Raw genomic sequence first — 257,953 nt, forward strand, 5'->3', positions numbered from 1 at the left:
GTTCCCCTCGTGACGCCTCGGTCTGACGAAAAATATTCAGGTGGTGACTGCATTTTTTAAAACTATTAAAACTACTTAAAACAAATATTTTTATATAAAATGAGATAAAACTTTTTCTATATTCATGATCTCTCGGATTTTGTAAAATTATTTTTTAAAAACTACTAGTTCAAACACCGCCTTAACTCACAAACATCACATCTAATCCAATTCACACGCAGTATCTGAAAATTACTAGTTAAAAACAACATTTCAAACTGATTTTTATCCAAACAAAGGGTTAAAGTTCTGTGTGAGCAAATTAGTACAACACTCGAAGAGATCTCCATTAATTATATTTTGAAGAAAACATTGCCATCAATTCAGTTAATTAATTAATTAACAACAGTTAAGTTGCTTCAGTTAATTCATTGGTTATATATATGGGTGGTGGTGGATGACTCAAGTTGACATCAATCCGATGTGAACAATAGGATTATGAAATGATGTTGGCATCCAGGTAAGAGACGACGCAACGGCATTAATGAAGCATAATAAGGGAATATATGTGTTTTAATTAGGAACAATTTGGTAAATGAATCAAAATTAGTAAGAAAATAATACCTACCCTTTTGGTCCCCTAGTAATTCATATGAAAGCACAAAGATACATATATACATAGAGGAAGGTATATGTAGGCATTATTGTGAGTTGGGGAAAAATATCTAATTCTAAACAGTAGTCTTTTAGGATAGTACTGAAGCCCCACTATCTCCTTTTCACATGCTATGAACCCCACAAAAAGTGATAACTTCGCCTTTAAATTCTACTTAGTCGTCTTTCCCATTATTGGCCACTTCCCCACATACTTCAATATCATTGCGGTAGGCTTACATGCACATTCTCATACCTCTATTTCTTCCATAATATCATTTTTATTACTTAATATAAGATTCAATTAACTAATTTAAAAAAAAAGTTAGTAAATTATTTGATTATAATATATATTACATTATCTTTCTAGAATACTTATGTCTGTCATTAAATTATATATCACTTTATAAATAAATCAAATTAGTTTGGAGAAAAATAATAAGTATAAATATTTTTAAAGTAATTCAATAACTTTTTTAATCTTCTTAAATTACCTGATTAGGTTTTATATCAAAGAGAGAAGGTGAGTATATATATAACACACAGTCCGTTTAATCCCAGTTTATGATTTACTCGAGAGGCTTAATTCTAATAATGTATGATTTCAATTCATTTTATATTTCAAATTATAATTCTCTTCATAATTAAGCCAGTTGTATTATTGCATTTTATTAAAAAGAGATTTTTATTAATGTGGGTAGTTTTTAATAAATAATTAACAAGATATTTTAACAAAACTAATATATATTTTTTGAAAACTCATGTATATGCATACACAAATAATTAACTTAATTAATATTATTAATCTCCGTCTATTAATTATCTAGCTTCTATATATATTTAGAATCGGGAAGAGAGCAATATAAAAACTCTAATTAGACATGCTAGCTTTAAACAACAAATAGTATGACTCACTTTTAAATTTCATCCCTTGTACATGGGACTCTCTTAGTATATAACCAGATTTTAATAAATGGATCAAATAGTTAATAACGTGTAAAGGATACAACTTGTCAAAACTTTTTATTGAGTCCGTGTGTGAACACCAATTATTAAAAGAGCAAATTATTAACTCAAATCAAAATATTCAATCAATTAGCAGAATCAGCAAATGATCGACTGGTCTCATATATAAGTGTTTATCCCAACTTGTTTAATTTGCGATCGTAGCTGGTGCATTTAATATATATATATATATATAGTTATATATATAGAGAGAGAGACGGCAAAGATCAAGTGTTGTCGTGAAAATTAAAATTTAGGATATATATAATATCTGACCAAAAATAAATTAGAGGCTGCTCCTCAAATCCTAACAATAAAGCGTCCTTTCAACGCATTATGTTATGTGATAAGATTGGGGCAATTTGCATTGTGGGGAATAGTCAGGCGCAAACCCAACTAATATGTAGATTATGTTAGGAGTCGATATGTCACGTGCTTTTGAATTTAGAGGTTTTTTTTAATAAACTTTTGAATTTAGATATATATGTTGCATCGATAATAAATAATATTATTTATTACTTGTTAAGCAACACCCAGTCTTCTATTTTAATAATTGCTTATACCCCACCACCCAAAACCAACAATATGATGAGTTTGAATTCGTGGAGTTTTATGGATCGTTCGTAAAATGTGGTGGGTCTTATCTCTCTGTTTTTTCCTCCTTAAGTTTCCTTTCCCTCCTCATCTAAATGAAAAGAAAGTTGTTTTTTCTCCTATATTTTCATTCTATTCAAATAAGGGGTTAGTTTGTCAAGGTTTTATAACTCAAATGACACTAAACATATCATTTAAGGCTTTTTTAAATATAAGGTTTCAAGTCAGAATCCTTTATAAATACTATAACCGACGCCTAAGTTATCACTTACCACAAAAAAATGGGGTTAGTCTCCTACACATACAATAGGTTGAATCTTTTTCCCTTAAAAAAGGCATAAATTGGGGGGGGGGGGGGGGCAGAAAAAACAAAGCAGTTTAGCTTAGATGCATGGGGCCGTTTATTTTCTCTCTGATTTTTGAACAAGTAAATACGGTGCTTCTTAATAGTTTTGATCTCTCGGATAGAAAACTAAGATTTTGATCCTTTTATTAATCAAGAAAAAGGACATTTATTTGTCTTCTTTAAATATATTTTGGATCGAAAAGCATCGTAAAAAGTTATATTTGTTTATCGTATATGAAAAAAGCGTTGTAAAAGACACATCACTAGCAATTCATCACTCTATGATAGGACCAATTATTAATTAAGTGAGCTTAAAAATATAATGTTAATAAGGATAAATTACACTTTATGAAAATGTAATCAGAGACTCTAAACCTTCTTCTTATTGACATCTTCAGAAAAACAAGCTGACAAAAGTGTCGTTATTCGAAAGCTAAGTTAGAAATCTAGCAAGTCTCAATTAGAAATGTTTTAAATGAGGCATTTTTGAAATCCAATTTATTCTTTGGCTTAAGAAATTTGAGAAGTTAAATTGGAAAACGAACACAGATAGAATACAAGTTAGAGGTGTTTGGTGAATTAATATTAAAAAAGTTATTGCTTAATTGAAATAATTCTAATAAAGGTTCTCCTCATTTCCAATTTAGCTCTCCAGATTTATAACATACACGTCTTTCCAGGAATCGCATGTAAAAAAATTTCTCAATTATTTTATAATGTTAATAAAGGACTACAGCCTTTAATTGACATTTTGAAATTTTGACTCCATATTTGTTATTTTTTAAATTTTTCTCAGACAGAATCATTATCCATAATAATAATAATAATAATAATAATAATAATAATAATAATAATAATTGCTACTTGTGTTTGTATTTTAAGTTCAACGTAACTATTTTGAGTTCAATTGCGTGATTTGTGGCTTAAACATTTAACCATTTTGGTTCCACCACGAACTAGTTACTTATATTAGTTCGGTTCGATCAATTATATTATTGATTTCTTTTTAGAGTCATACGCTGCAAAATAGTTTAAGAAACAAAATCTAGAAAAATTTTCCAGTGCTTCTTTTTAAGCTAAAAAAAAAGAACTCAAAATCTTAACTTGGATAAAATTAGTATTTACTATTCAATTCGACAAAAAGGGCTCAGTATATATATACTTGGTCATTAATATTGTACGAGGGCCTGGCCAAAAAAAATATATTGTACAAGCGCAGCGTGAAACAACAACCACAAGAAATTCACAAGTTTTTTTCTTTGATGAAATCACTCATGTAAGTTTATTTTCTCCTTAAATTTGTCAAGCCACATATCTATTGTGTTGTCATTAAAAACAACCAAACCACGACAAAACCACCCGAAACCAGTCGGAAAAATCATCGATCAAAGTTGGAATTATTTAACATAATAAACAAGACGTACAATGACGAAACTATTTGTTACAAAGGTATAGAGATTTGAGGTAATTATGCCTTTTAGCACAAATCACACCACATGACAAAAAGTAAAATTAAAGTTTCGTAGCATAGATGATAATCACATCGTCACAAACTGAGTAAGATCGTCCGACTTTTGTCAAGGACAAACATGGCAATAAAATTAGTTCAGAATTATAATCTTGGTTTGCTACTCTTTTGAATGAGAATCGAACACTTGGGATTCTCCGAGACCTTTCATGGGAGGGGACCAAAAAAGCACATACATATCAATCAAACATGAGGCCCTCTAAATGTGGGAGAGAGGAAACACTTTGGATTCAACTACTTCACATTCTTATAGCTTTATTTCTTCATGCAGAGACATCTGCCTTGTGTATTTGGCGCTATCTTAGTACAGAAAGAATCGGAGATTGTAAGAATCTCATGTGCTGGTTTGAGTTCCATTAGGGTTAGGGCATGTGGCACGTAACGTACAAGCACTGAGAGTGGTGAAGAAGGCCTTTCGTTTGGTTGGGTGGACCATTATTACATATATTATATATGATGCAGCCTTATGGAAAAGGGCTCTGTTCATCTGATATCATCACGGTATCGCCTTTTGGTGTTTGAGTTTGTGTGTAGTTCCTCTCCTACCTATTTCTTCACCATCATAGATTCATCAATTATACATACTTGTTGATTCACACCACACATGATCAATAAAGGCAGATATCACAGGTTCAGCTCTGTCTACTAATTAATAAAAGGTGTTTGGATGGAAACCAAACATATTTCAAAAGTAATTTTATGGTATACGAAGTAAATATACAGAAGAATTTGTCTCGATTTGCGAAAAAGTACTTTTGAAAAGCACTTTTAAGCAAATCCAGACACCCCCAAAACTGAAAAGGCCAGTCAATATCTTGTTAATTAATAATAATAATTGATAATTTGTATCGAGATGTCAAATATGAGTCCATTTAATTTGACGAAGGTGTCCCACATTGAATGAAGATGAGTTAAATAAGATTTATATAAGTGAAAAGACTCATGAACCGTGATTAAGTTTCTGGTTAAGATGTAAGGTTGAGCTTTTTCACATATATTTTCCTCCAGTTACCGGCCTCAACTTATAACTCTCCCTTTCTGGAATTTTTTTTTTGGGGCCTAACAGTTTAAATTGCATGTGGTCCTGTTAATAGCCTACCAAGCTTTAAAATAAATTAAGCAGAGATTTGCAGCTCAACTATGAAATATTATAGTATCACATAAGCTCTCGTGATAAGCTTCAATATCCTAGAGAGCCTTTTGTTTAATATTTTAGATTCAATGAACTATGTATGAATAACATATATGTTTGATATAATTGGAGCATAAGCAATCCGAAAGTTTAAATTCAGAATAATAATCCAACCTTTGCAATTTAGATACATAATATTCAAATTCATGGCCATCACATTGTTGGACTTGCATTAATCATCACGTTACTCGATTTACTTCTACTCATCCTAGGGCACTAAATCTATCTCGTCTTCTCATTTGATGAATTACTATTCTGAATCTAATCATGTTTAACTAACATGAGAGTCATTTTTTATGGGTCTAATCCCAAGTCCCAACACGTTGAACACCTTAGTATTTAAATGAGGGGGGTAGTTCAGTGTCCCAGATCATAGCTAACGTTCCTTTTCCACTATATAAGAGATAGTGAAAGTGATCGAGGGACAAAAAATGGCGGATATGCAAACCTGTCACATAAAGAACCAGATCTATGGACAATAATACAGATGGATGTATATGTCTTTTGAGTGTATATGGATCAATGAATGAGACACTTTTGATAAAGCGAGATGAAAAATTGAAGGCCTTTCGATTTCAGGGATTGGAATTAATTGAAATAACATTAAATTTATGATACTGTTTGTTTTGCAGTGACATGCGATGTGTCAACAGACAAATGAACAGGCCCACATCGGATGGATTTGGGAGTCCCATCACAGCATGCTTCGGCCGACCCTCCAGAATTTGCTCTTTCCACTTGTGGTTCTTTGTTCATTGTATCGCCTTTCATTATTTCATATGGTACCAATCATTCCATTCTTTTTTTCCCCACTTCCATATCATTACTCTCTCTATAAACTCCTGCTTTTTCTAACATCACAATTCCCAAAATATTTCCCATACTTTCAATATTATTTTTTTTTCATGTTACTTTTTCATATTCAATGTTATCTCACGGGATGCTTTTTTTTTTTTTTTTTGATATTTCTGATGTTAAGAGTTCTTAATTCTTCTGGTTTGAGATGAATTGAATGCCTTCCACTCAACTCAGTCATAATTGGTGTTATGAAAAATTATCATGAGATCTTAGAAAAAGAATATAATCACAAAAAGAAAATCTTAATTGAACAATATGAATCTTGTTTGTCATTTCTTGCACTGGATTACATTCTTTATTGAGACCACACAGTGATTTTTTCCTTTGTTTTATATGATTTTATCATTCAAATATTGTTTTATTATTGTTCTTTGTTGATACTCCCTATGGTCCTAAATCTAAAAACTAGATAAGAGGGCTTACTTTGATCCTATATATAAAATCTCAGTCCATTGTGTTTATCAAATTTATAATTTTTTTAAAAAATATTTCTATTAATTGCATATGGTAATAAGTTCCCATCAAGGGTCAAATAGGGAATTTTAGCAAAATCAACACATTAATTTGTTACAAATAATTAATTTAACTTATTTTTTTAATATTCATCAATTAATTATCGATTAATTATCTATTTTCAAAATTTTAGTTACAGAGAGACCAAGAGCTATTTTGGTTGGCTGTCTGATGATAATGACTGAATAATACAGTGATGGGTAGTGCCAGTGGGTGCCTGTCTCAAATATATACCTCTGTTTTAAATCAACAAATAATCGAACTTTATTCAATTAATAACTGTTAAGTTAGTTGTATTTATTCATAAACATATTACAAACGAATCCCCTTATCCTCTTGAAGTTTCTATTTGTTCCTTATGCTCCTTATGCCTAATTCAACTGATAATTATATATAAAATATAAAAAAAATTCGCCAGTTATTTATAAATTATGAAGGATATAGTTCATTTTTTACATTTTTTTTCAGAATCTAGAACTGGTCTATATATATATATATTTTTTGGTTACAACTGGTCTATATTATTAATAACCCCCATCCACTGATTTGTCCTCCTTGGAATTTATTTTTGGGCTAGCGTGCCATATATGGGCCTTTTCTTCTGCCACCTCCATATATGGGCCATATCATGTCATTTCAACTAATTTGGAATCCAATTTAAATATTTTGGGCCGGTAAAGCAATCAGACTAACCCGCTAAGCTTGTCCAGGTGAGTGAGGCCCACCTCCTTTATTTTATTTAATTATTTTCAAATTTTATAATATATCAGCATGTCTCCATATCTTTGTGATATTCTTGCTCTTCTAGATTATTTACAGACATTAACCAGAGAAGCTTATTAAAATTATAAATACTTTTTTTAATTTTGATTATCTTCAAAAGTTTAAGTAAACACAGTGAAATTTCATAAAAGTGATTTTTTAATGTAAAAAACTTACACAAACGGTCCCTTAATCCTACTTTAACTGGGGTCACAGGTCGGTTTAGAACTCTATTTTTGCCAAGCAAGTCTGTGTTGATTTGGGCTCAATTTTTGGGCTGAAATTCAGGAGTGGGGCCAATTTTTCAGTGAAATTGCCAATGGGCCGAAAACAAAAGGAGCTATAAAGCCAGAATCTAAGCGAGAATTTGGCATTGCGAGTTGGGACCACGTGCTGTGTGCATGGGTTCATATTGGTGGACAGCTGAATGAAATCTCTGAGGGATGTTATGCTCCACCATGCTCAGGTTATAAAAGCTGCTTCTACCTCAAACATTTTTGCTTTGAATGAAGTCGTTCGTCTTTACGCTAATCATGGACTCCCGCATGTTGCCCAGAAGTTGTTTGATGAAATGCCTCAGCGAAATGTATTCTCTTGGAATACCGTCATATCGGCTCATATCAAAGCTCGGAACCTGGCTCAGGCACGAGCTCTTTTTGATTCTGCCCCTCATAAAGATTCGGTTTCTTATAACTCCATGTTATCTGGTTATGTTAGTGCTGATGGATATGAAACTGAGGCGCTTAATTTGTTTACTACAATGCAATCCATACATGAGACAACTGGAATTGATGAGATCACTCTGACGACAATGATTAACTTGGCTACAAAGCTTCGTGTTGCTCTTTTTGGAAGGCAAATACATTCATACATGGTGAAAACTGCAAATGATGGAAGTGCATATGCAGTGAGTTCTCTTATTGACATGTACTCGAAATGTGGGTTATTTGGTGAAGCTTGTAACGTCTTCAGTGGTTGCAATGGGGAGGTGGATTTGATTTCAAAGAATGCAATGCTTGCTGCTTGTTTCAGGGAAGGAAAGATGGGCATGGCTTTGAATATATTTTGGGAAAGTCCCGAATTGAACGACATTATATCCTGGAATACATTGATTGCCGGGTATGCCCAGAATAGTAATTTCGAGAAATCACTTGCCTTGTTTGTTCAAATGGTTCGAGATGGCGTTAGCTGGGATGAACGCACTTTAGTGAGTGTTTTGGGTGCTTGCTCTGGCCTACAATGCTTAGCACTTGGGAAGTCTGTCCATGCTTGGGTGTTGAAAAACACCTCATTTTCTAATCAATTTATTAGCAATGCCATTGTTGATCTCTACTGCAAGTGCGGGAATCTCAAATATGCAGAATCCGTTAATGCAGGAACCAAGACTAGTAACCTCTTTGCAGTTGCTTCATTTATTTCAGGCTATTCATCTCAAGGCAACATGAGAGAATCCCAAAGACTTTTTGATTCACTAACAGAAAAAAACTCCGTCGTCTGGACGGCTCTAATTTCTGGTTATGTCAAAGCAAAGCGATGTGACGTAGTCTTCAAACTTTTTAGAGAGTACATGACCAATGAAGCATTAGTTCCTGACGGGTTGGTCATTATCAGTGTGCTTGGTGCTTGTGCTATAGAAGCCACGCTTACTTTGGGAAAGCAGATTCATGCTCATGTCTTGAGAATGGGAATTGAAATGAATGAAAAATTACCTAGTGCTTTAGTTGATATGTATTCAAAATGCGGGAATATAGAATATGCTGAGAAAATTTTCCATCTAGTTGCTGGTAGTGATAGAGATACAGTCTTTTATAACATTATGATAGCTGGTTTTGCTCACCATGGACTTGTGAATGAAGCGTTTAAGCTTTTTCAGGAATGTTGAAGAAACATATCAAGCCAGACGCGGTGACCTTTGTTGCACTTCTATCAGCCTGTGTACATCGTGGACTAGTCAATCTAGGAGAGCAGATTTTTTTGTTCCATGGAAGTAGATCACAACATTTTGCCAGGTGCTGAACATTATGCGTGTATGGTTGATATGTATGGAAGGGCTAATAAACTAGAGAAGGCAATAGAATTCATGAGAAAGATTCCTGTACAAATGGACGTCAATATCTGGGGAGCATTTTTTCACGCTTGTCGTTTAAATGGTAATATAGAGCTTGCTAAAGAAGCAGCGGAGAAACTATTGAAAGTGGAGGCAGATAATGGGTCTCGTTATGTGCAATTGGCTAATGTATATGCTTCGGAGGGGAATTGGGATGAGATGGGAAAAATAAGGAACAAAATGAGGGGAAAAGAGGCAAGGAAACTTGCTGGGTGTAGTTGGATGTACGTGGAAAATGGCATTCACGTATTTACTTCAGGCGATAGTTCTCATTCAACATCAGATGAAATATATTCTGCTTTGGTCTGTTTGAAAGATATGATGTATTTTTCATCCGCAGAACTGGAACAGCTTTATGAAGATTCAGGGGAATTCTTTTGAGGACATAAAGCGTCAATTAGCCAGTGCCATTGAATGTGATTCTTTGGCACATTAAAGGAGAAGTCTGTTTTGTGGCGATCACGTCGTCAGAATTCGATGCCCGAGGTATGCAGAGACAAATGTTGGAAGAAAACAGGTGATACTGGTTGCCAATGTTATTGTTGGACCACTGGGAATATGATTGGATGTTCTGTTCCTGAAACCACAACAGAACAGGATAGAGCCAAGGATCACATAATCCAAAACCTTAGTGACATGTTAACTGGAGTTCATTCCTTGTCGCCTCTTCTTAATCTAAACTGTTTAACTTCAAGGCATAGCGAGTATTTGCCTTGTCCACATTTTGGGTCCAAAGAACTTTCACGTAAGGTTAGAGATCATAATATACTACAGCAATCCAGAATTTGTAAGCCAGTTGGCGCAAAAGCAAACTGCGAGATTGAAAGCCCAAAGAGCAAGATTTGATTCAGGTGAGTTAGAGATCATGTACCAAAAACAAAGAAAAAAGAATCTCTTCTGCAGTTTTCTATGCTGTTCTGAGATTTCAATCTTACTTCTGAACTCGGTAACCTGTCATACTTAACAGTCTCTTGATTTCCATTCCCCTGGGCATGGGGGATTGACATCTTGAAGGGTATATCTTAAAGCTAATATCATCTTGCATCCTGTAGAACATTCTTGGCGGATACTTCCCCTGTTCTTATTGATACATGGCCATCGGCATATTTTATGTTAACTCATACATTCAATTATGGGTGATCACATGTTGGAGTTAGTGACTTGGTGGTGGCTATAGACAAGAGCTGAAGCGAGTTTTATGTGGATGACATATTGTTATTATAACAGTGCTCCATGACCACTTCTTTGTCCCACTTGCATTCTTATTTTCCCTTCCATGTGTAGGAACATGCATCTGATGCATGATTACATATTCTTTATATTTTTTTGTTGTGATAAGATAATCCTTCTTTTTTACATGCCTGAGAAATGCTCTGTGCACTAAAATATACGCAATTAATAAGCATGAAGATCTATTTTCCGTGTGGGTGGAGTATTTAATAATCTTGATGCGGAAGCCTGACTTCAACAGGTTATTATTAGGAACACAAGTATTTTCCAGACCATTAAGTAATGCGCCAACTTGGAATCTTGTAACCACATGAAGACAGATCTGCTGGTGTGATTGACATTATTGGTCCAGTCCGGCGAAGTAATCAATCCCGTTCCAGTCCTGCCTAATTTAGGTTTAGAAATCTGGCTGGCCCTGTGGGTTGGTTGAATTGACCGGGTTTTCTCTCTCTCTCTCTCTCTCTGTGCCTTCTAAGCCCAAAATGATGTTCTTTTATTTTTTATTTTTAAAAAAGATAATACCTTTTCTATAGGTGTGATAATGTATTGTTGAGTTTGATTATTTTAAGAATTGAACTCTGTTTTATATTTGCGTTTGCTTTATTTCTGCCTTAGTAACTATCTATTTACTGGAGAATTAATTTTTTATTTAAATATTACTTTTAAAATCTATTTACTTTTGTGCCTTAATATCTGTTTTATATTTTAGTTTGCTTATTTCTGCCTTAGTAACTATCTATTTACTAGGGAATTAATATTTTTTATTTAAATATGACTTTTTTAACGGTCATATATAAATATTTTATTTATTTTAATTAAGTAATATTATTTTAATCATGATTGATTTTAGATCATTAACCCTTAAACCCAGTCTTCAATACACTGTTTGTAACATATCGAACTTAAAAAAGAAAGTAATTTTATTCTTTATAAAATAATTTTTTTAACATGTTTATCTTGCAAAACCATAAAACCAATTTTCCATGTTAATTTAAATGTGCAATAGTGGAGATTCTTTAAATCTAACCATTGGGATGGAAAATATATAGCCGTTCACAAGGACATGAATACTTGCTAGGCTACATGATTATAATGCAAAATTGTGAATGAAACAATCAGGTAAGTATCTAAAATATTTTATTTTAACAATTCTTTGCCATTTTATTTTAATATATTTTACTTTTAGCCTTATAAGTATTATCAAATATAATTGGGCATAAAAATCTAACCTTTTCCATGTTAAAGTCTGCTGGTACCGCATTGTCAATTGTAACGTGAATAACGAGTAAATTTATATTAATATTAGTTAATACAAGCTCTTATTCTTAATATAAATATTAGTTTCATTTTCAATTCGGTTTTAAATATAAGGTTCCAATTCATTTTATTTCTCATGTTTATTTATTTTTTAAAATCAATTCTTGTAATAATTACACAAGTTAAAGGTTTAATCAAATAGTAATTTTAGCTAATACTCCTCCGGTCTTAAATATAAGACCCACACCTCTGAAGCATATAGTTAATAAGGGTATTTTAATAAAGATATCACCTAATTATTATAACTAACTAACTCAATAAATTTTTTTAATTTATTTAAATTACTAAACTAATTCTTATATTAAATAGTCAATTAGTTTTTATATTAAAAATCAGAACTAATATATTACTATCTCATATCTTAATTATAAGAACTTGTTAACTAATTTGAGAAAATTAAAAAAATAAGTTAAAATAGTTATTTATAATAAATAAATGTTGTTTTTTTCTAAAATATTTTTACTGATCAAGTTTATTGGTTAAAACTATTATTATTAGGAAGACTATTTTAAAATATATATATATAAATATAAGAGATAAAATATATTAAAATTTTATATTTAAAATCAAAATAAAAATCAAATGACGTTTTAAAACCGGATGTAGAGTTTGATTTAATTGATGAGTCAGCATAAGTTTGACCAAATAATCTGACGTGGCATGTCTAATAAGCAGGTGATGTGAAATTTTTTCGGGGTTAAGGTGCATCCAGCACCTCCAAGTATTTTTCCAGGTGCACCCAGTGACCTAAAGTAATTTATGGTGCAATTTTGCCCTCAAAGTAATTAAAATGGTGCACTGGTATCCTATGCTAACAGATCTGTTACTTTGACTGTGAAATTGATGAGTCAGCACAAGTTTGACCAAAATAATCTGACCTGGCATGTCTAATAAGCAGGTGATGTGAAATTTTTTTCGTCTGCCACTGCTTTGTTTTCTCTGTTCAGTAAATACTCTCTTCGGCTCTTGGAATTTTTTTCAGAGTAAGAAATTTTTCAAAGATACTCCTCTGGTCCTATTTATAGGGTAAAGAGAGAATATATTTTTTGGTCCTATTTATAAGGCACTGAGAGAAATTTTTTGTACGAATGTACAAATTTACCTCTCATTTATTATTGTATGACTTTGTTTATATGAGGTATAATGTATATTAAGTAGAAATAAAGTTGAAAAGTTATTAAAATTTAAATGAGAGTTAATGAAATTTAAGGTTTTTCTTGTTCTGTGTGAAACATGCTGGAAGTGCCTTATAAATAGGACCAGAGGAGTAATATTCAGACAAAAAAAATGGAATTAACAAGAAAACCCATGTCAACTGCTTATTAGACATGTCAGGTCAGATTATTTTGGTCAAACTTGTGCTGACTCATCAATTTCACAGTCAAAGTAACAGATCTGTTAGCATAGGATACCGGTGCACCATTTTAATTACTTTGAGGGCAAAATTGCACCATAAATTACTTTAGGTCACTGGGTGCACCTGGAAAAATACTTGGGGGTGTGGATGCACCTTAACCCCGAAAAAATTCCACATCACCTACTTATTAGACATGCCACGTTAGATTATTTTGGTCAAACTTGTGCTGACTCATCAATTTAACGGTCAAAGTAACAGATCTGTTAGCATGGGATACCGATGCACCATTTTAATTACTTTGAGGGTAAAATTACACCATAAATTACTTTAAGCCACTGGATGCACCTGGTAAAATATTTGGGGGTATTGGGTACATCTTAACCGGTTTAGGAGAGATGCAGCCAGCAGTGTCGTTGGAAACAACCCAAAAAAAAAAAACAGAGAGCTCGCAGTGTTAAGATCGGCAGTCCCTTTTGTTGAAGCTGAGCTCGGTCAAGCGCGCCTTCCTCCTCAGATCTTCGATCGGCGTGAAGCCTGACTCCTCTTTTTGTGTGTACGAAAGCTCTGAGGAACACGCTTGTTCAAGATCAGTCCTCTCCAACGTCAAAATTCAATGCCATTCATTTCAATCTTGGTTCGTCCTTTCTTCGCCCCTCCCAAAGCCCTATAGAAGAGTCGGAGGGTACCACCACATCATCTGAAGGTTGAGGTGGAAGAGGAGAGACGCCATGATTGGCCGCAGAGAAGGTCCCTTGATGAGGAACAATACCCATTCTCTACACAAATCGAGGGTCCTTGTCGCTGTAGCCATCGGGGTTTTCGTTGGATGTGTCTGCGCTTTTATGTTTCCCAGTGGGTTCTTCGGTTCTAACGCAATCCCTCGCCGCAATAACAATCTCGTGGGATCCAAGATTCAGGTTCTATATTTGATCGTTCTGGCTCTTTCTGTATCTATTTTTTTTTCACTTTTTCCCCCTCTGAATCTTGTTTGGATAGAGAATTCATTGAATTAGCAGTATTACCAATGCACTGGGATCATTTGGATAACAAATGAAGCCGTTGACTTTCGATTCATATGTTTCGACTAGTTGTTTTTGGTATATTATTGACTTGTGTGACGTTGCATTTTGACTTGCCGGTTCTATCTTCAGAAGTGTTGATTAATTGCCTACTTCCATCTTGGGATCCACTTTCATGCTAGGATTCTAATGTGATTGGTATATGATCTGTTCCACCGTTCGATATTTTGACCTGAAGAAAACTGGTATTTTTTGGGTCCATTTTTCTGCTTAGAGATCACATCAGTCTGGTTTCCAGATCTTTGTGCCAAACTGGTAGGTAGTTTGATTAATTTAGTGAATGGATGGGGCTGAACTTTTAACACATGATGAATAGTTGAGCGGTTAAATAGCTTGCTCATATGCGCAATGTCTGTGTGTAGGTGAATCCACATGGTTTTCTGGGGCTTAAAATAGCACTTTGTATAATTTCTATTTCCAAGCGGCAGAGAAGGGGCCATAGGATAATATGCTTCTTTCTTACAATGTCTTCTTTTGGCAGGCAAATTCAGCTGAATGCGAATCATCAGATCAGGTCAACATGTTGAAATCAAAGTTTGTGGCAGTATCAGAGAAAAACGCTCAGCTGAAAAAACAGGTCAGGGAGTTGACTGAGAGGCTTCAACTGGCAAAGCAAGGGAGTGATCAGGCTCAAAAGCAGTTTCTTGCTTTGGGTAAACAGCCTAAAGCTGGGCCTTTTGGTACTGTTAAGGGATTAAGAACTAACCCTACTGTTGTTCCTGATGAATCTGTGAACCCAAGATTGGCACAGATATTAGAGAAAGTAGCAGTTCGAAGGGAGCTTATAGTTGCCCTTGCAAATGCCAACGTGAAGGAGATGCTGGAAGTTTGGTTCACCAGCATCAAGAGAGTTGGTATAACCAATTATCTGGTGGTTGCTTTAGATGAAGAAATTTCAAAATTTTGCGAGTCAAAACAAGTTCCAGTGTACAAGAGAGATCCAGATGTAGGTATTGATTCCATTGGAAGAATTGGAGGCAATCACGCAGTTTCTGGGCTTAAATTTCGCATTCTTAGAGAATTTCTGCAGTTGGGATATAGTGTTCTTCTATCAGATGTCGACATTGTGTATTTGCAAAACCCTTTTGATCATCTGATCCGGGATTCAGACGTAGAGTCCATGAGTGATGGTCATAACAATATGACTGCTTATGGGTATAATGATGTCTTTGATGAACCTGCAATGGGTTGGGCTCGATATGCTCATACTATGAGGATATGGGTTTACAACTCTGGTTTCTTCTATATCAGACCCACAATCCCTTCAATTGAACTTCTGGATCGTGTGGCCACCCGACTTTCCCGGGAGAAGGCTTGGGACCAGGCTGTTTTCAATGAAGAACTCTTTTATCCCTCGCATCCTGGCTACATTGGGCTACATGCTGCCAGAAGAACAATGGATATGTACCTCTTCATGAACAGCAAGGTTCTGTTTAAGACCGTGAGGAAGGATGCTAGCCTCAAAAAACTTAAACCGGTAATTATTCACGTAAACTACCATCCAGATAAGCTCCCACGAATGAAAGCAATTGTTGAGTACTACGTGAATGGAAAGCAGGATGCTCTCCAACCTTTCCCTGATGGCTCAGATTGGTGACCTTCTGCTGCCGAGGTATTTGTTTGGCTTCTTGTTACCGTAGGTCATATAAGACACACATGTCCTAGAAATATCTCATTATATATGGACAATTTAGTAAGGCCTGTTGCCCCCTTCAAAGATGGTTGTGCTTTTTCCTTCTTTATTTCTTTTCTTTAGGCGGGGGTTCCACACGTTTTCTGTAATGTTTGTTGTTAGCTATAGAAAGCTTTTATTGTTTTATTTCAACCCTATTCAAATTGGGAATGATTTGCAATTTGTTGGCATGACATCAAACAAACCCCTGCGACATTTTACGGTCAGGAAAGATTTTCTTTAGAAGCTTTCGCTTGATTTCTCTTGCTCTTTTCTTTCACCAACTTCAAATTAATTTTGAAAGGCAAAAGGCCGATGATCTAAATTCGAATGAGATATAATGAGCTGTTGATATGCAGAAAGCTCCATATTTTGTAAAACAATTGAAAGAAAGTCCCGTCATTGGTCATATATGAAGAAACCAAGTCCTTTAACCTGGCATCACATTTTTTAAGAATATGATTGCCTGTAGTTGTGAAAGTAATTTGCTTTTGGTTTACCCTAAAAGCACTTTTAATTTACGCAAATTGAGTTGTTTTGTATACTGTAAAATTACTTTTAAAATCATGATTTGGTTTCCACTCAGATACTCCTTAAAACTTGAATGTCACTGTAGTTGTTGGCAAGGAAGGATGTTTGGCTTCTGTGCACTGCATGTGTCCCTCATCTGTGGCTCCTCCATTTGGGGGAAAAAAAGATGAAACGTCCAAATGACTTCCTAGAGTGAGATAATCGTAATTTCAAATCGTGTTGAAGATTGGACTTGTTTTACAAAAAGAAAGTGATGCAGCGAAAAGTGAACCTTGACTGTTTGGCATGTTGCTTTAATTATTTGAAAATGGTAAATGACAGCTAAATTACGGTTTAAATGACACATCTCAATGGATTCATTCAAATCAGAGAGCTCTATGGAATCCTTGGAAAGTCTCATTAGCTCTTCTTTAGGGCAGAATTCTCGCAGATAAGATTGTCTACGGTATTTTATAGTTCTGAGTTCTTGCTGCAAGTTTTTAAGAAAAAATAAATAAATAAAACATCAAATGATAGAGCAACTTTAAAAAAAAAAAAAAAAAAACTCCATTGGAAATTATGATTTTTTTTTTTTTTGGTGATAAGATAACCCTTCTTTTTGAGGTGTCTGGGAAATGCTCTGTAGCCGTGCGTTACAATATACGCATTGCGCTTGGAGTATTCCGTGTGTGTGGAGTATTTAATAATCCTAATATGGAGGCCTAATTTAGTAAGAGTTTGGTATTAAATCTAACAAACATCCGTTACTTTTTCTGTGATGGGTCCACTTTGCCATTTGTCAACTTCTGATCTCTCCTCACTGCGACCCTCTCATCCTTCCTTTTTCTCTTCTCTCTTCCCTATGTTACCCTTCGTTTCTTCTTCTTCTTCTTAATTTTTTACTCATTTAAAAAACGTTTGAATAAAATAATAATTTTTATAATTAAATTTTTTAATATTTAATATGAAAGGTAATAAAAATAAAAATACATTCTTTTCTATTTATAAAGTTTGAACGATCAACTTCAAATAAAAAATTTAGTCTTTTTGACTTAATTTATTCACTACTTAAAATAACCCTCTGTTCCTTATTATAAGAGACAATTGCAAAGTATATCATGTTCCTTATTATAAGAGACACTTATAGGTTTTCTCAAATTTTGTGTGTTGATTTCCTATTTTAATCCTATTTAATTATTCATATTACTCATATAATTGTATTTAATTCCCATTCGTTCTCTCTCCCACACATTATCTCTCTTTCACATAAATGAGGGTATTGTTGGCAAAAATGTTACACTCTTTATATATTTATTGCACCTAACTAATTTTAACTAATTTTTTGAATAATGTGATTTAGTTAATTATATCTTATAAAAAGGAACGAAGGGAGTATCTATCAATAATATCTACAAGTCGTAAGATGAAAATAGATTTTTTTTAAGGGGGATAGATTTTTTATGAAAAAAATTATCGTTATCGGAATTTATAATTACCAAAATTCTATCTTTGACATTTACAAGTCATTAAAAAAAAATCCATTCCCATGAAACAAAATCCTTTATTTATATTATAAATTAACATTTTAGGATTTTAAATTTTATGAATGTAACCCATGTTATAAATTTTGGTGATGATAAATTTTTTATTAAAAAAATAACTCTTCCCATCTTATGACTTGTGGGTGTTAATAATAGATTCTTTCGGTAAACGTAACCTTTTAGTATATTATAATTTTTTTTTTATAGGATTACCAAGTGATTTTCTTGTTTGCATATTTTAAATAGTGAATGAATTATGTAAAACACTTAAGTTTTTATTTAAAATTGAGATTTTAAACTTGTAAATAGAAAATAATGTATTTTTATTACCTTTCACATTAAATTTTTTTAAAAAAATTAATTATAAAAATTATTATTTTATTTAAATATTTTTTAAGTAAATAATTTTTTAAAAGGTAAAAAAATTTAAAAGAAGAAGAAGAAGAATCAAGGGTTAAAAAGAGAAAGAAAAGAAAAAGAGAAGGAAGATGAGATAGTTGACTATGGTGAGAAATCATTGTGGAAAGGTGGGCTCCACTAACACAAAAAAGTAATGGATGCTTGTTTGATTTAACGGATTTGATATTTTTACTCTATTTTGAAAAGTTTGCGGGTATTTGTACCCAATATTTTATTATGATCCTTATTATTCTTTTTTAATATTATAATAAGTAAATTTGTTTCTTCAACCCTTAAAAAATCTTGCAAAAAAAATATTTTTACACAAGCAAGGTAAAACTCATTTTATGTACTTATTGTATTCTATAAAATTACTTCTAAAACACTAATCCAAATACTTCCTTAAAAATGTGATTATTTAAGAACACGAGGTGAAGCAACCAATCCGGTTTCAATCCAACCTAATTTTTTGGGTCAAAATCCAACCTAATTTAGCTTGGGAAATCTGGCTGGCTGGGTGGGTTGGATAGATTGACCGGTTCGTTTAATCCAGACTTGTGAATAGAGCCGGGAAAACGGGCCGAGCCCGTCGGGCCGGCCCGTTTAAGCCCGTTTAAGTCGCGGGCCGGGCTTGTATTTTAAAGCCTTGAAAGGAAAGTCGGGCTTAAAAGGACCAGCTCTGTAGGGCCGAAAAATAAACGGGCCGGCCCTGTAGGGCCGCGGGCCGGCCCGTTTAAGCCCGCCAATATTTTTTTTTTAAATTTTTATATTTTTTTCTTAACTTAAAAAGGAAAACCCTAACATTTTACATATAATATACTCTTAGTTTTACTTACCACCACTGCTCACACAAATGGCATTCACAAAAAAGAAATCACCATAATTCTAAGTATATTAACAAAAATGTGTTATTATTTATAAGTTGTCAAAACCTATTAAAATATTGTATGTGTTATTTTACCATCTTTATTTATCATTCTTTCATATTTTTTATACTTGAAATAGAATTGGTTAAAGAATCTTTTGAATTAAAATAAAGATCTATATCATTTTTATAGTTAGAAACAAATTTAGAACTAGGGATGATAAACTCTTTTTTTTTTTGTCAGTAGGACAAACAATTATTTTTTATATATACTATGTTTGTTAGTTAAACTTTTTTGTTAATTATTTATAATTAAACAAGATCATCCATATTGTAATTATTTACTGAACTTAGTGTTTATTTAGTTGTTTATGTCTATCTTCTATTTAGTTTTTTCATTCAATAGACTCTATTACACTGTGATAGATGTTTTGACATAATGATGTTTATATTTGTGACTTATTTTTATTTATATTTATATCTTTTATTAGTAATTTTATTGTTTCATTTTTATTATTTCGATAAAATAGGTCAAAAAATAATAATAATACATTTTAGTTAAACGGGCCAAAAGCCCGCGGACCAGCCCGAGCCCGTTATCTCACGGGCCGGGCTTAGAAAAATGCTTCATTTTTGGAACTCGGGTTTAAACGGACTGGCCCGTTTAAACCCGAGCCCGTGACGGGCCGGCCCTGTAGGGCCGGGCTAGCCCGTTTTCCCAGTGCTACTTGTGAATGAAAGCATCAGGTAAGTATTTAAAATATTTTATTTTAATAATATTTTACTTTTATCCTTGTACGTATTATCAAGTATAATTGGGCGTAATATGCTGTAACCTTGTCCATGTTTAGAGTTTGCTGGTACCATATTATCAATTGTAATCCGACATGAATATTTTTATTTGAAAGTTTTAATCTGTAATTTTTTTCCAATGATAAAATTATTTGTTAAAAAAGTTTTAGTAAGAAAATTGTTTTTATTTTAAATTCTGTATCTATTAAAATATAAAAATTAATGACAATATGTAAAAAAAATCAAATTATATGTGGACCGTCCAAAACTAATGTGAATAATTCAAATAAACATGAGTATTTTATTGGCATTTTTACCTAACATCTTCTTACTTAGGGAGCACATTTCATGCTCATCACTGTAAAGAGCATGAAAGCTGCTCCCCAAGTCAGAAGAAGATGTAGAAATGTCAATATGGGCAGTCCATTTGGTTGAAGATCAGTCCTGCTTAACGTCAAAATTCGATGCCATTCATTTCCCAAAACCATATAAGAGGCATCTGAAGGTTAAGGTTGAAGAGCACAGACGCCAGGATGAGGAACAATAGCCATTCCCCACCCAAAGCAGGAGTCCTTGTCAATATAGCCCTTGGGTTTTTGGCTGGATGTGTCTTCGCTTTTATGTTTCCCAATGTCTTCCTCCCTTCTAATGCAATCACTTTTTGCAGTAACAGTCTGCTGGGATCTAACATTCAGGTTCTACTATATTTGATCGTTCTCTATTTATCTATTTATTTTTGGACCTTGTTTCTTTTGCCCTCCGGATCATTTGGATGACATATGAAACTGTTGACTTTCAATTCCCATGTTTCTGGCAGACTAGTTTTTAGCTAACCCTAACCTGTTATGGTGAGTTAGTAGATTAGTTCCTCAATTTGTCAACTATTGTTTTTTTAAAATATTTTTTCTCATATAATATAAATAAAATATAATAAAATTTTTGTTTTTCCTACAAATAATTGATTAAAAACACCAAATAAATAATGTAGGTAATTTTTTATTTTTTAGATAAGATACAAAATATAATAATATAATTATAATAATTAAAAAAATGTAGATTGGCCCACCACCAAGTCATAGGTTTAGCGATGTGAGTTGAAAAGTTTTGTTTGCGTGCAGGGAAACTTTTAACTAACCCTGACACGTCAAGCTTCCATTTTTTGTAGGTTGAACTTATATTACTAGCTTTAGGTCACTGTAAAATACACATCCCTCAAATCGTAGTGCTTGGGGGATGAGACACCCATCTTTCCTTTTTTTTTTTAATAATAAAAAATTATTAATTTTATTTTTTAATCTATTTAGATTAAGTTATAGAATCTTCACACTTTGTATTGTAAATTAATTAATTTTTAGTGCATTTAGAGTTTTTTTTAATTAGTCGGTACTGTTAGAAAAATATTCTAGGATGCTGAATATTTTAAAAATTAATGAATTTAGGATATTGGGTATTCGTAAAAAAATACTTCACAATGTTGGACTTACTAAAAATTCATCAATTTAAGATTAGGATGCTACTAAAAAAAAATATTTGAGTGTACTAAGTATAACTTAACCCAAATAAATAAAAAAATTTTTTTTTTAAAAGTTTCCTCTTGCCTCATTCCTAAATGCTGCAGTTTGGGCGATGAGCACGCCCTTCTCATGAGCATCATTGAGCATGGCATGGATAATATGCTTCTATTTTTTATAAAGTCTTCTTATGGCAGGCAAATTCAACTCAATGTGAATCATCAGATCAGGTCGATCTGTTAAAATCAGAGTTTACAGCAGTATCAGAGAAAAACGCTCAGCTGAAAAAACAGGCCCAGGAGTTGACTGAAAGGCTTCAACTAGCAAAGCAAGAGAGTGATCGGGCTCAAAAGCAGTCTCTTGCGTTGGCTGAACAGCCTAAAGCTGGGCCTTTTGGTACTGTTAAGGGATTAAGAACTAACCCTACTGTTGTTCCTGATGAATCTGTGAACCCAAGATTGGCAAAGATATTAGAGAAAATAGCAGTTCAAAGCGAGCTTATAGTTGTCCTTGCAAATGCCAAAGTGAAGGAGATGTTGGAAATTTGGTTCACCAGCATTAAGAGAGTTGGTATAACCAATTATCTGGTGTATGCTTTAGATGAAGAAACCTCAAAATTTTGTCAGTCCAATCAGGTTCCAGTGTACAGGAGAGATCCAGATGAAGCTATTGATTCCATTGGAAGAAAGGGACGCGGTGATCAGATTTCTGCGCTTAAATTTCGCTTTCTTAGAGAATTTCTGCAGCTGGGATATAGTGTTCTTCTATCAGATGTTGACGTTGTATTTCTGCAAAATCCTTTTGATCATCTGATCCGCGATTCAGACGTAGAGTCCATGAGTGACGGTCATAACAACAGGACTGCATATATGTATAAGGACGTCTTTGATGACCCTACAATGCGTTGGTCTCGATTTATTCATACTATAAGGATGTGGGTTTTCAATTCTGGTTTCTTCTATATCAGACCCACAATCCCTGCAATTGAACTTCTGGATCGTGTGGCCGCTCGGCTTTCGAGGCAAAGGGCTTGGGACCAAGATGTTTTCAATGAAGAACTCTTTTATCCCTCGCATCCTGGTTACGTTGGGCTTCATGCTTCCAAAAGAACAATGGATATCTACCTCTTCATGAACAGTAAGGTTCTATTTAAGACTGTGAGGTATGATGCTAAACTCAAAAAACTTAAACCGGTAATTATTCACATAAACTACCACCCAGATAAGCTTCCACGAATGAAGGCCGTTGTTGACTACTACGTGAATGGGAAGCAGGATGCTCTCCAACCTTTCCCTATTGGCACACCTAGGACCTAGGTGAAAGCTTGTTGCCACCTTCAAATATGTTTGTGCTTTTTTCTTCTTTCTTTCATTTCGTCGTTTTATTTCAACCTGTACTCAAATTGGAATGAGTTGCAATTTATTGGTATGACATCAAACAAGCCCCATCAATTGACTTTTTAGTTTTTATGGTCAAGTAAGATTTTCTTTTGAAGCCTTCTTTTGATTTCTCCTCCTTCCATCTCTCGTCAACTTCAAATTAATTTTGAAAGGCAAAATTCATATGAGACACATTGAGCCGTTGATATATAGAGAGAGCCCTATGTTTTGCAAAACAATTGAGAGAAAGTGTCGTCATTGGCGATTTGTGAAAGAAACCAAGTCCTTTAGTCGTGAAGGTTGTGCACCTAAATCTTGAATGTCACTGCAGAGTCCATCATGCCTTATAAATTTGATCACAAGAAAACAATCCATATCTCATAAAGCAGATCCAATAAAAAATTTCAAGGGGATTGTGTTTAAACAGATAAAAATAAAAGCAGATGAACAACTACAAAATTAAATAAATACTTTTTGTAGGAATTAGATTTAGAGAAGCGAGAATGTCAAAATCGTTTCTACTATTTACTTAATACTTTTGGAGGTTTTACAATGTAGGCCCTAAACCATTACATCCAGTCTCTGAAGATGAATAATTAATAAAATAATATATTTACAACATTGTTCTATCGTGAAATAAAATGGTTAATATAATTTTTGATCCATTAAGTTTGCACGAATTTTGATATTAGTTCAAGTTTCAAACTATAAATTTTAGTCTTTTAATAGACAAAATGGTTCAGTTTTCTGTTAGATTACAGAGAGTAATATTTTAAATAGAAAGAAACTTAAGGGATAAAAACCTAAATTTGAAATTTGAAAGACCAAAATTACAATAAGAATAAACTTGAAGGACAAAAAAATTATATTACTCTTCCAATCCTAAATATAAAACTCTTTTTACAGTGTAAATTACACTATAAAAAGAGTGTTATATTTAGGACTGGAGGAGTAATAAAAAACAAAAGGTATATGTAGCCAGTAACCAGAGTCAAGACTATCTTTGGTGGCCACAAGATCAGCAATTGTTTCTTGTCCGTACTCCTCAATGAGATCTCTCTGTCCAACCGCCAATCACACCAAAAATGAAATTTTAAAAATGCAAAGGGGGCTTACTCTGGTTATTTTTGTAAAAGACGCTGTTGGTGTTAAAATTCTAAGCTTCCTCTGGTTTACTCCTCTAGCTCACAAGACTGAGTTATTTAATTATTAAAAAAGACAACAGTTAAGTATAAGTTTAGAGAATGTAACAGTAAATCTAGAAACTTTTTGGTCTTAAATACATTGAAATTATTATGTTAGTAATAAAAAAAACCAGAAGCATTTACCATCCATCATGTTGATCAAAACATGTGCACGGAACACCGATATGAAAGCACCATAAGCAATAAGACATCATTTTCAACAATATTTGACATCATCCAAAAGTGAAGAGGATTTTACACCCCTACCTTTACCTTTTTATCCGGGTTTGCAAAATATCAGTATGTCCTTTCTATATTAACTTCAAGTTGTTATATTACTCTTCTTATCGTTAATAGAAGACCCAATTTTTGAATTGGTTTTGGTCCTAAATATAAAACCTATTTTTCATATTTATCAATTTTCTCTAAATTACCTTTATAGATATTTCCTTAACCATAATCAAGCAGAAGAAAGAGAGGGAGTATTAAGAAAGATGATTATGGTGTTTTAGGAAAAATGTATCACTTTTCATATAATTAACTAACTTACCTAACTTCCTTAATTTAATCAAATTAGTTAAATGGGTCTTATATTAAAAACTGAAAGAGTACTAAATATGAGAATTTTAATATTGCGATACTTCAGCACGTCGATACATGGCAACATACCACCCACCCAAAAGGGGGGGGGGAGATGACACGTCATAGATTTCCATCGACGGATCAAATCAGATTAAAGTGGGCATATCGGAATGCTCGAATTTTAAGGGGGAAAATTTGAACTGAAATTATGACAGACAAGAGCCGGATGTTACAGTAAACGTAAGCTATAGAATCCATGGCGTCTATGTATGTACAATGGAATCCATGGCGTCCCCGGTGTCCTTCCAAAAGCTTATCGGGCAGTTTACCAATGAAAAAAGCTTATGGGGCCTTAAATGCACGTTTTTTGGGGCTTTTTATGGGCTTATTCTATCGAGCTTTGAAGCAACATCGTATAGATAGGCCCAACACACTCGTGCATGTTTCTGCTTATTTAAAATATACTCCTCCGGTCCTAATTATAAGACCCAATTGACTTATTTGAGGATATTAAGGAAGTAAGTTAAGTTAGTTATTTATAATAAATAAATGTTGTTATTCCTAAAATATCCTTGCTAATTAAGTATATTGGCTAAAACTATCATTATTAGAAGGATTATCTTGGAAAAAAATGCATAAATATAAGAGAGAAAATGGATTGGGTCTTATAATTAGGACCAAATAAAAAGTCAAATTGGATCTTATAATAAGGACCGGAGGAGTATATATATATATATGTAACCAACAGGAATTGAGTCTAGCAGAAGGGATTAATCCCTCACAACATAATGAATGAATATTTGAATCCTAGCTGGGAGAGGTATCCACATTTAATACACACAGTACCTTGAATAGGATTGTCTCCAACAAGAGGATATCTATCCTTCAGCAAAAATACATTTATATATGTGTGTGGGTATGGAAAAAAAAAGCTGAATGGGGACATGTGGGCGAAGTTGCGTTACGCATAAATTCTTTTTTCCTTTCTTTTTTCTTTTATTCTCATAAATAATTTACTTATAAATTCCGCCACAATATGTTATCTGTTTTTTCTTTTTTTTTTGGTTTCTATGCTAGTTTATCTGAATTTTTTTATTTAAAGATTGGTCGGGCCCATGAGCATATTACCCTTTGTTTTTTCCGACTAGAGCACATTATTGCTGACAAAAAAATTTAAAAAAAAAAACAGAGAGAGAGAGCACATTATTGTAGAGTTTTGCGTCCTCCAATAATTCGATTGAACTTTTTTTTTCCTTCAGAAATAAAGAAAGTCTCATTAGCGTTTTCTTTAGGTCGGACCGATGAGACTGTCCACAGTATTTTGTAGTTCTTTGAGTTCTTGCTACAAGTTTTTCAGGAAAAAATAAATAAATAAATGAAACATCAAATGACAGACCAACTTTTTTATTTAAAAAAAAAAAACAACGCTATTGGGAATTATGTTTTTTCCTTGGGGGCTATCTGAAATTTTCTCTCTCTCTCTTTTTTTTGTTGATAAGATAACCCTTCTTTTTGAGATTTCTGGGAAAAGCCCTGTAGCTGTGGATTGCAATATACGCACTGTGCTTGAAGTAATCCGTGTGTGCGGAGTATTTCATAATCTTAATATGGAAGCCTAAGTTAGGGGGAGTTTGGTATGCTGAAGAAACACTTGCAATTTTTTTTTAAATATAAATGGAGAGAAAACTCTTCTTACATATTTATCGCATTTCGTAGAATCATTTCTAAAATACTCATCCAAGTACTCCCTTAAACATGCAATATTAAGAACATGAGGTGAAGCAACCAATCCGGTTTCAATACAACCTCCCCCTCCCCCCACGCCCAACCTAGTTTAGCTTGGGAAATCTGGCTTGCCGTGTGGGTTGGATAAGTTGACCGCTTTGTTTTTAATACGGAATTGTGAGTGGAAGAATCAGGTAAGTATTCAAAATATTTTATTTTGATAATATTTTACTTTTAGCCTTATGCGTATTATCAATTATAATTGGGCATAATATATGCTGTAACCTTTTCAGTGTTTAAGGTTTGCCGGTACCATATTATCAATTGTAATCGGACATGAATATTTTCATTTGAAAGTTTTAATATGTAATTTCTTTGAATGATGAATTTACTTTCTTAACAAGTGTTAGCAACAAAATTATCTTTTAAATTCTGTATCTACTAAAATAAAAAAAATTAATCACATATGCGGGAAAAAAAATCAACCTAAATGTGGACCATCTAAAACTAATTTAAATAAAGAGGAGCATTATGTTGACATTTTTACGTACCTAACATCTTCTTACCTGGGGGGCACGTTTCACGCTCATCAATGTAATGAGCACGAAACCTCCTTCCCAGGTCAGAAGAAGATGCAGAAGTGTCAATATGGGCAGTCCAGATCAGCCCTGCTCAACGTCAAAATTCGATGCCATTCATTTCCCAAAATCCTATAAAAGGCATCTGAAGGTTGAGGTGGAGGAGGAGAGAGGCCACGATGGGGAACAATGTCCATTCTTTACACATATCCAGGGTCCTTGCAACTATGGCCATCGGGTTTTTGGCCGGATATGTCTTTGCTTTCATGTTTCCCAGTGGCTTCTTCCCTTCTAATACAATCCCCTTTGGCAATGACAATCTCCTGGAATCCAACATTCAGGTTCTCCTATATTTCATCTTCCTGCCTCTTTCCGTCTTTATTTCTGCATAGAGACTTCATTGAATTGGCATTATTTCCAATTCAGAGAAAACTCTTGCATGCTCGGGAAGTGTCACGTCATTCATACTTTCTCCAATAAAAATCTTCTAGTTCGTCTTTTTGCGTTTCTCACAGCCCACCGATCTCTCTTCATGACCCATTATCATGGATAGAAATATGTGGGACTCACAAAAAAGACAACTGGAGCGTTTTTATTAGAGAGAGCGTAGATGACGTGGCAAGAATTTCTCCTTACCTTTTATGCTAGCATTCTAATGCAATTGGTACATGATCGGTTCCCCCCCAACCCCCAACCCCAAGTTTTCTGCTTAGAGATCATGTCACTTGGGTTTCCAGATCTTTTTGTCAATCTGGTGGTTTCTTTGTCTGATGGATCTAATGAACGGATGGATGTGAACTTCTAACACATGATGAAATAGTTGAGAGGTTAAATAGGTTGCTTTCATATGTAATATCTGTGTATAGGTGAATCCACATGGGTTTGCTGGGGCTAAAATAGCACTTTGCATGCTTTCCATTTCCAAGGCTCAAAGGAGCGGCCAAAGCAGAACCCAAAACGCACGGCAGCGTTTGGGGATGAGACACTTATCTTTTCTTATTTCTTTTTTATTTTTAAAAGAAAAAATTATTTATTTTATTTTTGTTTGTTTATTGTATTCAGGATTCTAAAATATTTTTTTAGTAGAATTCAGTTTTATAAATTAATTAATTTTTAGCACATATAGAGTTTTTTTTTCCAGTTAGTGAGTACTACTTAAAAAAATATTTTAGTATGATTAATTTAGGATACGGTGTGTTATGATAAAAATACTTCAAGATGTTAGATCCACTAAAAATAAATTAAATTTAGGATATTGGTGTTATTGAAAAATATTTAGGATATTGAATGCAATAAAAATAAATGGATTTATGATATTTAGTGTTACTAAAAAAAATTACTGAACGAATTAAAAATTGATAAATTTAGAATGCAGTGCTATTTGGAAAAATACTTTAAAGTATTAGATATACTAAAAATTAATTAATTTAAAATGATGGTACTGCTAAATAATATTCCAAGTGCTAGATAGGGGTGTTTAAAATAGTTTTGTCCCGACCCAGACCATATTGGGACGGGACGAACACATGACAAACTAGGACGAGACAAAAAATAGGGTTGGGACGAGACGGAGTCGCTCGATTCATCGCAGTCCCATTCTGGTAGTAATATTTTTTTATTTTTTAATCTTATTATAATTATTAAATGTTAAAAAGTACAAAATATTTAAAGCATGTGTGATACAAAATATTTATATTTGTAGCTCTTACCACATATTTAGTTAAATGATTATCATTTATTTAGAGTTTTTATAGTTGCTTATGATTTTTGGAATGATGAAAATGAATTTTAAAATTATTATACCTATTATTATTTATTTGAACTTTTATTTAAGATAACTAAGCCAAAAAAGTAAAAAAAGAAAAGAAAAAGATGCCTTTAAAAAGGCTAAACCCAAAAAATAAAACTTAAAAAGAAAAAAAAAATTCATTACAATAGCTTAGTCATAAGGCAAATTTTTCTTTTTTTTTAAAAAAAAAAAGCAAAACGAGACGTCCTAGTCCTGTCTCGTCCTAGTTCATCGGGACAGATTTTCTATCGTGTCTATGTTTATCGGGACGGGACCAGGATTAACTTGTCCCAGTTCAGTTCCATCTCCTAAACACCCCTAATACTAGGTATAAATTAATCCAGATAAATAAAAGATTAAAAACTTATTAAAAGGGGCCTCTCATGCCTTTTTATATGCTTCTTTTTCACCACGTCTTCCGATGGCAGGCAAATTCGACTGAATGCGAATCATCAAATCAAGTCAACATGTTGAAATCAGAGTTTGCGGCAATATCAGAGGAAAACACTCAGCTAAAAAAACAGGTCAAGGAGTTGACTGAAAGGCTTCAGCTGGCAAAGCAAGAGAGTGATGAGGCTCAAAATCAGTCTCTTGCATTGGCTGAACAGTCGAAAACTGGACCTTTTGGTACTGTTAAGGGATTAAGAACTAACCCTACTGTTGTTCCTGATGAATCAGTGAACCCAAGATTGGCAAAGATATTAGAGAAAGTAGCAGTTCAAAGAGAGCTTATAGTTGTCCTTGCAAATACCAAAGTGAAGGAGATGTTGGAAATTTGGTTCACCAGCATCAAGAGAGTTGGTATAACCAATTACCTGGTGTATGCTTTAGATGAAGAAATCTCAAAATTTTGTGAGTCAAATCAGGTTCCAGTGTACAAGAGAGATCCAGATGAAGCTATTGATTCCATTGGAAGAAATGGACGCGGTGATCAGATTTCTGGGCTTAAATTTCGCGTTCTTAGAGAATTTTTGCAGCTAGGATATAGTGTTCTTCTATCAGATGTTGACGTTGTGTATCTGCAAAATCCTTTTGATCATCTGATCCGGGATTCAGATATAGAGTCCATGAGTGATGGTCATGATAATAGGACTGCTTATATGTATAATGACATCTTTGATGACCCTACAATGGGTTGGTCTCGATATGTTCATACTGTGAGGATATGGGTTTTCAACTCTGGTTTCTTCTATATCAGACCCACAATCCCTTCAATTGAACTTCTGGATCGTGTAGCCGCTCGACTTTCCAGGGAGGATGCTTGGGACCAGGTTGTTTTCAACGAAGAACTCTTTTATCCCTCGCATCCTGGCTACATTGGGCTTCATGCTTCCAAAAGAACAATGGATATCTACCTCTTTATGAACAGCAACGTTCTGTTCAAGACTGTGAGGAAGGATGCTAACCTTAGAAAACTTAGACCGGTAATTATCCACATAAACTACCACCCAGATAAGCTTCCACGACTGAAGGCTGTTGTTGAGTACTACGTGAATGGGAAGCAGGATGCTCTCGAACCTTTTCCTGATGGCACACCCAGGTGAAGCCGGGTTGTCCCCTTCAAATATGTTTGTGCTTTTTTCTTATTTCTTTCTTTTCGTCGTTTTATTTCAACCTGTATTCAAATTGGAATGAATTGCAATTTATTGGTATGACATCAAACAGACCCCATCAATTGACTTTTTAGTTTCTATGGTCAAGTAAGATTTTCTTTTGAAGCCTTCTCTTCATTTCTCTTCCTTCTATCTCATCAACATCAGATTAACTTTGAAATGAAAGGCAAAATCCTTATGAGACATATTGAGCCGTTGATATATAGAAAGCTCTATGTTTCCTAAAGCAATTGAAAGAAAGTGTCATCATTGGCGATTTGTGAAAGAAACCAGGTCTTTTAATTGTGAAGATTATGCACCTAAATCTTGTATGTCACTGCAGAGTCCCTCATGCCTTATAAATTTGAGCACAAGAAAAAAAATGCACATCTCATAAAGCAAACCCTAAAAAGAATTTCAAGGGGATTGTGTTTAAACAGATGAAAATAAAAGCAGATGAACCACTCCAAAATTAAATAAATACTTTTTGTGGGAATTAACTTTAGAGAAGCGAGAATGTCAAAATCGTTTCTACTATTTACTTTCTATTTTGGAGATTTTACAATTTAAGCCGTAAACCATTACCTCTAGTCTCTAAGGATGAATAATTAATAAAACAATATACTTACAAAATTCTTCTGTCATTAAATGAAAGGATTAATATAATTTTTGATCCATCAAATTTGTATGAATTGTAGTTTTAGTTCATCAAGTTTCAAACAATAGATTTTGATTTTTAATAAGTAAAATAATTTACGTCTTTATTAAATTATAGAAACTAATATTTGAAACAGAAAAAGCTTGAGGGACAAAAAACTAAGTTTGAAAGTTGAAGAATCAAAACTAAAATTAGGATAAATTTAAAAGACAAAAAATTATATTAATAAAAAAAACAAAAGGTATATAGCCCTATGTCAAGATTGGCCGGTAACGCCAATTGATGGATTTTGATCGGTTGCTTCCGTGACTATCTTTGGGTTTACTTCAGAAGTGATTCTACCTGGCTTGGTGGCCACAAGATCGGCAATTATTTCTGGTCCATACTCCTCAATGTGACCTCCCTGTCCAACCCCCAATCACCCCAAAAACGAAATTTTGAAAATGGAATTAGCAGCAGTGATCTTGGAGGGGAGGGGGGGAGCTTACTCTGGTCGTTTTTGGAAAAGATGCTGTTCGACTTAAAATTCTAAGCTTACTCTAGTTTACTCCTTCAGATTGATGTTTTTTTTTTACACCCCTATCTTTACCTTTAATTATTAAAAAGACAACAGTTAAGTATAAGTTTAGAGAATGTAACAGTAAATCTAGAAGCTTTTTGGTCTTAAATACATTGAAATTATTACGTTAGTAATAAAAAAATTCGGAAGCATTTATCGTCCGTCATTTTGATCAAAACATGTCTTTAAATTGCATTAAAGATTAGATTTGTTTTACAAGAAGAAAGTGATGCAGAGAAAAGTGAACCCTGGTTATTTGACATGACTATAAAATACTTTAATAATTTAAAAATGGTAAATGACAGCTGAATTAGTGTTTAAATGACATACCTCAATGGAGTCGTTTGAACGAGAGAGCTGCATACAATCCTTAGAAAGTCTCATTGGCTTTCTCTTCAAAGCGGAATTTTCGCGGATAAGATTGTCCATAGTATTTTGTACTTCTTCAAGTTCTTGCTACAAGTTTTTGAGAAAAAACAAATAAGCAAAACATCAAACGATAGACCAACATTAAAAAAATACAATGGTTTTTGTAAAAACTGCCACTTATATAATAACAATAAAAACAGAGAGAGCACACGTTATTGTAGAGTTTTGCGTCCTCCAATAATTCAATTAAACTTTTTTCTCATTAGCTTTTTCTTTAGGGCGGAATTTTCACCGATAAGATTGTCCACAGTATTTTGTAGTTCTTTGAGTTCTTGCCACAAGTTTTTGGAGAAAAAAATAAATAAAGGGAGAATTACAATCAAGTCCCAGAAAAGAAAAAAAAAACAAGTTCCAGAGGTTGTTATTCTCCACTATAGGACTTATTATTACAAGCTACTCAGATTGTTATTGGGACCTTTTAATAATTATTTTTTTTCTGTGGGACTTGATTGTAATTCTCCCATAAATAAATAAATGAAACATCAAATGATAGACCAACTTTTTAAAAAAATAAAAACAACGCTATTGGGAATTATGTTTTTTCCGTGGGGGCTATCTGAAATTTTCTTTTATAGTTTTTTTTTTTTTGGGTGATAAGATAACCCTTCTTTTTGAGATTTCTGGGAAAAGCTCGGCAACTGTGCATTCCAATATACGCACTGTGCTTGAAGTAATCCGTGTGTGTGGAGTATTTCATGATCTTAATATGGAAGCCTAAGTTAGGGGGAGTTTGGTATACTGAAGAAACACTTGCAAAAAATTTTTTTTATATAAATGGAGAGAAAACTCTTTATTTCTAAAATACTCATTCAAGTATTTCCTTAAACATGCAATACTAAGAACACGAGGTGAAGCAACCAATCCGGTTTCAATCCAAACTTTTTTATTTTCCCCCCAACCTACTTTAGCTTGGGAAATCTGGCTTGCCGTGTGGGTTGGATAAGTTGACCACTTTGTTTTTAATACGGAATTGTGAATGAAAGAATCAGGTAAGTATTTAAAATATTTTATTTTGATAACGTTTTACTTTTAGCCTTATACGTATTATCAATTATAATTGGGCATAATATGCTGTAACCTTTTCAATGTTTAAGGCTTGCCGGTACCATATTATCAATTGTAATCGGACATGAATATTTTTATTTGAAAGTTTTAATATGTAATTTCTTTCAGTGATGAATTTACTTTGTTAAAAAGTGTTAGCAACAAAATTATCTTTATTTTAAATTCTGTATCTATTAAAATAAAAAATTAATCACAGTATGCAAAAAAATAAAACTAAATAGGTGGACCATCTAAAACTAATTTAAATAAAGAGGAGCATTATGTTGACATTTTTACGTACCTAACATCTTCTTACCTGGGGGGCACGTTTCACGCTCATCAATGTAATGAGCACGAAACCTCCTTCCCAGGTCAGAAGAAGATGCAGAAGTGTCAATATGGGCAGTCCAGATCAGCCCTGCTCAACGTCAAAATTCGATGCCATTCATTTCCCAAAATCCTATAAAAGGCATCTGAAGGTTGAGGTGGAGGAGGAGAGAGGCCACGATGGGGAACAATGTCCATTCTTTACACATATCCAGGGTCCTTGCAACTATGGCCATCGGGTTTTTGGCCGGATATGTCTTTGCTTTCATGTTTCCCAGTGGCTTCTTCCCTTCTAATACAATCCCCTTTGGCAATGACAATCTCCTGGAATCCAACATTCAGGTTCTCCTATATTTCATCTTTCTGCCTCTTTCCGTCTTTATTTCTGCATAGAGACTTCAGTGAATTGGCATTATTTCCAATGCAGAGAAAACTCTTGCATGCTCGGGAAGTGTCACGTCATTCATACTTTCTCCAATAAAAATCTTCTAGTTCGTCTTTTTACGTTTCTCACAGCCCACAAATTTCTATTCATGACCCATTATCATCGATAGAAATATGGGGGAATCGTAAAAAAGACAACTGCAGCGTTTTTATTGGAGAGAGCATCGATGACGTGGCAAGAATTTCTCCTTACTTTTTATGCTAGCATTCGATTGGTACATGATCCCAAGTTTTCTGCTTAGAGAAATATCACTCTGGTTTCCATATCTTTTTGTCTAACTGGTAGTTCCTTTGATGAATCTAATGAATGGATGGATCTGACCTCTTAACACACGATGAAATAGTTGAGAGGTTAAATAAGTTGCTTTCATATGCAATGTCTGTGTATAGGTGAATTCACATAGGTCTGCTGGGGCTAAAATAGCACTTTGTATGCTTTCTATTTCCAAGGCTCCAAGGAGGGGCCAAAGCAGAATGCTCATCCCCCAAAACGCACGGCAGCGTTTGGGAATCATACACCTATCTTTCTTTTTTGAAAAGAAAATTTTATTTATTTTATTTTATATTTGTTTGTTGTATTCATAATTCTAAAATATTTTTTTGATAACATTCAGTTTTATTAATTAATTAATTTTTAGCTCATCCAGATTTTTCCCAGTTAGTGAGTACTGCTTAAAAAATATTTTAGTATGCTGTCATATTAAAAATTAATTAATTTAGGATATTGTGTTATGGTAAAAATACTTCAGGATGTTAGATACACTAAAAATAAATTAAATTTAGGACATTGGTGCTATTGAAAAAAATACTTGGGATATTGAATGCAATAAAAATAAATGTATTTATGATATTTAGTGTTACTAAAAAAATATTATTGAACTTGTTAAAATTAATAAATTTAAATACTGTGCTATTGGAAAAATATTTTAAAGTGTTCGATATACTAATAATTAATTGATTTAAGATGATAGTGTTGCTAAAAAAATTCTAAGTACTAGATAGGAGTATTCAAAATAGTCTATCCTGACTCCAATCATATTGGGATGGGATGGCCCGTGACAAACGGGATGGGATGGGACAAGGTCGTCCCATCCCAATCGCGTCTTAGTAGTAATGTTTTTTCATTTTTTTATCTTCTTATATTTATTAAATGCTAAAAACGCAAAATGTTTAAAACATGTGTAATACAAAATGTTTATTTTTTTAGCTTTTAGTGTATATGTAATTAAATGTTTATAATTTATTTAGAGTTTCTATAATTGGTTATGATTTTTGGAATGATGAAAATTAATTTTAGAGTTATTATATTACTTATTATTATTTATTTGGTCTTTTATTTAAGATGGCTAAACTCAAAAAATAATTGGAAAAAAAAAAGAAGAAAAAGATGCTTTTAAAAGGGCTAAGCCCAAAAAACTAGAACTTGAAAGGGAAAAAAAATTCATTACGATAACCTAACCATAAGGCAAAATGTTTTTTTTTTAAAAAAGCATGTCTTGTCCTAATCGAGACCGAGATAATACCATGACGAGATGGAACGAGATACAAGACAGATTTTTTATCATGTCTATGTTCATAGGAAGGGGACCGAGACACACTTGTCCTAGTTTCGTTCCGTCCCGTCCTATAAACAGTGCTAGTAATATATGTAAATTAATCCAAATAAATAAAAGATAAAAAAAAACTTATTAAAAAGGTCCCTTCATGCCTTGCTTTATATGCTTCTTTTTCACAACGCCTTCTTATGGCAGGCAAATTCAACTGAATGCGAATCATCAAATCAAGTCAACATGTTGAAATCAGAGTTTGCGGCAATATCAGAGGAAAACACTCAGCTCAAAAAACAGGTCAGGGAGTTGACTGAAAGGCTTCAGCTAGCAAAGCAAGAGAGTGATCAGGCTCAAAATCAGTCTCTTGCATTGGCTAAACGGCCTAAAGCTGGACCTTTTGGTACTGTTAAGGGATTAAGAACTAACCCTACTGTTGTTCCTGATGAATCTGTGAACCCAAGATTAGCAAAGATATTAGAGAAAGTAGCAATTCAAAGAGAGCTTATAGTTGCCCTTGCAAATGCCAACGTGAAGGAGATGCTGGAAATTTGGTTCACCGGCATAAAGAGAGTTGGTATAACCAATTATCTGGTGGTTGCTTTAGATGAAGAAATCTCAAAATTTTGCGAGTCAAAACAGGTTCCAGTGTACAAGAGAGATCCAGATGAAGGTATTGATTCCATTGGAAGAAATGGAGACAATCATGCGGTTTCTGGGCTTAAATTTCGTGTGCTTAGAGAATTTCTGCAGCTCGGATATGGTGTTCTTCTATCAGATGTTGACATTATCTATCTGCAAAATCCTTTTGATCATCTGATCCGGGATTCAGATATAGAGTCCATGAGTGATGGTCATAATAATATGACTGCTTATATGTATAATGACATCTTTGATGACGCTACAATGGGTTGGTCTCGTTATGTTCATACTGTGAGGATATGGGTTTTCAACTCTGGTTTCTTCTATATCAGACCCACAATCCCTTCAATCGAACTTCTCGATCGTGTGGCCACCCGACTTTCCATGCAGAGGGCTTGGGACCAGGCTGTTTTCAATAGAAGAACTCTTTTATCCCTCACATCCTGGCTACATCGGGCTTCATGCTTCCAAAAGAACAATGGATATCTACCTCTTCATGAACAGCAACATTCTATTCAAGACTGTGAGGAAGGATGCTAATCTCAGAAAATTTAGACCGGTAATTATTCACGTAAACTACCACCCAGATAAGCTTCCGCGAATGAAGGCCATTGTTGAGTACTACGTGAATGGGAAGCAAGATGCTCTCCAACCTTTCCCTGATGGCACGGCTGGGTGAAGTCTGTTGCCCCCTTCAAATATGTTTGTGCTTTTTCCTGCTTTCTTTCTTTTCTTCGTTTTATTTCAACCCTTCTTCAAATTGGGATTAGTTGCAATTTATTGGTATGACATACAAACCCCATCAATTGACTTTTTAGTTTTTATGGTCAAGATTTTCTTTTAAGCCTTCTCTTGATTTCTCTTCCTTCTATCTCGTCAACTTCAAATTAATTTTGAAAGGGCAAATTCGTATGAGCTATATTGAGCCGTTGATATACAAAAAGCTCTATGTTTTGCAAAACAACTGAAAGAAAGTGTCATCATTGGCGATTTGTCAAAGGAACCAGGTCTTTCAGTTGTGAAGGTTATGCACCTAAATCTTGTATGTCACTGCAGGGTCCCTCATGCCTTATTTGAGCACAAGAAAAAAAAATCCACATCTCATAAAGCAAACCCAATAAAGAATTTCAAGGGGATTGTGTTTTTTTTTTTTGGAGCAAAATCAAGGGGATTGTGTTTAAACAGATGAAAATAAAAGCAGATGAACAACTACAAAATTAAATAAATACGTTTTGTGGAAATTAGATTTAGAGAAGCGAGAATGTCAAAATGGTTTCTATTTTTTACTTTCTACTTTGGAGATTTTACAATCTAAGCCGCAAACCATCACATCTAGTCTATGAGAATGAATAATTAATAAAATAATATACTTACAACATTCTTCTGTCGTTAAATAAAAAGATTAATATAATTTTTGATTCATCAAGTCTGTATCAATTTTGGTTTTAGTTCATCAAGTTTCAAATCATAGATTTTGATCCCCTTAATGAACAAAATGGTCTAGGTTTTTATTAAATTATAGGAACTAATATTTTAAATGGAAAAAAAAAACTTGAGGGACAAAAAATTAAGTTTGAAACTTGAGAAATCAAAACTAAAATAAGAATAAACTTAAAGAACAAAAAATTATATTAATAAAAGGCAAAAAATATATGGCCCTATCCAGTAACTAGAGTTAACACTGGCCGGTAACTTCAATTGATGGATTTTGATCGGCTGCTTCCTTCACTATCTTTGGGCTTACTTCAGAAGTGATTCTACCTGGCTTGGTGGCCACAAGATCGGCAATCATTTCTGGTCCATACTCCTCAATGAGACCTCTCTGTCCAACCACCAATCACCCCAAAAACGAAATTTTGAAAATGGAATTAGCAGCAGTAATCTTAGAAAGGGGTTTTTTGGGGGGGGGGGGGAGCTTACTCTGGTCGTTTTTGGAAAAGATGCTGTTCGAGTTAAAATTCTAAGCTTGCTCTTGTTTACTCCTTTAGATTGAGTTGTTTTCTTTCTTTTGGGTTACAAGAACGAGTTATTTAATTATTAAAAAGACAACAGTTAAGTTTAGAGAATGTAACAGTAAATCTAGAAGCTTTTTGGTCTTAAATACATTGAAACTATCACGTTAGTAATAAAAAATTCGGAAGCATTTATCGTCCGTCATGTTGATCGAAACATGTGTATGGAACACTGATACGAAAGCACCATAAGCAATAAGACGACAACATTTTCAACAGTATTTGACATCATCCAAAAGTGAAGAGGATTTTACACCCCCAGTACCTTTACCTTTATCCGGGTCTGCAAAATATCAGTGTGTCTTTTCTATAGTAACTTCAAGTTGTTATACCAAATACGAGGATTTTAATATTGCAATACTTTTATACAGGGCAATATACCCCCCACCGAAAAAAAAAAAACAAAAACAAAGAGATGAAACAGCCAAATGACTTCTCAAGTGAGAATCTCAATTTATCTAGAGATAATCGTAATTTCAAATTGCATTCAAGATTAGATTTGTTTTACAAGAAGAAAGTGATGCAGAGAGAAGTGAACCTTGGTTATTTGACATGACTATAAACTACTTTAATAATTTGAAAATGGTAAATGACAGCTAGAGTTTAAATGACAAACCTCAATGGAGTCGTTTGAACCAGAGAGCTCCATACAATCCTCGGAAAGTCTCATTAGCTTTCGCTTCAGTGCGGAATTTTCGCGGATAAGATTGTCCACAGTATTTTGTAGTTCTTCAAGTTCTTGCTGCAAGTTTTTGAGAAAAAACAAATAAGTAAAGCATCAAACGATGGACCAACATTAAAAAAATACAATGCTTTTTGTAAAAACTGCTACTTATATAACAACAACAATAATTCTACAGTGGCCACAATAGATGTCCTTAGCTGTTTTAATACATTATTAGCTCCCTCTTGCTTGAAAAAGAAAAACGGTGCCGGCAGTTCTAAACACATGCATGGAGTTCAATTACATAAATGTTTTAATACATTATTAGCTCCCTCTTGCTTGGGGGGGGGGGGGGGGGAAGGCTTCTGCAGCCTTGTTGAGTGCTCATAATTTTTCATTACTATGGCTAGAAGTTCGATCATCAATAAAGGAAACTAAAATAACATGCCTTTTGATCACTTGTGAATGCTATAAAAATTGGCAGAACCAGTTTATGTGTGGAAGACAAGCAGGACTACCATAATACAAATATTGTAAATGTTGGGCTATGGGGAGAAAATAAAACCACTTCGAGCAATATTTCACATACATCAAATATATGCATACCTGCTTGCGTATTCTTGATCTTCGCGCTGATTCCCTGTTTAACTGTCTTTTTCTTTCTCTTCTTATTTCGTCCTCTTCCTACAGAAAGAGATGCAGCCTAGTAGGAAACAGCAACAGTGCAAAGAGGAACTGACCGGAGGAACCTTGGGTACCGTTTGGTACGAAGCATTGAAAATAAGGGATAAGGATTGGAATTGAGATTGAAAAAATAGTGTTTAGCATGAGACATTACTTATTATATGGGATTAGACAAACCCATGTATGTGGGTTGAGAAATACTACGGGAGAAAGGTGTATTTCCCAATCTTACTTCCATGGGTTTGCCTAATCCCATATAACAAATAATTACTCATTCTAAAGACTTTTTTAATGGTTTTTTTCAATTGCAATCCCAGCCCTATCCCTCATTTTCAATGCTTCGTACCAAACGGGATCTCAAGAATTTAATCATGAGTAATTATCAGTGCAGTCTCAATAGCCAGAACACTAATTTTACAATGATAATAACATACCAATGCTCATAAATAACGAGGAATGAAGCACACCGAGAGAGATCCATATCAAAATAACACATGAAAAATTAGAGAAGGTGAACCAAAATAACTACTTTGAAGATCATTTGCACCGTAAGCAGAAAAACATAACAGGGCAGTTAACGCTGCAGAATGCAGATGCATCCCCATCAAGGATATTATTCAAATAGTTGAATTAATTACACTATAAACTATAGATGCCCTGACTAAATATTTACTTCAGATTTTCCTTCACAGAAGTGAAGATAATTTTTTTTCCTAGAGGAAAAAAATAATGAATTAATCTCAATTCTCAATCCTTACTCTGTGCAGCATCATACGCATCTGATACAGGAGTTCAGATTCAGTATTCTTAACTATGTTCTCTCTCTATGTTTAACACTAAACATGCAGCTAATCCTTGTATACAAGCCTTGTGATTGGAAGTGAGATGACAATCCGTAAACAAATCATCTCAGTTTGTACTCAAATAGTGAGTACTGGTGCAGTAGGCAGTTGAAAGTGACAGTTGGCCAGGCTTCTCATTTGATTTTCTCTGCGTTTGAGTAAATCCACCAAATACGGTCTACCCTGGAAAGGGTAGTTATAAAAGCCACTAAGGAGTGATATGGACAAAAAGAAAAGTTTATAGTACCAGCTTAGAAAGTTGGGGCTTAGCCTCAGTTACATTGCTTCGCAAGTTGGCCTTCAGTTCAGCAGAATTAACGGCAACAGCCTCCAATGCAGAATCTCTATTCACATGATCAGGATTCCAGTTTTCAGTATCAGTAGCCTCCTTCTCAGCAGCATCACCTACTCAAGAAATGAACCATCAGACTATGGATATTCTATCTCTCTGACAAATAGAAATATATGAACTCCAAACATACCATTAGCAAGCATCGAATTGCTTCGCTGCTTCTTAATAAAATATTCCTGCAGTAGAAGGGACTGAATTGGACCATCTCATGAGAAGATACTAACAATGTCAAACTATACAAGCAAAGAATTAGTCAATTTCAACAAGAATAGAAACTCAGTGGAGATCTTCACACATTGCTGTTAGTGTCATCAATGCCATGGCCTTCATCTGACGACACACACGACGGTCTATCTCTTGCACTGTCGGGCATTGAAGACCCATTACCACTTTCCCTTGATTTCCTAGGAATGATACTTCCAAGCTGTAAGCTCTCATCGCATAATGTCCTTGAATCAATTTCCTTCTCATTGGAAATACATTGTTCTCTTTCTGAAACTGTCAAGACCGCACCCTGATGAAAATGCAAAGGCATTTGATATGCATGAATAAATGAATACATGATAATGGACAAATACACTCGCTCTCTTTTTTTTTTTTTTGGGGGGGGGGGGTAACAATCAGAAAGAATGTAGACTGAGTCCATTATAATTCCTAATACTACCCCACCCCATAGGAGAAAAGGAAGTGCCAATAAATGCTTAGAAAACAATTGGAGTACAGTGAACGTTTTCATGATTACATTAGATGCAACAAGACGACTGGAGAGACTCCTGTTATTATGCTGAGTTTCATATTGAAGTGCTATGCCGTATTTCTGTAAGAAAAGACAACAAAACCAAACAAAAATAAAGGACGTGAGTTTCCAATCTACTAGGAAGAGCAAGCAACATGCTCTAAGAAGTGCGAATATACATATATACTACCTGATTTGTCCAAATGCTAGGATGAAGGGAGAATTCGGCTGTATATGAATTCACAAAAGGTGTTGCAGTAGACTCGGAATTGTGGTATTCCTATTTAAAAGTGATTAAGACTTCAGAGCTTTAGCTCTTTCGGTATACATAAGAAATAAAGTATCAATAATCAATAATACTAATATATCTTGATTCAACTAGTATACTGGTTAGACCTGTATGGGAGTAGACCAATGTGGTGGAAAAGATTTATCCAAAGCTTCCTGTCAGCAAACAAGATGGCAACGACAAAATATAGTAAATATGAGCAGACTGCAAATAGGAGAATTTAGTTGGCATGGTTCTTAGCGTGTTTACAGACATCTTGAGTTATCAAAGTTTGGCAGGGGGTAGCACATCTGTTGGATTCTTCAGTCTCCATCAAACTCAAGTAGCATATGAACTTAGCAGCCGCCTAAATTGTCAACCGCTTGTTGAATCTAATAGTAATGTCTATAGAACGAGATAAAGAACTGGGTCAGCTCATATGGACCAATAATTTAATTGTGCTAGGAAGAAATACGGATGCTTCTAAGTCCAAAAACCAAAGCTACTTCACTTTCCATGCATTGTCCCTCAGGCAAAATAATAATAATTTTTTTTTTTTTTAGGTTCATCAATTAACGGGCCTAATTCACCCTTGTTAGGATTATTTCTCACTACATTATTATGACTGATAGATTTCACAGGTCAAAAAAATCAGATTAATAATTGGCACGGAGCATGAATTTTAGTTTTCTTGAAGTGTGGCAAAATGTTCCGTCCTTAAATGCAGCTAGAAATAGTAAAAGAAAAGCGCTAGGTAGTATTGGCATTAACGCAAGAGACACAACAAACTGTAAGGTGTTAAGTACTGTTTATGTGTTGTGTCGTGATTCATACAAGTGTCAAACACTCTTACAAGTAAATGTGCTTTTGTTTGCCCTTGCTTCATAAAATGAAACTATCTTCGTTTTACATGTTACTTAATGCGAACCATATTCTCTCTCCAGCTCCAATTCCTCTATGGTCTATTCATAATGGATTATAAAATTCAAGGTGAACGTTAGTGACCCAAGCTAAGCTCATGAAAATACCAGCAACAATGGGCAACCTAAAATCCTCTTTTCAGTGGCTGCAGCAAAGCCCTAAACTGCATTTAGCCTATCATCCGTTTGCGAAATAAATTTCCGGTTTCGAAATTAGTTAAAGGGAAATTTCTCTCCCATCAAAATAAATGGAAATAAAAAGGTACAGTAATAATAATAAAAACAACTATCATCACAAGGTAGCCCCATTAAACAATCCAAATGGTTAGAACAAATCAGAGACCAAAATTGTTGAATTGCTGGCTATGACTACATATTGCAACCAAATGGAATTTTGTACGGGTACTGCCACGACTACATATTGCAACCAAGGATTGCAGCTGGGGGGGAATAAAGTGTAACGCATACAAAGTGAGTGAAATCCAGAAAAAGATTTGAGCAATTAACGAGCAGAAAACGCCCGAAAATCCAGCTACATATGTTCATATAAGGAACCCGAATAAAGTAAACAAACATGTCTGGATTGCCGAAGCAGAAAAATGTGCGGGAAGAAAGATGAATGGAAATAAGATAGAAGTTCAAAAGAGAAGACCAAACAAACAAACAAAAAAGCTGAAATAGGTGTTAACTGAAAGAGTGGAAAATCTAGGGAAAAGGATGAAAGGAGAGAGCGAGAGGTTGAAGAGAGAGGGAAACCTGAGCCTGTGTGGCGCGAAAGAGAAGCCCGCTGCTGCGACGGTTTTCCTATTCGAGCTTGTTTGTATTGGTGTAGCGGTCCGTATATCTTTTTATCTTTCTATTGATAAATACAAATTTTTTAATCAAGAAATTATATGTGAGATGTAAAACTAAGAGAGAGAAAAACAAGAGAGAATTACAATCAAGTCCTATAAAAGATAAATAATTACTAAAAAGTTTTAATAACAACCTTAACAGCTTATAATGACAAGTTTTATAGTGAGAATGACAACCTCTGGGACTTGTTTTTTAATTGTTTTTCTTGTTTGGGATCTTATTGTAATTCTTTCAAAAAATAATTACAAATCATCATTATATTAGTAGTACTATTCTACTACCTCCGATCTTTAATATAAGATCCCGTTTGACTTTTAGTTTGGTCCTAATTATAAGACCCCAATCCATTTTATCTATCATATTTGTACATTTTTTTTCAAGATAATCCTTCTAATAATGATAGTTATAACCAATATATTTAATTAGTAAGGATATTTTAGAAATAACAACACTTATTTATTACAAATAACTAACTTAACTTACTTCCTTAATCTTCTCAAATTAGTCAACTGGGTCTTATAATTAGGACCGGAGGTAGTATTTAAAAAGCGAGTATGGCCGTCCCCACACATATTTGACTTTGATAGCTTTTGAATGCAATTTTAGGCTAGGATCTTAGGTTGGATTAGGAAGGCGATTTCCTTTATAAATGTGTATATTATAGTAGTAGTACATTATCTTGTTGGGAAAAAGACAGAAAAATGCACCTCCAACTCCAAAAGCTCAGAAACGTCCGCCCAATTCCACAAATCCCATTTTGGTACCATGAGACCAAATTGGGATTATTATGTGAAAGAAAAAGACCACATTGCCCTTCATTTTAAATATTATTTTTAAAATATCACAGCCCCAACTGGCCGGCCGGTCACCGGAGCTCCGGCAGCGGCGGTCACCGGAGCTCCGGCGACCAGCCGACAATTGGTCACCGGAGCTCCGGCGGTCGGAAATTTTTTTTTGAAAATTTTTACAACTTCAATATAACGGTTAACAACTTTTGTAATGCTATTAACAACTTTAGTATAGCAATTAACAACAGCTTTTCTGGGAAATTCAACAAACTCCGGCGACTGGAAACAATTATTTTGAAAATTTTTACAACTCCAATATAACCGTTAACAACTTTTGTAATGCCATTCACAACTTCAATATAGCAATTAACAACAGCTTTTCTGGGAAATTCAACAAACTCCGGTGACCGGAAACAATTTTTTGAAAATTTTTACAACTTCAGTATAGCGGTTAACAACTTTTGTAACCCTATTAACAACTTCAGTATAGCGGTTAACAACAGGTTTTTTCAACCGCTATACTGAAGTTGTTAACCGCTATACTGAAGTTGTTAATAGGGTTACAAAAGTTGTTAACCGTTATACTGAAGTTGTAAAAATTTTCAAAAAAATTGTTTCCGGTCACCGGAGTTTGTTGAATTTCCCATAAAAGCTGTTGTTAATTGCTATATTGAAGTTGTGAATGGCATTATAAAAGTTGTTAACGGTTATATTGGAGTTGTAAAAATTTTCAACTTCAGTATAACGTTCACAATTACGTTTTTTTTGAAAATTTTTACAACTCCAATATAACGGTTAACAACTTTGATATAGCAGTTAACAACAAGTTTTTAAATTCAAAACGTGACATTTTTATAACTTCAGTAATGCCTTTAACAAACTCAAAAACCTGTTGTTAACCGCTATACTGAAGTTGTTAATAGGCTTACAAAAGTTGTTAACCGCTATATTGAAGTTGTAAAAATTTTCAAAAAAATTGTTTCCGGTCGCTGGAGTTTGTTGAATTTCCCAGAAAAGCTGTTGTTAATTGCTATATTGAAGTTGTGAATGGCATTATAAAAGTTTTTAACCGTTATATTGGAGTTGTAAAAATTTTCAACTTCAGTATAACGTTAACAATTATGTTTTTTTGAAAATTTTTACAACTCCAATATAACGGTTAACAACTTTGATATAGCAGTTAACAACAAGTTTTTAAATTCAAAAAGTGACATTTTTATAACTTCAGTAATGCCTTTAACAAACTCAAAAACCTGTTGTTAACCGCTATACTGAAGTTGTTAATAGGCTTACAAAAGTTGTTAACCGCTATATTGAAGTTGTAAAAATTTTTAAAAAAATTATTTCCGGTCGTTGGAGTTTGTTGAATTTCCTAGAAAACTTGTTGTTAATTGCTATATTGAAGTTGTTAATAGCATTATAAAAATTGTTAACCGTTATATTGGAGTTGTAAAAATTTTCAACTTCAGTATAACGTTAACAATTACGTTTTTTTGAAAATTTTTACAACTCCAATATAACGGTTAACAATTTTGATATAGCAGTTAACAACAAGTTTTTCGAAAAATTCAAAAAGTGGCTTTTTTATAACTTCAGTAATGCCTTTAACAAACTCAAAAACCTGTTGTTAACCACTATACTGAAGTTGTTAATAGGCTTACAAAAGTTGTTAACCGTTATATTGAAGTTGTAAAAATTTTCAAAAAAATTGTTTCCGGTCGCTTGAGTTTGTTGTTGTTAACCGCTATACTGAAGTTGTTAATAGGGTTACAAAAGTTGTTAACCGCTGTACTGAAGTTGTAAAAATTTTCAAAAAAATTGTTTCCGGTCGCCGGAGTTTGTTGAATTTCTCAGAAAAGCTGTTGTTAATTGCTATATTGAAGTTGTGAATGACATTACAAAAGTTGTTAACGGTTATATTAAAGTTGTAAAAATTTTCAAAATAATTGTTTTCGGTCGTCGGAGTTTGTTGAATTTTCCAGAAAAGCTGTTGTTAATTGCTATACTGAAGTTGTTAATAGCATTACAAAAGTTGTTAACCGTTATATTGAAGTTGTAAAAATTTTCAAAAAAAAAAATTCCGACCGCTGGAGCTCCGGTGACCGCCGCTGCCGGAGGTCCGGTGACCGGCCAGCCAGTAGGGGCTGTGATATTTTAAAAATAATATTTAAAATGAAGGGCAATGTGGTCTTTTCCTTTCACATAATAATCTCAATTTGGTCTCATGGTACCAAAATGGGATTTGTGGAATTGGGCGGACGTTTCTGGGCTTTTAGAGTTGGAGGTGCATTTTTCTGTCTTTTTCCCTATCTTGTTTGTTAAATAATAAATTTAAAAAGATAAGATATCTTCCCAAGCATGAGGATAACTTTTTAAATTAGTGATTGGCCAGAAAAACTTTTTAAAATTAGTGGTAAATTTTTATTATTTGTGAGTTAAATAAATGAGAACGGTTTAATAAGATGATGCATGAAAAAAAAAACAAAAATATTACAAGCTCACAATACAAGAGCGCACTCGCAATATTATCCAATCCTCAGTTCCCAGAATAAATAATATTTTATATTTTTACCATCAAATTATTATTTTGTCTTTGAAAATAAATAGTTTCAGCGTTTGTCAAATTTTATCTTCGGACTTGGCAGATTTAAATTTTAAAGTATAAAATAGTAATAAAACTGTATAAAAATATTAAAAGCCGTAATTTGTCGCCAGCATTTGAGCTTGCTGGTTTTTTCGAGTGACTGAATTGAATGTTCCTGCAACGTTAGAGGATGAAATCCCGAAATCGGATGATGCGAAGGATAATCCTGAAACGGATTCAGGGGTGCTGCAATGGAAACCGAAAATGGAAACAGAAGAAGGAACAGTCTGGTGCGGTGCGGTGCGGTACGGTAGACCCTCTCACTGAATTTTACTCCGCACCACGTGGCGTTTCACGAATCTCGCTGGGTCTCAAAATGCATTTTGGAAAAAGTTACGGGGCTTTTGATCATAAAAATTGGGAGAGTTGTTTATTCTTATTTATAAATCAAATTCTAATCACAAGTGGTTGGGACATGTGCGGGATTACTTTTTTATTTGAGGCTTTATATATACTCTTTTCTTGAAAAATACTTTTCTGATTCTAAATATAATATCCCTATATACATTATAAAAAGTGTCCTATATTTATATTTGGGAGGAATAATATTTTTAGAACATTGAATGAAAAATATGACATTAATTAAATTTGTTACTTGTTAATAAAATTGAGATGTGTGGGCCACAACACTCTGACACAAGTCACATGGTAATGAAATTGAGTTATGGTCTTGCATGAAAATGTTATGAATACAAATGTAAGGAGAATATTTAATTTAAGAAATTTAGCTTACTGGGAAGTTATTTTGACTTATAAATCATATCATATTGTCTCTGGCACCGCAAATCAATATGATAATAGGCCTATTTAGAATAATGTTCAAAATTACTTATAAGCATGTTTCATATAAGTCGGGATAAAACTTCTCTCGCATATTTACTTCGTATTTCGTAAATTATAATTGAAAAGTTATTTATAAGTTATTTTGAACAAATCTAATAAATTTAGCATATTTGTGAATTTTAATTATGAGATGTTGAATTTTATAATAATTGAACTACAAATTGAATAATGAACCTTATATTAAGGACTAGAGGTAATATTATTTCTAGGTCAAGTGGATATTATAAAACTTATTGTTATTTATCTCTACTTTTACTTTCAAGGGCTGATGGGAGTGTTGTCCCTTTTAAATCCTTGCCCTCCCACCTGCCTTTTGCGGACATGAAATAGACCGCATGTACCCATCTAGTTCAATTACAACAGACAGGGAATGATATTTTTTTATCTTACTTACAGGGTAGTATAAAAATTTCTTGTATGAATAAGAAGGAAGTTAAAAAATTATTAAATTTTAAAGTAAAGTTAACAAATTTCAAAGTTTTTCTTGATACGTATGAACAATATTTAAAGTGACTTATAAATAAGATTAGAAGAGTGTGTCTAATTATGCAAACTGATTTGATTTGCTAAGTATGTTCAAATCTTTGGGTCAATAGACTAGCGGACCTACGTAAATAGTGGGTGTAATGCTGCCTCATTTTGTATGCTTATTGACAGCCTTTTGTTTTTCTGTAAATAAAAAAGAAGCATGAATAATTGTAGAGTATCGTCCTACTTTGTATGAATTATATAGACTTTCTCTCTATTTTAAAAATATACGGTTTAGTCTAATTAGTTAAAACTACTAAAAAGATTATAAAAATATTATTTTTAACTTAAATTTATACTATAATAAATTTTATTTACTATTTTACCCCTCATTGTAATAAACTTCTAAATTATCTTTTTATAGTCACACAAATTTTACTCGGTCAGGGTGAACATAAAAGACTTAATTAAAATTTTAATTAATTTGTTCAATAAATATATACAGTTCACTGAATAGGTTTAAAAATTTCTGTAACAAAAGATGTGTTAAAAAATTTTGAATTATAAATTTAAATAATTTATAAAATCTTTTAAATTTAAATCACTTAAACTTTATGATAAACAAAAACTATATATTTAAAATATATTTTTACAATTTAAAAGAAATCAAAGTAAATAATTTCTAATGAATATGATAAAAAATTAACATTATAAAATTTTATGATTTAAATCAAAATTAATAAATTTTATAACATATCAGAAATTTTAAAAATATGTGTACGAGACTTATTTTTTGAAAAATATAAATGTTTAAATAATTATTAAGGTAAAAAGGGATGTTTTAGTCAAAAGATAATTTAAAATCAAACTTAACGGTGAACTAGCAATTTAGGTAGATGAAAGTAAAATCTTAAATGTAAGAAGCAGATTTGTATAATATACGTTTTAATTTTAAATAAGGTTATACATTTTTAAAATAGAAGAGAAGCTTGTACAATTGAGGTAAGATAGATTAGCATATTTTACTCGTGATTATATTTATAAGGTGAAGAATGGGACAACTAGATATGTTTTTTTTTTTTTTAAACCAGGGTCAAAATGATATTAAAACGAAGTAGTATTTGCAGGGTACATACTGAAACAAATCAACAGAAAGCATATTAAAATAAAAAAATAATAATCTATGGAAATAATATTAAACTTACTCAACAGTGCTCCCTTCATGTTAAACCCCTCAAGAGAGAAAAGATTGCTCCCTTGATTGTTTGTATCTAAATAAAATTAACTTATACTATTTTTTATTTTTAATATAAGAGTTAGTTAGATAATTAATGTGATTATAAATATAAGATTCGTTAGATATTTAATTTGATCATAAATATAACACTTTAATCTACCGTGTCCTTAATATTTATTTATTTTCTCTTCAAATAATTTTTATAGTGATTACATATGTTAAAAAACAATTAACAAAAATAATTCATATACACATAATTAATAAGAATAATTTATAAAAAATAAAATATATTTATTATAAATAATCATCTGATACAGTTTCTTGTAATTGATGTCTTAAAATTCTGTCCGCCATCATTTCCCTCCTGCCACGAATCTGGTGATAATTCATCGGCCAGAGGAACCTCATGCTTTGGATTCTGTGGTCCAATATTTCATGGAGCGTGCAGTGTTACTTTTCCATTTATTTTTTTCTTTTTAAAATTCCTCAGTAGGTGGGTGCATACAAACAAAAAGAAGCCAATAATTCTCCAGATGAAAAAGCAGCTAATAAATACCATATAATGAATGTAATAAAAGAAACACCCACTTTTTATCCCCCCCTCCCCCACCCCCACCTAATTATAACTTTACAGTGGAAAAAAGAAAACAGAAGTTTACAGCAAAGCATGCTTCATGACTCAAAGTACGTTCACTAAGTTGTTTTAAAATTATAAATTACTCACAAACAAGGTACTGCTAAGTAATATTGATCATGGGGTTTGAAATCGTGCATTTATAAAATATAAATTGCATTCTTATTTGTTGGCAAAAATTTGCATTTTTATTTTTAAATGAGCCCTTACTATTTAGAGATAAAAAGAATACAAAATCAACGTTAGTCGGACTTTTATATGTATATGTTGCTCTCACAGGCACTTATGTTATTAATCATAATCTGTTGGCAAAAAACTGTTATTGATTATAATTATTAAAAGTTACAACTGAGCTTTTGTTGTGCAAGGAGGCTCGTTAGATTCGTGATTTAATAAATATTTTCCCGTTCTGCAGACAAATTTTTAAGGTTGAATTTGTATATTTATTATATAGATAAAACAGAGTGAGACACAATTGTGAAACGCCCCTTTATTGCATATGGGAGTATATATTAGCTCAGGAGATGATTGTCTGAAGTTGACAATTCAGGTGATAAAAACATACCCAAAAAATAAAAAAATCATAAGAATCCATGGGTGCTAACTTCAGAGAATCCATGCCAGCAGGCCCGATACGAAAATATTTTCCTTATCATTACGCTGCATTTGTAAGAATTTTTTCCAGGAAAATTAGTTTAAAAAAAATCCTATTTTAAAAATTTAATTGATTAAAAAGATCTGAATTTGAGTACACGTAAGTATGATTCGTGAGTGTAATATATCTTCTGCTGTGTATGCAAATGACTTTTATATTATGATTGTTGTACATCAGCGGAAGATGTGTTGCACACAGCAGAAGATATATTGTACTCACGAATCATGGTTGTACTTACTCAAATTCAGGTCCTTTAGTCAATTAAATTTTTAAATAGAAATTTTTTCCTAATTTTTTCATTTTTTTTAATAAATTTGATCTAATACTTAACATAGCAAGTACTGCTACATAATAAATTGTGCGGTTAAAAGAAATTTAATAAATTGAATGACATGATCTATTACAATGATTCATATCTAACATTATCTTACATATTACTTTATAATTTAATAAAATTAGTTTAAAAAATAATAAATACAAGAAATAAATTAGATTAAATCACTGGAGGAGTAATTTTTCCAGTACTTACATTAAGTTCATAATATTTATTATGTCGTATTCTCTAATTACATATGACTGAATGTCTTATATTTGAAATATTAACATGTAATAATAGTTGATTATAACTCCACGTGAAATAAAAAAAAACACAGGTATGTGATCAGAGAACTTAATATAATAAATTCACCTAGTTATAAAGGGATCTAATATATAAATGAATAAAAATTTTCTTTTTTTTCCTTCTTTTTTTAAATTCAATTTTAAAATCTGAAGGGAAAATAAAAATGAATGATAGGGACCAAAAAAAGAGGGAGAAAGCCGGGAAAGCAGGCCTGCCAGAACTGTGGCCGATGCTGGTTAATATACGTTCAACTTTAACATTCATTGGAAAATAATACTAAGCTTTAGTCCTTTATCTTTTAATACCAAAACAGTTAAACTTTTAAGCAAATCCCTGTGACGATGACTAATGAACAGTAAGTACCTCCAGATAAGAAATTATTTATTACAATCATATCTCATAAAATATTATTATCACCTATTTTCTTTTTAAGATTTAATTGCTGATATAACAAAATATTTTCAGCTTATTCCACTCTACTGCTTCTAGGTAGGGCTGTTCACGGGACGGATCGGGACCGGGACAGGCCTGTCCCGGTTTCGTCCCGATGAACAGTAACGGGACAGATTTTCTGTCCCGTGTCCCGGTCCCGGTCAGGACGGGATGGATCCGGGACGGGACCGGGACGTCCCGAACAATTTTTTTAATTTTTTTAATTTTTTTTAATTTTTTTTAATTTTTTTAATAAAATCTGAGTTTTTTAATTATATTTTTTTGGGCTTAAACCTTATAAAAAACATCTTTTATTTTTTTATTTGTTTGGGCACTTTTAAACAAAAGCTCAAAATATTACATATAATAATCATTAAAAACTCTAAACAAAAGCTTTTAATACAATAAAAACTTACTAAAAATTATAATAATCAATAATCTCAAATCATTAACAAATATAAAAACTCTAAATAAATATATCTATAGTTCCATACAATAGTCTCAAATCTTAAAAAAACATGAAAAAAATGATATTATATAAATAGGATAAAAAATAAAAAAAAAAAGAACCGGGACGGGACCGTCCCGTGTCCCGTCCCGTCCCAATAAGACCGGGACCGAAACGGGCCGACCGGGACGGGTCGGCCTTGAACACCCCTACTTCTAGGCCTGTTTGAAACAATTTATAAGTAGTTTTTTAATAGTAATTTATGGAATATGAGACAAATATAAAATTTTTTTATCTCGATTTACGTAAAATATAATTCTAGGGGAATTCTTAAGCCTTTCCAAACAGGCTCAAATATCAATATAACCAACCATATTCTAAATTATATATTTGCTGTTAATTTAAGTCCAACAACTCATTTAGTAATTTTTTTTTTGGTTCAATGAATCCCCAAAAGCATCGAGATAACAATAATGGGGATATTTGATTGCTTATTGGTTGGCGCGTTATTGAAAATCTTAAGATGATTATAATGATTATTAACTTGCAGTAACAAAAGATAAATAAAAATATAATAGTTTATGAAGTAGAAAATAAAATAGGGAAAAGAAAAAGGCCAGCGTTGATGTGATGCCAGTCAAAGTGTCAAAATTGGGACAGAATTTCCTTCACGGTTTCACTTTTCGTTGAAATAATTTTATCTTCTTCTTTTTTTAAAAAAAATAATTTTTCACCTAAATTTTCATTTCCAATAAGCAAGCGGGTCTATCTTTCCCCATCGGACTAGAGCAAAAGGACACTGCAGTTTCTTTCTGTATTCCCCACTACCTTCGTCACTGCCAGAAACAACCCAAGACAATGTGTGAGTTTCAGGCACGCACATTGCTCCATTCTCGATTTCTCTCCTCCTCCTTCCCATAACAATGGCTTTGTCCCATCATTATCATCTTCTCAAGGAAGCATTATCTTCACTCGCTCTCTTCTGGGCTGGTCTTCCGTAGTCGCAAAAGGTTAGGGGGTCTTCCTGATCTTTTCACTTATATTGCTTGAATCTACTTTGTTCTTTAAGTTCTTAACTTCTTCTCTCATTTTTTCTGCTTATTTTCTTCTTCTTATTGTTGCATCTGAAAGATCGGCTACTTCATTGCCAGTTAGTTACCCTTCTCTTGTTTTTCTTGTTTATTAATCTGATCTGGGCGTAGAAAGTGCTTTCCTTTTTATTCCTGCTTCGCTAGTTTTTCTCATCTTACCGTTATCCTACATGAGTAGGATCTTCATTTAAAACTCACACAATTTTAGTATCTTTTCTCCTTGGAGCTTAATATATTGGGGTTGGGACTCCATTGCTTCTATTTTTTTCCCTGCCAAAAAAAGGAAACTTACAATTGAAAAGAAGTGAATCAGATACGAAGTTTAATGTGTTCGGAACCAGAGTTGCGAGGTTTCTATGTTTGTTAAAGTCTAGGTGGGAAATTCAGAACCAGCACGTGGCTCCATAGTTCAGATCTCATCTTGGCCAAATGATCTGAAGGTAGCTTTGCTTTCATCCACATGAAAGATCCTGGCTTGTTAGAACTTTCAGTGCGCAATGAACAAGAGAGTACGTTTATTCGAGATGAGACCAATAGCTAAACAATTTCTTTAGGACACAGGGAAGAGAGTGAAGACTGAAGAGACAAAGAGTAAATAAGATTTGTGTTACAATAGCTTAAATGTGAACTAATCTGCTAGTGGTTTGGACTGAACATTGCCAAATTCCCGAGCTATTGCGAGCATCATGTATTGTAGTCTGAAGAGGGAAGAAAAAATAAGCAGCGCATGGCAGGATCTGTAAAGCTGATTACTTCTGCATAAATGCTGATGAGTTTGTTGCTTCTTTACGAGGATTTTCTTCTTGTCCTGAGGGGTTTTGATTTAACATTCTAATGTTTTGTCTTAGGCATAACTAGGTAGCAGATGTCTGAAATGCATGTTCTGGGTTCATGGGAACAAATACTGAATATGTTAGAGGCTTGGCATGATTGGTTACACCTTTTATGGCTCCTGTTGATTATACTTTCCTTTGGATGTCACAAGTAGCTCGACAAACCAGAAAAAATTAAAGGTTCCCCTTTTCTTTTGTCAGCTATAATATCTGACTATCGCCACAAGACTTCTTGGCTACCTCATCCCAGAACATGTAATAAGTTTTTCCTGGTATAAATAATCTTCATTTATTATAGCGTACGATCTCCATTTCAAATCCGTGCCTTTGGCCATCAGAACATAACTCTGGTGTTATATTAGAACAATCATGAAACTAGATGAACTACCATACCTATCGACATTTTCTTGATCCAATCAAACATTGGAACTGGGCCCATGCTACTTTTCAACAAGCAGGTGTCAGATATTATTTGTGTTGTATTACAATACATCATTACGAGTGTTGAAAAAACATTCCTTCTAGTATCTTCCAATTTTAATGTGGTCTTGATATATGCAGGTTATAGACAGCTATTGAGTGCTTCTTGGGTTCACTCTTAACATGAAATTGAGATTCAACGGTAGCTGGCCTTCGGCAGTGCGTCTTCGTCTCAAAGACAAATCAGCCACTCGTTTTTGCTTATTTCCAAAAGTGAAATCAGCTGGCAACAATCCTGGGAATTCACCTGTCTATCTTAATGTGTATGATTTGACAACAGTAAATGGCTACATGTATTGGGCAGGTCTTGGTATTTTTCACACTGGGGTTGAAGGTCAGTTGAAAGTCGAAACATAATGCCTGCTCTCACATGTTTAACCTTATTTGTTTATTTTAAGTATTTTATTAAGGTTTTCTAGTGAAAATTCTGAGGAATTACTTCATTGCCTGCACCTTATATCTATATCTTAAAGGGAAGTAGTGATAATGGTACTACGTGTAACTTTTGTAGCTCAGAACATAAATTACGATAGCCTCAACACCAGTTACTTCTGAAAGATTTTGACCCACTTGGCCAAACTCAATATAGTCATGCGTTTTTGCACAATTTGAGATAACAGAATAATTTATAATACTCTCTTCTGCGTTGGATGAATCTGAATCCTATGAATGTAACTTGATATATCGCAACTATACATACCTACAGTTCATGGAGTTGAATATGCCTTTGGAGCCCATGATTATCCGACAAGCGGTGTCTTTGAAGTTGAACCTCGGCAATGTCCTGGCTTTAAGTTTAGGAAGTCAATATTCATGGGAACAACAAGCTTGGATCCTCTCCAGGTTAGAGAGTTCATGGAGCGTCAATCAGCAAAGTACAATGGTGATACCTATCACTTGATTGTGAAGAACTGCAACCATTTTTGTGAGGATATGTGCCTTAAGCTGACAGGAAATACGATACCAAAATGGGTCAATCGTCTGGCAAGAATAGGTATATGATGTATTCTCTTGCCTAACATGGACCAGAACTCAGTTCTTCTTGAACCCGTTTGCAAGTAACAAGCAAGCGGAACTAAGAATTTCCCAATTGTATTATGTCCATGTTGCATATGTTGCCCTTGGCTAATGTCAGTTACAGATAACACTTTCACCAAAAACTAGTTTTTTCCCCCCTACTGTTTTTTTGCTGGCATTTTCTACTATTGAAATATTTGAAAATACTTACAGGCTCATATAGTCATATTTTCATGTCATTGAAAAATTTAGAACAAAACTAGGATGCAATGCCATAGTTTACAATCAGCTTCTTCGGCTCAATTATAACAGCAAACGTAGTAAGGAACTGCAAAAAAGTTTTTCCTGAACCATTTTACGCAGATGTTACATTTACTTCATGTCCAATTAGATGTTACCTTTACTTTGTGCTCATTTAGTGTCCAATTTAGCATATTTCACCTACTTGGCAGAAGCCTGGGCATTAGGAGAAATTTTTTGTTAGGTTCAAATGCCCCGACTTATTTCCTTCAGTTACCTTACCTCAGTCTCATCTCTTCATGCATTCCTTGTAGGTTCCTTGTGTAATTGCATACTCCCTGATGCTCTTAAAACATCCACTGTTCGACATGATTCAAACTTTCAAGGAGGCGATAGTGAAAAGAAGAGACTGCGAACTGCCTTCAGTTGCTTGTCATCAATCTCGGTGCCTCAGAGGGAGGTATCGATGTCTTCCTTATTCTTACACTCTCACTATAAAGGTTGCCTGCCTCCGTGGGAGTTGAAGAGGTCTAGAAAGGGCTCACTGAAGGAAAGATGAGGAGACTTGTCTTGTATCTCTGTAACTGTCTTGCGGGTAATCTTCATTCATGAATAACTGGAAAAGAAGTCACTGGCTTTCAGTGATCTATGATCTCCAGGAGTGCAAAATTTTCTTTCCTCATTTGTATTTGAATATCCAAGATCATAGGGCTTTGCTGTTTTCTTTTTCTTCCCTTGTGTCCTTCTGTTTTCTGGTTATTGCTTGTAATCTTTGGCTGTAAATTAACATTCAGATATATATATTGGTCTACAAACTCAATTTCATGGGTGGAGAAAACATAAAGCAGACAGATCATCTAGCTCATTTAGAAAGGGATCTGGATCTTCTCATGTTATGTGATTCACAAATGAGAATGGGACAAGGTGAACGGCTATTTATGTATCAATCTCTGAGTGGGTCAAATCAATGAAGGCAGAGTCACATGAATGGATTAAGAAGTGTCCACAAATGAAAGAAATCAGAAAAAGGTGGCCGCTAGATTCAGGAGTTTCATTGAATTTCTGAGCTTAATGTTAAGTTGAATGTCGCTTGATAAATGTTTAGCAAACCAAAAAAGATTAGAAATATTGGTTTTCCAGATGTTAACGTGGTACGACTGGAAAGAAGACAATCTTGGTCTCCGAGCCACGAAGTATTTTTCTAAGATGTACCTGCTGGAAATATTGGTTTTCCAGATGTTAACGTGGTACTCTCAGTCCTAAATATAAAGTAATTATATACACTAGTATAAGGGTCTTATATTTAGGATCGGAGGAGTATTATGACTGGAAAGAAGACAGTCTTGGTCTCCAAGTGACGATGTATTTTTCTAAGATGTACCTGCTGCTGTCTGAAATTTTTTATCAAGTCCTAAAATAGAAATAGTGAGTAGTGACTGGCGAGTGAGAATATAATTTCATAATAATCAGTATTTTTGAAAATTTTTAATCACGACTATAAAATTTAAAATCAAGTTGAGAGGACGAGGATATATGTAACAGTGAAGATATTTATCTTTGGAAAAATAAAGAGGCATCGGGGTCCAAGTGTTGGGCCGGGCTGCCACCTAGACGGGATCGTATTTGTGACTGGGTGGGCCTGTGATGCCCAATACGGAATCTGTATCTATGACGTTCAATTATTTTTCATCTTTGGGATCCAAAATTTGATTACCGATTAACGAAATAAACCCGATCTCTGGTGGTTGAAGACCCCTGAGAAACTCCCCAGTCTTTGACTCGGGACTCACAGCTGCGAAAACCCAAGACTGCTCGCAATGGCGAAGCTGGTCGTCTTCCTCACCCTCATTTCGCTCCTCCCACTCCTCTGCAACTCTTTCTCTGCCGATAAGCCCTCAGATCGCCACATCCTTGTGTTGCTCGATGACTTCGCCATCAAATCGTCGCACTCATTGTTCTTCAAGTCTCTCCAGTCCCGTGGATTCGATCTCGATTTCAAGCTCGCTGACGACCCGAAGATTTCGCTCCAGAGATACGGCCAGTATCTGTATGATGGCTTAATTCTGTTCTGCCCCACGATCGAACGTAAAGTTTTGTCCCTTTTTTCTCCTGGAAGCTGTAATTTTTGGAGTTTTAAAGATCTAAATTTCTGTTGCTAATTTGGATAATGGGACTCGAGGAAGTGAACTTTTTTTAAGCTTGTTTGTAAAATTTAATTGGTGACACATGAATGAAACTTGTGGTTCTTGCATATTTTCGTTAAAGCGTGTAGTTTACTGTACGACTACATTATACTTCATTTCCTAAGCAATTAACTAGGTATGGGCTTTAAATAGAATGTATTGAGGTAAAGTGTAAACTTGGAGTCGTTTTGGGTGACTTATAACACTATCTTTTGTATGTGAAAACTTATTTTTACGTGCGGTTTCATACGAGAAAATATATTTATACTCATTTAGGGGAAACCTGTACTCATTTTGCTGATATTAACGACCTTTTTACAACTATGCAGGTTTTGGAGGATCCATTGATGCAGCTGCTATTTTGGATTTTGTTGATTCTGGCCATGATTTAATAGTTGCAGCTGATAGTAATGCATCTGATTTAATCCGAGAAATTGCCAATGAATGTGGAGTAGACTTTGATGAGGTACCTGCATTAGCTATAAATGGTTTGAATTTGTTTGGCCTATAGATGATATTTCTTCTAACGAGGCTCACAGCTGTCTGTTCTGCACCTATCATCTGATGTTATGTGTGTGCTTTGATGCGTGTATTTGTATCATTGCTTCATAGGCAGTGTAACCTTACTTTCTGCTTCTCTATATCTATATGTACCCAGGATCCTGCGGCTTTGGTTGTGGATCATACTGGTTATGCAGTCGCTTCTACTGAAGGAGACCATACACTGATTGCTGCTGACGATTTCATTAAGTCTGACGTGATTCTGGGAAGCAAAAAAATTGAGGCAAGTGCCACTTTGATTGACTCATTACTTGCGTTATGCACAATAATGCTCAAGAGTTAAGCAATTAACATATGTGAGTAATAAATTGGCAGTTGATAATTGTGATTAATTGTTAGCACCAACGTCTGAGCCAATGAAGCTCTCTCTTTTTCATTCTTTCCCCCTTAGCGGGTTAATATTGGAATTTTGCAAACAGGATTTATGTGTTTTTTGTGTGGGAATTATTTTTCTGCTCGTTAGCACTAAATGAAACTGTAGATTACTGGAATATGCTCACTGTACAGTACATCCTTCTTTTCTTATCATTTTTTGGATAAACATGTAACAGGCTCCAGTTCTGTTTCGGGGGATTGGTCACTCATTGAATCCCTCCAATAGCCTGGTAAGGTGCCTTTATCTCTATTGCTATGCCGACTTTAATTGTGGAAACTGTCTATATGCTTCTATACCGAAGTTGCCTGATCTCTGGTTACTTGTTGATATATCCATTTTGTTTCTGACTTCAGGTGTTGAAAGTTCTCTCGGCATCTCCATCAGCCTATTCTGCTAATCCAAAATCTAAGTTGACAAGTCCTCCATCACTCACTGGGTCTTCTATCTCTTTAGTTTCTGTTGTCCAGGTGAGTCAATAGTTCCCCCCCCCCCCCAAACTATCCTCTCTTGTGGTTGTCATTGATCATGTTCTTCCTTGTCTATTACTGTCTGCATATGTTAAGTTTGTGTTTTGGTCGTTTATGATCTTTCTTATCTATTTGTCTTTTGTATTATACATTCCTGCAGACATAACCAAAAAATTTGAAGGAAATCATAAGATATAACCAACCTTTCCTGGTTGTTCTTTGTTGAATACTATGGCGGTTTATACTTAACAATTCATTGCTTGCTCTTGATATGTGGTTTGCAAAGGGTAAATTCTAATCATATCATTAACTGTCCTTATTCTCATTTGTCCTTTTGCAGGCAAGAAATAATGCTCGGATATTGATCTCTGGCTCATTAAGCATGTTCAGCAATCGGTATGAAAGGAGTAACTTGCTGATCATGGTCTTTTAAAGTGTAAGGTAAATTCTCATGACATAATCTCTGTTTTGCTCTTCAGATTTTTCAGATCTGGTGTGCAAAAGGCTGGGAGTCCAACAAAGTGAGTAAACAGTCTTCTCTCTTTACACATTACCACAAGTTTCTTGTTGACAATTTGCATAATACTTTTACAATCAACTTTTAGTGACGTATTTTGCAATCATGGTGAACGATTTTTTTTATTTTTTTTCCGTTGGATCAGACATGACAAGTCAGGTAATGAACAGTTTTTGACTGAACTGAGCAAATGGATTTTCCATGAAAGAGGTCATCTCAAGGTAAGGAAAAACAATCTTCCAACACTGTTTATTACGATCTATGTTAGTCTTCTTATTGTTAACTAGCATGTTTTCTGCTTCATGTATTGACATAAAGGCGGTGAATGTACAACACCACAAAGTTGGGGAAGTAGAAGAACCAGCCATTTACAGGATCAATGATGATTTGGTAATTTAATTATTACTTAAACGCTGATCTATGTAATGTTTGCTAAAGTTGGAACATTAATGTTCATTGCGGCTCACATCTCAAATCCTTTTGAAGGAATACTCTGTTGAGATTTATGAATGGTCTGGAACAAGCTGGGAACCTTATGTAGCTGATGATGTTCAAGTCCAATTTTACATGATGAGCCCCTATGTCTTGAAGACTTTATCAAATGACAGCAAGGTCCCTTCTGAAGATCTTTTTTCAGTACTGTTGTATTCTTCTGTAATGAACTCTTGAATGCAATACTCTATTATTTATTCTTTCAGGGTCGTTATTTCACATCATTTAAAGTTCCAGATGTCTACGGGGTTTTCCAATTCAAAGTTGAGTACCAAAGACTTGGATATACAAGCTTATCTCTATCAAAGCAGGTAATTGAACCCTCTGAATCTTAATTGTCAAGAACTAAATCTACATCTTCATATATGTTGACGTCTTGGATACCTAGCTATGTTATAGTTAACGGTGGATGTTTTGTTTAGTAAGGACTGGATCAGTTAAACCAGTCATATCAATAGCTGAAGAGAAATTCGTTACAAGATCAAATTGACCCTAGCCATTTGCAAGCTTTAGTTGTGAAATTACTAACGTTTATTGTCATCATTCATTAGAATCAAAATATTAGCTGTATTTGTGAAGGCTATGTTTACAGGGAGGAGCAGGTGGACCTACGTCCCTTGCATGACAATATGTTGACCGATTGATCACTATTGGAGTTCCTTCTCAAGAAATTTGAGTGCTAGGATGAGAGTTATCCATGATTTTTCTAGTATTCAATAGGATAGGTGAAAACTGAGTCTTCTGATAAATGTCTGGTTGTTGAATGTGTTGCCATGGCTACTGTTTGTAGCCATAATGTACGTTCGATATTGTTGAGATTACTGAATGAAACATGGGATTCATCTTTGAATTTTGTGGGCAGATTCCTGTCCGTCCCTTCAGACACAATGAATACGAAAGATTTATACCGGCAGCTTATCCCTATTATGGAGCAGCATTTTCAATGGTGAGTATCTCTCTCTCTCTCTCTCTCTCTCATGGAGCTTGATTTTATAGTACATTATGGGGTTGCTATTGCGGGTTGAAGTTTTGTGATTTTGACCATATCAATTGGTGATCTGTTTTCTAATGAATCTTATAGATTTTTCTCAATGGTTTTTATGTAACATATAATTTTGGATACTGTGTTACAGATGGCAGGTTTCTTCGTCTTCACTGTTGTCCATCTTTACAGCAAGCCGACGTAAACCTTTTTTCATCAAGTTATTACATCCTTATTAATGTCAAACCTAACTTGTGAGATTGAAAATTTTGAGTAGGCCATGGTATGAGCAGATGCTTTATATCTATTATAGATGCATTACTCTTTCCTTAGTTTGGTCATATTAGCTAGCAAGTGAACTATTTCTGTTTTATTACAAGCATCACCATTTAACATATCTCAATATATCTGAAAAACACGATTAGCTTCCACCTCTGTCATGGGTAGGCTACAAAGTCAAATCTCTATTTGAATTTAGATCTTTTTACTATAAAATTCTTATTTATAATTCAGTGAGATAAAGTGAAGTTCTAAATATGCATGTGCCATTTGGCCAAATATATATGTGTGCGCGCGCGCGCATGTGCCATGGGGTGTATTCTGTTATTTTCTATTTATATTATATTTAAAAAAAATTTAGAAGGTTCTTCTTCCATATCACCGGCCACCGCCCCAAAAAATTAAAAAAGATCGTGGCCCTTTTACCAAAATTCAAAGTGAGCCACAGATTTAAGAACATTGGATGGCTCATAGCTTTATAGTTGGAGATAGTAATAGTAATGTAATTTTTTTTACTAGTTTGATAGATTAATAATTATTACGAATTTGACATAATTTGACTAAAATATTCCTGTATAATTACTTTAGGTAAATTAATTTGGGAAACAAATATAGATGCGAAAGATAATGGTTCTATATTTAGGATTAAATTTCATCTTTGAAATTCTAATTAGCTTTTCTTATATTTGGGATTGGGGAGGGAGTAAATTTTCCTTCAAAAAGCTTTATTTGAATATTTTGTTAATGCTATAAAGTATCACATATAAGTTGTCGTACAACTAGCGGCCGATCCGGAATGCGGAATAAATAAGCAACCCGCGAACTTCAAGCTGATAGAGGCCTTAACAAAGTCATTCAACAGTGCCCGACATAAGTGGGTGGACCTTGATAAGAGTATCGATTCTATGTTTGTTTTCTGGGCTTTGAATATTTTTTTTGTTGTCTATCTGGTTCACCGGAGTAAAACCGGAGTTTTACTCCGACTATATTTGGATCCGACCCGCGTTGCGCACTTGGCTGTGGTGGATGAATCTCTCAACAGGAATTTCTGCATACGCTGAGGTTTGAACTCGAGACTTTGTTTGAACGGTACTAAGCCGCTTATCACTTGGATCAATCCCGTTGGTTTGGGTTTTAAATTATTCATTGTGAATAGGAATCTTGTCCGATATCCAGGCCCATAGTCCCATCATGTGGTGGAAGCAAAACACAGAAAGATTTAGAAAAATGACACGTGCTGATCCATAATTCGCAATACCAATAGTGGTTCCCCCAAAAAGATGAGTTATTTTGAATTTTGGGATGAAACTGAGTGAGTCATTCCATCTTGACTGCTTGAGGAGTCACTTCATATGAATTCCAAATGATATTTAAACTTTTCAAATAATTAAGGATCAAATTGAAAAAATACATTAAATGTTAAGACAAACCCAAATTAAAGTTTTTAAATAGAAATAAGGGAATATATAAATTTTTATCCCCTAACCAACCCATCCCTTGTCTTTTCCAATGAACAATCCCTATAACAACATAATTATCGTCAACTTTATCGTCAACCCAAAAACAAAAACAAAGCTATATATATATATATATATATATATATATATATATCCCTTATACTCTCTGCCTGCATTGTATTCACGTCTTTAAAGATTTCTTCTATACAGAGCCATGATATTGATGAGCTGCCCACTTCCCTCCCTCCCTTTCTCTCTTTGCGTGTGTTTGTTTTTGGGTTGATAGCAAATCCGCAAAAAAAAAAAAAAAAAAAAAAACAGATACCACCACGTGACATCACAATACAGTCATAGACGTAATTAAGTAGTAACGTTGGACAACAAACGAACACATATGTGTGGGTAGTTCCAGTGACAACATCGTAAAGATATTTGATTAGAAAGATAAGCTTAACCAGTCACCCCTCACCCACCTCATTTTTTTCCCAAAAACAAAAAAAAATTGGACGCAGAGCGAGACGTGACAAGAACTGAAATCTGAACCCCATGCAGTCTCCTAAGATCAGATAATAATGGGCCTAATCTTGAACCCTGAGTATTAATTAAACTAAGTTAGACTAAATAAAATGTCCCGTGTATCTTATATATGGTCAGAAAATCCCTTTAACAAAGTTTATGCGAAGTTATTTAATTAAAAGAGCACGTGTTTAAGAATATGTTCAAACAGGAAGTAATTCCCAGCAAGTAATGATCTCTTACTCCTTTTTCACGCGATATTAAATTGTTCACTTGCAATTTTATTTGTGGTGTTTTTAAGACTTGTTAAGAGTTGTGCATTTTGCTCTCAATCTTGTAATATGGTTCTGTTTCTCTTTTTTGGTCAACCCATCTGGGACGTTTGCTTTTAATCTTCTTCCCCTTTTGACTGATCTGTTAGATTTTTGTGTTATGTATTGCGTCTGTATATAGATGCGTTATGAGTACGAAGCCAATACGTCAATCCTAACCTTTAAATAAATTAAAGTTGGGCTCAGTAATGGTCCTACCAAGTTTAATTTGACCCCACGAATGCAATAATTTTTTTTTTTTTTAAGAAAGAGAAGTTTAAGAGGGTTTGGTATGGGAATTTATTGGGGCTGGGACATATATTTTCAAGATTAAAGAATGCTCATAAAAATATTTGTAGATTGCTCTCCAATAATGTTTTTACATCATTAATGAGATTTGGGTCTATAATTTTACGGGTGATGGACCAAATCTTTGTTATTTGTTGGTTATCCTGCACATACAAATACTAATATATGTAATATCCTTTTTTTTTATCAGGTTATATGAGCAGTGTGTCATTCTTCTTAAAGAAAAGAAAACAAAGTTAGATGAATTTTTCATTTGAGAGATTCTATTTTTAAAAAAATGTAAAAAAAAAGATTTGTTTTATTGCTTTGATTCTAAATATAAAACTTATTATGTAGTATAAATTATACTATAAAATGAGTTTTATATTTAAAATCGAGAGAATAGTGTAAAGTCTAAGATAACTTGTAAGAAAAAGGCTAAAGTATATATTTGGTCTTTTAACTTTTTATAAGGTTTCAGTTTGGTTATTTAATTTTAAAAAGTATACTTTTAATCATTTAATTCTAAAATTGTTAGTCTTAAATGATGATTTTTTTAACAGTCATGATTATTTTGAATATTAAATTTAATATGTTAGTATTTAGTAATGTTTCATTTTATTATCATTTTTTGTTAACAGTTTTAAGATTAAAGGACTAAACATTTACTTTTTAAAGTTAAGAAACCAAAATAAGACTTTGTATAAAGTTAAAGGATTAGAAGTATACTTTAGCCAAAGAAAAATCATCAAGATATAAATGCTAGGACTAAATTTCATCTTTGGAATTCTAATAAGTTTTCTTATATTTGGGATCGGGAAGGGAGTAATTTTTCCTTAAAAAAAGCTTTTGTCAGTTAATGCTATAAAGTGTCCCATGTTAGTTGTCACTCAACTAGTGGCCGAACCGGAATGCGGAACAAATAAGCTGCCCGCGAACTTTAAGCTGATCGAGGCCTTACCAAGTCATTCAACATTGCCCGACAATATTGGACTTTGATAACAGCATCGATTTTGTGTTTGTTTTCTGGGCTTTGAATAATTCATTGTGAATGTGAATCTTGTCCGATATTCAGGCTCATAATGCCATCATGTGGTGGAAGCAAAACGCAAAAAGATTTAATACGTGATTGGATAGAAATCAAATCATGATTTTAAAAATACTTTTACGGTTTACAAAGTAAATATGTGGAGAGATTTGTCTCATTTTACAAAAAAGTGTTTCTTAGAAGGACTTTTGAAGGTTGCCAAAAGAAAAATGAGAGGTACTGGTCCATAGCTCGCAATACCAATAGTGGCTCTCCCAAAAAGACAAGTTATTTCACCAATGAGGTTAGGTCTAGTAAAAGAGGTTAATCCCTTATAATGTAGCGAATCAATATTCGAATTTTTGTTGAGAGAGATGCCTATATTTAGTGCCTGACAATATCTCAAATAGGATTACTTCTAATAGGAGGATACTTATGCTTTAGTTTTTTTTTTAAAAAAAAATGGTAAGTTATTTTGAATTTTGAGATGAAACTAAATGAGTCATTCCATCTTGACTGCTTGAAGCGTCGCTTCATATGAATTCCGAATAGGTATTCTATTGAGCCCCATATTTTGTACAAATTTAATCCATTAGGATGATTTTCTCAAAATAGTTATAATTTGTATTATGAATGTATTAATATATCAGTAAATAATATTATGACTTGCAAATTTATACCTTTTTTCAAATACTACCTCTGGTTCTTAATATAAGACTTTGTTTGACTTTTATTTTGGTCCTAAATATAAGAGCCCAATCCACTTTATCTCTCATATTTATACTTTTTTTTTTCTAAAGTAGCTCTTCTAATAATGATAGTTCTAGTCAATACACTTGATTAGCAAGGATATTTTAGGAAAGACAATACCTATTTATGACAAATAACTAACTTAACTTACTTCCACTACTACAAAAAATACATTTAACGGCGGTTAAAATAAGCTTTTTACGGCGATTTTGAGACCGATGTCTATGCTATCAACGTAAAATGTAAAGGATTTCACGGCGGTTTAAGAACCGCCGTGATATGTAACTTTTCACGGCGGTTATATAAATAACCGCCGTGAAAATTTTTTATTCCTTTAAGCTACGTTTCATCCTATTGATCAGGAGGGAACGGGAGAACAAAGCCTCAAAGGAAATCTCTTGCTAGTTAAAAGCATTCTGATGGAGTAAATATAGATTCTTTTCTGCCTTCATAGCGTCACTTAGCTTCACTTTCGGCCACCAGATCGAAACAACTAAGATTTAATAAAGGTAAAATCAAAGACTCAGATCTGATAAAATCAAAAACTCAGATATGCTAAAAATCAGATCTCTTTAAACTCAGATTAAGCATCTTATTTTTAACTAAAGAAAATAATCATATCAAACCACAAAAACTGCAAAATCCACAGAAAGAATGAAGGTGAAAAACTCACAAATAAGAATGAAGAGGATGAGGCGATGGTGACGGCAACAGCAACAGCGACAGTGATGGAAGAACATGGTGGAAATGATAGAGGCAATGGATAAACGCCGACAAATATAGGAGGAGGGAGAAAATCGAGTGAGGATGTGGTATGGGGGACTATGAGCTCTGACTCTGAAAAGTAAAAACTATCGCGCGATGGATTTTAAAATTTTTATAGACTTTTTACGGCGGTTATTTAAAAAATCGCCTTTAAAAGTCCGCCTATAATTACATAAATGCCATCGTCATATTTTTTACAACGTTTTTACTAATAACCGCCGTGAATTAGCGTCGTGAATACTCTTTTTTGTAGTAGTGTTCATTAATCTCCTCAAATTAGTCAACTGACTCTTATAATTAGAATGAGGGTATTATGTTTTTTCAGAAAGAAGATTAGCCCCGCAATACTGTCCTGAAAGATGCTTTTTCCAACAAAACACAATAAAGATAATTCCAAACGAGGGAAACTCGCAGGAAGCTTCATTTACAATCAAACTCAAGTGCAAAGCCAGCGTCAGAACTTAAATAGAAGCCAAACCTCAGTCGACAACATTAAAACATGCACACGAACACAAACAAGCATACTGAAAAATGATAATCACTTGTAACATAAAATCAAACAAGAACAATACTAGTAATTATACAAGCAAGGCTTAGAGCCAGACGAGTAGGCAGAGCTGGTAGGAGGACTGAACATGAAGAGTGAAGTGAGTGAACTAGCAGTGGAAAGAGGATTGAACGATGTTGCAGCGGAGAGGGAGGGCCATGGCTTTGTCAGGTTCGATGCCGTAGAAGGAGAGGAAGCCTGAGCCTTTGAAACGGCACAGACATTGGAGGTCGGCGTTTGAGAGAGCCGAGCAGCAAGTTTTCGTCGGCGGCGGAGGGTTTTGGCCGCTCACCGATGGCTGGCACGCCTTCAACCCCTCCGGTGTCATCCTGCACAGACCTTCACCACTCGCCACGTTCATGCCTATCACCATCAACGATAACCCCACCATCACTACCACCTTCTTGATGTACCTGTAAGCTTCCATCTCTCTGTGTATTGTATTGGTTTGGGGACGAGAATGGAGTGAAGCCTGTTTATACAGACTCAACGTAACCTCTGGGACAATATATTTATGATCAACTTCGCCTATATATAGTAATAAAAGAGTAAAATATGTGCATTATTGTGCATTAGATTACTGGCATGTAGGAGGGACCAGTGTATCACGGGAACGCTTTGGATTTACCCCTCCTTTGCTGCTTTTATGATTTTTTATATAATAATTGTAACTATTTTGTGTATCAATGATGGATACGTGTAATGGTCACCTTTTTTATTACCAACATGTGAGTATTTGCATATTGTTAAGCACCGGATTCTCACGGACGAGATTGTGGCTCAAACCTCAAGAAATCGTGTTCCTTACTGTTCCATCCCACCACAGCCCACAGGCTTAAAAGATGCCTTAGCGTCCGTTTGGATTAATATTAGCTGTGGAGAGTTAATTTTAAGCTATATAAAGTAAGTATATCAGAAAATTTTTGGTTCATAAGTGCAAAAGTGTATTCGGTTTTAGGTTGATCCATAAGATTCTTCTAGGTTTTAATATAAAACTTAATTGTTGAGTTAATTTTGGTTCTAAATGTGAGACATATTTTTTATATTTTTTATTATTTTTTAAATGATCCCTATTGATACTCTTTCAACTATAATCAAGTAGAAGATGGAGAGAAGATATTAAGAAAGATGATTATGATGTTTTAGGAAAAATATGTCATATTTCTTATAATTAACTAACTTTAACTAACTTATCTAACTTTTATAATTTAAATTAAATATGTTTTACATTAAAAACTGGAAGAGTACGTAGCTTCTTAGTAGTATAAGGAGGATGGGGTTTTGAGCGAAGCACAAAACTAAGAACTTGGCAGTTAAATTTATCATCCAGAGAGCTTACAACCTACAAATCTAGTTGCATCGCCTCCTTCGTTCAACACTATGCGTTATACATACACTACCTCTGGTCCTAATTATAAGAGCTAATTGACTAATTTGAGAAAATTAAGGAAAGAAGTTAAGTTAGTTATTTGTAATAAATAGGTGTTATATTTCCTAAAATATCCTTACTAATAAAGTATATTAGCTAAAACTATAATTATTAGAAGGACTATCTTGAAAAAAATTGAGTAAATGTGAGAGACAAAATGGATTGGAGTCTTATATTTAGAACCAACATAAAAGTCAAATGTGGTCTTATATTAAGGATCGGAAGTAGTATAATATCAACAAATATGCGTTCTTTCAAGGGACAACCTCGAAGAGATATTGCACACACACACACTTTATTTCTCCCTCCCCAATCCCCCATGAATTTATTATTCGTGAAGCACCGAATTCTCTGACCGAAGAAATAATGGCTTGACTCAAAAACTCCCATAACCCATGGATTTAACTTACTCATGTATATTGAAATTAGAGAGAGAAGAAACTTTCGGCCTCGGGGTCTGTAGTTAAATTAAGCCTAGCCTTGCTTCTTTCACTCATTCACATCTAATTAGTAACTCCATTTGCAATATAATCATGTAAGAAGAAACCACCTGACGTGCCCATATAAAAAAGTACAGATCTGATGAATAGTACTCGTATTTACCAACATGCTATCCATTGTGAACTTCTAAATTTCTTTAACTTAACGCAAAGAACACTGAACAAGGCTCAATCTTCCTTTTTTGGCCCTGTCCCCTAACCAACCCCTCCCCAAATCCTCCTTTCCACTTACCTCTATTTATTATATATAATAATTTTAAATACTCCCTCCGGTCTTTATTATAAGTTTCAAATAACTAATTCACAGATGATAAATAACTAGTTAAAAACAATAAATAGGTTAGAAATATACTTATGTTTTCATATATACTTTTATAAGAAATGAGAAAAAATATTAAAGAAAATATGTGGATAAATGTGATAAAAAAGAAGAGAGAATAAATAATTAAGAATCAAATTGAAACAAACCCAAATTAAAGTTTATAAAATGAATTGCATTATTTCTTAAATTTGAAGTTTATAAATACAACCGAGAAAATATATAAATTTGCATCCCCTAGCCAACCCATCCCTTGTCTTTTCAAATGAACAATCCGTATAAAAACAAAATTATTGTCGACCCAAAACAAAAACAAAAGTTATATATATATATATATGTTGCTCCTATATTCTCTGCTTGCATTGCATGCACGTCTTTAAATATTTCTTTTATACAGAACCACGATGATATTGATGAGCCACCCACCTCTCTCTCCCTCCCTCCCTCCCTCTCTCTCTGTTTTGTTTGGGTTGATAGCAAACCGGCCGGAAAAAACACAGACATCACCACCTGACATCACAATACAGTCATAGACGTAATTAAGTGATAACGTTGGACAACGAACAAACATGTATGTGTGGGTAGTTCCAGTGACAACATCGTAAAGATATTTATTTGAATGGAAAGATAAGCTTAACCAGTCACCCCCAACGGGAAAAATGGACACAGAGCGAGACGTGAGAAGCACTGAAATCTGAACCCCATGCAGTCTCCTAAGATCAGATAATAATGGGCCTAATCTTGAACCCTGAGTATTAATTAAACTAAATTAGACTAAATAAAATGTCCCGTGTATCTTATATATGGTCAGAAAATCCCTTTAACAAAGTTTATGCGAAGTTATTTAATTAAAAGAGCACGTGTTTAAGAATATGTTCAAACAGGAAGTAATTCCCAGCAAGTAATGATCTCTTACTCCTTTTTCATAGGATATTAAATTGTTCACTTGCAATTTTATTAGTGGTGTTTTTAAGAGCTTATTAAGAGTTGTGTGCCACCTCCGGTCCTAATTATAAGAGCTAGTTGCCTAATTTGAAAATATTAAGGAAAGAAGTTAAGTTAGTTATTTGTAATAAATAAGTATTGTCTTTCCTAAAATATCCTTACTTATCAATTGTATTGGCTAGAATTACTATTGTTAGAAGAACTACCTTGAGAAAAAATGCATAAATATGAGAGACAAAATAGATTGGGGTCTTATATTTAAAATCAAAATAAAAATTAAATAAAATCTTATATTAAAGACCAGAAGTAGTATGTTGGTCTCAATCTTGTAAAATGGTTCTGTTTCTCTTTTTTGGTCAACCCATCTGGGACGTTTGCTTTTGATCTTTTTCCCCTTTTGACTGATCCGTTAGATTTTTGTATTGTGTATTGCGTCTGTGTATAGATGCGTTATGAGTACGAAGCCAATACGTCATTCCTAACCTTTAAACAAATTACGCTGGCCTAACTAATGGTCCCACCAAGTTTAATTTGACCCCATGCATGCCAATAATCTCTCTCTTTTTTCTTTTTTCTTTTTTTAATGAAAGAGAAGCTTAAGTGAGTTGGGTATGGGAATTTATTGGGGCTGGGACATATATTTCCAAGATTAAAGTATGCGTATAAAGATAGTTATAGATTGCTCCCCAATAATGTTTTTACATCATTAATGAGATATGGATCTATAATTTTATGGGTGATGGACCAAATCTTTATTATTTGTTGGTTATCCTGCACACATAATACTAATATATGTAGTACTCCCTTCAATCCTAAATATAAAACTTATTTTTACACTAAAAAATAGGTTTTATATTTAGAATCAGAGGAGTATCTCTTTTTTTTTTATCAAGTTGTATGAGCATCGTGTCATTCTTCTTAAAGAAAAGAAAACAAAGTTATATGATTTTTCATTTAAGAGGTTCTATTTTTAAAAAAGTTAAAAAAAATTGTTTTATTGCTCTGAGCCTAAATATAAAATCTATTTTGTAGTATAAATTTTAATATAAAATGAATTTTATATTTAGGAACGAAAGAGTACTATAAAGACTAAGATAACTTGTAAAAAGAAAAATCATCAAGACATAGATTGATACGCTGTCCCAATGTATATACATCGAATGATGATATTTCAAAATCAAATTTAATATTTTTGTCTCTATCACATTCACAATTAATGCCTGCATATTAGATACCCAAACCGGGAAAATATAAAATTTGATGACCCCGTCACATTTAATCCGGATACATCTCCTGTAGGCATCCAACGCTATTATGTTTGGTAGGCAGGGGCTAAAAAACAAGATGAGAAATTGATACAAGACAAGTTTGTACTTTTCTTGGTTGCACCTAGCACCACCCTGATCTTATTTTTTAGGTATATTGAGTATCTTGATCTTATTTAGGTCTAGTATTTTGATTTTATTTTCTGATTATATCCAGCATCTTGATATTATTATTTTTAATGATATCTAATGTCTTAATTTTTATATTGGTATTTCAGATAAAAAAAATTTATATTGGTAGATGAATAAAAAATAAGATAATGGTACTGGACACATCATAAAAAGCATCAGGAGTGCTGGATGCACTTGATAAATAAGATTAGTATGTTAAATGCACTTTACTCTGAAAAAAATGATAATAATAAATTTATATGATACAAAATATAAAAATCATTTTTATTGCATATGATACTTATTTTTTTAAAATAAAGTTGCATCCAACATATTGATCTTATTTTTTTGAGATGCATTTAGCATCATAATTTATTTTATGATACATTTAGCATCTTGATGTTATTTTTCCTGTATATTCAACAGTCTAGTCTTATTTATAATATATCAGATACCCAAAATTATAAATAAGATTATGGTACTAAATATAACTAAAAAATAATATTGGAGCAGTGGATGCATTAGAAAAATAACAATGAGGTGCTAAAAACATGTAAAAAAAAAAAATTAGGGCGCTGAATTCTCACCACCGCTCCACTTGCCAACAAGCTGTTTTAAGAATTATCGAGAATTTAGAATACAAGGAAAAAAAATGAACAATACATTTTCATCCATATTTTTTAAAACAACGTAATGCTGATGCGTGTTTTAACATAAAATGTAAGTTTAATTGGATTATGGTCCAAATGTATAATCAAATGTCAAATACCACCTCCCATCTTTTGAGTAAATCAAGTATATTAAGTTAGTTATTTATAATACACAGGTGTTGTCTATTTTAAAATATTTTTATTAATTATATGTATTAGTTAAAATTACTTTTGATAGAATCTTTAACATGTGTAATTACTATAAAAATTAATTTAAAAAATAGATAAATAAAAAAACAATGAATTGGGATCTTATATTTACAGAACTAATTAGCTCTTATATTAAGGATTGTAATACTACCTCCGGTCATAATTATAAAAACTAGTTGACTAATTTGAGGAGATTAAGAAAATAAGTTAAGTTAGTTATTTGTAATAAATAGGTATTGTCTTTCCTAAAATATCCTTAATAATCAAGTGTGTTGGTTAGAACTACTACTATTAGAAAGACTATCTGGGAAAAAAATATAAATATGAGAAACAAAGTAGATTATGATCTTATAATTAAAACTAAACTTAAAGTCAAATAAGGTTTTATATTAAGGATAGGAGGTAGTATTATAATAATACAGTTTTTTCCGTCTTAAAGGCCAAGGAAACCAGACTTGCACTATGCCACAATTCGGTGCCGAGGCTTCATCCAAGGAAAGAACACCCGATTATGCCGGGGTGGGGCAGGGGTGCGGCGGCGAGTAGCGGAGCGTAAACATCACGCGAGGGAAAGGGTCGGTTGACGTAGCATGGAATCTGTTAGGACTTAGGAACACCCCTAAAAGTTGCGACCGATAAATTTGCAACACGCGTCATCTGGAGAACATGGCAGAGGCGGAATGGGGCCGGTATTCCGTTGACAAAAGCAGCGGACTTGGGACTTTGGAGCACGAGGATTTGTTTGGCTTGGCCTTTTAAATAACAATGACTTCCACTTCCAATCAAACTCCGTTCCCAATTTCCACAGGCAGAAGGAATCTTCACCCCCTGAAATCTTAATATTGCCCTCACTTAGCTTCTGCCCCTATTTACGTTGTTACCTCCATAATCAAATAACGAATGTTTGTATTAAAATATTCATCGGTCTCAGGCAGCCATGCTAAATTTTAAATAATATGAACTAAGTTAAATCGGATTAGCTGGTTGTTTGGATATCTGATAATAGAATTCAGAAAAAGCACTGGATGCTGCGGTCCAAAGAATTATTAAAAAAAAATCATATGGATTTTAAATTTTAATATAAAGAGGCATCAAACTGCTTGGACTAATTACTGTTGATTAAGAAAATTATAAATGTAATAAAAAGTTATCTTATAAATTTATTCAAAAAATTCAAAACAAATACGGTACCAAAATGTATACTGAGCTTGTGCATTTTATAAATTCGAAACCAGCAACCGGTACTATAAACTGTTTGAAAAAAAGAAAAGAAAATACTATGTATATGTAAACTTTATATCTGGATTTTTTTTTAAAAAAGGAACGTCCTTTCAGCTTATGAAGAATCTATATTCTTTTTAAAATACCTGTAGCAGCTAAAAATAAATATTTGACAGATAATAAAGAACGTATTCGTAGATTTTGTTGGATGTAAATTGTTGCTGCGTTTAATGATAAATGATTCGAACAAGTTTTTGGTCGAGTATAATTAAATTACTTACTTTTTTTTTGCCAACATAATTTAAATTACTTACAATGTCTTAGTTAGCAAGTAACTAGCTAGTAGGCCCTCGTGCAAAAAAAAAAAAAAAATCTACGTTCTCTTGATGCTATCAATTAACCTGAAATAATCCTTTCAAGTAACACTTTCAGATTAACATTCTTGTCATGGATGCATACATTTTTACAATTTTAACTTGTTCAATAATGGAAACAAGAATCTTAAATACTAAATTTGTTCTCTTTATTTTGATTTTTTTCCCTCAATATCATGCTCTGCCTTTTACACCCTCCCCAACGGGGAACTCTTGAGGATTTCTCTCTGCCGGTGGCGTCCAAACTCGATAGGACTTGTTTGGAAGCTTCGCAATAGCATTTCAAGAAGTATTTGATGTTTCAGGTTGAAGTTAGATCCAATAATTAATCAATCAATTATTTAATTATTTGTTTGCTTCCGTTTCAGCTTACCCAAAGCGTCTGGCCATATGGGTCTTTTAGTAATTTGGCAAATACAAAAATTTTAGATAAAAAATTGGATGCTGATGCCATTCCTTTTCGAAGCTTCTTCTGGAAACAAAATAACATTGTTTCATTTCATCCATGTTTGTGTGTTCTTATGTCTCAAATCTGAACGCTGATGTTCTTGAGCTTAGCTTGCTTCTCCCTTCTCTTTGGATAATCGTTGCTTTGCGCGTTAGAACTGAACAGTGTATAAGAGAAAGATTTCTAGAGAAAGAAAAATATAAAGGGGTATTTTTTGTTTTGGCCGAAATATAAAGGGGTATTGCTTCCCGCGTTTTCCATCTTCAGCATTACCCTCATTTCTCTCATGCGTGCAAGCGATTCTCAAATCTATCTCTCAGCCCACCCCTAAAAAATTTCCTGGTCCTTGCCGGTCCTTAATATCTTTAAGACTCTGCATTCCCCTTCAACCTCAAGTTCATTTATCTCACTTTCCTCTTTTGAGAAAACGAAAGAAGAAGAACCCGTCCAGTTAGCTCCAACGAACTTGTTTGTCGTTCTTTTGGATTTTCTCCTCACCAATCGCTTTCCAAGGTTGGAACTTTCGAAAGCTCTCTGTCTGGGTTTGTTTGATTCAATCCACTTGTTGTTACATTTCAATATCTGGTGATCTTGTGCTTGTCTTTATGCTCATGATGATGTTAGAGTTATCCGAATATAAAAGATAGCGTTCATTCATCTATTTGTCAAACAGGGTTGTTCTTAATCTTCCTAGGTTTAAACTTTTCAAAATCTCTATCTGGACGAGCTTTGTTCATTCACGCGTTCATTTCAGTATCTGGAGATTTTGTGCTTGTCTGTGTTCATTCTGATATTGTGAATTCATACAAATATATCGGATAGCGTTCATCTGTTTGTTCAATTGTCATATTGGGGTTATCTTGTGAGGTCAAATTTCGGGTTTAAGATTCTGCCCCTCAAATTTCTCTCTTCATTCTAAGAAATTGACCAGAAATCACTCGGTTGAATCACAAGGGGGTTCTGAATTAAGCTTAATTCTGCTATTTCTCTGTATGATCAGATTTCCTTTGAAGCAATGGGGAGCCATATGAGCAAGAGGACCCCTGAAACATCATATGCAATCAATTTCAATACTGATATGCATTATACAACCGAGCTGAGTTCATATGAAGCTGCCTGCAAGCTTGATGCTGATTTGCAATCTTTCGACACAACACTTCATGCTAGAACAAATCAAGTCATAAACACTCTTGCAGATGGCGTTGACGTTCGAGCTCTTTCATTTGTATCTCTAAAACAAGTCACGGAGTGCCTTCTGGAGATGAACCAGGAAGTTGTTAGAGTGATTCTGGAATGCAAGAAAGACATATGGAAGAGCCAAGAACTCTTTGATCTAGTTGAAGAGTACTTCGAGAATAGCTTACAGACTCTAGATTTCTGTGCTGCGTTGGAGAAGTGCCTAAAGCGAGCTAGAGATGGCCAGCTTCTTATCCTGGTGGCTCTGCAACAATTTGAGGAAGAAGCAGAGTTACGAGACAATCGCTTTGTGAAAACACTACAAGAGCTCAAGAACTTCAAAGCAGCTGGTGACCCTTTTACTGAAGAGTTCTTTCAAATCTTTCAGTCTGTTTATAAGCAGCAAATGGTAATGCTTGAGAAGCTTCAAGTAAGAAAAAGCAAGATTGATAAGAAGCTCAAATCTATCCACACATGGAGGAAGGTGACCAGTATGATATTTGTAGCTACATTTGCTGCCGTTCTGATATGCTCAGTTGTGGCAGCAGCCGTGGCTGCTCCACCGGTAGCGTCTGCTCTTGCTGCTGCAACATCAATCCCAATTGGGACAATGGGAAAATGGATTGATTCTCTTTGGAAAAACTATGAGAATGCACTGAAGGGACAGAAGGAAGTGATTAGCTCAATCCAGGTAGGGACTTATGTAGCAATCAAGGACTTGGATAATATCAGAGTTCTGGTTGATAGATTGGAGATTCAGATTGAGTCTTTACTGCGTAGTATAGACTTTGCCATTGAAGAAGAAGCAGTGAAGATTGCAATAGAGGAGATTAAGAAGAAGCTTGGGGTGTTTATGAAGAATGTTGAAGAATTAGGAGTCCAAGCTGATGTGTGTAGCCGTGACATAAGGAGGGCCAGGACTGTAGTTCTCCAGAGAATCATAAAGCATCCTCACAATTGAAGATGATCCATCCTCAGAATTCTAGTAAATTTGAATTTTCTTTCATGTTCAAGGCAATAAAAAGAAACTGGATTTTAATCTATTCTTTCGGTATGTTAAGGTAGCTGAAATTGGTTGTTCATTCACAGCATTGTGGTTATGAAATGTAGATTGTTTAAGATTTTCATTGATTTTTGTTGTTGGTTCTTAGTTGTTTAGCTTTGAATAGCTTGACAATGGCATTGCTTCTAAAATGGAATATGCCTTAGACAACTAGGATTTGATGTCTTAATGGTTGTTTGGTTGCCATCTCTTCCCCCTCATTGTTCAAATCATGAAGAAGAGCAAGGGGAGAAGAAATAGAATAGAAATTATTTTAAAAAAATTTGTATAAAAAATGCCAATATCTTTAAAGAACAATTATTTCCAACGATAAGTATCATGATACTCATCAAATTCCAACCATGCAACTTTAATATGGATGGTCAAGATTTAAATTTTTAAACTTTGTTTTTGGAAAAATATTTTTCTTTAATAGGTACATAATCCAAAAAAATGTAGGCTAACTATGAGTTTTTTTTTTTTAAAGTAATATTTTTATTTAAAAATATCAGTTGAAAATTTTAGATTTAAACTATTGAAATTATATTTAAATAGTATAGATTTTATCGCAATGATGAATATTATGTGATGAGCACCGAAACTGATTCTATTATTTAGGCACCTACTACTTAATTATTCTGTTCGGTGAATGGCTGAATGTTATGGTTTTTGTCAAAGAAATAAAATTAGTGTCTTTTCTAATGTTAGTAATGCTCTCTCTCTCTTTCTCTCATTTTTTATATAACTTACTCAACCAATTTAGATCAATTAAAGAAGTTAACATTGATTTTCTTAAATTATCTATGTGTAACATTATATTATGTATCAATTTAGAAGTTAGATAAATTACTTTAAGAATAAATGATAATGCTTATATATTCAATGTACATTTTAAACTTAAATTAGAAAAAATAATTTTAAATTATAAAAAAGTAAATTCAAAATACTATTAATAATAAGATCAATTACATGATAAATTAGAAATAAAAAAAAAACATGCATTAAATTGTTTAAAAAACTCTAAATATATAAATTTAACTTGAGTAACCAAAACTTTCATATTCCTATTCAATAATTTGACCAGAAACATATATCCGGATCCACGAACTTTGTCAGCACAGAACTCCTATAAGAAGTTAAGAACCAGCATGGGACCTGGTGTGGTGGGGCGTATTCCTTACGTTTCTATCATTTTTGCCCCAGGTTAACGTACCTAATTATATATAATTATGTTGCAAACATTTTTCACTAATTAAAAATAATATTCGTTACTATTTACGCGATCCACAATTCCTTATTTCAAAATGAGACAGATTGCACAAAATAAAAAGAAGAGATAAATTGCAACATTTTCTTAGACGTCATTAAAATGATAATTATATATATTTAATATGTATGTACTACCTCCGGTCCTTAATATAAGACCTTGTTTGACTTTTATGTTGGTCTTAATTATACAATCTCAATCCATTTTGTCTCTTATATTTATGCATTCTTTTAAGATAGCCCCTATAATAATAGTAATTCTAACCAATAAACTTGATTGTAAGAATATTTTAGAAAAGACAATACGTATTTATTATAAATAACTAACTTAACTTATTTCCTTAATCTCCTCAAATTAGTCAACTAATTCTTATAATTAGGACCGGAAATATTCTTCTAGCAAAGATATCTAAATTTAGCCTCTTGCTACCCATGATATCCAAGATAAATTTTATTCTTCATGATTTCTGAAGACATTAAGTTATTTGATAAACCAAAGCAGTTGAACTTGAACCTCATTTTTCAATAGGAAAGTAGAGGTCAACTTAAGTCGAGAGCCTTGTGACTTTTCTAATAAGTCTTTAAAATTATGGTCAACGTCAGTCAACGTCCTTAGGAGTAACATATCACTAACTTGCCAATAATATTTGATCACACTGGAGATTTTAACTGAAATTGGTCACGGCTTCAGTGATTGATTCCTTAATAAAAATAAAATAAAAATACAGGGACCTTGACCGAACTTGACCAAAAACTCTAGAGGCTTGAACCACCCTTTCCCGTTTTCAATTTATCATCTAATAACCCATTCATTGGAGCACTTATTTCAACCTATCACTTCTATAACCATACAAAAACCATGGGATGAAATTACATGTAATGGCAAGTAGTACAATGTTCATATTACAACAACATAATCATAGAATGATTTCAAATAAATGGCTGAGGACGAATATTGAAATAGGTAGCAGAGCCCAAATAAGCACATACTAAAGAAACATGGATCCTGAACCAGACAGATGAGAAAATGTAGAACATACACGTCCCAGTTACCATAATAACGGCCATGACGTTTAAAATACTCTTCACATCAGAGAGCTCCTTTTCTGTTACTTGATTAGGGAATTGGCCCTGGCCATAAAAATTTGACAGCAATTGGTCCTTAATCCGGAATCTGTCCATCAACCAAGACGACATTTCGTCTTCGGACTCTGGGATACTGTCGAGGGAGATTCGGCTGACATGGATGTGAACTTCAGAAGGATCCACTCCATAGACATTGTCCATAAAAGATGGGCAGCGGTATTTGTAGCCAATGGTCACATCATAAACTAAAATCAAAACAGTATAGAAACTTGAAATTTACTCAGAGTTGAAGCACTTCTAGCAATCATTTTACAAACGTTTATGAAAGAAAGAAACGGATGAATATACAGGGTTGTTTCCAAATTCCTCGGCAAATAGAAAGTACTATTAGAATCAGCAACTTCAAATATTTGCACTGGTATTCTCTCCTAATTTCGTATAAGTGCCATTAAGGGGCTGCATATGCTTTATCATTGAAAAGGGGAAAAAAAAATGCAATTCAAGATCTGCAGCTATCAAGCGGCATATTCATGAACTAAAAAATAACATATTCTGCAATACATGCTAAAGGATACAAGACAGATATTACGGCTTCATCAGGCACTCGTACTTTCCCAAACCAGCAAATGAAAAGAACAAGAGATTACTAGGGATGGTAATAGTCCAGAACCAATTCTGCAGTGGTCGGCACTGTCTTGCTCTTCTTATTTTGCCTAGTACCTATTTCATAGACTCGTGAGGTTTTTTTCCTTCTACTGCTTACTTGAAGCTGGGAGTATTCTATTGTCTTATATCTGTCTTTTCTCCCCTCAAAACAAATTAAGAAAATAATTTGACTTCATAATAAAACCATTTTCAAATGGTATTGTTTCTTCTAGAACTTCTGTGTGGCAACGTATTTCTGTTCAAACTAGAAGGAATTATAGCTTGATGCATAAACTTAGGGTGACCATGTTTTGTGCTATGCTCTATGTTATTCGGCAGGTTAGGAGTGCTTTAGTTTTCTGAAGAGAACTCCTAAATACTGCTCAGATCTATCAAACAGGTCAGAGCAAGTCAAGCCTAAATTGTCATCTCTAGAGACCAGGTGGTGCATAATTCTTGTATAAGTCAAAGGAATGCCTAAAAAAGGAAGCATAACAACTACATCTAACGTTCAATAGTAATTAGAGGTAGAAAGAAAGAACAACCTGCATTCAGGGAATCCCTCATTTCCTGCAAGCAGGTGCAGAAGCCCTTTGTCCTTGGAAGCAAAACATGCTTCAGAATGGGTAACCCATGTTCAGCAGCATATTTTTGACTCCGATCACACTTCTTCTCACTACATTAGGAAACAGAAAAGTGGTCAGAAACTATCAACAGAATGCTACAAACTACATAGTTAAATATGCTTCATTACATAATAACATATATAAGCATCCTTCAAACTTGCACTCGGACGCTGCCGGCTGCATTATCGTCTATCTAATCACATACAAGCAGCCTTCTCATTCTGGGAATCACAATCATCATGAGCATATACATGTACCAAGTTTTAGTTGATAACCATAACATAGGAAAAAAAGAAAAGAAACTATGGACAAGTGGCTTACGTGAAATCAGTGCCTTCTGGAAAGAGAGCAAGCCAAAGTGGATCTCGAGGATCCTTGAAAGTAGAGAGCATACTATGCATGGTTGATTCATCAACCTCCCACTTCCTTTCAACTGGGATGAATTCCAGTATGTGAAATGCCCAACCAAATACAGGGAGTCTCATCAAGCTGCTCTTAAGAATATATCTTATGTATCCAAGGCATCCCTTTCGCAAGGCAAGGTCCCATAAATACATCCAATCAACTTCAGTTCTATGGTTTGCAATCAGCAATATCCGTTCTCTGGACGGTACAATGTCTCCAGAAAATATGACTTTAGTCTTGTTTATCTTCTCAAAAAGGAAAGGCCACAAAGCTAGCCAAGCACCAAAGAAAAAGGAAGTTGCCTTTCTGCTGTAATGTATGCTAAATAGTCGCACTATAACAGCACTAGTAAAGCCAAAGTACACTAACATTATAAATGCAGTGGAAAACAGCACCACTAGACACACCAGACCCCTTAAAACTTTCAGCGGAGTCAGTGCGTGATGCTGTACAGGAGTAAGAGCCGCCATATGCTACTAAAGATTATCACAGACTGCAAAGGCAAGGTAACAATGTTTCTTGAAAGTCACGTCCTTCAGGAATAATTAAATTTAATCATTTTCTCAGGGAATCAGTACTCTTAGATGGCATGCAGTATATTACAAAGCTCATCTAGCTTATCTTGATACATCTGAATTTCTTTGAGAGAAAAAAAAGCTCCCCATTCAAGGCTTCTAGCATCAATGCAACCAAAGTTTTTGAAAGCTGTTCTTTCCTTCTAGGTGATCCAGTTAAAGATGGATATGGGACAAGTTTCGCAAAAATAGGACCAAAACTGAAAGCTGGTAGTAGAAGCTTAGGGCATCATATCTTTACCCTGAAGAAAGAAAGTTTGGAAAAAAATGAGTGGTGCAAAGTATCACAAAATATGAATAAGCAAATAACTTGTTATAGCATTGACATATCTATTAAGAGGAAAGAATTGGATGATGGCAGAAATGGTCACAATGGCCCATGAAGTTTTGCACCTTGATAAAGTCCCATAGACAGATACACTCGATTAGATTAAAACTGAAAGAGAAGTTACTTGTTGATGGAAAAGCCCAATTTTCCTAGATAGGTAAATATGAGTCTGTTGGGAAGGGCCAGAAAAATCCTAATTTTACCTACATCTGTTAGGTTAAAATCTTTCGATTCTGGGACACTTGGGGACGGGAGACTGTTATTGCGGGCATAATCAGGAAAGCACATGGCATAATTTCCTAATGATGCCAGAGGTACTTGCTGGTTTTGCCATCATAGTTCTATTGATTGATTTGTAGATAACAGAAAAAATAAAAATAAATTTCAGGATTTCAATTCCATCTTATTTGGACACATCTATACAAATTCATGATTAAAAAGGCATCCTTCCTCTTGATCTTTTCTCTTGGGCTTCACCATAAGGCATTTTAATAGTGCATATCTAAAATCAAGCGGAAACCATTTCCTTCAAGTACGATTACATAAAACTGCACCTTCCAATACACTATAATCACATCGAAAGACGTAATATCTGATGAAGCTGTTAATGATCTTGTGCTCATAACAAAGCAGACATTAACCAAACATCATCAAGGATACTTACAGTTCCTTTCTTCATTTTCTCTTAAAGAATAAGGAACAAATAGGGTCAAATCCCATTGGCCAAAAAGCCTAATGGTTGCCCAGAAAACCCAGGAAAAAAAGTACAGTTATTCAAAGCATGAGTTTTTGGCTAAAAAGGAAGTACGAAATTTAGAAACAACAGCAGTAACCCCATGCAATGTTGAGGAAACCAAAGAATCTACAAAAGGCATTCAGCCATTATGGGGTAAGGTAGAAAAACAATGAACTTAAACCTCATTCTGTTCTTTACCATATTTCATCATTTTTTTCCAGCACTCTCTCGGGCCCCAAGCAGATCGTGAGATCAGAAAGCGCAATGAAGCGGGCAGGAAGCTGACCTGGTAAGGACTAGGGAGAATCCAACAAGGTGATTGGTGCGATAGGCTCCAGAGGATAAAAGCGACGTCGATACACCCATGCTTCTGCAATAATACCCTGTGCACTGTTCCAAGCTAAGCTAAGCTAACAGCAGAGGATGAAGGGACTGGCTTAAATTTAACTCGTACTTCGCAAGAAAATAGCCTGCTAAATGCATGAAATTACGAAGCTTGCCATGATTCCATAAACTGTCCAGTGTTCTCGAAAAAATTAGTAGTTTCCAGCTTTCTTTAATAGTTTTTGACAAAATTATATTTTCTCCTGAGTTTCATTCCGGAAATTTCTTTTTTTTTTTACCAGAGATTCCGGAAATTTCTTGACTACTTTATTTCTGCGAAAAACTTCTTGATGTCAGTACTCTTTTCTTTTATACACAATATAAATTTTCTTTCGAATTTTGTGTTTAATCGAGAGATATTATTTGCTAAAATTAGGATATATTTGTCTGTTTACCTTTTTTAAAATTTAATATAAATGTAAGTATACACCTGTAGATTCAATGGTTTGATTCATAAGCTCTGATATTAAGAAAGTTTATCTTGCATTAAACTTCGATAAAGCTGCGATCAGGGAAATTGATTTACAAGTGAAGACCACTTATCTTCCCGTAAACAGCACAGTATAACGTAGCAGAGGATTTGCTTTTAAAAGTTTTCATAAAAATAAAAGAACCAATACAAAGTTTCATTATTTCTGGACAAGATAACGTATTTTATTGAGTTTTACATCATTTGCATTTTGCAGGTCAACTAAATATGACTGTACTCTCGCATATTCAATATCTTTATAATTATAATTATTCATTATGTTAAGCTTTTATACTTATGCATTTTTTATAATTTAAAATTTTATATTTGATAGGGTTAATATAATCTTCGGTCTCTTAGACTTATCCTTATTTTGGTTTTAGTTTTTTAAATTTTAAATTATAAGTTTTAACCCTTTAAAAGGCAAAATAGTTCAATTTTTTATCAGATTATAAAAAACTAATATTTAAATAAAAAATTGAAGAATCAAAATATATAGTTAAAACTTAAGGAATCAAAACTAAAATGAACGTAAATTTGAAGAATCAAAGTTTGTATTAACTAATTTGGAGGATCAAAGTTTGTATTAACTTTATTAAAATATTAACTAATGATAATCACACTCATGAGAAAAAGAAGGGCACATATATATATATAGAAATTACTAATAAATTCTAATAATAAAAAAACGGTTGTCATTTAAAGGTTGATATGGAATTATTAAAACTTTTTAATAATTATATTTTTACCTGACAATTCAATTATCCCTCGTTTTTAGTAGTTTTTATATTTTATACTGTAAATGGATTTAAATTTAAATGAAAAAATGGTCGTCACTTTAGCTTGTTCGGCGTGACTGCGGAGACTTAACCTTCAACTCGGTTTTTCTTCTCTGCAAGCAAAGCAATCCTCTTTCGAACTTTCCAATATTGCTCTCACTCATGGAGGTTGATTTTAAGGCGTATCAGTTGCGATGTGAACTTAGGGGCCATGAAGACGATGTAAGATCTGCCACCATTCGAATTTTCATCGTTTATCTAGTGATAGGGTGTTCAATTTGGTTTTCGTGGACATTCAGTGGCTTCATTTTAAAGTGATTAGACCTGGCAATTCTATATATTTTTTCTCCTGAAATTGATTCATCCTTGTAAATCAGGTTCGTGGAATTTGCGTGTGTGGCAATGATGGCATTGCATCATCTTCTAGGGACAGAACTGTTAGGTTCTGGACTCCAGACTCTTCGGACCAGCGCAAGTTCTCATGTTCAAAAGTTTTGCTGGGGCATTCGAGTTTTGTTGGACCGTTGGCTTGGATTTCACCGAATGAGGACTATCCAGAGGGTGGGATTGTGTCTGGAGGCATGGACACTCTTGTATTGGTCTGGGATTTGAAGACGGGGGAGAAGGTGCAGACACTCAGGGGTCACCAGTTACAGGTTACTGGCGTTGCATTGGATGATGGGGATATCGTATCATGTTCTGTTGATTGGTGAGTTTTAAATTTGATCCGTTCTTTTCCTTTTGGTTTATGCATCACGTTCCCTATGATGTTGTAGAAGTTAATTGTTTGCATATGGTCGTTTCCTCAGTTGACTGGTAATTGGTTGATTATGATGTTCATATTGGAGGTTGGGGGTAATCAAGTCTGGTAGGTAAATGAAGTGGTTCGCCAGTTTGTTGCATTTAACACTATAAAGATTCCCCGCCCCCCCCCAATTTACGACTTCCGATGACTTTTAGTTTATATAGAGACGTTCCTTTCATGTTCAGATAACTTCAAAACACTTGTGGTTATTTTCGGAAGTTGCATTTCATGTCATCGATATGAGTTACGAAATTTTATGATATTTTCTGTTGAAGTTTGCATTTCAATTAGGCAGCTTTCCTTCAAAGTGTATTTGTTGCTATATTTGCTGCAAAACATTTGGAGAGGATCCATGTACAATCTCACAGGCCTTAAATCCCTAATACGTTATAATTCATAAAGAATCCCTTATAGCCATTATATTATATCCTCATACTATATTATTTATCTATTCTTTTAAGACCAGTGATATCAGGAGAGTAAAATTTTATTTTCCCTGGGTTCCTTAACTAAAAACATATGATGGTTAAAAGATATCCTAGTTTTGGAGCTTTCCCTGTTAAGTGCTTGGGTAACACAGTTATATAATATGTGATAGGAGTGTTGACTCTTCTATCCTGTCCTACGCGTTTTGTGAGAAGCCCAGTGTTAGTTTCTTAGTCGCCCTGTCTCTGGCATGGGAGGAACTGAGGGCTCATGAAGAGAACTTCCTTCAGTTGACAAACTCATACACTAGATTCCAACGATTTTATTCTGGGAAGTTGCTTGTGTAGAAGCCAGTTTCACTAAGCATAGTCCAAGGTCCTGGGAAGGGCACAAATTATCCTTAAAGCTGGTTCCTAGAGTGATCTGTTGCGTTGCTACTCCTTTGTATATCCTATTCTTCTAGTCAGTGAGTTACTTAGTTGTCATCGTCTCACATATTTAGTTTTCCATTTACTCATAGGATAGCAACTAGATTCTCTTTATTCCACTTTTAATTTCAACAACCCAAATTATGCAAATTTACTGCTGGAATCATGTCAGTGGATTTTGGACTAATGTATATGAAAATTTCTTCTCTAGCTCTCTTATCTTCATTTCTCATCCTATGCAGTATGTTGAGACGGTGGAGGAGGGGGCAACCTCTAGAAAATTGGGAGGCTCACAAGGCAGCAATTCAAGCAGTTATAAAGCTGCCATCAGGCGAGCTTGTTACAGGTATCATTAGTTGTTAATTTATTTTTTCAAGACCCTTATCTCATCTATCAGGTTATAGTCATGGTTCTTAGCAAGCTTTAAACTCATGGTGTTTTGAGGTACATGCAGGGGTTCACATCTCATTACATGAAAACTACTTTTCCTCTGATATTATAATCATTACTGAATTATTGAACCAGTCTGGGACTGAAGGTAGTAAAGTAATTTTAACTTATCTTCTGACACGTTCTAGGTTCGAGCGACACAACTTTAAAACTTTGGAGAGGAAAAACTTGTTCACGTACCTTTACTGGACATACAGGTTTGATTTTCTGTTTCTAGACCAATTATACTGTATTATACCAAGTTCTTTATTCTCTATATGAGCATAAAGTTACATGACTTTTAGAAGTGCTTATTCTCTTTTGACATATGTTCAGATACAGTTCGAGGTTTGGCTGTGATGTCTGATCTTGGAATTCTTTCTGCGTCACATGATGGGTAGGTTCACTTCTGCATGAACTCTTCTATTTATGTTGAATATTTGATTCTTTATAAGTATATATTATCTACTGTTGTGCCTGTAGCACATCATTTTAAAATTTTTTAAATGGAGTTTCATTGTTACAGGTCTGTTAGATTATGGGCAGTAAGTGGTGAAGTGCTGATGGAGATGGTTGGTCATACTGCAATTATTTATTCTGTTGATTCACATGCATCAGGACTTATTGTCAGTGGTAGCGAAGATCATCATGCAAAAATATGGAAAGGCAATTGCTTGTGCTTCTTGCTCCTTGTCATAGAGATGTGTCGTTGGAAGATTTGTTGCATGGCTCTTAAGCTTCCTGATTCTTGGATTTTTCTGACTGCATTTCTCTCTCTTTAAATAATTCAGATGGCGTTTGTGTTCAGAGCATAGAACATCCTGGTTGTGTTTGGGATGCCAAATTTCTAGAAAATGGTGATATTGTGACAGCATGTTCTGATGGAGCTGTACGTATTTGGACTGCACATCAAGAAAATGTCGCTGACCCACTTGAGCTTGACTTATACACTTCAGAACTTTCTCAATACAAGTCTAGTAGGTATGACTGTTTGTCAGATGTCCAAATCTGGTTTTGCTAATATTTATCTTTGAGACTAGCATGCCCTTGCAATTGTTAACATGGTATTTCCTATCACATAAGCTGTCCTTGTTTGGCTTTTGATTTTTAAATCATTGAATTATGGAAAATATAAAGTTCTTCTGTCCTTGGCAAATAAATTGGGGACTTCTTCTGATAATGACATGCTTGGATATGCTTTGTCGGGCTTACTCATTAACTTAGCCATATCTGTTTCTTTTTGCCAGAAAGAGGGTTGGAGGACTGAAATTGGAAGAGTTACCGGGTTTGGAGGCATTAAAGATCCCAGGTCTGGTTTTAGTTTTTTCTCCTTTTCCTCCTTTTATGTGTACAAATACAGTTTGTCTGTGTCAGCTGATTGTTTTTGTTTTTAATTTTTTAAGCATACCACATACCATGTTCAGTTCTCAGCATCCTTCTCAGTGGAGGAGGCCAAGATTGTAACATACACCATAGCATCTAACATCTAACAATTTAATAATTTAAGGATTTTATAAATTCAACAATCTTGTAGACCTCAGTTTTAGGACTTAAGTACTGATTTATGATTCTATAGTTTAATTATGATAAAAGAAGAAATTATATTAAGAAAGAGAAGAGATGCCGAGGAGAAAAATTTCCTGGACAAAAACAAGGCATATTTTTTATTCTGTAATTTAAATTGTGCAAATTAAGATGGTGGCCATGGCATTGTTTTTATTTTCACAAACAATAAACTATGTTGAGAGTTTCTTAAACAATCCAGGGTTAGTTTGTACTTCTTTCTCCATTCTAATTATTATGTTCTAATAGTCCTCTGATTCCAAACAGGAACAAGTGATGGCCAGACAAAGGTAGTTAGAGAGGGGGATAATGGGGTGGCATATGGATGGAACATGAGAGAACAGAAGTGGGACAAAGTATTTCCCTCACTTATAATGCCCCTACTTTTGCTTTTGGCTTTCTGATTCTCTTGCCATGTGATTCCCCTGTTCTATTTTCTCAATATGTCTACTCTCTTTTTGTTGTATTATGAAGTGGTTACCTTAATGTAATTACCATTTAGAGATCTGCACTCTTTAACAATTGTTTGGTTATGATTCACATGCCATATAGTAATGATCACATCCTAAGTCTACGATGGAATTATTCACCTAGCTACACTGACAGAACCTTAAATTAGGAAGTCTGTAGAAGGATGAGATAAAGAGATATTTATGGAAAGGCTTAAAATATAAAAGGAAAAGTGAGCACATATTGACATTTTGATAGTTTCAAAACTTTAGGAGAGAAGTAAATAGATTTTAGCATAGTTAAGCTGAAATGAGAAATAAATAAAATTGACATTTATTGTTATATTTCACCTAACCCGCAGGATACTTTAGCCACACACAAATCACAAGTTGCAGTGCCAAATAGAATTAATTTGCAAGGTTTTTCATTTGGGTTTTTATGGGAAAGCATATTTGACATGCACTTATTTGCTGGCTTTAATGGCTTTATTTGTTCCCTTATATTTCTTAGTTAACGGCCATGATTCTTGAGCATTTGGTACACACATTCTTCACAAGAATCACATGGATTTTTTTGTTGGTTAATAGGCTGAAGTTGAATGTTCTTCCTGGTCTACAAGTTTTTATGCTTCTTTTTTTTTCCCAAAAAAAAATTCAAAAAAAAAAAACTATGTTCATGTTTGTTTCCTTCTGAGGATGCTTGACTGAACCTTCTGCGGCCTACATTCTCCTATAAATTTGTAACTTTTGTTTCTGAAATAAAATAAGGAATTTCAAAACGAAATTCTTTGGTTTTTATAGCATAAAATTCTTCTACAGATTGGTGAAGTGGTTGATGGACCAGACAATGCAAATCGTCCTGTCCTTGATGGTGTTCATTATGACCATGGTCAGTTTCCCATTTCTTTTTCTTTCACGTTTGTTGAGGTTTACCTTCTTCACGCTCCTGTCTCAGAACTCACACATCTCTCTCCTCAGTGTTTGATGTGGATATTGGAGATGGTCTTCCTATCCGTAAGCTGCCATACAACCGATCAGGTACCTTTTTTTCCTGCTCATCATGAGGTTTTCACTTCATGTGAACATCAGTATTTTGGTTTGACTATTTAAATATTTTACACTTCATGTGAGAAAGAGAATTACTGTTTGTGTGATCTCTAAAGTGTTTCTGTCTCAAAGGATAACTTTATATCCGTTTGGCTTTTGCAATATCAGTAAAACTACATTATTTATTGATTATAATTTGGTGATTAGTAATGAATTTTTTATGCTACTAGATAATCCATATGATGCTGCTGACAAATGGCTTCTTAAGGAGAATCTTCCTCTGTCCTTCCGTGAGCAAATTGTACAGTTCATACTTCAAAATACTGGACAAAAGGAGATGACTTTTGATGCATCTTTCCGTGATCCCTATACTGGCTGTAAGTATGATATCTCTGCTTAACAAAAGCTGATGTTTATTTAAATCAAATCCCTGTAGTTTAACTTGTTTACTTGATTTTTTATATCCTGTATTCTGTTTCAGCCAGTGCTTACATGCCTGGACAACCTTCATCCTCTGGTAAAATAATTCACCTCACTCAAGGCCCATAATCAATTTTTTGTCTCGGGAATATTGTTTTTCCTGTGCCTTATGACTCAGTTCTCACTTAATTTTTTGTACCTTGCTTGGATGTCAGCTGTTTCTGCAAAACCTACTTTCAAGCATATCCCTAAGGTTTGCTTTCATACAATTTACTTTAGTAGTTATAATTACTTTTAGTCTTTAAAAACAATTTTGTGTACTGTACTATAGCATATTGAGAAAGGAATTTGTGAATTATACACTATGCTAATTCTGTGATCTGTCTTTATGTATAAATTTTTTTCCGCTTCACTACATGGATAACATGTCTCTGGGTATTGCTCATTAGTGAAAGGAAGGACTAATAGATGTTACCCAGCGAGGCCTTAAATTTATTATGCTGTAAATTCATCCCAAGTTCATACTAGATGATGGCTCACTGTTCAGGAATTTTCCTTGATGCTCAACTTGTTTATGCTCTATCATCTGGGTTCATATTGTTAATAGTATTGTTATGATTATTACTAATTGATATATGAAAATAATGAGATGATGACAAACATTACAGTTCAAGTTATCATCTTTATAAATAGTAGCTCTGTATACAAGTATTTTTATCTAGTTAAACAGTGAGTTGTAATAGAGCAGCAAGTCTCTATAAAATTTGCTTGGATCTTTAAGCTATTATATTAATTTTGTATTGTTGTTCGTTATGATTATTTTATTTGATAGACTGGATTTGATAATGCAACTTGTGTTGCTAATTTGATTTTAATTCTTCTTACTTTTTTGCTTCTTCAAGCTAGCTTTTTTGTAATATGAAAGCCGATTTATGGTACCTTTTTTCTTTCAGAAAGGGGTGCTTCTTTTTGATACAGCTCAGTTTGATGGGATCCTTAAAAAGATTACTGAATTTAACAATTCTTTACTCTCCAACCAGGTAATCTTCATGATTAAGCAGTTTGAAAATTTCCCTCAGTTGTTTGTGTTACAAAATGGAGAAAATGTTTTTGTCACTAGGAGGTAGCATATCACAGATATCAAGCCACCTGCTAATATTCAAACTTCAGAATATGTGCTTGCTTCCTGTTTAATTTATTCATGGTCTTTCAAAGTTCAGGATTATAGCTCCTAGGAACAGTCAACTTGTTTTGTCGTCTTTGGAACCGGAAAAGTTAGTCTTCAAATTGAGCACTCTGCTAGATCAATAAACCTGAATATTTTAGCATGCATACTTGAAATCTCATTGCTTGTCATTATTACGGTTGTGATTCTATTCAGAATGCATGAGTTCTCTGAGTAATGCGTTTCTTATGTCAATCTCATACAGGAACAGCAGAAATTGGCTTTGACTGAGCTTGATGTTCCCAGACTGGGGGCCATTGTTAAAATTTTGAAAGATACTTCACATTATCATTCAAGTACATTTGCTGAGGTTGATATAGCCTTGTTGCTGAAATTGCTTAGGTCGTGGCCCATTGCCATGCTATTTCCTGGTGAGTTGATTTAGCTTCTGAAATTTTGCTCTTTTGCCATTCCATTTCATTGAACTTCATAAAAACAGTTTTGTTAACTTCTTTACTGTGCTTATGCAGTTATTGATATTATACGGATGATGGTTCTTCACCCAGATGGGGCCAACCTATTTCTAAAGCATCTGGAAGCTGAAAATGGTGCGTGTTTTACCACTATTTTTTAATATAATAATTTTTGGTTCACGTCTACCTTTACTATGTCAAGAATACATTACTTCTCACAGTTTCTTGTAAAACGCAAACCAATTGTACTGGCCATATTGTATCTATGGTTTATAATTATTTGTGTTTTTGGTGTGTGGAGGCCTCCTAGAGTTTCATAGCTGATTTTCCCCCATCCCTTTCTGTAGAGGTGGAATCTTTGTTAACTTTCTCCTTTTTGGCATCCAGATATATTATTGGAATTAATTAAGAAAGCCACGACAAATCCAACAATTCCTGCAAATCTGTTGACCAGTGTTCGAGCTGTTACTAATCTCTTTAAGAATTCGGCATACCACAGCTGGTTGCAAAAACATCGCAGCATGGTTAGCATCCCCTTCTTGCGATTCTTTTATAACTTAAAAGGACTAGGTAATAATTGCTTGGAAAAATGATGTTAATATATTCGGTTATGTTGTTTTTCTTCTTTGTAACTTTTGCAGCTGTGTGCTTTGTTTAGCATAATTTAATGAAAAAGGTGCATATAATTTGTCTTATGTATGGTGCTGCCTATTCTTCTATTTGAAAATTTTGCTAATTTTTTTATTATTTTATTTATAATGATGTGCATAAGCTTAGTTTCACCATTATTCTTTGGGACAAAGACAATAAAATATTTTAGAAATTGCTAAAGGACAAATTAGTGTGGGTCAATTTAATAATTTCAATTTATGTACCATTTTGGAATTTTCAAAACTTGTAAAATTACACAAATGCCCTTTACTATTTTTTAAAATATTGCCACCTCAGCACTTCTGACTACTAGAGCTCTGACGCCGGCGACCTTGCTGGTGGCCAGCTACCGAAGCTTTGGCGACATGTCACAGGAACTCTAGTCATTGGTTGCCGGAGCTCTGGTGACTCCTCTGTCTTCTGTATTGACTATTTTTTTCAGCTATTGACTACATTTGTTTTTAGAACTCTGATGACTACTCTTGTTTAGCTACTGATTATTTTAGTATTGCGATTGACTACTTTCATTTTAAAAATTTTGGTGACTACTCTTGTTTAGTTATTGACTACTCTAGTTTCACTATTGGCTACTTTTGTTTCACAAATTCAAAAAATGCATTAAGTATTGTTGGAGATCTATTGATTATTTTTTGTTTAGTTATTTACTACTTTTGTGTAGTCAATAGTTATATAAAAGTAGCCACTAGAACTTTGAAAATAAAAGTAGTCAATAGTTAAGCCAGATTAGCCAATAGCTATATGAAAGTAGCCACCGAAATAAAAATATTGTTGTCATTTCACAATATTTTAAAATTTCAAAATAACAAAAGGGTTTGATTTGGGATTTTGAAATTCACCCACCTTAATTTGTTCTTTAGCGTTTTTTAGAGTATTTTAGTGTCTTTTTCCCTTTTTTTTTGGCATGTTTCTGATTAAATTGTGTAATTTACTATATAATTGCAGTTAATTGTTCTGTTCCATCTTTTAACATTTTCTTCCCTTTTTAGTGAAAAGGATTCATTCCAAAGGAATGTTGTGATTTTGTATGTTTTTTTTTTTTTTTCTGTTCCCTGTGATGGGGATACCATAAGTCCATTATTTGTGCTGAATACGCTCGTTGGTTGCAGATTATTGATGCTTTCTCAAGCTGCAGTTCATCAGCAAACAAAAATCTGAAGCTGTCCTACTCTACTTTGCTACTTAAGTAAATATTTTCTTGACTACGCATCATAGAACGTAATTAGAGGTTGCTTATTTTTGCTATAATATACCTTAATACCTTATTCACATTTTTAATGTATATTTCTCATGTCTAGGGTTAAGAAATTTTGCATATACTCCAAATTATAGACAAGCACTCTCTCTGTTCAGGTTCAACCATACTTTGGTGCTTGTTTTGTATTTCTTGAAGTGTGATTGGATAATTTTACTTCTCCTATCTGGAAAAGGGAAGAAGGGAGGGCAATTCTAGGAGCTTGGCCCTCCTCCATGCTTTGCCCTGGTTAACTTGCATAAATGAAGAAGTAGAGACCATGTTTTTTGACATGTTAAGATCTCAGTTTATGTTCCATTATTTCCATCATTGTGGTGATCTGCTCTAAGTATTGTTGTCAATGGCATATAACTGCAAATTGCAATATCATGGTATCTGGCATGGAACCCACCGCTGAAGCAATGTGACGATTTTTTGAATGATGTAAAATTTATTTTATACATCTATAAAAGGTGCATGAGAAGTATGAATATTGCGAAAAAAATTACAAAATTGAAATATATTTCAGCTAAAACTGAAGGCCATTCTTTGGTGGAAAAGGTAAAGAAAAGCGTCTCATGATTTTTAGGTATTCTGTATCGATTTTAAATTATCAATTTTATTCCATAGAGGAGCCAAAACATGCAGCATTGAATCGCCTTTACTCCTTTTAGTCTATCATGTTTTATTTTAACTTAGATGGGTTAAATGACCCTTATGCCTTACATAATCACAGTTTCTATGGCTGACTGTGAAATGTGAAAAAAAAATTAGTTACTTGAACGCTGGTGGATGCCATAGCAATAGGAACATAATTGACTGTTGCCGCAGACAAGATGCAACAGGGCTGACGCACTGTTGGCTACTCTGCTATGGCTGCCATGGTGGCTACCATTGATAACACAGACTTTAAGAATTGCAATCTGAAGGATCAATGATGTTTTAAGCTTGTACTAACCTTTGGTTTCATTTGACAATCACAGTTACGCGGTGCTGTTGATTGAGATGAAAGATCTAGAAGGTCAATCTCAAGTTTTATCCGCATCACTTGAGGTACGTTTGGCACTGTTACCTAGGGAAGATACTCAAATAAAGGAAGAAATCAGACTGTGGAAATGTGTGGTTTTTGACATTTTGTGCATTTCTAGGTCATATAAACTACTAGAGAGACCAATTTAGATGATTTTATTTCTTGTTGTTAGGGTGAGATTTAGGGATAAGGCGCTTAAATGCCTCGGAACTATCCATGAAGGAGCATCCAGTACCTAGAAGTTTTTTTGGCTTTTATATGCCTTAGAAGTTTTATTTTGTATCATTTCTGTCCCAAGTCGTTATTTGCCGTTGAGTTTGACCGTTAAAGCAGATAACAGTCAAACTTAATGGCAGATAATGGTGAGGATATTTTTACTACGAAATAAAACTTTCAGGGTATGTAAGAGCTAAAAAAAAAACTTCCAAGTGCTAGGTACTCTTTCATAGATACTTCCAGGGTATTTAAGCACCTTATCCCGTAAGATTTACTCCTGTACTAACTGATATGCTATTTTCCCCAGATTATAGAAGATGAAAATGTGGATGTTGATTCCAAATTCCGGGCTTTTGTTGCTGTTGGATCACTGGTAAGTTTATGTTTTTCATTTATTGAGTAGATGCAAAGTTGTCATTTATTGTGATGCAAGTGAAGCTTCTTTGCACATTGCAATTCAACTTCACGTCACTGATCTATTGCTTGTACATCACAATTTGTTTCTGTAAAGGGTGCACATGATCAATTAATTTATCACCCATCTACTGTCGATGCTATTAAGTTACGAAGCTAATCTTTTTTTGGGTTAGTGTCTAGGGTGTCATACCCTAATGGGATGGAAGCCCTTGCTTTAAATACACTGGAGTTTCTTAAACAAGGGACTGTTCTTATGTACTATGGTGCATCAATGATACGACAGATTCTTCTGATCTAAAGGAACTGCACCTTGGGCTGGTTTCTTTGTAGATATATTTATATTTACAGCAAAACTAATGGGAAGATGAGTTGCTTTACAAATTGCAATTGATTGTGTGCGCTGAGGGCCCCCCGCCCCCCTGGGGATGCTCTTATTTTCTTGTATAATAGGCTTTGCTCTGTGGCATTCTGCCTGCACTATAATTTCTTCCCGACTCAAACTATGATTGTCAAATCCTGTTGAAACAGATGCTTGAGGGCCTTGTAAAGAAAATAGCACTGGACTTCGATGTTTTGAACATTGCAAAAGCCGCCAAGAACTCGAAGGAAGTTAAAATTGCTGAAGTGGGAGCTGACATCGAGCTACTAGCAAGGAATGGTTGATTCTATTTTCAAGGGTGACCAACCTATTCTCTCCCTCCAAACCGAATATGAGCTATATTGGAAGTCCAACTTACATGTCAAACTTGAATTTTTTATTAATAATCTTCTGCGTGCTTGAGAAAGTACCCATGCAACCAAAACCCTCCTGAATTCATCATACGTGATGGTAATTTGTCCTTTCTTTTTTTGTTAGGATACTCTATTAAGGGTTTTTTTGACTGATGGTCAGTTGGCAATATAGGTGACTAGGGCCTGTGTTTACGTTATTCTGGCTGATGATTATTGTGGGAGTGTTTTGAAGGCTCGTAGAAGCCACGTGCCAAAACCCAGAGGATTCAATGACAATTAAACATCCCTCGCACCCCTGTCGAGAAAACTGCAGAATCTTTGTCCCACAATGGTTACTTTTCCTTGGGCACAAATTCTTGCTCCTACTCTTTGCAAATTCCGATGAGAGATTGCTCTTATTATTCTTTTTTTTTTGTTCCTCCAATAATTGCTCAAGTCGAATCATACACCCAATGGACAATTCCCATGCAGAGGTCACACCATATTTGGTACCATGATGAGTATAATCCGTTCCTGTCAACTTAAAATCGAATGCCATGTGTTGATTGTATTAGGATCCGTCCGTTGGGCTGTTTTACTTTACAAATTACGAGTCACCGTCATTCTTTGTTTTGTGGCTCAGATTTCTTCACTTTTATTTCCTTTCATAATTAATATTGGTTTAACTCACTATCACAAATTAATGCTAGGCAGAACAAATAATAATAGCCCATAGAGTAGCTTGTTTAAGTGAAAATTAAGTATACAAATTTGCATTAAAAAAAGGCCATCAATATTGACCAAGGGGAAAAAAATTAACTTCATAAATCAAGCGAGAAAAAAGTGTTAAGTAAATCAACATCGCAAAAATGTCATAACAACCCCAAATTTACAACTGTAAAGTATACAAATTCGATCCCAGAATTGGGCCAAAAGTCACTTCCACTTGGCGTAGAACTTTTCATCACCCCACATCAACATTCTTTTCAACGGGATCTGCACATTCCTCTGTGCAAGATGTAAATGCCTTGGAATAATCCTCTTCTCCAGACTAAACCCGAAGTACTGAGGAAACACCTTCAATTCTTCCACACTCCGTTTCATATGATTCACTAGATACTCAAATTTTGGCAACATATTATTCTCAAGCCCATATCCAAAAATGGCCGGATCTCTCGCACAAGCATTTGCCGCTTCCTCGTACGAAAAACCTATGCTCTGCAGAAATGTAATCTTCTTCCGAAGCTTCTCCACCCGCGTGTTCAGCAAATGAGCGTTCAAACTGGTGGGCCGGTTCAAATTCTCAACTCCTATTTGGCGAAGAAAGCGCAGGGTAGGTCGAAGACAGAACTCCACGTCCGAGAAGAGGATACTAGGGCACCGGAGGATCAGGGCGTGCGATTCCTCAACAGAGGCGGGAAGCTCATCAGCTAAAAAGTCGAAAACGGGAGCAATGTCAGTGAATTGGAAGGTGTCGGAGAAGATTTGAGGGCAGAGGAAGGCGAGTCTAGGGAAATCGGAGTCGCAGAATCCCTTCGATTTGAGAAAATTGACGGTGACCAGGATGTGATCGACGGCATCGGGGAGGGGGAGCTTGTTGGGTTTGGTTTGGGGTTCAATGACGCCGAGAATTTTAAGGTAGCGGAGGTTTTCACGGTAGGTTGTGCGGAACTTCAGGTAAAAAGTGGTGGATTTAGGATTAGGGTTGGCAGAAAGGGAACGAGAGCGAGAAGGACGAGAGAAAGAAGAAAGCGAAAGAGAACGAAGCATTTTCTGGGTTTGGTGGGCACCGGTGGAAGAGAAGTGGATAACGATAATAACTGATAAATTCTTCAGGAGTGGAAAACCAAAAAGGTCCCACCGAGATTTGAACTCGGGTTACTGGATTCAGAGTCCAATGTCCTGACCACTAGACCATGGGACCTCGTCGTTGGACAGCTGCTGCTTTTTTATTCCATATCAGAGATGTAAAGATTTGGTTCGCTTTGTTAAGAACAGTTTTCGTCCAAAATTTTTCTTACTTAATTTTAAATTAGGATTTGAAATTCTCAATCTTTTTTTTGGGGGGGGGGGGTGTGGGGTTTTTGCTCGACCAATTAGATTCGTTTCATTGGCGTATTATCTTTAAACGTCTTTTGATATAATAAAAATATCTTTTCTTAGGATAAAACTAACCGCTGTGGTCGTTATTCCTCTATCACTGAACTCTCACACACAGTCCTCAGCTTTGTTCGCCTTCAACATTTCCATCGATGAACGCATTGAATAGTCTCATTAAGCCCTCGATTTCACTACTTGACAAATCCCATTTCCTGAAAGGCTCTTTCTTTCACCCCTTCTTCAAATCCAAGCCATTCTCTGACAATACACATATCTTAGGTCTCTATGAACGCGGGACCTTTCTGCTTCCCATCACTTGCACACTCAAGAAGCCTCGAGACCTCAAAAACAAAGCAAAGAGCGTATCGAAGAAGATTGTGTTATCAGAAGAGGTTCCGCCGCCCTTAAGGGAGGACGGAGACGGCCTTCCAGGTGGCGGAAATGGGCCACCTCCGGAAAGCTCAGGGAGTAAAGGCGGTGTTTCTGGGATGGGGAGGCTGCTGATGAAAAGGGTATTGAAGGTTCTGTCTAATTTGCCTTTGGCTATTGGGGAAATGTTCGCCATTGCAGCTTTGATGGCACTGGGTATGCACATTAAGTTTCTCTTCCTTTTTCTACTTTAAGGTGGCTAAATTCAATCAACAACATTTAATCCCTGAAAGACATGTCTTTATGACTTCTCTTCCCTCCATGGTTGGCCCTTCCTATTGGACCAAATTATATAGTTAGTGCTTTGAGGTAATAATATGAAACACCTCTAGTGGGATATAAATTTGAAGGGACTAATCTGTACATTAGAATAAGTTCAATTTAAAAGCGTAAAGAGGTATATTTCTTAAAATTTATGTTTACTTACAAAGATATTTTTAAAATGACATTCGCGTTAATAATTTATAGAACAGTTGCATTAAATAAAAACGAAGTACCTTTGCTGTCAGGAAGAAATAAAGACGGACTTCGTTGAAGGATGAAGATGTCAATTACTTAAAGGCCTACGTAATGGGAAAATTTTAAAAACACTAGGATGCTCCTTTTCCTTGTTAATTAAAAGATATGCACATTCAACTTCGTTTGGAAAGAATGTGCATTATTTTTTGGGAAAAAAATTGTGAATGAACTTGGTGAAAGAAATGTTATTGTGACTTTCGCGTTTGTCAATGTGCTTTACTATTACCAAAGCGACTAATAGGAGTCTTCTGTGATAGGAACCGTTATTGATCAAGGCGAGGCGCCGGATTTCTATTTCCAGAAATTCCCTGAAGATCATCCTGTGCTAGGATTTTTTACTTGGAGATGGGTTCTCACCCTTGGTTTTGATCACATGTTCTCATCGCCTGTATTTCTTGGATTGTTGGTTCTTTTTGGTGCATCCCTTATGGCCTGCACTTATACAACACAGATCCCGCTTGTAAAGGTCGCAAGAAGGTTGGGCCGTGAGTTACAGATTTTACATGTCTGAGATGGGATGTGTGTGTGTGTGTGTGGTTTTTGGTTACTAAAGGTCTAATTTATTTCATAGATGGTCATTTTTTCACTCTGCTGAGACCATCCGTAAGCAGGAATTTTCAGAAATGTTGCCAAGAGCATCAGTCCAAGATGTGGGCACCATACTGATGGGAGCTGGATACGAGGTTATTACTTCAAAACTCTGCAATTTGTTTTTCCCACTAACCTTTACGTCTACTTTGCACTTTTGCCTTGCTCTTAATGATAAAACTGCCTTGTCGGGGTTGATGTCTGTCAAAATCACGTGCAAACATTGAAATTATTTCCTTGTTACCAGCAGAATATACCAAATCCTTTTCCAAGACTTCCTAAATATATTTTCAGGTTCTTAACTAAAGGGTATCCTTCCTTCAAATTTATTATTCCAAGCGTGGCCGGCTAAAACTTTTATGCTTTTAATTGGTTTTCCTTTATTGTGTCATTGAAGCTTAATCTTTGTTAAATAAATGATTGACAGCAGTAAGGAAGATACTTTAGAATTTTCAAAATGAACTCAGTTTAGGGGAAAAATAAGAGGTTCCGATTCAATTTTAGATGCCCCAAGACAAGTGGTGAAGTGATTTGCTATTGACCGAGGAATAATAATTCTTAGTTACCAGCCAACTATAAACTTGAATATCTTTCTCCCCATCTGAACTGGACTACTTTTGATATTGGATTAAAGGTATTCTTGAAAGGCCCCTCTCTATATGCTTTTAGGGGGCTTGCTGGTCGGCTGGCCCCCATTGGCGTACATTTAGCAATGCTGTTCATAATGGCTGGAGGAACGCTCAGTGCAACTGGGAGCTTTAGAGGTTCAGTCACAGTGCCCCAGGGATTGAACTTTGTTGTGGGAGATGTTCTGGGTCCATCTGGGTTTCTCTCTTCTCCCACAGAAGCCTTCAATACAGAAGTTCATGTTAACAAATTCTACATGGATTACTATGATAGTGGAGAGGTAAATCTTGGTTTCTAAGAACTTTCTTATAATTATAATTATTTTTTTTTATCTGGAAGAAACCTTATTGTGATGAGCAACATTTTATATTACAGTGGTGGGCTTGCAAAATTCTTATCTGATTACTATCAGTCTTATAGTGAATATGAAATTCTCAGTTTTACTTGCTTGAACTGGCTGCTTAATTTGTTATTTACATTTTGGTTTGTTACAGGTTTCACAGTTCCACACTGACCTTTCTCTCTTTGACATAAATGGGAAGGAAGTATTGCGGAAAACAATTAGTGTAAATGATCCTTTAAGATATGCTGGCATCACTATATACCAAACGGATTGGAGTTTTTCAGCACTGCAAATTCTGAAGGACAACGAAGGACCTTATAACTTGGCTATGGCGCCTCTACAGATCAACGGAGATAAGAAACTGTATGGTACCTTTTTACCAGTCGGTGATGTTAACTCACCTGATGTGAAGGGAATGTAAGTATTTGAGTTGTAGCTATATAGTTTTTTATATCTTTACCTTTTATTGTAGATATCAGATAAGGCTTCTCTAAATCTTCGGTTATGCATGATAATATGAAAAGTTGTACCAACACTAAGGTATTACTTTCAGTGTTTGCAAGCTTAAGGGCACGTTCCTTCCAATTATTTTTTTAATTTCCATTTTAATTTACAAGCAAGGAAGATGGCATGTAAATTCTGAGAACAGGAAAAACTCTCTCTCTCTCTCTCTCTCTCTCTCATATACGCATACATAAATATCATCTAGAAATTAATCGTGAACATACTAGTGTTGTAAACAGTGATAAAGGCGAGTAGTCGCTATGAGTTTCTTGTGGACCACTGTAAGAGGCCTAAACTTCGTAGGTCTTTCTAGCATGAATTGTATCTTGATATTTTCCCCCATTGCTTCTGCTTCTTCTGCCAAATTTCAGATCTATGCTTGCTCGTGATCTACAATCAATTGTCCTTTACGATAAAGAAGGAAAATTTGCAGGAGTTAGACGTCCTAATTCGAAGCTCCCAATCAACATCGATGGCACAGAAATTGTTGTTGTTGATGCAATAGGAAGTAGTGGCTTGAACTTAAAGGTGCTGCCTCAAATTTTAGCTGCTCCAAACTATTTAATTCTCCCTTAGCTCTAAAGGATTTATTTCTGTGAACATTACTGTTGCAGACTGATCCTGGCGTACCGATTGTATATGCTGGATTTGGCGCTCTGATGCTCACCACCTGCATCAGCTATTTATCTCACTCCCAGGTGAAATTTCTGCAAAAGATTTTCATGCATGAATTTTTAAGTGATTTGAGTGATGTTAGATGAAGTTTCAGATATGGGCCCAAAATAAAAAATAAAAAAGGGATTTCAGACATATAATATTTTAGTGTCACAGCTCTAGAAAGCCATTATTTCCTTTTCTTTTTAAAACCCTCCAGTTAAAGATAATATTTCTTAAAACCCTCACAGGATATTAAAATCTTCCAGTCAAAGCGTCTTCTTTCTGCAAGCAAGAAAATATTAATGTGAATTTTTGTTGGGGTTCCAATATTGATGTCATTTTCAATGCAGCAATTGCTTTGAACAAATGACATGAAATATATTATAAAAATGGCAAATCCTTGAAATTCGTAATGTATGACTTGACCCCAAAAAAAATTTGGCAACTAACGTTTGCTTAGTTGCTTCTTAACTGAGTTTCCATCATGTGCATATGAGTTAATATTGAACCGTTTGCTTGATTCTTTGGTCAATTCAAAGATATGGGCACTACAAGATGGGACCACAGTGATTATTGGAGGGAAGACAAACAGAGCAAAGGCCGAATTCCCAGAGGAGATGAACAGCTTGCTTGATAAGATTCCTGAAATTGTTGAATCTTCTGTGTCTGAGCAAGCTGATGCCATTAGTGGCTAGCTTATAGCTTTTGAAAAGTCGAGGATTGGAAGAAATAGCCATTTCATTTGAATCATAGCAATTTATGCGGATCACATAACAAAGATGGAGTCCAGGGCACTCTGATTTTCAAATAGAGATTGAACTCCTTCCATGAGTTGCTCAAGCATTCTTGGCTAATCAGCCAAACATATATATGCTATCGCTGATACGCGTTCAGGATATATTTTCAATTTTGTTGTTGTATAGTGCAAAATATTTAAGCTCAGTTGGCTTATGTTAATTCATTATGGGGAAGTAAGACAGATATATTTGAATCATATGTTTTTTGGCTGCGCAGACTGATTTCTTGATGAATATAAGATTGTTCTTTGTATTCTATTTGCTTCCCTTTGGTGTCATTTATTCAATTTTTTCTTCCCTAGTAAGGAAAGAAAGCATTATTTATGCATCCTCATATTTATAGTCTCCTCGGTCAACAAAAATGAATAGATATGATAATTTTTCGTAGTCTTTTTTCAGGGTGATTCTTTTGTTCCCATAAAGCACCGCTCATCTTGTGCACTGACTTTATGAGAGGCGGAGAATAATTCAACAAGAAATGCATAGCGTAGCCGAAACTTACATCTGAACCATCCCAAATCAACAGAGGTCCTGAGAATTTCTTGCTTTTATTGCCTTAGACTACAAAAACCCAAAAAATGCTACATTCGGCAGTATATGAGTATTGAGTAATGCATCTCGTTACGTTCACCCATTAACGGAGCCCGAGCGAAACCACTTACGCGAGGTGCAGTGCTTCTTTACGTTTAATGTCAAACACCTTGATAAGAACATCTTCAACCACCTGTTTGAAATGCAAAATAACATTAATCAAATTGAACAGGGAGTTCTTAGGGAAACGACGCAGCATAAAAATCTAAAATCAATATCCAGGCGATGAGGGGGAAAGCACGGGAAAGGCCCAAGGTGTGGTATAATGGGGGAAAATGAGGGGGTAATTGACGGGTTCAAGCTTCTGTCCCGTCTTACACCAAAAATGAAAGCATCAAATTTAGGGTGTGAACTAAAAAAAAATCGTTACTAGCAGCAGAACTAGCCTACATGAACTTGCTAAAAGAATGGGAATAAAATACAACAGGATTGATCACATTACCTTGTCTGGTGTGGATGCGCCAGATGTTACACCAATTGTTATTGGACCCATCGGCAGCCAGTTTTCCTTCTCGACCAGTTCGCCATGCTAATAGAACAAGGAAATTAAAAACAATTAGTAGCAGCTTAGGCCAAATAGTGCTAGCGGCAGATGACAAGATATGGATGTCTACATCCATACTTAGTTGCTTACATTTAATCGATATGATATCTTGTTTCCTTCAATTCTTTGCTCACTGTCAACCCAGTAAGAAGGTATTCCACGTAACTCAGCTATCTCTTGCAGGTGGGAAGTATTGCTGGAGTTCCACCCACCAATTACCAACATAAGATCCATATCTTCCTCCACCAGCTTGAACATGGCATCTTGGCGCTCCTGACATAGATTGAGGAGGAATCAGCTCCGGCGGTGATTAGACTGAACGAACATAAAGTGACCAGAAAATTGACACAAATATTCTATGCATTCTGCTAATTGACTTATACTTGGACTCAAATGGATGTTCGTCGTATCTTAATGAATAATCTAAAATAAGCAGGAAAATCAACGACTAAAGAGGAAAAAGAAAAGTTAAGACTTCAAACCACCTGAGTAGCGTCACAAATTGTATTGAAGCTTATGAAGTGTTCATTGACGTTTCCCACGCCAAATTTGCTCATCATTGTCCTCTCCACTAGTTTCCCTGAAAAATGTGTAGTAAATAAATATCAGTATAAATAGGTGTGTTTTGTGTTTTCAAATGAAGTGACGAAATGAAAGCCTGTACTGATTGAGGAATAATAACTAACCAATCTCTTCAGTCTCTCCCTTAAGCATTGTTGTCTGATTAGCAATGCCTACTTTTATCAGGTCAGTATCTGGATCAAAGCCCTCAGAAGTTGCAAATTTAAATTTCTGCACAACGGAAATATCCAATAAATAATTATATTAGAGTGATTACCACAGAATTGATCAGTGAACACGATCAAATTGCTTGACAAAAAAACCGTACCTCTAAGAAGGCATCCTTCGTTGAGCTGGATCCGTTAAGTTCACCGCCAAGAATGTAGTCACACACATACTCGGCCTAGACAGTTAATAAAGGTGCAACATTATAGCGTGATAAAAGCATGAAACGTTGTATAACTCTGCACACTCATCCAGCATTTAGAATTAACTGCAGCTTTAAACAAACCTCTTCCATATTCTTCGCAATGATATACTTTCCCGCAAAAGATGCAGTTGCTACAGTCTCCTCATGGGAATATTTACCGTGTATGATAGACGTATACTCTCCTTTCTTGTGCTTCTCAACAGTATTCCACACCTTGAAACATTTTATTGGAGAAATCTTATCAGAACCCAACAGTGTATGGAGTATGATAAATGAATTGATTTTAAGAAACTCAGCAAACCAAAAATTCATCTCTAAATATAGATACCTTTGAAACCCATGGGCAAGTTGTATCAACAATCTGTACATTTTTATCACTGAGAGTCATCATTTCATCCACTGCAGCTCCAAAAGCAGGCAAAACCACAACATCGCCCTTGTCTACAACACCATACTGTTTTTTCCCTCCCTCCACCGGAATATTCTGCACTTTCATCTCCTCTAGCCTCTGCGTTCAAAATTTACTAAGTTCACTAATGATTGTAATTAACTATAAACAGTGACACAACATCATCTGTTGCCTGAAAATATTGCGTGTAGAATAAACAGGACAATGATCAAGATAACCTAGAAAAATGACAAAGTATTCAAAGGACCTTAAAATCGTTTTTGTCGACCACAAAAACTGCATAGTATAAAATCTAATATCAGCCCAAAGATCGCGTTCTTAGTTGAGGACATATAAAAAGAATCTCTCTCTAATATAACAATGGAGGCTTACTTCAGTTTGGCCTCTCTAAAAAACATGCCTTCAAACAACCAAATAAGACGTTCCTCTTCCAAAATCAAATAACTTTAATTCCTCCAAATGATTATTAGAAGACTTGTTAGTTTTTCAGCCAAACATGCCTATCACGTGTCAAAGTAGAAACACCCAACCGGGTGCGAGTCCGCATAAAGTCGAGATCACTTATTGGCAAAACAAGAAAAACAAAAAGGTCGATATCAATCATTGCGACAATAGAAATATGCAGTAACCTTGTTAACAGTTGGGTTGTGAATGATTTCGTTGGTAAGCCATATGTTCTCAGTAGGGAAACTGTTTTCTCGCTTCGTAGGCAATTTGAACAGCTCTTTCGACTCCCCAGCAGAAGCCATAGGCTTCAGCCAACCTCACTGTGACGTTACCCCATGTATACTCATTTCCATTTTCCTTCAAAGTCTTAATGATGTCACCTGATCAAATTCCAAGCAAAAGTCACATCAAATGAACCAGACGCGATAAATGATACAACGCTGCATATCAGAAGGAACCAGCTCACAGATGTCATTCCTAATCAGACCCGAACCATAATGAGCATGATGCAATGGCTGCGGAATCTCAGTTCTATGGAAATTAAAGAAAATCTATCAAAGTCCATAATAGTCAACTAAAGCATACTTGTATACTCCCGATTCATGAGCTCGAGGGTCTCTTCCTTGTGACCAAAACCTTTTCGGTTGTAATTCTTACTCCTGGTTAGGTTCTTGCGGAACACCTTAGCATCAAAATCAGAATCCACAGCCATGGAAGATGAAGAAGAATCACCGGAGCACTTGACCGAGAGAGACCTCCGGCATCGAATATTTACGATCTTGTGGAGATTCTCCGGCAAGGCAAGGTCCGATCGCGTAGAAGGGAGACGGCAGAGGTGGTGAGGAGCGATGGCCATCAGAGCTGGAGACAGAGTCGCGCAAGTCAGCAGAGTGGGCGTAGGCAGTCTGGCTTGGACGCATAATATATCCGACGCCATCTGACTTCGAGGAACACGTGTTCCATGAATTTGAATTTCTAAAATCATTAAATCACTTTATTAAAAAAAATTATATTCTCCATATTTGGCACGCATCCAAATTTTAAGACAAACAATTACCGTACAATGTGTGTTTACATCATTACTAATTTAATAATTAGTACCTATAATTGGGCAACCTAGATTCAATGAAAGGATGATAAACTTTACAATTACAGATAAATATAAAATTTACTAATAATTAAATATATTCCCCGAGCCCTATATATAAAACCTTATTGATATAAGATCCTCTGTAAAGATAATAATAGGATATACTTGTTTCGTTCACTTTCAACTTTTTCATCTTTTTTATCCTTCTTCATCTAACTAAGTATATCAATTAAAGGACTGTTTTAGAAAATTATTAAAAAAATTTTTTGCATATAACCATTTTTAATTAATTTACTTCATATTATAAAAGTCGTTCGTTGTTAATGCACAGTAAAATAGTACTCCTTTCGTTTTTTATTATAAAAGACGAATAATCGAATTACGTTGATAAAAAAAACAGTTAAAATTAGTTAAAAACAATCAATGTGTAAAAAGTATAATTTTTTTCCAAAAAGGCCCTCATTAATAAGGAGAGAGAGTATGAGAGAGAACAATGGTAAATTATTCAAAGAAAGAAAAGTGGGAAGGAGAGAGAGTATGAGTTGAAGACAATAAATATGAATAAAATAGGAAATCAACACAAAAAAATAGAGACAACTTTTAAGTATCTCTTATATATAAGAACATATCATAAGCATTAAATGTCTCTTATAACAAATAATAAAGGAAATAATGTTTATTATTAGTGTTTGACTGAGACATGTCGAATGGGCTGAATTTCTCGGTAGGTAGGGGAAGTGGCTGAGGCGGTGGAGCTTAGTGAGGTGGACCAAACTGGAACAGATTCCTGTGGGGCATGGCGGCTGCCACATCTGGCGCGCGCACCAAATTACGAGGAAAACAGCGTCGTTTTGATGAAGCGACAGATCCTCCCACGTTTTCAGGAAACTAATTTAACCGCTTCTCCCGCCTTCAATCCCACGTGTCTTCTTCTTTATTTTTTTTAATCATAAATACGTGTCTTCTTTAAATTTAATTAAACCTAATTGGATCTCTTTCATTATTCACGCGATAAAAATGCTGGAAATGAAGTAGGATGACGTCATTATTCAATGGGAGATTTATCTAATCATTTTATTCAGATGTTTTTATTTTGAATATTTTTTCCAGCCAAATACGTTGTATAATGTGTACATTTAATTTTGTGAATTTATGAGAGTTGTTAGAGCAATGGAGGCATTAACTCCACCTAATTTAGACTCAGATTTGAGATGCTCATGGTCAAAGGATTCATTTGAAAAAAAAAAAGCATTTACAGCTTTTGATCCTTTCTAAATCAACTTAAACTCCTCATTTTTCTAAAGAAAATAAAAAAAAAATAAACAAAGGATTCCGTAAACTCAAGGATAAATTAAACTCGATTTCCTGATATATTTGAAATGACTTTGTAATAATATTTTATAATTGTCTGCGCCAGAAGTCATGGGCGATATTTAGGAATCAGGACAGTCAAAAAGAATTAGTCAGGAAAAAAAACATTAGGAAAATTGAATCTAAGTTGATTCGTCTGATTATTTAAAGTAAACTAGTTTGACTATGACCCAAACAAAAAAAAAATATTAGTTTGACTTATGCACAATTATATGTTAATTATATAGATATGAAAAACGCTTTTCTTCTCTGTTTTTAAAATATTGAGTTACATTATGTTCTGGAAATCTTATTTTATGATTTATGTCTCAGAGGTAGATGCTATAAAAAAAAAATATACAAAGTTCAAAACGCTGAAGCTGCAAGCAAAATATTATAATAATTAGGGATAATTAATCTCCAGGTCCTTATAGTTTCATCTGATTTTTAATTAGGTCCTTATAAAAATTTTTCTTTTTATCAGATCCTTTTACTTTTGTGTGTTTTTAATTAGGTCTTTTTTTTTTATCAAGTCCTTATAGTTTCACTTATTTTTTAATTAGGTGCTTTGTAGTTTTTGAAAAATTATTTATTAACTTTATTCTTTAAAATTAATTTCATTTTAAAATTAATAATTATATAATTGGACAAAATAATTAATATAATCATTTAGTAATTAATAAATAATCAGAATAATAATTATACTTAAATATAAATTATTTATAATCATATTTTAATTTTAAAAAAATTTATTATTATAATTTGAATTTTATAATTATAAAAATTCGAATTGAAAATAAATAATATATTTGTTTAACTAAAAATTTAAAAGAATATTAACATAAGATTGTTACAATAATTTATTATTTTTAAAATGTTATTATTTGTAAAATAAAGAATAAAAACTACAAGGACCTAATTAAAAACAAAGTAAAACAATAAGGACCTGATAAAAAGAAAAAAAATTATAGGGACCTAATTAAAAACCAGTTGAAACTATAAGAATTTATATATTAATTATCCCATATAATTAACAATATCTAGTCAAGCGCGCCAGGCAAAGAAGTTAGGCAAGTGTTGACATGGCTAGTAAGATCAACAATGCCGTAAACCAGTTCCTTTTGATAAACGTAAATGTTAAATGTATGTTTCTGACATTTTTCACTTTACTTTTTAAGTTTTATTTAATTTTTAATTCAAAATAAAATATATTTTGAGCTCTTTTTTAAATCCATATAAATTTTCATGTTATAAGAGACTAGTACTTTTTTTTTTTGAGGAATTACAATCAAGTCCTACAGAAAAAAATCACTAAAAAGTCCCAATAACAACTCCAACAGCTTATAATAACAAGTCCTATAGTGAGAATGACAACGTTTGGGACTTGTTTTTTAATTGTTTTCTTTACTTGGAACCTTATTGTAATTCTCTATTTTTTTTTTTTGGCTAAAGCATAGGTATCTTCCTATTGGAGGTAATCTTATTCGAGACATTGTCTGGTATTAAATGTGGGCGCCTCTCCTAATATGGATTCAAACATTGATTTGTCACGTTGTGAGGAACTAACTCCTTCTACTAGACTCAATCCCTGTTGGTAGAGAATAGTACTTTTTATTAGGGATATTTGGATTGTTGGAGAGGAAAAAAACAAAAACATGGTGGGTATGATGATATTAGGCTGGGCCTGGGTTGAATGAAACCCATTTGCCAATTAGAGCCCAATTATGCTCTTATTGGAATCTCTCTCCATCTTCATCTTGGCCTAATTGAACTTGGGAAGTAAAGTTAAAAGAAGGCTATAGCAGGAAAATGCCTGACAAGATACATCGTATAAGTTACTCACATGCTTCCTAAAGGCTAAACAAGATCAATTGGGAACTACCATGAAGAGCCTCGTTAAAATTCCATTTTCATTACCAACTTTTGCCTTTTGCAAGATGCAAAACTGGCAAATTTTCCTATACATAGAGATAGAGATAGAGTGTGTGTGTACACATATCTAAAGACTTGAATTCGAGAACTACGATAATGTGTTGGTGACGCGTGATGTGGGGGCCATCATATCCGCTTGTGTGGAGGTTGGCGCTCTGGCTAGTTCTGAAAGATATCCATGGATAAAGAACAGAAGCTACTCAAATTCCGATTCAACATTGATCACCCATAAACAGAAAAACTTCCTTCTCTGTTCTAATCATGGAGAGTTTCACCCTGCAATCACTGACCCTGACATCCATTCCTTCCTCTTTATCACAAGGATCAGTTTTGGAGGAACCTTCTGGTTATGTCAAGGTTCTCAAACATTCGGATACGACGAAGTACCTGTATACCACAAAGGGCTCAAAGCTCAAAGTTCGTAGCATTAAAGCTCAAGCCTCGGGTGAATTACTATCCTACGGCATTTATTAAATCAAATCGGTATAATCTTCCAAAAATGTTTTCCTCTCCGATCGCCATTGATCTTTATGAAATTGTTTTAGGTTCAGCAACATACAGTCCAAATACGGCAGAGGCCGTTCCTGGGAAAACAGATTCCAAAGATGACAACGTAGTATTTGTTGCGGGAGCTACTGGCAAAGTTGGTTCACGAACTGTGAGGTACACTTTTTACGGGGCATTCCAACTTTAAGTGGGTTCAGATAAATTTTAGGACCATATTTGCAAAATGCTCAGTATTGGTTCATTCAGGGAGCTAATAAAGCTTGGCTTCCGAGTGAGAGCCGGAGTGAGAAATGCTCAGAGAGCGGATTCGCTAGTGCAGGTAAATATTCTGGTGTAGATGAGAGTGATTTAATGGTCTTTTCTTAAGAGTGGATAGGTATGGGCTTATTTAATGCATTAACGCACGCAGAGTGTTAAACAATTGAGACTTGATGCTGCGAATGCAAGTGAAGGGACTCAACGTAAGTCAACATGCTTTGGAATCCTCATCTTAGTACTGGGTCAAGAAATGCTGCTATATTAAATAACAGGTTGTTTTTGGCTTTTAGCCCAGCTGTAGAAATGCTTGAACTAGTGGAATGTGATTTGGAGAAAAGAGATGGGATTACATCGGCATTAGGGAATGCATCAACCGTAATATGCTGCATTGGTGCCAGTGAGAAAGAAGTTTTTGACATCACTGGACCATTTCGTATAGATTATCTAGCTACCAAAAACCTGATCGATGCTGGTATAAGAATTTTTATTATTGCGTACTTGCCAGTTATTGTTTGATGTTCTGTAAACGTCACGTTCTTGCAGTAGCCCAAAGCTGAAATATATGGTTTTATAAAAGAAGAAAAAGGATTATTGAAATTTCTGATAGTAAAACCTAATCTTATGCATATCTTTGATGCATGAAGGAAAAAAAAATTGTTGAGACTTGAGAATAAGAGTGACGTGGACTAGTTCTAATTTTGTATGGCGCAAAGCCGCAAACTTTGTCAAGCCCTACGCATCAAACAGTCATAAAAATTATTTCCTTGATATTGCAACTAGCACAAATATTGATTCAAAAAAAATCCAAGCAGTTAAGTAATTATCAGTTTTTGTCATCATGTTGATTATTTATGATTTGCATTCAGTTGAGTTACATTATCCTACATGTTGAAAATATTTTTTTCCTTCGATATATCTTGCAGCAACCGTTGCCAAAGTAAATCACTTCATATTAGTTTCTTCTTTGGGAACAAACAAAATTGGATTTCCTGCGGCTATTCTCAAGTGAGTGAAGTATAATTGAGCGATAGCCTTATCTGACTCTTACAATTTGCATGATGTAGTTCATAGCCAAGTGATAAAGTCTTGGATATAAAGCTATATAGATATTTTTTAGCAGTTCGACTGATTTCTTAATTCTTCCTCTGAAGTTTGTTTTGGGGAGTTCTAATTTGGAAGAGGAAGGCAGAAGAGGCATTGATAGCCAGTGGACTTCCATACACGGTGAGTCGTTATGACACTAACTGCACCAAGTGCAGAGTTCTATGCTCTAATTACTACATTTCTTCAGATAGTGAGACCTGGAGGCATGGAACGGCCTACTGATGCTTTCAAGGAAACTCATAATATAACCCTTTCAACAGAAGATACTTTATTTGGTGGTCTGGTGTCAAATCTTCAGGTATTCATCACGTAAAATCACTTCATGGGTTTACTATTTTTTTTTTTTTTGGGTGAACGGTTTAATACTTATTTATGATGGATAGATGGAAGTTCTTAACTATTCCTTTTTCTGTCTTAAAAAAAAAAACACCATATTATTGTAGACAAAAGTGAGCTGTTACCTCTTTATGCGATTAAACATACTGGAATGTAGAGGTTTCTAAAGGATTCGGTGATAAGCTCTAGTTTTGTAGTTAGAGATTGAACTGTTTTATCTAATCCATAACTTTTGATTTCTTTCCTGAGTACAGAACAAATTATCTGCATCAGATTTGTAACTTTATTCAGGATGCCTTGTTCTCTATACGCTTGAATTCTGAATGTAGATATATCAAGTTTTAAATTTTGCTGCTCATGAACACGAGATACATGCTGTTATTGATCTTTTATGTGAAATACATTACAATCTCCTTTCTTCTGAAACAACTTGTTAGGATATGATTTGCTGACTGATATTATCCTAAATTATAAATACCGTATATTGAATTATTGCAGATTGCAGAGCTCATGGCAGTAATGGCCAAGAATCGTGATGTTTCATATTGTAAAATAGTGGAAGCAATTGCTGAGACCACTGCACCGCTGACCCCCATGGAGGAACTTCTTGCAAAGATACCTTCTCAACGTGCTTATGACTACCCACCCAAGGTATTACATTCCTTGCATGGACAGATACTGCATATTAGGTTAAACGAGATCAGAGGCTCAATTTTAGTATCAAATTAGAGGGTTTGGTTCCAACAGGTTTATTAACCTTTTATGGGATGATTCAGACGCCAGATGTAGCAGCTGTCGCTGATCCAGCACAGTCTGCTAGTGTTGTGGTGGAGAAGCCCAGCATTACTACTCAGGAAGAAACTGCACAACCAAAACCTGTGACTAAACAGCCACTTTCTCCTTATACCGTGTAAGCTATATTACTCACGTTGCCTTGACAAGAGATTTTAATTATTATTCAGTGAGAATTTGCTACCCTCTGATTTTCTTAACTATTGAAAATCATAAGGAATAGTGCTCCACTGTTATCTGTTCTCCCTGTGACAATGGATATAGAATATATAAGAATAATATTGTCAACCACCCTTCTCTTTTGTTTTTGCAAATATTGAGAAGGAAGCTACTTAAGCAGAGGCAGGAGACTCGAGATATGGCATTTTGACGTTCTACTCGTTTGCACTATTGTGAATTCAGAAGATTCAGTAGTTTCATCCGTTTTCTTCCTCTAAAATTAGTTATATAACTCTTCTATATGTAGTTTCATGTTGTCGTCTGGCAATGAAGTTAGGACACAAATGTGCCATATGAGATCCGAACATTTTGGTTTGGCATTTCGTGTGCTTGATTCTAGATAAAGGCTCCTGTGGACTGTAAGCGCATAAATTTTCTGTTTACCTTTTTCAGTTATGAGGATTTAAAACCACCATCATCCCCTTCTCCGGTGAAACCTGATGCAGTGCCTAAACCTAGTGCTTCTGATACTCCCAGTAGCGCTCAAGAAAAAGATGGCATTTCTCAGGCATCTGCCTCAGCAGGACAGGCAGCAGAGTCTCGCTCTCCATATGCAGCGTACGTCATTATATATAAATGCTTTTCTCAAATTTTAATGCTCACTGTTGTGTTTTTTACCAGCAAGTTTTTTGTTTGGGCAGCTATGAGGATTTGAAGCCTCCCACTTCGCCAAGCCCTACACCAAGCACTTCCAATGACAAACCTCTTGCTGCCTCAACAATGGAATTTGCACCCCAATCTCCAGCAGCTGAAAAAACTACATCTACCCGTTTCACTGAACCTGGTCCTTCTCAGGAATCAAAATCTTATTATTCTCCCTACCCCGTGTGAGTCTAATTTCACTTGTCACTTCAGCTGTACTTCAACTTGTCAGTTTTCCAATTCTCTGCTTGGTTTTCATTTTTGTAGTTCAGTTGCCCTAGTTCTTAGATGTCCTGTACAAACTCTGTTTGATTTTCTTCTTTACGTTCCTCTTCTCTGAGGCCTGCTATGTTTGCAGATACCCTGACTTTAAGCCTCCTTCTTCGCCTTCCCCAATGGCACCTAGGGTATCGCCCTCATTGGTGCCTGAGATTAATTCAGGTAATGGCCCAGTAACTCAGCTTCCAGTAGCAGATAAACCAAGCAATGACCAAGATCTTGATGAACCAAAGACAAGACCTCTTTCTCCTTTTACCATGTGAGTTTCTTCTTGCTTGAAGGGACTTAATCTGACTTTATTTCTCATCATTATATTCAGGTGGACATCTTGAATAAATTAATGCTGTTTGAATCCTTGTCTGTTTATGTTGGAGAAACAGTTATATACTTTGTTTTCCTAATTTGTATACATAGTAGTAATATTTTCGTAAACATCCAGGTATGAAGACTTGAAGCCTCCTGCATCACCATCACCTTCGCCGAAGAATCATAGTAATTAAACACATTGGAAGCAGGTAAGGTTATAGTTCAAATAGTAATATGGGATCTAAAAGGTAACAAAGCCGACACATGACACGATATATAAATGCAATTAGATATGGGTGCTCTGCATTACATGGAATCTAATAAACAAATTGCACGGTTCACAACTTATAAATAAAGTGGCTCACAGGCTTATTAGAATATTTTTATTTTATATTAAATGATGCTTTGAAATATCATGTTGTATCCAACAAGAATGTAGGATTTGGTTATAATATGATTATTTTAAGTACAGATGTCTCATTAGTTCTGAGGCTGATATGTGCTGAGGAAGCAAGTTGATGATTGTGATAGAATTGTTCCTGCAAACAGGAAAATCATGTTGGAAGAACCTGTGCGGCAGCTTAAAATAATAGGGGGAGTCACTAAAATGGAGGATTGGAAACATGTATAATCATTTCTTCCAGAAGTGAGCCGTTACTGGATGACCCTTTTTTGGCGGAAGAGAACAAGGATTATTCTTTGTGGCATGTAAAAGCGCAGCTAGTTCAGTTTTACCATCTTAATAAGTATATATTTAATTTAATATGAGATTACTTTAGTTACTATTTAAATGTGTGTGTAAAACTCCAAACAGAGATATCTGTCTTATTTCGTTTCTTTGATGTTAGTTGGAGCACGTCTTACTTCCCAAGTGGTTGGATTGGAGAGTAAGATCAACTTGAGTTTTAAGCCAAAATACGCATCAACGAGAATGAGATCACTGAACTACAGAGGGGAATTGATTACCTATCATCATATTCATTATTATAATATAATTACACTGTCGATAACTGCGGAATGTCTCTGTTTTTCGCTGATAATCATACCCAAGCTTTAAAATCTATCTCCGCAGATTGAGTGGAGTAGGAGTCTTGAAGAGGTGGAACAGCATATATATGCTCATCACCCTGTGTAATGTATGTTAATTACATACACATTTTGTTTCGACTTTTGAAAATCACGGACGAAGATCAAATTAAATTTTGATAAATACTCATGTTATTATACAAAATTGTTGCAATATAATTCACTTCTCATTTTTATACTTAAATGTTACATACGGTACACGGATATTATATAGAGAGAATTGTAATAAAGTTAAAAAAAATATTATGATTAAAAAATTCTAATGACAATAGAACAATTTGTAATGACAAGTTTTAGTAAAGAAAATGATAACTCCTTAGTTGTTATTGTAAGTTTTGGTAATTATTTTTTTTTTTCCTTGAAACCTGATAACAATTCTCCCTTATTATATGTTGTTAAAAAGAACGTATTCCAAAAGTATGATGGGTGTGGGCTATCATCAACTGATTTGATGTAGCCAACTTGCATTGAGAGTCACCATGCTCCAACGGATGGCCAGCAACGAGCATATTCATCCCAACTCTAAATTGAACGGACAAAAACACAGCAGATTCTCTTAAATTTTGTGCTTTTTTATTTCATTGAACAAGTTATGATGCTACCAACTACCTGGAAATTATTCATACTCTTCACTGCTACCCAATCTTAAATTGATAAACGCGTTCCTATTTAATCTCACATGTCAAATCTCATTAAATACAGTGACTAATTCTCTCTCTCTCTCTCTCTCTAGCTGTCAAAGATAACTTAATGTACTCCATGAACTTGGTTGTTGCCAAAAGCTGCAAATAGGATGATAAACAAAACACTTCTCACAAGATGAAAACCAAGCATGATGGAAAAGTTATTCTCTCGGAAGCTAGCTAGCCATCCATAACGTCCTTTCTGTGAACTTTTCACAACCTTACAATTTCAGATTCAGTGGTAGAGATGATAAGCATAACAATTTGCAGATTTCCACTAAAGTAATATATGCCTTTTTACTTATAATATCAAGTTGAGAACTCCAGTTAATGGTGCAAAAAGTAAAAGCACTATTATGGAAAAAGCTTTCTTCTCTTCTCCTCCTATGCAGCTAGAATAATTATCAACCGGTTCCTTCTACAAAGCTCTAAAACTAAGAACGATTAGGGATTAGTGGTTACGATGAAAACTACATCAAGCATTATTCAATCACAGCCTTATCATAATCTCTAATATGAAAATTACTGCTCGTTATGGGTGTGTAAAACAACCCTAGAGTAAAACATAAGAAGATTTATTGATTGAGTGGGTAAGTGCTGCATAAGCCTTGACGGCTAATGCGCCTAACTCTTGAAGTGAGAGCGGGATATCAGATTTAAAAAGTGGTATGAGAAAATATATTTCACCCACTTGAAGCTCTTCACTTGGAGCCACATGAGGCAATAGTGAGCCTATGTACATAGAATTTGAGCTGCAGATGAAGCTGTTTGGGTTCTGAGACAGAACGTACCCTGCTTTCAATGGCTGCTTCCATTGTTGGAGCTTACCATCAAAATGAACTATGCTCACTTTGAATTTCCAGCTAAAGTTTCCATATTTGTTTTTGCATTGAGAAGAAGCGGAGGAGCCCATCTGGGTATGAGTGAAACAGAGATAACAGAAATACTAAGAAAGTTCTGCCGGGGTGGATTTGGATATATCTCTGGTGTGAAGAGTTCAGATATATATAGGAGTGAAGAGGATAAAGGTGGCCTTTCAAGTGAAATTTCTGGTACGGTGAATGTTTTTGCCAATGAACATGTGCAGATGGGAGGATTTTGAGGTTGAAAATTTCGACTTTGGGAGATTCCTGTCTCTTCCTTTCCGTTAACGTGGGCCTTTGTTAGTCCATTATTTTGGATCTCTCAAATATATTTGTTCCATCATTCTTTCTTACAAGTTAGTTATCTCTATATCAATCTAAACAATTTCCAAAAAAGAAAAATTAAGAGAACTTAGTGTGTTAAATTGTTATTAGATTTGACCACGGTCACATGAATCGACCTTCTCCAACATTGAATATCCGTAATGGCCATGAATGACGGGAGCACAGGGGAATTTAATCTACTTTGTCTGCAATAGCAATAGGACCCAACAAGCCCAATTGCCGATCTCAATCTCTCTCTCTCTCTCCCCCCCCACACACTCACGCACTCATGCTAGAATATCTCATTATATCTTATGAATTGTCATATGCTTTCAATGACATCTACTGAAATCGTTTTTAACTTGGACTACATTAAAATTACTAGGTTCGACTAAGGTTGTCTCGGACGTCACGGTACCGAAGATTGATGGGAATGATTTGCGAAAGATATAAAAGATGGATGATTTTTCATATTTTACAGTCAAATTTTCATGATAAGTTCTTTGATCTTGACCCAATATTGCCACCTAAAAACCCAGATTCAAGTCAGCCGCATTCTTTGCGAAGATTTCTGCAACGTACAGGTTATATGACAACAATTCACAGGTACGTTTGAAAATCTAGACGTGGTGGCAAAAAAAAAAAAAAAGAACTCACAGCAGATCTTTCTCAGATGGTCAAGGCCTATTGAGCTAATATTTATGGACTCAAACTCTCACGAATCACAATTAATGAAGAAAAAAAAACCTTACAAATAAACATGATTAACACTTTTAATTCCGGCCATCAGAACCGTTGGATCTGGCTGTACTCTGCATATTCTTGATGCCTCCAATCCGCTTCCTTTAACGACTTGATTTGATTTCATGTCAAGATTCTACCTTCAAACTCTCAAAGAGACACATGGAAGACCTGAATTGTTGACAACATTTTTGTGCTTAAGTGAAAATGATTTTCTTGAGATTGAATAGGTGGCAGAAGGGGTTGAATTAGCAGCAGAAGGTGTGTGAGAATGAACAAGAGCTGCATTAGCCTTGATGGCCAGAGCACACAAATCCTGAAGCGAAAGTGTTCCGTAGGATTTAGAGAGAGGCAATAGGAAGTAAATGTGTCCTAATTGAAGCTCTTCACTTGGATCCACATGAGGTATGGGAGACCCAACGTACATGGATTCGGAGCTGCACATAAAACAGTTTAGGTTCTGAGACAGAACATGCCCCGCCTTCTTCGTTTCCTTCAGTTGTTGAAGCTTGCCCTCCATGTCTATTACGTTCACGCTGCATTTCCAACTCAAATTTCCTCCCTCACTTGTGTATTGAGAAGATGCACAATTACCCATATGGAATCACTCGCCAATTTTTCTTCTTGATCGCTCTCAAATCAAGGTATGCTATCGTGGGGTGTTCTGTGGCGAAAATGGAAACAGAGCCAGAGAAGCAGAGGAATATGATTTCATCTGGTTTTGGATGGTTATTTTGGGAAGGGAGTTCTGGTATTTATAGGGTAATAAACAAAGAGAAGATGACACTAATCTAGCGACGAAACAGTATCACATAAGGATTGTGATGTTGACAACGGGACATTCTTTGCTCTTTCCTTGCCATAAAAAGTTCAAGTAATAACTGTACACTCGCATGTCGGGCTTGTTCATGTCACAGTGTGGGCCACTTGAAGTCAGGTCTTGCATCAGCAAATTAACTCGGATTCTGTGGACTATTCGGATGAAGCAAGGATAAGGAAAAAGAAAAGTAAGCCATGTGTTTAATTTGAACAGAAGAAAGTGGGGAAGCTGGAAGGAAGGAGGAAGCATCCATCAAACTTCTAGTTTCACATTGTTACTCTGAATTAATGCATGATATGGGGTGACGGGTTTGTCTGACTTCTGAGTCTCTGGGTAGCTTTATGAGATGACAAATTTCCCAAAACACGTTTCTAGTGGATTGTATCTATCATATCGTTAAAAGTTAGAATGGACTCTCATGATCCTTCCTTCCCTCTTCTTCATTTTTAAGCCAGAATCCTACTCTGCAACAATCCATGCGTTGAGCTAATTTTACCATAAATAATATTCATGAAGCCGATGATGATAGTAATCCATCTCCAAACTACTATTAAAACTTGAAAGTTCATAATTGCAGTGGTTACTGCTAGAGATTTTATTGTCATTTCATATAATTAAAATTATTATTTCTAAAGATGAAATAGTCATCCATTTCAAGACATCCATCTTCCAAATACTATTGGAGTTATAGTTCCCGCCAACTGCGGTGGTGAAAGTTTTTTTAACATTTCAAGTCTCAAGCCACTATTACATATATACCCTCTAACTCTACATACACGGAGATTTACAATATGGTGCTAACGAAAGAAAATAATTATCAGTAAGTTCTAATGATAAGTAAATTATTGTCATTTGCTATCTTAGAACTTGTCACTACAAACTGATATGTGCAGTAATAACATTTTAGTTATTATATTTTTTACTTAAAACTTCATGGCAATTCTCCTCTAAATAATAGAAAGCTCCTTTCATGTAGTTGGGAAAAATAAACTTATTGGTCCTAAAACTAAGCAAAATATCTTATGTCTTATATTTAAGAGGGGATATTAAATTTTAGAGATAAAAATATATTAAAATATTATATTAAAAATTAAAATAAATATTATATGCATAACTGGAGAGAGTAGTTTGCAAGTGGAACATCACATCGCGTTTGTGGGTGCCCCAGTGGGGCAGCAGCGCGTTGTGCCTCCGGCGTTTTAGCCTTTAGCCCGCAGATTACATTTTGAAGTCCACATAACAGAAACCATATATCCCTTTTGGGGGCCGAAAAGAAAAACCTGATTTTTCATGTGAGCTAAATATCTATATCCCGGGAAAAGTAAAAAAAGCTTGAATTTTTTTAATTAAATTATATTTATCATTTTTATAGTTGAAATTTATGAAAATATGTGAAAATCTTGAACGAAGCAACAATAATTCAGGAAAAGTGCAAATTTAAATATTATAATTTGTATTAATGTATCTTGTCTGTGGGCTTGACGTTGCGCTGGAGTGAAATGTGAAGCACAAACTTGGCTTTTTCAATGCAAATGTACACGCAGTTCATGTTTGTGCGAAGACTTGACCCAGAAAAGAATGTTGTTGAAGACTAATATTAAGGGTCAAAATTCCCGCTCGGTTTCATTTACCTACTTTTTTCCCCCCTAGGTGAAGATATTTTCTTATTGAAAATAATCATATTCAAGGTACTATCAGACACTAAATATAAGCACATCTCCCAGTAGAGATTTAAATCTTGGTTCACTATATTATGAGGGATTAGCATATTCTGCTAAATCCAATCTTATTAGTTGGTCTCATTGGTCTACTTGTATGAAATGTTAATTAAAAATAAAATTAATATCATTTATAGTCCTTGAAATTTCTTCAAAATTTAAAACCAATTATTTGTTCTTTGAAATTTAATCTCATTTTGACTTTGGTTCTTGAAAAAATTACTATTTTATAGACTAAAAACCTTTAAGCAGATCAAAATAAAGTTAAATATTAGGAATCAAAATCAAAATGAGGTTAAATTTTAGAAACTAAAAATTATATTAAATTTTAAAAATATATATTAAATTGAATTACGTGATTGGATCAGACTAAGCAATGATTAGTGGATTAATCAGAAATGAGTTCAACATTGAGATGGATTAACACTGCTCATACCGTGCCAATATTTTTGTTAAGAAATACCGCTTAGTATGCTCAATGCTCAAATAGGTCATGAATCTACTAAGAATAAAACCATCATATCAGATAACGAACGCGATTAAAAAATTTTAAGCCATATTTGAATCTCAATATAATATTATCACTTAATCAATAATAGCTTAATTTCGGTCAAAAAAGTTAGTAGCTTAATTTCGCGTGAGATAAGTCTTCCTCCTAACTGTGTACACTTTATTATAAAATAAGAAAATATATACTTCACACATATTAAGAAAATTAGTTAAAATTATATATGAACAAATGTGTGTTGCACACATAAATATGCCTTATTAGCAAGGGTACTTTAAAAATAATAAATTTGAAATAAAAAATAGGATTTTATATTTTTAGTTGGTGGAAGAATTATTTGGGACGGAACTAAGTGATTAAATGTATCGAATCCCTTTGAAATGTTTGCACAGTGGACCATGGCCCATATAGGTATTCATCAATGGGCCACATAAATAATAATTGGGCCTAAAGGTGGAAATCTGACAATGAGGAGGAGAGTATTAGTTCAGGCCTTAAAAACAGGGGAAAAGGAAACAAAGTGTCACTTTGAACGGGAAAAATGAGATGAATATTGTATAGTCCCTACCAACTGGAGTTGGTCTAAGTGGTAAGTAGTTTGGTACCACTTAAACGAGATCTCGAGTTCGAGCTTCAGCATATGCAGAAATTCCTGCTAGGAGACTCATCTACCATAACCAGGTGCGCGACGCGGGTCGCATCTAGATGTAGTCGGAGCAAAGCTCCGGTGAACTAAGTGAGCAACAAAAAAAAATATTGTATAGTCCCTTGGGAGATAAATTCAGTTGAGTCGCTCTCTGATATTGTGGATGTACAGGGAGATAAAAAGGTACAAGGAGAGTATGTGTTTTCTGTCTTTTGCATAGGATTACATATTTATTAAGCATGATTCAATTTCATATTTTTTTCATATCCTTAATACATATAATCGTCTCGTAAATTATAGAGAATTAAGTTGTAGAGTTGTAAAGAAATCCAATAATATCAATCACGATCCCACCAAATCATATTGAAACATGCATTTTCGGGGTTAAAAAAAACCCATGAAATGGAACTGATTATTCAATACCAACCATCATAAACAAATGAAATAATGACTTGTTTGGAATGACTTATAAGCAATTTTTCAATCTTAATTTATAAAATACAAGACAAGTGTGTAGAAAGAGTTTTATCTTGGTTTACATAAAATACGCTTTTAAACACGTAAATAAGCAAATCCAAACAATGTCTAAGGGAAAACCAAGAAAAGTCAAATCATCAGTGTAAACTTATACTCGCCATTAATTAGTTCAAGAGTTAAGAAAGAAAACGAAGGAGGGGCTGAATCAAAATGAACAAGTGACAAACATATGAGTGAGACATCTCAAGAGGAAGCAGCAGAAGTGGGTAGTACCACAGAATTCCTGCAAAAGTGGAACAATGAATGTTTTATGCATTAGTTTAAAAAGCATATATGATTTCTTTCTTCTTGACGCAGACCAATCACACTACATTATTACTCATGACGCACACGACAAGAATCTCTTTTCTGCAAAATTCCTTGTATTTATTTGTTTCTCTCCTCGTTAATCTCCCCCCCCCCAAACCAACACTACATATTGTTCTAAATATACAATTTATTTTGTAATATAAATTACATTATAAAATGAATCTTATCAGAACCAGTATATTGATATTATATATTCTCTTCTTTTTTTTTCTTGGAGAAGAACAGTCTTTATTGGTGTAGATTTGAATGGTGTGTAAAAGAACAAATGCTCCATAATCAATTATGAAATGGCCGTCTTCGTGTGACACCTAGCAGTTACTGTACACCTTCCTTTACAAGCTTTATTAGTAGTGAATCCCTTAATATTTACAAAAAGCATCAAATGATCAACCACAACACACGCACGCACGCACAGATGTTTTAATGCTTTAAATCTTATGAAAATATGATGTTTACGATTGCATTGTTTGAGCGCTCGACAGTATAAACAAATGAAAATAATTACTAGCAGCATTTAAAATAAAATTTATTCTTCTTTTCATTAAAACAAAATTTAGTCGACTAGCATCCCAAGTTTAGAATGGAAATATCTTTGCTGATTATATATTTTATTGAAGTGAGTCTGCAACATTCATGAAATGCACATGTTGGTGTTTACAGTAAAGCTTTCTTCAGGAAATCCGATATTGTCAGTACTGGACATATTTGAAGGATAGCATCTAGGCAAGAATCAATTCGTTGTGGAGTTGGCATTGTAGCTAGAGATAAAACGGATAAGATAGGGATGATAAACCAAGATAATGTCGTTTATGTTTAATTTTAAGGAACAGGCACGACATAGGCATGCATGTACAAAAGCTTGATTAGAAGCAGAACTTCTAATTTTATATGCAAGATGGGGAATCTATTCCTTAGCTTGTTTGTTTAATTTATATATGTCTTTCAAAACTTTCTATTACACTGTGGTAGCTTGTATTTTATTCTCCATATATCCCTTCTAGCTTTCATATCACAATGAATCCACTAAAACAAATATCCACACCCCTTCATTCTTTGCGTCAATCATAAACATCCTATTGCAGTTTTTAAGGTTTTTTTTTTGAAAAAAAAAGAAAATAAGAACAATCAAGTCAAATAATTCAGTTCGATCTTTTCAACTATAGATATGCATATGTAATTAAGCTTGTATTAATGCCATATTCTTATTTACTCCTATAAATTTAGAATGAAATTTTTGTCCATGATCTACTCATCATTACTTGATAGATGTTGATTGCAAAATGGACCTACTTTGATACAAAATAAGCCTACTTTGCATGAATACTGAAAAGGACAGTAGCTTAAGGTATCTTGAGTCTACTTAACCCTATGTATAGACACTCGTTTTTGTGCCAAAAAACACTGATATCAAGAGTCGAATTCCAACTAATTTAGATCAAGGTGGGTCAGACACTCAGACCAAAAGAGCAGTAAGCTATCTCAATAAATACTTAGTACAATTGTATATTTAAAGGTTGGAATTAAAAAGCTCTAAGTAAATTAACACATCTTTTTACCAACTCAAGATGGCTTGCACAAACACCTTAAGGAGGAAGAAATCATTAGTTTTTTTTATATAGCAGATGAATCAATAATCTCATACACTACACTAGGTTACAAAATACTACCTACAGTTCTAAATATAAATATAAGATCTAGTAATACATCTTATATTTAGAATAGGAGATAATAATTAAAACGTGGTGGTAATTAAGGTTTACCGATTAGCGGGTTACAAGATCATGGAAAACTTAAAAGTTCGTATATATTCTCCTCGTGGGACGTGACTCATCAACATGCCTAGTATGTCTCCCTCTCTCCCTTCTTGTTGACACCGAAATTCCCAGGAACTTCCTTCATTATCATCTCATCAGCAGGCATAATTCTTTTCCAGTTGCTTCATCCACAAGCCACACAAAATCAAACCTAAGCCCCAATCTTCAAATCCCCCATTCCGTAGCCTCCCAGTAATCAAGTCCAATTAAATTCGTATATAAATACAAATACCTCTTCTTCATCTTCATGCACTCCTCCTCCTCCTGGGGCAATTCTCTGAAACACGGTCATGAAATACAGCGAGATATCCCACTTCAGCCACCCAGAGCACAAGCTCAGATTCGAGTACTCAGAAATCCCATTCAAATGCGATGGTTGTAAGGAAGTCGGCATAGGATCACGATACAAATGTTCCATCTGCGATTATGATCTCCACGTCCATTGCGCCGTACCTCCGCCGTCGATCAGCCACCCGTTCTACAGGAAATGTTCGTTCCAGTTCCTGAGCCGCCCGCCGGGGGAGATGGCGCGTTACTGTAACGCGTGCGAGAAGGACGTGAGCGGATTCGTGTACCACTGCGGATCGTGCGGGTTCGATCTTCACCCGTGCTGCGCGAAGCTGCCAATGGTGCTGGACGACGGAGAAATAAAGCTGTATCTGTACAGGAAGGTGAGCTCGGCGTGCCATCGGTGCGGGCGAAAGGGACGAAGCTGGAGTTACAGATCGAATTGCAAGAAGTACAATCTACATGTGGCGTGTGTGAGGGAGATGCTGGTGGAGAGTTGGTATGAGATATATATGGAAAGCAATAAGGGGAAGGGATCGGGGACGGCGAGGATTCCGAGGCTGAAGAACACGCTTCAGAGCAGCCATGGCAGTAGTGGAAGGAGTAAGGGGAAGGTAAAGAAGTGCTGTGAGATCGCCGGTCTGGCAGTGCAGTTTGTGATATCGGCGGTGCTGGGAGATCCGACAGTTCTCATAGCTGGGGTTGTGGGATCACTGATGTCACGAGGTTGATGAAGCCATTGAAGGGTTGCTTCGTGGTGAATCGGTTGATCAGTATGTACGTAGGAGATGAAGTGGTAGCATGCCATCCCGCTGTAATTTGCTCAACAAGTTTCCCCTTTCCTGTTTCTGATCAGGGAACTGCACTGCTGGGTTATATAACTCAAGAATCTGGAAAAATTAAAAGCTTCCTCATTTACTCATCAACTCATCTTCACACGCACACCCTGTATAATTTGATATTTGATATAGCCTCCTCCTTAACGGATCGGAAGAACTAGCCAAGTTAAAAAAGTTGAATAAATTACTTAATTCCCAATAAAATTGACATAATCCCTGAGATACTCTCACGTCTTTGATTATATATACAAATTAGTTTAAAAATAAATAAATGTGAAAGATAAAATAAAATTTTTTTGCCAACAAATTAATCAAGGTCTTACGGTCAAAACTAAGCCAGCAGTTCCAATATTTAGGATGAAGTAAGATATAAAAGTTACAGGAAAGGGCATTACATCTACAACATGTGAACTAGGTAGTATAACCAAGATCTCCAGACATACGTACAACAGCCACTTGTTACTACTTCCTGTATTTAATATAAGAGCTAGTTGACTAATTTGAGTAGATTAAAAAAACTAGTTAAGTTAATTATTTGTAATAAATATGTATGGTCTTCCTTAAAATATCTTTACTAATATATATTGACTAAAACTACTATATAACAAAACATTTAACATATATAACTATTACAAGGACTATCTAATAATTAGAAAAAATGAATAAATATGAGAGACAAAATGAATTGAGATCTTATATTTGGAATGAAATTAAAAGTCAAACTAACTCTTATATTAACCACAGGAAGTAGTAATTTGTTTAATTTGATTCATGAGTTTTATCTATGTATTTTATGAATTAGACTATTATTATAGGGAGAATTACAATGGGTCAAAAAAAAAAATACTGACAAATCTTAATAATAAATTTGAAATTGTCATTTTTTATTCTGAAACTTGTTATTACAAATTTTTTATGTTGTTATTAGGATTTTTTTTAGTAATCTTTTCTTGGAGTTGATTGCAATTCCCCCATTTTTATACTCATTGTCTGGTGCATTTATTGACAAGTTCATTTTTTACCCTCATTTACTTATATGCTCAATTACCCCGTCAAAGAATCAATATGAGCATTTCTTAAAAAGGAAAATAAATCTCAAACATATTTATTAATCTTGAGTTCTTGACTGTGGGTTTTGGTTCGTGCAATTTAAATTATTTATTTCTTTTTATAAAAGAGGTGCAAAGAGACCAGATTAAGATTTTATAGTTTGAATCCTTGATCGAAATTTCTTTGAGAAAATAAAACGGTGGCCCCAAAATGCCCCAAGAAGTAGAAAAGCCAAAACTCAGAATCAAAGACATAAAGGGTGAAAGCTATATATGCAGAAAGAGTGAGACAGAAGCACAGCTTTCAACTTTTGCTTTGTGTAAGCGTCAACGGCAAGGTTGATGCCAAATTGACGACTCCGGAAAGCTAATTAATCACCTCCTACGTATTATATATGCCGCGTGCTCAACTAATTCCTATCCCGTGTTCGATCAATTGCGACATAGCCATTTGCATACGATACTTCTAAATTTCAATGGCGTTCTCTTTCTGATTTTTGTGTATTGTTGTCGTAGGCAGAATGGGATGGTTTTTTTAAAAAAAAAAAAAATTCTCACTGTATATTTACGATAACTTTTCCTCTGTGGGGATGCGATCATGAGAATTTGCAGGTTTCAGAACATTGCCTCCATTATGATTCATGAATCACTGCACATTTATTCAGCTGATGTTTGCTCCCCTTTATAGTTTGTGACAGAACTAAACATGATTGGGTACACATAATCTCCGAATAACCGGCTGCATGAAGAGTCTGCACATCTATTTTGACGAGTTTCTCGACTTTTTGGCACCGTTCAACCTCGTAAGTTGTGTGCGTACCTCAGAATTTCAGAAAGTGGGTAGTATGGTTCAAGAGGTTTACAACTTTTATTGAAACTTGGTTTTAAGGTGACACCATTCCACTCCCGTATACAATTCAGCTCTTGACGATGAGAGCTTCTCTGTCTATTCTTTGATTCTCTCTCACATGAAAGTTCTGAGATTACAACGATCTTCACATACGCTGGCCCCTGCAATTTCTAATTCTATAATCTATAATGTACAAAAGAACAAATTTTCACAGAAAGGAGAAAAATCATAAACGAAAAGAGAATCACAAGGAGGGTAATAGCCAAAGGTTGAACAGGGAGGATGCTAATAACAGAAGCCATGACAGAAACGCCATAACTGCGGATATCTGGTATCTGCTGCAAAACTTGGACGGGCAATAAGAACCATGGGACTGCATCAGCAGATCTACAACACTCGCTGTTGAGCATGCTGCTGCAAGTGTCAGAACAGATAACACCTGCAACAAAATTATTAAATCAACTCTGATCAAAATTCCGATGTTCCTAGTTTTTTTTAAGGAAAATATAACTTGTCAGAACTTAATCTTTTCTCTACTAATATTTTAACCACATGATCAGAATCTACATACCCAATCTCCCACAACAATGATCAGCAGTATTACCGGCTGATGAATGGGACATTTGAGGAGAACAGAGTATCCATCTACCAATGCTAATGTGAAACTCCAAGGTATGACCAAACCCATAATAGTTACCAAGTAGCTGCGATTTGGGATGATCCAAGTTAAAACACAGGAACAAAATTACTTATGCAGAGCATGTGAAAAGCAAAGAACAGAAGCAGAAGTTAGTTTATCCGGATCATTGCCTTTATGAGTAAAAGGGATTTTAGTTTTAAATTTTCCCAGACTAATAGTTTATGATTCTGGTTGGTAAGAACAATGACATAGTTTAGTTTCCTTCTGTCTCATCCCTCGTTACCAAACTGCAGCAGAAGTTGAAAACTAAAAGAATACCAAACAATACCTTAAGGAGTTCAATCACTTCTCAGCCATGGAAATGGGCATCACTACATTGAATCAACATGCTTTGGAAGACGTTTAAGAATCTTAGCCTAGGCATAAAATCAACTATTCCACAGAACAAAAAGCGTAATCAGATAAATAAACTCAAGGTTAGACGATTGATCATGCTAATATATGGCTAAATTGTTCTGTGATCTCATTTACTATAAGCACTTCAAAGATCCTAAAGACTCCGGAATCTCAAGGGTCACACAGTGAAATAGCAAAAAACGAAAAGAAAGTACCAGAAAGCTGTGTAGCCGTAGAATTCGACTCCAAAAGACATGAAGAGAAGAGAAGCAGAAGAGAACATAGTCTGACCCAACCTGAGACTAAAGCTGGCAGTGGTACCGACAGAACCGGGTAATTCATCCATGCGCTTCTTTATCTTCTTGTTGCATGAGACGTTCTGAATCTAAATCTACTTCAATTTCAGGGTTTGCCTTTTCTTCTTCCTTTGTGTTTCCCCATCAATTTTCCCTTTCATTTCAGAACCATAATAGCCCACGCCCCTCACCTATGTAATCAGTTGAAACCTTCTGATATGATCTGTACTCACAAATCCCAAGAATGGTATGCATAGAAATTTCTCACCAGTTTGTTCCTCTTTCTAGTAACTATGAAACGTGCCAAGAAGACAACCAACTTACCGTACTTTATGGAAATTAAGACCTCTCTTTCCCAAACATTTAAATACTTTGTAGTAGTCCGGCAAGTTTCTTGGTGGAGATTTGGACTATTGCAATGAAGAAATTTGTTAAATGTATCATGAGGCATGACTAAGTGGGTGCCACTAAAAAGAAGATAAAAGCAAGATTTTGTAAATTTTTATCATCAACTTTTTTTAATGAACATATAATATGTTAAAGAATCATTTAAAAAAAATAAATTACCTAATATTGTCATGAAAAAAATATTCATGTTAGATTTAACAATTGCTCTTAGGTGCTCAACTTTCATCCACAAATCTCTAGTCCATGTTATTATTTTGTGATTTGCTGGTTGAGCAATAATGTTGTTTATATAATTATGATAGACTTGACAGTTGACAACTTGACACGTGGGTTGCTTTGCTCTTTTGGAAAAAGTACAATTAAGAGCCCAACATAGTAATCAAAGATTTAAAATTTTAGAAGTTAAAACTGAATAATTAGTATCATCATCATTATGTATACAAAATATAAGTGATAGAATTAGGAGTTCAATCCCCAGTACAATAAAAATATAAGAAAACATGGTAACAAGAGACAAGCCTGTTTTTAATAAAAAGGTGATACTAAAGTGCTTTCTTTAGTTGATGCTCTAATTGAACGTTTTATATTCCTGGATTTGAACGGTGGTTAACATGTTAGGGACAAGGAGAGAGCACTATGTATGTGGGTGGGACCATGGGGTATTAGTGGAACACAAAGCACTTCTCATGTAATGTTTGATTTAACCAAACTCTAAGTTCAGTCAAAGCAACAGTTTATAAAAGACCACACCAGTGCTTTCTAAAAGAATGACCTTGTATTTGCCACGTGTCCTACCCTAATGACCCCCAATGTTCTTGGGAAAGTGATGATAAACTAGGGATGGACTTGGCTGTTTTTTCTCACCAGGTTCATATGGTTTCACTGTCTACTGTTTACAGGAATTTATTCATATGGTTTCACTGTCTGCTGTTTACAAGAATGTGTCTAGGCAATCACAGATTTCAAAGGAGGTAACACAAAGTAAAACTACGAGTTAGTTAATACTTTGAATCTTATTTTATACACAACAGCTTATATCTGTTTGGGTCACTTTGTCACAAGTTGAAGGTAATATAAACGATCCAAAATTTTTGGACAGCAGAAGGCTGAGTTTCAGTCAGTCTCACTCTTTTCTTCAGGAAACCCTCAGTGGATCCAAACTTAAGAGCATGAGCCCTGCTCTCCCAACCAGCCCTGAATAAAAGTTCTGCCTCTCCAACAAGCATCGACCTTGATCCAAACGAATCCTATGTGTTATGAAAATCATGATCTGATAGGGCAGAAAAGAAACACAAAAGACTTGACATTAGAATGATGTTCCATATCCACAAGATATTTGGTCACATCCCAGATGGTATTTGATACGATTAAACTCGGGGAAAGAAAGGAGGAACATGCCATGACCTTGTTTTTAACTGTTACATAACCATGGTACGTAGTCGAATAATTGAGCCATTGTTCCATATCCACAAGAAGATCTGAGCCGTTGTTGTCGTGGAATGTGTAGAAAGAGCAGCACCAGAGATGATCAGGATCACTAAAGAATTAAACGGCCAAGGCATCCTCAGAAATCACCAAGTCTTGACTAAGATACCAAAAGGAATAGAAGAGCATGGACGCTATTTTGCTGAAAAGAATTCACATCAAGATTCACTCATAACTGTAACGCCAATATAGCCATAGCCATAACAATCTATTTCACCACGATCACTTATGACAGCTAGTGCAGAATCTTTAGAGCTTAATCAGTTAGGTGACCATCTGTAATCACTTGATGCTCGTAAACTATTTAACATGGGAGATAAGAATGTCTTTATCATGCTCGCCCACCACCAAAGTGAAGGTTAACAAATGCTGTCGGCAAGTTGACTTTGAAGTTCTAACGATGAATAGTAGTAAAATAATACTGATACTTCTTAAGATCAGAGCAGTGTTTTTATTTCACAGTTATCTGATGTCAACAACAGAGTGACCCAAGTTAATAGTAATTCTTTTATAGGAGCACCCTCCATCTACTTTTTATGATGCCAAGGAGAAATAAACTTCTTAACTTAGAGGCACAAAGAAATACTTCTTTGTCAATTTTCCACCTCTTTCTTCAGGTCATCCAAGCTATAAAATCCTTCCCTCGTGATTAAAAAGCCTATTCTTGAACTCGCTTGTGAGTTGTGGCTAATCTATTTAAATGTATTATTGAGCACTCACAGTCACATTTAGCGAATACAGGACAAATTTTCTGAGGACATTAATGCCATGAAAAATATAATTTTCTCTTCTTAATTTATATTTAGTTTGGTGTCCTTCATTAACACTCTCACTGACAGAAGCTCTTCATGAAAGCATCGAAAATAATGCATAAAGATGCTGCCTTTTCACAATACAACCACGTAATTCAACAAGTTCTAAATTTTACATAGAAATACTGATAAATGATTTCCAACTTTGTAAACACCAGGGTGGCTCAAAAAAGTTGGTAAGACCTGAAATAAAGCAAGAATGTTTTTGAAAATGGTAACCATCACAATCAACGGGTGAAACTAATTTTCTTTCGGCAGTGTTTATCGCGTCAGAGGGAGTGGGGATCAAATCGTAGAATTGAAGACGGTTGAAGGGTGCAGGAGAGGGGGGAAAAAAGAACTGGCCCATGCAGGTCTCGAACCTGCGACCTTCGCGTTATTAGCACGACGCTCTAACCAACTGAGCTAATAGGCCGTTGAGATTGGCTGGTCAAATTGTAAAATATATTAACAAATCTTTCAGCTACGGTTGACCCCATCCACTCACTGCAAATTAGCCCTCCTTTTTTTTTTTCCGCCAAATTACTCCTTTAATTTTATTTATAGAGCACTTTTAATAAATAAAAAGACTTTAAACTATATTAATTGTTTATTAAAATATAATAATTTTTTAATTTTATCCCTATTTAATATGTACACTTTTTAAAAAATAACTATAATAAATAAATGATAAAATAATATATTGATGCTAAAAATTTAATATAGAAACTTATAAATGAGACTAAGAAAATTTTTTTCTTTGCACCTTATAAATAGGATCAGAAAAGTATATTAGAACCAATATCCTTCCTTATTACTAAACCTAAACGTTTAAATCCAAACAGAGTGAAATTTTGTCCCTCTCTGCTCCATTTCATTCTCTTTTACCTTCAGTCGCTGTCATGCGTTGACGAAGCGGATAAGCATTCCTACGCATATATATTGCCAACCCTATCACTAGAAGAGGATACCCCAAGCTAACAATTTTACATGGCAGACACGGAGGCCAAGGCAAGCTACCTCATTAACAAAAAGACAATTTATTAAAAGCTAGCAAATCCAGTCTAACTTGTCCTGTTTTATTATTGGCTAGTTTTGCCCAACTTGCGGGCAATCTTTCTCCACTTTTCAGCTTTGAAATATGTCTTGTCTGTTTCCAAAATGGCAACGGCTACTAGAGCTTCTCCAAACTTGCAAGCTTTTAAGAATTTGATAGATGTAAAAGAGGTGGAAATGAAAACCCTCCACGCTAGTTTTCAACAAGATAACATTATTACATTTTCCAGGAATTCTAATTTCGCTCCGGCTTGTCCATATACATAATCCAGAATATATCTATCCAGTCATCTTAATTATATTGGAAGAAACAACACAAAAGAACATCACGTGGCCACAAGCAATGACTACAAAGAAACATCAGTTCAACTCAAACTAGATTCACAGAGACACTTGCATGTGCCATGCCATAATAATCCGGCCCTCCTAGCTATAACAACTAACAAGAGTGAGTTATTATTAAGAGGTGGTGGCCTTCGTCAAGGACTTCACGGTAACGGTGGGGCCGATGGTCGGGCTTCCAATTTCCACCTCAAACGTATCGTATCGTAGGAAGAGTTCCACCAGAATTACCCTCAGGATGAGCACCACCAGATCCTTGCCCGGACACTGCTTGTTCTCTGGGGTTGGATCCTCTGTTTCCCTCCCATTCGACCAATACACGTACTTGAGCAATCTCTCTCCTTCGCCCAAGAACCTGTCCCCTATGAACTTCTCTGCGTCCTCAAACACCTTTGCATCTTTGGTGGCAAATGGTTGGAACCCAAATATCATTTCCCCTTTCTTCACTTCAAATGCTTTCTCGTGGCTTTCTATGATCATGTCTCGCTTCGCCTTCCCGTACTGGTACGGTACGGGAGGCTCTATTCTAAGCGTCTCCCACACCACTGACTTGGCCAATGGCATCTTCTCTAACGCGTTGTAGGTGACCCCGCCTTCGTCTTTAACCACGCTCCTGATTTCTTCAGCTAGTCTCTTGTGTAGACCCTCCCCAGCTGATCCCACCCACTTCATGAGGGTGGGAACCACTATCTTGAGCCCGCCGTAGCTGTTGAAGCCCAGCACGAAGAGGAGGTTGTTGCAGGCTTCTTCTTTGGTCACGCCGAAGCTCGGGGCTTGATCCAGTGCTTCCGTGGCGGATGAGAAGATGGCTTTGTAGAGCTTGTTGTGGTCCCACTTTAGGGACCAGCCAGGAAACGGCACCGTATGGAGCAGGAAGTCTTCCACCACGTTGATGGGGAAAAAGTACCATGGCAGACCTGCATGGTAAAATGAAGTAGACTGAATTAAACTGTTCCACAAAAAGACATTTATCAAAATAAACGAACTACGCTACAAATTAAAAGGGTCCATTGATATGACTCTTTTACTTTCGCCTTTTCCTGATATTTGTGAGATTGTTTTCCAATCCAAAAGTTATACATTTTCTTCCTGGCCATTGAAAGGAAACATTGTCCTCAAATTAAGTAAACCATGTGCTATTTTAACAAACAATTGAGAATGATATTTAGTTATGTTGATGGGGAAAAAAAAGTATCTGTTTATTATTTGTGCATGATGACTGTTGTTAAATAAAGAAATTTGATCAAATGATGAGCGTGGATTTTAAGTTTTAACTACTAGTTTACAGACAATAATTTATTTTAATAATGACACTTCTCTGTTAAATATACGCATTACTGAAATCAATTAAATTTAATAAAACTGAGAGTTTGATTTATTACGCATCAAATTGCCTGAGAGAGGGAATAAGTGGAAGTAACCTTTCCAATCTCCTGTAAAAACAACTTAAGCAAAAAAGAATTCGGATCGAAGAAATGAGATTTCACCACAACTTTAGAAGAAACCGATTTATTTGTCCTTTTTTTTTTCAAATGAAGTCAACCGATTCATTTGTTATGTAAGCGAAAAACAGATGAAACCGAAGTAAATAAATATTTAAAAAAAAAAAAGAAGAAGAAGAGTTTAACCTGCAGAACCCACTGGAAGAAGCTGCGGCAAAACCCAGAGATCAAATAGTTTGGAGCCACACGAGCCGAGATTTGTGTGGGCCGGGTCTTTTCCACAGTAGTAGCGAAATATGAAGTTAAAGAGCTCGTTGTCGCTGATGGAGTTGAATTGCGCCTGCCCTTTGTCAGAAATCTTGTCTTCCACCTTCTGAAACAGCTCTGACAAGTGGCTCCGGAGGAGCGGAATTACCTGGCCATGCCGGGATGAGAGGAGAGAGAACAAGAAGCTCTTGATTTGTTGGTGCTTTTGTTCCGACGGATCCAGGTAGGGGCAGACACGGTAGCCGCCGGTGAAGGCGGTAGACGGCATGTAAGTTCCGGTGAAGACGTCGCGCTTCTCGACTTTCGACGTGTCGAAGAGGACGGAGAAGCTGGCAGCGTCGAGGACGGCGACGACTCTCGGATCAGAGGCGTTGAAAGGGCCGGGCGGCATGTTGGTTCGGAACACGGTGGAGTTGTACTTCTGGATCCGAGAGGAGAAGAACTTTTCACGGCCTTGGTTGTAGAAGAAATCGAATCTGTCGGCGATGGCTCCGAACAAGGGGAGGCCATAGCCGCCGGGGATTGGTCTCAGTGGGAGCTTAGAATCGGAATGGCAGTGATCTGAGGTTGAAGAAGACATAGTTTGGAATTCTCAGTGATGAAATAGCGAACGAAGTCGATTAAAATAAAGAAGAAGGCGGCCCGAAATGCAACGTGATCGATTTTAGCATTTGGGAGGATGATGAATCTTTGTTGGATACCTATTATTACATCATTTGTCTGATTCCATTGCCCTTTTTTAACAATATTTTATTTCTCTTTAATCATCAAGAGAAAAAAAATATATGGGAAAATCTAGCCCATGTGATCGGCGGACCAACCTTTCGCAGCGATTTATATTGATTATCTTTAATTTTTCAATCACACGTGATCATTGCGTTTTATTTTATTTTATTTTTTTAAACTGTGTACACATGGCTATATGTTATTAAAAAACACTTGAGATTAGGGTAAAAGTATAAATTTATCTCTAATTATGTTTCAAACAGGGATTTTTAACCGAATTTCTCACATTTGGACAAAAGAATTTATAGTTTATGATTTTAAAATCTGCTCATGCATGCGTCTTTTTCAAAGTGGGCTGTTTTCCTTTCTCTTGAATGAGTCTGTCCTGATCCTCCAATGAAGGAAGGCAATTCTTCACTGGAGCCGTCTTTCCAGTTATAAATTCATGCATTTTGCCCTTCGGACGTCGCTTTTTTATTGTTTTGGAAGTTTCCCTTGGTAAACATGCACGCCGGGAGAATAGTCTTGGACACGTGTCTCCTCGCAAGAGTAGAATTAAATACACGGCGTTGCCCTGAAGGAGAAAAGAAAAAGAAACTCACGACTGTTCAATTTCCTAAAAGTTGATATATTTACATATAAGCCCATTTTCAAAGGAAATGATCTCGTAACTTAGTGGCATGAATATTCCTCAATAAATAAGAAGTCGTGGGTTTAATTGTACTTGTAATTATAATCCCAAGCTGTTAGGATTAGTCGCACGATTTGGTGATATCCTCTGTGTGGATTTTTAATAAAAAAGAAATTGTGCAGAAAATAAGAAAATGAAATTTGATTAGCGAGCACTATTCATATGGGTAATTGCATGTAATGAATTAAATGTAGTGGGAGAATAATTGCTTAGATGTAACATCAGAGTAATTGAGAAAGAAAGTAGGAAAGCAAGGAAAGGCATATAGGCAAATAGAGAGATGACGTGTTTGTCCACCGAAACAAACAACTAAAACGGTTCTTTGCTATTATTGGGATGGATATTATTGAGATCATAACGGTGTGACTTCCCACCATTTTTAGTAAATGTATCAATAATTAATCAAGCCCATGAGTCTATAAGGGCGTTGAATTAAATATTTGTTCAGCTTTGGTCATTCTTCCATAAATTAAACTAATTGAAAGTCGTTGCCGACAATATGATATGATACTCAGGTAATAATGCACGCATCAAAATTCAACGACCTAGACAGCTATGAGTGGCTTCATCTAATTAATTAATTTAAGTAGATTAAGAGTGTTAACTAAATTAGTTAATATGGTATTTTTTTCTAAAACATCTTCAGTATTTTTCTTAATTTCCTCCCTCCCTCCCTCCCTCATACTTAGTTATTATTGAAGGAATATCAATATGATTAATTTAAAAAAAAAAACTGATAAACATATAAAATAAATTTTATCTATTTAATTAACATCAACTCCCCAGTTGAATTCTAGACTGGAAGAGTCTATCCAAAACTAAACTGTTATATTGTCGTTATGGCATTTTCGGGTCATTTACAAAGCAAACCATTTTTAATACCTTCCACAGGTCAGATTTTCTTTGGGCAACACTCTTCAGATTAAGAATTAAATACCTAGTCCTAATCTTCTCAATAGAAATAACTTGTAATTTGTCAAACGCAACTCACAATACAATGTCAAGACATTGTATGCCGAGAAAATAGACAATGTTTTTGGGCACATAATGGCTTAAAAGTTAAAACAAGACCCACACCCAATTCAAGTAAGACTTGGGCCAAACCCAATAAAAGAGTATCATCAATCCTTTGATCCCATGATCAAAACCCCAAAAAAAAAGCCCTCCCCTTATTTCTTACTGTGGTTATTCCAGCTTAAAACTCAATAATTCTATTAAAGGTCTTTAATGAAAAACATTATTACAAATATTTAACTTCATATAATTTTTTTGGGGGCATAATATCATATAACAACTTTTACCATGAAATTATTTATCGGATGAAGCATTCAAGCTTGCAATTTAAAATCCCACAATCATATATTTCATCAAATGAATAATAAAAAAAGGGGATCAGAAAAAGTCATGACTCGGATGTAAACTGTGCCCCAAAAATAATTGATTGAGTACCATAGAGTGCTAAGTAAAGATGCCTAGGGATTACTGAATTTTGATTCACCAAGCTTCTATGTTTAACTTGTTAGCAACATAACAAAGCAAATACAGACGATGTGAAATATCAACGCACAACCTTCTTGTCAGTAGTTAAATGGGAAAACAGCGTATTAAAGGTTACATACTTCACAAGATCTCACTTGGAAAAAATGTGTTTGAGCCGATGGTGTGCTCCCTTGACTATACTAGTCCACGGCCAGTTCCTCCAACCTGCACCCTCCATCACTCTGAGTCTGTCTCACTATTATGCCAATCTAGTCTCAGAAGATGGACAACTCTGGAGGCGGTCCGTATACAGTCATCCAAGAGAGGGGAACACGCCATTTATCAGCACCACTTCCTGAAGAAGCAATTACATGAAATATACTGATGTAAGAGTGAGTACATTTTGCTAGCAGACACAATATGGTTTGAACGCAAGAAATATTGAAATGAAGTTCTAAATCAGGTTGTATGGGGAGACATTTAAGTTGAGTATGGCCTGTTGCTAATTGAAGTGAATCAGAGTGAAAACATCAAATTATTTGAAACAAATAAATAAAGCTCACCACTGGGATTCAGTGTAAGGAGTTTGCATGCAGCGTCGGCTAACTGATAAGCATCAGCCGTGTTGTCACCCTCTGAACAATAACATAACAGGCAAGTCACCTTCAAACCTTTGGCCTAACACAAGAAAATAAAGCTGTTGATCAGCTGACCTGTAAGCTTTCAGCCACATGCAAACATAACTTCAAGTTCATATTGTTCATAAAGTACTTTCTCCGCAAGAAGTAACCCCCTTTTTATTTCTTTATTTATTTAGTTCAAGCGAAGGAGTGCATTCGTAAGTATATAATCCATAACACAGTACTACACGAGCAGCTGCTAGATTTCACCATCACTGACATTGTAAGTTGATCATGACAAGGGTCTAAAGCTTTAAACAAATGTATTGCACAAACCAGAAAGCAAAAGGCGGATAAAATAACATTGTTTCTAGATGACAAGTATTTCTAAAAGAAAGAAAATTTATAAATAAGTACAACAACAAAAATTACCTTGAGAAGAGAAAAAAGAGCAGCAAAAGGCAAGCTAGCATAATAATTTTCTTCTTCCAATTCATCCTCTAAAGGAGAGATTTCTTCCCCAGTTGCATTTCCTTCAGCAAAATCGCTAAGATATTTCCAATGCTTCTGAGAAGGGTCGTATTCCTGAAGTTTCTTCCACCCAAGTTGTTCACACTTTTCATCCACTCCATCCCCGCTGGCACTAGAGAGGTAATATATCTGCAAACCACTAAAGAGATAGTATACATATCAGATATTAAATACGATGCAGTTTGCAGTTGCTAATGATATTACATGGCTGGATTCTTGCAAATTACAATATTGTCAAGGTGATTCAGTTAAGATATGGTCTTGACAAAGCTATAATTTTAACGACAAACAAAGTGCAATGCATCAGAAGGGTGTACCTTGACATGTCAACTCTTTTCCACTTCCCAAAGTCTAAGCTGGAGAGCAAAACAATATGCTTCTTTCCACAAACAGCAACAAAATCAGACAAGTTCTTTGCAAATTCAAGCATCATACCCTGCTCCAATGAAGACATAAAATTTAAAAAATTTTCCCTCTCCACTCCAAATTACTGGTGCCAGTTAGGGTGATAAAAGGATCTATACATCAAGAGTGAAACTATCATCAAGGCGAAGCAAAGCATAGACACAAGAAGAACAATAGTAAGCTAAATTATAAAGCAAGCAGTAAGTCCATGTTAGCTTTGAAACAGAAAATGAGGTGAAAGTCATGCATAACATTCCTCAGATCTTCAGTAAAATGGATATGCATGTCGTAGACGAGCTTGGATGCGTAACGGGACAGTCATGATATCCAGAATGTGCATGCTTAAAAGCACCAGTCAGTAGTGAATCATGTTAAAGCTAAAATGTGAAACCCTGAAAGAGATGACGATATTCAATGGAATCAATTTAAACGAGAGGATTTGGGCTCGAGTGATACCTTAACGACTGGGGATCTCTGTTGGATAATAGTGAGCGCATTAGGAGGAGAATCATAAACTGCAAACCCAGTAAAAAGGCAATAAGAAAGAGTTGGCTATTTTTAGCGCTAGAATTTTAATGCATGTATTAAAACTGTCACCAGTCAAAACTCAAAACCAAAAGAATAAGGTAAGAATCACCTTCAAGAGAAAGCGCAAGGTCGCCTTGAGGAACTGGTCCGTAAGCATCATTCCCAACACAAGGGAGAACATAAGGATCATCCAAATATCCTACTCGTTCTGATCCCAATGATGAAACTAAAAGGTCAGCAGCTAGCTGCCCCACATTCCCAATTGACAAGGAAGGCTAAACACAGAAATATTAGCATTAATGAAATGATAGAACCAAAGTAAGAAAAGGTGAGCCAGTCCCACGATTTCCCTAACAGTGAACCACAATTTTTATATCTTCTTGATTCGCCCGCTTGGTTAGAAGCACATAAGGGTGAAACACAATCAAATTAGTAAATTCTTCGAAAGACTCATAGCTCATGGACAGGGAAGGTGAGGAAATGAATTCAATTAATTTGAACTTAAATAGAAAAGAATCGGAGAAACCCTAGAAAATCATACGAACCAAAATCAAAGTGGAGCAATCTTCATGAAGGTGCTTGCCTTCTTCGGGAACGAACTCCATCCTCGATGCCATTGCCGAAATTTGCTACTTTCTTGACAGACAGGTTAAACTTCCTGCTTTTGTTCCCCTCTTTTTTCCCTTTTTTTTTTTTTTTTTGGTGGGTACAAAACCTCCTGCTTTTGTTGCCATTTGAACTTCGAAAGATTGAGCTTTTGGGCTCGTTCTTACCAAGCTGGGCTTTCTATTTTGGAATTTCTTGTAAGTTTGTATTCTCCAGATTGGGCCTACAAGAGCCCAGTTAATGAAGCGACCCGAGATAAGCCGATATATAAAATACGCCGGGTCATTTTGTGAGAGAATAATCCAAAAATAAAGTGGGCGGATACCCATCAAGGCATCAAGTATCCACAGAACAGTGAAAAACAAAATAAAGGTCCGCATCCCCCCCCCCAAAAAACAAAAAACAAAAAAATTTATGATTACAATGGTATATTGAAATTGTGTTCGATATTATATCTTTCTTTGACGGTTTAGCGATGCTTGCTCACATTCAATCCGTATAATTATAAATCTATACATTTATATGTATCAATTTATTTAAAAAATTACATCATTTGTAAACCATTCATGCACAAGGTTTATTGCTCATTTTAAACTCCAAGCGAAGCACAGGACTTGCATTTTAGCTTTTTATAATATGTGTTTGATTAGTAAGATGAGGAGAAAAAAAGTTTATCTATAAAATTAAATGAGATAATCATCAATGTTAATCTATAAAAACTTATATTATTTACAAATAAAAAAATGTATACACCACGATTTCATGATTCATACAAATGCACAGGAACCGCTAACGCATACTGTGCCTTATTATTTTTACTTTACCAATACCGAATAGGGAAAAAACGCTTAGTGATATGTAAATAATTTATACAAGTGGTGAAGTATCTAGCTTTTTTGGCGAAACAGAGGTATCCGTATCGTTCAATTGGAGGTAAAATATCCAACTTTTTTTTTCTCCATTTGCTGTGTATAGGTATCTTTTGATTAAATAAAATCCTATTGAAAATACTGTTGGATACTAAATGTAAACGGATTTGAAACTTGGTCCAACTTATTTATACTCATTTATGCACACTTGTCATCATGGTGACTAAGGTACATGGGCTTCAAATGGTGTGTTAATGTAATATTAAATAACTGAGGAGATAAGTGAGATAATTAGAAGGGATTATGATAGATCTCTAGAAATTGCATAATCATAGAGACACATGCCAACATTATCGTCTGATAATAACCTCAAGCTGAAGTTGGTATTGCACAGGACCAGACACGTATACATATAGCCACAGCTAAGTCTAGAATCTGTTGAATGAATTATGTCAACCCCTCCGTTGTCATCAAAGCTAAGAGGCTTATCCTACAATAATAATTATCCCACATGAATGATGATCGACCCGGCAATTAATCCATTAAGAGCACATATGCAGACACTAAGCAAGCCCCAGATGGGCTATCCAAAGAAGAGCCACCAAAAACTAAATCAGTATTATAAAAATCTAATCTTTTAATTAATTCATCAATACTTAGACACATATAATTAATCAATCCTCTTCACATTAATTTAAGGTCCGAGAGTTACATATATATGTCCTTCACATTGGATTCAAAAGTAGTATTAATTTGCATCTAAATCATTATAATAAATAATACTCCCTCTTATCTCCAATATAATAATTAGCTGGGCTATTGAGTTTATTTTAAATGTAAGATCTAGAATTTACTTTCTCTCCCATATATATTCATTATTTTTTTTATTTTTTTCTTAAACCATTTTAGCTAACTTATAAATTGATATATAAGCTAATATTTTACGGAGGAATTTTAGGGGGATTGGGTCATATTTGTTATAATTAGTTTATTTATTTGATTTCTTAATCTGCTCAAACTAATTAAATACCTTTTGTATTAAAAATTAGAAGGTGATTGTAAAAGAAAAAGAAGAGAGGATATAAATGATAGATGGTGTTGTGAATAATAAGGTGATGGGTGGATGATGTGAGAAGAGGGAGTTGCATGATGAATGTGGGATATTTTATTTGTGGATAACTAGTAAAGGATGGAGAATATTATGGGGTTTGTTTGGATAGAGGTAAAGCACAAAGACTGCTTCACTTGTGTAAGTGGTCGGAGAGTGTAGAAGGAAGCCAAGTGTACAGCACTAACCAAAGTAGGGTTCATATGTAGCACCTTCTAGATCTGCTTCCCATTGCTCTCCCTCTCTGATATTTGTTTCCCACCATCTGAATCAATCATTCATACAGCTCCAATCAACCTCCTACTGGACCCTACCCCCTCACCAAACACTTCATTTAAATTCTCTTTATCATTCATAATAATTTTATAGCTTAGCGTGGTATAATCCTTTCTTATAATTAAGCGGTGAGGTTGTGTGTTTAATCTCGCTTATAATCTCATTAAGTTAGTATTTATTCTTCTAATTAGAGGAAATTTCCCTTCTGCCATTCATCAACTTGACGTATAGAACCAACTGCGCGCACGACTTTAATCATTTACACACTACTTTTTACATCATAATTGAACTAGCTCAAACAAATAGTTGCCGTCAGTATCATCAACTTCCATATTTAAACAAGACTATCTAATTACAAACCTTATGCTACTTAATATAAGAGTAAGATAACTAATTTGAGGAGATTAAAAAAATTAGTTAAGTTAGTTATTTATAACAAATGTGTGTTGACTTATTTAAATTATCATTATTCAATCATATATATTAAAACTACACTTAGGTGAAAATATAATACGATGAATAAAGATTTGTTGAAAACACATTATAAATTTTGAAGACAAAATGAATTAAAATCGTATATTTAGGACATTCAACTAGTTTTTATATTTATAATAGGAGGTAGTATATATAAACATACACGTAAAATGGCATTTTGGTAATTTTAGGAGGACAAAAGGTGGCACATCACAAGGACGGTCATTCCGTTGACAACTGTTTGCGAACATATGGAAGCCACAAATAGTATGCATTGGATTGCAGAGAGTGTGTAATGAAACCAAACGAGGTAGGCCAGAAGAATAAATGAGGCAACGAAACTTACCCAGTGTCAGGCGATGACCAGAATGGTTCACAACCTGGGCTGTCTTCCTCAGACCAACTGTTCACTACAAAGACATCGCCATGAATGATAGCCATCAAATCAGCAAATTGGGATGTTCACAGAGAGCTGAAGTATAGACTTTTCAACTTGTCTTGTTCATCCCTATATATATTGTGTGTGTGTGTGTGTGGTCAATATTGAATTTAAACTTACCCCGAATACACGCAAAAAGACCAGACAGCTCACTTTTTTTATGCTGGTCTTTATGATTGTCCATATGTTCGTGTGTTCTGAAATGAAAGAAGGCGCAATTCAAGATAATCTAAGCTTATATAAATTGTTTGGCCTAAAGTTAAACCAATTTCTTAATTTCAGATTAATATAAACAAGCTCTGTGCGTTAGATCCTCCAAAGTTTTAACTTATTCAAAAGAAACATTAAATAATGTGAGGATAAGATTGGTTGTATGCCTGATGAACAGCAAGCAAGGTTAGAGAAATTTTGCTCCAAACTCTCTCATCATAACATCATCTAATGACTATTTTTGTGCCATCTGTGTAATTTGTCTATATATTATGTGTCTGCATGTGTGTACGTGGTGGGTGCGATGGATGGTAGCTTTTAACCTAGCTATAGCCGAATACACATGCCCTCGTCTAAATAATCAGCACTCAGACCTTGCTGGGGTTTAAACAATTTTTAATGCAACTACTTTATGTAATCCTGCCATGTTGTTAGATAATATAGGTTGCCACTAATTAAAGTATAGCATTACGTGAGAATATTTTTTGCACCAGCATAATCAACCTGTTTGAACCTTGAGAGACATGCCAGCCGCAATATCTAAACTAAATAAATTTTGTCTTTTTGCTAACAATAGTAAAAATGAAGAAAGCAGATGTATAATTTGGTTTAGATAAGTCCTTAACCTGCTATATATCGATTATAATTAATCAGCAATTACTATTAGTGATTACCGGCATATATATTTTGTTCTTCATGGTGGGATGAAGAAAGCATATTCTTGAGGTTCCATGTTCAAATGTGCAATTTTTAATAACAAGGATAGACACAGCAGAAGATAAATAAGAGCAATTAATTATTTAATTACTCCTTCGATTCTAAATATAAAACCCTTATACATACTAGTACAAGAGTCTGGAGTAATTTAATTAAGGCATCGGAATATATGATTATATGGATGAGCTGGGTAAAACTGTATCATAACGCTAGTTATAATATGAAAACCTATATAGTACATGATTCGATTGGGGGGGGGTCTATAGGAGATTTAAAAACTAAGAGAAAAAGGGTAAAAAAAAAAGAAAATCCGTGCAGAGTAAGATTAAGATGGAAGGAAGATGGGAGATTTAGCCAAGTGTCTAGTATAAGAACATTTGGAAGATGCATCATGAATATAGAAGTCATACTGACATATGTAGGTTAATGACGTTGGTCAAAAACCTTGGCCTGGCTGTTTTTGGCGACACGTAGAAGTTGAGGTCGTCCAGAATAAGGTACTAGATTGATTAATTTAATCACGCTCCACAATAGGACCCCCGCGCGCGTATCCAATCTGACGCCATGTTCATGCATCTGGGGCAGATTCCAGTCCTATATTCACACTAGCATTTCCGTGTCCATCAAATTGACCCAATCGCGTTTACTCGCCCCTTGTACGTGCTCCGCCACATACCCCTTTTTTTTAAAAAAAAAAATAAAATCGTAGAATGGTTTGCTATATTGAATGAAGTCGACCCGTTGGCGAAATTGTTTGCCAACGCACATTGAAGAAAAGCTTGCTGCGAAGGTAACCTCCTTTGAAACTTTGTTACCTTCCAACTACCAAATACTCCTTAATATAAGACCCATTTAATTAATTTGATTAGATTAAGAAAGTTAAGTGAGTTAATTAATTATAAGAAATATGATACATTTTTCTTAAAATACCATAATCATCTTTCTTAATACCTCATCTTCCTCTTTTATTTGATTATGATTGAGGGAGTATCCGTACAGGTAATTTAGAGAAAATTCATAAATATAAGAAATGAATCTTATCTTTAGGATCAAAACTAACTCAACAATTGGGTCCTCTATTAAGGACTGGAAGAGTAATTTTCTAACCGGTTATCGGAATTCATACTAAATTGTATTGAAATTTATACCCTTTTCTTATCTTTCACTAACATATATACTTTAACATATCCTTTTTTAAAAAAAAAAAAAACAAACTGTACTCCGTAAAAAGATTAAGGATGATTGGTCCTAATCAAATTAGGACAGTAAATCATTTCATTCCAAATAAGATAATATAGTATAATGTCTGTACAAGTACTTTAGGATAAAAACCATAAGTTAACAATTTTTTAATAAAAAGAATAATCGTATCACTTGCTATTTCAAAATGCGTTGAATTATATTGTTGTTGATGTGATTTGCCAAGAATATCTCTATATGCCGAATTGGGCTCTTTTCCCACAAGGGGAAAGTTCGTGCTCTGGTGTAAGCAGGCACAAAATATCGCATCTAATCATGTTGACATGAAAATAATAAGTTCTTTTTTTCAATAGTACAATTTTTTTGCTGCGATAATAGAAGTGGACAAATTTAAAATGTTTGATTAACATATGATTAGCTTGCTTGTTGGGGAAAGAGCCAGGCAGGAGTCATGGCATGAACCTTTCTAACGTTATATATAAATATAAATTATATATACATAAATTCATATCACATCATGTATCATAATTTAGTCTATCCTCATTAACAACTTGTGGCCCACATGTTCTTATAAGCCTTAGACATATATAAGTACCGATTTGGCACAAAATATGTCTGCAAGGCAATATCAGTGTGCCCTAACTTCTATCAAACGATGCTATGCAACTAGTACACAATTCAAATAAGGTAGAGATAATGGAAAGGCAGTCGGCTAATTTAGGAATACTGTCCATTTTTATTATAAACAACGAACTTAACTAATTTTTTTAATATTTTTAAATTAATTATGTAATTTTTATATTAATGACTGAAAATACTATATAGTTATCTTTAATTTCTTTGTGGGAATAGTTGTTGTAAGTCTGATGCCATGTGGGACACATCAATTTCATTATTTTGTATACGATTGATGCTTCATTTCTTCTTCAGCCTGCACAGCCATTTTCCTTTGTTTTTTTTAAGGCCGTTCTGGAGACCCATTCATTTTTGTTCCCAACATTATCTTTGTGTGAGGTGGTGATGATTAGGCTCGCGTCCGCCAAGCTAATGCTTTTGTGGACCCAATTTTTGCGGCCACTCGTGTCAAAATCCCATTGGACGACATGATCCCCACCATGCTACGTGGCAAAATTGGATGGATACTTTGGTGGCTTTCCGCGTGGAAAGGGTATCATGACGAGACGGAGACCCAAACAAAACCATAATTATTAATTAGTTACTGGCTCATAGCATATATATACGCGATCAGATAATCTTATTTTGATGATGCACATTGTAATTTTAATACTAATTTAAAAAAAAAAGATATAGAGGGTTGAATATTTATGGCAAAATATAAATAAAAGGATCAATCATACGCTGTTGAGCAGTCATAAAGTCAATATATATAATCCCTGAAAGAGGCGAAGGGAATTGAAGGATGAAAATAGGTAACGTTAAAATTGACCAAAATGGCGAAACGTGAAGCATGAGCAGCACAGATCAGTTACGCAATCGATCTCTTTTACTGGTACCAAAAAGTGATGAGCCTTTCTAGATTTTGACAAGACCATACATGTTTTATAGTACGTTACGATGTCAACATTCTAAACGCGGTATCGTTATATTCTTCCTCACGTGCTAATCATGATTCATGAATCTCACGGTTTGGCTAATTCTCATTCTGCCTCTCAGTTAAAATTACGCACATAAAATTAAACAACGTAGGTATATGTTGTACCTAGACTCCTATAGGTCAAATAAAATAAAGTATTTCACGGTATTTAAATGCTTAGATTTTAGACAAAAAAAAAAAAGATATTTTAATTTAATTTTGTGCCCTCAATAGCGTGTGAAGCCGAGGGAAATCTGAAAAGGCGCCACAGATTTAAAGTAGTAGTTAAGAAAGCCTCCCTCCATTTTGAGATCATTCAGTGAGCGGCATACCCGCTTTCCCGCTCCGTTGTCCCTTGATCAGACCACGTGTCCTTCATCTTCTCTTTCAATTTGATACCGAACTGTTTCATTCCTTCCCATTTCTTTCTATATATACCCACCCTCGATCTTCTCTCCCAACTTTCCTCAGCGCCACAAAACGCCTCTTCAACGTCCAACCAATCTCCCAAACTCTCTCTACCTATCTCTCTCCGCCTCTGTGTTACAGCTTCTGTTCGTTCATTTTCCTTTGTTGGATCTGGATGACAAACCAAACCGGTGGTGCTACCACCATGACAGTGGAGAAAACCAACTTTCAACGTCCAAAATTCGGGTCCCTCTTGCACTCCGACCCCACCTCGCTTTTCACCATCGGCGCCCACGACTTCTCCGTCGATGACGACTTCTCCCATCATCACCAGCGCCACAGCAACGTCGATGCAGCCACCGGGGGCCCCGAAAACGCCTTCTCCAGCGACAATAGTTCGCCTTACTTGATGTCTCCCTGGAGCCACCAAGCACCCGCCACCTCTCCCTACTCCAAATCTCCCTGGTTCCTCTCATCACCCTCGGTCGCTCCTCCTGGTTTCCACGAATACGATGGCTTTCCACCTAATGGCCTCATCGGCTCGCTCGTGCGTGAAGAAGGGCACATATATTCCCTCGCCGTCTCTGACGATTTGTTGTACACCGGTTCCGATAGCAAAAACATCAGGGTGTGGAAGAATTTAAAGGATTTCGCTGGTTTCAAATCGAACAGTGGACTGGTGAAGGCCATCGTGATTTCTGGCGACAAGATTTTTACGGGACACCAGGATGGGAAAATCAGAGTGTGGAAGTTTACGCAAAAGAATCCCAACTCTTACAAACGAATCGGGAGTTTGCCTACTTTAAAGGATTACTTGAAAAGCTCGATGAATCCCAAGAACTATGTCGAAGTCCGGCGGCGAAAGAACAAGGTTAAAATCAAGCATTTTGATGCCGTTTCCAGTTTAAGCCTGGTGGAAGATCAAGGGCTGTTATACTCAGGCTCCTGGGACAAGACGCTCAAGGTTTGGAGGCTGTCGGATTCAAAATGCTTGGAATCGATCCACGCCCACGATGACGCCGTGAACTCGGTGGTCTCCGGGCTATACGGCTTCGTTTTCACGGGATCCGCCGACGGTACGGTGAAGATGTGGAAGAGAGAAATGGTGGGAAAAGGGAAAACAAACCACCTACTAGATCGTATTCTTCTCAGGCAGGAAAATGCCGTGACGGCCTTGGCAGTGAACCGCGAGTCAAATGTAGTGTATTGTGGGTCGTCTGACGGGTTGTTGAACTTCTGGGAAGCAGACGGAAAAGGCAACCTGTGTCACGGTGGTGTTCTGAAAGGTCATAAGCTCGCCGTTCTCTGCCTTGCAGCCGGCGGTAACCTTGTGTTCAGTGGCTCAGCCGATAAGAACATATGCGTGTGGAAGCGAGAGGAGAGCGGAATGCACTCGTGCCTCTCGGTTCTTACGGGGCACACGGGTCCTGTCAAATGCATAGCGGTGGAAGAAGAAAGAGCAGAAGCATCAGAAGAAGATAAATGCAGACAGGATTATCATCATCGGGTTCTTACGACGGAGGGAGGAAGATGGATAGTGTATACAGGGAGCTTAGATAATTCAGTGAAGGTGTGGCGCGTATCAGAGCACGTGCCAGAGTTGAGGATGTTCCAAGGATTAGTGAATAAAGCCAGCGGCTCCTCTCCACCGGGAGGAATTAATGACAGGTGGCACTTTCAACGTGAGAATTATTGAGGATAAGTGGCAATCACGCTCTTTGCATGGACGTGGAATCACGCGGAGCTAGATAAAAATAGAGGGCTAGAGTAGTGTGTCCGTTTCGTTGGGGTCGCCTGTCCGTCAATGCTTCGCACAACTTTCCCTAATCATCCTTCTCGCGTTTGATTAGGTTAAAAAAAAAAAAAAAAGAACTTTCAAGGAAAATAGGGTTATGTATTTTTATCTTCACAAAATGCATGCCTCAATAATATGTTTAGTTTTTGTAAGATACTTCTTGAGAATTGTTAGCCTCGCTATAATTATATATTCAGCAGCAATGTTCGCCCACATTATCTTATTTTCATTAATGGGAGGAAAAAAATAACGTACAAAAAGCTCTCAGAAGTGCGTGCGTGTGAGTGAGGGCAGAGGTAAGTATGTAACTATGGACAGTAATTTGATTTTTAACTAAACTTTGAGGGCTCATATTTTTCAGTTAAATATGGAGTTCTTCATGATAGTGCTACTGAAATTTATGGTCTATTCCTTTCAAAATAATTGTCATTTGAGAGTGATGCGCGCGCACATGCATGTTAAGAAATAAACAAAATTTTAACTTTAATATTCTTCCGGCCCTAAATATAAGAGTATCTTTTTTAAAAATTCCTTATTTATTGTAATGTTTTAGGGCAAATACTTCTCATTAACTAATTGAAGGCAAGATAACCAACAATTAATGATGCCTTGAAAACCTAAAGTGAAAATTATTTTGGAACAGGTTATATGGATACCATGTATATAGATATACAAATAATGTAATAAAAGAGACTTACAGAAATTATAGTTTTGGTTGCAGAAGAAAGCAAGTTATATAAAATCAAATAATCATTTGCATATACTAATAAAAAACATAGGAAAGAACAACTTATTGATTGAGATAATAAGCAGTTTTACCTGATGAAAAGGAAAATACAAGTTTAAATCTTTGAAAATACACTTATTGAAAAGACTTTAATCTTAATACTCCCAACTCAACAGAAATTTAGCCTCAAGTCCAAAATAATTTTAGAATACCTTGAGTTATAAAAGAAAAAGAGGAGAAGATAATGGTATCAAATCATGAATATAATAAGATTATTCGCAGGCATTATTATCCAACCAACTATATATAGTTTTAGTGATAAGACAGTTAAGATAGGGATGTTTTTTTCGAATGAAAAATGAATCATTTTGATATGAATATGTGATATTTTCGGGAGTTTGGTTGGAAAAACAACGGATGGACAGTCGGGTTTGCCTTAAAAAGGGGGAGGGAATTTTGGGAGGTAGTGAGACGGAAGGGGACGTGGAAAGAGAGCAGTAGTGCCCTGAGACAAAGGGACTAATAGAGGCCTGACACGTGGACAGGACACAGATAGCAAAACGACGTTTTGGTCTGTGTGTTGATCTGCTGGGCAGCTTTTCGTTTTCTTCGTTACCAAGTTAGATGGCTTCCTAAAAATCCCGAAGAAAGGAAGGCCGTCTTAGCTCAGCTATACGTCTCGTGATGGTGAAGACTGAAAATAAAAGGCAGGCACTGGGAGAGATATGGCCACTTGAGAACCATCACTTAATGATAATGGTCGAGATGTTGCCTCATCAACTTGCCAATTCAGAAGAAAGTGACCTGTTTAGGAGCCCAACATTCTATGCATGATTGTGGTTTAGGAAAACTTTCCACATACACTCCCCCAATATATATATACTGACTTTATTTGTAGACTACAAATAAGATTTTATAATTAGGACTGAAAGTAGTATATATATTTCCTATATACGTACATAGATAATGCCTCATTTCTAGAATTGCTAGTAACAAATTAAAGAAGCACCCAACAATGTCGTCTCTTAGCTTGAGGTGCTAAACAATGCGACTGACAAGTTAATCGCTTATACGTGAGGAGGAGGCCAGTAAGGTGCAGAGGGAATTGCCATTAATTGCTTAAGATGATGGCATTCGAAATTTCACTCCTGATAATAAGCACATTATTTTTGACATCCCAAGAGCCAATTTAGCAGAATATATAATTCATGCCCATGCAGGCATCATATATCATTTGGACATGCATAAGGCTGATTATAAATGTGTGTATTATTATACTACCTCCGGTCTTTAATATAATATCCCGTTTGACTTTTTGTTTGGTCCTAATTATAAGACCCCAGTCCATTTTGTCTCTCATATTTATGTATTTTTTTTCAAAATAATCCTTCTAATAATAATAGTTCTAGCCAATACACTTAATTAACAAGGATATTTTAGGAATGACAACACTTATTTATTACAAATAACTAACTTAACTTACTTCTTTAATCTCCTCAAATAAGTCAACTAGGTCTTATAATTAGGATCGGAGGTAGTATGACGATAGGGTGTGTGTCTGGGTGTGTTTGTGGAGAGGGATGGAACAAGAGATGGAGACTGCCGTAAGGCGAAGCCACCGTCTATTTAATTAAGAACATGAACTTTTGAGAAGGAAGAATGTGTCTTTTATGTGTGGCTCAGCGAAAAGACGCTACATCCAAATATAAGACCTACCTGATTAATTTAAATACATTAAAAAAGTTTGTTAAGTTGATTATTTATAATAAATATGTGGTATCTTTTCTAAAATATATTTGCTAATCATATGTCTTTGCTAAAACTACTATGTGATAAAATTTTTAACATATACAACTACTACAACGATTTAAAAAAAAAAAAGATAAATATGAAAGACCAAATAGATTAAAGTTTTATATATACGATCAAATTCAATATTAAACTAGTTTTTATATTAGGAACCGGAAATAATACTAATAATTTTCTTTTCATTTTAGTAAGCAACGTATTGCAATTAAAGCTTTGGTTACTCCAACAACATAGCACTACGTTGATGCGTGTTGTGGGCTTGAATTTATTTATATCGTTAAACAACTCGACGGATGGCACTTGCATCACATGCACAGAGTGCTCTCTAAACCGTACAATAAGGTCACTTATATTATGATGCTTATCACTCATCAAAGTGATAAGCATCATAATATAAATTCCACTAAAGTAATAAGCACCAAAATATTTATCATTGTAATGGACATCAAAACTAGTTCCACCTCAACCACATGCTAGGTCTAGCTTATTGATGTGTTAAAAAAAAACATAAATACCATGTTTTTACAGAAAAAAAGAAGCATTTTCTAGTTTGCCTGCATTTTCCTCTCTAATTTTTAATATAAAAGTTCGTTGAGAGATTTACTTTGATTATAAAAAAAATTCTCAATTTACTTGTCTTTCATATTGATTATTTTTTTCAAAACTAACTTACATAATTTATAAATTAATACAGAATATAATATCATAAAGAATATTTTGGGGATCATGTGATATTTGATGTAATAAACTATTTTATTTGACTTTCTCAATCTACTCGATTAATTGATTATTTCTTATATTAAGAATCAAAGGGAGTATATGTGTTGACTTCGTCTTTGAAAAAGAAACACCTCTATTTACCCAAAGTCCCAAAGTGATGCCTCATTAGAAGACTAGAGCTTTTTTTATTATGTCAAGTTCTTTAATACTTGGGTTAAATTTTTTATATCTATTGCATTAAGTTCTTCAATTATAATGGGTATCAAGAACTTCACATAAATATTTTCATTTTATTTTTCACTAATACTGGTAGTAATAACAAACACTGGCAATACATTAAGCGTGGAGGTGTTCAGATTTGGGCTTCACTTGCACGTCCACTAATGAATGGGCCAATAATTCCTTTCAAGAGAGCTTTTCTTCAGGAATCTTGATGCCAGCCCTGCAAATGTCTTCTTTTGTGTGGGTGGGCTGAGAGTGGCGGCTTCTTCGTAAGGCTTACATATGGTTTTTTTTTTTTTTTTTTCCAAAAGATAAACTCATAATATCTCTAATACTTAATATAAGAACTAGTTAACTAATTTAAACAGATTAAAAAATAATTTAAATTAATTATTTGTAATGAATATGTATTGTTTTTCTTAAAATATCTTTATTAATCAAGCATATTGGCTAGAATTACCATTATTGCAAGGACTACCCTAAAAAAATAGATAAATGCGAAAGACAAAGTGGATTGAGGTTTTATATTTAGAATCAAAATAAAAATGAAACAAACTCTCATACTACCTCCGGTCCTAATTATAAGAGCTAGTTGACTAATTTAAAGAGATTAAGGAAAAAAGTTAAGTTAGTTGTTTGTAATAAATAAGTATTGTCTTTCCTAAAATATCCTTGTCAATTAAATGTATTGGTTAGAGCTATCATTGTTAGAAGGACTATCTTAAAAAAGTAGATAAATATAAGAGACAATGTAGATTGGATTCTTATATTTATGATCAAAATAAAAGTCAAACAAGATCTTATACTCCTCCGGTCCTTATTATAAGACCTAATTTGACTTTTTATTTGGTCCTAATTATAAGACCCAATCCATTTTGTCTCTTATATTTATGTATTTTTTTCCAAGATAATCCTTCTAATAATGATAGTTTTAGCCAATATACTTAATTAGCAAGGATATTTTAGGAATGACAACACTTATTTATTATAATAACCAACTTAACTTACTTCCTTAATCTCCTCAAATAAGTCAATTGGGTTTTATAATTAGGACCGGAGGAGTATTAAGAATTGGAGGTAGTATTAAGGATAGGAGGCAGGATAATTTTTCATGCTACTATTTCTTAAAGCTTGTGTGAATTAAGATATACTGCTATATTAATATCGATGAGATATAAATTTTCGTGGCTCCTTCCCTTGACCCAAAACCTACGTTGGAAAAATTGAAGGGGTTCCACTCAAAAATGGAAAATGACTAATAAAAACAGACCAAGCAAACTCGCTCTTCTGTCAACAAACACTTGACATTCTTATCTAAAGTTAAGGCCCAATTTGTCTTGTCACAATCACAGCCATTGACTTGTCTTTTCCAACAAAAAAAAAAACCCATTAATTTGTTTTATATCGCGTATTGTTGGACTTATCTGAGTAACTCCCTCAAAAATACTTTTTGAATTTATAAAGATTTAAATATGAGACTTTATGCTTAAACCGTTAATTTCTTTTTTGTCTGTCCTTGTTCGTGTGTATAATTGTGATGTAATATATCACCTGCCCTGATGTCTTTTATTCTTCAGATCTTAACAATACGACTAGACAAAAGTTATTTTTTATTGTGAGAAAAAATTATTTTAACTACTATTTCCGGTCCTAAATATAAAAACTAGTTGACTCATTTGAGTAAATTAAAAAAATAAATTAAGTTAGTTATTTGTAATAAATAGATGTTGTTTTTCCTAAAATATTCTTGATAATCAATTTTATTGGCTAGAACTAATATAACTAAAAGAACTATCTTGGAAAAAAATAAATGAATATGAGAGACAAAGTGGATTGAGATCTTATATTTAGAATCAAAATAAAAATCAAACAAGGTCCTATATTAAAAACTGGAGGTAGTATTAGGTGACGCAGTTCAATGTCTTTGATGATTAGCACCTTGGACACGCATGCAAATTCGTCAAAATTAAAGACAAAATTTATACATCATTACATATATATATATATATATATATTAAGAGTTTTATTATTATAATGTTTCTGAAAAAATATATTTCATCGTGATGGCAAATAGGCCTTTTAAAAATCTCGTTTTGTTTTTTTTTTTTGGAGCAAACTCGTTTTGTATATTATAAAAACGAATTATGAGTCGATAATAAACACTTAAATTTTTTGGAATATAAATATTAATCCTAAAACAATCATTTATTTTCTTTCGACCGTCTACTAAGAGCATTCTTTGATTATCTTATCCATTACTTTTTTTTAAAAAAAAAATTTCCCTTCAAATGATTTGCAAACACAACCCACTTAAACTCACTAGCAGTTTTAAATATAAAATCTAATTTATAATTTAAATTAAATTATAAACTCAATGTTATATTTAAAACTGGAGGTAATATTATATTTTAGAAACATACATTTTTAACCAGCGTCTTCGATATTTGAAGTCAAATAATTGTGCAAGAACTGTATGAACGTATTCCTCGGTGCAAAAATCATCACGTAGTGCGTAAATAGTAACGAACTTTTGACGTCTGACTTCTCTGAGAATCCTAAAGCATCAGATTTGGATTTTTCTTTTCCCCAACCATTATTTACAACTATTTCAATATTTTAGGATGCGTTTGGGTTCAGGGTCGATGTTATACGGATTATATTTTGCAGCGTGTGTAAATATGCAAATTAGTATATGAAATTGAATTTGATAAAAGTTCGTTGATCCGTTCCAAGCAATCTCGTTCAAAGCTGAACGCGTTCATTTCTATATTCGTCTTCTGCGGGTTTACTTGTCATTTGTCAGTAGTCACCCCCCTTTCTTTTGACATTTCTTTCTGCCTCCTGCCTTTCAGTTTCGCTTCTCCACCATAACTTCCCAGTTCTCATCCATCATGTTCAAGTTTCAAGCTCTCATTGAGTCTTGCCTTTGTCTCGTGGCTTTTTTGCTTCGGGATATTCTTATTACCTACTGTGCTCCATGGGTTCTTTGCATGATCCTTTCTTTTAGTTAGTAATGGTTATGAAGCAGGCTGGGTCTGTCAAATTAGAGTGAGAGTTTGTTTGACACTGGCTAGAATGGCTTCGCTTCTGAAAAAATGGCTGCCTGGGGTGCCCTCATCAGTTTCTCAAGATAACGACGATCATGACCTTGAATACTCCATTGCTATGATATATGATGGTCCTGCTGTAAATTACTCGATCCCAGAAATAGCTCCTTTGAAAATTGATCAAATTCCAATTGCTTCTGTAGCTTCTATTTCTTCTGATCAACTTTCTGTTCCAATCATCCAGCCCATTGTGAAAACCAGGCATGCAAACTATGACTCTAAATCCAACTCCCATTCCTCAACCATTGAATTTCCAAACAGAATTAGTAACTCAGGTTCATCGGGCACTGATGATAAAGAGGAAATATTCTTTCAAAGTGATCCGAACCCCGCCAACTCGGAAATAACAGAATCGGGCTCGAACTCTCAATCTCTCTCCTCTGAGATTTCTTCTTGCAGGGGAGCTGACTGTAAAAACGACACAACCAGACCCACACATATCAAGCGACCTTCAACTGTAACTTTCCGCGATCCTGAGTCAGATGCCATGATAGTAGTGAGCGAAAGACCTGTTGATTCTCAAGCTGGAAGGTACCCTGTCAGACCAAAAGTTGAGAGAACTGGTAACAAAGGTACATGCCATCGATGCCATAAGGGTAATCGCTTCACTGAGAAGGTAATTTGCATTTCTTGTGATGCAAAGTACTGCCGCAATTGTGTCATAAGAGCAATGGGGAGCATGCCTGAAGGAAGAAAATGCATTACATGCATTGGCTATCGAATCGATGAAAGCAAACGAAGAACCTTGGGAAAAGGTTCTCGGATGCTGAAGCACTTGATGTCTGAGCTGCAAGTGAAACAAATAATTCATGCTGAGAAGTTTTCTGAAGCAAACCAAATACCACCAGAACTTGTTTGTGTGAATGGGGAACAACTTAATAGGAAACAGATGATGTCACTCTTGAGCAGCTCAAATCCACCAAAAAAGCTAAAGCCAGGTTTTTATTGGTATGATAAGGCATCCGGTTTATGGGGAAAGGTGAAGATTAAGATGCATGCTTGCTTATGTTTTCCCTCCTTGATTTGAGGTGGAGCTGATGTTTTTATAAGCATACCTCAAATCTTTTTGCTCTGCTTGGTCGTACAGGAGGGTAAACGGCCAACTCAATTTATAAGCCCCCGGCTGGACGTTGGAGGTGTCTTGAAGGAAAATGCAAGCAATGGAAACACAAATGTGTTCATAAACGGTAGAGAGATTACCAAAGAAGAGCGCTGGATGCTTAAGGTTTTTATGCGAGGCAGAATCATGCATGTTCTTTTTTTTTTTTAATTTATAATTTCGATTATGTTAAATGGAAGTATTCTGTTCATTGTTTATAGGCAGCAGGAGTGGCATGTGAAGGAAAGCCTAATTTTTGGGTGAATGCTGATGGATCGTACAAAGAGGAGGGGCAGAGGAATACCAAGGGGTACATATGGAATAAGGTGATTCTCGTGAAGTTTTATGTTGACTTTTTATTTTTCTTGTTATAGTTACGAACATTCGTCAATAATTGTCGGCTTACTCTCCTACAGACTGCACCGAAGCTAGTTTGTTTGATGCTATCTCTGCCAAGGCGTCCAAACTCTCTCCCTCTTTGCAGTGAAGAAAGAGTCAATACAGTTACCCAGCACCGTATTGAGAATAAAACGCTTCACAAATTTTTACTTGTTGGATCAGTCAAATCTGGAACAAGCACTATATTTAAACAGGTAAGATGCTTTTTTGGGGCCACGCATTCTCATATGTACGATGCTGATTTAATGATTAACTTATGCTCTGATTCAAGCTTAAAGCTTGCTCGGTTCTGCTAAATTTTTATCATTCCAAAATCCATTTGTGCCGTACGTGGTGTAAATCCTTTGTCAAAGTTTAAAATTTCTCTTATGACTGGTAATAAAATGATTATGAGTGACCCTAAAGACTGAACATGACATCCTAGGCCAAGCTTCAGTACAATGTCCCTTTCTCCCATAATGAGCTCCAAAATATCAAGCTGGTGATCCAGAGCAACCTGTATACCCACCTTGGCATATTGTTGGAGGGCTGTGAGAAATTTCACGAAGAGAGTTTGCTGCAGAATAAGAAAAGACGGATGGTTAATGATTCCACCTCATCTGGTAATTATTCAATGAATTTGATCTATGTTTGTTTAGTCCTTGGCCAAATGCAAAGTAATTGGCAATTGTTTTTTCTATATTTAATTTACGCTCTGCTTCAAACAGGGACTCTAGTTTCTTGGTTGTGTTGGTTCATTCTTCGGAATACTTCATCACTGTGATGAATTTGTTAAAGCCTTCTGTGTATGCACGGCGTGATTCTTCTTCATAATATTAGTATTTCTACCTTTAATTCTGGGATAATTTATCTAACTCGTAATTTAGCTCGTGGAAAAAAGCCTGTTCACCATTAGTTGGTAGTTTGTGTTATGGAGGGAAGTTGCTAACTTCTTAGTTACAGCAGAGATTACAGGCAATACTACAGAAACAACAATTTATTCTATAAGCCCAAGACTGAAAGCCTTCTCAGATTCACTCATCAAATATATGGCGTTGGGTGATTTTGGTGAGATATTTCCAGCAGCTACGTCCGAGTATGCATCTCTTGTAGAGGAGCTATGGAGGGATGCAGCCATTCAAGCAACCTACGGCCGACGAAATGAGTTAGAAATGCTACCAAGAAATGCAAGTTATTTTCTAGACCGGGTACGTGGTGCTTGGTTGTCCATCTTTTTTTGTGCTTCATTATCCTAGTTGTTTCTCAAGTACTACGTATCATAGTTGATCAATGTATCACTGCTGCTCTATCTTTTTTTTCGTTCATTTCTTCTCCGGTTAACCCCTTCTGGATGTTGGAAGTTTCGAGTTTCCATAAAGTGAATGGCCATCGGAATCATATTTGTATGAGTTTGATATTCAGATCAAATGATCCAAGCAGCGGAAGATAATCTCTCAATTTAGTTAAATCTATCATCTCTCACATATGGCCATTGATGCGGCAACTGCATCACTTCATTTCGAAGAGAGCATTTACTACCCATCAATATCTAAACATATTCCTCATGTGCAGGCTGTTGAGATTTCCAAGACAGACTATGAACCCTGTGTTATGGATATCTTGTATGCCGAGGGTATGGCCTTATCCAACAGTCTTGCTTCCATGGAATTTTCATTTCCCAAGCCAATTGATGAAGACTCTGTGTTCTCAGAGTATCGACATGATCCTTCTTTCAGGTCAGATCTTCACCATTTTTTTTTTGGTGATGCAGTGAGGCTTAATTTAGTTCCAGATTAAGAAAATATGTAATTTATTCATGCACATGACTAACACAGTGTTCCTTTCTTAGTTTTTCTTTTACCCCAATTTTCTTAGGCATGCCATAATTTGTTTAGATAAGTATTGATGGCAAACATCTTAGAACGGCGCATAATTTTTTTCGCCTTTTATTTTCAGATGATAAAGTTTTCTTATGCTAATATTGGAAGCTTCATGCTTTAGAAAGGGACCACATTGTGAGGCGATGAGAAGATATGAATTGAAACCTGAAATATCATATTTTACGAGAGCTTCGTAGTTTTCATTTGTTTGTTTCGATTGTAGGTACCAACTGATCAGAGTACATCCCAGAAGCCTGGGAGAGAACTGTAAGTGGTTGGAGATGTTTGAAGACATGGATGTTGCTTTGTTCTGTGTCGCCTTAACTGACTATGATGAGCATACAGTTGACAGCAATGGAGTTTCTACAAACAAAATGCTCGCAGCTAAGCATCTCTTTGAGAACATGATAAGACATCCAACCTTCAATGACAAGAAATTCTTGTTAATACTGAACAAATTTGATCTTTTTAAGGAAAGATTGAATTGGTACCTCTAACACAATGCGAATGGTTTTCTGACTTCAATCCAGTGATTAGTCACAATCAAAACAGCGCCTGTACAAGTAACCGAATCAATAACACCCCACTAGCTCACCGTGCTTTCCAATATATTGCTGTAAAGTTCAAGAAGCTGTTCAAATCTCTCACAAACCGAAAGCTGTTTGTTTCACTGGTTACCGGTTTAGAACCTGATACTGTTGACGAGGCCCTCAGCTATGCAAGAGTAATCACGGCATGTGAAAAATGGATACCACCTTCTTGCCAGCCTGAGATTTTTTCAACCACCTTTGAAATAGAGGAGGCAAGCTCCTTCTGATTCTTCCCCCAGATAATTGATATACAGACTATTTTGTTAGAACAGTCCATGTCTATTCTCAGAAAGTTGTTTGCCCATTCTTGAGGTTGAAGCTGCGACCTAGATTCATATTTAAGAACAGGTATGTTCCGTTTTAGCTTTCCATATACTTGTGTAAATCAATTAGCTTTCCATATACTTGCGTAAATCAATACTTTTGCACAAAGCATCGGAGGAAAGAGTTGCTTGTGATCATGTTTGATCTCAATGGTACAAGGTGAATTTCTGCTAATATTAGTCCGTCGTGTCAAGCTACTTGGCAATATAGTCAATAATATATAATTTGATCTATCCAAAGATAAAGCTCAGTTCAAAAGAGGAGACAATACATCTGGCTTTTCATTTCTTTAGAGAATGAACCAGAGCAAGAGCGATTCAAAGCATACTTCTAAGATCGCCCCCGAAACAAAAAAGGTTTAGCCAGAGTAAACCTGGTGTAGTGAGATGTACAAATACATCAGAACATATATACACATATATAATCACCAAGGCACGAATCGATCCATAAGCAAACACACGGATGCTTCAGACATCATTGAAGTGTCTGTACGAAAACTTGTGTAGTCCTTCTTGTTGTTCGTAGCATCCTTTTCTACAGGGCGCTCAATTTGTGATCCTTGTTTGGCTTTGGACGACGACAAGGGCTTGGGAGGCGTGATATTTGCTTTAAGCTTTGACAGCTTGCCCATCCATATCTCAGCAATGGCAGACATTTTCAGAGTCTGAATCAAGAACCTCTTGTGCTTTGTTTGTTGGAACTTTGGGTGTTTAGAAAGAAGCTTGGGGGACGAAGGAGGAGCGGGTAAGGTTTATATAGAGAAACAAAAAGGGGAAGGGCCTTGAAAATGGCGGCCTCCTGAAACTGTGGTGGCCGATGAATGTCAGAAACGGGAGCTGGGGGACGCACAATGGATAGAGGAAGCAATCACCGGAAATTTAAGGATAGCCCATAGGAAAAGCATACGGCATATGCCCCGTCGCGGTTTGGGATATTCGGTGGGACAAATCTAGCGGCTTCCTTTTCCTCGCATGTCCACGTGAAATATAATCGCATAATACTTCCCCGATACTTAATATATACAAGAACTATTTAATTAATTTATTAATTTAATTAGATTAAAAAAATAGATAGACTAGTTAATTATAAAATATATGACATATTTTTCTTAAAATATTATAATCTTTTTTCTTAATATTCTCTTTTTCTTTTCTATTTGATTATAGTTGAAAGAATATTCATAAAAATAACTTAGAAAAAGTTGATAAATATGAGAAATAGGTCTTATATTTAAAACCAAAATTAACTCAGTAATTATGTCCCATATTAAAGACATAATTATTTAATGTTCTACTTTAATTTTTTGAGAATTTTTTTTACCAGAAACTTTTGAGATTAGATCAAGAGCTTGAAAACAAAACAAATATTGTTGGGTACATTTATTGAACCAATAACATGTGTCCAAGTGTTTCGGCATCACCCATCCAACATGGTCAGTTGGTCACTGAGGACAAGTCGGAGGTCTTGAGTCCCAAGAGATGCAAAATGGAGGCGGCGGTGTATTGGCAAAATAAAATATCTAATATTCATTATAACATTATTACAACAAGCAGCTTTATCCCACTTGGTGGGATCGGCTAAATGAATCACACGATGCCATCGTGCTCTGTCAACAACCCAGTCCTTAGATATGTTATTGACTAGGAGGTCTCGTTCAATGACCTCATTAAGCGTTCTTCTTGGTCTTCCTCTGTTCCTTTTTATGGGACTCCATCTTGTCTGATCCACCCTCCTCACCGGGGCCTCCAATGGCTTTCTCTACATATGTCCAAACCATCTTAAGCGATTTTCAACCATTTTCTCTTAGATAGGTGCCACACCGACTCTTGCTCTGATATTTTCATTTCAAATCCTATCTTTTCTTGTATGACCACACATTCATTTCAACATCCTCATTTCTGCTACCCTAACTTTGTGCTCTTGTTTTCCTTTTATTGCCCAACATTCACTACCATACAACATAGCCGGGCTTATAGCAGTCCAATAAAATTTTCCTTTAAGTTTCTCAGGTACCTTCTTATCACAAATAACTCCGGTAGCTTTCCTCCACTTTAACCAGCCAGTTTGTATTCTATAAGAAACGTCTCCATCAATTTCCCCATCCTACTGTATAATGCATCCTAGGTATTTAAACTTTGATACTTGAGGAATGATTTGCTCCCCCATCTTCACCTCCAAATCTCCATTGCCTTGCCTTCCCCCAAAATCACAATGCATATATTCTGTTTTGTTCCTGTTCAAGCGGAAACCTTTCGACTCCAACGTCCTTCTCCATAACTCCAATCTAGTGTTAATCTCTTCTTTTGATTCCGCCATGAGAACTATATCATCCGCGAAAAGCATGGACTTAGGGATTCTTTCTTGAATAGGTTCAGTTAGAACATTCAGAACAATGTTGAACAAGTACGGACTCAAAGAGGATCCCTGATGTAGGCCAATCTGAATAGGGAAGTCCTTTGTCTCACCTCCAGGCGTCCTTACAGTGGTAATTACCCCCTCATATATATCTTGTATGGCTTTGATATAAGCAACCCGTACACCTTTTTTTCCAAAGCCTTCCACATTACTTCTCTTGGCACACGATCGTAAGCCTTTTTCAGGTCAATAAAGACCATATGTAAATCCCTTCTTTTACTTCTATATCTTTCCATTAACCCTCTTAGTAAATAGATTGCTTTCGAAGTAGATCTCCCTAGCATAAATCCAAATTGGTTTTCTGAAATAGAAGTCTCCAGCCTCAACCTATATTCCATTACTTTTTCCCACAACTTCATTATATGACTCATAAGTTTTATCCCTCTGTAGTTTGCACAGTTTTGAATGTCTCCTTTATTCTTGTAAATAGGAACTAAAATGCTTCTCCTCCACTCATCCGGCATATTCTTAGAGCATAAAATTTCATTAAAAAGCTTGGTTAGCCATACCTCACCCTCATCTCCCAGACATTTCCAAACTTCAATAGGGATACCATCAAGCCCAACGGCTTTTCCATTGTCCATTTTCTTGAGAGCTGCCTTAACCTCTCTGATACGGATCCTGAGTATAAAGCCAAATTATGATCATCTTCGTTAATTAGCAAGTCCTGTAAGTCCCGAGTCACATAATTGCTTCCCTCATTAAACAATTTGTAAAAATAAGCCTCCCATCTGTCCTTAATATCACCATCAGTAACTAACACTTTACTATCTTCATCCTTTATACACTTTACTTGGTCCAAATCTTTCTTTTTCCTCTCCCTTTGCTTCGCAATCTTGTAAATATTTCTTTCTCCCGTCTTTGTTCCTAACTCCTGATAAAACCCTTCATAAGCTTTAGTACGTGCTTCGCTCATTGTTTTCTTCGTCTCTTTTTTAGCCAACTGATACTTTTCCCAATTTTCTACACTATTGCACGAGTGTATGGCCTTAAAACAATCTCTTTTCTATTTGACTTTCTCTTACACACTCTTATCCCACTACCAAGTCTCCTTATCTCTCTGACTAAGACCTTTGGATTCTCCCAAAATTTCTTTACCTGCCAAACGAACCCTTGTGGCTATCTCTTCCCATATCATGTTTGCATTTCCCTACGACTCCCAAATCCCTTCCTCCACAAGGGTTCTTTTGAATAACTCTCGTTTCTCACCCTTTAACTGCCACCACCTAACCCTGGGTTTTACCCCTTGATGGTACTTTTGCCTGATACTCTTAAAACGTACATCAAGAATAAGTACTCTATGTTGAGTAGTCACCCCATTTCCTGAAATCACTTTACAATTAGTACACAATCTTCTGTCTGGATTCTTAACCAAAAAGAAATCAATATGTGATTTTGTCTTTTTTCATATTTTTAACTGAGAGAATGACAAAAAAAAAAATAGAAATTACTAAATCTTAAATTAGGTTTAGTAACAATATTTTATTTAATGTTGACAATACTAAATTTGTAATTGACAACAAATTTTTGTATACGTTTTTTATTTAGTATTTACAAATTTTCAATTTTTTTTAAAAATTTGAATACAAACATATTTTTGAGAAATATTTTTTATTTTATATAAGAAAATTAAAAAATATTTCCATCTTAATAATGAACGACTCTATCGAAATTTATTTTTAAAAAAATTAATGTTACGGAAGTGAATATTCTTTAGAAAAATTTTGAGCTCTCTGTAAATGTAATCATGTGCTGTGCACTTAAATTTCTGGTGCCAAAATAAAACGTCTTTTTTTTTTTTTTAAGTGACTCAGCACCTGATCTTATGCATACGAAATATTGTTACCGTTATTAATGGTAATTGCAAAAAAAGAAAATTGAAAACAAGAACTTTGGACAATGGGCTCCCATGTCGCTTTACTGGACTCATAGGACATTTTGGGCCTGACCTCACCTCCACCTCCTGCTGGATCCATTGAGCGGCCCTTCCACGGGCATCCTCGGATGTGCCTCCGAACGAAGTCGTTTGGGGATGTCCTTCAATCTTAACCGTTCAGTGAATCAAGCTTCCATATAATTCCATCTGGACCGTCCGTTTCCCCGGTGAGCTGTGGTGAGGACACCTAGTTACCTATCCCCATCTTCTTCATTTGTGTTCTTCCTCGTCTTTTTCATCCATATTCTTCGTTGGCAGTTCAAATGATCCATAATTAACATCTTATATACGAATCCCATGTTTCCATACAGCTGACATATTTCCAAGTTCATAAATTCACACAAGATATCAAAAGGCTCAAACCTAAAAGACATAAAATTAAGTTTACTAATTCCAATGATCATCGTCAATCATCATCTTCTTTGTTTTCTTCCTCCTCGTCCTCCTCCTTTTAGGCCTGAATCCCAACAATGTGAACCTCTAATGTATGAGGTTGTCCGTCGTCTCCCAACAGAAATTCACAGAGACAAACGTCAGTGTTGGTGATCCCATTGCGTCTGCAAAACGAAGCCCACTTTCTGATACACAATCTTCCATCTTTCCATTTGATCACTTCCCCTTCACATGTGCTTCTGTCTTGGGTTTGAAAAGCTCCTTGTTCTTGATGGTGTTCTTGCACTTCATGCTTTGGAAGGCGCTTAATTAACCAAAAATAGTTGAGCAACTTCATCATTGATTAAAAGCTTTTATGGAATTTTCATATGGGCAAGTGAGACATGTAAAGAAAAAGATCAGAAATTTTCACCTTGCAACATCTCCGAAGAATTATTAGTCTGATGGAGAAGTCTCGTATGATACGATTGGGAATATACTGTGAGATCAAAAAGCGAGCATATATGGTGAAAGCATAGAAGTAGAAGAGAGAAGATAAAAGATAATTGAGATAGAAGAGAGAAGATAAAAGATAATTGAGATAGAAGAGAGATAAAAGATAATTGAGATAGAAGAGAGAAGATAAAAGATAATTGAGATGTAATTACCAGCTCGTTTGTCCTATTTCCTCCTATTTTTGTTGCGAAGTAGGGATTGTCTGGCTCAACATACATCTCCGCATCAATTCCATAATCCACAAGGCTAATTGGTTTAGCCTTGGACGAAGAACCTCCTGTTGAAAATAAACCAGCAGGTATATAGAAATTCACACGCAGACCAACATTTGAATATAAAGTTTTCAATAATCAAACACTTACTCTGTCTGAAAGCATTCTCTCTTCCTACTTCTATTCTTGACTTGTTCACCCTTCTCTTCTTTAACATCTGCATCCTCATCCTCATCTTCATCATCTTCCTCCTCCTCCTCTACCTCCTCTACAGAATCATTTTCTTTATCTTCTTCCTTTTCTTCATAGGTCTCAATCATTTCACAACGATTTGTTTTATAGATTTTGAATTTGAACGTATTACTTCCATCAAATGAAAAGATCATGAAGTATCCAACCTCTAAGGAATTGTCCTTGGTAAACTGCTGCCAACCATGGTCAAAATACAGGCCGCCATTAATGTTGCTTACGTTGACATGCCACATCTTGCCCCTACGATTCTTGAGGATGGCTTTCTTTAACACTTTCTCACGTAAACATTTGACAAAAGCATTCGGGATACGCTGCAATTAAATCAGAATGAAGATATGGAAAAAAAATAAAAATTTATGTGACCCAATGAAGAAGATAATAACGAGACAAATATTCAAAGTCAAAATTTGAATTAGCTACAGAAGCCATGGTAGCTAGGTATCATACCATCCTTTCCGAGTTGTATTTAGGGAGGAATACTTCGAAGAATTCAGGATACTCATGAGCTGAGACGTTCTTTTGCTTATCCATCGAAGAAGACATAATCAAAATTTCAAATTCCAAGTCTTGATTCAGCAATCAAACTCCAACATTCTTTTTTTGACCTGCCAAAGAGAAGTTCAAATGCTAAGCTAAACAAAGTCTAAAGAGAAATGACAGCATATGAGGTCTAAAGAATAGCCATTTCTGAGTTCAAGCTTTACTGTTATCTTAATAGAGAAAGTGAATCATGATGAGGCCAATCACTATATATTAATTATCTCGGAATGTAAATTTTTGGATTTTTGTTTTCTTTCGTCTTGAAATTATATTAATTTTATTAGTATAAGCCTCAATTCATAGGAACCAAATATAATTAAAATTCACAATGCACCTTCACTGAAACATGAAATATTTATTTTCGGTGCATCATAAACCTTTGAAATACGCAAACATTTCAAATTCATCGAATCACGTTACTTGATAAACCCATAGAATAGTAATTGTTCGAGTTTATCAGTTTAATTATACTTTACGGCTATGGCACCTAGTTATATAAAAGTTATGCGTTAATATATATATATATATATATATATATATGCTCATTTCCATTTCAGTGCAGCTTTGCTTAAACAGACCTTTCCTGGAAAAAGATAACTCAATAAAACGCAACCTGACAGAGAGACCTCCCACACAGCACATGCACATGCACAAACCTTTAATTGTCATCATTATTCATTTCACGATCAACGACCACTCCCTAGGCATCTCCACTATTACCTAGAATATATACGAGGTTGTTCGTGGTGCCCAGGCCTTTAATATAGGGGCAAAAATGTGGGCGCCACACACACAAGACTGTTAAGAATATGCAATATACCAACTGCCAAGCAGTAATGGTGCAATCTGGTCAAAGAAAAAAAAAGAGTAATGGTGCAAGGGTCTAGCCAGCGTCTAGCCTGTTCTGCTATGATAATCTAGAATAGTACACACACACAGTGCTGTAAAAGTGTTTAATCAAAGAAATGAGAGGTCAATATTTTGATTGCATTTTCTTCAAGAGCCTCTATACTTTCCTAACAAGAATACTTCGAATATGTTTAAGTGATAACTGATTGTTGCAGGGAAATATAAAAGGACAATAGTGCCAAAATATAGTAGGAGTTGTTGAAAAGATGAGTGAAGAGTTAGGATTCCTAAGCCCCCAACTTTCACTGGACAGATCATGGGCAACTCACTCTCAGATATGGTAATAAAACTTGTGTTTCTATCTGACGAGAAAAAAGAAGATGAAGGAGAAGATCATACCAAGAAGGAGAAAAAGGATGAAGCTGAGATGCAAAACTCGAGAGATCAAATTGACAGATTATTCGTATTAGTGCGTATGGTCATGCGATAATGCAAATACAAAACGCGATAACTTTGTCTTTGTGTCTTTACCTGATGATCAGTAGCTAGCAGAGCCCTTCGAAGAGAAGCTCTACGGCGACTGAGTTGTTCCTTCTCATAATGCTTCTACAGAAGTGAAAATGGTTTTAGGCTGTGGCTGGAGAATGAACTTGATGCGAGTGCCCAGCTAGTACATCTTCTTGTGGTGATAACAACAGTTTGTCTTTTTGAGTTTTAATGCTTTTCTTGGCTAATCTCACTTTTTATTCCTTCGTTTGTTGTTGGTAACAATTAAGTCAATTTGAGCTGATGGCTGGTGGTAATTAATGAAGATGAAGGTTAAAGATAGACGATGAGAAAAGAAGAGAGAGAAGGCCATATATGGAAGAAGGGAGGGGTGAATAATTCACATAATTCCATTATTGTGCTAGAGGACTGTGGGGTGTATGGCTCGAATATGCCATATTTGTTGGATGAAAATGACCCTTTCTTTAAGTGCTTAGCTTCACTTGTCTTCCTAAACTACTCACATGCATCTTGCAATTCCGTATAATCAATATTTATATCCACTTAAAGCCTTTAAAATTCAAATCATATCCTAATATATATATTTATATCCATGTTTATTAATCTTATAAATGTCTCACATTTATTTTATTTATTAATTTTAAAATTGTAAGAAAAGTAAGTAGTTATACATACATAAGTATGTTTATATTATCTAATTTATATATGATTTGATAAATAGTTTTATGTTGCGAGAAATTTACGCCAATTTTTACTTTGGTCTCAATGGTTAAAGTTCTTGAATCACTCCTCAATTAAGACTTTGCAAGGATTAATAGATTAGTGCCCACAATTTCATAAAATAATCAATTCTATCAAGGAAAATAGAGGAATTGTGGAGGATGTGAAAATAACACTAGAAAGTTATAACTAGAAAGATTTTTTTTTTTGGCCAACTATATAATTAGGAAGAATGCTACTTTAATTATAACTAGAAAGAATGCTACTTTAATTTATGAACCCCCCCAAAAAAAAAAGGTTCACAAACCCTTATGGTAATAATCACAGGGCTACATTATTAGCTTCTTAATCATACAAGTAGCATTCCCAAAATAAAAAAGAAATTTCAATTCATAAGCCCAAGCTTCTTGCCATACACGATACCCATTGAACTATGCGCAACCACGGCGTTGTGACATCTGAACACGGCGAAGATGCCTATGTACGGAGTGCTTGATTCCCATGCGATCAATAAGCGTATAAAATGTGCACATAATCTGAACGAAAAATTCCGATAAATATTTCAAACTCTATGAAAAAACTTTTTTTTTTTTTTGGGTCAACACATGCACAAAAGATAATCTTGGGAGGCAAACAGATCGAACTCATAATTTCAAGCTTTTTAACAGAGGCAGCGAGTGTGAAGAAGCTATCACCATGACGGAAACTGAGTGAACCAAAGTCAAGATCATTATATGAAACAGACATAGCAGCACCTTGGCACAGTTTCTCATAATCTAGATTCAACAGCCTATTTACAGCACAAGTCTCACAAGAGGACAAGAAAATATCTTTCCCCAAGCTACAACATCTAAATTCCACTCAAGTGTACAACCTAAAATGTTTATGGACATGAAAAGCGTCTGATCACGCAGAAGCAAGATCGGCTGAGTACAATAGGGCTATCAGAAACTGAACCACCGCTAGTTTCTCATCAGTTTCGCTGGGATGATGGTTTGTGGCATAGGAGTATTCAACAGTTTAGTCGGGCTGACGTTTTGGTGTTGATGTATAGGAGGGCTCATCAATCCTGCATCCTCAGTGACACGAAATATAGTAACTTTCAATACTACTTCCTTCATTCTAAGAAGTTCAAAAACACAGACATCCCCTTCGCCCAAATTGTTTTCCAGTGAAAATTCAAACCAGCCTTGGCTTAACTTTGCCCTTCCTCCTCTGTAAAGGCAGCGAACAGGCCACTGTTTTCCATCGGAGATCTGGAGTTTAATGAATCCTGAAACCCCATTCAAATGCTTTTCTGCAAAACAGGATGGCAAATACTGCAAAACAAACGGGGAGTTTAGCATCATAAATTCAAGATGAATAAAAATGATAGTCCTACTGAGTTCAATGGCTAACCATTATGCATCCCCTGTATAAATAGGAGGGTCGCAGGACAACACGACAGAAAGGATTGGCCGGTTCAAATGCTTTTGCTGAATTAATTGCCCTTTCTCTTTCTTCAGCTGTCACAGTTCTTTTTCTTGCAGAAGCACTTTCATAAAATCTATAGCGTATGTCCCCCTCTTGTTCATGTTGAGCTGAGGGTTCTTGTCCATCTGCACTTCCAAATAATAACGAGTAAAATTAATCTTAGATCCCCAAATCAGAGAAAAGGAGAGAAAAAAGAGTAAAGCAGGCTTACTAGGATCCATTTTCCGCTTCTTTCTTATAGTTTTTTTAACTCTTTGCGTTTCCTCATTGGAGAAACGCAATTTTAGCTCTTCAGTAGACTTTTTGAACTCGACCGCATTAAACTGAACACCTATATTTCTGCTTGATTGATTTTCTTGAGAATTGGCACCATTGGGAGGAAGCGAATTCCCCCCATCTCCCCAGTTTATGGAGTTAAGTTTAGACCCATGGAACAAATTCTGCAACGCAGGAGTTCCAGGAAAAGCCTTGTTCTGCAATGCACCAGGAGTAAGGGACGAAGGTGATGAATCTAAGAATTCAATGTAGTCGTCTTCATCTTCAATATCATCAAAATTAAGATGTTGATTTGGAAAGAAAGTCCCTTCATTACTGCTTCGTGTGTTTGATTGGTAATTTATCTCACAAGTAGCCAAATTGAAAATATGAACATTGAACGATGATTTCCCTTCATATCTGAATACCAGCAAGTAACCAACGTCAATGGAGTAGCGCTGAACAAATTCCTGCCAGCCATCGAGGAGCCAAAATCTGTTGCCCAATTTTTTTAACCCTACTCGCCAGACACTGCCATCTGGAACAGTGAGGGTAGCAACTGTAGAAAGCTCACCCCCAAATTTTCTCAGAAAATTGTCTGGAATAGTCTGCGGTCCAAAATTCATGTTAGGTTCCAATTATTGGTCGGTATTTGTGATTAAGAAAAAAAACTATGGGGAAGAAAATTATCCAGTTTGCCTTCCCATTGCCTTAATTTACCCCATGACCCTCACCGCTCACCCCATGAAAACAACAGGTAAATTTAAAAGAAAGAATTTAGGTATTATATTGAATATTGATATGTGTAATAAACTGTAATAATGATTATCACTGCATTTAGTTCAGCCAAGAATCACAACTAGACTAGTTCACATAAGACTACCATAATAATAAGAAATGAGTTTCACCAATTTAAATGTTTAGCTTAGCCTATGAAAGAGCTCCCAAATAAAAAGAAACCATACCTCAAGGTAACTTTCAAGCAATACCGAAATGCTTCAATAACAATTTATTGATTTAAAGGCAACATGATTTTTTTTTTTTGGGGGGGGGGGGGGGAAGATCCCTTTCCATGCAGTTAACACACAACTCAGAAACCATCAATAGCAAAGAACATCACCCAAACTTCTTACTTGAACAATGCAAAAGTAAGATTTCTTTTCCTGCTGTTGCTTCCTCGCGACCTTTCAAAAGGTCATCTAAGCATGCCGATATCAGAACAACAGCATGTTTCAAACAGAAGAACAGTTACTCAACTGTGACTAATGAAACTCAAATAGCAGGTACATGAAGACAGGACTCCCAAATGACTTCATTCGTTACTTTGAATATAAATCTCAGGCATAAGCACTATTTAGAAGTGTTTCTTCCTTTGATTTAACTTATTTTGTGACCCACACAAGTGAACTCGTGAACTTTTGATGTATTGAAACCAGTTTTGACTGGAGAGGCAGAATTCCGCCTCGCACAGCCCCTGCACCGCATCATATTATTAGTTTCCTTATTCCTCAAAACAGCAGTGCAGAAATTATTTTTAAAGCTACGCAGATACGCTTTCTTAAGAAGTCTGCAAAATTAAAGCCTTAGTTCCTCCCCTCAATAACGCCAGCATCTCCCGGGCTATCCCCTGAATATACGTTTTCTAGCGCAACTCCCCAAGTATGAACCCCAGAAACAGGTAGAAGCTTTCACCGTCGAGGAATATGAATCACTAGAATATTCATGTGCTTATATCTGCACAGTGTTCACCGAGAGAAAAAGCAATAAAGCCACTCCACTTAAAGTACAGCAAAGTAGCACTAATAATCAAGCACTGTCCGAAAACCTCCTTACAATCCTTAAAACTTAACCCTCAAAAACATCTCAGGTTTAGTTTCAATCTAATTCACTGGACATACATTCCACTGGGTAGCGGTTAATTTTAGAAAGTACTGGCCTTTATGAAGAATCTTATTCACCAAACCATATAAATATACCGATGGGGGGGATCAAAACTTTGAGAAAGGGGCTACAAGTTTTGAGGTAGGGTAGGTGGAGAGCAGAAGCAAGAACCCGAAACACAATCATACCCTTCTCGTACGCTCTCGGTAAAATTGTTCCAATCCACTAAAGAACAGCCACTACAAACGTCAATTACAGAATAAATTCCGAAAACCCCAGAATAACCGGAAAGCTAGAAAAAGCGAGAAAAGCGGGAAATTTTAAGTACCAGCTGCCGGGATTGGAGCGTGGAGGGACAAATAAGCTTGTGAAAGCAAGGTCGCGGCATTCTCCGAGTGTTAGGAAAGCCGGAAAAACGAAGGTTCAAAGCATTTGAAATCCCTTTTCCTTCTTTCGAAAGAAGAAGCCTTTGGGGTTTGCAGAGAGCAGAATTTCCAAAGCTTTCGGATCTGCTACACCCCTCTTCTTCTCAACCCCCTCTTCTCTGCTTTTGAGTCAAACAAATAGCGATTTTTAAAACCTTTAAAAAACCTCTACGTGAGATGGCTCTCGACTCGTACGAGTCCGTGACTCGGTGAGTCGCCCCCTTCCCCTCCGCAGGTTGATCTCGTCCCTTTCTTTTCGAACTTTTTTTATGACTAAAAATTATAATTTTTATCGTAAACCCTTAATTACCACTTCATTCATTTTTTAAGATTACGAAAAATTAAAACAAAACTTTATAACCTTTTAAAAATACATATTTTTTTATAAAAGAAAATGTATAAAACTCTTCTAACAAAATAAAAACTTTAGCATTTACAATTTGATCCAATTTCAATTTTAATTAAGTCAAAATATGATGTAATTTTCCGGGGATGACGTAAAACGACTTCCACTTATTTTTATCCAACAAAAATTTAACTTTAGAATGTATTCTATTAATTTCAGTCCAAAAAAAAGAATGTATTCTATTCATTTAAAATAAAACTAAATTACTAAGATGATATCAGTTTCAAAAAAAAAAAGTAAAGCATACAAACGTGGTCTGATTAAAAAGTTGATATATTATCAGCAAAATTGTATCACTACAAAAATTAGGATGCTCAATAAGTTTTCACCGAAGAAGAAAAGACGACAAGAAATTACCAAAATGAGTCAGTATTCATATTGGAAAATAGAAAGCACATCTTATCACAACTCTTTTCAGTCCGCTGAATTTTAAGAAACATATTACCCAGTAGAAACATTTCCTATTTTTTTCCTCCATGCCTTAGGTATGGCCTCAACATGAAATTAAGAATAATAATGAATAAAATATTGCCCAAATAATTCGATATTGAAGCTGATGGGTAGAATCCCTCGTGAGTTGCATCCCTTTTTCATTGTCCTATTTCTGGTTTTTAATATAAGATTTTATTTTATTTTTATTTTAATCTTAAATATAATACCTTAATCTATTTTATTTCTTATATTTATCTATTTTTTTCTAAGGTAGTCCTTCTAATAATAGTAGCTTTGACAAATATACTTGATTAGTAAGGATATTTTAAGAAAAACAACATTTATTTATTACAAATCACTAACTTAACTTGTTTCTTTAATTTTCTCAAATTAGTCAACTAACTCTTATAATTAGGACCGAAAGTAGTATTTCTTAATTTTAGTTGCAATGATAAGTTCTTTTGTTAAGAGAAATCAAGTAAAAAAGGAAAGAAATTACCTTATTTAGTGGTGCCTATCCCATCCCACCCCCCCCCCAAATGATAACCAAAATTCGAAGGTGGAGAAAAAAAAAAGGGAAGCAATTACCATATTTGTACAAAAGCAGCCCTTTTTTGCCTTTATTCCATCCTTTGTTTCCCCCTTTTCCTTTATTTTAAAATAATACATTCTAAAAAATCAATCCCCGCCTCCCATAAAAATAACTATAGATTGGGAAAAAAAAAACAGTATTATAAAAGAGGAATGGAAAAAAAAAATCTAAACGAGCATGATTATGAATAATGGAAACTCTTTACATTCATATTCTATTTTGTCACGAATGGCAGCTTTATTTCTTAGAAATTATGTAACTCTACCCAATTTGCTAATCAATACTACTTATGTAGTTAATATAAGAGCTAATAGACTAGATTAGAAAAATTAGGTAAGTTAATTATTTGTAATAAATAAGTTTTGTCTTACCTAAAATACCGTTATTAATCAAGTGTGATTCGATTAAATATTTAACATATATAATTACTAGAAGGACTATTCTAAAAAAAATAAATATGACAAATAAAATATATTGAGATTTTATATTTAAAATCAAATTAAAAATTAAACTAACTTTTATATCAAACACTGAGGTTAGCATGTAACTTTTGGTCTTTTACCACACTTTCCCGACCTACGCTAACGTTAACGTGTACTGGACCATGCAAGTTTTAATAAAAGATTACTTCTTTTTAATGTGTGTGTGTTTATTTAATTTAAATATATAACCAAGTATTGCATCCAAATAAACGTAAAATATGTTCGTTTTGTTTAAAGTATGCATTGGCTCATTTATATTAATTTTAATAGTCCAATATTGAAATACATGCATATATATGAATAATTTTTTTAACACTTTGGTTATTGAGTATACTTTTTCTTTTTCTAGAAAAATATGTTTATTAAGAATATCTATTCAAATATCTCTGCCCGTATTTCAGGGCTAATTGCTAGTTTTGACGGTATGAAGAAGAAATCGACATAAAAGAAAAATTATTTGAAAATAGTGAAAAAGATTAAATATAGTAAATTTCTTTCAGTCTGGGAATTCCCACTTTTTTTTTACATTTGTGCGGGATGCCTCGCTACAGCGTCTTAGAGTGAGATATGAGAACATTAACAAAATTGAACAGCTGACAATTACTGCTTTGGAAAAGGACCTCCGTGCATTTTAACATTCACTAAAATCACTGCATATTAACCACTCTTGCAGTGTCGTGACGAAATCAGTATAAAATATTATGAAATATTTTTAAAAGAGAAAACCATACTTCTAGTCCTTATAGTCTGAGTCAACTTTGGTTTTTTTTTTTTCCTAGGTAGCAGTCTTTATAGTTTTGCTCTGTTAAACAGTTAGTTCTTTCATGAGATGATATGGCAAGCGGAGCTGACATGGCCACTAACGTCGTTATTATATACTGATATGGAAGAACACATGGGCAGGCAAAGGTGAATCACAAAAAAAAAAAAAAAAACACTAAAACTAGAACAGCGTAGCATAATCAACGTAGGCTAGGGTTGCTTGGTGGGAAGAGAGGAGATCGATTTGCAGCAGTAGGCAAAGCAGGTCTCGTCACTTGGGTTCGATGGATGCGAAGCGATAGACTTGGAAGGGCTCGCTGGTGAGTTGGAAGACGGGACTGTATGTTTTACTACCCCTGAATTTTTGAGACTCACATGGACAATATATGAAAGGGATGATAGAAGGAAAGACAAACAAAAACTTCAGAACTCGCAAGATCACGAAGCTAGACCAAAATCCAGCTGACAAAAACGCAAGATCTATATGCTTCTTTTGTATCTGTTTACTCAGAGGGAGAGTCTTTGTAAGTTTTTTTTTTTTGTCTGTTTACACATTTTAATGTTGGGGATTTTGAGGGTTTAAGCGCTTTGTTTTACTTTCTAGAACTTTTTTTTTGGGTATCATAATGCATTTCTTTAGAGGTGCTGTCAGAATGTTTATAATTCATGAAAAGTTTTGATTTTTATGATTTTTTAAGGTTTTCTTGATTGATGCTTATATCCTAATATTGTTTATTAATCTTTTTCTCCATCCATCCCTCTATTTCACAACCTGCTACCATCACTTTTCTGCTAGCAACCTGTAAACATTATGCTTGATTTATTAGAGACCCCCTTTCTTGCACTCAACTCCACTGTTTGTCCCTTCATCTTTCAAATATGTTTTTTATTCATGCGAGAGAAATGCAATAACCCATTTTTCAGATTGAGTTTTATTGCCCTGCCATTTCTTTAATGTCTCTCCTTCTCTAGATCAGTGTGGCTCATTGGTTTGAAAAGAAGGAAAAGAAACGATGGAGTTTTGTTCGACCAAGCAAAGAATATCTAATTCTGGAATTTGTGTTTTGATTAATGAGTTCCTTCTTTCTTTCTTTTTTTTTTATGAGAAAAGGTCCAATAAGCTATTTTGACCATGCGCTTTCCCATGTCAGCATGTAATAACAGTGTTAGTTGCCATGTCAGCTCTGTTTGCCATGTCATCTCACAGAAAGACCAACTGTTTAACAGAGTAAAACTATAAGAATTGCTACCCCAAAAAACAAATCGTAGAGACTAAGACGAAAGTTAACTCAAACTCTAAGGACTAGAAGTACGGTTTTCCAATTTAAAAGAAACTATTTAAATCACTTGAAATTGTACTTTTTTTTCTCGGATGTGTCTTTCCTGTACCTGGTAATAATTATCGTAACATATGATGGTGATTTTTCAAAATATTACGATAGCTTTTTTTTTTTTTTAAATAAAAGGCTGAACTTAAAAGGCACACAGCGCGTACCTTCAATGCCCAAAATTGGCCTCAAAGTCTGGCCAAAAAAAAAAAATACACTCAGGTCTCACAGAAGACAGTTAATTTCAAAAAAGTCCCTAAAAATCTTGAAATGATTCTTAAGTCCTTAGAAACCTGTGTGTAATTAATTATAATTGTGAAATTACCTATTTACTCCCATTAATTTGAACTCAATATAATTCATTTACAACCAACAGTGGCTATTGACAACTCGAAGAGAGGTGGTTAAGAACCTCGACAATACCCCTGACATCCCACAAAGTGAGGGTCTGTTTGGCAAGGCTTAATTTGGGCTTAAAAGCTGTTTTTTTTACTTATAAGCCCGATTGACTGAGAGGTTGCGTTTGGCTGGGCTTAAAAAAAAAAGCAACTTATACACTTTAAGCTCCAAAACGTGCGGTCTGTCTTAAGTTGAATTTTGTGACTTATTTCCTTACTGTAGGAGCTTATTTTTTTGACCGTTGAATAGGGGGTCATTTTCACGCTGGGGCCTCTATCATTTTTCGTTTGGCTAGTGAAGCTTTTTGCGAAGGCGAGGATCTAGGGCGCCTGGTTTCCCGAGAGCATCCGTAAGCCATATGGTCTGGCCCCACGACGTTTGAATAATGCTAATAATTAAGAAAACATCGTACTTAACTTTTCGTTTGGAAAAATAGAAAATAAAAACTCATAATATAAAAAATTATAATTTAGAATTCTTAATTTAAAAAATAGTAAATAAAGACATGATTTTATATTATAAATATAAAATTTTGATTAAATATCTGAAATACTTCTCAGACTATAGAAAATGACAAATTCAATTTAGCAATATAGGATTAAATTTTTATTTGTTATTTTTCAAGTTGAGAATATCAAATCGTAATTTTATATATTAATGGGTTTTTGTTTGCTATTTTCTTTTTTTGTTTTACCCTTTTTTGCTTTTTTTTTATTTTTAATATTTTGCCCCCAAGACGTGAAAACAACCCACATTCTCAGCCGAAAGAAAAAATCTTTGACTTGCTAAATTATTTTTTTCCCATTTTTTATTATTTATTAAAACTTATATCCATTTTGGTCATTTTACAACCAAACTTACTTTTACTCAACCATAATCCAAACAACTTTTCACCAATATCACTTTTGCAAACGGGCTTTTCTGAACTCCAATCCAAACATAATTAAGCTTATCCAATTTAACTTTTACCCCACTTCACTTATCCATAAGCTGCTTTTTCAATAAGTAGCTTTTCCAATCGCTCATCCAAACGGGCACTGAGTTGTCAGGAGCACTGTCGAGGTTGTCAACCACTTCTTCTCGAGTTGTCAACAGCCACTATTGAGGTTGTAAATAAATTGCTGAAATAAAATTAATGGGGTAAATAAATAATTTCACAATTACAATTAATTACACACAGGTTCCTGGGGATTTCAGAGTCATTTCGGGATTTCCAGGGACTTTTTTGAAATTAATTGTCTTCTATGAAACCTGAGTGTAATTTTTCCTATTAAAAATGAGCACTGCAACTACTCCTTAATTAGGAGTGCCTTAGTATATAATAAGTATGTCTTGATTTTGACTTTAGTATATTTTTAATCACCTCCATTCCATTTTTCCAAGTATATACACAAAGCAAGCAACTTTTAACTTTGCTCGCCAAAAAGGAAAAAAGTACCCAAAAAATGAAAAACCTTTAATTTAGTTAACTCCGCAAATTCGTGCCTCGTGACTCATGCACCTTTCGCACTTCTTGTTAACGGAGAGACACGTAATTACAGTACCTTTTTTTCTGATTGTTTCCCAAGAAAAATGTCACATCCCAATGTCAGATCTAAATCTCCAGTTTCCAAATCATCTTTGATACCTCAAAAGGCCAACTCCCATATTGGCATTTCTGAGAACCAAAGGTTAAATGTATTCATAATTATAAATGCATTATTGTTGGAGGTTTATCTTTTCGCATGTTTTAAATCACTAACACACCCTGCTGCATCAATGCAATTCTCTTTTATATGCTGCTTCTTCACCAATTCTTCATTTTCTGTTGCTTGCTTCACATATTCTATATACATCGTGCAAATCTTCATCTCACGCACGTCTGGCTTTTCTTTAACGTGTTCGGGGATTTCCGCAAGTCATGATTTAACATAAAAAATTGTTTATTAATTATTCATAGCCATCCAAATCATGCTTTGACCCTGAAATTTAAATCACATATTACTTGGAACATACACAAACTTTTCTTTCTTGCGAATACACATACAACTCCGTTCTTTCTTTTTTCTGATTCTTGCTCCGGATTGAGTCTGGACAGGAAAAAAAGGAACCATGGGGACGACAAAGGAAGTATGTGGGACAATTATTAAGGTTGTCGTGACGGTAACGATGATGTTTGGTGCCGAAGGGCTGGGTGAAAATTTCTTTGGTTCAGACACAAACGGGGTTTATAGTCCATGCGAGGATGCCAAAGTGCAGAGAGGGGATGGTTTTACGTTTGGGATTGCATTTTCAGACAAAGATTCGTTCTTTATGAATCAAGGAGGTCCTCAGCTTTCGCCTTGTGATCGTCGTCTTGATCTCTCCAACAAAGGTGCACAGCTCGCATTGTTCAGACCAATGGTGGATGAGCTCTCCTTGCTCACCATTAACACCACCACCATTGACCCGGTACCCACTTTAATTTCAGTCAATTAGGTCCATCAAGTTCTTACGTATTCTGCTGGTAAATTGTTTATGTGGGAAACCTGTGTTTGAATCTCGAGAGGGAAATTTAATCTGATTTTGCTTCTTCATCTAAGCTGGCGTCAATTCAACTTCTCCTTTGTTAACTCTTCACTCATATTTCTGATGTGTGTAATTTATTTCTGCACTATCCAAATCTCCAAGGGAAGATCTCTGCATCTTACAAATTAAACCAGCTAATTCTCCCGAACTATTGTGTATATTCTTGTGCTTTGAAGAATTGAGTAATAAGTGTGTGAGGTGATCAGGTCAAATCTGGGGGATATATGGTCGCCTTTGCTGGACAAAAATATGCAGCCAGGTCACCACCAATCAAGTTTGCTGACCAAACTCACACAATTACTAGTCTCACTCTGGTAAACAGATTTAACATTGCTCTCTTATTTGTTACTTTTCTATCAAAATTCAGGTACACTTTTCAATTATCGCTATGCATCACAATCTGTGATCTGGATCCTTCAAAATCATAAAACATTCGGACCAAATGTTATTGATAATCATTTTTCCCAGTAATGAAGAAACTTTTTGAAACATCGAATGAAGTAATATTGATTTGGAAGAAAATATTTAGCATATTTTTGCTTGACAATGTAATAACGAGCACATGCATATTACGCTTAAATGTTATCCTTTTAAAGGTGATCTATATGTGGGAATCTAGTATCAAACGTGGGTTTTGATTTGATTCTCAGATTCTTGAATTTGGAGAGGGGATTCTACATAATTTGTATTGGAAAAGCTTCGGGTGCGGTAAATGCTCAGGAGAAAACGTTTGCATAAACAATCAAGACTGCGCAGTGCCAAATTCCAAGTGCCGCAACAATGGTGGGACTGGGTGCAACATAGGCATACAGCTCGCATTCTCAGGGACAGACAAGAGCCTCAATGTTCTCAATTCCTGGTACGAGGTTGAACAGCTACGGCAGTACTCTCTCTATGGCCTTTTCTCTGATCTTAAGAATTCCATTATTACACCCTATAAGGAGTTCTTGTAACTCTTATTTTGTGCACCTCAATAAGTTAGAAAGTCTCTGTTTCAATGTAACGGTAGAGTGAATGGATGAAGATTTCGAAGACTTGATTCATACAGAGAAAAAATGATAGATTTAATTTCATGTTTTACTATTTTTATGGGTTAAATCACACATCATCACATGTAGAAAGCAAAAGGTCCAATGTCAGTGAAAGGAAAACAGTACAAACAGAAGTAGTTCCCCAGGAAAACGAGTGAACTGTACTAGCACTTAATTGAAATATTCCATTGTTCATGGGAAAAGATCAACCTTGTTTTCACAAAACGGCCAGGCTTCAGGTCAATCTCAGCAAAAAAAAAAAAGGAAAATATACACTTGGTCACTAACGAGCTGCTCAATTTCCATTGCATCCATCTTATCACTTCCCCGAGTCCTCAACAATGATCACGCCAGGGCCCCTCTTATTGCGAATCAGTCTCCTCTATTGCAGGGGCTTGTAATCGATCTTTTGAGCGATAAGTTTGGATGAGGTAATGTGCCACAGATTTGAATCCTAATTCTGACACCTTGTAAATAAAATTCAAAGGACAAGATGGGAATATATCAGTTCCAGAAGCAGGTCTCGCAAGTCATGTCGGCTGGGGCTCATATAATAAACAGAGACAAGAATGACACGTCCAGAGGTTCGTGTAATTCATGTCTTTATTCAACTCTTTCAATGAGACTGAGCACAAGATGGAAGGAAAGAACCTGAACTCTACCAGGAACAGAAAGTATTAAACATGCAGATCTTGCAATATAACGAGGTTGAAAAAACTAACCTTACTGTACAGATTACCAGTGGGCATCCAACCGTTTGCTCTACGGCAACGACTACAATTGCAAATTCCCCGGCAAGCCGGACAAATCCATTGGCGATTCTCGTTTGCTTCTAAAACATTTTCTCCATATCTGCACAATATTATAAAAATTATTATAATGGCTATAATTTTTCTCCTGAATTTAAGATGGAATCGAATTTTTCAAAAACGACCAACAATTTACATAGTACTGATGAAAAAAGAAAGAAAGAAAGATCTTGCTTTCTCAATCTCATCTCAGGTAGCTAGAAAATGCTACCTCATGTACAAGCAATCCCCACAAATCTCTCCTTGGGGTAACTCGCATTTGCCACAATAGGTATGCAAACCAAGAGTCTTTTGCCTGCAAGGAAGGAAAAAAATTTCCTAAAAACTCAACAAGCTCACGGAAAAGTTGATGTGCCAACGTTATACATTAGCTACAAATCTAGTAGATCTGAGTCTTTAATCAAAATGCATACCTAAAACCATTGTGTCTAATGATCAACCAATGCAAACATAACAGAGATGCATTGCCACAATGCAGATATGCTAGTATATTCTCCTAGTAAAAGAAGAATCTAAGTTATGGTTTCAACATTAGGCATGTCATGTTGAAATAGAAAGTAACAACCCTGCAGCCTAGTAGACATATTTAGAGAGCATTATAAACTTATAAAACAATATTACCTGCATTGGTGGCACGTCTGCCCTTTGATCGGATCATACAAACGATTCCCATCATCATCATATCCATCAATATACAATTCCCACTCCATTTTACAATCCCCTAAAAGCTTTTCATGCTTTTTCGTGTAAACTTCTGGATTTGTACCTTTCGGTATGCAAATCTCTAAATTTTTGGAGGAGTCACGCTTCTCGCGTCCTTCGTAATACTTTATTGGTCCTAAGCTCTGTATTCTGAAACTCCATAAAACATGGAAATCAGACTACCACATCTATCGAAGTTTAAACAAAATTAAAATTAAACCATGGCAGGAACACTAACCACATATGCATTATGAATGTCTGGTAAGTACTAGAAAACCTATCAAAAATAAGAAAATTCAAAACACGCCTTCAAACGTTATATCTCGTAGTATGGCAGTACCACTATAGCACGTAGTAAGCAGAGAAATGGTTACATCCTATCTGAGATAGATGACAAATCAATCGCACCAGAGACAACAAGTAGAAGGAATGTCCAAGAAATAGAGATGACAAGCAGAAGTGAATAAACTGTTCTCTGCAATTTTCTCATATCCAGATGAAAATTATCTTCTATTTCAATCGAAACTAATAGTAGAAAAAAGTTGTTAGCAGAACAAAATGTGCAAGAGAGGAGTAATAGTATACCTGGAAGATCGCCTCGGGGGCATGCTAGGCGTTAAAGCGTTTTGCGTCGTCTTCTTAGGGCGAGGGGATTTCTTCTGCGGCGAAGTTTTAGGCTTCTTGAGTTTCAGAGATAGGTCGAACAAGCCTAACTTCTGCAGCCTCTCTTTGTTCTCCTTGATCCGTTGGTCCCTAATCTGTTCATAATGCGAAAAGCCTTCTTCACTTCTCATCCTATTACGTGACTCCTTTTCAGTGTCGGTCTCTTCAGGTGATTCGCCGGCGTTCTTTCTCCGGCGAACCATGGTCAGAAAGAGGAAGGTGAAATGTGAAAGAAAATGGAATATGCAGAGGTAGAAGATGAAAGGCGCGGGTGCGTTGGCGAGGAGTGGGAAAGAGCGGGAAATGACGAAATCTCTTTCTGGGAAATCGTAGCGAGGAATGTCAAATTGCCCCATTGACTAATGAGAGTAATACACGCAGGGAGCCCCATTTCTTTTTTGGGTTCTAAAAGACTAAGAAAAAAAAACATTAAAATACTTTCAAAAATATTAAAAAATAAATTAGAGTGGGTAAATTTTAAAATCTTAAATAATACTGTTTATATGATTTTGGAATTTTAAAATATTTTAAAAATACTCTCTTTGTTCTTAATGACTATTTTATATAGTTATTAACTATTTTTATTTTTAAAGTCTAATAACTACTTTTATATAGCCATTGACTACTAAAAATAGTTAATAATTAAATAAAAAGTAATTTTTAAATCTCCAACAACACTTAATATATTTTTTGAATTTTTAAAACAAAAATAGTTAATAACAAAACTAGAGTAGTCAATAACTAAATAAAAATAGTCATCAAAATTTTAAAAATGAAAGTAGTGAATCACAATACTAAAGTAGTTAGTAGCTAAATAAAAATAATAATAAGAGTTCTAAAAGCAAATGTAGTAAACAGCTAAAAAAGAATAACCGTCCATACTTATTTGTTCTTTAGTAATTTCTAAGGAATTTTATTATCCGAGAAATATTACTCAAATTTTAAAAATTGAAAAATAGATATTAAAATCTCAGAACTTAGTTTTTTGTCCTGAACTTGTTGAATATTGATATTATTCAATTGTTCAAAAATAAATTTTAATGTTACTGTTTTTTCGGTAATAATAATAATATTATTTTTCATGATGCATGTTCCAAAAAAAATTGTCAAAGATTTAGTACTTTTTTTCCCAACAGTACTTATTTGGTTTAGCTTATCTTAAATAACTTTGTATTATACAAAACAAATATGTGAAAAAATATTTATTTTTTTGACCAGAGGTGAATACTGTTGTTTAAATCATTAGATGAAGACAAGTACGTGGCAAAAAAAATAATAATAAGGTAACTATTATAAACGTAACAAAAAATATTAAGCTGGTTTTTTTCGCGCCATATATCCTTGAATTCCATATATGTTAATTTAATTCCATATTCCACATACTTGCACGGACATTGCATAAAAATTGAAATTGTTTTATAAACAACATAAAGCCCAAAAAAAAAAACTCCCCCGGCTCTTAAAATAAAACCTAATTAATTAATTTGAGTAAATTAAAGATATTAATTAAATTTATTAATATGATATGTTTTTTTAAAATATCTTAAGCATCTTCTTTAATTTTCTCCTCCCTCTTCTACTTAATTATTATTGAGGAATATCAGTAGAATTAATTTGATAAACATGTAAAATAAATCTTACATATAGGGCCAATATCTACTTCTTAATTAGATCCTATTTTAAGAACTGAGATGAGTATTATATGTAATCTGTGAATTTTGAGTTATATGTTCTTTAGCCACTGATTTATATATTAGTTATTTCATGAAAAATATATTGTATATTCTTCAATAAAAATATGACTGCTAATTTATAAAAAATCATTTATGACATTTGAATTTCAAGGAGCCAAATAAACAACTATCAATGACCAGTAAAAAAGTACGCCTTCCAGGTCATTATTATTATTATAAGGTTCAAATAATCAATTCACAGGTAATGAACAATTAGTTAAAATTAATTAAAAGCAATAAGTAGATTAAAACATCTTTTTATTTTCAAATATGTCATCATAATAAATGATTTTGTAGGAAAATGTGACAAACAAGAGTAATAGTATGACAAAAGAGAAAAAATCAATAATTAAGAACAAAATCAGAAAGAAATACATTAAATGGTAAGAACAACCCCAAATTAAAATTTATAAAATGAATCACATCTCTTTCTGAACTTAAAACTTATAAATAGGACCAGAGCACTCAACAACAAAACGAAACCCCATGGAACAGGTAGCTCCGGAGAAAGCGGGGGTAGAAAATCTACAAGCCAATGGTTTCTGCCCAAGAAGCAGAAAATACTACCAAACAATTGTTTCTGCACAAGCTCTGTATCAAATTCGTGTACGTTACATAAAAGCTACTTCCCTTTGTAGCCTAAAAGGGGAAAATGCCCCAGACTGTGATACTGACAAAGACCAATGCATTATAAGATGTTTAGTCTTACACTGAGTAGTATGAACTGTTTTAGATATGCTAAAATAGGCTGATTCTCGTACATAAATGCCAAACTTCGGGAGGAAGATTTATTACTTCACCTGAATGTCAATCAAATACCAAAAAGGAACTCTATACAGGTTGATGTACCCGCATATGTGCATGAACATTCATGATCAGGTTCTTCATCTCAGGGAAGACGGATATAAGCACAAGTTCGAGGATCGCAAAGGAAAGTTGCTTCACACATATAGTTGACTAATGTGCAGAGATAATACAAGTGTTAGTTTCATCAGAAGTTTTTTTTGCGTAAACAAGAGAGAGAGAGAAATCTGCTTTAAGTGGGTGGGATAAAGTGGGAAGGAGCTTTAACCTGGCTGAAATAATATATGTCTCTAGCACAACGCCTGTATTGCTTTTGCCCGATTAAGCTGACTAAGGCTGTTGGAGCTCCATCTGATCAGTATGATGGCAAGGTCATATATGTCAAAATCTGGATATGCATATTCTGAGGATAATGCTGCTATTAAGCATTGATTCAACAGCAACAAGCCTTTAAAAGACCATATGAGGAACAAAAAAAAAAAAGCCTAAACACTATGTTGACCAGACAGCCTCCAGTCAACACCCCATGAGTCGAGAAACAAACAACATGCTTGAACAGAACACCTCTATTCAAGTCATGAAACAACTAAACCTTGATTTCCTTCTGCATTTCGCTCCAAGTAAAGACAGATCTATGAAACATTAGACATATAGGAAGCAGGACGAAAATAGGATACTCAAATGAGACTAACCGATGAGAAGTTTTTTTATATCACTCGCTCTGCGAACAGCCTCAAGCTGTTGCTCGAAAGATGTTGGCCCGGGTTTCGAGATGTTGCTTCCAATAAAGTCCCCTATTGCTTGAAAAGGTTTTTGATCGGTTCCACAGCCACCTTTTTCCTTCTGAGTCTGTAAGCTTAAGAAAAATGTACCACCGGGCCACAAGATCTGAAAGCATAAGTGCACAAGTCATAAAAAAATTTTGCATCAGCTTTTTTTTTTTGGTGGCTTTGAGATACAACGTTTTTGCAACAGAATGATGCTCTTCAATAAAAAGAGTATGCCTGAAAATTTTCTGAAAGATCAATCATCTAATGCTCAGTGGCACTTTTTTTTTTGTGTGATCTTTTCTTTAATTGGGATTTCTTTCAAGTTAGGATGGACGCCACTTAGTCCCGTCAAGGTATCGAGTAAGACATAACTAATACAACTATGTTATAAGCAAGCTCCACCCGTCCAACGATCTAATGCACACAGCAAACGGACGAATAGTTCCTGATCGAATTAGATCAGCCATGGAAATGCCTTTCGCATAGAAATGCTTCAATTCTTAGTTGAGAAACAAGATCAGAGTAAAAGATTGTGTTTGATAGTTTGCTCAATCCTTACATCTTGAATCCACCGAATTCCTTGGGCAACAGTATCCTCTCTCCGAAGCCAATGAATCTGTCTGAGAAGAAAATCATCAACAGCATCTTCCATTGCTAATTGTAATATCTGTTTTGATATCCAAAAGACCTGTCTTCTGCATCCACAGAGATGGACTCGGGTAAGCAGAATTAGCCCTTGAAATAAAAATGGTGAACAACATCCTGAAACCTAATATTGCGTTTTCTCATATCCGTTTGCCCCGAATTGAACAGAAGAACTCAAAGTGCGAACTGGTAGCAAATATAAACATTAGAACTCGCTGATGGTAGTTGACATGCATAAAATGGCATTAACATGAAATTGTTGAAAATGACCCAAGACTGGATAGAATTATATACCTTAGCCAGCCTCTTTTCTTAAGCTGAAATACCTTGTCAACCAAATTCAAAATAGGGACAGTCACATTAGGTGGACTCCACTGCAGAAAAAAATAAAATTAGAAATATTTATAAAACGTCGTCTAATACAAAGTTCCCATCAAATCAAAATCTTGCAGATTACCTGATTGAAAAGTCAAATAAAGTTTCATCCTAATTTGTTTTGGTTCACAAATTACACTTTTTTCCCTCAAGAGAGGGGGGGACCTAATTCGTCCTTTCAAACATGTTTCCAAAACAACATATATATTTATGTGGCTATATATAATCTGAAGTATGTAAGAAACAGAACTATTCATAAGGTATAAATAGTGTACATTGCCACAAATTCTGCGCCCCCCAATCTAGGTTTTAGAAAACCATAATGTGCAATTTTCGGATTTTACTTCTCAATTTACAACATAGAAATCATTAGAAACAAATATTTCCATAAGGTTTGGCAACAGAGCACCTGAACAGGTCTTATGGGAGTTAGGGTGCCTGATACATCCTAACAACATAAACGAAGGCACAAACAAGAAAGTATGACAAGCTTTTAGCCAGCAAACAGAATCAATACAGTTAGCGAGGTACAATGTCTTATCTTTATTTTTGAAGCCAAAAGGGCCGCACATTGGGAACACAAGGGGCCAACATATTTTATTATTTCTGTATAGTTCCTGTTTGACTAGCACTCCAAACCATGGTTTGAAGAAAATATCAGCCAAATAGGGATAGAAAATGTGAAACCATGGTTTGGGGGCAAACCATAGTTTTGAACCCCCAAACCATGGTTTCACCAGAAGCGGTCTAGAGTAGTTTCTTGACTCAAATTATTGAAACCTTGTTGTGGGCCCAACACAGATGACAAAAGAACTCCCTTTCCTGACTGAAATAATTGATTCATTCCCCAGTCAGTCCTACACATTTGCTCTTCCTTTAATATTATGTTTTATAAATATACATATATATACATATTAATTATTTATTAATTATATTATCTTTTACATTATTAATTATGTTAGTAAAAATTATTTTATTAACAATTTTATTTTTTCAAATCAAAATATATTATAAAATATATCCCTTATATAATTATCATATTAATTTATAATTTTTTTAGTAATTTGCACATGTAAAAAGTGCTTCTAGTAACAACTATCCAAATACTCTCACTTCTCAAATTACTTTTTCACAAAATTTATTTTTCATAGAATCTATTTTCTCCAGAAGTTATTTTCCAAACCATGATTTGGTTTCATCCAAACACCTTTTTAGTCATTGATGCTATTCCTATTTTCACCAGGTAGATTAGTCAGCACTCAGCAGTCTAATCCAACTGAAAATAACCAGCAATCAAATAATTTTGATGTATCAATTATCAAATACCAGAGAAACATGCTTGTAGACTGTGAAACAGAAAAGGAGGCAAACTCAGTAGACCTCAGGTGGCACTTCCCCCAAACCGTCAGGAATGAGGGTGAAATTTGTAGCTGCGGTTTCCTTGCCAACTCTAGCTTCAGACTCCAAATCATACTTTCCATCTAGATCCCGGTTACCAGATTCTTCAGCATGATGTGGAGGGGAACCGTTCGTGTTCAATTTGATGTTAGAATGCCACCCACCAGTGTGCTCCAGTTCTCCGTCAATGTTCTCACGGTCAAACTTTCCACTATTTTGAAAATCTTCATAATCAGGGCTTAACACAGTTTCCCCAGCGTTCTGCCTTAGTTTAATATTATCTACTTCATCAGCATTCCAAAAATTGTTGTCTGTTGATGTGGAAGAGCCTCCACGACATGGAGACGACAATGGAACAACAAAGTTTCTCGTTAATCCATCCGAAACACCTTTAAACTGGCGGACAATATCATCCACCGCACCATCTACATTAACTGTCAATAGGCGAAAATTAAAATTTTATAGTTGGAATAAGTAAATAGAATTTATGGGAAAAAAAAAACAAGGATCTTTGCTTTTAAAAACTCTGCACATTGGGTCTAAATTCATCAAAACAATTTTTTCGTACCATGGTACACCAAGGAAATGACTAGTGCAAAACTACAAAATGCGGAGAGGCATGTAGAGATTATTCATTACAAGACTATCATGGCAATTATGAGTAGTTGTCGAAACTGAATGAACATGTCATTGTGTCAATTACGGGTATCTATATACTGCTTCTGTCAAATGGTTTAAAATCCAATGAACCCCAAAGGATATTTGCTGGTTATGCGTCATCTTTCGTAGGCATCAAGTCAAACGCTGTTATTCACTTTTCTGCTTCCTGTTTCACGGGCCTTGTCTTTATATCTATGTTCCTGTTTGTTTCCTTTTCTGGTTCAGGATGATTGCCCGAACTTTCTCTGGCCTACTTCTTCCTGTTTATGTAGCTACCTTTTTGTTCTTTGGGTTGGGGGGGGGGGCTGTTGGTTGAAAAATACCGTTTTGCTCGAAGATAAAAATTCCCACAGCCCACAAACAATGGCAGAAAGGAAAACAAGAATGTGGTGAAAGCTTATTCTCCCACATCAATTTAAAGATAATTCATTTTCCCCAACTTTTAATGGTAGAAAGATCACCGCATAAGGATTTCAATAATATTGAGAGCAAAACTGCTAAAAAAGACTTCACAAACCCACACAGCAAACCAATAGATGGTGACAAAAGTAGTTACACCTAGCAGCCTATACTGCAAGTAACATATAAAACCTAAATTTTAAAACCACATACCTGCCAGCGTCCTCATCGTTGAAGATTTCCCCAAAGAGTAATTCTTCAAGAAAAAATTAGGTCGACAAAGATAGTATCATCAGATCAATAATTTTCTTATTGAAAAAGTACCAACAGACATTTTGAATGCCATCATCTGTCAGTTATAAGAATACCAGGAAGATACAAACCTTTGAAGAAACACTCAGGAAGTCCCAGATTTCATGATGTTCAGCGACATCAGGTATTGATAGTAGCTCCTGAAGCAAAAAAGTATAATTGAAGCAAACACATCGCTATAGAAAAGTGTCAAATGAAATAATCATCTATCGATATCCGATATTTATAATTTATAAGAAGTTGATCTATAGTTATAAATAGTGCGATTCATGTTAAATTCAACGCAATGCATGGATCTTACGGTCTAGTTCTTTGAGGTTGGACATAAGGACTGAAAAAACCTGAAGATATTTATCAAGCAGAATGCAACGCTCATGGACAAAGGAATCCTCTGTGCTTGAGGAAAATATCCTCTTGGGAGGCAAATGTAATCTGTATTTTGGAATATCTTTAAGATTCCGATGCAGTGTGTCAAAATTCCTGTATCTAGATATCACCGAAAAAAAAAGTAAAGAGAAGTCGATGTACAATTATTAGAGACTGAACTCAAGCAAAATCAGGGATTTCAGCATTTCTATTTTCTTTTCAAAACATAGAAAGTTCCTCTTTCTACAAACCCAATTTTATTATCAAATCTTATGAATGAAACGAACCTTCTCTTTACAAACCAAGTATTGTTCTCCGCATCCGTCACCGCAATTGAATAGACAGCAAAAGTTTTAGCATCGAGTTTCTCAAAGTATGCTCCCATTACCTGCGGTGTACAAGTAGACAAGAAAAACAACATAACTTACACAGATACATCAAAACTAATAGTCTAATTTGATTTTTTTTTTTTTTTAAGATTACATGGATTCCGGTATTACAATTCTATTTATTTTAAGATTAGTACATCCTATAACCGTAACATCCAATATCCGTACCCGGCAACGGAGCTTGGGAACCAGTTGACCCTCTTTCCTAATAACTATGTCAGAAGCACTCTTCCCTCGAAATCCTTCATTCTGTCTCTCAAAATCATGACCTTGAAACTCAGAAATAATTGGTCCTCCTTCTTTACCACTTAGGATTCCCAGGAGAGAAGCACTGTCTGGTCTCTTGGGTTGGCTTTTACTTTCATTAGACGCAAAGACCTCAGTATCATTTACTTCATCTACCCAATGCTCTCCTTCCAAAGATGATTCTTTGCCGGGATCTTGAGAAGTCTCCGCCTCATTCGTGCTCCCAACATTTAGTAAGGGATCTGAATCCAAGCTCTCCATTCGCTGGAGGAATGACTTCCCTTCTGGAACTGCATACTCTCCACGTTTACTCGCTGATGCTTCCTTTGCTAAATGTCCATCAGGCAGTGAACTGTCTGTAGCAGAACCATTTTTAGGAGAATCCTGAAAACTTGCTTTGAGAATTGTAGTCTCTTTCTTTTTATAATCCCTCCCTTTAGTCCACATGTTCTCGAGATTCTCAGGCATAAGAACCTCAGTCCTTCTTTGAGTAGCAGCCTCCAACACTCGTGCCCAGTCGGCATGCCTGACCTGCGAAGGCTCTTGCTGGAAGGTGTTGCATTGAAATGTTTCATCGGTACCTTGATTTACACACGAATGCTTGTTCGAGTTCGTATGATTATTATGTCCAAATACATCAGCAATTGAATTGCCACACTGATGAGTTGCTGAAGTTGTATACTGATCACCGCCCAGCCCTGCTATATCCATATCTTTAATGATTTTTAGAAGTTCTTCAATCAGCTCATTGATATACCTGATCACGAAGATGATCATATTTTTTATGAACGGAAATGGCAATGAGTTCTTAAGAAATATAAAAAATATAGTCAAATCTTCTTCTTCAAGTCTTATAGAAAATCGATAATTCAACATGCAATCTTCATTATAGATGTTCCTAGTCACCCTTTTAATACTTTGCATGTTGAATTGCACATTTAAATGTTAAAATATGAATGTTAAGAAGCATCTTCTAGCAAAGAGCACCGTTTTCGAGACCTTTTCAGCCGAGACCAATCTAAACCCCCCCCCCCCAAAAAAAAAAAATTCCTCCCCCCATACCCTGGCAAAAGAACAGGCACAAAATGCGCCGCAAACCCGAAACTGTTAAAATCCTCCTCTGAAAAAGATATGCTTTAAGGAACGAAATATTGAACAACGTATTTAAGAACATACCCAGGACATGCCAACTTTAATATCGGTTGCATTACCAAGCAAGTTAAAATCTCCTGAGCTATAGATCGTATCACAGGACAGTGAGCTTCTTGTCGTCTCAGTACCAATGCTAACACACCACTCATTAGCCGCCGAAGAACCTGCACGAGGGAAAATTATTGCACATATGAGACATGATTCTCACCAGCAAAGCATGGATTGTAAATTAAAGTAGAACACTCCGCTCACACCTTGTACTCACTCTCGGAAGATATAAGTGCAGGATGAAGCTCTTTAGAATTTAAAAGATGGAATTTCAATCTTTCGTCCCTCTCTTCAGAAGATAATGTTAACATAATATCGACACCTATAGCAGCTTGATTTTTTCTGAAGAGGTCTATGTGATCACAGACCAAATAAACTATGTCCCTGAAATATAATTGAAATGTAAGAGAATGAGAAACTCTTCACAGAAACTTGTTACCAAATAACTATGCCTAAAAGCCTCATCTAATTGCTCACCAAACCCCTTTGTTTTTGACAGAAATTGGAGGGAAAATTGACACCTTGTTAGCAAGTCGACGAGATTTATTTCTTTAACCCTTCTTGATATGTCACCAAGAGCATCCATAATTAATGCATGTATTTGATCAGGAAACTCTTTATCTGGAGTAATATCTGTGCACACCAAATCTATGATGAAATCCTGTATTATCTTATCAACAAAATCACCTAATGCAGCCTCCACAACAGGAGAACCAATTTCACTCTTCCACTTTGGCGGTGGAAGTTTAGTAGAGAGGCGTGCATCATTCAGAGATAACTGTTTCTTCTCCAAATGAGATAAATAGGTCAGTGATCTAGGTCGCTGAACCTTCCAACGGAACTCCACGTTGTCAAAAAGGATGTGCAGTGCAGAAAACAAGAGAACTGACACTGGCAAATTCATCCACATTGATTCACTCGTATCTGTGATAATCAATAAAGAATATCAATGAAATAAAAATGATTCGTAATGACAAGTGTTAGAAAGGATAATAGTGTCATTAGCTAACTGAAATAGGCTTAATATAAAAAGGTCTAATGTGATGTTACAGAGCATGTAGGATGTACTATCCTCACTAATAAGAGGGAGGATAACTTGGGGCTCTCTTCTTAATTCTAATAGTTTTGGGTTGTTGGTTAATTTCTCAAATAAGGGATTTGGTTAACTCTAAGAGGATTGTCATATCTTGTTGATCATTAATAACACTTCATACTCTTTATCTTCATTTCTTTACAACAAGTAAACCATATTCCTCTTTAGTCAATTGAATAGATTGGTCACTTAAATTAATTGATTATTCCTACTTTGTTCCTTTCTTTGAGTCAAATATACCGCTTAGCTTGTAACTAGAGTTGTATGTGTTCCAAACAAGTCAGCTCTGTCCATCAGGTTAGACGCATTGGGTGCTAAATCAGTTTTGTAAAACATGTCTGTCAACGAAATCAATCGATTCGAACATACGGACAAAGATGATGAAAATTACTACGTTAGAAGTTAAAGGGTAAAATGTCACATGGCCAACTTCAGATATCAATAAACCTAACGGACCGAAATATTAACTCAACCTTTCTTCTTATATCTTCTTAATGAATGTGCACACACGCATCCGAACTCATAACTATGATCGCAATGAGCTCTCCTCTTAGAGTACAATCATTACTTAGTGCATGCATAACGCAGGTATAACTTTTCAATTACGTAACTACTACCTCCGGTCCTAATTATAAGAACTAGTTAACTAATTTAAAGAGATTAAAAAAAGAAGTTAAGTTAATTATTTGTCATAAATAGGTGTTGTCTTTCTTAAAATATCCTTGCTAATCAAATGTATTGGCTAGAACTACCATTATTAGAAGGACCATCTTAGAAAAAATACATAAATATTAGAGGAAAAAATATATTTGGGTCTTATATTTAGAACAAAATAAAAATCAAACAAGGTGCTAAGGACCAGAGGTAGTATAAGACTCGGGTTGATGATATGAGCCATGACTAATGGACATCTAATCACAAGTCATTGTGAAAGACAAAAGATGAACTGGATATAATTACACGAAGTAGCGTATATCACTTACGAGTTAAGAAAAACGAAACGGCGAATATGCAAAGGCCCCACCAGACAATTCGCACCTTTGCCTCTTCAATTAGGCCATTGATAGCCCCCGTTACATCCATTGTTTGAAACCCGAAAATAATAGTCATTACGATTCACCGGCAAAGGCGATTTCGGATTTTCAGGCAGCAGGTCGAAATTGCCAGGAAGATTTGAACCGTAAAACGGCAAATGCAACAGGATCCCGGAGGAATCTTATAGAAAAATGTAACTTCCCCTCAAAAGAAAGGTCCTGGAATTTGTTTCGCCCAGATTTTCGCAACACTGACAATGTACTACAATTAACGTTCTTATGATCAAGCTTTGTTCGTTTACGGTTCGCGCTACTCATTTCAGTTGCCGCCACATGGACCGTTTAATTTAGTAAACATGTTCCGTTAAAAATGTTTCTAGTTCAACGACCTTTTTTACAAGTTTAAATATTTTCATTGGCCACAGGAAAAATATAAAAACTCTAATATTCGATATTTTTTCCCTGAAAACTCATCCACCGACTACCTCCAAACTGTAGTCAATCAAGTGAGTAGAATACTTGTTCAGAAAAGCTAGGGAGTTAATTATGATATTAAATATAACATCTTAATTTATTTTATTTTTTATATTTATTTTTTTCCTCAAATCAATTTATTTAATTCATAAATTGATATTTAATCCAATATTATATTAATATTAATATTGTAGAGAGATGAGTAATTTATTTAATCTTTTTAATTTATTCGAATTAATAAAGCAACTTTTATGCCACAAACGAAAACCGTATCATTTATCTTGACTCTTGATGAAACAATAGCCATAAGCTCTGTTTTCATATGTTGAGAGGTCCTTTTTAATTCACCGTTTGTGTGAGACCCAGGACTTCCAATATTCCGAATTGTACATTCTTTTGATCGTCTAATTACAAATATGGCTTTTAGCTCCATTTAGAGTTTCTTTCTGACCTTGAACTCCATTGAGAATTTTGAAACTTTTTCTTTACCGGTGAAATAAATTTGTGATTTTCACATGTAATACTTCTCCTATCTTTAATATAAGACCTATTTAACTAACTTAATTAAATTAAAAAAATTATGTAAGTTAGTTAATTATAAGAAATATGACATTTTTTTCCTAAAACACCATAATCATCTTCCTTAATATCCTCTCTTCTTTTTCTATTTGATTATGGTTGAGAGATATTTATAAAAGTAATTTAAAAAAATTGATAAATATGACAAATATGCCTTTTATTTAGGACCAAAATCAACTCAACAATTAAATTTTATATTAAAGATAGGAGGAGTATGATATTTTGCTAAGAGCTTGAAACGAAGATGATAATACACTAACAATGCATTTGGTATGAAGAATTTGGAGAGGAGGGAAGGGAGGAGGAGAGATTTTAATCTTTTTTTTTATTTGGTAAGATAAAAATTCTAGGAAGGCCTCTCATAAGCCTCTTCTCCAAAATTAGAGAAATTTGGGAGGAAAAAGTAATATTTTGGCTTGTGTTAATTAATATGCCTATATTATTTTGTAATAATCCCATGTTACCCTTCACCGTCAAATTGTATGTGATTTGGTATATTTATGGATTCAATCATGCATCTCTTCCCTTATTTATATGCTATCAAATATATATATATAAAAAGTTGCTATCAAATATATTTTAATTTCCAAATGCAAATCAAACATTCAAAATAAAAATATACAAATAAATCATTTATGTTATCTTTGCAAAGGTTATTTGACTACTCATACCAACAACACAAAAAAAAAAAGTTGAAAAAAACATACTCAAATTAAACATATTTACTTCATTAGACTAGATTTTGGATATAAATACAGTTATAGTTATTGGATATACAGTAGCTATTAATTATATATTATCATTAATTTATTTAATTTTGCTAATTATAAAAAGTTGATCTTATATATTAAATGTTATTTATAATTATATTTTATTAATTACTCTATAAAATTTGTAAAAATCAACTTAAATAATATAAAAGCAAAGTTGTTCATGCAAAAATATTTTGCCTCCCCTCTCTTCCTAAACCAAATAAGATAACATTAAAATTCCTCCCCTCCCCTCTTCTTGTATCAATCCAAACAAGATAATATTAAAATCCCTCCCTTTCTTTTCATTTCTATTCCCTTCATTAAAATCCCTTCCCTTCTATCTCATCTATTGAGCCAAACACACCCTAACATAAAAATGAAAACTGAGGTGATTATACTCAGTTACAGACAAAAGGGATTAGAGTTATAAGGGAAAATAAGGAAACAAGCGAGGCTAAAATACTCTAACCAATATTATTTCATTTTGCTTTTATTACATGTACTTTTCATTTTTCTTTTTTAATATAAAACTGGATAACATGACTCTAAATTTAGAAAATTGCATCTGGTTTTCTCATAACCTTCCACCTCTAGGCACAGTGGTTTAGATTGATCAAATACAAAAATTGCTATTAAAAGAAGTATGAGATAACTTGGTAAGGAAGTTGGCAATTTGGTGGTCCCTCCTGTGCTGTGCACATGTTGAACCATCACATATCAATCCATAAAAGCTTAACATCATGGACATTATTAACAATGTCCCTAGAGGGATGTTCTCTAGTACAACTCCTAGCTAGCAAAATAATGGCGTCTACATAATACAATCAAGTTACGAGATGAATTTTTCAAAAACTTCCATTCCAACACATTATGAGACCATGAATAATTCCAATCATTTTAGCAGTGATAGGAGAATTCACAACAAAAGCCGCTTATTTAACTATGGGAGTCATTGTTAATGACACCACCACAACCTCTTCTTTCATCAATTAGAAGTGAGAAGGGAACCATTCACTTCCAAGTTAATCATACCATTTTTAATATTTTATAAACATGGATTTAGTTTAATTTAATCGTTTAACATTTAGATTAAAAAAGAGATATAACCAATTTGAGAATTTGAATTCTGAATATGAATAAGTGAAAAGAAGATTGGAATCAATAATAAAATGGCAGAAATTTGAATGCAATGTCAGAAGAAATAAGTCACAATAACAAATACGCACTTTGGAATTTGGACAAGAGCCAATGCTAAAATCCGTGGAAATTTGTAATAACACAAAAATCCAAGGGCCAATGATAAAAATATCTGAACCCACTTGTTAAAAAAATCCCAAAGACCCACCGGATAAGATCCCCCTTTTAGTCACACGCTGTGGTTTTCCCGCACACCGTCTCTCACACCCCACTCGGCGGCCAGCGCTCCCTTTTTTCAATTCTCGACAAAAAGTTCCATTTACGGGCCCACTCGTACATGATTCTGCCACGTGGTCCTTTCCACGTCGGATCAGAGCGATTGACTTCATGGGCCCACTTGCACCTAAAGCGTTTCCCCAATATTCTAATAATCCACGCTTACTATCTGAGTATTCTCGCCACTACACCCAATCCAACGGATCATATGCTCCTGCCGTTTTCTCTCTCCACTGCTATTTTATATATCTAATAATATCTTCCCTCAATAGTTTAATCTCATCATCCTTATCCAACCCGGAAACGAAACCACTGAAATGCACGGTATTTAATGGCATCGCTGCCTTCATTCCTTATCCTTATTCTGCTCCAGAGTTTCTAAAACTGGGTTGTTTGTTGTTTGACACCATGATTAAGTCGGCTTTGCTACGGTCTTGTTCTTCTCCCCTGCTTCTTGATCCGAAGCCTTCTTCTTCTTCTACAAGATTTGCCACCTCCACTATCTCTTGTTCGTCCAGGAACCAGGCTTATATCCCCAAGCTTGAACCCTTCAGCCGATCCAAGTTTGAAAGGGCCGTCAAGGAGCCTCCGTTGATTCAAAAATCTGAAATAGAGCTTGCAGGTATCTGTTTTAAAATTTCTTATTGTTTCATCTTCTGATTTTGAGCCAGGAAAATCAGAGCTTTAGGTGTCCGGTCATCCTCGAAATTATCTCGCGAAAGATTGAAATCTGATGGCACTTTCTTTCATGATGATTCTCGGATGTGCTTAAATTAGGAATTTATCGTTGCTGTTTCTATTATTATTCTTTCTGATTTGCCTTGTAATATTTGCAGATTATTGTTCGACGCTTGAAGGTGAAGAATCCTATGGTTGCTGGCAGGCTTACTTTGAGCTGAAGGATCTTGAAGTAAGTTCTTTCCTTCTTTTGGGAAGATTATGGTGTCTTGTGTTTTTCTGATGAACATGTGTTTTTTTTTAATCATTAGAGATAAGTAAGGAAATAATACCGGTACTTTAACAAACACGAACCACAATCTTTTACAAACCCAGCCTTTCCCCTTAAAGTTTAAACGGACAGGTAAAGATGACAAAAGTAGCATTTAGAGGCTTAAATTTTACTTTTTCTGTGAATTTTGGCAATCGTAAGGATTGAAAACAAGTAACCTTTTTTTTTTTATTTTGCTGTTTTTTCATTGCTTTTCGTCTGGAAAGTACAAAAGCTTGTCTGGTTTCTGAGGAAGTAATGAAGAAGAATGATTAAGGATACTGATTCTAATATCTGATTCCCTACGTTGCGTTATATCTATAACCTGATCAAGTTCTTTCTTGACGTTGTTACAATCTTTTTGACAGAAAGAGATCCCGAAAGCAGACGTAGAGAGGTTGATTCTTCAGACGGGCGGTGTGAAGTCCTTGATAGGATGCTTACATGGAATTGCGTACATGCACAAACTGAAGAAGAATGGCTTGTCTGTTCCAAAATTGGTGGAATCAGAAGAAAGGCAGAGGCAGTGCCCAATACCAGATGGGCTGCCAAAATCTGAAGAGGAGATGATGGAAGAGGAGGATGGTAGACTGCCTGATTCTCCATTCACAAGACTTCTCAGAAGCAAGGGCAGGTTCCCTGCTTGGTATTCCCAAGCCCCAGATCACCAAACAGATTGATGGTTCTCTGATTATTGCATCTCCTTAAAGGAATGGGAGGGAGAGGGAGATTTGGTCTGAATGTGTGCTATAGAATTGTAGATTGTGTTTATATATGAAAGAGTTTTTCATCAGATTAGCAATTGGGTATGGTATGTATAATTGGTGAATTTCATTGAGTCATGTGAGTGAAAAAAGATGTTATACTTGGAATTGCAGCTCCAGTCCTTGAATGACAAACTCTGATATCTTTACATCTTATTGAGCTTCGTCTTCTCATACGCATCCGTATTTTCAATTTCATGCCCTAGAAGCATCCTTTTGATGTTGGATGCTGTCGAAGTATTTTCAAATATTGACATATTTTAGTTTAATTTCTTAAAGCATCAATAATTTGCACAAAAATCATCATTTGAGGTTATGCTAAAATTATATGTAACTGTAAAGGTACTGTATAAAATTAAAGAACAAAATTAAAATTTTATATAAAATTAAAAAACCAAGTGTGTACTTATGATTAAATATCGTGGGTTGAACAAACTTACTGTAGACTAAGGTTAGAGCGTTATTTCAGTTTTCATTATTTTAATTAAAATTCCTATAATTTAATTAAAACGTTAGTTCTGTCCATGCTGCTAAATTTTCATTGATGCTTTGGCTCATGATAACGATTAAACATAAAAATTAAATAAATCTGTAGAGATGAAAATTTGACTAACTCTCTATTTTTGTTTTTTGGATCTGGGCTTTGGTTTTGAGATCGAACTGTTTCAATTGAAAAGCCCATTGAGCTCCACAAAATAAAGAGACAAGTAAAATAAAGCCCACAGTAATCCCGTCGTTTTCAGAGGGTTGCCTTCGCTCCTACGCGTGAAGGGTTTCAACTTTCAACCGAACGAGGAGCTTCCTTGGTGCCCCAGGGCCAAAGCGACGAACCGGATGAAATGAAACCAATATTTAACCTTCTCCGGTGCCTTATAGTAAATAACTCTAATAGGCTTTTTCCACTTTAATCACCCAGCTTATATTCTATGAAAAACGTCTCTATCAATTTCACTATCCTCATATAAAATGAATCCTAGATATTTGAACATTAACACTTAAGAAATGATTTGATCTCTCATTTTTACATTCAAATCACTATTGTCTTGCCTCCTCTCAAAATTGCAATGCATATATCCTGTTTGGCTCCTACTTAAGCTAAAATCTTTCGATTCCAAGGTTCTTCTCCATAACTCTAATCTAGAGTTAATATCTTCTCTTGATTCAACTATGAGAACAATGTCATCTACGAAAAACATGCACTTAATGATTTTTTCTTGAATAAGCTCGATTAGAATGCCTGAAACAATATCAAACAAGTAAGGACTCAAAGAGGATCTCTAATTAAGCCAATTTTAATGGGAAAGTCTTTTGTCTCACCTTTAGGTATTCTTACATTAGTAGTTACCCCTCATGCATATCTTGTATAGCTTTGATATAAGCATCTCATACACATTTCTTTTTCAAAGTACTTCTCTTAGCACATAATTATATGCTTTTTCAATTTAATAAAAACTATATGTAAATCCCTTCTTTTGCTTTCATATATTTCCATTAATCCTTTTAGTAAATAAATCACTTCTATTGTGAATCTTCTCAGCATAAATTCAAATTGGTTCTCAAAAATATAAGTCTCTAGCCTCAACATGTATTCAATCACTTTTTCCCACAACTTTATAGTATGGCTCATAAGTTTTATCTCGTTGTAACTTACACAGTTTTAAATATCATATCTCCTTTATTTTTGTAAATAGAAACTCAAATGCTTTTCTTCCATTCATCCAGCATATTTTTAGAGCGTGAAATTTCATTAAAAAACTTAATTAGCCACAGTTCACCTTCTTCACCTAAACATTTTCAAATTTCAATAGGAATAATATTAGGTCCAATAGCTTTACCATTATCTGTTTTCTTAAAAGTTGCTTTAACCTTTCCGATGCAAATCGTGTGGTAAAAAACAAATTTCGATCCTCTTCACTAATTAGCAAATCCTCCAAGTTCCGAGTTGCACATTCGCTTTCCTCGTTAAGCAACTTGTAAGAGTAAGCCTCCCATTTATTCTTAATATCGCCACTAGCAATTAGAATTTTACCTTCTTCGTCCTTCATACATCTCACTTGGTCCAAATCTCTCTTTTTCCTCTTCTCTTGTTTTGCAGTCTTGTAAATACTTCTTTTCCTGTCTTATATAACTCCTCATATGCTTTAGAACATGCTTCACTCATTGCTCTCCTCATCTTTTTTTTTTAGCCAAGCATAACTTTTCTCAATTTTCTACATTATCGCACAAAGGTATGGCTTCACTCACTAACTTTCTCTTATATATTCTTATCTAGCCACCAAGTCTCCTTATCTCTCCAACCACAACCTTTGGTTTCTCCCAAAATTGCTTTAGCGACCATATGAACCCTCGTAGCCATCTCCTCCGATATAATGTTAGCATTTCCCTGCAACTCCCACATTCTTTCCTCTCGAAAGATCCTTCTGAAAAACTCCCGCTTCTCATCCTTTAACTGCCACCACCTGACCTTGGGGTTCACCACTTGATGATACTTTCATCTGATACTCTTAAAACCCACATCAAGGATAAGTACCATATGTTGGGTAGTCACCCTATCTCCTATAAAATTAAATTAACAACACTGAAATTCTATATAAAACTAAAAGATCAAGTATATACTCATGCTTCAAAAAAACTTTACTTATGATTGGTTGAACAAACTTATTACAGACTAAGGTTTGAGTATCATTTCAATTTTCATGATTTTAATTAAGATTCTTATAATTTAATAAAACCTTAATTCTATAAATATGAAAATTTGAATGACTTTCTATTTTTATTTTTCTGGACCTGGGCTCTGGTTTTGAGATCGAACTGTTTTAATTGAAAAGCCCATTGAGCTCCTGAAAATAAAGAGACAAATAAAATAAAGTCCACAGTAATCATGTCGTATTCCGAGCGTTGCCTTCGCTCTCACGCCGTGAAGGGTTTCAACTTTCAACCGAACGAAGAGCTTCTGTGGGTCCCCCAAGGGCAAAGTGACGAACCGGGTGAAATGAAACTAAGTTTTTTGGTTTAATTTCTTTTTGGAAAAAAAAAACCAGAAACAATATCGTTGAGACTTGAGACTTGAGAGTTGAGACGACACGATCATAGCTTTCTCGGAATCCGAGATGGAAGAGGAGAAGAAGGAAGTTGCAGAACAGGCGACAGCCGAAGAGGCCCCGCCTCCACCCGCAACTGGTGGCGGTGGAGGTTGGGGTCGTTGGGGTCTTTCTTTTTCCGTGATCTCAGATCTTCAAAAGGCCGCTGCCGCCGCTGCCGATGAGATCTCTCGCAATGTACGTTTGAAATGCTTTTCGCCTGCACCCTAGCTAATTCAGCATTTTGGTATCTTTATTTTGATTTCATAACTTCGCATCGAGGTTATGTTTCAACGTCGCTTCACATTTTCTCATGATGCATGTTGAAATGATTGGCAATTGCATCCGCCATACAGTAGAGTTTAATTTTTAGTTTTTCTGGACTCAAGGGTGGTATAATTAGCTGCCTCAATCATTTTAGCTCAATTTGAATGTTGTGTATACTTCTATTGTTCCTGGAGTTCGATTTTTACCATCAAATTCTCAGTACAAGGCATCATGGCAAACAATTAGGTAAAATTTTTCAAGCAAAGCAACAGAGTTGGAAGAAACGAGAGGGAGAAGGGGGCCCAAAAAAATACTGAGAGCACCTAGTAGACATTCGATGGTATGCGAGTTGAATCTTGTTGGATCCACTTTGAAGGATTGGGGCTGATACTTATGTATGAGCTCGAAACATAAGCACCTTATACTTGTATATTTGTCCTTGACTGGGAGAAATAAGAGTTAATTGCTTTTCCCTGACTGTTAGTATTTTGGGGTTTATATGCAAACTTACAGATCCTAAGATGTGCGTAGTGATGTTCTTTTTGTAACTCAATTTGGAATTTAGTATTCTTTTCAATATCATTTTACCACACAGGCTGCTGCAGTTGCTCAGACAGCATCCAAGACCATTGCTGAGATGCAAAACACTTCTGAAGATTTAGAATCTTCTAAAGAGACGGAAGGGGAAGACGTAGCTTTAACTAAAAGGGAAAGTGAAGATGAGAATGACAAACTACGACAATCTGCTCTGGAAAAATTGGAGAAAGCTAGTGATGACTCAATTCTTAGCCAGGTAGGGCATAAAGGGACGCTTTGATTTTTCCCCATTGATGTCGGCATGGTATATCTTTAGTGGATTTCATACAAAAGCAAATTAGTGAATGTGAAATCTACAGTTTGCAATCCCTTCTGCTTGAATTTTGGATTTATATATTTTCTACCAAGTTAGTTGCCCGTGAAATTATTGCTTGAAATAAGCCTTGAATCTATCCTCTTATGCATCTCCCACTTTCTCTCTCCTTGTGAGGACTTATTCTATTACCTTAGAATTGTGACAAATTGTAGGCCATATTGTTCGGAAAAAAATGAAGAGACCTGATGATTTGATGTAGTTGAACAATTGAAATAGCTGCAAAACATACCTTTGTAATTTTGTTATTGTGCCTGCAAATTCTCACTACTATTTTCTTTGCTTTAAGCATAACTCCATAATGTTTGCAGGGTTTGAAGGTGTTTGATAATTCCGTGGAGAATTTTACATCAGGAGCATGGACTGCTTTAGGAAGTGCATGGAAAGAGGGCAGTGATTTAGTTCAAAGGTATTATTAATTCCTGTGAAAAACATTCGAGTTGTGCTGGTGAAGGTGTACAAACTACAACTTGGTGCAGTCAATGGTCACTGTATTCTTTGCTGATTTGGATTCCCAAAAGCGGAGTCCTTCATGTCTATGCTTTTATTTAGTTGCATTTATTATTTGCGGAGTACAGATTTCAGTCTATGTTGAATGACTAATTTTGCTCTGCAGTTGCCTTTGAAGCCACCTAACAAAATTAGCGAGTTTAAAACTTGATCCTAAATGTTGTTAGATCAATGTTTAATTAATAGGTCTTAAACATATTCTGGCTTATTTTGTTGAGTGAGAAAAGCTATTTATTGTTTATTTTATGTCAGTGTATTTATCTGCTTTCCTACGAGTTCAGAGTTCACGAGAATTCTGTCTCTCATTTTCTTTGATAGGTGTCACTAACGTGTTAAAAGTTAAAAGTATGCTTTGTTGGTGTTGGAAAGGAAGACAGTTGTTTCTTACCATATGGCAGATTGTTGTGTCTATTGGGCCATTAAACTAAAATACTAAAAATAATAGATATTTATGTTCTTCAGGTCAGCTGCAAATCTTGCAGGTTCTGTGCAGCAAGTTGCACCAGCAACGGCTGGTTCTGGTGTGCCATCCCTATTAGAGGTTTGTAAAACTTTTGGTCATTTTTCGTATGATATTCACTGCTTTAAAATTATGAGCTTACTTTTTGCCATCATGTGTCATGTGACAGAGTGGTAAAGCTTTTACTGCAAAGGGAATGCAAGTACTAGAATATGTTGGTAAGGAGACAATGGACTTGCTAATTACTGAAACTGGAATTGAGGTTGAGAGGGCTGATAAAGAAGCTGAAGAACAAAAAGATGACGATCAATCATTAGAGGAAATGACATTTGATCGATGCTTTTACATATACGGAGGTCCAGAGCAGTTGGAGGTAACCTTGTCACAATACTAAATTATCATTGTTGATATTGTGTCTTTAGCGAAACATTTAATATGTGTGTGATACTGCCAGGAACTGGAGGCATTGTCTAGTCATTATGCCCTGTTATTCAACCGAAGGAAAACAAAGTTATCACTGGAACAAAAATCTTTATACGATGGGAAGCTTAAAGAGGTCCAACAAATTTTTAATCTGAGTGCTGAAAATGATGGAATCAATGTTGATTTAAGCAAAGGAAAGAAAGTAGAAAAAGGAAATGAGGGGAGCAGTGATGAGATGAAGAATTTACATGACGCAAGTGTCCGCAATGCTGCTGAAATGGCTGCGGGGTATCTAACCCCTTCCCTCCTTGATTATTTGTACTTTTATCACCCATCACTGTTACGATGTACCAGAGAATTAAATCTGTTCCATTTCTAATGTGCTCAAATTTGCATTTCAATATGTAGGATATTAGACACACGAGTATGAACAAACTAGAAAACGAAGCTGAATTGAATGTGAGGTCTTCATTATGTTACATGCTCTAACTGGTCTTCCTATAATTGTTTTGCAGATTTACAAGCACCTTGGGTGGACTAACTGTCAATGATATCATTCACAAAACTGCCAGAAGATTAGAATCTCTTCATTCAGAGGGTGTTCATGTATGAGAAAATATATTTCAATTTACTGTAATATTATGAATAAGTTCTGTTATCTTTAAAATTCCTTATTTCAACTTCTGAAGTTTGTTGGAAATTCGAGCGAGACAGTTTGCTTTTCTTTGCAGAGACTATCAGAAATGTGCTGTTTTGCGGTGTCTCAACTGTTGATCATCGGCAAATCCATCATATCTGCTGCTAACAAAGCCAAGGATGAAGACGATGATGAGCAGAAGTTGAACATTGAGTGGCCTGAGGATGTCCTTGAAAAAGCTAAGATGATCAGAGTAAATGCCCAAACAATGATAGGATATGTGGAAGCAGTTTCCAACAGTTTTATTACAGGTTAGTTGTCTATCACGTGCACCCCGGATTGTAATCATATTGATGGCATTCCAGTTAGGTGTCAGTGTAAATTTCCAAATAATGATGCCTACAGTACTGAGATCTTGGCATCCCCACCAGAAGAGATTTTTTTTGTCCTCACATATATACATATTTATTGAAGAATCTAATAGCACTCACCTAAATACTTCTTGTTTGTCATTCCATATAGTATTATCAGGATTTAATTTACAAGCGGTAGTTACAAGTTATGTTAATGTCTTAACAGGAATATCTGACGTAACTGAGGCATATCAAGCAGCCATTAAAAGTGCTATTGCTGAGTCTCACGAAGTTCATCCGGGGACTTCAATTCAGGAAAAAGCGGGTGCCCTCTCCGAACATCTTCACTCCGATCAAAAAATGGCAGTAGAGAAAGTCCAGGATGGGCTGCAATTCTTATCCCATGTTGTCTTTTCAAGTTCTATGAACGCTGCTGCTTGAACGCAACCATGCTTTTATCTATTATCCTACTCTTCTCGCACATCAGATTTTAGTGTAAATAGTCAAATTTTAGAAGTAGAAGGAACATGACATGACACTACGCAACCAGGTTTGATTTTTCGAAGTGTGACGTTGTTGATTGAACCCCATTCGGATCACTTCTACGCCTGAAAATGAAGCAGGAAGAAATGTATACACTTGATAATTTGTTTTCGAACCGTTCTCCTTGTATCTCTGGTTCTTTTTCCCTTTCCTTTTAATTTTTGAGGCGCACACCAGCCACACGGCAAATCTGTGTTGTGTGGTTGGAACCGGATGGTCCGTGGGTGCTGGCAAAATGTAGCACCTCACAAACTAAAACAATAATAAAAAAAAAAAGTTAAGATAAAAATAATAACAAGTTAAAACTAAAATCTAGTTTTCTTTAAGAAAACCCAAGCTCTTTTTATTTTATTTTTAATTTTTAACTATAAGTATTATAATTATAATTTATATGAAAATAGTATTGATGTAACAGAGAGATTAGAAAATCAGGTAGTTTCTGATGGCATTTTCGTGCTCAAAATATAATCAAAAGCAGGAAAAGGATAGTCCGACAGTGTGTGGTGAGTGAGAACAGGGACAAGTTTGAGAAATTATTTTCCTCTCCAAACCGTGAAAGAAAATTTGGGATAATAACACTACATGAGCCTCACCTTTTTTGCGCACGTTGTCTGATCCCAATCCCAACACGATCACAGAAATAATAAATCGTGGGTCCCACAAACATTTATTTCGTTCCCAAAATGATTATATCTGCAATCCCACTCCCAACGTTGATGCTGAATTTAGGGAGACTGGCAGAAAAAGAACATAAAAAATACTAAATCTCAAATTAAAATTTTTTATAAAAATATGTTGTTATTTACAAATTAGGTGTAGTTAAAACCTATTAAACTTTGGAAAACAAACTTGATTTAAGATTTAACAATCTTCAGGTTCTTTTCTTTTCTTTTCTTTTTTTCATTATTCCCTAAAAATTACATGAGCTGGCTACTTTAACTGGGGAGAGCACCAATGAGAAGGTAATTCCACTGCACGCAGTAATTTCTCCCTTCGGCTGTCTTTTTTCTCGCCAACACCCTACTGTTGCTGTTCCACATTATTAAATCTGCACGGATGAGTCAGGGGGCCATAGCACAGTCGTTAATTGAAGGGACAGGACCCCCCCCCCCAAAAAAAAGAGGTTAATCCTTGTTAGAAAATCCTTATATAACTACTTATGATCGAGTAAGTTGTGATAAAATATTTTCCACAAATTTATTTCATATTTCATAAATCATTATTAAAAGAACAGCTTCTTAATAATGCTGTTATGATTCCAAACAAGTACTAAAAAAAGTTGCTAATTGTTATGGATGGGAATGACCATAAAGGAGGAGAGGTTTCTTTGTTTTCCCAATAAGAATGATGGTGTGGCATAACACGTGGCATAATAATATAATAGTTGACCGAGCTGATGACATTACTATATTTTTAATATTTAACATTGAATTTTTTTTTTCTTATTTATTTACGGACAAAAAAATGACGGATCACTAACGGGCACATAGCATCAACCGATTCCCAGCCATATACTGCTAACACAAATTATTAAAGTGGTACGAATGGCTCAGTGTGAGTGGTCCCACTGAACATTTGGCGAGAAGCGCCTGCCAGCCCACGCACAAACAATTTCAATTTTAAGTGGACCTTAGAATTTATAAATCACGTTGATAACATTTTCAGTTTTCCACTTCCTGGCATGATATATAGATTCAGCGTTTTGAGGGGAAGGGCAGGGAATCTATCAGACATGGGAGACATTCACCCAGCCATTGATCCAGCCTTCCTACAATCCCCAGACCATCGTCCCAAGCCTGAAACGGTGGACGCCGACACCGTCGCCGGCGAAATCCCCGTCATCGATCTCTCCCATGGGAACCTGGCAGAGCTGGTCTCTCAGGTGGGCAGTGCATGCAAGGCATGGGGGTTCTTCCAAATCATCAACTACGGTGTGCCCGTCGAATTGCAGAGGAAGCTCGACGTCTGTACGAGGAAGTTCTTCTGTCAAAGCAAGGAGGAGAAGATCAAAGTCAAACGAGACGAAGTGAACCCGTTGGGGTACCACGACAGCGAGCATACTAAGAACGTCAGGGACTGGAAAGAAACGTATGGTTTTCTTCTTAAGAACTCATTGCAATTCCCAGTTTCTCCTGATCCAAAGGACCAGGAAATGAAGACAATCACCAATCGATGGCCCCAGTACCCACCTGAATTCAGGTAATTTCAGCAGCATTTGAGAAAAACATTACGGAAAGATTTCCATTCTCAATAAAAATATGAAATTGCATGTCTATGGCAGGGAGACATTGGAAGAGTATGGACGTGAAGTGGAGAAGGTATCATACAAGTTAATGGAGCTCATTGCGTTGAGCTTGGGCTTACCAGCTCAGAGATTCCATGGATACTTCCAGGAGAAACAAGTGAGCATCCTCCGGCTCAATTACTATCCTCCATGTCCTTGCCCTCACTTGGCTCTCGGAGTTGGGAGGCACAAGGATTCTGGTGCTCTCACTCTGCTGGCCCAGGACGATGTTATCGGACTTGAGGTAAAGAGAAAATCTGACGGCGAGTGGATTCCTGTGAAACCAGTCCCACATGCCCTGGTGGTCAATGTCGGCGACCTTCTTCAGGTATATTATCATCATCGATAGATAACTTGATAAGAGCAAAAGTACGTGTCTTTGTTTGTTCATGGTCGTGTCGGGGGATTTGTGCAGGTTTGGAGCAATGAGAAGTATGAGAGCGTGGAGCACAGGGCGGTGGTGAACAGCGAGAAGGAAAGGATATCAATTCCGTTCTTCTTCTTCCCAGCTCTGCATGTAATGATAAAGCCATTGGAGGAGCTTGTGGACGAGCAGGACCCCGCAAGGTACAGGGAATTCAACTGGGGCAAGTTCTATGCCCACAGAGCCTACGGTGAGTTCAAGAAGCGCGAGGTCGAGAATCTCCAGATTCACCACTTCAAGGCCTTGGATTAGCCATCTTCACCGCCATCCATCCATATATCCTGTGTCTGCGTCGGGTATTATCAACCCCGGGATTATTTTCCTTATCTTTTTCTAATTTAAGAAATCTATTTAGAAATGGTGCTGTGCTCTCACCATGAAGCCGAAATTTGGAAAGGCGTGTTTTGGGCCTTTTTGTTGTTTCTGGTGTTGTTGTTTTGTTTGTTTTAGTGTCTTGGGCTTCGAGGCTTCCTCTCCGAGTTTGTTGGCTGAATAAAATTGTCTCTCGTTCAAAACACAAAGTTTGATTATTCGAGAAGTTGATTAGGAACAAACAGGGGGAGGATCCCTCATCTCCTTTTTTTAAAAAAAAAAAATTAGATTAATATTTGATTTTTTATATAAAATTATTATAAAAATGTTAACTTGTAAAATAAAAACAAATTATTAAATTCATACCACTAAAATTTGATGCTCATCTCTTCCAAGCACGGTTAACAATTAAATGATGCGAGAGAGTGACGTGGCATTAAAGAAGCTTCACAGATATAAGTGCTCGCGTTCTCCCTCTGTCCCAATAAAAGCTCATGCTCTCTCTCTCTTTTAGGAAGTGTTTGGACAAAAATAAAATTATAATTTTAAAAATAATTTTATGATATGCAAAATAATATACGTAGGAGTTTGTATCAATTTATAAAAAAAAAGCTTTTAAAAATATTTTTATGGTTTTCTAAACATGCCCTCAGAATCAGTTCGTAGCTGAGGGAGACGGGAAAAACCCCTCCAACTGGGCATTCAACATTTCCTCGGTGGGTACCGCCAATTAACCATCTCCATATTTACATATAATCACATCTCTCCGTTCCCCTTCCCTTTCAAACAATTGAATAAAGTAAAATTAAAAAACAAACATTAAATATATTATAAATAACTCTTTAAAATCAAAACTTAAAAGACCTGGGGCGATGGAAGTCGCACGTAGTTGCCAACCGCCACGTCCGACGTGGCTAGGTGAGCCGCACAATTTTTATATGTTTGTCAGATCACGGGCGGGGCGGAGCCATCCATGGAATCTATGTCGCCCATTTGATATCACATCACATGATTTTCACTAAATTTTACCACATAGAGTACATTACAAAAATTAAATTAGGTCTTTCTAATGATTTAGAATATATGCTGTTAAACTTCTATTTTTTATTTTTTCAATTTAAAATTATTTAAATTTTTTCATTATAAAAATTTAACTTTTGGACTGTATTGAATTTTTCTCTTGCTCTAAAAATATTTACAAATTTACAATTATATTTAAAAAAAAAAACTCAAGTTGGACACCTCCAAAATGGGCGGCGTCGCAGGTCGGCGCTTTTTGTCAGCATTTTTTCTTAACCCTAACAAAGGACAGTCAACTTCCAGATGAAAGATGCACTTAGGCTCAGGAAGATTAATTGAGTTGGTAAACAGTTAACTCATAATTAACAAAATCATGGGTTCAGATCCCCATATGCAAGAGTCGCATTAGCAGACGATGTAAAGCACCTTTTAAGTGTTTTTACTGTTAACACTGAAGTTAGGTTGATTTTTAATTCAATTAAATATAAAATTTAAATTTATTTTATTTTTTATATTTATTTATTTATTTTAATAATAGTTGCATATATTAAAAGTTTTACTAAATGATGGTTATTGCTGATACATATTACTGGTAAAGATGTTCTAAAAAAAATAACACCTATTTATTATAAATAATTAACTTAATAAATTTTTTGAATTTATTTAAATTAATCTAGCATGTTCTAGTGTTCTACTAAAAACATGTACTGACCCTCACCGGACTCAATCCGCCCAGGCTTGCTAAAAAAATGCACTTCAGTGCTTTATACGACCAGGTTCACAACGGGGGAGCAAACAAAATTTGCGCTCCTCGCTGGCCAAAACATGAACCCTGTTTTCACCACTGCCATGATATATGGGGATATAGATTCAATTTGTTGAAAGAGGGGCAAGAGATCTGTGAGACATGGGAGATATCGATCCAGCCTATGTACAATCCCCAGAACACCGTCCCAACCTTGCAAAGGTGGATGCCGACGCCGTCGCCGGCGAAATCCCCGTAATCGATCTCTCCCTCGGCAACGTCGAAGAGCTGGTATCTCAGGTGGGCAGTGCGTGCGAGGCCTGGGGATTCTTCCAAATCATCAATCACGGCGTGCCCGTGGAATTACACAGGAAGATCGAGACCTGTGCCAAGAAATTCTTCGATCAGAGCATGGAGGAGAAGAAGAAAGTCAAGAGAGACGAAGTGAACCCACTTGGGTACTACGACGGCGAGCACACTAAGAACGTCAGGGACTGGAAAGAAGTGTACGATTATCTTCTTAAAAACTCTTTGGAATTTCCAGTTTCTCCTGATCTCCATGACCCGGAAACGAAGACGATCACCAACCGATTGCCCCAATACCCACCTGAATTCAGGTAATTTCAGCAGCATCTGAGAAAACTTTACACAGATTTTCATTTTCTTAATAAAAACATCTAATTGCCTATACAGGGAGACAGTGGAAGAGTATGGTCGGGAAATAGAGAGGGTGGCATACAAGTTACTGGAACTAGTTGCGCTGAGCTTGGGCTTACCAGCTCAGAGATTCCATGGATATTTCCAGGAGAAACAATTGAGCGTATTGCGACTCAATTACTATCCTCCATGCCCATTTCCTCACTTGGCTCTGGGAGTTGGGAGGCACAAGGATTCTGGTGCGTTGACTCTGCTCGCCCAAAACGATGTTGTCGGACTTGAGGTTAAGAGAAAATCAGACGGTGAGTGGATTCCTGTTAAACCATTCCCTCAAGCCATTGTCGTCAATGTCGCCGACCTTCTTCAGGTACATGTTAGTTAATTGTGTCAGAAAAGATCGACATGTAATCTATTTCATATCTGTTCTTTGTTTAGTGATATGGGCGTAATTGCATGTGCAGGTTTGGAGCAATGATAAGTATGAGAGTGTGGAGCACAGGGCGGTAGTGAACGGCGAGAAGGAGAGGATTTCGATTCCGTTCTTCTTCTTCCCAGCTCCCAATGTAATGGTTAAGCCATTGGAGGAGCTTGTGAACGAGCAGAACCCCGCGAGATACAGAGAATACAAATGGGGCAAGTTTTATGCCAACAGAATCTATGGTGATTTCAAGAAGCGTGAGGTCGAGAATCTCCAGATTTATCACTTCAAGATTTCGGATTAGCCGTCTTCAGCTTCATCCATCCACTTGCAGTAATAATGGCCGCATATGATCGATAAATCGGCTGCTTTGGAAACTCTATCTAGTTTATGTCCATGTATTATCATCCCCAAATGGTACTAATAAATCTCTTATTTTCGGTCACATTCCAACTCCCAACTCGCAAGCACCAGTTCAACCCTTAACTAATTTAAATAGGTTAAAAAAAATAAATTAAACTAGTTATTTATAATCAATAAATATTGTCTTTCATAAAATATACTTTCTAACGAAGTGTATTAGTTATAACTAATAATACCTTCGGTTTTTAATATAAAATCTTGTTTGACTTTTATTTTGATCCTAAATATAATATTTTAATCCATTTTGTCTTTCATATTTATATATTTTTTCTCAATATAGTCCTTCTAACAATGGTAGTTCTAGCCAATACACTTGATTAATAAGGATATTTTAGAAAAAACAACACTTGTTTATTAAAAATAACTAACTTAACTTATTTCCTTAATCTCTTCAAATTAGTCAACTAGCTCCTATAATTAGAACTGAAGGTGGTATTATTATAAGGATTATTTTAAATAAATAAATAAATATAAAAAATAAAATAAATTGAAATCTTTTTAGGATCAAAATAGAAGTCAAATCAGTTTTTATATTAAGGATTAGAGTAAGTGTTATCTCCGGTTCTTAATATAAAACCTTGTTTGACTTTTATTTTTGTCCTAAATATAAGAGCCTAATCCACTTTATCTCTAGTATTTATGTATTTTTTTAAGATAGTTCTTTTAATAATGATATTTTTTTTTAATAAAAAAGGACAACAGGAAGGAACTACAAAAAACAACGCAAAAAACAAAAACAGCCCCTACAGACTACTCCCCATCCGTCTCAGATAAGTCGGGAGGGAGGTGATCAAACAGGCAGAAAATTTCGTCAATCCTATGGGCGTACTTAGCTAAAGAATCAGCAAGAGGGATCGATTCCCTTCCTACATGACAAAAGACAACACACCAGTCTCTATTAATAGTAAACCTGACATCATCAACTAAATCTTTAAAAGGGTAACTTCCTTCACATCCCCGAGTCGCCAAATTGATAGCCTCCATGCTGTCCGAGTAAATAAGAATCTTTCGATGACCTCTAGTCCAACCTAAATTCAATCCGTGCAGTATCCCCATCAATTCCGCAATGGTTGGAGGTACATTTGTAAGCTTAGCACAAAAACCACATATCCAGTTATCTGAATAGTCTTTGAGTACTCCTCCACAGCCGCTGAGCCCATTCCTGAGAACCGAACCATCCACTTCTAGCTTAACAAAAGAAACATCGGTAGCCTCCATCACTTGCCTCGGAGTAGACTCCACCCTGTAAACTTCACATTTGCTTGCTAAATTGTAATCCAAACAAGCTCTAAAGAAGCTGTCATTTGCATCTCTCCTGTTACTGAATTCTCGATCACTAAACATTCTACCACATCAAGATGTCCAGATGTCCCAACATATGTATCCAAAGAGTGTCTTCCAAGGTATTCGCTTAGTAAACTGGCGTCCTGCCTCATGGGTGAGGTTCCATCTAATCCAGTCCACACCTTTAATAATGGTAATTTTAACCAACACAATTGATTAATAAGGATATTTTAGGAAAAACAATACATATTTATTATAAATAACTATTTTAACTTATTTTTTTAATCTCTTCAAATTAATCAATTGGTTCTTATAATTAGGACAAAAGATAGTATTATTTTCTTTCTCCCTTTCTAATTTTTGAAATCTGTTTGGACGCATCTGCGACTTGATAAGGGAATTGAACGGGAGTAAGAAGCGGAGAAAAAGAAGAGGAAGGAAGAGACGGCTCCAAGGTTTATCTTCCAGAAAGCCAAGGAAGTGAGTGAATCCCCTGCCTCCGCCGCTCTCAACGCCCACTGAACCAACTATAAAAATAAACTTTTTTTTTTGGGTACTAATTTAACATCAAAGTTTGATAAAGTTAGCAATAGGTGCGTACAACTCGCCACACGAATGGAAAAAAGATATTTAAAAAGACAACTATACTAATTAGACTGCCTCAAATATAACCTAATTAGATTAGCCATATTTAAAAAAACACAAATGAATTTCCAAATTTTATTTAATAATATTAATAATCTTTAAATTTTAACTATGATTTATAAATAATATAATTGAATAGATAAATATAAACATAGATAATTACCATAAAGTCTTAAAAAATCAATATAATCACTAAAAAATCTCATTAACAATAGAATAACCTATAATAATAAAGTTCAACTATAAAACAACAATTTTTCGATTGTTATTAAGATTTTTTTTTTTTAGGAATTGCAATTTTTGTTACGAAAAGTTTGGCTGCCTCACGTGGACAAAATTCCAGCCAAAAGGCCAACCCCCACAAGACGCCAAACAAATGCAGAAAAATAAAAACAAACGCAAAATAGTCTCAACGTGGGAATGCCCATGTTAGCGGACTGCCGCGAAGCAAAATAAAGCTGCCAGACACAGACACTTCTTCATGGGGCCCCCCTCCCCTGTTTCTTTCTTAATCACCCACCGCCTTCCCCTGTTTTCTTCTTGTCATTTTCCTCCTCCTCAGAATCATCCATGACGCAGCGTTATTATGTAATGTAAATTATACGGTACCCAGTGAAAATGAAAAATTACACACGCACATCAATCAAAATCAAAATGGGGGAAGGCTGTGCTTGAATTCAAGGAACAGATTTTTTTCCCCCTTCGTTCCTCACCAATAAAAAGCTGCAATTGCATTTCCACAATTCACTGTGTTCCTTCTGTTCCTTATTTTCGTAAGCTCTAGCTTCACTTCTCCATCTATTATCATCTTTGTTCTGTCGGCTCTTGGTGGGATACAGGGATTTTGTGAAGAATGAAAATATTTTGCTCTAAATTTTTCTCCATGTGTAATTTTTCACTGTGTAATTCATCTGCTAAATTCTTATTCTTGACGAAGAAAAATCAATTTCCTTTTACGAGACTCAGCTTGTGCTGTTGGTAGGCTTCTTTATTTGGAGTGAACACATACAGAGAGATGCGATGGAAAATTGGGTGCCATGAAAAGGGGATCAAAGGTCAGTAGCATGCCTTTAAAGCGTGTGTTCAATACTTGGGCCTTATTGATTTGGGATTTACAGGACCCAAATTCACTTGGAAGAGAGGGAACCTAATGGTCAGGCTAGATCGTGCCCTTTGTAACAAGCAATGGCTCAATAATAACCAAGGCACCCAAGTGATGCACCTGCCTAGAATTCAAAGTGACCACCGACCCATACTCATAAAGGCTGAAGGAGGGACTCAGACAGGCAACACTCCATTTCGCTTCCTGGCACCTTGGATTACACACCCTGATTTCAGTAGGTTAGTTTCAGCACATTGGAGTAAAGACAGGAGTCTCTCAAGCAACATTGGGCTTTTCGCTGAGAAGGCCCAAGAATGGAACAAGACTACTTTCGGGGAAATTGGGCGGGCTAAGAAGAGGCTAAGGGCTCGCATAAATGGGGTTCAAAAAGCTCTGGAACGACACCCATTTTCCTGTCATTTGCTAGACATTGAGCGAGACTTATTGAAGGAATATGAGAACATTTGCTTCAGGGAGGAAATCCTATGGCTTCAAAAATCACGAAGTCAATGGATTCAGGAGGGGGACCGGAACACTCATTACTATCACACAAAAGCCCTCATCCGACGAAGGAGGAAGAGAGTTTTAATGCTCAAATCAGAGTGTGGTGAATGGGAGGCTGACCAGAACATGCTTCGACACATGGCCTTCAACTATTTCAGGAAGCTCTACACTATTGACCAGCCCAGATATGTGGCCTACACTTATACAGGTATGTTTCCCCCCTTAAGCGATTCAATGGTTTTCTTACTGAATCAGCCAGTAAGCAAGGCCGAGACGAAGCAAGCACTCTTCGACATGTCACCACTTAAATCCCCTGGTGCTGATGGCCTACATGCCCTTTTCTTTCAATCCCAATGGGATATTGTGGGAGAATCCATCTTCCAAGAAATTAAAACTATTTTTCAGGGAGGAAGTATTGATCCAGTGCTCAACAAAACGCTGATAGCACTTATTCCCAAAGTCGATCATCCGCAGACTCTCAAAGAGTTCAGACCTATCAGCCTCTGCACTATACCGTACAAAATCATTACGAAAATCATAGCCAACCGTCTGAAGAATGTGATGCCTCACCTCACGTTGCCTTACCAATCCAGTTTTATCAAAGGAAGAAACATCACAGACAATATCATAATAGCACAGGAGGTCATCCACTCAATGAGGAGGAAAACGGGGAGAAGTGGATGGATGGCTGTCAAAGTAGACCTGGAGAAAGCTTTTGACAGAATCAGATGGGACTTTATTCAAGAAACATTGCTTGAGGCAGGTATTCCAGCCATGCTCGTGCAAGTAATCATGAAATGCATCTCCTCAGCCTCGATGAATGTCCTTTGGAATGGTGAACCGTCAGAAACCTTCTCGCCACAGCGCGGTATTAGGCAAGGGGATCCATTGTCACCCTACATATTTGTTCTTTGTATGGAGCGACTCTCTCAAACCATTGCTAAGGAAGTTAAAGATAATGCTTGGCATCCTATCAGAATGGGAAGGAAAGGTCCTCCGCTTTCGCATCTCTTTTTCGCGGACGACTTAATACTCTTTAGTGAGGCAACCGTCGATCAAGCCAACATAATTCAGAGCACCTTGCAAAAATTTTGTACATCCTCCGGACATAAGGTTAGTGAAGCTAAGACAAGGATTTTCTTTTCCAAAAACGTGCTTCCCCAAGTGGCCTTGACTATTTGTAAGCAACTGGGTTTCCAGAGGACTGAAAATCTAGGAAAATACCTAGGAGTACCTCTAATACATAAAAGAGTTACTGCAGACACCTACCAATACATAGAAGAAAAGGTGCGGAGGAAACTTACAGGATGGAAAGCAGCTACTCTTTCATTTGCGGGACGCCTCACCTTAGCCCAGTCAGTCCTAACAACTATCCCCTTCTATGCCATGCAAACTACAAGAATACCGAATGGGACGTGCACGAGGATCCAAGCACACATCAGGAATTTTGTATGGGGAACAACAGAGCAACACAAGAGTGTACACCTTATCAATTGGAAGGACATGTGTCAACAAAAGGAACGAGGGGGCAGCGGTCTCAAAGCTCTTGACCACCAGAACTCTGCCTTCTTAATGAAACTGGCCTATGCAATTAGGTGTAAGTCTGACGCCTTGTGGGTCAGAACTCTCAAGGCTAAATACAGATGGGACGACACCAAAGAGAATAAAAAATGGAAAAACGCCAACACATCCTACCTTTGGAGATGCCTTAAACCCATTTGGAATGATCTCGAAATGGGACTGTTTTGGAGCGTAGGAAATGGGAAGCGCACAAAGTTCTGGACGGACAACTGGATCGAAGAGCTGGGCCCTCTGTGCAACCTAGCTTTCAAGCCACTTAGCGAAGAAGAACTGCAAAGACCCATCGCCCATTATACCACCTCACAAGGGACATGGAAGTGGACTGAATTCAGCCACCTGCTACCGGAGAATATTCTAAATCTGATTTCAGCTTGCTATATCAACACATCTTCCGAAACTGAGGATAGATGTGGGTGGAACTTGGATAACACAAAGGGTTTCTCAGTTAAATCAGCATACAATCTACTCATGCAAGAAGAATGCAATGAGGAAAGCTCACAGTGGGGACATGCATGGAAGTGGCCGGGGCCCCAACGCATACGAACCTTCCTATGGTTTGTTCTGAAAGGCAAACTTCTAACCAACCAGGAACGTGTGCGAAGACACATGGCAACAAACGACCTTTGTGGGATTTGCGGTAAAGAAATGGAAGATACGAACCATGTCCTACGCTCCTGCAAAATGGCGACAGACTGTTGGAAACTTATTGTTCCTCCCGCTCTTCAATCTGAATTTTTGGGCCAACCCTTCGCTGAATGGTTGTACCGGAACCTAAAGACCAAAGCTTCTCACCCGAGATGGTGTATCACTTTTGGTGTAATGTGTTGGAAACTCTGGAACACCAGGAATCGACACGTCTTCTGTAGTGAAACAACCCAGCCCCATCGCTTGGTCAATGGTGTCTTAGTTTTAAGTGAGCATATTCTGCATGTTAGGAACTCTAACCTGACATCGCATCTAGGCTAGTTCCTTTCCCTGTTCACTTTTGTAAACTCTCTTGTAAGTATCTTGCTCAATAAAATTTCCCTTTTCACTCGAAAAAAAAAAAAAAAGGTCAGTAGCATGCTGTAGGGATTCCTTTCCATAAGGAGGCCCATGGGCCTTGATGGGCTAAGGCCTTGGGTCTACACATACAGCCCAAGACAAAAGTCCATAAGTATTCCCCGAAACGGACTAGAAAAGCACGCAGACTGGCCTTAGGCCTGCGTGATATTTACACCGAGCAATGCGTCATCCGAAGGGGAAGTGCCATGAGCTAAGCTGAATGTGGCTCGGGGGAGAATCAATAGATGGCGATTCAGTAACTAGACCATGACAGCCAGGGCTATTTATGAGACGGGACTAGGATAGGCCCGTTCCAGCTTAGTCCTGATGAACAGAGACGGGGCAGGACATTGATTGGTGGGGCTTGTGAACAAGGAGAACCCTGCGAGATACAGAGAATACAACTGGGGCAAATTCTATGCCAACAGAATCTATGGTGATATCAAGAAGCGTGAGGTCGAGAATCTCCAGATTGACCACCTCAAGATTTCGGATTCACCATCTTCAGCTTCATCCATCCACTTGCAGTAATTACCAAAGATATTTTAATAAAAACATAACCTACTTATTATAAACAACTCACTTAACTAGTTTTTTTAATCTATTTACATTAGTTAATTAGTTGTTATATTAAACAGCGGATGTAGCATTATTTTCTTTCTCCCGTTCTAATTTTTGGAATCTGTTTCGACGCATCTGGGACTTGGTAAGGGAATTGAATGGAAGTAAAAAACAGAGAAAAAGAAGAGGAAGGAAGAGGCGGCTCCAAGGCTCATCTTGTAGAAAGCCGAGGAAAATAAGCAGCCAAACACTTCTACATGGCTCCCCCTCTCCTCTTTCTTTCTTAAAGAGTGCTGGGAAGAAAACCAAATTATATTTTTTAAAATAATTTTATGAAATAAGAAAAAAATATATAAGAGTAATTTTATCTTAACCTGTATAAAAATACTTTTTAAAAATATTTTTTGTGATTACCAAACATCTCTTTAATCACCCACCACCTTCTCCTGTTTTCTTCTTTCTTGTCATTTTGCTCCGCCTCCGAGTCATCCGTAACGCGACGTTATTATGTACAGTAAATTATATGACACGCAGTGAAAAATTACACACGCAGATCAATCAAAATCAAAACGGGTGAAGACTGTGCTTGAATTGAAGGAGCAGTTTTTTTTTTTTTTCCCTTCGCTCCTTACCAATAAAAAGCTGCAATTGCATTTCCACAGTTCAGTATGTTCCTTCAGTTCCTTATTTTCGTAAGCTTCAGCTTCACCTCCCCACCTGTTTTCATCTCTTGGTGGGATACTTGGATTTTGTGAGGAATCAAAATATCTCACTGTAAATATTTCTCCATGTGTAATTTTTCCTTCAGTTCCTTATCCTTCAGCATCCGTTGTTGTTGGTAAGCTTCTCTGCTTGGAGCGAATGCATTCCCAACTATAGAGATGCGATGGAAAATTGTGTGTAATGAAAGGGTATTGAAGGCCCGTAGCATTCTGCAGGGCTTCCTTTCCATAAAGAGGCCCATGGGCCTTGATGGGCTGGAGCTTGGGTCCGTATGTATAGCCCAAGACAGAAGTCCATATATATTCACCAAAAAGGACTAGAATAGCGCACAGACTGGCATTAGGGCATGTTTGATATTTACACCAAGCAATGCGTCATCCGAAGTGGAAGTGCCATGAGCTAAGCTGAAAATGGCGCGAGGGTGAATAAACATATGGCGATTCAGTAACTGGACCGTGACGGCAATGGCAAGAAGCGGTGAGATAAGTCGGGGTTTTTTTTCTTTTCATTTGTTGAGGTGTAAATTTATTTTAAAAGTTTTCATCTAGAAATGTTGGACATCTCGAAATTTTTGTGAGTATAAAATTATAGTATTTTTACTCTTTATTATTGAAAATATTAACAATAAATCTTGTTATTTTGATGGTCAATATGAGTTTTTTTTTTACTATAAGAGACAAAATTGCCATGATTGTAAATTTCAGAGCAAATTTGCATTTAAAATACTTTCAGGTGTCAGATATTTTTGAGTAAAAACTTTCAAATTCAATTTGTACTTCAATCCTTTTTATTTATTTACAGCATGTGTATTTTTGGAGCGTAACAAAATTAACAAGGATAAAATAGTCATGAGAAAAAATTCAACCGAATATTGACTTAAACATCCAACGTGTAAAACACATCATTGGGACATTTGAATTAGTTTTTCAAAAATAATTTTACGGATTCTGAATTGAATAAATGATAATAATTTTAATGAAAATATTTTTAAATATTTTTTGAGATTCCCAAACATTTTTTATCTGAAACTATTTTACAAGTACCTTTTTGATTAAATACTTAATTTTGTCTTATTAACACCATCAGCACATTTATAGGAGCTAAAGATACCAATAAAGTGCTCATAAATTATCATTGACAATCAAGATGACACCAAACACCTGCCGACAGAAAAGAGTGACAAGCGCCGCACAGTAACACCGTACAAGTACAGCACTGCACAGTTTGAGGGTCCAGCCATGCATGAGCCCACGTGATGGCTGGCGTGAAGGAAATGGAATTGGGAGAATTACAATAAGGTACTCTGAACAAAGAAAATACTTAAAAAAACAAGTCTTAAAGGTTATCATTCTCACTATAGAACTTGTTATTATAGACTTTTAAGATTATTATTGAAACCTTTTGATAATTATTACTCTTTTATAGGACTTGATTGTAATTCTCCCAATAAAATTTGAGGAACGCCAATAATACTCAACGTGTATGAAAACCATATCAAATAATAATGACTGATTGTTAAGAATTTGTGACAACTCTTGCTTCTTCTTTTTTTGGGTGAATTCTTATCCAATATATTTTTTTAATGAAGGGTTTTAATTCTGTATCTATTTCAAAAGCCTGAGAAGACAAAGTCATGTAAAATTACTTGACCTAATTAGAAACTTGATCCAATCAACTTGTCATGGTATCAATTTTGAGAGTTAATAGATCAAGTTTTGAGTCAATTTTTGTCAAAGCTCTATTCCGACAAATTGCATCTTGTGTTTGTCAGTTTAGAACTTCTTCAGCAATAGATATTAGTTTGACACCACCAGTATGGGAGATTTTCGGAGGGACAGAAAAAAGGCATTATTAAAACTTTTGTCTGTTTATTGGTTCTTCTCTCAAGAGGTGGGAATTCTTGATTATAAGGATCCATCATCCCAATACAAGGAACAGGTTGATGTTAAGGTGGCTAAATGACTGGTGGATTTTTTCTGGAAAGAAGATCTTTGTAACCTATGTGTTTGAGCAAGTCATAAAAAGATAACTCACTAGAAGGAACAACAGGAACAACAAATTTTCATTTTCTAGAATTCATTTTGGGTCATGATCATTATCACCATGATAATGTCGGTGGTTCTTCTGAGAATAAGAAGATGTACAAAGATGTATTTGAATTTATTATCACTACGCCCTTACTAATTTTTATTATAAATTACTAGTTACTCGTTTTCGCATAATCAAAAAAATATAATTATGTTTTTAAAATTTTAAAATTCATTTATTTAATATTTACAAACTATTCTCACTTTTTTTTCCTCTTCTTCTTTCTAGAAGAAATTATATAAAACTAAAATTAGAAAGCAGTTATTAAAACCCTCCAAATAACTGTTATTTAGAATTAAAACTTTTTCATACAAGTAACTGGGTGAGTTACGATATGAAACTGGGTGAATGATCCTAAAATTATTTTTCCTATCAAAATAAGAATGCAATTCTTAACCACAGGAGTGGGGTGTAGCAGTTACCCTGCCTGGTCATTTAACCAAGCAGTGGTGTTTTGAATCTCACTCTTGGACATAAAAAGCTTTCCGTGGCTTTCAAAGGTCCACGTCCCTTATTTCAGCCCATTTTGGAAGGCACGTCCCCTCATTGTGATGGGAAAGCTATCATCAAAAATTAACTACTCATCCTGTCCTAAATATAAGATCCTTAAATATAAAAATTTTTATATTTAGGATCAGAAGAATATTTAATATAAGAAAGTAATAACTAATTTTAAAAAATCATGATTAATTTGGGTGAGAAAAGAGGATTTTTTTTTTTTTTGCTCTTATTCGAATTAATATAAGAAGTTAACAACAAATTTTATAAAATTCAGTAATAGTAGTAATGTGTATAAGCAAAAGGTAAGCTCTGCCGGCCGATGGCCAATAAGAGCATTGACAATTGTTTTGATAGGATGCTCAGCTTGTGATTCAAAATGCAGGGGAGCCTGGTAAGTGATAACCTTATCCCCTCCGCCTGCTCCCACACGTGATTCATGCAGCTCAAATGCAAGTAGGGCCCACGGATGACAACGACAACTCCCCCAACATCCCGCCGGCAACCGATTTTTTTTTTTTATTCTAAATATAAGACTCATTTATAATGTAATTTATATTATAAAATAACTCTTATATTTAGAACTGGAAGAGTATCTGTTTATGTTAGGGGAATATGTGTTTTCTTTTTCCTTCCTCCATGCGGCCACTCCTATTGCTCTCGACCTCATTATTAAATCAAAATTGTGACAATTTCTTTTATAAATATTAAAACCTGCACTAATGATAAACATAAAAAATTGACATCAAGAATAAGGAGGAAAACAAGAAAATTAAAGGAAATTAAATGCCACCCCCTCTCAATTTTGTGAGTACTGTTTTCCTTTATTCCCGAGAAGGTGAGCAACGAAACAACTGAACCTGGCTTTCTTTTATTTGTTTTGGAATCAAAATGATGTGGTTTCATCATTTACTCATTTTACAATTTTAAATAACAAAAAATTGTATCAGATTACCCCAAGTTACCCCAAGTCATTTTGCCCTCCGGATGGTCGTTTAATTACAACAGGACCAACCGGACAGTCAGGTAAGGTTCAAGGTCAACCTGATCTGGTCCGAGTCCCATGCAATACAGTGCATGATACACACAAATTTCAACGAAAAATTTATGTACTCGATTATGCATGATTTACAAATAACTAATTAATAGGATATGAAAAGAAATATTTATGATTTTATTATATTTCTAAGATACTTGAATTATTTGAATTTATTATCATTTTAGGATTTATTTAGGTTTATTAGCATTTTAGTATTTTTATTACCAAGATTAGTTGTTATTGTTATTTTTATTTTTGTTTTTATTATTGTTTTAGTACCGTTAGATTTAAGGTTTTGTTGAATTAGATCATGTTTATTGTTTTTTCTCATTTTTTCTCCCAACTCTCCTTTTTCTTGTTCTATTTTTTCTTTCTACTTCTTTTCTTTTTCCGATCTCTGCTCTTTCTCATTCTCTCTTCTTGTTTTACATTACTAAAATGAGAAGGAAATGAACAATACGACAAACAAACTAAAATAATTGTTACAGACACAAAAGTAAATATTCCAAACAGATGCATTACACAAAAGTAAATTTAAAGTAAACACATGACGTAAAGATACATGAGTCACACTTAAAGTAGATTTTTGATGGGATTTCCTCATCTCTAGTCTTTATAGATAGGTTCATGACTTTAAGATAAGTTTATGTAGTAGTTTTCTGGATTAGAGTTGTTAGAATCATAATCATATATTGAAATTGGACTCATTCAGACTGAGTGAGTTAGACCTATGAATTATCCTAATAAGGGCCTTGGCCGGGATTCCTTCTGAGAAGTGGAGGCTGTGATTTTACCTCTCCTATGGGAACCAGAGGTGTAACAACATGCAAGATAAAATTTTTTAGAATTCTTCAAGAATTTAGGAAAAGGTCCAAATGGAAAGATACGTGGAGTCTTCTCCTGTGTCTGAACATCTATTACAAAAAAAAGTGCATTTCACTTTTCCCTAATTTGTCTAGCCAACCTTTCTTCATATGCTCTCCAATATATATATATATATATATATATATATATATGTATATTTCGAACCTCCAGTATTTATTATAAGCACTTTACACATTTTTCGTAATATAATACAATTTATTTAAAATATTAATTTCTTTTAGTATCCCTAGCTGGTTATAAAATATGTTCACCAAATAACCAAGCTCTCTTCATTAATACTCCTCCGCTACTTAACATAGCACATAATTTAAGGGTTAATGTTGGTCTTACATGTAAGACCTATTTCATATGTTTGTTTCTTTTTTTCAAATTAATTCTATTAATATTTCTCAATAATAATCAAGTAGGAGAAAGATAGAGGAAATTAAAGAATATGCTTAGGATATTAAAAAAAAAACATAGCATATTAACTAATTTAATTGACACTTTTAATCTACCCAAATTAATTAATTAGGTCTTACATTAAGGACTGAAGGAGTAACTTTTATTGTGAGTGCTGTTTATATTTTATTAAAAAATTAATTTTAACTGGTTTTATTAATCTATATAAAACTGCTATGTGTTTATACTAAGAATTTGATAGGGAGAATTATCTTCAATTTTAGAAGTTTTTCCAAAGTGGGAGAGTACGCACATATATATAAACAAATGTGCAGCTAATTAAAATTAATAGAGGAAAACAATTCACAAAGAACCTTGGAAAACATAGAGTGTAGGGAAACAAGATCAAGATTTACCATTTTTTTCCCGTCCGACAGCCAGATTTACCCTGGGAAGACTGAGAACCTGCATTATTTAGCAAATTAAGCCGTTAATAAATATTCAATAATTTGAATGGCCATTATTCAGGTGAAAATAGATATTCTCGGATCTTGCGCTATTTTGTCACGTTCATTATTTTCAGACCCACACAGAGGCATCACTACGCTCTTACTAATTTTTATTATAAATTACTAGTTACTCGTTTTCGCATAATCAAAAAAATATAATTATGTTTTTAAAATTTTAAAATTCATTTATTTAATATTTACAAACTATTCTCACTTTTTTTTTCCTCTTCTTTCTTTCTAGAAGAAATTATATAAAACTAAAATTAGAAAGCAGTTATTAAAACCCTCCAAATAACTGTTATTTAGAATTAAAACTTTTTCATACAAGTAACTGGGTGAGTTACAATATGAAACTGGGTGAATGATCCTAAAATTATTTTTCCTATCAAAATAAGAATGCAATTCTTAACCACAGGAGTGGGGTGTAGCAGTTACCCTGCCTGGTCATTTAACCAAGCAGTGGTGTTTTGAATCTCACTCTTGGACATAAAAAGCATTCCGTGGCTTTGAAAGGTCCACGTCTCTTATTTCAGCCCATTTTGGGAGGCACGTCCCTCATTCTGATAGGGAAGCTATCATCAAAAATTAACTACTCATTCGATTCTAAATATAAGATCTTTAAATATAAAGATTTTTATATTTAAGACGGGAGGAATATTTAATATAAGAAAGTAATAACTAATTTTAAAAAATCATGATTAATTTGGGTGAGAAAAAAGGATTTTTTTTTTGCTCTTATTCGAATTAATATAAGAAGTTAACAACAAATTTTATAAAATTCAGTAATAGTAGTAATGTGTATAAGCAAAAGGTAGGCTCTGCCGGCCGATGGCCAATAAGAGCACTGACAATTGTTTTGATAGGATGCTGAACTTGTGATTCAAAATGCAGGGGAGCCTGGTAAAGTGATAACCTTGTCCCCTCCGCCTGCTCCCACACGTGATTCACGCACCTCAAATGCAAGTAGGGCCCACGGATGACAACGACAACTCCCCCGCCATCCCACCGGCAACCAACATCTTTTTATTACTTCTGATTCTAAATATAAAACTCATTTTGTAATATAACTTATATTATAAAATAGATATTATATTTAAAACTGGAAGAGCGTCTGTTTATGTTAAGGGAATATGTGTTTCCTTTTTCCTTCCTCCACACGGCCACTCCTATTGCTCTCGACCTCATTATTAAATCAAAATTGTAACAGAATTTCTCTTATAAATATTAAAACCTTCGCTAATGATAAACATAAAAAATTGACATCAAGAATAAGGGGGGAAAAAAGAAAATTAAAGGAAATGAAATGCCATCCCCCCCCAAATTTTGTGAGTACTGTTTTCCTTTATTCCCGAGAAGGTGAGCAACGAAACAACTGAACCTTGTTTTCTTTTATTTGTTTTGGAATCAAAATGACGTGGTTTCATCATTTATTCATTTTACATTTTTAAATAACAAAAAATTGTATCGGATTACCCCAAGTCATTTTGCCCTCCGGATGGTCGTTTAATTACAACAGGACCAACCAGATGGTCAATTAAAGTTCAAGGTCAACCCGATCTAGTCCGAGTCTCATGCAATACAATGCATGATACACTCAAATTTCAACATGGATGTTTGTTTGAAATATGTGTTTTATTAAAGTAAAAGAAATGAAGGGTATTAAAGAAGACAATTAAAATGTTTTATAAAAAAAATGTCATATTTATTATAATTAATAAAACTGTTTACTTTTTTAATATAATCAAAACAGAAGAATACTTTCAAAAGTACGTGAACTCCACTAACCAAGATGATGGGTTAAATGCATTGTACGGAAAACGCTCAAAACGAAGTGAGGGATTGGAAGATGTTTGATTTTTTGGGAGCTTTGCCGCTTTTATACATATCAATGTTAGCCTTCTATATATAAAGTTGTTTTGCCATTTTCAGAGGCACGCAAGAGAAAATGTGGCGCCTTCCTTTCCCGATTTAGAACTTGTTCTTGCACCATCATACATACAGACACTCTTCATTTTCAATACTCATTTTGAAGTATAATTTATAATATAAAATAAGTCTTATATTTAAGACAATAAAACAGAAGTATAATTTACAATATAAAATAAGTTTTATATTTAAGACAAGTTTTTGCTCGAGACTAACGTCACCGCATTTTCAAAACATAACAATATTATGACACGTGGTTAAAAAACTGAATTAAATAATTAAAATATTGATATTAACAGTAACGGTAACGTTTTAACATCTTCAGGACAACTTCGGACTCAAAAAAAGCTTTTTGAGATGATACTGATTCTAAGTAAAAACTCGGGAAGAAATTTTCACCTTAATCCTCCACAGATATATGTGCTCCTTCATTGTGAATTTTAAAACAGATGCAGATGGTGTGCGAAAGCATAGATTTCTGAACAAATCATTAAAAATATCAGAGAGCAGGAGGAGTGGCATGCAAGCTGACACGTAATATTAAAAGACAATTGAGACGTTTTGAACAAAAATGAGGTGGCAGTCGTCATAGAACAGCCAAGAACTTCTCCATCACGTGAAGAGTGCCGATCAAGGACCGGCCTCCCGCCCATCTGCGTCCTCATGGATCTCCATATATATATATATATATTCACTAAAATAAATAAAATAAAAGCCCACGCGTATGTATTTCTTTGTGTAAACTTCCCGCTCCCCCCAAAAAAAAAAAAAACAACATCTACGTTTACTTCATTTTGGGCTGGTTTGATATTTTAGAAGAATTTTCTAAGAAAGCGAGATAGGAAAAATAGGTGAATGGAAGTAAGGTTAAAGAATGTGTGTGTTTGTCTTGATAGGTAAAATTTCATCATGATTTATACGAAGAAGAAATCAGCTGATGTGGTTTTTTTTTTTTTGATGATGATGCTCCTCCAACAAGCTTCGTCCTTGATGAAGCTCTATGAACTCAACCAACACTCGGAAGAACTGAAAGGCATGTTTAGATCTCTTAATTATTATTGTAGTGTAGTTAAGGTGATGTGAGTCTTAAAAATTTTATCAAGTGTCATAAAAGAATAAACATATTTTGCTGACTTATTAAAAAGAAGAATTACAATGAGATCCTAAAAAAAGTTTACAAAATAGATCTCAAAAATTGTCATTTTTATTATAAAACGCATCATTACAGCTTACTTAGATTGTTATTAGGGCTTTTTAATAACTATTTTCTTTTTTTGGGACCTGATTATAATTCTTTTTTATTAAAATTTGGCGCTGACGATAAATCACATATCAATCCATAAGCATATATTGCCTGAAGTGATATCATTCAAAGAAACCTGGGAATGAAGAAAGAAGAGGATAAGGATTCAAACGACTTGGGAGTTGGGAGAAGAGAAAGCTAAGGGGAGGATAAGAATGCCATTGATGAGTGCCTTAGGATGAGTTTGCCAGGTAGATAGATGATAAGCAGAAGTTGAGCACAGGAAGAAATAATAGAGATAAGAAAGTGCTTAAAAGGAGTGATGATAAGAACGCCAAACAAGAAATGCATCAATCAGATAAGATACTTAATTAAGAGTACCAGGTTAAAGGTGCGAGTATGATAAATATAAAAGTAATTGTGCGTGAAGACACCCAGTGTGATAAGATTTCTTTAATAATTGTGCCGTGCGTATCACTATAAGAGAACGTCCAGTCATATGTTTAGTGTATAACTGTGTATTGTGGATGGTGACGAATTAAATATTTTTTTATGCATATTCATGTGTGATTTTATGCCAACCAGTACTATTGAAGCTCTCTACGTACATTACATATCCTCCTAATTAAACATGAACTAATCTAAATCTTTCAGACCTCACAGTGGGTCAAGTCAACGACCTAAAAGCTCTCCTAGAATATTTATACAATAAAGAACTTTGATCTAGTAGTTTGATATTTTAACTTTTGGAAAATTTTGTTTTAAAAACATATTATAGTGATTATGATATATTTTGAGTACGTACTTTGCATTTAAGTTTATGATATATTCTTAAACTTGACGTACGTTTGCTTTTGATATTTATGCAGGACCTTAGCAGGAATTGATATATCTTAGCTATGACAACAACAACCACACAATAATAATAATTTGGAAACAAAATACTCAAGGGTTTAGCATATGTGTCTGAATATTTTGGGGGATCTCCGATGGAATCTCTCTCGTACAATGAAGATCTTAAAAAGAAAATCATAAAGCATTCACACCCGCATAACTCCATAAGCATCATGTCATGTCTTATTGATACAGACACATTTCAGTGTCATTATTGACCTATGTATATACTCCTTCCGTGCTAAACACATTTCAATGTCATGTCTTAGTCAGTAAAATAATTTTAATCCTAAATATAAAATTTAAATAATTTTATCTTATATTTATTATTTTTAATCTAACTTATGAACTAATATGTAATATAATATTGTATAAAAATATTTCAAAAAAATCACATCACATTTATAAAAATTATATAATTTATTTAGCTTATTTAATTTAATCTATTCACCTTAACTAAGTAGTTATTTCAAGAAAATTATAATAACTTGTGGTCATATCTTTTTGTTGTTTTGGCCACCACTTGTGGTCCAATCTAAAATATTCAAGGGTCCAAGTTAGCGACAACCTTGTCCATGCATGTGCGCACGTCACGGTCTCACTATTTCTGCCACCCTGTTGTTTCACAAAATCGTCCTCTGCAATTTTTTTTTTGTCAGATAAATTAGTCATTTCCTTCTCGTTTTCTGTTGGATTAAAAAAAAGAAAAAAAGAATACGTTTTTATAACGAAACTGCAACATACTTTTAATAAGAGGGTAACAGAAAAGTTGAAAAAAGTTATAGTATATTTACACTATACAAACTAAATATTATACTCCTTATGGACTGTTATAAGAAATAAAAATTTAGTCTTTAAATGTGTTTTAAAATGATTAAAAAATTTTTATTTCTCCACTTAAAACTGAGAAAATTGCTTGTAATCTTATACTTTTATTATCTCTGGTCTCTGATCTCTCTGTCCTCTATTTAACAGGGACAAACATAAAAAAAATCATATTAATTATTTTAATAACATAATATATTTTGGATCACAAATTTTTTTAACCAGCTTATTTCTTTACGGTGGGGAGGGACTACTTAGAATAGGAAGCACTGTTAATTTTTCCCGCATGAAATTTCAAAGCGATGGGTAAAAGGGGCAGGGAGAGTAAAAAAAAAAATTTGCTGCGTCAGCTCCGCGTTGGAGGCCGCGAGAAACCAAACTCAGACGAAAATCCGTCCAGGTTCAATGAACAGTACAAAGAAGCCTTGGCGTCTGAAGTAGTTCCGTTGCTGTGTTTTTCTATATATGGAGGCGCCCTTCTCCGCTTTGTTCACCAACAGATAAGCACTAGCCTTCTTCTTCTCATTCCTTCCTTATCACAACACATTTCCCTTTCTCATTTTCTCTGTTGCATCTGAATCACCGCCGTCCATGGAAGAAATAGATGTCGCCTTCGTCCAAGAACCTCACCACAGACCCAACCCCTCTCTCATACAAGAGGCTCAGGGCATCCCTCTCATTGACCTCTCTTGCCCCGACGTCGACGCTCTCGTCGCCGACATAGGCAATGCCTGCAGGCAATGGGGCTTCTTCCAGATCATCAACCACGGCGTTCCGGCCGAGCGCCTGCACAAGCTGCAGGAGTCGGTGCGGAAGTTCTTCCTTCTAAGCCTCGACGAGAAGAGGAAGGTCAGGAGAGACGCCAGGAATGTGCTGGGGTATTACGACACAGAACACACCAAGAACGTCAGAGATTGGAAAGAGGTGTTCGACTACACGGTGCAAGAGCCCACTCTCGCCGCCGCCTCCATCGATGAGGATGACGACGGAGTGGCTCACTGGGAGAATCAGTGGCCTGAAAACCCTCCTGAAATGAGGTAAATTAGTTACACTTAACACTGTGTGTGTGTGTGTGTATCATGATGTGTACGTAAGATGTTGAGTTAGATCTGTAAGTAATGAAAGTTTTGTGATGTGAACCATGTACAGAGAAGCGTGTCGGGAATATGCAAAAGACATGGTGGAACTGGCCACAAGACTGATGGAACTAATCGCTATGAGCTTGGGGTTACCGCCAAGGAGGTTTGAGGATTTCTTCAAGGACCACACCAGCTCCGGCAGAATAAACCGGTATCCGCCGTGTCCAACGCCGGAGCTTGCTCTCGGGGTGGGCCCCCACAAAGATCCAGGGGTTCTGACCATCCTTGCTCAGGACGAAGTGGGCGGGCTTGAGGTGAAGAGAAAATCCGACGGCCAATGGGTTGCGGTAAAGCCCACACCCAATGCTTTCATCATAAATCTTGGGGATGTTCTTCAGGTATGGACGAATGGAGAATATGAGAGCGTAGAGCACAGAGTGATGGTGAACTCAGTGAAGGAGAGGTATTCAGTACCGTTCTTTCTGAATCCTTCGCATTACATAATGGTGAAGCCATTGGAGGAACTGACCGGCGAGCAAAACCCAGCCAAGTACAGGCCTTACAACTGGGGGAAGTTTGCACTGACGAGGAAGCGCAGTAACTTCATGAAGTTGCAGGTTGAAAATATCCAGATTCACCATTTCCAGAATAATGTTCAGGCCAAGAATTATTTACCAGATTGTCCTAAAATTGTCGTGTGATGAACATGATGAAACGGTGGCCACTCAATGCTGCTGATCAAAGAAGATAAATATGTATTTCTTTTGTTCTTTTTTAACTTGGCCAGCCACGTGTGTGCATTGATAAGTATAATATATTTAGTTGAGCAATGTCGGGCTCACAATATTAACGTGAGGAGCACATTTCATACATATTAATGATGGTCTACGTTGAATTTAAATTTTTTTATAGAATAGATAGAAAATTAAAACAAATATAATCTTACAACTAACACTTTTTTTTAAAAAAATAAATTTATCGTTAAAAAAATTATATATTAAATTTTTTTAATTTTAACTACTTATATTAAAGTTTACATAGTTTATATTGGAACGAGTTTCAGTGCGAAGCGGCTTGATAAGCACAAGGAGCTCATCACCGCAACGCACCGTGTCATTAAAGTTCGAATTGATCTTGACCGTTGGATGATGAGCGATCTAAAATGCTGAAGGTGTGGGCGATTTCAATCCTCTCTCTTCGTTCCCCCTTCTTCTTCGGCATCATCTTCATGCGCAGGTAAACACCTGATCAATAATCTCAGCAAGATGCTTCAGGAGGTGCCTATAAAGAGTAGGTTTTGAAGGATCTTGCTTGATAGTTGGGGTGTAAAGTGCTGCGACTTTGACTTCTCTGACTTGAAAAATTCATTGCCTTGATCTTTTAGAGACATTTGTTTTTTTTAATTTAGCTTCTGCTTCTGCTGAGACAGTCGCCATTGGTATTTTTCCTTCTTTTTTTTTTTAATGAAAAGGCAAAATGCATTAATTAAATAGAGATACAGATTTAAAGGTTCACTACACTAGAAAAAAACAGGACTAACCGAAGCAGCTACTTTAAAAAGATCAAAAGTAAAAGTCTAAGAGCTGCAGAAAGTCCGAGACGATAACATCCCGTGATTGTGCTTTGCGGCAGATTGAGACTTGCTTTTTGATTGAGAAAATATCCTCTCTCTGTTTTTTTTGAATGGCTGCCTCCTGAAAAAGAGAGTCGGTATCCAAACCAAAGCTGCCCTTCAACAACAGCGGAGGAGGTTTCTGTTGAAACATTCGAGTTTTCCCCAGGGGACTTTGATCGAAGATTGGCCCTGGTATTTTTCTTCGAAGAGGAAGAGAAGCGAAAATTTGGAACTTGCATATTATTAGAATAGAAAAAAAATAGAACTTGCCTTGAATGGAGGGAACTTCGTTGACTTTATCTCAGAGAACGACGTCGCATGGCAATTAAATAGAGGGAACTCGTCCTTGACTTTGTTAAAACGGTGCGCATAAATGATGAGCTCTCAGGGCTCATCATCTTGCTTAGCACCGAAACTGGGTCCGTTTATATTGTATTATAATGTGTTCATTTGTTCTGATGAATTCTGAATAAGAAACTTATTAATGCGTGGAATGATGAGTTTGGGCGATGATCATGTTTAGGCTGTAATTCTTTTTTTTTTTTTTAAATAAGAAACAGCTGTCAATTTTACGTATATTTTAAAAAGAAATATTTTTTTATTTAAAAATAATTAATTACAAATTTTTAAGTCCGGATCTTTCCGTGTTTATCGCGAGAGTGCTCATGTCCATAACGTGTTTGTGGGGAGGCTGTGTTCTCTCTCTGCGGGTCTCTTGTACAGTTTGCTCTGAATCCAATAAAAATCCGATTATTAAAAAATAATAAACTACTCCCTCCGTTCCTTATTATAAGAGACGAATAACCGAATTATGTTGATAAAAAAACAGTTAAAATTAGTTAAGAATAATCAATATATAAAAAGTATAATTTTTTTTTTCAAAAATACCCTCATTAATAAGGAGAGAGAGCATGAGAGAGAACAATTAAATTATTAAAAGGAAGAGAAGTGGGAGGGAGAGAGAGTGTGAGTTGGAGACAATAAATATGGATAAAATAGGAAATCAACACAAAAGAGTAGAAATAACTTTTAAGTGTCTCTTATATATAGGAACATGTTATAAGCATCAAATGCCTCTTATAATAAGAAACGAAGGGAGTAATATGATGGCGTGCGGCTCGAAGACTGACTTTAAAATGGTAAAAACAAAAGACTGACTTTTTTTCTTATACTCTACCGATTTTTTATATAAAACTTAATTAATTTAAGTGATAAAAATATAAATTAAACTAATTAATACTGTATGATATAAGTCTCGGTGTTGAAGCATATGGGCGGGCGGGAACCGAACTACGAAGGTAATTTGAAGCCACAAGACAAGGGCAGCCATGTGTCAGTACTCTCGTCACGGATCTCTCGTGAAACAAATGGAAGCTGCCAACCCTGCCATTTCTCAGCAAACCCCACCACTGCCTCTCAAAGTCCGTCCAGGTTCAATGAACCTTGTTACCCATGTTAGGTGCGAAAGTCCACACCACTATTTAATTAGCAAATTAATCCCGCAAGTAATTTGAATTTTTTGACCAAGACAACTAATCTGATTGGCCCTTGTAAAATACTACTCCTCCGATACTCATTTAACTAATTTGATTACATTAAGAAAGTTAGGTAGGTTAGTTAATTATAAAAAAAATGATATATTTTTCCTAAAATACCATAATTATCTTTCTTAATACCTCTCTCCCTCTTCTACTTGATTATGGTTGAGAAAGTATCCATAAGGATAATTTAGAAAAAATTGATAAATATGAGAAATGGATCTTATATTTATTACTAAAACCAACTCAAAAATTGGGTTCTATATTTAGGACCGGAGGAGTATAACCGATGGATCACATGCATGAGCTTCTTTATTTTTTATCCCTTGAAAAGGGCAAATTTATACATAATATATTTTGAAATAAAAATTTATAATTTTAATGAATATGTGTGTGTATATTTTATATATGTATATATGTGTGAACAGGTTTGGTCCTAGGCCTTGAATTTGAATCCATGTGATTGCAAAGTTTTTTTTTTGGCCAGCAGCAAAGGTTTTTTTTTTTACTGTATCCACAATGTGCTTAAACTCTTAATCATATTTAACTTTAATCCTTTCCCAAATACAGATAAATAAGAGGAAAGAAGAAGAGATGGATTCTTCTGCGTTTTGATTCCAGTAAAGCTGCTAGAGTTTTTGGTTTTTGAAAAAAACAGCAGTGAAAATTATTACTCTTGGCGAAAAAAGAGTGGTTGGTATTATTTTGTTTTTAATTATTATTTTGGTGAGAAAAAAAAACAAAAAGAAGAGTGGTTGGTATTTTTTTGTGAGTCTTTTTTTTTGTCTTTCATTGACAAGAAGTTGAGAAGGGAAGCCATACACGTTCCCAGCACGCTCACCTGCGCCATTCTGTAAACCTCATCCGTATCATCACGCTCGTACCAGACATCCGGCCCCCAACCCATACATTAGTGCCAAGTTTATTTTATGTTTTTTGCTCCTCGTAGTTCAAGTTCTTTGGCTTTTAACATTTTTTTTATTATTTCCAACACTCTAATTCTTCTGTTAATTTTCCACTATTCTTTCACTACAATCTTATTGATATTTGAAATTTATTTTTATTATTATTTTTAATCTTAACTTCTTAACATAATTGATATATAAGAAAAATATATACAGCAATAACAATGAATTTACTTGAAATCAAATCCTAAAATGTTAATAGTACCCTTAACGCAGCCCTTATAAAAGGAAATGATAGGGTTTGAATTAAGAGAGTGCTTAATTCAGGAACACCGGCTTAGAGAGAGTTATAAGAGAGGAGGATTTTGAGTTCCTAAAGTAATAAAGAAATTAAAATCGAATTTTGAATTTGTAATTAGCAAGGTTTTTCATAACTTGAATGAATTTAAGCCAAACCGATGAATTTTTTAGAGGATTTAGAAAAGTTTAAAACTTTTGTTCCATTGTACATGAGACGAAAAAGTATACTATGATATATAACCGAATAAGAATGTTTCTGGCATCATAACAACGACTTCTTTATTTCTTTATTTCTTTCTTTTTTTCTTTTTCCCTAATCAGCGAATGAGTTAAAATTATTTCCATCAAATCAAGAATATTCAAATTGGAAGCATCAAATTATAGGTGACAACCTCGTCCATACAAAGAGCAGACGTCACTCACGGTTTCCCGTGCGCTAAAGGGAATATGCAAAACTCATCTTTTACGCATTTCAGGTCAAACAAGTTGTTTTTTTAAAAGCTCTCTTTTTTTAATTGAAAAGGGCAGCTCACTTTTTCCTGTCTACTTTTTTTTTTTTTTTAATTTGCATTCCTTCAATTTACCGTATTATTAAATTCAAACGCTATAAATTTCTAAAACCATCTAATTATAATGAGAATCATTAATTCCTTCAAAAATGTTATAGTTGTTTAAAAAAATGGGAAAATTGCATGCATTAAGTTCTCACCCATCATCTAATTAATCTGAAGCCACAAAACACCTTATTGCAAGAGATTTCACTTGTTTAATCACTAAGTCACCCTCATTTTTATATAATATATTAAATAAGGCTAAAGTTAAAAAGTTGTTGAATTTTAAATGAATAAGACCTTTAAAAAATTTTTTGGTCTATGTAAAATATGTTGGATGTGACTTATAAATAGAACAAGAGGAGTAACTAACTCAAATATCCACAACTCTTGTATATTAAGAGCAGAAAGCAGTATTATGTAATGCCTTGAATTCAAAATATAAGTATTTGAAAATAAATGTAATTTTATACTTTATTTATTATTGCATTGAATTTATTCTCATAGGACATGATGTCCATTAAATAAGAACAAAATTAGAAAATTATTGAACTTTAAAGGATAGTTAATGAAATTTGAAATTTTTCTTAATATGAGTGAAATATATCAAAAAAAAAAATGGTATGAGCAAAACATATCAAAAGTGACTCGTAAATAGAAAGACGGGAGTTTTAAGAAACGCATGCAGTTAATCCATTTAAATTTGGATCAAATTGTCAAACTTGCCCCTAATTAATGTGTTGGATACGGGGGGATACTGGGAAAAAATAATAATTAATGTGTTGGATACTGGGAAAAAATAATAAGGGGAAAATATTAATAGACGGTGCTTTAATTTTTTTCAAAAAACATGTAAAATTAAATAAAATTTTTGAAAAAATCTTCTAATACTTACGGGATCTATGTAAAAGAAGGCGTGCGTGAGACGCGGGGTAAAATTATGAAATTCATTCGGGCAAATGATAAAAAAATCAAGGAAAAATTACAAATAAAACCCCTTAATATGTAAAATTATGATTTAAGATCCTAAAGTTGAAAAATAGCAATTAAAGACGGGGTCTCACTTTTACAAATATGAAATATAGGTAAAATGTCTGAAATACTTCTCAGTCAACTTATGATTTGGTCTATTAAAGTTGTCATTCATTAAAATGAACTCGTCATTTCTCATAGTCAATTAATCATTTGGCACACCCCTAGCCGAGTTATGATTTGGTCTACTAAAGTTATCATTCACCAAAATGAAACTGTCATTTCTCATGGTTAACTTGTTATTTAGCTGAGAGGCATTTCAAACATTTCACCATGATTTTATATTTGCAAAAGTAGGACTGGGTCCTTATTTACTATTTTTCAAATTAAAAGTCACAAATAATAATTTTACATATTAGGAGTCTTTACTTGCAATTTCCCCAAAAATCAATGTTCAATCGAGTTGAAAATTTTTGGTCAAAATAAAAAATAAGAGTATAAAGCCAAAGATTTGTTCCAGCGCCATGATGATGTAACGGCCAACGTAACGTCCGACCGCTACAAAAGCCCGTCCAGGTTCAATGAACACTGTGCAGTAACCTCATTGCTTAGAAGAGGACGCTTGTTCTATAAATAGCGGCGCCCTTCTCGGTTTGGTTCACAAAACATAACGTTTTAGCCATCGCCTTCTTCCATTCTCATCGTTTTCTGCGTTATTAGTATCAGATTCACCGTCTTCGATGGCAGACGTAGACGTAGCCTTCATCCAAGAACCTCCACACAGACCCAACCCCTCTCTCATACAAGAGGCCCAAGGCATCCCTCTCATCGACCTCTCTTGCCCCGACGTGGACGCCCTCGTCGACGACGTAGGCCATGCCTGCAGGCAATGGGGCTTCTTCCAGATCATCAACCACGGCGTTCCGCCAGATCGCCGGCACAAGCTGGAGGAGGTGGCGAGTAAGTTCTTCCACCTGAGCCTCGACGAGAAGAGGAAGGTCAGGAGAGACGTCCGGAAGGTGTTGGGGTATTACGACACAGAACACACCAAGAATGTGAGGGATTGGAAGGAGGTGTATGATTATGCGGTGCAAGAACCCACTCTCGCCGCGGCCTCCCTGGATGAGGACGACGACCGAGTGGCTCACTGGGAGAATCAGTGGCCTGAAAACCCTCCAGAAATGAGGTAAAATAATTAGACATTGTATATACATCACGATGTTGAGTTAGATCTGATCTGTAAGTAACCAAGTGTTGTGATGTGAACCATGCACATACAGGGAGGTGTGTCAGGAATACGCGAAGGAGATGGTGGAACTGGGTAAGAGATTGATGGAACTAATCGCTATGAGCCTGGGGCTACCAGCAGGGAGGTTTGAGGAATTCTTGAAGGACCCAACCAGCACCATGAGACTAAATTATTACCCACCTTGTCCTTCGCCTCACCTTACCCTCGGTGTGGGTCGCCACAAAGATCCCGGAGTCTTAACCATCCTTGCTCAGGACGACGTCGGTGGCCTCGAGGTGAAGCGAAAGTCCGATGGCCAATGGGTTGCCGTCAAACCCATCCCCAATGCCTATATCATTAACGTCGCCGATGTTATCCAGGTATACACTCTCTCTCTCCCCCATTAATAAATAGTATGAATGAGAAAATATATATATATGTATATATATATTGAGAGTGTGAATGAAACGGACAGGTGTGGACGAACGGAGAATATGAGAGCGTAGAGCACAGGGTTATGGTGAACTCGACAAAGGAAAGGTTTTCAATTCCATACTTTTTGAATCCTTCGCACTACACAGTGGTGAAGCCCCTGGAGGAGTTGACGGATGAGCAAAACCCAGCCAAGTACAGGCCTTATAAATGGGGCAAGTTTCAACTCAGGAGGAAGCTCAGTAACTTCATGAAACTGGACACCGAAAATATCCAGATCCAGCATTTCAAGGTTTAATTAGTGTCTGCCGTACTATTTAAGCATATTAGTCCAAGTATAGAGTGAACATATTGGAATGGAGCCTTGGCGTGGCCGTGGTGTTTGATGATGATATAAATGTAGGTCTTTTTTCTTTTATTTGTGAAGTGATTGTATTTACTTGAAGAGCAATGGCATAATGAGCGTAGCTTGTGGTGTTAATTGCGCCTTTCATTTCTTCTGCGCATTCAAATATTTGTTAGGAAATTACAGAATCAGTGGGGACTCAAGCCCCGCAGCATACCAACCTTAATGCAGGCCTATTACCCGTCTGCCTAATTGAGCTGTGAGTACCACTTGGGCTTCTCGGCCCAAATATTAAAGAAGGATGGTAATTTGGGTTTGGGCCGAAGTACAACATATGTAGTTTGTCGCAAATTCTATTGTTGAAATTTAAAGCCCAATGCCTTGACATCTGGTTCCGCGGGGCTCCGCTTGTGGAGATTTGTTACTCCAGTAGCCCACTACTCTCTTTTTCATAAAATATTTTGACGTTCTCTGGTTTTTTTTTGGGGGGGGGGGGGCCGCGGGGAAGGCAAAATGATGTTCAACATTTACAAAGCAAACAAGGTCAGAGAGTCACAGTAGTAGAAGTTCTCTTAGGGTGTGTTTGGGTTACACCCCAAATCATGGTTTGGGGACCCAAACCATGGTTTGGGGAATAATCTACCCAAACACCCCCTCCAAAAGCCAAAACCATGGTTTTGGGTCAAAACCATGGTTTTGGAAAAAGCAAAATTTTTTTGCTTTTGGAGAAAAAAGAGAGAGTGTGAGGGCCTATATGATATGTATCTTGTTATTTTTTTATAAACATATTTTTTTATAAATATATTTAATCTTATATTTTATAAATATATATACACATTAATTAATTATTAATTATATTATCTTATGTATTATTAATTATGTTGGTAAAAAACATATTATTAACAATTTTATTCATTCAAATTAAAATACATCATAAAATCTATTTTTTCTGTAATTATCATATTAACTTATGTCCTTTTTTTAGTAATTTGTATATATAAAAGTGCTTCTGATAACAACTATCCAAACACTTTCACTTCTCAAAATCACTTTTTTACAAAATCTATTCTTCACAGAATCTATTTTCCTCAGAATCTATTCTCCAGAATCACTTTTCCAAACCACGGTTTGGTTTCATCCAAACACACCCTTAAGTCCGACTCAGAAGTTAACTGCAATTCAAAAAACGGAATATGGCGGTGAATGATCAAAGATTTGAATGTAACTTCCACTTCCTCGGTTCTTAAATCTTCGCGGTAGTTGATGTATTTATAATTTTTTTTTTCTTAAGCTATTCTTATATTAATTATGAATATGATGAGGGGTTTTCATCAATAGAATAACACTCAAAAAAGAAATTTTTGAGAAACCATTCTATATCTATTTATTACAAATAACTAAATTAACTAATTTTTTTAATATCTATAAATTAGTTATATAGTTTATATATTTAGAATAAATGTCTAAAACTAAGACTGTGCAATGTATCCCTAGTGCCAAATAATTAAAGAATAAAAAAATTATTCACTTTATTCTTAATATAAGAATTATTTGATTGGTTTGAGTACATTGAAAAAACTGAATAAATTACTTATTCTTGATAGATGTGATAACATCCCCCCAAAATACTCTTACATAACATTATATTTTATATGTACATATATATTCATTTATAAGTTGAGTAGATGAATTTAAAAAAATAACAAGTATGATAAATAAAATAAATTAGTAATATTCTATGAGAAATAAGTAAAGTAATAAAATATTATATTTGGCATCAAAACCAATTTTTTAATTAATTTTGGCATTTATAACCGGGAGAGTATTTTCTATCAAACGAATTTGGAAGAGAAAAAGAAAAGCTTGAATTAATTATATTATAATAGAACAAAAGGATGTAAAGCAGCAAAAGGCAATAAGACAACAAGTGTGTGAGACGCATCGTCACTGTATCTCATGTCATCACATGCTCATGGATCCTTGTCTCCAACTTCTTTCATCAGTCTCTGTCCACATCCCAACCAGCATTGCTGGCACTCAGCATCCTCCGTGATCATAACATATCACCTTTTTTTTTTTTTTTTAAGTATAAACAATTACTAACTGTTGCCCATTATTAATCTCAGACATATCACCGCTCCCCTTTCTACTTTTCTGCTTTTGGCTGTGAAATTAAAGTACCAATTGTGAATAAACATCAAATAAAGCAAAGAATCTCATTCACATATCTTTTCTTCTTGTCCTCGTTTGACCGTTTGAGTTACCATCCCCACCGCCCTTGCTATGGAAAGTTCATGTCCCCTTGAATAAATAATAGGAAAAATTTACAAAATACAAATTTTTTGTCTTTTAATATTATAATTTATAATTTCTTAATACAGTATCTTTTATCTCAAATTAATGTTCCTCTTTTATCATAGGTTTCGTCCTGTCAGGCTTTACTACTGGCCGCATCTCTACTTTCTTCTTTATCTCAAATTCATCTCACAAAAGTTTGGCTACAAATTACAAACCACAAATAGTTTTTTAATAAAAAAATTTCACAGGTTGGTATAATTCTGATTTGAAGCGGCCCCCAGCCTCAAACAACGTTAATTAATGATTAAGGATGTCAGTTTCTTGATAAGGCAGAGCATATGAATCATAGTAACTGGATATGTACTGGGGGTGGCGGTCTTTACTGATTTTTTTTTTTTAAATAAAACCACCTCTCCCAGTTGTTTTGGTGACAAAGCAAAAGGTTAATGGTGGGCCCAGTGTGGTGGGTTACTTATTACTCGCGATATTATCTACATGCTCCGTTGCTACTAAGCTGGAAAAAATGAGAATTCCTTGGGTTGATTATAAAGGAATATTCGGGTCTTATTGAATAATTTAAAGCAGAATGTCTTAGGTGGCAATTGGGGGAATTATTTTAATCTATATCGATGTACATCTTAGTGTTATATAATATATATCGATGTACATCATAGTGTTATCTATAAAGCTCTTGTCCCTTCCTTCCTATACTCATTATAATAAGAGCTATTTAATTAATCTGAATATTTTTTTTATCATTTTTTTATTTTTAAAAGAAAAAATTGAAATTACTCAATCCCAAATAAAAAATTCTTATAAAAATATGTTGTTATTTGTAAGTTCAGAATCTTGTCAAAACTTATTAACATATTAGAAACAAACTTGATTTAGGATTTCATAATTTTAGACTTTTTTAGTAATTAATTTGACATGATCTTCTTAAAATATACCCGTGTAATACTATATTACATATCAATTTATAGCTTAGAAAAATTAGTTTAGAAAAAATAATAAATATAAAAGACAAAATAAAAAGAAATCTTATATTTACAACAAATATTTCTCTCCCCTAACTACTTTATTTGATAAACGATTTAATGTTTTAAATCTATAATTATAAATATACACTGAAAAATGAGAATCACTTAATGGGATGTCCATCCACATCAGTTTTTTTTTTTTTCCTTTGGATTTCTTTCACTTATAATTTAAAACTCACCACTTAAAAGAACTAGTGTAATACAAACCATTTGGTATGGAACAGTATTTATTTATTTATTTATTTGTGGTTTGGCTATGGATAACTAACAAGTCATTTAATCATTTAAGTTGAGAGAATCTGGACTGAATCCGTATCAATCCACTCTCAAATTGGCGTCTATCTCATTCTTGGCGCAAGGCAGATTTTTCAGAGCAGAAGGTATCATGCCCCATCCACAAAAAAAGGGAAAAAATCTCGCGCTTCAATCCCCACCTGAAACATTAATAATACCGATTTAGTGTAATTTATACCCATTGGCTTTCCCCATTAGTCATTAATATCCGATACAGGACCCAACGTCACATGGGGCCATCACCATTCCATTTGATTTGTCTCCTCTTAACTTTGGATGTATGCTCTGTTATTTCAAGCTCTGATACTTTTCTGACGATTCTGGATTATCATTGGCAGGTAGCGATTGGAAAAAGACCTAATTATTGATCTGGAAATTTATCAGCTTCATCCGTGAATTCAATTCAGAGAATTCGAAGCCTCGAAATTCTCCGAATTTGGGGATAACAGCGGCACATAATGCGAATCAAACCACTAATTAGCGGTTGCACAGAGGAATTGAAACTCATAAACAAGCTGGACTTGTTCGCGCGCCCAGAAATCGCTAAACCAAAAACAGATTACAAAGAATACAAATCGGGAAACAAAAGGTGAAGAAGAAAACCAACACTCCTCAATTGAATAAATCTACAAGAGAACCGAAACTCAGGTTCATCAAAAGGGCAGCTCGAGCTCCATGCAAACAGAACCAGAGATGTATATATATAATACAAACAAAACACAGTAGCTTAAAAATTAACAAAGGTTTGCCATCGATGCTCTATACAGATTCTGAGAAGAGAAAGACGAAGAGATTAGTGAGGGAATCAGGGAAGAAAACCAGAGAAAGGAATAGGGGTAGCGGCACGATTGAGACTGGTGAGAGGCTCGGAAGTTCGTTCTTGGATGACGACCACAGTTTCAGCGACGATGATCACGAACTGAATGGCCATCCTCACCAGATATATGCAGAGTTCGATTCTCTTTATCACCATATCCTCGGTGCTTCTAATTGATCCGTAAGAAATCAGAAAAGTCTCTTGTGACTTGTGAGTGAAGAGTAAAGCTTCTGAATGGCTGTGCTGGTTATTTATATGACAAAACAGCTTGTTTTCCCTGAAACAGCGGCAGGTAAATCACTCACGATTCTTGCCTAATTATCTTTCCACTAATCCAGTACAACACGACATCTGTATTTGGTTCGTAACTTTTGTGGGTCCCGACATTATTTTCAAATTAGGCATCATATGTCATATGAGTGCTGTAAAATTAATCAAGTTACTTAATTACTTAGGTAATTTTTAATTTTTGTGGATCATCCCTCTGTGAGAGAGAGAGAGAGAGAGATAAAATTCTAGTAGATACTTCAGTTTAAATTCTTAATATAAAAAAATTGAATTAAGTATATCCAACACTCAAAGTATTTTTTCATATACTAAAAGTACATCCAGCACTCTAAAATATTTTTTTAAATGTATTCAATATCTTAAAGTATTTTTTCGTGCATCCAACACTATAAAGTTTTTTTTTTTGGTACTTTCAGCACTCAAAAATATTTTTTGTGTGTGCATTCAGCATTAAAACAAAAAAAAACACTTCAAGATACTAAACAGACCACAAAATGCTTTACCTTGCTTTCATTGTTTTGTGTAAATCATCTTCCATTTATGCAACTTACCTTGCTTTGTGTGCAAACTAATTTTTTATTGTGCAATCAATTATACTAGAAATCATTTGCCACTTGAATTTGTAATAAATATTTATCCCCAATTTTTCTTAAAAAATATGGGAGAAAGTTCCAAATATTGAAAGACACTTAAATACGTAATGTTCTGCGTCGTCCCGTAACATCTGTTGATTTTGCTTCGTCATGACGGTCACACGAATAGTTGTAATTCCTGCTAAAAAAATAAAAGTGCATAATGTAGTAAAGATTCCTGTAATATACTCCTGTAATCTTTAATATAGATCTAACTGTTGAGTTAATTTTTGTCCTAGATATAAGACCTATTTCTCATATTTATCAATTTTTTCTAAATTACCCATATAGATACTCTCTTAACCATAATCAAATAGAAGAGGGAGAGAGAACATTAAGGAAAATGATTACGGTATTTTAGGAAAAACATGTCATATTTCTTATAATTAATTAACTTACATAACTTCATTAATTTAATCAAATTAATTAAATAGATCTTCTATTAAGGATGAGAGGATTATTTTAAATGAAGGAAAATGTATTTATCTAGTTAGTTTTTAGAGTTGTGGTCAATTTGTATTAAGGTTCTTATACTTCAAAAAAAAAAAAAAAAGAAGACAATTTTGGTTATAGATCTTGAAAATAATAAATCATCTATTATGATAATTAATGACATATCACTGCTGCGATAATGATATTTGACAATAATCTAATACTACCTCTAGTCTTTAATATAAAAAGTAGTTGACTAGTTTGAATAGAATAAGAAAATTAGTTAAGTTAGTTATTTGTAATAAATAGATGTTATCTTTTTTAGAATACTTTTACTAATCATTTGTATTAACTAAAACTACTATTTGATTTTAATATGTACAATTATTACAATCACTACATTGAAAAAAATAGATAAATATGAGAGATAAAATATATTAGAGTCTTATATTTAGGATCAAATTGAAAGTCAAACTAACTCTTATATTAAGAATCCGATATCGTAATAAAGATGTTGACCGAGATTGTTGTAAGAATTGATTTCTAAGCGGAGAAGAATACACAAGAGCCCAAATAAAGCAGCTATACTTACCCTTAAAGGAAATTAAAACAAAATACTTATATGGGAAAAAAGTTACTCCTCCAATCCTTATTATAAGACCCCATTTGACTTTTTATTTGGTCCTAATTATAAGACCCCAATCCATTTTGTCTCTTATATTTATGCATTTTTTTTTCAAAATAATCCTTCTAATAATTATAGTTTTAGCCAATATACTTAATTAGCAAGGATATTTTAGAAATGACAACACTTATTTATTATAAATAACCAACTTAACTTACTTCCTTAATCTCCTCAAATAAGTCAATTGGGTCTTATAATTAGGATCGGAGGAGTAACATATATCCGCATCTCCTAAGTTCCGTGTTTTCGGTGGATTCTGATGATAGGAGATTGAATTTGTTAATCGAAATGGAGAACCCCTTGATTCATCGTCAAATCTGCTGCTCCTCAATATAAACCTTTCAGGTTTGTCTTCCCACAGGTTTTCAAGCACAAAATGCCATATGTGCATGGTGCCCCAAGGTCTGACTGGTTCTTTCGGTCCATTAATTTTAATTTTTTAGTTTCTTAATTTGGGGAGCTTGGCAACTCTTTAGAATCACTTGGGAAAAAAAAAATGCTTTCATCTAGATAATTAGTCAATAACAATAATTAGTATGATTTTGACTAAATATGTAATTTGAATTATGTAGAGCTCCATCCAGAAGGGTTGAGTGGCAATAGGAATTAGGAAACATTCTGGATTGGATATTTTTAGAAAATACGTGTAATGACACTCAACGCACATGTGTCCCATTACCGTCATTGTTGCTTAATTTGAATAACCCAAGCAACAATACCTTGATGACTTCCTTTTTTTGCTAAATAATAGAAAGTTGGAAATTGATCTGCTCCGGGGCTCACATCTGACATCACATCGTACTAGATTCGACTTAATTACATATCCGTGATCAAAAATTTTTATTTTTAATAATATTATTAGTTAAGCAAAACGAATGTTAAACCTAATTACCCTAAAATATTTTTATAAATGCGTCTAATACCTTGAAGTATTTTTTCATGCATCCAATACTATAAAGTTTTTTTTTGATACTTTCAGCATTCAAAAATATTTTTTTGTGTGCATTCAGTATTAGAAAAAAAAAATTTCAAGGTACTAGATAGACAAAAAAATACTTTAGGATATTGAACGCATGTGAAAAAATATTTCAAGCCCTAAAAAAATTTACTTGCCTTTTCCAGGATAAATTTTTTTACCTGCTGCTGCTTATCAACTGTTGGTAAATATGATGGGGAATCATTATCTATTACACATAATTTTATGATTTAAAATGAAATCATTATTTTGATGAATCCTCATAGATAGGAATCCATGGGGCTTCTCTGTTTTTGGTCTAACAGTTGGGTGGCCCTTCCGAGCACCAAAGGTCAAGGGGTCAACATTGCTCCTTTCCTCCCCTCATTTCAATCCATCACCTTCCTTCGTGCTTTTTCACTTATCCTCAGGTGGGGAACACCTGAATTATAAAGAAGGCAAAATCTATGTGCTTTGTAATTTTGATGCTGTTTTTCGGTTTTTCCTTTCATTTAATGTTACACTATTTAAAAATTTTAACTCCTTCCATTTAATAGGAACATTATTGAAGATATGTAATAATTATACTTTACAATTTGGAACATGAGATATATTTAACGCAGGAAATTTACAAAGTTCAAAGAATCTAATTTCAACCATGAATAAATAAAGATGTTTGGAGAAATAAATTTACGCAGGAAAATGCCTTCGGAAATTGACTACTATGCATGGCAAATTGGCAAGAACCAGTGAAGGGACCATGTCACAAAAATAACAAAAATATGAGAGCATAGTGGGATAAAACTGAAACTTGTATGGAAAAGATATTAGAGGGTAAAACTAGAATAAAGAGGATATAAATATCATGATGAACATATATCCTTTGAACACTACGAATGGAATGGTAGCGGCAACATAAACTTGAACTCAAAAAATTAAACACTTCGAAAGAGAAAAAAAACATTTGCATATTATGTACAGATGAAATAGTTAAAATATAAAAATTGTAACTTTTTAAAAATATTCTTGTTTATCTGGGGAGAGCATGAGAGAGAGAGAAATAATGTTTCAAAAAAATGAGGTAATAAATATATTAAGTATTAAAATAAGTAATTAACGAGAACAAAATAAAAAAAATAACTAAAAAATTTGGAACACCTTGAATATTTTTTATAAATAGAAATAGATTACAAATGATAATTGTTTTTTATTAAAAAAAAATAACAGAACGAGTATAAATAAACTGGATACTTGTAATATAGTATGGTAGTTGAGAAACTCATTTTGATTGTTATGAAGCACCTAGGGGTGAGTATTCGGTTTTTCGGTTCGGTTATTGGTAATAACCGAATTAACCGAATAACTGAATAGGATAAATTTTAAACACCGAACCGAAACCGATAACCGAACTAACCGAAACCGAATTATATAAATATGAAAGTGATTTTAAATTAATAATAATAATAAAACATAATTACAACCATTAATTATTAAATATTTCATCATTTAACGTGATTCATTATAACAATATTTATTATAACCATATTTATTGAATACAAATATATTTAAAGAGTTCACATAAACCCACATATATATTTATTATAATAATATTTATTAAATATAAATATATAATATATTTATTTCGGTTTTTCAGTTATAATCAAAAAAATTTTTCTACTAACCAAACCGAACACCAAAACCAAATTATTATGAAAATAAAAATCGAATATGTAACTGAAAACCGAAATAACCGAACCAAAAAACCAAAATTAAATTCAGTTCGGTTTAGTTTTGTTCACTCCTAGAAGCACCAGCTTGCAAGTGTGAGTGGTTTTCATGGTTGAAGAGACACCGGAGTTTGTCTACAGCAGCAATAACGGTGGGACACAAGCGGCGAGCATTATTATTGTCGCTCCTCCATATCCAATGCATGCGGCAGGGACGCCTTGTCCTCTGCCGACTGTTCCTCCATCAATGTTTTTTTATTTATTTTTAATATAATAATTTGTTTGATTTTTATTTTAATCTTAAATATAAGATCTTAATTTAGTTTTTTATATTTGTCTATTTTTTTCTAAAATAGTTCCTGTAACAATGATAGTTCTAGTTAATATACTTGATTAACAAGGATATTTTAGAAATAACGACATCTAGTTATTATAAATAACTAATTTAACTAATTTTCTTAATCTACTTATATTAGTCAACTAGTTTTTATATTAAAGATGGGGCAATATTCAATATACTCATACATGTAACAAACTCTGGTCAAGGGGCACAAAGACACTTTTTATTATCATTTTTTCTTATTTAAAAATTTATGCAAACCCCAGCACACATTCATTATTCGGAGTTTAATCCCACAACCTCGTCTATCAAACAAAGTATGGAGTGCCACATGTTCACTTTGCAAGAGAGGTTATATGTTAAAATATGTACTTGTTGGTGCGTGTTTGAGCAGGTGTGCGTTAAATTATTAATTTAAAAAATTCGTGATTACTTTTTCTTTGGAAAGCAATAACCTTATCCATATATAAATAATTATTTCTTGTGCTGACCGAGAATAACACTAAACCCCACAGCGGTGATTCTTGCTTTTGGACCGGGGCGGCTTGTCTTGGTGGCTATAATTTGTAAATCAATATAAAATTGCTATCTGCAAGTTAAAGTGAGTCAGTTTCATCACAGATTTTGGTTTAAAAATTTTTTTAAAAAATGATTCGTCCCAGGTTAATAATGAATGATGGTGCATGATCGCGGAAGTTAAAAAAAGGAAAAATTGGGAACATATCCCTGATTAAAAATTTAATTAGCAAATGAGACCTAAGAACTTTGTACAACTTAACTTCTATTACATGCAACTTAGCTTCCTTTGTGTGCAATTTATTTTTTCTTATATGCAATAATCTTTCTTTGTGTGATATGCAACTCAATTTCCCGTTGTGCAAATAAAATTCTCCTATGTGCAAGTTATCTGCTTTATGTGCAAACTAATTTCTTGTATACAAATAATGTTTTCATTGTTTTGTGTAAATCATCTTCCATTTTTGCAACTTACCTTGCTTTGTGTGCAACTAATTTTTTATTGTGCAATCAATTATACTAGAAATCATTTGCCACTTGAATTTGTAATAAATATTTATCCCCAATTTTTCTTAAAAAATATGGGAGAAAGTTCCAAATATTGAAAGACACTTAAATACGTAATGTTCTGCGTCGTTCCGTAACATCTGTTGATTTTGCTTCGTCATGACGGTCACACGAATAGTTGTAATTCCTGCTAAAAAAATAAAAATGCATAATGTAGTAAAGATTCATGTAATATACTCCTCTAATCTTTAATATAGATCTAACTGTTGAGTTAATTTTTATCCTAGATATAGGACCTATTTCTCATATTTATCAGTTTTTTCTAAATTACCTACATAGATACTCTCTCAACCATAATCAAATAGAAGAGGAAGAGAGAACATTAAGGAAGATGATTACGGTATTTTAGGAAAAACATGTCATATTTCTTATAATTAATTAACTTATATAACTTTATTAATTTAATTAAATTAATTAAATAGATCTTCTATTAAGGATGAGAGGATTATTTTAAATGAAGGAAAATGTATTTATCTAGTTAGTTTTTAGAGTTGTGGTCAATTTGTATTAAGGTTCTTATACTTCGAGAAAAAAATGACAATTTTGGTTATAGATCTTGAAAATAATAAATCGTCTATTATGATAATTAATGACATATCACTGCTGCGATAATGATATTTGACAATAATCTAATACTACCTTTAGTCTTTAATATAAAACGTAGTTGATTAGTTTGAATAGAATAAGAAAATTAGTTAAGTTAGTTATTTGTAATAAATAGATGTTGTCTTTTTTAGAATACTTTTGCTAATCATTTGTATTAACTAAAACTACTACTTGACTTTAATATGTACAATTATTACAATCATTACATTGAAAAAATAGATATATATAAGAGATAAAATATATTATAATCTTATATTTGGGATCAAATTAAAAGTCAAACTAACTCTTATATTAAGAATCCGATATCGTAATAAAGATGTTGACCAAGATTGTTGTAAGAATTGATTTGTAAGCGGAGAAGAATACACAAGAGCCCGAATAAAGCAGCTATACATACTTACCCTCAAATGAAATTAAAACAAAATACTTATATGGGAAAAAGGTTAACATATATCCGCATCTCCTAAGTTCCGTGTTTTCGGTGGATTCTGATGATAGGAGATTGAATTTGTTAATCGAAATGGAGAACCCCTTGATTCATCGTCAAATCTGCTGCTCCTCGATATAAACCTTTCAGGTGTGTCTTCCCACAGGTTTTCAAGCACAAAATGCCATATATGCATGATGTACCAAGGTCTGACCGGTTCTTTCGGTCCATTAATTTTAATTTTTTAGTTTCTTAATTTGTGGAGCTTGGCAACTCTTTAGAATCACTTGGAAAAAAATGCTTCATCTAGATAATTAGTCAATAACAATAATTAGTACTCCTCCGGTCCTTAATATAGGACCCATTTAACTAATTTGATTAGATTAAGGAAGTTAGGTAAGTTAGTTAATTATAAGAAATATGATACGTTTTTCCTAAAATACCATAATCATCTTTCTTAATACCCCATCTCCCTCTTCTACTTGATTATGGTTGAAGGAGTATCCATAGGGATAATTTAGAGAAAATTGATAAATATGATAAATGGGTCTTATATTTAGGATCAAAACCAACTCACCAATTGGGTCCTATATTAAGGACCGGAGGAGTATGATTTTGACTAAATATGTAATTTGAATTATATAGAGCTCCATCCAGAAGGGTTGAATGGCAATAGGAATTAGGAAACATTCTCGATTGGATATTTTTAGAAAATACGTGTAATGACACTCAACGCACACGTGTCCCACTACCGTCATTGTTGCTTAATTTGAATAACCCAAGCAACAATACCTTGATGACTTCCTTTTTTGGCTAAATAATAGAAAGTTGGAAATTAATCTCCTCAGGGGCTCACATCTGACATCACATCGTACTAGATTCGACTTAATTACATATCCGTGATCAAAAAAATTTATTTTTAATAATATTATTAGTTAAGCAAAACGAATGTTAAACCTAATTACCAGTAATTAGTGGTAAATTTCAAATATTATTACTAAAGGAAGGCCGATGCCTTGTTTAGTTTTTTTTTTTGTCTTCATTTCATCATTTATCTTCGCTAGATGAACAATAATCTTAAAGCTTTTGAAAGTCTGTAATTATTTTTCTGATATGCTGACCTTACTTAAATGTGCAAATCCTCATTTTAACCCAGCAACAAGAGAGGCAATAATATCAGATGGCTAAGAATGCACACTCTTTCTGACAAAAAAGAAAATACTCCTCCGGTCCTAATTATAAGACCCAATTGACTTATTTGAGGAGATTAAGGAAGTAAGTTAAGTTGGTTATTTATAATAAAAGTGTGTTGTTATCCCTAAAATATCCTTGCTAATTAAGTATATTGGCTAAAACTATCATTATTAGAAGGATTATCTTGGAAAAAAATGCATAAATATAAGAGAGAAAATGGATTGGGTCTTATAATTAGGACCAAATAAAAAGTCAAATTGGGTCTTATAATAAGGACCGGAGGAGTACTTTACAATTTGGAACATGAGATATATTAATTTAACGCGGGAAATTCACAAAGTTCATAGAATCTAATTTCCACCATGAATAAATAAAGATGTTTGGAGAAATAAATTTACGCAGGAAAATGCCTTCGGAAACTGAGTATTATGCATGGCAAGAGCCAATGAAGGAACCATGTCATAGAAATAACAAAAACATGAGAGTATAGTGGGATAAAATTGAAATCTGTATGGAAAAGATAATTAGAGGGCAAAAATAGAATAAAGTGGATATAAATATCATGATGAACATATATCCTTTTAACACTGGGAACAGAATGGTAGCAACAACATAAACTTGAGCTCAAAAAATTAAACACTTCGGGAAAAAAAAAAACATTTACATATTATGTACAGATGAGATCCTTATCACACCGGCAAGAGTTCCTCTTTATAAAAAAAAAACACTTAACCAATCCACACAGATAAAAATTAATCAAAAATAATAAATATGTAAAAATTATAATTTTTTAAAAATATTCTTATTATATGAGGAGAGTATGAGAGAGAGAAATGATGTTTTGGAAAATGAGATAATAAATATATTAAATATTAAAATAAGTAATTAACAGGAGTAGGATAAAAAAATTACTAAGAAAATTTGAAGCATCTTTAATATTCCTTATAAATAAAAATAAAATAGAAATGATAGATTTTTTTTAATAAAAAATAACAGAACGAGTATAAATAAATAAGATACTTGTAACGTAGTTTGGTAGTTGAGAAACTCATTTTGATTGTTATGAAGCGCCAGCTTGCAAATGTGAGTGGTTTTCATCGTTGAAGAGACACCGGAGTTTGTCTACAGCAGCAATAACGTTGGGGCCCAAGTGGCAAGTATTATTAGCTTTATTTGTCATCACGATTGAAATAATTTATAAACACATTTTATATAAGTCGAGATAAAACCCTTATCACATATTTATCTCGTATTCCGTAAATTACGATTAAAAGACTATTTATAAATTATTCTAAGTGGGATTGTTGCTCCTCTGTATCCAATGCATGGGACAAGGACGCCGTCCACTGCCGAGTGTTCCTTCATCAATCTTCAGTATGTTCGTACATGTAAAAAAAATTCTGGTCTAGGGGCACAAAAACCCTTATTATTATTATTTTTCTTTTTAAAAATTTACCCCAACTATTAATCCTCGCCTGGAGATCCATAATTCCAACTATTAATTCGCCTGGAGATCCATAATTCTTTATTTCGGAGTTTAATCCCACAATTCTACTAAACGAAGTATGGAGTGCCACATGTTCGTTTTGCACGAAAGGTTGTATGTTAAAATATGCACTTGTTGGTGCGTGTTTGGGTAGGTGTGTGTTAAATTATTAATTACTTTTTATTTGAAAAGTAATAACCTTATCCATATATAAATAATTATTTCTTGCGTTGATCAAGAATAACACTAAACTCCACAGCGGCGATTCTGGTTTTTGGACTGGCTGGTTTGTCTCGGTGGTTATAAGTTGTAATTATCAATATATAATCACTATAAATTAAAAAAAAAGGATTCGTTGCAGGTTAATAATAAATGATGTTGCATGATCGCGGAAGTAAAAAATATGAGAGAAAGTTCCAAATATTGAAAGACAGTTAAATACGTAATGTTCTGTGTCGTTTCCGGAACATCTGTTCGTTTTGGTTCGTTATGACTACCACACAAATATTTGTAAATCCTGCTAAAAAAATAATAATGCATAATGTAGTGAAGATTCATTTATTATACTTTAAATGAAGGAAAATGTATTTATCTAGTTAGTTTTTAGAGTTAAGGTCAATTTGTATTAAGGTTCTAATATTTTGTTTTAAAATGATAATTTTGGTTAGAGATCTTGAAACTAACATATCGTCTATTATGATAATGACATATCACTGCTGCGATAATGATATTTGGCAATAATATGCTTATCAAAAAGAGTGTTCTGGCAATAATCTAATACTTCCTATAGTCTTTAATACTATTTCAGTCCTTAATATAGGACCTAAATGTTGAGTTGGTTTTAGTTCTAAATATAAGACATATTTATCATATTCATCAATATTTCCTAAATTACTCCAATAGATGCTCCCTCAACCATAATCAAATAGAAGAGAGAGAGAGTATTAAGAAAGATGATTATGTGTTTTAGGAAAAAACATATCATATTTTTTATAATTAAACTAACTTACCTAACTTTCTTAATCTAATCAAATTAGTTAAATAAGTCCTATATTAGGGACCGGGGGAGTATAAAAACTAGTTGACTAATTTGAATAGATTAAAAAAATTAGTTAAGTCAGTTATTTGTAATAAATAGATGTTGTCTTTTCTAGAATACTTTTACTAATATATGTATTGATTTTTTTGGCCAACATATATGTATTGATTAAAACTACTATTTGATAAAACTTTTAATATATATAACTACTATAAGGACTACCTTGAAAAAATATATAAATATAAGAGACAAGTAGATTAGAATCTTGTATTTAGGATTAAATTAAAAGTCAAACTAATTTTTATATTAAAGACAAGGGGTTGTAATAAGGATGTTGACCAAGGTTATTGTAAGAATTGATTTCTAAGCGGAGAAGAATACACAACAGCCCAAATAAAGCAGCTATGCTTTCCCTCAAATGAAATTGAAACAAAATACTTGTATGAGAAAAAAGTTAATATATATCTGCATCTGCTCAGTCCTGTGTTAACGTTTTCGGTGGATTCTGATAATAGGAGATTGAATTTGTTAATGAAAATGGAGAACCCCTTTTGATTCATTGTCAAATCTGCTGCTCCTCAATATAAACCTTTCAGGCGTGTGTTCCCGCAGGTTTTCAAGCACAAAATGCTGTGCATGATGTACCAAGGTCTGACCTGTTCTTTCGGTCCATTAAAATGTTTTGTAGGTTCTTGAAGTTTATCAAATTTTAATTTTAGCTTCTTAGTTTGGGGAGTTTGGCAACTCTTTAGGATCACTTAAAAAAAAAAAACTTTCATATCAGTTAAGTCGAGATGAAATTTGTCTCACTTACTTATTTATCTTGTGTATTGTAAAATTAATTAATCAAATATAAGGATTTTGTTTGAATTTAACAGCGTTAGTTTTCATTTAACACTATTAGATATATGGACCAAAACTAATAATTGCTAAACGTATATGAACTAAAACTAAAATTTCTTAAAAGTACATAAACTAAATAGTTTTGGTATTATCTCAAACCAAATCCTTATGAAAAAATTATAGGGATGAAAAAAGCACAATTTAAAATTATATGAATCAAAACCAAAAGATCTGAGCAAGTTGTAAATGTCAAAATTAATATTAACCCGTGTGTCATGTAGGTTTTAGTCTTTTTGCTTTTCCTATTATAATGAATGCCACCCCCCCAAAAAAACAAGATTTATTTTATGTTGTTTATGGTCAATATGAAGACTATTATAGCTAATAATTTTTTTCAGCACTAAGGATGTTGTTAAATTTAAAAGCTCATGGATAAGGCTTATCCAGAATTATCACACACAAAAAAAAAAAAAAAAAAAGAGAAGTAAGTCAGAGAGCAAGACATCACAACCTAGATTCATGATCTCCTTCTTATTTTTTTAGGACGTCACATTATCCTTTTACGTAATTGAAATAAGAGGAATGATGTAATACGTATTTTTATAATGCAACATACGTTTGATAGAAATACAAAAAAACAAAAATAATGGGTTTCATGACAAATAATCAAATAAAGTGAACAGGTTGTGATTATTGTTGGTATTATTTTTTTTATTTTATAAAAAAGTACATATCAGTATTTCTATATTCAGGTACACGAGCTCAACTCTCATGCCTTTAATTATATGGATCTGTTAATGACTCAGTTATTTGACTTTGATTCTTAATTATATCTTAAAATTTATAAATGAAGTTCAAGGGATTTATACAACATGATGAAAAGTACGTATGTCCCCCCAGACTAACACGATGTATCACATGGAACAAAAATATCTATACGGGAAAACTAATCAGAGAGTCGGTGCCCTGTAGGTTACATTGGAGATAATTAATCAATAACAATAATCAGTGTGATTTTCACTAGATATATAATTTGAATTATATGGAGCTCCATCCAGAAGGGTTGAATGGCAATAGGAATTAGGAAACATTCTGGATTGGATATTTTTAGAAAATATGTGTAATGACACTATAACGTACGTGTGTCCCACCACCGTCGTTGTTGCTTAATTTGAATAACCCAGGCAAAAATATCTTGATGACTTCTTTTTTTGCTAAATAACACGCCTCCGGTCCTTAATATAGGATCTGATTCTTCAGTTGGTTTTGGTTCTAAATATAAGACTTATTTTTCATATTTATCAATTTTCTCTAAATTACCCCTATGGATACTCCTTCAATAATAACCAAGTAGAAGAAGAAGATAGGGTATTAAGAAAGATGGTTATAGTGTTTTAAGAAAATGTCTCACTTTTTTATAATTAACTAACTTACCTAACTTCCTTAATCTAATCAAATTAGTTAAATGGGTCTTATATTAAGGACCGAAAGAGTAGAAAGTTGGAATTTAATCTACTCTGGGGCTCACATCACATCGTACTAGATCCGACCTAATTACATACCTGTCATCAAACAATTTTATTTTTAATAATATTATTAGTTAAGCAAAACGAATATTAAACCCAATTACCAGTCATTAGTGGTAAATTTCAAATATTATTACTAAAGGGAGGCTGATGCATTGTTTAGTTTATTTTTATAAAATTAAACTTTTGCTCGAATATGTGTAAAACTGTAATTTTTTTTTTGGAAAAATATTGTCGTTGTTATTGGTAGTCATAAGAAAATGATGGAAATTTAAGTGGTGGTATGCATAGCCTAACGTATCCAAAACATACTTTTCCAAATTTCAACAAATTGTAGGACTTGGCAAAATAATTGATTGGTCAAACTTGTTCAGTCTTGAAAGTAATTGGTTAGATCCGATTGTTCAATTTTACCATTGTTTATCCGTTAGTTTTGATGTACTCTTCCGATCTTAAATATAAAAACCTTATGCACATAAGTGTCTTATATTTAGAACCGCAGTAATAAATTTGAAAATTTCTTTATAAACAAAGTCAACACTGATTTAAATAGAATTTCCTTTTTTGTGTTCCATCTATTTTAATATTAAACCAAATCAAATCACACTGCAGGATAATAACCATGAAGATCAGCTGGCGCAGAAAATCCAACATTACAGTCATTGCATAGGATTATTATAATCACAGTAAATTACAGCAATTGTAGTAATGTAGTTGTGCTCATGAGTATTGAAAACAGATTCCAGGGGACTGGGCCCAGGAAGAGGGCAATGCATCTTTTTATTCAAAAAAAAAGAAGAAGAAAAGGCCCAAAGATGAGTCGCCGTTTATTTATTAAACTTTCTAGCCGTTGGAATTTGAAAACTTGTCGCAATTATTCCCCTTACGGTTTGACTAAAATGCCCCTCCGATTCAAATCGCCAGACCGCTCTATTCCTTTCCCTTTTTGAATTTCGGATCAAAATCTCAGCCCTTCACTTCA

The 257,953-nt window shown here is 34.8% G+C and overlaps 29 protein-coding genes, 2 long non-coding RNA genes, 2 other non-coding genes and 4 pseudogenes across 44 annotated transcripts; 22 read left to right on the top strand and 15 right to left on the bottom strand.

Annotated features, from left to right (window-relative positions):
• Positions 1–7,831: 7,831 nt before the first annotated feature.
• Positions 7,832–9,447, top strand: LOC114723747 (putative pentatricopeptide repeat-containing protein At3g18840; annotated as a pseudogene).
• A 4,420-nt stretch (positions 9,448–13,867) lies between these two features.
• LOC114723802 (arabinosyltransferase RRA3-like) lies at positions 13,868–16,444 on the top strand. The gene is made up of 2 exons (XM_028910041.1): positions 13,868–14,359; positions 15,003–16,444. The coding sequence occupies exons 1-2, from the start codon at positions 14,171–14,173 to the stop codon at positions 16,116–16,118; spliced, it is 1,305 nt and encodes a 434-aa protein (XP_028765874.1). The 5' UTR covers positions 13,868–14,170; the 3' UTR covers positions 16,119–16,444.
• Positions 16,445–20,833: 4,389 nt separating this feature from the next.
• Positions 20,834–23,127, top strand: LOC114723778 (arabinosyltransferase RRA2-like). The gene is made up of 2 exons (XM_028910019.1): positions 20,834–20,995; positions 22,009–23,127. Exons 1-2 carry the CDS (start codon positions 20,834–20,836, stop codon positions 23,125–23,127), a joined length of 1,281 nt encoding a protein of 426 aa, XP_028765852.1.
• A 4,311-nt stretch (positions 23,128–27,438) lies between these two features.
• On the top strand, positions 27,439–30,592 carry LOC114723779 (arabinosyltransferase RRA2-like). Its single transcript, XM_028910020.1, has 2 exons — positions 27,439–27,600; positions 29,477–30,592. The coding sequence occupies exons 1-2, from the start codon at positions 27,439–27,441 to the stop codon at positions 30,590–30,592; spliced, it is 1,278 nt and encodes a 425-aa protein (XP_028765853.1).
• A 3,245-nt stretch (positions 30,593–33,837) lies between these two features.
• Positions 33,838–36,969, top strand: LOC114723780 (arabinosyltransferase RRA2-like; annotated as a pseudogene).
• Positions 36,970–37,896: 927 nt separating this feature from the next.
• On the bottom strand, positions 37,897–41,843 carry LOC114723811 (G-box-binding factor 1). Its single transcript, XM_028910051.1, has 8 exons — positions 41,771–41,843; positions 41,587–41,661; positions 41,140–41,358; positions 40,975–41,020; positions 40,740–40,897; positions 39,573–39,650; positions 38,919–39,044; positions 37,897–38,112 (listed from the first exon to the last, which is right to left on the bottom strand). Exons 3-8 carry the CDS (start codon positions 41,215–41,217, stop codon positions 37,966–37,968), a joined length of 633 nt encoding a protein of 210 aa, XP_028765884.1. The 5' UTR covers positions 41,218–41,358; positions 41,587–41,661; positions 41,771–41,843; the 3' UTR covers positions 37,897–37,965.
• A 101-nt stretch (positions 41,844–41,944) lies between these two features.
• LOC114723750 (uncharacterized) lies at positions 41,945–43,573 on the bottom strand. Of its 2 annotated transcripts, none has more exons than XR_003738261.1 (3): positions 43,525–43,573; positions 42,123–42,253; positions 41,945–42,024 (listed from the first exon to the last, which is right to left on the bottom strand). It is a non-coding gene; the product is annotated as an uncharacterized LOC114723750 (long non-coding RNA). The 2 variants fall into 2 exon arrangements; XR_003738260.1 differs by lacking the exon at positions 43,525–43,573 and adding an exon at positions 42,877–42,970.
• Positions 43,574–53,190: 9,617 nt separating this feature from the next.
• Positions 53,191–56,880, top strand: LOC114723804 (deSI-like protein At4g17486). Its single transcript, XM_028910043.1, has 4 exons — positions 53,191–53,404; positions 54,880–55,132; positions 55,505–55,792; positions 56,370–56,880. The coding sequence occupies exons 2-4, from the start codon at positions 54,922–54,924 to the stop codon at positions 56,612–56,614; spliced, it is 744 nt and encodes a 247-aa protein (XP_028765876.1). The 5' UTR covers positions 53,191–53,404; positions 54,880–54,921; the 3' UTR covers positions 56,615–56,880.
• A 922-nt stretch (positions 56,881–57,802) lies between these two features.
• On the top strand, positions 57,803–62,028 carry LOC114723757 (dolichyl-diphosphooligosaccharide--protein glycosyltransferase 48 kDa subunit). Its single transcript, XM_028909989.1, has 13 exons — positions 57,803–58,140; positions 58,568–58,704; positions 58,897–59,022; positions 59,351–59,404; positions 59,529–59,642; positions 59,983–60,038; positions 60,122–60,163; positions 60,305–60,380; positions 60,478–60,549; positions 60,646–60,771; positions 60,858–60,962; positions 61,514–61,597; positions 61,785–62,028. Exons 1-13 carry the CDS (start codon positions 57,873–57,875, stop codon positions 61,836–61,838), a joined length of 1,314 nt encoding a protein of 437 aa, XP_028765822.1. The 5' UTR covers positions 57,803–57,872; the 3' UTR covers positions 61,839–62,028.
• A 123-nt stretch (positions 62,029–62,151) lies between these two features.
• Positions 62,152–77,429, top strand: LOC114723759 (UPF0496 protein At4g34320-like). Of its 2 annotated transcripts, none has more exons than XM_028909991.1 (2): positions 62,152–62,160; positions 76,138–77,429. In XM_028909991.1, the coding sequence occupies exon 2, from the start codon at positions 76,184–76,186 to the stop codon at positions 77,240–77,242; it is 1,059 nt and encodes a 352-aa protein (XP_028765824.1). In that variant the 5' UTR covers positions 62,152–62,160; positions 76,138–76,183; the 3' UTR covers positions 77,243–77,429. The 2 variants fall into 2 exon arrangements, with proteins under 2 accessions (XP_028765824.1, XP_028765823.1); XM_028909990.1 differs by lacking the exon at positions 62,152–62,160 and adding an exon at positions 75,433–75,618 and having other exon boundaries at positions 76,106–77,429.
• On the bottom strand, positions 67,390–68,069 carry LOC114723761 (putative lipid-transfer protein DIR1). Its single transcript, XM_028909995.1, has one exon. The coding sequence runs from the start codon at positions 67,998–68,000 to the stop codon at positions 67,683–67,685; it is 318 nt and encodes a 105-aa protein (XP_028765828.1). The 5' UTR covers positions 68,001–68,069; the 3' UTR covers positions 67,390–67,682.
• A 2,012-nt stretch (positions 77,430–79,441) lies between the features above and the next one.
• On the bottom strand, positions 79,442–83,342 carry LOC114723760 (probable 1-acyl-sn-glycerol-3-phosphate acyltransferase 5). 2 transcript variants are annotated; one of them, XM_028909992.1, is made up of 4 exons: positions 83,277–83,342; positions 81,268–82,168; positions 80,866–80,996; positions 79,442–79,920 (listed from the first exon to the last, which is right to left on the bottom strand). In XM_028909992.1, exons 2-4 carry the CDS (start codon positions 81,819–81,821, stop codon positions 79,520–79,522), a joined length of 1,086 nt encoding a protein of 361 aa, XP_028765825.1. In that variant the 5' UTR covers positions 81,822–82,168; positions 83,277–83,342; the 3' UTR covers positions 79,442–79,519. The 2 variants fall into 2 exon arrangements, with proteins under 2 accessions (XP_028765825.1, XP_028765826.1); XM_028909993.1 differs by lacking the exon at positions 83,277–83,342 and adding an exon at positions 83,189–83,219.
• A 1,359-nt stretch (positions 83,343–84,701) lies between these two features.
• Positions 84,702–96,727, top strand: LOC114723756 (phospholipase A-2-activating protein). Of its 2 annotated transcripts, XM_028909988.1 has the most exons (23): positions 84,702–84,844; positions 85,000–85,331; positions 86,524–86,627; positions 86,860–86,928; positions 87,047–87,107; positions 87,237–87,376; positions 87,502–87,691; positions 87,958–88,019; positions 88,541–88,629; positions 89,542–89,611; positions 89,701–89,760; positions 90,000–90,146; positions 90,251–90,286; positions 90,405–90,442; positions 91,143–91,229; positions 91,620–91,785; positions 91,885–91,962; positions 92,215–92,351; positions 93,606–93,682; positions 94,714–94,783; positions 95,284–95,349; positions 95,922–96,070; positions 96,250–96,714. In XM_028909988.1, the coding sequence occupies exons 1-22, from the start codon at positions 84,785–84,787 to the stop codon at positions 96,054–96,056; spliced, it is 2,274 nt and encodes a 757-aa protein (XP_028765821.1). In that variant the 5' UTR covers positions 84,702–84,784; the 3' UTR covers positions 96,057–96,070; positions 96,250–96,714. The 2 variants fall into 2 exon arrangements, with proteins under 2 accessions (XP_028765821.1, XP_028765820.1); XM_028909987.1 differs by having other exon boundaries at positions 95,922–96,727.
• Positions 96,728–96,830: 103 nt separating this feature from the next.
• LOC114723820 (transcription termination factor MTEF1, chloroplastic) lies at positions 96,831–98,002 on the bottom strand. The gene has a single exon (XM_028910064.1). The coding sequence runs from the start codon at positions 97,872–97,874 to the stop codon at positions 97,041–97,043; it is 834 nt and encodes a 277-aa protein (XP_028765897.1). The 5' UTR covers positions 97,875–98,002; the 3' UTR covers positions 96,831–97,040.
• TRNAQ-CUG (transfer RNA glutamine (anticodon CUG)) lies at positions 97,957–98,028 on the bottom strand. The gene has a single exon. It is a non-coding gene; the product is annotated as a tRNA-Gln (tRNA).
• A 265-nt stretch (positions 98,029–98,293) lies between these two features.
• On the top strand, positions 98,294–102,933 carry LOC114723766 (cytochrome c biogenesis protein CCS1, chloroplastic). Its single transcript, XM_028910004.1, has 8 exons — positions 98,294–98,789; positions 99,410–99,629; positions 99,724–99,835; positions 100,375–100,647; positions 100,862–101,127; positions 101,586–101,742; positions 101,829–101,912; positions 102,411–102,933. The coding sequence occupies exons 1-8, from the start codon at positions 98,357–98,359 to the stop codon at positions 102,564–102,566; spliced, it is 1,701 nt and encodes a 566-aa protein (XP_028765837.1). The 5' UTR covers positions 98,294–98,356; the 3' UTR covers positions 102,567–102,933.
• A 185-nt stretch (positions 102,934–103,118) lies between these two features.
• Positions 103,119–106,530, bottom strand: LOC114723767 (4-hydroxy-3-methylbut-2-enyl diphosphate reductase, chloroplastic-like; annotated as a pseudogene).
• On the top strand, positions 106,240–123,433 carry LOC114723768 (uncharacterized). The gene is made up of 3 exons (XR_003738265.1): positions 106,240–106,312; positions 118,485–118,496; positions 123,424–123,433. It is a non-coding gene; the product is annotated as an uncharacterized LOC114723768 (long non-coding RNA).
• On the top strand, positions 110,218–115,431 carry LOC114723765 (protein TIC 62, chloroplastic). Of its 4 annotated transcripts, none has more exons than XM_028910000.1 (15): positions 110,218–110,467; positions 110,568–110,685; positions 110,776–110,848; positions 110,939–110,990; positions 111,083–111,259; positions 111,711–111,792; positions 111,939–112,011; positions 112,079–112,189; positions 112,726–112,878; positions 113,004–113,137; positions 113,632–113,796; positions 113,880–114,065; positions 114,239–114,418; positions 114,599–114,674; positions 114,997–115,431. In XM_028910000.1, exons 1-14 carry the CDS (start codon positions 110,284–110,286, stop codon positions 114,657–114,659), a joined length of 1,749 nt encoding a protein of 582 aa, XP_028765833.1. In that variant the 5' UTR covers positions 110,218–110,283; the 3' UTR covers positions 114,660–114,674; positions 114,997–115,431. The 4 variants fall into 4 exon arrangements, with proteins under 4 accessions (XP_028765833.1, XP_028765832.1, XP_028765836.1 ...); XM_028909999.1 differs by having other exon boundaries at positions 115,015–115,431; XM_028910003.1 differs by having other exon boundaries at positions 114,938–114,998.
• A 1,371-nt stretch (positions 123,434–124,804) lies between the features above and the next one.
• On the top strand, positions 124,805–125,533 carry LOC114723749 (uncharacterized). Its single transcript, XM_028909981.1, has one exon. The coding sequence runs from the start codon at positions 124,805–124,807 to the stop codon at positions 125,531–125,533; it is 729 nt and encodes a 242-aa protein (XP_028765814.1).
• A 2,005-nt stretch (positions 125,534–127,538) lies between these two features.
• Positions 127,539–147,109, bottom strand: LOC114723773 (CASP-like protein 5C1). 3 transcript variants are annotated; one of them, XM_028910010.1, is made up of 5 exons: positions 147,098–147,109; positions 144,787–144,792; positions 128,792–129,152; positions 128,112–128,244; positions 127,539–127,979 (listed from the first exon to the last, which is right to left on the bottom strand). In XM_028910010.1, the coding sequence occupies exons 3-5, from the start codon at positions 128,920–128,922 to the stop codon at positions 127,785–127,787; spliced, it is 459 nt and encodes a 152-aa protein (XP_028765843.1). In that variant the 5' UTR covers positions 128,923–129,152; positions 144,787–144,792; positions 147,098–147,109; the 3' UTR covers positions 127,539–127,784. The 3 variants fall into 3 exon arrangements, with proteins under 3 accessions (XP_028765843.1, XP_028765844.1, XP_028765842.1); XM_028910011.1 differs by lacking the exons at positions 144,787–144,792; positions 147,098–147,109 and adding an exon at positions 129,197–129,213 and having other exon boundaries at positions 128,792–129,095; XM_028910009.1 differs by lacking the exons at positions 144,787–144,792; positions 147,098–147,109 and having other exon boundaries at positions 128,792–129,248.
• Positions 131,919–131,992, bottom strand: TRNAI-AAU (transfer RNA isoleucine (anticodon AAU)). The gene has a single exon. It is a non-coding gene; the product is annotated as a tRNA-Ile (tRNA).
• LOC114723770 (allene oxide synthase) lies at positions 132,787–135,314 on the bottom strand. Its single transcript, XM_028910006.1, has 2 exons — positions 134,583–135,314; positions 132,787–133,871 (listed from the first exon to the last, which is right to left on the bottom strand). Exons 1-2 carry the CDS (start codon positions 135,241–135,243, stop codon positions 133,072–133,074), a joined length of 1,461 nt encoding a protein of 486 aa, XP_028765839.1. The 5' UTR covers positions 135,244–135,314; the 3' UTR covers positions 132,787–133,071.
• LOC114723771 (proteasome assembly chaperone 2) lies at positions 137,483–140,308 on the bottom strand. Its single transcript, XM_028910007.1, has 7 exons — positions 140,189–140,308; positions 139,753–139,918; positions 139,572–139,630; positions 139,028–139,146; positions 138,612–138,849; positions 138,123–138,237; positions 137,483–137,914 (listed from the first exon to the last, which is right to left on the bottom strand). The coding sequence occupies exons 1-7, from the start codon at positions 140,258–140,260 to the stop codon at positions 137,835–137,837; spliced, it is 849 nt and encodes a 282-aa protein (XP_028765840.1). The 5' UTR covers positions 140,261–140,308; the 3' UTR covers positions 137,483–137,834.
• Positions 147,110–147,580: 471 nt separating the features above from the next.
• On the top strand, positions 147,581–149,552 carry LOC114723769 (protein JINGUBANG). The gene has a single exon (XM_028910005.1). It carries the CDS (start codon positions 147,720–147,722, stop codon positions 149,238–149,240), a length of 1,521 nt encoding a protein of 506 aa, XP_028765838.1. The 5' UTR covers positions 147,581–147,719; the 3' UTR covers positions 149,241–149,552.
• Positions 149,553–155,773: 6,221 nt separating this feature from the next.
• On the top strand, positions 155,774–160,369 carry LOC114723791 (extra-large guanine nucleotide-binding protein 1-like; annotated as a pseudogene).
• A 4,628-nt stretch (positions 160,370–164,997) lies between these two features.
• LOC114723782 (B3 domain-containing protein REM20-like) lies at positions 164,998–166,429 on the bottom strand. Its single transcript, XM_028910021.1, has 4 exons — positions 166,346–166,429; positions 165,825–166,209; positions 165,587–165,711; positions 164,998–165,270 (listed from the first exon to the last, which is right to left on the bottom strand). The coding sequence occupies exons 1-4, from the start codon at positions 166,427–166,429 to the stop codon at positions 164,998–165,000; spliced, it is 867 nt and encodes a 288-aa protein (XP_028765854.1).
• A 2,765-nt stretch (positions 166,430–169,194) lies between these two features.
• Positions 169,195–172,677, bottom strand: LOC114723792 (B3 domain-containing transcription factor VRN1). The gene is made up of 4 exons (XM_028910028.1): positions 172,452–172,677; positions 170,199–170,850; positions 169,913–170,112; positions 169,195–169,833 (listed from the first exon to the last, which is right to left on the bottom strand). Exons 1-4 carry the CDS (start codon positions 172,509–172,511, stop codon positions 169,477–169,479), a joined length of 1,269 nt encoding a protein of 422 aa, XP_028765861.1. The 5' UTR covers positions 172,512–172,677; the 3' UTR covers positions 169,195–169,476.
• Positions 172,678–179,040: 6,363 nt separating this feature from the next.
• LOC114723783 (uncharacterized) lies at positions 179,041–180,494 on the top strand. Its single transcript, XM_028910022.1, has 3 exons — positions 179,041–179,379; positions 179,703–179,810; positions 180,147–180,494. The coding sequence occupies exons 1-3, from the start codon at positions 179,041–179,043 to the stop codon at positions 180,447–180,449; spliced, it is 750 nt and encodes a 249-aa protein (XP_028765855.1). The 3' UTR covers positions 180,450–180,494.
• Positions 180,495–180,555: 61 nt separating this feature from the next.
• LOC114723822 (cell division cycle-associated 7-like protein) lies at positions 180,556–182,947 on the bottom strand. The gene is made up of 5 exons (XM_028910065.1): positions 182,624–182,947; positions 181,958–182,188; positions 181,548–181,631; positions 181,250–181,379; positions 180,556–180,994 (listed from the first exon to the last, which is right to left on the bottom strand). Exons 1-5 carry the CDS (start codon positions 182,902–182,904, stop codon positions 180,890–180,892), a joined length of 831 nt encoding a protein of 276 aa, XP_028765898.1. The 5' UTR covers positions 182,905–182,947; the 3' UTR covers positions 180,556–180,889.
• Positions 182,948–184,877: 1,930 nt separating this feature from the next.
• LOC114723784 (uncharacterized) lies at positions 184,878–194,174 on the bottom strand. The gene is made up of 15 exons (XM_028910023.1): positions 194,075–194,174; positions 192,520–192,922; positions 192,205–192,382; positions 191,975–192,114; positions 190,721–191,555; positions 190,451–190,551; positions 190,139–190,277; positions 189,869–189,937; positions 189,699–189,741; positions 188,409–188,860; positions 186,948–187,027; positions 186,568–186,703; positions 185,931–186,126; positions 185,507–185,589; positions 184,878–185,391 (listed from the first exon to the last, which is right to left on the bottom strand). Exons 1-15 carry the CDS (start codon positions 194,172–194,174, stop codon positions 185,266–185,268), a joined length of 3,081 nt encoding a protein of 1,026 aa, XP_028765856.1. The 3' UTR covers positions 184,878–185,265.
• Positions 194,175–197,687: 3,513 nt separating this feature from the next.
• On the top strand, positions 197,688–199,251 carry LOC114723777 (CCG-binding protein 1). Its single transcript, XM_028910018.1, has 3 exons — positions 197,688–197,965; positions 198,180–198,253; positions 198,700–199,251. The coding sequence occupies exons 1-3, from the start codon at positions 197,752–197,754 to the stop codon at positions 199,009–199,011; spliced, it is 600 nt and encodes a 199-aa protein (XP_028765851.1). The 5' UTR covers positions 197,688–197,751; the 3' UTR covers positions 199,012–199,251.
• Positions 199,252–202,097: 2,846 nt separating this feature from the next.
• LOC114723774 (uncharacterized) lies at positions 202,098–206,407 on the top strand. 3 transcript variants are annotated; one of them, XM_028910015.1, is made up of 10 exons: positions 202,306–202,373; positions 202,663–202,782; positions 203,038–203,235; positions 203,664–203,761; positions 204,325–204,403; positions 204,492–204,695; positions 204,777–205,033; positions 205,261–205,351; positions 205,435–205,693; positions 205,962–206,407. In XM_028910015.1, the coding sequence occupies exons 2-10, from the start codon at positions 202,780–202,782 to the stop codon at positions 206,174–206,176; spliced, it is 1,404 nt and encodes a 467-aa protein (XP_028765848.1). In that variant the 5' UTR covers positions 202,306–202,373; positions 202,663–202,779; the 3' UTR covers positions 206,177–206,407. The 3 variants fall into 3 exon arrangements, with proteins under 3 accessions (XP_028765845.1, XP_028765847.1, XP_028765848.1); XM_028910012.1 differs by lacking the exon at positions 202,663–202,782 and having other exon boundaries at positions 202,098–202,373; XM_028910014.1 differs by lacking the exon at positions 202,663–202,782 and having other exon boundaries at positions 202,100–202,373; positions 205,477–205,693.
• A 1,580-nt stretch (positions 206,408–207,987) lies between these two features.
• LOC114723775 (protein DMR6-LIKE OXYGENASE 2) lies at positions 207,988–209,487 on the top strand. The gene is made up of 3 exons (XM_028910016.1): positions 207,988–208,477; positions 208,560–208,890; positions 208,978–209,487. The coding sequence occupies exons 1-3, from the start codon at positions 208,011–208,013 to the stop codon at positions 209,236–209,238; spliced, it is 1,059 nt and encodes a 352-aa protein (XP_028765849.1). The 5' UTR covers positions 207,988–208,010; the 3' UTR covers positions 209,239–209,487.
• A 1,620-nt stretch (positions 209,488–211,107) lies between these two features.
• LOC114723776 (flavonol synthase/flavanone 3-hydroxylase) lies at positions 211,108–212,598 on the top strand. The gene is made up of 3 exons (XM_028910017.1): positions 211,108–211,680; positions 211,757–212,087; positions 212,182–212,598. The coding sequence occupies exons 1-3, from the start codon at positions 211,226–211,228 to the stop codon at positions 212,440–212,442; spliced, it is 1,047 nt and encodes a 348-aa protein (XP_028765850.1). The 5' UTR covers positions 211,108–211,225; the 3' UTR covers positions 212,443–212,598.
• An 18,180-nt stretch (positions 212,599–230,778) lies between these two features.
• On the top strand, positions 230,779–232,202 carry LOC114723803 (probable 2-oxoglutarate-dependent dioxygenase At5g05600). The gene is made up of 2 exons (XM_028910042.1): positions 230,779–231,330; positions 231,443–232,202. The coding sequence occupies exons 1-2, from the start codon at positions 230,885–230,887 to the stop codon at positions 232,071–232,073; spliced, it is 1,077 nt and encodes a 358-aa protein (XP_028765875.1). The 5' UTR covers positions 230,779–230,884; the 3' UTR covers positions 232,074–232,202.
• A 5,791-nt stretch (positions 232,203–237,993) lies between these two features.
• Positions 237,994–239,644, top strand: LOC114723812 (flavanone 3-dioxygenase 2). The gene is made up of 3 exons (XM_028910052.1): positions 237,994–238,439; positions 238,534–238,861; positions 238,957–239,644. Exons 1-3 carry the CDS (start codon positions 237,994–237,996, stop codon positions 239,209–239,211), a joined length of 1,029 nt encoding a protein of 342 aa, XP_028765885.1. The 3' UTR covers positions 239,212–239,644.
• The last annotated feature ends 18,309 nt before the right edge of the window (positions 239,645–257,953 follow it).

Source organism: Neltuma alba, unplaced genomic scaffold, assembly GCF_004799145.2.
Source record: "Neltuma alba isolate B1F8T4 unplaced genomic scaffold, ASM479914v2 tig00012154_pilon, whole genome shotgun sequence".
In the NCBI taxonomy this organism is placed as follows: domain Eukaryota; kingdom Viridiplantae; phylum Streptophyta; class Magnoliopsida; order Fabales; family Fabaceae; genus Neltuma; species Neltuma alba.

What these genes read in the sequence shown, in the direction of transcription:
- LOC114723760 (XM_028909992.1), bottom strand. Translation starts at nt 81,821, where the DNA reads ATGGCGGCTCTTACTCCTGTACAGCATCACGCACTGACTCCGCTGAAA. An exon ending in CCAGAAGGCACTGATTTCAC is followed by an intron (nt 80,997 to 81,267) that starts GTAAGCCACTTG and finishes TTCCTAATGTAG; the next exon opens with TGAGAAGAAGTGTGATCGGA. An exon ending in GAGGGATTCCCTGAATGCAG is followed by an intron (nt 79,921 to 80,865) that starts GTTGTTCTTTCT and finishes TTTTGATTTTAG; the next exon opens with TTTATGATGTGACCATTGGC.
- LOC114723756 (XM_028909987.1), top strand. Translation starts at nt 84,785, where the DNA reads ATGGAGGTTGATTTTAAGGCGTATCAGTTGCGATGTGAACTTAGGGGC. An exon ending in TGCAAAAACATCGCAGCATG is followed by an intron (nt 92,352 to 93,605) that starts GTTAGCATCCCC and finishes CGTTGGTTGCAG; the next exon opens with ATTATTGATGCTTTCTCAAG. An exon ending in TTTTATCCGCATCACTTGAG is followed by an intron (nt 94,784 to 95,283) that starts GTACGTTTGGCA and finishes TATTTTCCCCAG; the next exon opens with ATTATAGAAGATGAAAATGT.
- LOC114723759 (XM_028909990.1), top strand. Translation starts at nt 76,121, where the DNA reads ATGGGGAGCCATATGAGCAAGAGGACCCCTGAAACATCATATGCAATC.
- LOC114723784 (XM_028910023.1), bottom strand. Translation starts at nt 194,174, where the DNA reads ATGGATGTAACGGGGGCTATCAATGGCCTAATTGAAGAGGCAAAGGTG. An exon ending in TTCCCAAGCTCCGTTGCCGG is followed by an intron (nt 190,552 to 190,720) that starts GTACGGATATTG and finishes TGTACACCGCAG; the next exon opens with GTAATGGGAGCATACTTTGA. An exon ending in TATAAAAAAACTTCTCATCG is followed by an intron (nt 185,590 to 185,930) that starts GTTAGTCTCATT and finishes CATACTGATCAG; the next exon opens with ATGGAGCTCCAACAGCCTTA.
- LOC114723822 (XM_028910065.1), bottom strand. Translation starts at nt 182,904, where the DNA reads ATGGTTCGCCGGAGAAAGAACGCCGGCGAATCACCTGAAGAGACCGAC. An exon ending in CCCCCGAGGCGATCTTCCAG is followed by an intron (nt 182,189 to 182,623) that starts GTATACTATTAC and finishes ATGGAGTTTCAG; the next exon opens with AATACAGAGCTTAGGACCAA. An exon ending in CAGACGTGCCACCAATGCAG is followed by an intron (nt 181,632 to 181,957) that starts GTAATATTGTTT and finishes CCTTCCTTGCAG; the next exon opens with GCAAAAGACTCTTGGTTTGC.
- LOC114723812 (XM_028910052.1), top strand. Translation starts at nt 237,994, where the DNA reads ATGGCAGACGTAGACGTAGCCTTCATCCAAGAACCTCCACACAGACCC. An exon ending in GAAAACCCTCCAGAAATGAG is followed by an intron (nt 238,440 to 238,533) that starts GTAAAATAATTA and finishes ATGCACATACAG; the next exon opens with GGAGGTGTGTCAGGAATACG. An exon ending in ACGTCGCCGATGTTATCCAG is followed by an intron (nt 238,862 to 238,956) that starts GTATACACTCTC and finishes TGAAACGGACAG; the next exon opens with GTGTGGACGAACGGAGAATA.
- LOC114723765 (XM_028910000.1), top strand. Translation starts at nt 110,284, where the DNA reads ATGGAGAGTTTCACCCTGCAATCACTGACCCTGACATCCATTCCTTCC. An exon ending in CATTAAAGCTCAAGCCTCGG is followed by an intron (nt 110,468 to 110,567) that starts GTGAATTACTAT and finishes AAATTGTTTTAG; the next exon opens with GTTCAGCAACATACAGTCCA. An exon ending in TCTCGCTCTCCATATGCAGC is followed by an intron (nt 113,797 to 113,879) that starts GTACGTCATTAT and finishes TTGTTTGGGCAG; the next exon opens with CTATGAGGATTTGAAGCCTC.
- LOC114723778 (XM_028910019.1), top strand. Translation starts at nt 20,834, where the DNA reads ATGAGGAACAATAGCCATTCCCCACCCAAAGCAGGAGTCCTTGTCAAT. An exon ending in TGCTGGGATCTAACATTCAG is followed by an intron (nt 20,996 to 22,008) that starts GTTCTACTATAT and finishes TTCTTATGGCAG; the next exon opens with GCAAATTCAACTCAATGTGA.
- LOC114723775 (XM_028910016.1), top strand. Translation starts at nt 208,011, where the DNA reads ATGGGAGACATTCACCCAGCCATTGATCCAGCCTTCCTACAATCCCCA. An exon ending in CAGTACCCACCTGAATTCAG is followed by an intron (nt 208,478 to 208,559) that starts GTAATTTCAGCA and finishes TGTCTATGGCAG; the next exon opens with GGAGACATTGGAAGAGTATG. An exon ending in ATGTCGGCGACCTTCTTCAG is followed by an intron (nt 208,891 to 208,977) that starts GTATATTATCAT and finishes GGATTTGTGCAG; the next exon opens with GTTTGGAGCAATGAGAAGTA.
- LOC114723792 (XM_028910028.1), bottom strand. Translation starts at nt 172,511, where the DNA reads ATGCCGCGACCTTGCTTTCACAAGCTTATTTGTCCCTCCACGCTCCAA. An exon ending in CGCTCCAATCCCGGCAGCTG is followed by an intron (nt 170,851 to 172,451) that starts GTACTTAAAATT and finishes TTTGGACCGCAG; the next exon opens with ACTATTCCAGACAATTTTCT. An exon ending in TATACAGGGGATGCATAATG is followed by an intron (nt 169,834 to 169,912) that starts GTTAGCCATTGA and finishes TTTGTTTTGCAG; the next exon opens with TATTTGCCATCCTGTTTTGC.
- LOC114723779 (XM_028910020.1), top strand. Translation starts at nt 27,439, where the DNA reads ATGGGGAACAATGTCCATTCTTTACACATATCCAGGGTCCTTGCAACT. An exon ending in TCCTGGAATCCAACATTCAG is followed by an intron (nt 27,601 to 29,476) that starts GTTCTCCTATAT and finishes TTCCGATGGCAG; the next exon opens with GCAAATTCGACTGAATGCGA.
- LOC114723777 (XM_028910018.1), top strand. Translation starts at nt 197,752, where the DNA reads ATGATTAAGTCGGCTTTGCTACGGTCTTGTTCTTCTCCCCTGCTTCTT. An exon ending in ATCTGAAATAGAGCTTGCAG is followed by an intron (nt 197,966 to 198,179) that starts GTATCTGTTTTA and finishes TAATATTTGCAG; the next exon opens with ATTATTGTTCGACGCTTGAA. An exon ending in TTGAGCTGAAGGATCTTGAA is followed by an intron (nt 198,254 to 198,699) that starts GTAAGTTCTTTC and finishes TCTTTTTGACAG; the next exon opens with AAAGAGATCCCGAAAGCAGA.
- LOC114723783 (XM_028910022.1), top strand. Translation starts at nt 179,041, where the DNA reads ATGGGGACGACAAAGGAAGTATGTGGGACAATTATTAAGGTTGTCGTG. An exon ending in ACACCACCACCATTGACCCG is followed by an intron (nt 179,380 to 179,702) that starts GTACCCACTTTA and finishes TGAGGTGATCAG; the next exon opens with GTCAAATCTGGGGGATATAT. An exon ending in CAATTACTAGTCTCACTCTG is followed by an intron (nt 179,811 to 180,146) that starts GTAAACAGATTT and finishes TTTGATTCTCAG; the next exon opens with ATTCTTGAATTTGGAGAGGG.
- LOC114723820 (XM_028910064.1), bottom strand. Translation starts at nt 97,874, where the DNA reads ATGCTTCGTTCTCTTTCGCTTTCTTCTTTCTCTCGTCCTTCTCGCTCT.
- LOC114723770 (XM_028910006.1), bottom strand. Translation starts at nt 135,243, where the DNA reads ATGTCTTCTTCAACCTCAGATCACTGCCATTCCGATTCTAAGCTCCCA. An exon ending in TCTTCCAGTGGGTTCTGCAG is followed by an intron (nt 133,872 to 134,582) that starts GTTAAACTCTTC and finishes TTTACCATGCAG; the next exon opens with GTCTGCCATGGTACTTTTTC.
- LOC114723771 (XM_028910007.1), bottom strand. Translation starts at nt 140,260, where the DNA reads ATGGCATCGAGGATGGAGTTCGTTCCCGAAGAAGGCAAGCACCTTCAT. An exon ending in CTCTTTTTTCTCTTCTCAAG is followed by an intron (nt 138,238 to 138,611) that starts GTAATTTTTGTT and finishes TTCTTGTGTTAG; the next exon opens with GCCAAAGGTTTGAAGGTGAC. An exon ending in CCTTACACTGAATCCCAGTG is followed by an intron (nt 137,915 to 138,122) that starts GTGAGCTTTATT and finishes TTGCTTCTTCAG; the next exon opens with GAAGTGGTGCTGATAAATGG.
- LOC114723766 (XM_028910004.1), top strand. Translation starts at nt 98,357, where the DNA reads ATGAACGCATTGAATAGTCTCATTAAGCCCTCGATTTCACTACTTGAC. An exon ending in TCACCTGATGTGAAGGGAAT is followed by an intron (nt 101,128 to 101,585) that starts GTAAGTATTTGA and finishes GCCAAATTTCAG; the next exon opens with ATCTATGCTTGCTCGTGATC. An exon ending in GTAGTGGCTTGAACTTAAAG is followed by an intron (nt 101,743 to 101,828) that starts GTGCTGCCTCAA and finishes TTACTGTTGCAG; the next exon opens with ACTGATCCTGGCGTACCGAT.
- LOC114723811 (XM_028910051.1), bottom strand. Translation starts at nt 41,217, where the DNA reads ATGCCCGACAGTGCAAGAGATAGACCGTCGTGTGTGTCGTCAGATGAA. An exon ending in CAATTCGATGCTTGCTAATG is followed by an intron (nt 40,898 to 40,974) that starts GTATGTTTGGAG and finishes TTTCTTGAGTAG; the next exon opens with GTGATGCTGCTGAGAAGGAG. An exon ending in GTTCAAACGACTCCATTGAG is followed by an intron (nt 38,113 to 38,918) that starts GTTTGTCATTTA and finishes GTGGTTGGACAG; the next exon opens with AGAGGTCTCATTGAGGAGTA.
- LOC114723761 (XM_028909995.1), bottom strand. Translation starts at nt 68,000, where the DNA reads ATGGAAGCTTACAGGTACATCAAGAAGGTGGTAGTGATGGTGGGGTTA.
- LOC114723776 (XM_028910017.1), top strand. Translation starts at nt 211,226, where the DNA reads ATGGGAGATATCGATCCAGCCTATGTACAATCCCCAGAACACCGTCCC. An exon ending in CAATACCCACCTGAATTCAG is followed by an intron (nt 211,681 to 211,756) that starts GTAATTTCAGCA and finishes TTGCCTATACAG; the next exon opens with GGAGACAGTGGAAGAGTATG. An exon ending in ATGTCGCCGACCTTCTTCAG is followed by an intron (nt 212,088 to 212,181) that starts GTACATGTTAGT and finishes TTGCATGTGCAG; the next exon opens with GTTTGGAGCAATGATAAGTA.
- LOC114723773 (XM_028910010.1), bottom strand. Translation starts at nt 128,922, where the DNA reads ATGGATGAATTACCCGGTTCTGTCGGTACCACTGCCAGCTTTAGTCTC. An exon ending in TACGGCTACACAGCTTTCTG is followed by an intron (nt 128,245 to 128,791) that starts GTACTTTCTTTT and finishes CCCAAATCGCAG; the next exon opens with CTACTTGGTAACTATTATGG. An exon ending in TCATTGTTGTGGGAGATTGG is followed by an intron (nt 127,980 to 128,111) that starts GTATGTAGATTC and finishes ATTTTGTTGCAG; the next exon opens with GTGTTATCTGTTCTGACACT.
- LOC114723802 (XM_028910041.1), top strand. Translation starts at nt 14,171, where the DNA reads ATGATTGGCCGCAGAGAAGGTCCCTTGATGAGGAACAATACCCATTCT. An exon ending in TCGTGGGATCCAAGATTCAG is followed by an intron (nt 14,360 to 15,002) that starts GTTCTATATTTG and finishes TTCTTTTGGCAG; the next exon opens with GCAAATTCAGCTGAATGCGA.
- LOC114723774 (XM_028910012.1), top strand. Translation starts at nt 202,206, where the DNA reads ATGGAAGAGGAGAAGAAGGAAGTTGCAGAACAGGCGACAGCCGAAGAG. An exon ending in ATGACTCAATTCTTAGCCAG is followed by an intron (nt 203,236 to 203,663) that starts GTAGGGCATAAA and finishes TAATGTTTGCAG; the next exon opens with GGTTTGAAGGTGTTTGATAA. An exon ending in TTCATTCAGAGGGTGTTCAT is followed by an intron (nt 205,352 to 205,434) that starts GTATGAGAAAAT and finishes CAACTTCTGAAG; the next exon opens with TTTGTTGGAAATTCGAGCGA.
- LOC114723803 (XM_028910042.1), top strand. Translation starts at nt 230,885, where the DNA reads ATGGAAGAAATAGATGTCGCCTTCGTCCAAGAACCTCACCACAGACCC. An exon ending in GAAAACCCTCCTGAAATGAG is followed by an intron (nt 231,331 to 231,442) that starts GTAAATTAGTTA and finishes AACCATGTACAG; the next exon opens with AGAAGCGTGTCGGGAATATG.
- LOC114723769 (XM_028910005.1), top strand. Translation starts at nt 147,720, where the DNA reads ATGACAAACCAAACCGGTGGTGCTACCACCATGACAGTGGAGAAAACC.
- LOC114723757 (XM_028909989.1), top strand. Translation starts at nt 57,873, where the DNA reads ATGGCGAAGCTGGTCGTCTTCCTCACCCTCATTTCGCTCCTCCCACTC. An exon ending in GTTCTGCCCCACGATCGAAC is followed by an intron (nt 58,141 to 58,567) that starts GTAAAGTTTTGT and finishes ACAACTATGCAG; the next exon opens with GTTTTGGAGGATCCATTGAT. An exon ending in TGAATCCCTCCAATAGCCTG is followed by an intron (nt 59,405 to 59,528) that starts GTAAGGTGCCTT and finishes TTCTGACTTCAG; the next exon opens with GTGTTGAAAGTTCTCTCGGC.
- LOC114723804 (XM_028910043.1), top strand. Translation starts at nt 54,922, where the DNA reads ATGAAATTGAGATTCAACGGTAGCTGGCCTTCGGCAGTGCGTCTTCGT. An exon ending in TTTTCACACTGGGGTTGAAG is followed by an intron (nt 55,133 to 55,504) that starts GTCAGTTGAAAG and finishes ACATACCTACAG; the next exon opens with TTCATGGAGTTGAATATGCC. An exon ending in CAATCGTCTGGCAAGAATAG is followed by an intron (nt 55,793 to 56,369) that starts GTATATGATGTA and finishes CATTCCTTGTAG; the next exon opens with GTTCCTTGTGTAATTGCATA.
- LOC114723749 (XM_028909981.1), top strand. Translation starts at nt 124,805, where the DNA reads ATGAAATACAGCGAGATATCCCACTTCAGCCACCCAGAGCACAAGCTC.
- LOC114723782 (XM_028910021.1), bottom strand. Translation starts at nt 166,429, where the DNA reads ATGGATAAGCAAAAGAACGTCTCAGCTCATGAGTATCCTGAATTCTTC. An exon ending in TGAACAAGTCAAGAATAGAA is followed by an intron (nt 165,712 to 165,824) that starts GTAGGAAGAGAG and finishes TATTTTCAACAG; the next exon opens with GAGGTTCTTCGTCCAAGGCT. An exon ending in GAAATAGGACAAACGAGCTG is followed by an intron (nt 165,271 to 165,586) that starts GTAATTACATCT and finishes TCAATGATGAAG; the next exon opens with TTGCTCAACTATTTTTGGTT.